The following is a 288,358-nucleotide window of genomic DNA, read 5'->3' on the forward strand; positions in this document are numbered from 1 at the left end:
CCACACTTTACAGCCATTAATTAATTCAGCTGTACCTTTATATGGTCTATTTACTGCCCCGTTGAATCTGCTTAACATCTCAAACTGTCTTTTCTTAATTGGATTGTACATTAATCCTACCATACTGGCCTGTCAACAGTTCTCACCCCCCCCATCTGAACGGATTGATTGCTCTGATTGGTTCCTGCTTTCTATTGGCTTCTCCCTGTAACTTCTCTCCCCCGCCCCCCACTCACCCTTTTTCTTTTACTTGAGCTCCTTAGTATAAATTTAGCTGCTTTGGAAGGTTACTCGATGCATCTGATAGTAAGTGAGCTCTGGCTTACAAACACTTCCGTTGAAATAGATTTTTGTCTTTATGGTGCTACTGGACTCCTGCTTAATCTCATCCCAAAATATTGGTGTGTGCGTCCAGTGCCGTCAAGTCACAGCTGACTTCTGGCGACCCCAGCAAGGGGCTTTCAAGGCAAGTGAGAAGCAGAGGTGGTTTGCCATTGCCTGCCTCAGCAGTCCTCCTTGGAGGTCTCCCTTCCAAGCACTGTCCCTGCTTAGCTTCCGAGATCTGATGATATCAGCCATACCATGCTGCCTTCCCTCCCAAAACGCTGGTACAAATGACTAATTTTTAAGAAATAAAACTCTAATAAAATAAAACAGGGTCTAATATGATAGTTATCCTCATCCCTCTGCTGGTTTAGATTTGATCTCCAAAATGCTGGCCCAAACAGATAAAACTTTACAACAGGCAGATTTATGCAGTGCTCAGCTTCTATGTGATGCCCACAGTGGCATCTGGGACTACAGGCAAGATTGCAGGGTAGCACTGATTTATGAGCCAGTGTCTTCAAGTGGTGGATGAGCACTGGAATACCTCGGTTTTCACCATCCTGAGGACATGTTTTCAAACTGTAGCGTTCGCACACACTACGGCAGCCGAATGTTCAGCCTGCTTCACATGAAGGCTCAGGTTAATATTGTTGTAGCCTCTGCATCATCTCGGCAGTGTTGGGGCCCTAGCAGTGGCCCGGCACACTCACCGTCGCTTCTTCTGTTGGGCCTTCTGGCTGGTGCATCTCGGCGCTTTGCAGGACTGAGTGCATTCTAGTGGATCGCTGCAGGGTAGCCACCTAGAACACAACTCTGTATGCCTTTGCATTATGAACCTAGATAGCGGAGAGTTTATTTATTTAAAAATTTCTACCCCACCCTCTATCCTTGGCCAAAGCCGAGCTTAGGGTGGCTAACAACATCAAACATAACAATTCCATCATAACAATAAAAGTATACATAATAATCTAAAACCAATTAAAATGCTTCAGTGATTCATCAGTTCTCTTTTTAAAAAAATATTTTATTAAGATTTTCAATATATACAAACAAACATATAATCACTCATCCATTCATACTGTTTATACTCCTTTGGGGAGTCTGTTTCATCTTACATCTCAAAAGTCTTCTACATTATCTTTGTAATTTATATAATGAATTCCTTCTATTTTAATTATTAAGTTTTATATAATCTAATTTACATCTAACAATCTATCCCTTTTGTTGTACATAATCTAAATAACCTTCCCATTTTTGTTGAAATTCAAGTGATTCATCAGTTCTGATGTCTAGTCATTGCCAGTGTATAACTATAAAACAAGTGGCACACTATAGAGAACAGAGCCAAAGAAAGCCCAGAAGCACAAGCAAGCCCCCCCCCAATAATATCATAATAAGAGGGAGGGAGGGGAGGTAGGCCAGATCTGATAGAACCATTGCTGCCCTCAACTATAGGCCTGGCGGAATATCTCTGTTTTGCTGAATTCTTTGAGGTCCTGCAAGGCCCCAGTCTCATTAGAAAGAGAATTCCATCAGGCTGGAGCCAGGGCTGAAAAAGCCCTGTCTCTAGTTTAATGACACAGCTCTATCAGCCTAGAGACCATGAGCTAAATCACAATAAAATCCCCTGAGATAAAAATTAATCATTCATTTTCTATCTAGAAGAAGAAGAATAGTTGGTTTTGATATGCCGACCTTCTCTACCACTTAAGGGAGAATCAAACCGGCTTACAATCACCTTCCCTTCCCCTCCCCACAACAGACACGCTGTGAGGTAGGTGGGGCTGAGAGAGTGTGACCGGCCCAAGGTCACCCAGCTGGCTTCATGTGTAGGAGTGGGGAAACAAAACCAGTTCACCAGATTAGCCTCCGCTGCTCATGTGGAAGAGTGGGGAATCAAACCCAGTTCTCAAGATCAGAGTCCACTGCTCCAAACCACTGCTCTTAACCACTAGATCACGCTGACTTTCAGTCTATTATTACCTGTGAAAATAATTTTGCAACTGACAAGGTTACACTAGGAGCAAAAATTTCAATTTGTTGTCTATAGGGCTGTCAGTAACGCTTTGCAAACAGTGAGAAATAAATTTCTCCCATGTGCGTGAATACTGAATAGGCTACATTCTAAAAGGCAGTGCTCCAATGTGTCTAGATAGCAGATCATTGTTGAGAGTCCATAGCCTATCTTGGGAGATAAGAATAGAGGGATGGAGTCAATCTGTGAAGGTATGTTGTGCATAGGCCATTTATGGCTCCGTAGTTCAAAATCTGCACCTTGTATAAGCCCAGAGGATACTAAGAAGGCAGCACAGAAGCACTGGAAAGGCATTGTGATCCTAGCACCTCATCCCCATTCTGTACCAGATAAAAGGAGAACAACCTTCAAGATCTGGACAGCTCCACAGACAAGTGATGAAAAGAGGACCACCACCAAGTTCTGTATCAGCCCAAAAGGATCTTTTTATCAGACCGTGGAAAATGTCTCTGGACCTGTCTGGTGCTACAACCAGATACAAAGATGAGAACTTTGAGACTGTGAACCTGACCAGGGTAGGAAAATTGAACCCCTTAACGGCTCATGTCTTACAATGCAATCCTATGCAGAGTTTCTCCAGTCTAAGACCATGCGTAGAGCATCTGCTTGGCATGCAGAAGGTCCCACATACAATCCCCGGCATCTCCAGTTAAAGGGACCAGGCAGCCGCTGTGGGTCTGAATAGACAATACTGACTTTGATGGACCAGGGGTCGGATACAGCATAAGGCAGCTTCATGTGTTCGTGTGAAATTGCTTGCTTGCCTCAAGGACTGGAAAAAAGGGTCTTCCGGTGAGGTCAACAGAAAAGGCCCCTATTAGAGTTGGCAATATTTCAGGTCTTCCGGTGAGGTCAATAGAAAAGGCCCCTATTAGATTGGTTCTTGTGGGTTATCTGGGCTGTGTAACCGTGGTCTTGGTATTTTCTTTCCTGACATTTCGCCAGCAGCTGTGGCAGGCATCTTCACAGCTGCTGGCGAAACGTCAGGAAAGAAACTACCAAGACCACAGTTACACAGCCCGGATAACCCACAAGAACCAATGAACTCTGACTGTGAAAGCCTTCGCCCCTATTAGAGTTGGCAATATTTCAGGTCTTCCGGTGAGGTCAATAGAAAAGGCCCCTAGGAGATATTGTCGAAGACTTTCACAGTCAGAGTTCATTGGTTCTTGTAGGTTATCGGGGCTGTGTGACCGCGGTCTTGGCATTTTCTTTCCTGACGGTTTCGCCCGCAGCTGTGGCCAGCATCTTCAGAGGAGTAACACCGCAGGAAAGAAAATCCCAAGACCACGGCCATGCAGCCCGGATAACCTACAAGCGCCCCTGTGAGAGTTGGCAAGATTTGCAGGGGTCCCTTCCAGTGCGATGATGGGTACTCAGGGCCCCAGAGGGCTCCAAACCTCCCCTCGTTCGAACTTTGCTCCTGCCATTGGTTCTCGTAGGTTATCCGGGCTGTGTGACCGCGGTCTTGGTTTTTTCTTTCCTGACGTTTCGCCAGCAGCTGGGGCCGGCATCTTCAGAGGAGTAACTCTGAAGGACATTCCCAGCGGGTAGCCGTGTTAGTCTGTTTGCAGTAGTCAAAAAGGGCAAGAGTCCAGTAGCACCTTAAAGACTAACAAAAAATATTTTCTGGTAGGGTATACCCTACCAGAAAATATTTTTTGTTAGTCTTTAAGGTGCTACTGGACTCTTGCCCTTTTTGACTACTGAAGGACAGTGCCTCTCAGTGTCAAGTGTGTAGGAAGAGCAATAGATAGTCAGAAAGGGGTTGGGTTTGAGCGGAATCGTTGTCCTGCAAAAATGATTTTGTGGCTCCTGCCGCTGGAGCGCCGAGGGGAGCAGCCGGGCGTCCCAGGGGGCTCTCGGCGGGATGCAGCTGGGGGAAAGTCGGGCCGGCGCCGCAGGGCGGGGAGCAGCGGCTGGCGCGCCCCGCCGACCCCGTCCCCCCCCCCGCGCGCACGCCCCTCTCCCCGGGGCGGCGGCCGAAGGCGGTCGGGCTGCCGCAGCGCCGCGGGGCCGCCAGGCTGCGCTCTCGGTCGGGCGCGGCGCCTGGCTGCGTCCCCGGGCTGCTGCCGGCCGGGGCTCGGGAGCGCCAGAGAGAGCCTCCCCGGGAGGGAGCGAGCAGGCGGGCAGGCGGTCCCGGGACAGCGGCGGCAGCTGCTGCAGCGGGAGGAGCCGGAGCGGCTCGCTGCTGCAGCGGGAGCCGCCCCGGCTGGGAGCGCCGCTTGGAAGGCGGGCTGCGGAGCCCCTGGCCGGCTGGGTGGCTGGCCGGCCGCCCCTGGGGTGGGTGGACGGACGGACGGGCGGCCGAGCTCCCCGCGCCCTCCGCTCCTCTCCGCGCCCGGCATGCCTGGCTGCAAGGGCTCCTCGGGCTGGCCGCTCTGGGTGGCCCCGCTGGCTGCGCTCCTCTCCCTGCGAGGTAAGGAGTGGGCGGCGGGCGGGCTGGCACGGGGCGAGGCGCCCAACTCCCCTCCCTCCCTCTCTCTCTCCCTCTCTCTCCCCGCGCCGGATTCGAACTCGCAACTTGGGCGCCTGCCGGGCGGAGCGACCCAGCCCGGGGTTTGGGGCTGCGGCTCGCCCCAGCAAGTTCGGGCAAAGTCCCGGAGAGAGTGGCTCGCTGCCCGTGGCAATGCCTCCCCGAGCGCCCCCGTTCCTTTGCGGGGTGAGCCGCCCGCTCTCCTTCGGCGCTCTCTGCGGAGGAGGAGGAGGAAAATGGTGCAAGGAAGGAGGCAAAGGTCGAGCGTGCTTCGGTGGGTCGGGAGGGTGGGGGGGAAAAGTCTTGCCTGGAGCGGTGACCTTTAAGGAACAGTAGTGCTTGTGTTATAGGGGACTGGAAATGCCTCCTTCCCTCCTGGGGTCTTTATCAGGCAGAGGTATAGAAAGGTTGGGGGATGCTCTTTGGAACAAGCGTGAAAAGCATGCATTTCCCCCCATCGTTTGTTTTCAGAAGCACTGTGGGTGAGCTTTTTTCTGAATGAAATTGGTTGAGGGGGTTGTGTTTGTGTGTGTATTTTTATTTAAGTGTAACTGAACAGAACATTTAGAAGAAATATTATTTTGATTGTCCTAGCTTTGGGGGGAAAAAACAGATTAACCTTTCATTTTCCCAGACGCGTGCAGTTGTGTCCTCTTCAAAAAATAAATAAATGAAGGTGCGTTTCCCTGGACAATTTCGTTTTGGTTAGTCCCGGAATGCATCCTTCGTTTCTGACCTTTCCTGCTTGATGCTGTGCTTCACTTGTCTTGGACCAACTTGATTTAGTTAAGTTCCTTTAACTTTCAGGCGTTGGCTTGCACACAGCATCCCCTGACAGGCATGCCGGAAAGTTGACTGTAGGAGAACTTTGTGCCCCAGAAAGGCAGCAACTCTAAAATACATATATTAGGAACTTTCTCCCCTTAAGATATGTAACTTGGGGGCAGTTCTGATTTGATACTTTATTGAGGGAAGGTTTATGGGGTGGGGTTTTTTTTTTCCTTTTATGATTTGTTTTCGTTTTACAAATCTCTTTTGGTGTACAGACATGAAAAATATACTGTCTAGTAACTACTTTTGCGTAATCCTGGTTGATCCCCAAATAATTACAGGTTCTAACATTAGCTTCCCTCTGGTGTGGTCTGTTGAGGCGGGCAACAATCTCTGTGGCCCTGAGTAGAAAGAAAAGGCCCCGGCATATTTGGTATTTTATAGCTAACTGAATTGATGAAAGTTGTAGGCGTCTGAAATGCGGGTCATTCATATGTAAGATGTTACAGCAGGATTGCTTATGAGGTACCATGGATGTATTTGTATGGGGCAGAAAGGTAAGTTTCAGTTTAGGCAGGAAATCCAGTTTCCATATACTCTTTAGAGTGGATGAAGTGCAGGTTGGGCTGTGACTCTAAACACACTTGGGAATAAACCTCATTTTAATCAATGGAACTTAATGCCAATTTGTAATCTTGTACGGGACTAGGATGTAGTAATTTACCTGGGTTCAGTTTACTAGAAATTGGGAAAGAGTTGGAATCCATACAATTATTGTCAGTTTTGTGGTGTCCCCCCCCCCCACCACTTTGTTAATACTGATGGGATCAAGGCAAGATGATTTTTTTTTTTTGGAAGCTTAGCACTTTACAGAAACACAGGGATCAGATTTGCTGTTGTGTGGCTTCAGTTACTGTATATGGAAACATTTTAATATTCATCAACTTCGCTGTATCTGGGAAGTATCAAGGCCCAGAGGGGAAAAAAAGTTTGACAACTTTATCATGCGATCACGAACAGAGTTTTCTTCTAACTCCATTGAAGTCAGTGGACATGGTTAGGATTACATTCTTTAGTAAAGGAGGAAAAGCTGGTGCACTTTGCAGGTCACAATGGGATTTTTAGTCACCTGAAATGGTACATGGATATTTTTCTGTTCTGCTCTTCTCTCTGCATCCTGTAATATTCCCCAGCCAGTGGCGTATTGGCAAGGAACTTTGTGCCTCTGAGGCCTGGACATGAAGGGCTGTCGGTGGCTGCACCAGCTGAACTGCAATTTGTTTGGTACCTTTTGCCAGTTCGGTTCTGCAGCACTCCTTGGTGTCAGCAGTTTGGGCTTTTTTTATGAGGTTTTTATAATCTTGACATATACTGTGTCAGTTGAAGAAGAAGAGTTGGCTTTTATACTTTGCTTTTTTCTACTGTAAGCTGCTTACAATTGCCTCCCCCCCCAACAGGCACTCCCCCCTCCCAACAACAGGCACCTTGTGAGATACTGAGAGAACTGTAACTCTGGCCCAAGGTCACCCAGCAGGCTTCATGCAGAGGAGTGGGGGCTCCAACCTGGTTCTCCAGATTAAAGTCCGCCTGTCAGGTGGAGGAATGGGTAATCAAACCCAGTTCTCCAGATTGGAGTCTGCCGCTCTTAACTACTACACCACACTGGCTCTGTTTGAACTCTTGTCACTTTTCCTAGTCTTAACATGAAGGAGCCCTGACCTGGATGGCCCAGGCTTGCCAGATCTTGGAAGCTAAGCAGGGTCGGCCCTGGTTAGTATTTGGATGGGAGACCACCAAGGAAATCCAGGGTCGCTCCTCAGAGCCAGGCAACGGCAAACCACTTCTGCTTGTCTCTTGCCTTGTAAACCTGATGGAGTCGCCATAAGTTGGCTGTGATGTGATGACAGTTTATGCACGCAATATGAAGGAAATACTCTATCCCTTCCTTCTGCACACCTCACTACAGCTCTGTTTATTTGAAAAACGTTAGGCAATATATTTCAGGTCTTCCAAGGCATATTCTGAAACAAAATGAAGCAGAAGTCCACTTTAAAGACCAAGAATGTTTATTCCAGTGTGGGCTTTTGGGAGGTAGAACTCACCTGAGCCCTGTCTCACCAGATCATAGCAGTCTCTGATCCTTGGATGTTAGCCTCGGAGGACACAAATGGTGAGGCTTCTCTTAAGATTTGAATGACTGATAGGTGTGATCAGTGTTCCTGCCTCCTCTTTCCAACGCCCGAAACCATACTTTCTGCCTTCTGCGATCGTAGAATTTTCCTTCCTTTGATACAGTCCCAGTGACAGTCTAGTTTTCTCGGATAAAAAATATAACTCATGCAGTGGTGGAAAATGCCATATACCTTGAGAGAAGATCCGACAGAGTTCTCTGTGGAATAAAAATGCATTTATACTGTACCATAAGGGGAGGGCTTTTGTGTGCAATGGTTTCCCTCATAGGCTGGAGCAGAACCTTCTTGCTGATTCTGGGAAGGAGAGTAGCCCTGTCGCCTCTGAACTAGACAAGAGAAGGGTTGTGAGAATCAAAACCAGTTTTCCTCTTGAATTAGGAAGGCTCACTCAGCATACCGGAATTAATAAGTAGTTTAGGCCGTACTCAGAGGAAATGCACCATCGTATGATGCCGCTTTCTGCTGAGCCAGACCATCCTTCTGTCAAGGACAATGTTGTCTACTTTGACTGGCAGCGTTTCTCCAGGGTCACAGGTAGAAAGTTCTTTCACATCACCTGCTGCTGAATCCTTTTAATTGGACATGCCAGGGATTCAGCCCAGAGGCACGCAAAGCATGTGAGTTGTGGCCCCTCCCCAAACCTACGCTGCCAATGATTGGGGGATTGTGTTTCCCAATAGGGCCTATTTGTGCCACCTATTTTTAACAGGAAGCAACGTTTTCTCTTCATTTGTATCAAAGCCTTCTCAACAGTTATTCATCACAGTGCAGCAAAACAGATTTATGCTTCCTTTTGTCTCTGTGAGCCACTCTCTCAATGCCTATATCAGTAGCAAAAATAATTACATGTTCTCGGGGTTTTTTTTGTCCAAGATTTTCTAATTATAAACCACTGCATTCAGAATGACAGCAGGATCTGTACGCCAGATCTAGGCTTCTGATGCATCTGTAGTGTCTACGTTTGCTCTCCATTTGCGCAATGACAATTTGGACAAATGGGCCTGGTTGCTGTCGGGACAGGGCATGCTCTTTTAACAGATGCTCTCACTGCATTAGTGTTGGGGTGTTCTTGTTCTCTTGACTCCCAATGGGAAGGGGAATAGACATACATAAGCAAACTGCCACTCAAATACAATCTCCCTTTTAGAGCTAAATGAAGACAAGTAAAATCTCAAGGAATAGTAACACCGATCAGTAGTTCAGGGTGACGATGTTCACTCCTGGTTACTTCTTGTGCCTCTTCCCACATAATGACCACATTATACTACATGGCATTTTCCAGCGCCAGCTTTGCATGAACAGTTATCTGAGGATTTGTCTATGCTGAGTTTAATATTGAGTTGAAATTGATCCAACTCTTAGTGGACTGCCAAATCTACATGGAAAACATTTGTGAACCGGGGTAGATAGTATTGGTTGTCTACATTTGGACAGCCCGTGTTTCATCTTTCTGAAGAAGTGGGACAGATATTTTCCGCCTTTAAGACAAAATGCTAGGCAGAAACGAAAGCCTTAGTTAACTCTTATAGTTGACCTTCTGACTGGCAGTATGTTGGCTGAGTGGATCTGTTGTCCCCCTGTTCCCTGGCAACAAAGATGATTTTGCCTTGTGCCCAAAAAGCCTTGAATGACTTTGGAGTTCAGAGAGTCGAAGTGCTGTGATTTGGAATACTGCTCACAAGGTCTTTTGGAGGAGAGCTCAAATAGTTTGCATCCATATTACACAACAGGAAGTAGAGGCACTCAGCAGTTCAGGGCTGCATTGGAACAAATAGATGGCGTATTCTTGGCTTCTTGGGCCAAGTCTTAACCACTAGAGAACATTTTACATCTGATGGCAAAATAAGCAGTATTCCCCATGGTACCCCTTAGGGGATATTTAGCTACTCGTTTCTGGTGACTCATCAATTTGGCGGGATGCTACTATTATACTTTTTTTAAAAAAAACACAGTATGCAATAGTGCTTGTAAACAGTTTCTTTCAAGGAGAATTGCACACACAACATATTTGGTGTTCCTGAGAGCAATAAGCTAGCTTTCCTTAAAAAAAAAAAAAAGCTTGTTCATGCTTTCGAATAGCAGTAAAGTTTTTCTGTTGGCATTGTTCCGTTGCCACAATTTTAATACGTTGTAAAGCACTTAAAATGTTTCCTTGGGAGTAAACTCCAATGCTGCTGATTTGGGATGCTGTGACTGTCTCAGCAAACCTGTTCTGCTCTTGAATTTACCTTGCTCGACACTCACAATGAGACCATTTGCAGATCAGGGATATGTTCAGACTGCATCAAGAAACTTGAACAGTCACCGGACAGGTTTGCAGCTGCCTGTTGGACTAAAGGGGACTCACAGCTGATCAGGGATTCAGCTGGAAATCAGATTCTTACCCAGCCCCTTCAGCAAATATAACTACACAGTGAAGTTGCAAAAAGGAGATGAGAAAGAGCTCATTTGTCTTCTGTACCCTCCAGGTACAGGACTTTCATTCATAGGGTCGCCATGAGTCGGAAGCGACTTGATGGCACTTAACACACACACACCCTCCAGGCTGGGCAAGGACAGAGAAAATGCTTTTAATGTCTGTATTGCAAGGAAGAGGAGAAAGAGCTTGTTTCTCTCCTTTTCTCGGTAGCCTGAGCTGACAGCTTGGGGTGGGGAGAAGAGAAGTGAAATCACCTGGACATCTGCCCACCCCCCTCCAGCTTAAATCTGCTGCATCTCAACAAATCTGGAAGGCAACAGTTTTCAGGATAGGAGATCTGAAGAATCTGACTTCCAGAGATCAGCTGGGAGTCACCTCTTGATTCCTTCTCCCAAAAACATTGAGGAATACAGAGGAAAGTTTCCCCAGCAGGAGGTCAGAAGCCAGTTCTCAGCAGATCCCTCATGAGCTGAGAGTTGGCTTTTGATGGATGCGAATAGCCTGTTCCCGCACATACACGTGAGCAGGTGCCAAAACAGCCCATCGATTAATTGGCTGCTTGATCACCACTGGTGAATGGTAAGTGAGCAGAATTGACAAGTGTTCGAGCATTCCTTTTGTGCATCTGTTTTATAGATAGGTTGACAATGTTGAGCCAGTGTGGTGTAGTGGTTAAGCATGGTAGTTTGGAGCAGTGGATTTTGATCTGGAGAACCGGGTTTGATTCCCCACTCCTCCACATGAGCGGCGGAGGCTAATCTGGTGAACTGGATTTGTTTCCCCACTCCTACACGTGAAGCCAGCTGGGTGACCTTGGGCTAGTCACACTCTCTTAGCCCTGCCTACCTCACAGGGGGTCTGTTGTGGGGAGGGGAAGGGAAGGTGATTGTAAGCCTGCTTGATTCTGCCTTAAGTGATAGAGAAAGTCAGCAAATAAAACCAACTCTTTTTCTTTTTCTTCTTGCTCTGGAAAATGAGTTCAGGTTGATGAGGGGTTAGAGTGAGCATCACCATTAAAAAACATCTTCCATTGCAGCTGTTCACAACGGAAACTTCACGTATACTTTCTCCATTTGGAAAGCTTAGTTGTCCAGTTCTGTAGTAAAGGTGATGTTTTTTCATGTTCTACTGTCAAACACCATAACGTTTCAGAGTGAATGTGGGCTAATAAACTGAAGGCTAATCCTGACAAGATAGAAGCACTACCGACAAGTGTAGATCTGACCTGGGATTTAAGGTGTCCTCCATTCTGGATGGTGTTGCATTCTTCTTGAAGGAACAGGCCCATAGTCTGGGGTGTGTGTTTGCACCTTGGCCTTCTGCTGGATAAGCAGGGGGCAGTTATGGGCAGGAATGCCTTTTACCAACTTCGACTGGTTAGCCGGCTATGGGCTTTCCTGGGCAGAAAAGATTTGGCCACTCTGGTGTATGCCCTGGTTACATCCAGATCAGATTACTGCAATATGCTCTATGAAGGGCTGTTTTTAAGATGTGTTTTTATTATGTATGTTTTTACTCTGTTAGCTGCCTTGGGCAAACAAGAAGGGTATAAATTTTGTAAATAAATAAAATAAATTTTGCAATCTGCTACTGTATACCATTTAATATGGTTTTGATGGTGATATGTGACCATTTTAGTTTTAAACAAGTTTTTAAATACCTTTGAATTCTTGAAAGTACAAGCAAGCTCTAACCAGCATTTTAAAATATTGTTTTTGCCTTTTTAATTTCCTATTTGCCTCCCTATTTTTCATTCATGCATGAAAGAACAGTCTATCTTGGACTTTATTCTTGTTTTAAGGTTGTGACCCTGAGTGTGAAGATGTATGTGAGATTAGTAGCATTTAGCTCCTTGGACCTAACTACATTTTTTTTTCAATGTAGTAAAACAGGAGTTCAGTGGCACCTGGAAAACTAACAAAATATATTCCTACATCAGCTTTCATGAGTCAAAACTAACTTAATCAGATGCATTTTGTAGTAGATAGAATACGGGACATATCCACAAAGTATATAGGTACTGTGCATCTGTATAAATGTATTTTTAAACACTAATAGTCATACTTTGAGCTAGAGTACTGAAAGATGTATGCACATCTGGTTATGGTGTCCACCTGTTATGTGATTGCTGTAAAAAGCACTTATGGAACACTGGCATTTCCTGTAAAAGTATAAATATGAGGAGCTTTCACACCTGTCACCCTGACTGTGTAGCTCAGGCTAGTGCAATGTCATCAGATCTTAGAAGGTAAGCAGAGTCAACCCTGGTTTGGACTTGGATGAGAGGCCACCAAAAAAGTATAGAGTTGCGGCACCGAGGCAGGCAATGGCAATCTATCTCTGAACATCTCTTGCCTTGAAAACCCTCTGAGGTCACCATAAGTCAGTTGTGACTTGATAGCAAAAAAACAAAATTGCAGGGGTCTCCGACCTTCTTGAGCTGACGGACTACTTTTTGGAATGTTGAGAATGGCAGACATCCCCTATGGCAGCCAATCACAAAATGCTAAGAGGTTCTAAGCCACGCCTTCTTCAGTGATGGAGGCAGTTTCTTCTAAGTAAGTGATCTCTACAGAAGGGAAAGTGATGCCACCTGAGCTCTTCTGGAACACCTCCTTTCCATGGAACAGAGAAAAAAAGAAGAAGGATTGGCTCTGTTTTTTAAAAAAATATGCTGTTTGCTTTCGTTTTCCAAAGGAAAAAAAAGAGTATGCCGTGACTAGAGACACAAGATACCTCTGGTGGCTATGCCTGCTTAGGATAACCATAGCACTTTGTTATTCAGTCAGCTAACAAGGAGTGACTTAAAGCTCCCTGTTTTTTTTTTATCTTTTGGATTTCATCCCCAAGACTCAAGAAGCAAGTAGAAATGAAGTTACATATTGGTGGGCAGGAGCGCACTGATGTGGACTGCATTGGGGATTGCTGAGCTATCCTGATTTCCAACAGGGTGCATCCTTAGTCTTGTAGCCTAAATATCCCTGTGCACAGTATAGACAAGGACAATGGGTGTATCAAATAAGCTATGTTTTGACTTGTGGCTTTTACTCATACACATGCATGGTCATGCCTCTTTGAAAGCACATGTGCACATGTCATTTTGCAATTATAGCACGGAACATTTCTAGCTACACAGTAAGAATAAAGAGAGTCCATTCTGATAATCTGATTTCTTTATGTATTGGAGGAGTTCAGTAGGTGATGTCAGAGACAAATGCTACTCTATACTTAGAATAATAGTTTGCCCTCTAGAGGCTGCATAACAAAGATGGAAGGACTAGAAGATAATTCTTAGTTTGCAATTCCAACCTGCTGTGCATGGGTTGTAGCTTTGATATACTTTAAAATGTTTTCTATTAGATGTGTTCATAAGAATTTGAAAGCTTTTTTTCATAGAGCACAGCTCTACATTAATATGAGAAATGCTGTGCTAGAAAGTTAATCTGATTCAGTTTTTTGGATTGAGGGCCAGCTCCAGGTTGGGAAATACCGGGAGATTTTGGGAATGGAGCTTGAGGAGGTTAGGGTTTGGGGAGGGACTTCAGTGGGGTATAATGCCATACAGTCCACCTTCCAAAGGGGCCATTTTCCACCTGAACTGATCTCTGTCGCCTGGAGATCAGGTGTAATAGCGGGAGATCTCCAGGTACTACCTGGAGGCTGGCAACCATATTATTATGGCTGTCTAAGAATGGGCCATTTTGCTAACTATGGTTAGGCCATGTCAAGGCTGATCTGAAACCATGGTTTGTAGTAGGGATGCCAGCCTCCAGGTGGGACCTGGGGATCCCCTGGAAGTACAGCTCATCTCCAGACTGCAGAGGTCAGTTCCCTTGGAGAAAACGGATGCTTTGGAAGGTGGATTCGATGGCATTGTAGCCCAGTGCGGTCCCTGTCCTCCCTAGGCTCCATCCCCAAATCTCCAGGGGTTTGCTAACCTGCAACTAGCAACCCTATCTCCGATCCCACATCGGTGGCCGGGGGAACCTGGCAACCCTAGTTTGGAGTCAGTTTATTTACCAAAGTTTAGGCTTAACTTTTCTTGTGACACACAAATATGGACATTGTGGCTTAACCTGGGCCTGTTTTGTGGCATCATCCTCTCCTACCTCCCCCTACAGAGATGCCAGGCTACATTGAATACAAGGTAATCGGGATACAAGTGATAGTCTGTGAGCTGCATCTTGGTTTCCTGAAGATTTGTGTTATGTATAAACTGAGCCAGATAAATCACTTCTTCTTTCTCTTTTAAAAATGTTTTTCTTTGTAATTTTATTTTCTGTGAGACAAGAATAATACAAATCATTTTAAAATAATGAATGGGAGAGAAGAGGCATTATTAGGGTTGCCACCTCCAGGTTGGGAAATACTTGGAGATTTTGGAAGTAGACCCTGAGGAGGGAGGGGTTTGGGGAGGGGAGGGACTTAAATGCCATAGAGTCCAATTGCCAAAGTGGCCATTGTCTCCAGGGGAACTGATCTCTGTCACCTGGAGATCAGTTGTAATAGTGGGAGATCTCCAGCCACCACCTGGAGGTTGGCAACCCTAGGCATTATACACCTTAAATATGTAAATTGTGAGAAAAGACTATATCACCTCAGTTTCCTCTTCAGAGATTTCTGATGCTCTTGCTACGTGTAGGGATGAGTACATAGAGATAACAACATCTTTTCCTTGACAGAAGCAATTTAGGATTTTTGCTCTTCGGACACTGCAGTCTTTTCCCTGCTCTTTTAAATTGGACATGGCACAGATATTTTCTAAGTGCAGTCCATAATGAGGCCAAGGTCTTGTCTTCTGTGGCTGGCAAACAAGAAAGTGTACAAGTGTGCTTTTGTATGCTTTCACTTCTCTCCTGCAATATTTCAATGGGTTTGCGTAGGAAAGGAGAGTTAAACACGTGCTGAAACTGGAATTATCCATACTTCTTTGTGATTCTGGTTTTCTTTGTCATCCCTTACAACTCCTTAGCATTTGATTGGAATCTGCTTTCAGATTGCCTGAATACCTCTAGCTTTGTTAGAGCCTTGAGAAGTTTGTCAGCTTTGGGTGACTCGGGTTACACCCTTGTAAGCCCTTTTCCTTCAATGGATTTAGAATGATGTCTCTGTGCTTTGGCTTCCTCCGTAAATCAACATTTCCCAAAAGGACACAATGTGGAATGGCCATTTCTTTTCTAGAGGCAAATCTTCTGAAGCTAATGTTGGTTGGTATTAAGTTCTTTTAACCTGTTATGTTCTAGAACAAGTGATCTCCCATTACTATTCTTTTGACATGCAATGGCTTCGGAGAAGGGGTGACTTAGGGTTGCCAACCTCCAGGTGGTGGCTGGAGATCACATGCTATTACAACTGATCTCCAGGTGACAGAGATCAGTTCATCTGGGAAAAAAAATAGCTGCTTTGGAAAGTGGACTCTATGGCATTGAAGTCCCTCAGCTCCCCAAACCCCACCCTCCTCAGACTCCACCCCCCAAATCTTGAGGCATTTCCCAACCCAAAGCTGGCAACCCTAGGGCTGCTAGATACCAGTCCTCTTAAAATGGAACTGTGATATCCAAGGGCTCCGTCGTGGTTTGAACTATCTGCTGTTTAATTGCTTCTAGACCTATTTGATTTACTTACTCCAGCTCCAACTGGGATGTGGATCTTGGAGGTGCTGGATTTTCAAGCTGTTCAGGGAAGCGTGGCTGTGTGGGAGCTCCCTTAGCTAGCCTCTCAGAATCCAGGAATACCTTTTAAAAGAAGACATCCGGCAGCCTTCCTAAGAAGTAATCTTAAAAATAAGTATTGGCATTTTATTTTATGATCCCGTTGCTTTCTGCATTTTACAGATCAATAAAATAAAATTAACTTGCCCAGTCCTAATACAGAAAACATTTGTATTTCTCCACTCCCCCACTTGCTCTGCCATGTTCATTTAAAAAAAAAAATTGTGCTGAATGTGTACTATTCAACCATCCACTTCTGTCTTGGCACATCTCTGGAAGAACTTTTATTTTTATATCAGTGCCAGCATAGTCTCCTTGCTAGTTTTATCTGAGAGGCTTTGGCTGTCCTCCTAAACACACTTATTTGGAAGAAATCTTAGAAATCAAAGCAGGCCACTTGCAAGTCAAGTCATTTAGCATCACTAGCAAGACACAGTCTGGTGTAGTGGTTAGAGTTTTGGATTAGGGTCTGGGAGACCCTGGTTCAAATCCCTACTGTGCTGTGGAAACTTACTGGGTGACCATGGGCCAGTCACACACTGTCACCCTACAGTATCTCTGAGTGTTGTGAGGATAAAATGTAGGTGAGAAGGATGTAAACCACTTCAGGTCTCCATTGGAGGAAAAGGCAGGGGTATAAATGAGATCCGTGTGCTGAAATCTTGTATCCTTCCACAGCTTCACTGATAACTTCACGGACCAGGACAGTAGTTTTCCACCTAGACCAACAGTTTCTCTCACTCCTCGTGTCTAGCATGTTCTCATGCATGAACTATTAACCCCCCAGACTACTGCTGTGATGCACTCAAGTATTTTGCAGGAAGGGTGAAAACAATTGCTATATCCTATAAAGGATAAGTGCCTTGGTAATGCCAAGACTGGACTAGTTATTTATCTATTTATAACATTTCTGTGCTGTCTTTCCAGAGTCCTGCTTGAGGGGGCTTACAATTAAAAACCACAGTATAAAAAAATCCCACAGGCCATTAGACATAAGCAGCATACAAACTATCCACAAAACAGAAGGAGACCATTAAAAAGATGATCATATATAACTCCTGATTAATAGCCTGGGTAAAAAGATGTGTTTAGCTTGGTGCCTAAAAAAAAGTCAAATAGGTGCCAGGCGAGCCTCAAGGGGGAAAGCGTTCCAAAGGACATGGGCCACCACAGAAAATACCCTATGTCTGGTCTCTACCCACCGCACCTCTGAAGGTGAAAGCACAGAGATCAGGGACTGATAGAGTTGCCAACCTCCAGGTGGTTCAATCCAACAATAAACTTGTGTTGCTTTAGTATTAACTGATAATTGAAGCAACACTCCAGCTCAATTATTATTTATCATACTACTATAGTTATGTTTCAGGAGCCCCGTGGCGCAGAGTGGTAAGCTGCAGTACTGCAGTCAAAAGCTCTGCTCACGACCTGAGTTCGATCCCGACGGAATTCGGTTTCAGGTAGCCGGCTCCAGGTTGACTCAGCCTTCCATCCTTCTGAGGTCGGTAAAATGAGTATCCAGCTTGCTGGGGCTAAAGGGAAGATGACTGGGGAAGGCACTGGCAAACCACCCCGCAAACAAAGTCTGCCTAGTAAACGTCGGGATGTGGCGACACCCCATGGGTCAGGAATGACCCGGTGCTTGTACAGGGGAAGGTTCAGGCAAGGAGAACATGCCCTCTAGATCGATCTAGAGGGCATGTTCTCCTTGCTTGAACCTTCTAACTTGATATATATCGCCTACATTGTTGAACACAGGACTGTTTTTCCTGTTATCTGATTATGACTGTGGTGAATTTACACACTGGAATGAATATTGAACTGAATTTGAAAAATTGAATATTGAAAATTTACAAGTACTATTGATGTTTATGGAGGTAATAAACATAACTATAGTAGTATGAAAAATAATAATTGAGCTGGTATGAGGCTTCAATCTCCAGGTGGTAGCAGGAGATCTCCTGCCATTACAACTGATCTCGAGCTGACAGAGATCAGTTCACCTGGAGAAAATGGCTGCTTTGGCAGTTGGACTCTATGGCATTGAAGTCCCTCCTCAAACCCCGCCCTCCTCAGGCTCTGCCCCCCAAACCTCCCGCCAGTGGCAAAGAGGGACCTGGCAACTCTTGGGGCTGAGAGGCTGATTTTAACTGGCAGGCTGGATAGTTTGGGAAGAAATGGTCCTTCTGGTACCCTGCACCCAAGCTGTTTAGGGCCTTAAAGGCAAGAACCAGCACTTTGAATTATGCTTGGAAACAGATGGGCAACTAGTGCTGATCTTTTAGCACAGGGACGATACAATCACTTTAACCAGCCCCTGAGTATTGCAATTAGGGTTGCCAACTGCCAGGTAGCAGCAGGTGAAAAATGGCTGCTTTGGCAATTGAACTCTATGGCATTGAAGTCCTTCCCCTCCCCAAACCTTGCCCTCCTCAGGCTCCACCCCCAAAATCTCCCGCCAATGGCGAAGAGGGACCTGGCAACCCTAATTGTAATGCATTCTACATGGCCTTAAAGTCAACTCAGACTCCCCAGTTGGCCTGGCTACTATCTAGCACTAGGAGGAGCATTCTGCAGTCACTCTATTAGTTACTGAACATTTACCAGGTGCAATTTAAGGTACTGGTTATCACCTGCATACCTGCAAGATTGCCTTTCCTTCTTTGCTCCACTGTGACAGCTTCGCTTATCTGGGCAAAAACGTCTGAAGGTGCACTGTACAAATGGGTAAGATTGGCAACTGCCCATTCATGTGATTTCTCTGTGGTGGCTCTAGGGTTAGGTCTGCTTGAGGGGACTTACAATTAAAAACCACAGTATAAAAAACCCCCACAAGTCATAAGCTTAGACATAAGCAGTATACAAACTATCCATAAAACAGAAGCAGATCAGATAAAGCCAGTGGAGGATGGGGGGCGGAAACATGGCAGTTTGGTACACATGATGTCACTTCCAGGGAAAACTGGAAGTGATGGCATGTTACTGTAGGAATTGCCAGAAACTCTATGGTTTTCCTCAGAAGTGATATTATATTGCGTGATGCCAGCAAGTAATTGTTTCCCCTGCGGCCAAAGGAGCGGTGGTGGAAATAGCGGGTTGCCAACAGCTGGCAATCCTAGGTGGCCTCCCACCTGGAACGGCCTGCCTGAGGATGTCAGGAAGCCTAACATTTTTCAGAAGGTGTAAAACAGAAATGGTCAGGAGGGCACATTTAATAAAGGGATTAGAACTGTACTATAATGGATAGGGCTGCCAACCTCCAGTTCGGGCTGGAGATCTCCCGCTATTCCAACTGATCTCCCTAGGGTTGTCAATCTCCAGATAATAACTGGAGATCTCCCGCTATTACAACTGATCTCCAGCCAACAGAGATAAGTTCCTCTGGATAAAATGGCCACTTTGGCAATTGGTATCTATGGCATTGAAGTCCCTCCCCTCTCCAAACCCCGCTCTCCTCAGTCTCCATCCCCAAAATCTCCAGATATTTCCTAAGTCAGGGCTGGCAACCCTAATAATGGAGCAGGTCAGGAGGGCACCTTTCTAATATAATTTTTTTTTAGTCTACTACAATTATTGTACCTATCTTCTTGCTTTTACTGTATTGTTTTCTATCTTCCTAATTCCACTTTCTTGCAGTATATCTTTAGACAATTTGTTCTTCACTTTGTTTTCTAATTCTGTAATCCGAGACCTGTTACATTGTTGATTGGTTTATGGTGCCTGATGGGCATCCCCCTTGAGTCTCAGTGAGAAAGGCGTACTATAAATAAAGTAAATACCAACAGATCCCAAGGCAGATGTCTTTACATCCTCTAACACTTGTGGAAGTTTCTTTTGTTGTTGATGCCCTAAAAGGTAAAGGTCCCCTGTGCAAGCACCGGGTCATTCCTGACCCATGGGGTGATGTCACATCCCGAAGTTTACTAGGCAGACTTTGTTTACGGGGTGGTTTGTCATTGCCTTCCCCAGTCATCTTCCCTTTACCCCCAGCAAGCTGGGTCCTCATTTTACTGACCTCGGAAGGATGGAAGGCTGAGTCAACCTTGAGCCGGCTACCTGAAACCGACTTCCGTCGGGATCGAACTCAGGTCATGAGCAGAGCTTGGACTGCAGTGCTGCAGTTTATCACTCTGCACCACGGGGTTCCTCGTTGATGCCCTAATACGAGTAAATACACACGCAGTAGTTCATATTTTGAGGATTCCCCCCACCAGTATCCACAAGATCTGAAAACGCATTTCGATCAGTTCTTGAAATAACAAGGAATTGAAAGGCCAAGTTGCATGACTGCACTCCTAAGTGATTTGAGCAGCAAGATTTTTAATGCTAGTTTGTCCAAGTAATTTATTTTTGAATGCATTTAAACTATCGCTTTAATTACCATTTCAGGCAATTTATGTCTTAACCAAATAGGGCTTAATGAACTGGAAGTCCCAGCTACCTTTAAAAGTACAGTGCAGCATTTGCGAGCGTTCAGCGCTCCCATTTAGCATCTGATATAATGGCAGATATATATCTAAACGCTTTATGTCTTCAGTCCCTCGAAATTGTGCAAGCGGCAGCATCCTGCTGTGGCGGCTGTGTGTATGCGTGCTCCTGTACTTATTAAAACTGCAGAAAACATATGCCGGAGCTTAATTTTATTTTGTACACCGAGAGCAGTTTTCACAGCAGCCCTATGGGGCAGTGCTGCATTACGCTTAACATCTGAATAAATCTTTGCAAGATGCAGTCTTAGGTCATCAGTTTGTTCCATCCCTTCCTCTCGCCGAACTCTTCATCTTCTAGCGCTCTTCGATTAACTGAAAGAAAAGATTGGTCTGGTTTGTAACATTCTCCTTGGAGTCCTGTGCGCTGAGACAAACATAGGAGAATCATTTTATTGGCGTGAATTGCTCCTTAATGGATAGCATCCTTTCCTTCCCTAACTTTCAGGGAGTATGAAATACCAGAGATTGAATGATTGATTTCCTATTTCCAATAAACGGAAGAAGTTAACATTTCCTTTAACTGACTTGGTGATCTTCAAAACTATTTACATTGGTATAGCAAACCAAAGGGATTGTATCAGAACAAATTGCCTTAGGGCTAGCGTGTTTGCTTTTTGTTGTTTCGGCGCATCTGCCTGTCTCTGAATGGGTTCTCCCTTCAGACACAAGGCTGATACCTTCTGGACTCTTCTGAAGCACCTCCTCCTCCAGTAGGGTTGCCAGGCCCCTCTTCGCCACTGGCAGGAGGTTTCTGGGGCAGAGCCTGAGGTGGGTAGGGTTTGGGGAGGGGAGGGACTCTGGGTATGATTTACCATGCATTTAAGGATGCTTCTGGATGAAAGATTCTATAGAGATATAAGAGTGTGTGTTTGTGTGTGCTTTTTCACCATTGAAGTCAACCGAGAAACTCCAGTTGGTACTGAATGCTGCAGCTGAGATACTATCAGTAGTTAAGTATTACACCCATTCTGCAATCATTCCTCTGGTTACCCATCAGTTACCAGCTCCAGTTCAAAAGGCTGGTCATCACCTACAAAGGCCTACATGGCCTTGGACCCTCAAACCTGCAGGACAGCGTTTGCTGCTCTGCTGTGACAGCTTTGCTTATCTGAGCAAAGTTTTCTGAAGGTGCTACTCTGCAAATGGGCAAGATAGCCTCCCATCCCATACCGGAGCCTTCTTTATTGTGGCTCCCACGTCGTGGAATGACCCACCTGAGGAGATCAGGAAGGTTCCCGCACCTCTTTCATTCTGCAGACTGTGTAAAACAGAATTGTTCAGGAGGGCTTCTTTGTTTTGTAACAAAGGACTCCTTTGGGAAGAAAAGTAGGGTACACATGAAATAAATAACAAGGGGAAATAAATGAGTGAGGACCAATGTAGTTTTAGTGGAGTTGAGTTTCAAGCTTGGTCATAACTGAAATCCTCTGTTGAACTGTAAACTCTTTTTTTAGAAGCTGCAGGCAAGTTACTTTTTGTGATGTGAACAATTCTTTTTAGTTCTTGGCATAAGGAGGAGGGTGTATCCAAAGGATACAGTTGATTTGTGGGATGGCTGTCACAACCTCATGACCAGAATAGTCCGAGAAGACCTTGGCTCACACTCAGAGGGACAACAGATTCCCAGACTTTGTCTTTTGCTTTGTGTCAAGAACAGCTTTTCTCCGTCTTTCTGTGTCTGCCCTTGAAACAGCTGGGATGCCCCTGGCTTTCTTTTTCTTTACTGGACTCATTCATAACCAGGATCTTCCATCGCCATTCTGTTGGCGCCCGTGATGCAAATGATTTCTGCCTCTCGTGTTTCGTCTCCCTGAACAAGTCATTTTAGTTGTCATGTTGTTCGAGTATTCTTTGGCCACAGGCTGCATCTGTTTCCTCTGAATCCTCCCCTTCCCTTGAGCTCTCCCTCTCTTTACTCTCTGCTCAGACATGCTTCAAAAAGGTATTTATATCTATAGTACCTGATTGATTGCGAGAGCTGAGTTGTCATCCCCCCCAGTTTAAATGGAGTCCCAAACAGGTGTGGGACTCTAGTGGTAGAAGCAAGCTGCTCACCTGGTGTGCTAGAGACCTAATTTGGACCGCTGACCTGTGTGGGCAGGAGATTTCAAGCGGTGGCGGCTTCCGAGAGCCCCGTTCCCCTTGCTGCATGAAACAGCCTTCCCAGCGTCAGCAGTATCTTGATGTAATTGACAAGAGGTGCGGGATGCTTGCTGAGTCAGTGAGGTGTGCGCTTGCCAAGTGACTGCAGCAGAGAGGAGGCTTTTGCTCGCCTCCGACAGAGCGAAGCCCGGGTTTTGTGGTCTGCCTGGCTGCTTATGTGCTGCCTTCACTTTGGGCTTCCCTCCGTAGTAAAATATTTGGCAGCGTTCTCACCAGTTGGAGAGCCCGGGGGAGAAAAGGGGGAAGGGAGATGGTCTTGCCGTAGGATGACCAAAGGCCTGGGCTGGTGGTTTGGTGACTTAAGTCTTGGTCTCCCTTCGGCCCCAACCCAGGCAGGACATTGTGGTGAGTGAACCTGTGGCTTGACCTGGTTTGACCGCAGGCATAAATGTGCCTATCTTTTGGTATGCAAAGCCTAAATTTAGATACTTGGGTATGAAACCTGCAACTATTGCTATTACTATTTACTATTATTATTTTGCACACCTGGCTACATAACTTTCGAATGTATAGGATTCATATCCCATTTTTTAAAAAAGATTTCTATAGTTCATAATTAGCACATAGATTCTTTTTACATCCCATTGTGGTGTATATTGACCTTAATATAACAAACACTGTTCATAAACTGTTTTCCTTCTTTCTGTCTAGGAGTATGCTGAATATTTGCCTGTGAAATTTTTTCAGGGTGAAAGAAGGGGAATTCAGATGCCTCAATGTTCCCCCCAAAGCCTTTTGTTGTAATGTGTAGGGTTGCCAAGTCCCTCCTGGCCACCGGCGGGGGCTGGGGGGTGGGGTTACCTGATCCAGATTGGGAAACTCCTGGAGATTTGGGGATGGATCCTGGGGAGAACAGGGACCTCAGTGGGGTACAATGGCTGAGAGTCCACCCTCCAAAGCATTCATTTTCTCCAGGAGAAATAATCCCCAGGCCCCACCTGGAGGCTGGCACCCCTATCTCACAATGGTGTTTTATAGCCGCAAATTTATTTCTGCTGCTTTGGCACCATTTCCTTTCCGCCTGGCAGACTGATTGCGTATGGCTGCATGCACTGAAGGCAACAATTTTTGTTATAGAGCTCTGTCTCAGGTAACCATTCAAGGTGATGGCAATGTTTTCTGTCTTCACTTTGAAATGGCTTAATGATGTTTTCATGGTTGGCAGATCTGATTGGCTTTGTGGCAGCAAGCTAATTTAGAGAGAAAGCAGGAAGTGTTGTTCTCACTCAGAACTGATGATGTGGGAAACCATACCTTGCTTGAGCTCCCCAGTTACAGTTTTAAATTGTGATCTTCTATGCATTGTTAAATTATTGTTGTTTTAGTTGCATTGTAAGCCGCCTTGTGCTGCACAGTCGAAAAGGCAGCTAATAAATGTTTTAAACAAAAATATATGAATCTGTGGCCATTTTTGCATGGTAATTAGCAACGCGTTCCTGGCTGATTTGCCCTGCACATTTTTTTTAATTTTTCACGCTGAACCATCATTCTGGAAGTGACTGCAAAGCTGTCGTATACCTGCTTCGCATTACAAAAGAGTCCCTCTGAAGGAACCATGCAAAATAACAGCTTCGGGTTAGTTATGCACATGCTAATGACTATGCAAACAGGAACAAAGGAGCAGGCGAGTGTGGGGGGGTGGAACGTCTCCTTTTGCATCGGGACCGTGAATAGGCATTTTTAAAGTCGCATTTTAAAAAAGAGCTTTGAGCGAGCATCAAAATTGACCATGCATAAATGGCCTGTGACAGGCTTCTGATCAGATAGCCTCGATGTTCTCAGGTGAAGTTTGTCTTGAGCACAGCATCATGTTGAGTAGTCTTGTGCCTGTGCATTAGCTGCTCATGCCATAGGGTCAGGTGGTTTCAGCTTGTGGCTACTTTTACCCCAAAGAGAAATAGCCAGATCAGAGGCAGTATTCCCCAGGGCCATTGCTGGGTCATTAAATTGACTGACTCATGTGGTAAAGCAGTTCACCCCTCTTTGTGCCTGAGCAGTTGGATGCGTCCTTTAGATGACCAACATTAGATAGACTGCCTTGCTTGTTTGTGCCTCTGTGCAATCAATAGCATCTCTTTGAGAAGTGATCACGAGAACCGATTGCAGAATTAGTAGGGATCATTTGTCAAAGCACCCAGAAACATTCAAGTATTAAATCTCAACCCAAAAGTCTCACTGCGTTTTGTGGTTGTCTTTACTATGTGCCTTTTAAGAATTGGAGGCCCCAGCAGCAGATGGTTGGGGGTGGTGGGGGTGGCAGTGAGTTCCTGTTGAGAAAGCAGTCTAGTCATGTTAAGAAAAAGCAGTATAATTGTACAAAGTCGATGCACCCAAACTGCTTATTCCCAGCAAGCAAGATACGAGTCGATTGGTAGTTTGCACATTAATACTGGGAACAGTACTCCCCCAACCCAACATTTTGAATTTGGTAAAAATATTTGCAAAACACCTCCTTGCTTGGGTTTAGCCCTAATTTTGCTGTCTGTTTCTTGGACAAAATGGACTTCTGTTGCAATTAACGAGGATGTTGACCAAATTGGCGTCGGTGGGTGTATGAATAGTTCCCTGATGTATAACTAATTATTGCAATTTGTTTTGTATGTCACTGAAAAAAAATTGGCTTGAGATGTCCAACACAAATAAAGTCACTTATGCTAGGCTTGTTTCAGCTTTAATTTGCCCTTCTGGGCATGTCTCCCCATCTGTAACATGGGGTGAACACAGAACTGTTTGCAAAATACAGCATGTGATATTTTCCATTAAAGCTTATGTACTGTTCTGAAGATTTTGGGACTGTGTGTAGCTTAAAATTGCCACTTCCACATTTAACCTGCGAGGCCTTGGTATGCTGTTGTTGATGTTGGTTGTAGCACATTTACAGTGTAATCTGAAACAGAATTCTATCCATCTAAATCAGTTGAAATGAATGGGTTTAGAAGGGTATAACTCTTCTTAAGATGGCTCTGTGGGAATGACTTCACCTTCATTCATTCCCATACAAGAAATTTGGGCAGGTAGATCATTCCTAAATATCTGAGACTTATTTGGTGACTTAAAAGCCAGCAGGAATTTTGGTGACAAGAATTTGATATCTTCATCTAATAGTTATGTATATTTGTATCATCTATATTATAGTATATTAGCTTGAATACAAAACATATAATGTAATCAGTTTTAACTAAGCAGTGGGATGGTGGAGTGAATGGAAGAAGATAAAGAGTCAACTTTATTTATTTATTATTAAAAATAAGTAATATGAAGAGTTCTGCTTGTTTAGGTGTCAGATTCCAGGTAATTATGAAAGGGTAACAGTTTGTCAATAATTGAACTTATATTTTAACCCTCGTAGGATATGGCAGCTGGGATCCTGTGGCAAATTTCTCTTGACAGAAGGGGTTCCCCCCTCCCTCCCTCCTACAGCCCCAAAAAGCTGCTCATGGGGGACAGCCCCCCCCCCTGGAACAGTGTTATGCGAGTTGGAAGAAGGGGGGAAATAGCTTCTTTAGAAGTTCTCTGTATATACGTAGCAACATTAAAAAACAAATAGTGAGGCCAAAGAGTCTTTTTTGTATGACTTTTGATGATTCAGTGTCTTATATAAAAAGAATAGCATGATTGAATGCTAGGGTTGCCAGGTCACTCTTTGCCACCGGCAGGAGATTTTTGGGGCAGAGCCTGAGGAGGGCAGGGTTTGGGGAGGGGAGGGACTTCAACGCCAAAAAGTCCAATTGCCAAAGCAGCCATTTTCTCCAGGGGAACTGATCTCTGTCGGCTGGAGATCAGTTGTAATAGCAGGAGATCACCAGGTAGTACCTGGAGGATGGCAACCCTATTGAATGCAGTTCTCTGTTCTTAAAAAAGTCTGTATCTTGTCTGCATCCTAAATTTTAAGAAAAAATGTACAATAAACAGAGCCTGTGTTTTCCGCCTACTGTGTCACTTTCTAACTGAGTGATTTCTGTAAATACAGGACAATTGGTGCTGACTTAATGGCCACCTAGCACAGACTGACGGCTCTTCCGTATTTCACACTTCATAGGGAAGTTGGTATCCTCCTGGCTTGCAAGTGGATTGCCCTCCAACAGCCAGCTATATCCATTTGGCCGCAGCAGGCTCTGAAAAGCCAAAACTGAACTCGATGTGTTAATTATAAATGTTGCTGCTGCAGGTAGCAACAATACTGATGACAGACAGTTCTTTCAGTCTCCAGGTCAGCCTCTTTTTCTGTTTGCAAAATGGGAATTGTAATGGCCCATCTCTTGGGCAGAGAGGAATGACCTTGTCACATGGGTGTGCTATAGAACAATAGCAGTATTTTCCCTTATGCCTTTCATTTGAGAATTTAAAAAGTAGTTAACAAATATATTGTTCAGCCATCTTATGTTTAGGGTTGCCAACTCCCAGGTGGTACCTAGAGAGCTCAAGGAATTAGAAGTGATCTCCAGATGACAAAGATCAAACTACAGGGGTCAATTCCCCCAGAACTACAGTCCCCAGACTACAGTGGTCAGTTTCCCCAGAAAAAATTGCTGCTTAGGAGGGGGGACTCTATTGCATTATACCCTGCTGGGGTCCCTTCCCTAATCCCACTCTCCCCAGGCTCTACCCCCAAATATCCTGGAATTTCCCAACTCAGAGCTGCCACCCCTAAACATACTGGCACAGTTACCTTTGCCTTTATAGGTAATAAGCATGTGCATTGATGTAGGGCAGTGGTGGCGAACCTATGGCACGCGTGCCAGAGGTGGCACACAGAGCCCTCTCTGTGGGCACGCGCGCCATCGCCCCAGCACAGAGTTTGCCTGAGTTTGTTCCCCCGGCTGAGGAGGCTGGGGACCTGCGGTGCCTTCCCGGCTCCTCCGGGAAGCACCGGGATCCTTCCCAGCGCCTTCTTCGCAGTTGCTGGCTGTGTGCTCCTGAAGTGAAGACAATGACGAGCCTTCTGCCAAGGACTGGAAGAGGTGGAGCCGGGACGGGGCTGGACCGGGAGTGGGACGCCTGGGCAGCCGTCTGCGGTGGGCTGGTTTGTGACTGCAGCGCGGGGGATTGGCGGTGAGGGCCGAATGGAGGCCCACCTGGCATTTGTGCTGGAGCCAAGCCCTTCGCTTAGCTCAGGTTTCCACTCTGCTCATTCATGCAACCGAAGGTGCCTCTGAGTGCGTGCAGAGGGCTATCCCCACCATCAGCCCCCCCGCATAAGTCTTTTTAAATTTGTATGAAGATAACAGTTGGAAAAAGAACCAAACTGAAGGGGTGGGGGCTATGCTTCAGCTGCTTTCCTAACCCTGCTCAGCTGCCTATGCAGGGTTGCCAACCTCCAGGTAGTAGCAGGAGATCTGCTATTTCAGTTCACCTGGAAAAAATGGCGGTTTTGGCAATTGGACTCTGTGGCATTGAAGTCCCTCAGGCTCCGCCCCAAAAACCTCCCGCTGGTGTCAAAAAGAGACCTGGAAACCCCTAGCCCCATGTGGACTTCTAGCTGTGTTGGCACTTTGCGATGAATAAGTGGGTTTTGGGTTGCAGTTTGGGCACTCGGTCTCTAAAAGGTTCGCCATCACTGATGTAGGGGATGGCAGCAAACATTGTCAGGCCTGTTCTCCATGAGGAGGAAAGAGCCATAGAGAATGAAGAGTGGCCACTGGCTTATGATGGCCAAAGTTGGCCACTCAATAAGAATGATGTCTGAGACCACCACCTCCTGCATACCCCACCTCTGCCTTCCCATGCCCAGGACCTAGAGCAGCCAATGCTGATAAGAACATAGAAGAGCCCTCTGGATCAGTCCAGTGGCCCATCTAGTTCAAGATCTTCTTTCACACAGTTAGGGTGCTGGATGAGTAGGGTTACCAATCTCCAGGTATTAGCTGGAGATCTCCTGTTATTTCAACATGATCTCCAGCCGATAGAGAACAGTTCACCTGGAGAAAATGGCTGCTTTGGTAATTGGACTCTATGGCATTGAAGTCCCTTCCCTCTTCATACCCTGCCCTCCTCAGGCTCCGCCCCCAAACTCTCCAGGTATTTCCTAACCCAGAGCTGGCAACCCTATGGATGAGAGTCAATCAACTGGAAACACAATCGATACCAAAGAAAGGTTGATGCCAATTAAGAACATAAGAACATAAGAAAAGCCTTGCTGGATCAGCCCAAGGCCCATCAAGTCCAGCAGTCTGTTCACACAGTGGCCAAGCAGGTGCCTCTAGGAAGCCCACAAACAAGATGACAGCAACATTATCCTGCCTTTGTTGGGAGGTCACCGGCTCTAGGAACAGGTTGTTTCCTTACTTGACATGGTGTCGCACTCTCTTTGAAGGATTAGTTCTACAACTCAGTGGTTCTTCCCCCTAGTTTCCTGCAGTGCGCCGGTTGTACTTTGACCACACTGTGGTAAACTCTAGATTCGATTGCTGTAATGAGCCATATGCAGAGTTACCTTGGAAATGGTTCAGAATCTTAATTTGGTCCAAAAAGCACTGGCCAAAAATGTGAACTGGTGCAGGCTGGAGGGAATCTCTTAAAATACCTGCATTGTCTGTTCCTGGCCTCAATTCCAAGAAAGAATTATGGTGTTTTAACGCCATGTGCAATGTCCTTCTTTTGTTATGAAAGGCTTCCTCTGATATGTTAAATAATAATTCAGTAAATAATGATAACCCCTTTTCCACCCGTTGAGATCTTCTTCCCAGCAGAAGTTCTAATGCCTTCTTGGCAGTGGTGTCTGAGCTATGGGGACCTTCCAGGAAGATTCCTTTGGCATCTTACCTTCTATCTTTTAGGAGGCAGGTAACCCCCCCTGCCCCCCAGAAGGTTTTTAACTGAATTGCTTTTATACTGGGGAATGGCGGTTTTAATGTTAACAATGTTTATTTCTGGATTCTTATTACTGATTTTCTTATTTTTGAATTAACTGTTCACAATTTTTTTGTGTTGTGAATCGCTTGGGGAACTTTGGTTATAGACCAGTATATATGCTAAATAATTAAGAGGGGAAAAAACGCTAAATGGGTTTTCTTTCTGTTTTAAAGACAACATTTACTGAATTATTGTTTCTTCCTCCCTCTGAGGCATATTTTTAGAAAACTTGCTATTCATTAAGTCAGTGTACTTAACAGGGTGATTCTGTTCTGTACATTACTGTTCCCCCCCCCTTTTTCAGCATTGAAGGATGCATTTGCTGAGGCTGCATTCTTTTCTCTACCATTTAAGCGTCTTTCAAACATCTAACCAAGGTGCTAAGGACAAATCTTGCCAGCAGTGCCTGGGTGAAACTGTATTATTTAAAAGGCATCCCTCTTCCCTGTGGCTTAGACATTCGACACATTCCAGGGTATTACATTAACCTGCCAGAATCTCCTCCTCTACTTCCCATAGGTTGGGGAAGGCATATCACAAATGAGGGTATCCCACCCTGAAAACCATCCTCCTCCTTTTTCTGTCTGTCTGGAAACTCAAATGTTTAGTGTCACATTTCACAGTGAGATCCTCTTTCAGGGCTTTGATTGATGATGCTGATCCATCCTTTATCTCTGTTCCAGTGTTTCTGTAGGGCAGCAATCTGGTCAGCCAGATATCACAGGTCATAAAGAACAGTGGGTGATGGAAGAGGACATGAAGTGCTTTGTATCCTCCTTCCAATCCTTGCCTTGTGAGCATAGTTTTTGTTTCAGTTCCCTCTGCTCTCTAGTTAGCTCTAGTGCCAAGTTGGAACTCTGGGAAAAGACAGATGCATTTTTTCCCCTGGGACACCTCTGCAGATGCCCCCCCCCCCACATTGGACCTCACTACCTATTTTAATCTTGTGGTGGCTTCCATATCGATGGATGTGTGAGGAACCAGAATGTGCTGAAGGCCCTTGAGGATCAGGTCTGGTGATTGTTAGACATGACTGAGGCTGTGGTCCTGTATGCACTTCCTCGAGAGTAGATCTCACTGAGCTCTTTAGGGATTGTCTCCAAGGTATGCATGCATAGGATCAGGCTGCGTGTCCTGTTGGAGGCAACTGAGCTCCTGTCAACGTTGCAGGGATATACGGTGGATGATGATGGTAACACTTAAGTTTTTACAGAGTGCGTTAAATCAGTGGGCTTCAGCCCATGTGTTGGGACCCTCAGATGGGACACAGAGCCCCTCTTTTGAATCCTGAGCATCTATGGAGCCACACTTTCCCCTTACTTTGGAAATATACTTGCTCCTAATGCACACGTGGGGAGAGCAAGTATTCCAAGCAGGACAGTGAGGCAAATTCACTCAGCAGCAGAGAGAACACCGTTCCTCCACAGCTGTGACTAGGGTTGCCAGGTCCCTCTTTGTCACTGGTGGGAGGATTTTGGGGTGGAGCCTGAAGAGGGCAGGGTTTGGGGAGGGGAGGGACTTTGATGCCATAGAGTCCAGTTGCCAAAGCGGCCATTTTCTCCAGGTGAACTGATCTCTGTCTCCTAGAGATCAGTTGTAATAGCGGGAGATCTCCAGCTGGTACCTGGAGGATGGCAACCCTAGCTGTGACCCTTGGCTCGTTCCCTCACTATACCATGCCTGTTAGTTAGAGATGTAAAATTGCTGGAAATTTTGAAGCCACAGGGAGGAAAAGGGGAAATATTAGAGGAAATTAAAATCTATTCAGTCATTGCTTTCCTATCAAACCAACATTACCTTTACTGATTTAACAACAAAATGCATAGTTTGTAACAGGCAGAACAATCCTGAGGGCTGCTGGCTGCACACCGTGGCCATCCGCTGATGTAACTATGGTGGTGCTAGTCTGCTCCCTGAAGGGTTTTGTTAGTGAGTGGCCAGCAGGAAAAAGAGAGCGTTTCTGGGGTTTTGGAGGCCGCAACCATCAGCATCCCCAGTAACTCCGCTGTAGCGTCTTGTCCAGGTGTTGTGTTGTGATGGCTGGGCTGTGACAGACAAGGCAGGCAGAACCAATCCGGTCACGTCACAGCTGCGGGATGGGAAGGGGTGGGGGCAGGGATCGAGGCTCTGTGTCTGCGACATACCCCCACGGCCTTAAAGGGACTGGACCCTGGCATTAGTCCCTGGGCAACTGACTGAGTTGGCAAGGGCCCCTGCAATCCTCCTCCTGCAGAGACCCTAAGTCAGCCCTCAGCTGCAGCGATGCAAAGGCTGCCGTCACCTTGAAAGGGGCATGGGGACCTGCCAGGGTGAGTCTGTCCAGTGATGGGTGCTCTCCATAGTTAAGTTTATTTAAAACAGTCATAGACCAGAATACAAATAAGAACACAATTAATCCATAAGTAAAATAGCTTACATACTACCAATATACATCTTATTAAAATACAAATTTACATAAGGCGTCTTTATACGCCGCTCCGCCTTTTCTTAATTTTAAGAACCAGCCAACCAAATTTGGCAACTTTACAGGTAATCTCCTGCTGCTTATCCGATAGCAGGATTGAAATAAGAGACCTTCTATTTTCATGAGGGTAACATGCAATTATAGGCACAATCAGTCATGATTGTCATGATGTCATATATGGTCATGATGCCATATATTAAGTTATTGGATAACCAGGAATATAGGAGGATTTTTACCTTGTTAAGATGTAACATGCTACCCACAGCTGTTCTAGAGGGAAGATATAGAGGCGTGCCATATGGAAGTTGTCTATGTGAGTGCGGTGATGGCTCTGTAGAGACTTTAGATGGGTGCTCTCCATTCGCCAGCGGGTGTGCCTCCCAGCAGCCTGGCCATGCTACAGAGGGTGCCCCTGCGCCAGCCCTTGGCCACCCCTGCCAGCAGTGGAGCAGGAAATGGTGTCACTGGGGTAGGCTCAGATGTAGAGGCATGCAACACCTCTGAGACAGAGTGCCGCACACCCGCCCCACTGAATTGTAAGGCATCCTGGCCAAGGTTTTTGTGGGGTGGGGGGGGCATGATTGGGCGCTGGAGAGGAGGCTTGGCCGCCTCTGGAGAGGGAGATGATTGGTGATTCCTATAGATAGCATCCTGAGCTCCTCCGGGTCTAATGGGCGTGGCTGTGGCAGGTGGGGTGCCCTTGATTTTTTAGTTCAGTTGGCACTTCTGGGCTACGCCATATTTTTTGTTGCCATAACTTTCTGCTTCTGACGGGGTATTCCCAGGCTGAAAAGGCTGAGGGAGCCGACTGACTCCAACCATGCCCCCAGAACCACCCACAACCACTCCAGCATGGGGGCCTATGCCTCAGTTGTGCCGATGGGTGGCCACTGCGGGGCTGCGCCGGTGCCCAAGTGTGGCGGAGTGGTGCTGGGGGCTGCACCAGCGTAACTGGCCCTTATGCTGACGTATCTCAAAGGTACACTGTTGAAAAGGTCAGTCGGCTCCCTGAGCACACACCCCTTTAGGATTGCACTTTTAGTTAGCATATAAAATTGTAGTTTTGGTGTTTTTCTGGAGATAAATCTGAGAATGCTATGAGAATATGTTGTTATCTAGAGCATATCCCTTATTTCATTTTTTTGCTTTCTTCTCACTCTTGTAATCCTCTTCCTCACCACTTCTCCTTTTTGTCGAACATAATTCCTTGCTGAGGTAAATCTAATTTGTGTGTGTGTGTGTGTGTGTGTGTTAATTGCCGTCAAGACTCATGGCAACTCATGAATGAAAGTCCTCCAAAATGTCCTATCTTTGACAGCCTTGCTCAGATCTTGCAAATTGAGGGCTGTGGCTTCCTTGATTGAGTCAATCCATCTCTTGTTCGGTCTTCCTCTTTTCCTGCTGCCCTCAACTTTTCCTAGCATGACTGTCTTTTCCAGTGACTCTTGTCTTCTCATAATGTGACCAAAATACAGGCTTGATTTGATCTATAACCCACAGATTTGTTTTTTTTGGGGGCAGTCCAGGGTATCCGCAACACTCTCCTCCAACACCACATTTCGAAGGAATCTACTTTCTTCCTATCAGCTCTCTTCAATGTGCAGCTTTCACACTCATACATAGTAATAGGGAATACGATGGCATGAATTAACTTAATCTTGGTGGCCAGTGACACATCCTTACATTTCAGAATCTAATTTAGACTGTGTAAATTCTGGACTAGTGGCTGTGCTGGATTTATATGTAAAGCAACCAACCAACAAGTGTAGGTCCGTCACAGCAGGGATGGTATAACAATGCCAAGTCGCTCTGAGCAGAAGTGACAGAAGTTGGATACCTCCTGGATACCTCCTGGCTTTAGGATTAAGACTGCCAACCTCTGTGATATATGTGGGTGATGCTTTGCCCATCTTAATTCAGAGAAATAAAGCAGTAGTGCAGTGTCTGGCCCTGCTGCTTCATTTCCAGCACATTTGTTTTGCTTCCATTTGTCAATAGAAGATGGTTTCCAAGCCATGAGAGTCTGCCTTAAGGAGCTCTTAAGGGTTGAACGGGGTGGATAAAAATCAATGTTGTTGTTGTTTTAATTAAAAAATTGGGTTCTTAAAAATTTAAATCAGATTTGTTTTTGTATTTAAATCGGATTTTTTAAACAAAATACTTTTTGAGGAGAAATCTATCTAAAGATAGTTTTCTGTTTAAGATACACTATAGTCCAAAGGTTATTCATCATGAAATAAGGATTAGTTTTTAATTATTTAGCACGAGGTTATATATTCATGCAATGTTAATTTTTTTAGTAAATGAATTCCATTAATTCATGCACCATGTCATGTTCTTCCAGAAGTTTCTGTATGATTATTTTAGGCAATTTCTGTACAATTATTTTAGGCAATTTTTCTATCTAGAAGATATTATCACAGATGCTTGGTTCTGCAGTTCTCAAAAACTGTGAATTCGTTTCTGCGGAGATAACATGCCTCTTCTTCACAGCAAAAATGTTATAAAATAAACATGGAGAGTTGAGAAAATGACCTTAATCCCATTGTTCTTTTGCAAATCTATGTATTCAGAATCAGCCCCTTACCCCTTAAGTGCTAAATTGCAAGAAGTTCAATGAATAGAAGATTGTTTGGAGTGAAATAGATCTGCACAAGGAGCAAAGTGTGAGGAGGGAGAAAATCATGATTTAAATCTAATCTTACTATTTATTTAAATAATTATTTAAATCGATTTGATTTAAATCAAATCCACCCTGGTGTAAGCGTTGCCAGGTGGATGATTTCGGTGGGCAATCTACCGGTCCTGCCAATCTACCTGTCTGCTCCTGAATGGGAATTGCACACACATGCGGCAGCAGATGACGCGATCACATCACTTCTGGGTTTATCCCCGGAAGTGTTGCACCACTGCAGCTGCTTTAGCACTCAAGCCCCTGGAGGGTAAACCCAGAAGTAATATAATCGCGTTGCACGTGACTGCATTCTAGTTGAATCGCCCCAGCTCTGCCCCCCAAAGCTCCCACAAATGGAGTAAAAGGACCTGGCAACCCTACCTGGCGTTGAAAAACTTTTCAGGCAGAACAGCTGAGATTTTAAAATCTTTTAACGGGACTAGATTTCATATGTGTGTGTATGGGTGTTTAGTGCTGTCCAGTTGCTTCTGATTTATGCCGATCCTATGAATTAATGACATCCAAAACGTCCTATTGTGCAGGCCTTTCAAACTGAGGGCTGTGGCTTCCTTGATTGAGTCTATCCATTTCATGTTGAGTCTTCCTCTTTTCCTGCTGCCTTCAACTTTTCCAAGCATTATTGTCTTTTCCAGTGAGCCTTGTCTTCTCATAATGTGTCTAAAGTACAATAGCCTCAGTTTGGTCATTTTAGCTCCTAGGGAGAGTTCAGGCTTGATTTGATCTAGAACCCACTTGCCTTTTTGGCAGTCCACGTTATTTATAAAACACTCCTCCAACACCACATTTCAAATGAACCTGCTTTCTTCTTGTGTGCATCACCTGCTAAATTAAAATGTGTTTAGCGTATGTTTTCCTTCAGGCATAGGAATCCACGTATTACCGTATATACCCGTGTATAAGCCGACCCGCGTATAAGCCGAGGTGCCTAATTTCTCCCCAAAAATGGGGAAAAATTAGGCACCCGCGTATAAGCCGAGGGTCGGCTTATAACTCCTCCCCCCCCGCAGACTTACCTTCTGGGCTCCTGGCGGCGGGAAGCGGCGAATCCGGCGGGGGCGGCCTTTTTGCAGCTGCAGGAGGCCCCCCCCCGGCCGCTCCTGGTGGCGGGAAGTGGTGCGGCCCGGCGGGGCGGCGGAGCAGCCTTCCTGCGGCCGCAGGGGGCCTCTGGAGGCCGCTCCCAGCTGGGAGAAGGTGGCGGGGGCGGCTGAACGCCCTCCCCGCGGCCGCAGGGGACCTCTGGAGGCTGCTCCCGGCCCTGAAAAGATGGCGGCGGTAAATTCCCCCCTCCCTCCTCCCTCCCCTCCCCTACCGTATTGACCCGCGTGTAAGCCGAGGCCGGCTTTTTCAGCCCTTTTTTTGGGCTGAAAAACTCGGCTTATACGCGAGTATATACGGTAATATATTTTCTGTTTCATGGTAAGAGCTTAATAACGCAACCAGCTTTATCCCTTGATTCCATGACTATGGTGGGATCTGAACTCAGATCTCTCAGAGTTGCCATCCAGCCAGTAGGTTTCATTGTTAAGCAAATTTAATGGCTAGAGGAAGGCATATGCAGCAGAATAATGTCTAAAAATACTGTTGTTAACATTAAGGAATTTCTGGATAGTCTGTCTTTGACAGATTTGGGAAGAGGCCATGGCTCAGTGGTAGGGGATCTGCCTGGTATGCAGATAATCCCAAATTCAATCCCCAGCATCTCCAGTTAAAAGGACCAGGTAGGAGGTGATGTGAAAAGCCTCCCCCTGAGATCCGGGAGAGCCATTGCCTGACTGAGTCAGCAATACTGACCTTGATAGACCAATGATCTGATTCTGTACAAGACAGCTTTATGTGTGTTCATGTGTATATAAATATGCAAAGAACATACATTACTATCTGTAAAGAAATCAAACTATAGAGACTTTGGTCTCTATAGGGCAGTTTGCTGCACTGATTTTAAGGAAGCAAATTAACCGTCTCCCATGGTCTAATATGGTTGAGTTGCAGGGTGCATTCTTCCGCTACATGGATTGATTTGCCAGCATTAGCTTGGATGTGCTAAATCTACCAAGGATTAGATTAGATTATTTCAGTGCCTCTTCCAGCCCTGTAATTCTATGTAATTAAAGGCAGGCACATTTTTTTTTTAGATATACAGAGCTGATATAACCATAACACAGGGCCCCGTCAATAGCATAATTGTCTGAGAGTGCCTCTGCATTCAATAATGCCCCTACTCTGTTTACAGTGAAAGGTTCCTTCATAAAACCACTGAAGGGCTGCATAATGGCTGGGCCTCTGTTTTATGAAAAACAACGGGGATGAGGCAGATTTTCTTTATAGGGAGTATGAGGGGGACAGCTGTGATCCTCGGTGGACCCTTCGTGGAAAGGGGAGGTGGTCCTGATTGGCACTTTTGAATATTATCTAGAATCAAATCAGCACACTTTTGAATGTGCTGCCTCGGAGGGTGGTGGAGTCCCCGTCTTTGGAGGTCTTTAAGCAGAGGCTAGATGGCCATCTGTCGGGAGTGCTTTGATTGCGGGATCCTGTATGGCGGGAAGAGGGTTGGGGTCACTGGGGATGTGGGGGGAGGTAGTGGTTAATTTCCTGCATTGCGCAGGGGGTTGGACTAGATGACCCTGGTGGTCACTTCCAACTCTATGAGTCTGTGATTCTATGATTATACTGAAAGTAGTTAGTAATCAGGAATAGGCACAGAGACACGGGTAGAATGGTACCCACATCTGTGGAGTGTTATGGCCAATGGGAACATCTTATTTGGTATTGACAGTTCAAGCTCTGTTCTCTTTGTTATATCAGTGTTGCTGCCAACAGCGCGGCAGAGGATGGAGAGGATGTTTCCTGTTACATATTTCCAGTGAAAAGAGTGTTTTCCTCTTTATGTGCTTGTCATCTGCCGGACCGCCTCTCCTGCTATGTTCCAGCTTGACAGCTTTGCCCCTCTAAGCAGTGCTTTCTGATGGTGCCACCCGGCAAATGGATAAGGTTGACAGCTGCCCATATTGTACATTCTCTGTTGTTGGTCCTCTCCTTGTGGAATGGGCTACTTCCACACTTCTGTCATTCTGCCAACTCTGAGAAACAGAATTGTTCAGAAGAACATTTTTTTTATAATGAATATAATGGAATGGTTCAGGAACATAGTCTACTCCACTGTGTATTACATGTGTTATCTTGCATTGCTTTCTACATATGTAATCCAGTTTTTGCACAGTTTGACATACGTCTAATACGTTTTTGCATTGTTTCTAATTTTTGTAATCCAAGTCCTGTCACATGGCTTCTTGCATGTATTTTGCTATTTGATTGTATTGTTTTACACTGTATAATTTGTCTTGAGTCTCAGGGAGAAAGGTGGGCTACGAAGTCAGAAAGGGCAATGTAAAGGATCTTATGATCTGTGTTTCATGTTTTTTCTGTCTTCTTGGTTCTGTGACTCCAACAGGGCTGTGGACTGAAGGACTAGAGCACAGTTCCCAGTTTATGTTTTCTTTGGATGGTTAGGCTTTTAAGATAGTCTAAGAGGCTTTCCTTGACCTGAGTTTGATCCTGACGGAAGTCGGTTTCAGGTAGCCGGCTCAAGGTTGACTCAGCCTTCCATCCTTTCGAGGTCAGTAAAATGAGTACCCAGCCTGCTGGGAGGAAAGGGAAGATGACTGGGGAAGGCACTGCCAAACCACCCCGTAAAACAAAGTCTGCCTAGTAAACGTTGGGATGGGACGTCACCCCATGGGTCAGGAATGACCCGGTGTTTGCACAGGGGACCTTTACCTTTTTTAAGAGGCTTTCCTGTTCCCTCCCTTCTGTTCTTGGTTTCTGAGGTTCAATCAGTGTGAGGTAAAGTGACTTTGGGACATTGCTGTCCATTGGTTACAATCACAGTCAGGGCCGGATTTAGGTTTGATGAGGCCCTAAGCTATTGAAGGTAATGGGGCCCTTTATATGTCCAGCTGTCCTTTGTCAACAACAAATTGTCGCTGTTTTTTGTGTTGAATATATGCTATATGGTAATTTATGGACCTAATAGGAATCTAAAGCCATTTGCACATAACAATATATATATTTTATCAAAGTAATTGTTGAACTGAAATACAATTAAGAAGAAGCATATTAATAGTGAAATAATTATTATTTCCTTTAAATTTTGGGGGGGCCCTCAAGAGAGTGGGGCCCTAAGCTATAGCTTGTTTAGCTTATACGTAAATCCGGCACTGATCACAGTGCTGATGCCGATTGAACCCTTGTGGTGAGGTTTCCCCACTGCCTTTAATCCCATCCCACTCCAGAGGTTTAGAACAGCGTTTCCCAACCTGTGGGCCGGGACCCAAAAGGATGTCACAAAACGTCTGAAAGTGGGTTGCAAGTGAGCCCTCAATCATGGCGACTCCTGCCTTTCACATTCTCTCTTTCTTTTCTCCTTGCCAATTTCTCACATTCTCATCTTCCTCTCTTTCTTTGTGACTAGGGTTGGGAAATACCTGGAGATTTTTGGGGCAGGGCCTGAGGAGGGTGGGGTTTTGGGAGGGATTTCAATGCCATAGAGTGCTATTGCCAAAGTGGCCATTTTCTCCAGGTGAACTGATCTCCAACAGCTGGAGATCAGTTGTAATAGCAGGAGATCTCCAGCTAGTACCTGGAGGTTATAAAGAATAAACAGCACCCAAGCTCAAAATAATGAAAAAAATATATTCACAATTCATACAATTTTAATTAATTAAGACAGATAGACTCACTGGCAAGCCGGGAGTCAATATCCGGGGACATTACAAGTGTGGCGCATGCGCGATGTGCCGTTTTTGTCTTCCTATCAAGGAAGTCAGTGCATCTAGCTCTAATTTCAAATACACTCTTCAAAACTTCACTAATTGTGCCTCCAAAAATGTTATTTATGCGATTCTCTGTCCTTGTTTAAAACTTTATATTGGTTCAACGTCGCGCCAATTAAAAATTCGGATTAGTGAGCATAGAACTAGGATCTGTTCGAAAACTTTGGAAGCGCCACTCACGGAACATTATTTGCAGCAGGGACATTCAGAGAATGATATATATATTTTTTTGCAATATGGCAGTACAAATCACACCTATACCAACAAGAGGATATTACCAAAATATTACACCAGCAAGAATCTAAGTATATTTATCTGTTCAAAACGCTATCTCCTGCAGGATTGAATAGTGAGTTTGACCTGTCCAGTTTCCTTTAAGACACTCCCTAATTAGAATCTCACACAGCTGTGTAGGCAGGACCTTTTGCTTCTTAACTGCATGTTTGGGAAGGGTTGTTTTACCAGCTATCAGAGATAGAAAGAAACCCTTGGGGACGCTGGTCATTTGGGGTAAGCATTGTGGAATATTTTATTATGAATTGTTATTGATTATGGTTTGTATTATATGTTTTTACTATTGGGCTTGTTATTTTGCCTTCTAGAGGTGCAGTGCACCCAATTGTCATTTTTAAGTGTTAAAAAATTCCAATTCACAACTGAAGAAGCATCCGCGAAACGAACACCGAATCCGGAAGTGTCGTTTTGTTCCTTCTTTCCACTACTTGCTGTTTCCCTTGGAATTCTTTTTGGCATGGATGGTGGAGTAACCGTCATATGATTTGGACGTTTTTTTCATCTATATCAAGAACAGTACATGGTGAAGTAACCAATTTTTGAAGTTCTTGTACCTCCTTTGGACATTTCTACACTTTGTATGCATTATTTGGACCTTATTTTGTCTGCATTAAGGGAAGTATGTGGTGAAGTAACCGATCTATGATTTTATATCCATTTATGTACTTTGGACTAGTGGAGTTTCTGCATTGTGTGTATGAATTGTGAATATTTTTTTTGATTATTTTGAGCTTGGGTGCTGTTTATTCTTTATAACTAATGTTGTTACAGCACACGTTTCAATTATTGAGTACCTGGAGGTTGGCAACCCTATTTGTGACAGTAATGGGGGGGGAGCCATCAGGCAACTAGTAACTTCATGGTAGTGGCCAAAAGGAGGCTAAAGGTTGGAGAGTAGGTGGGAGCTGTTCAGCATGCCATGGAAAAAACAGAGGAGGATAGAAAGAGGCATGTGTGTATGTGGACTCTATCTTGGTGCTGCTCCTTCAGCAGCTGAACCTCTTGCCCAGCCCCCTGCAGGGCCTCACTGCAGGTTTGTCGGTAGAGGGCTACCTTCAGTGGGAGATGCACTGAGCCTCTTGCCGACAAACCTCTGTACCACCATCTCCCAACTTAGCATATCTCCTCAACTCAGTGCCCCACCAAGTGCCCCTCCTCAAACTCCAGCTCTGACCCAGCTGGCAGAAGAGGAGATGAACTCTCATTTGCTTGGGGTTCATAGCAGGGGCAGCTGCACTAGGGTTGCCAGGTCCCTCTTCGCCACTGGCAGGAGTTTTTTTGGGCGGAGCCTGAGGAGGGCAGGGTTTGGGGAGGGGAGGGACTTCAATGCCATAGAGTTCAATTGCCAAAGCGGCCGTTTTTCTCCAGGTGACCTGATCTCTATCGGCTGGAGATCAGTTGAATTAGCAGGAGATCTCCTGCTACTACCTGGCAGTTGGAAACCCTAAGCTGCACCCTTCATGTGATGATTCTCAAAACATCTGGTTGGGCACTATAGAAAATGGAATGATTGAATAGATGGGTGCCCAGGTCATAGTTTGCCTAAGGCAGCAAAAAACCTTGGGCCAGCCCTAGATGGGTCATTTTACAAAGTAAATTTGGATTTGTTGGCCACCTTAGCAAAAAGGTTAGGAACCACTGGTTTAGACAGATGCTCTAAGAACCTTGTAAATTCTGCCATGTTATCTGCATGCTTGTGAGTGCTCATATATTGCTTGTGGCCTCTTGAAAATAATTTTGCTGCTTGAAGGAAGGAGTAGATCAATCAATTTTACTAAAACTACAGAACTTCCTAAAATTATATCATAATGATTTTTTTTACTGCAAGTTTAATAGTAGGTTATCAATGACTGCAGGCAGCAGGTGTCTGAAAATCGATTGCTGATATTTGCTGAAAGTATGTGAGAACCGCCACAGGTTTAATGGTGTGCACTGAAGTGTCATTTACTAGATTGCTGGTATAGATTGAAATGTATCCTTGTACATCCCCACCTGTTCTGTCAGTTGCCAGGCTGGACAAGATAAGAACAGGGCAGGTGCAGTTCCTGAGATACTTTCAAGTGGTCTTCAAGCATTCTTGTTTAAAGTCTGTTTGTGATATTGATATAAATGAAATTTCCAGTATACCAGTTTCCAAGGCAAGAACTTGGAAAAATGGATGTTAGGTGTATATTTCTTCAGATCTTAAGACTTTCTTTTTATTCCCCCCCATCCTTTTTATTCAAATTATGTGGCTGTATAATGTTTTGGACTGTTATCTCCTCTCTGTTGGTTCTTTGGGTAACATCTGAACCACTGTATAGAGCAAAGTACATATATTTATTTGTTGATTTATTAAAATATTTATCTGCTACCTTTCCTTTTGAAATTGTTCAAGACTTTCTGTTCCTCGGTTCTGTCATCAACCCAAAAAAAGCGAGACTACAACCAAGAAATCAGAAGGAGGTTGAGACTGGGAAGGGCAGCAGTGAAGGAGCTGGAAAAGATTCTTAAGTGTAAGGATGGGTCACCAGCAACCAAGATTAAGTTAATTCATGCCATCATATTCCCTATTACTATGTATGGCCGCGAAAGCAGGATAATGAAGAAAGCCAACAGGAAGAAAATAGATTCCTTTGAAATGTGGTATTGGAGGAGAGTGTTATGAATAGCCGTGGACCACCAAAATGACAAATCAGTGAGTTCTAGATGAAATAAAGCCTGAAATGACTAAACTGAGGCTATCATACTTTGGTCACATTATGAGAAGACAAGAGTCACTTAAAAAGATAATAATGTTACAAAGAGCTGAAGGCAGCAGGAAAAGAGGAAGATCCAACATGAGATGGATTGCATCTTTAAAAGAAGCCATGGTCCTCAGTTTGCAATACCTGAGCAAGGTGGTTAACGATAGGACGTTTTGGAGGACATTGGTTCATAGGGTCACCATGAGTCGGAAGTGTCTTGATGGCACTTAACACATACAACTTCCCTTTTGGCTCAAATTTGAAGCCTTCTGCCAATTTGAGAAGACTTCCTCTAACTTAAACGGCTCATCCATTAAGAGCCACTTAAGTTGGAGGAAGGCTCCTTAGGCTGGAGGAAGGCTACATGGAAGATGGGTGGATCTATCCAACCAAAACCTTACTGGGATACATCTATGGTAAAGAAATCTATAAAGGATTTTTCCTCATCTACAACTCCTGGCTGTGATGGATTTTCATCTGGCCCACGCCTGGCTTTCCCACCTTTTCTTTCTGTTCTACTAGGTCAATCCCAGCCTACAATATCCCATTTCCCCCAATTCTAACCCTGTGTCTCCAAGGCTACTTTAACTGAGACCCTTTTGTAACTACATTGAGAAACTATGACTTAAAATCAATGCTCCGCCAGGGAGAAAGTTGTAGATGCTGCCATCTTGCTGGAGTGAGCGGGTGTGGTGAAATAATTGGATAGCTGGAACCAAGCTCTATGAAGTGTGGGATTCCACTTCTGGAAGCTTTGGAACACAATTCTCATCAGAGCGTGTGAAACAGAATCCAGTAAAGTTAAGCACTGGCACAAGAAAGTGTCAGGTCAGGCCCTGAGTTTGCTCTTTATAAAGAGAGAGCCTGCTTTTGCCCAGATGAGGCCAACAGGAGTTTGGCCATTAACTTCAGTGTGTGCTGCGCTGGCATTATTTAATTGGGCAATAAGTGCATTCTATAATCAGATTAATAGGCTCCTGTTGCAGCGCGTACTGTGCAAGAAACTTCATGCCTGCGGAAGCCTTCCCCAGCAGATGGCTTCATTTTGCAGGTCTGATCACGATATAAATGTGATCACTGCAGGGTTTTTGGTTATTTCTTTTTTTTTTTTTTTTTGCACTATGCAGCACACAACTTGTATGTTCTGGTTCACTCAGTTGCCCTTTCAAAATATAGACACTGTAAATTGCTTTGTATAGTATAACAATTTCTATGTTGCAAAGAAGGTCTATGTGGATAGGCAAATTGACTAGAGTGGTTATCAGATTTTATGGCTGCGCAACGTAGAGTCGAGAATTCCAGTTTCTAACATGACTTCTCCCTGCCTGGGATGAAACTGCTCTCTCTGCATCCCTACCTCCCCTGAGCATACTAACAGTTTGACAGAAATGCTAGCACTAAAATTGGCACTTGATTTTGCATCATTTATAGCTCACCTTTGTCGCTGAGGCTCAAAGTGGATGACACTGCACACACAGGAGGAGAACCTGTACCTCATGGCTGACTGTGTTATGTCGGGTTGCCAACCTCCTGGTGGGTATACTATAAACAAGAGGTGTACTGAAATAAGGTTATGGAAATCCCTATACAGGAAAATTATTTTTCAGTACACAACCACTAATCACTCTAAATATTGTTTTTCAAACTGTATTACACTTTATACATATCAACGTATGATGAATTATTACAGTAAGACATACAATACTGAATGCATAAGATGGACCATAACATATAAGTGTCCATAAACCAAAGTTCATATAACTGATGTTCAAAGTTATATAACAAGCATCCATCCAGAATTGTAATAATGTAATAGTTGGAACACCAGGGGGGGAAAAAGGGGGGAAATTCCACTTATCTGGCAGTATGATCCTTCAATGCCAAAACTAAAATTGAAAGATGCACTTGTTCCATGTTCAGCTGATCCTTGCTGGCCAATCCTATGTTGTTCCTTGGATGTATGCTGCTAAGAAGCTAGCGTAAAAAATGCTGCTGGAGAAAACTATGTGCTGTACATGTAATACATGTACACTTGAAATATGTAGAAGACCCCGGTTTCATCTTGTTTCGGGTTGATATTGTGATATTGTGATAGCTTCTTCAGACTTTACATTTATATCCGACTGCAACTTTGCAGTTCATTTATATCTTTGCAGTTACATTTATATCCGACTACAACTTTGCAGTTCATGAGAATGACTCTTTAGTCCTTTAATTTAATTTAATCTCCTGGTGGGGCATTTGATTTGACATTCAATCTTTTGCAAGCTAAAGAAAACATTTTAAATTATTAATTCATACCCTGCATTTCTGACGTCATCAGGGCCACCAAGGTGATTCACAGGTTAAAAACATGCATAAAAAGATTAAAAAGTTACATAAAAACATACACATTTTAATAACCATTAAAACCAAGCAAAATACATCAGTAAACCAGCTGAAATGCACATAGAATGTACTAAAATACATTTAAGTTAAAACAGCAGTTAAAACATAGGGCAGGAAGGACGGATCACTAAGGGAACACCAGATGAAACAAACAAAAAAATCTTCACCCATTGGTGGAAGATGGCAGCAGAAGGGGGCAGGCAAGTATCTCTGAGTAGAGAGTTCCAGAGTTTTGGTGCCACAACCAAGAAGGCTATCTCCCAGGTTGCTACTCACCTAATCTGAGGAGTTGGGGGCACCTGAAGCAGGCCCATGGAGGATGACTATAGTAGTTCCATATTTATTTTCTGGTATCTGTCCGTACTTGTTTCTGAATTGGACCCTATAATTTATCTTGCCTCATTTGAGCTATAGAATAGTGGTGTTGCTTATAAGGGAGGGGGATAGGGTTGCCAACCTCCAGGTACTAGCTGGAGATCTCCTGCTGTGGCAACTGATCTCCTGCTGATAGAGATCAGTTCACCTGGAGAAAATGGCCACTTTGGCAATTAGTCTCTATGGCATTGAAGTCCCTCCCCTCCTCAAACCCCGCCTTCCTCACGCTCCGCCCAAAAAACCTCCCACCAGTGGCAAAGAGGGACCTGGCAACCCTGGGGGGGGGGGGGGTTTATCCATCATTGATGGATTGCCAAGAATTTAATAATCTAGAAAATGTCTACAATGCATATGACTATTTATGGAGTAATGTAGGGGGGAAAGAGAGGTCTTGCCTCAAGGAAAATATGGTATCAATTTTGGCTGTGGAAGATTTCTGGGGCATACACCCCTAGCCTGGATCCACTCCTGCTCAGCTTAGAGACTGAGCCCTTCCCTGGCCAAATATGCCTCAGAAGACTGCTTACAAGGACGTTTTGAGTCTCATCAACATGACTAGAGAAACTGTTGCCAAAACAACAAAGGTTGGCTGAAGGGGGAAGTACTTGTAAGACCAAGTGCTCTTGCAGGATTCGATGGGAGGGGGCAGGACCTGCTGGAGATGCAAAGAGGTTACTTAAACCTCTCCAAGTCCCTGGCCAGCTCTCCTGAAAGAAAGCCCAGAGAGAAAGTGGAGGTGACCAGGAGGAAGGAGGAACATCCTGAATGTGACAGCCCACCCTCCCCTCCTACCGAGGCTCACGAAGACTGTTCAGTGACCAGAATCAGCTAAAACAGAGAGAGAAGGTGAATGGGAGAGGCAAGAGTAAGGAAGGATGGTTATGCAGGTGCTGCCATAGACAGTAACATTTGCTAGAATTGGAATGAAGACTCTGGGGTTCAGATTTGAACAAAGCAAGGATGACCGTGTAGGCGTGCTGGGAGGGGAGCCTGGCAGGCATATGGAGTGGTGAAAATAAATGGGCAGGGTTCTCCAAGAAATTTGGGATGGATGGTGGGAGTCCAAATTCTTGTCAGGGATGGAGATTCACGAGGACGACTGAATTATATTACAGGGATCTGAGAATGGAATCAAATGCTGGCCCTTACGAGAACAGAAGGGCAGGGTATGAATTTAATAAAATAGAGAAAAATAAGTGGCTTGAATAATTAGAGGCGAGAACATTACACGTTATAGTGATTAAAAAATTTGCTGAGAGTATCCCCCTGAGGAAAAGGCAAGGAGCACGTTCACCTTTAACTTAGCCACTCCCCTGACAAAGAGAGAATTTCTAAAAAAAGAAGAAGAAGAGGGGATTGGTATATAAAATCTGTTCTGAGCATTAGAATAAAGGTGTCGTGATTCAGGTTAACAGTCTTGGACCACTTCCTCAATTGCCTTCACTAACCTAGCGTTATGCACAGCACAGCTGTCCAGAAAACCATACTATACGCTACTGCCTCAAAAATCCCAACGGTGACCTGAGCGAACAGGCTTGGCCAGGGGTCCGGTGGGATTCTGGGCATTTTCAAACCAGCTTTGACATGTCGGCTTTGACATGGGTTGAGCTCCCGTCACTTCTGCCACAGTCAAACAGGACAAGACAAAACAAGCAAGGAGAAGGAATAATACACAGATTTCCGCATCCACAGCAGCTGGAGCGAACGTCAGACAGATGGGCTCTTCCACCCCGATTATCCTAACCTCCTAAATATAGAAATACGTGCCTTTTTTGAAAATAAATTTAAATTACCCGAGGGGGTGGTCTCAGCGCATGCTAGGACAGTGGAAACGGAAGTCAGCTGCTTATGGGAGATGAGTCTGTGGCTCCCACTGATGTCTGTCTGTATCTCTTGACGCGCTCCCCCCTCCCCAGTATATTCTCTCTTCATTAGAAAGCTTATGTCAAACAGAGGCTGAAGCCTGCTAGCTGCTTTCTCTCCAGATGGGGCTTTTTTTTTTTTTTAACAGTATAAAAAATGAGCTTTCGTTTTAAATCATGACTAGCATGTCACATCCGTACTCTCATGCGTACACCGAACAATGAATACCCACTGAGGTAATAACGGGCCAAGCAAGGTTTGTTGCTTTCTAGAATCTCCCAGGGAAGGATGGGAGGACGAGGGACAGCTTTCTATATTTTGTTTGGTTTTGCCGTCAAGTAATACCTGACTTACGGTGATCCCTGGTGGGGTTTTCAAGGCGAGACACATTCAGGGGTAGTTTGCCATTGCCTGCCTCCACGTCACGACTCTGGTATTCCTTGGAGGTCTCCCATCCAAATACTTTCCAGGGTTGACCCTGCTGAACTTCTGAGATCTGATGAAATCAGGCCAGGTCAGGGCTCTCTCTCTCTATCGGATCTCTATTCGAGCCCTTTCCTGGGGCAGAGGCTGGAAGCTTCACAGCTATTTCGGCAGTCCTGCAACTAGGGTTGCCAGGTCCCTCTTCACCACCAGGGTGGAGCCTGAGGAGGGTGGGGTTTGGAGGGAGGGGAGGGACTTCAATGCCATAGAGTCCAATTGCCAAAGTGGCCATTTTTTCCAGGTGAACTGATCTATTTCGGCTGGAGATCAGCTGTAATCGCTAGCAGCCCACTTCTTTGGGAGCTATAAAATTCAAATTCAAAAATCAAACAAATAAAAAATACAATTGGAAATCCTTTGATTCCTCCAAAAGAACCTCCTTGAAAGTACATATTGTGGGCTTTGTCCTCTACCACTGAGGCTGATGAAGCCAAACTTATGGTGAAAGCGCTACAATATCCGGGATAGCGTTTCCTCCCTCTGTTACTTTCACTCCCTTCCAACATGAAGCAGCCTTGGTCCCTGCAGACGACGATATATCAAGCTATTAGCTTTGGACTTTTATACACTGAACTCCTTTTGTCTTGCTGGAGAGAGCCATTGTGCCTTATTGCATTTTGCTGTCAATTTAGAACAGCCTTTGTACATATTGTGTATACCTTAGATAGATACCTTTTAGTGTTAGCACTGTTGTGTGTTGTTGCACTGTTTGTTGAATCCTGAATATATGTATTTGATATAGTTTGCCTGCACTGTTTTTTTCTTGCCAGTACCTGGAGGCTGGCAGCCTTATCTGCAACTGTTTTAGTGGCTACGGTTTTATCCCCGGCCTTGCAGGTGTAGTGTGGTACGGGGCAGGTACTCTTGGCATGTGTGCTGAAAAGCAGCACCCTGGACAATTTTGCTCTGCACAGAGGGCTCGTTCTGCACCCAAGGAACCAAGAGGACCCTTGATCATTCTGGAACATCATGGGGGGGGGTCTGGCAGTGTGTAAGAAGGCAATGGCCACGGCTGCCGCCTGTCATCGTCTCCCAGATCCATGCAGCTGCCAGCTGGGACAGAGGCGAGCCCTCAGGCACTGGCAAATACTCCTGGGGATGAACTTGCTCCCAGTGTCTTTGAGCAAGCCTAGCCCCCCTCTCCCCCACCACCCCATTTCATTTGCCAGCATGTCAATGTCTTCACAGATGGACAATTTCCAGCATAAAATACAGCTGCAACGAAATGTTTCTTTAAAAAAAAATGTTGCCAGTAGATAGGTGGCAGATGCAGCTGTTCCTTTATCTTCCAGTGTGAAGCAAGGCAGTGAAAGAGGCTGTGCAATTTGTGGGCTTCTGCACATTTTGAAATATCCCCCTTTTTTCTGGCTATGGAGAGTATATGGAATCCACTCAGCTGGAGGGATATATCAGTTTATTTCCCGTCATCTTTGTCTGGTGCATTAGGTTTCTCTTCATTTACTTGTGGTTAGGACTGCCCTTAATAAATAATCCCAGCTCTCTGCTCATCCAGGCGTGAAACGAAGAGGGTAGGAAAAGGATGAGCCAGGTGTCAGAGGGAGACTAAGAGAGGTGCAGCCCAATAGATGGAGCCCAGTCTGGGGAGTAGAAGTGATTATCTTCCATCTACCACTTATTTTTTCCCTCTGGCGGCAAGCAATTCAGCCCCCTGCTTTTGGTTTTCTCATCTGTAAAATGGAAATAATTAGTTACTTGCCTTCCGAGTAGACTGGAAAGATTAATTGTGGGGGGGGGGGAAATGGAATACTGCCATGGCTGTACTGGTGATACCTATCTGTCTACTTCTACCTTCTTGCTAGTATAGTGTTTGTGGCAAAGCCTTTCTGCAGAAAAGAAAGTTAGATTTTTTTTCTCTGTCAGCTCATGAAAGATCCTGTTGCATTGTCTTTGGGTTTTTACCTGGCATGTGTATGCAGTGAGGCTACAAGCAAAGATGAGACAGTCCTTTGGTGTTATGTCCAGGGCTGCCAAGAGGTAGCCCGTGGCTTGTGGCAAAACATATTCCTTCTGCCCCTCCCAAATGTTGTCAGTAGATAACATAGCATATTCTGCAATTTTCTGGATAAATATGAGGGAAATGATTTTCTTCCTTTCCATTGCATCTGAAGAAGTGAGCTCCGGCCCTCAAATGCTTAGTCTTTAAGTTGCCACTGGACTTCTGTTTTGTTTTGCCACAATGGACTGGCACAGCTACCCCTCTGAAACCCTCCATCCTGCCGGTCTAAATATGACATAAGTTTCATTTAGGTCTCTTTAGGAACTCTAGTCAGTGTGCAAAAGCCACTGTGACCTCTTATATACTATGCTGTCCTTCCTTGGTGCCCTGAAGCCAGGGCTTCTAACTTAAATGTAATAGGGAAGGGGCTGATAGTTGAGATCACATAAAGCTGCTTTATATGGAGTCAGAACACATGGTCTGTCAGAATTGTCTACTCTGACAGGCAGCAGCTTTCCAGGGTCTTTGGTGGAGGTCTTTCACATCACCTACTGTCTGATACTGGATATTCCAGGAATTGAACCTGGGACCTTCTGCATGCAAAGCAGATGCTCTATCACTGAGCCATGGCCCCTCCCTATGTGTGCTAGCAATCCTTTGCCCTTACTAAGGACATGGCATTCATAACCCTGGCAGTGCCTGAATTGTGTAGCTTATAATAGGGATGTTGGGGTGGCATTAAAGATCATGAAGAGTGTTTTATTAGAGTTGCTATGTTGCGTAGCAACATGCTCCTAAGTGTCCTAGGGCAGTACTTTTCAAACATTCAGAGAACTCTTTCCAATGCAACTAAGGTGAGGACTGTTGCAGGGATTCGACAGATGTGGCTCTGTCCAGTATGAACTGAGCATTAAGCCTAGAACATGCCTCACACTACTCTGCAGCTAAACATTGCAAGTGCACCACAATTTAAGAGTGGTCTTTCAGGAAAGCGTGGCTGCCGTTACTGATCTTCACATTGAGAAGTTCCTGAAAAGTTTCCAAGGAGCACCACTAGGCCAAACACAGAGTCATCTCCCCACTTCCTGCACTGTATTCATAGGACGTTTGGGGCTAATTTAGGTTTGCAAACCTCCAGGTGAGCCTGGAGATCTCCAAGAATTACAACTGATCTTTAGGCTACAGAGATCAGTTGCCCTGGAGAAAATGGTTGCTTTGGACGGTGAACTCTACAGCATTACACCGCGCTGAGGTCCCTCTCCTCCCCAAACTTTACCTTTCATAGGCTCCACTCCCAAATCACCAGGAATTTACTGACCCAGAGTTGGCCACTCTAGCTTAATTGCCTCCTCTCATGGCACTATATCCTGTGGCTTTTTCAGCCCTTCCTAAAAGGCTTTCAAGGTAGCTTCCAAAGCAGCGAATGGCTACTTTTTATCTGCTTCTGCTAACTATTACTTTCTGTCCTAAAATGAAAAGGTCTTTGGGCAACGAGGAGAGTCAATGACATAGGATCAGTTTCATCCTTGTGAGAGTTAGGAGCCGAACTGACATATCTGTGGATTACTGAAAGCAGATAAAGGTTGGGTCAACTGGGTTAATTTACATGGATAATGTGAGACTGTGCTGATGCTTGCCAAAAATTTCCCTTTACCAAACATGTTCCTAAAGTATCCTTTTACCACCTCTTTTTATTTGCAGAGGAGGGAAAATCATGTGAATATATTAAGCATCACTAGGTATTTTGGAAAAAAAAAAAACCTCTGTTAGCTCATTGTTAGAAGTGCAAATTTGCAGCACAAAAAAGTCATCCATACTCTCTGAGTTCATGCCCAATATTATTGGATAAGATTTTTTTTTGTTTAAATCGGGATTTCAGAATAGTATAGCATAAATCTGTTGTGTTTGGGTGTTTTTTAAAGACTGGGGTGAGTAAGCAATCATAAGGTACACAGAATTGCGACACCGCCCTTCTGACATTTAGAGTCTTGTGCAACAACCATAGAATTGTATACTGATACAAAGGTTATCAAATCTTAACCTAAGGTTGCCAGGTCCCTCTTTGCCACCAGTGGGAGGTTTTGGGGGCAGAGCCTGAGGAGGGCTGGGTTTGGAGAGGGGAGGGACTTTAATGCCATAGAGTCCAGTGGCCAAAGCTGCCATTTTCTCCAGGGGAACTGATCTCTGTCGGCTGGAGATCAGTTGTAATAGCTATTGTAATAGCAATAGTAATGGCAATTGGACTCTAGGGCATTGAAGTCCCTCCCCTCCCCAAATCCCACCTTCCTCAGGCTCTGCCCCCAAAATCTCCCACTGGTGGCGAAGAGGGACCTGGCAACCCTAAATCTTGGCCTTCTCTCATTCTGTGCAGGCCCCAGCTGAGGAGAAACAAAAAGTGGGTGTTATACTTGCCTAATTCCTGGCTCTTCCCAAGAACCACAATATAATCAGTTTTTCCATACTTCTACACCAGCAGTGCTTGAAAGAAAAGCAGGCCCTTGAGGGAACCCTTAAAAACACTCTGAAAATGCAGAAAAAAATTGAATCAAATCCTACATAGTCTTTCTTTCTTTCTTTCTTTCTTTCTTTCTTTCTTTCTTTCTTTCTTTCTTTCTTTCTTTCTTTCTTTCTTTCTTTCTTTCTTTCTTTCTTTCTTTCTTTTGCAATTTGATTGTGTAAGGGGGGAGAGATAGAACTGTTGAAATTTTAAAAATTGGTTAAAATTCGGGTTCAGTTTTATTGACCATTTTTTAATTTGGGAAAACCCAAATGCTGAATTCCCCTATACCAGTAAAGGTAGGAATTCGGCTTTAAATTCGGGTTTCCCTAATAATTAGGCCATTTAAACCCATTTAAACCCATTCACGGCTTTTTGCAGCTCCGGGGGAGGGGCATTTTTGCAGGTAGAGGTCCCAAATTTTCAGGGTAGCTTGAAGGGACTCTCCTTGCAAGAACACCCAAGTTTGGTAAAGATTGGGTCAGGGGTCCGGAGTTATGGGGTCTGGAAGTGGTCACCCCATCCTCCTCCATATAAATGCATTGTGGCTGTGGTCAGACTCTTTAATATGATCTCAATGGAGAAGCCGGGCTTTAAACGGTGGGTGGGAAAGTTCACCGGGTGCCTCCATAGAGATACAATTTGATTCACTTTGTCTCTATGGAGGTGTGTGGGGGAACTTTCCTTCCATTTAAAGCCCAGCTTCTCCATTGAATACATTGAAGAGATCAGATTAAAGAGTCTGAATTCAGCCACTTTGCCAATGCATTTCTATGGAGGAGGATGGGGTGACCCCTTCCAGACCCCAAAACTCTGGACCTCATGACCCAATCTTTACCAAACTTGGGGGTTCTTGCAAGGAGAGTCCCTTCTAGCTACTCTGAAAATTTGGGACCTCTACCTGCAAAGATGCCCCCCCCGCAGGAGCCACAGAAAGACATTGCTAAAAAAGCCGGATATTCGGGAATGACAAAATTTGGCTTTGACAAACTCCTGGATTTTGTGGACTCGATAAACCCGAACCAGAAATTTACTGAATTTGCATTTATTCGGGATTTTTCCAGTTTGGTTTTTACCAAATTAACAGCCCTAGGGAGAGAAGGGTTTTAAACATTTTTTAATGGCCATAATGTGATTTAAATATTAGTAAAATGGGAAGAACCTGGCCTCAGCCCTGTATCCAGCAACCTTGGCTTGATAAGATAAAATTAGATTCCTGAAATGACAGAAATTTCCAAGTGCTTGTTCTATACAGAAATAGGACTATTGGCGTTAGATGATTAGATCAGCTTGTTTATTGCACTTAAATGCTTTGTAGTATTGGACCTTTTTGTTTGCATAGTCTGTTGTTTGCATGATGCCATCTGTGAGTAGCCTACAAATCAGAAACAAAAGACTAACACTGCTGTGAATAACATTGTTGTAGCTAGCTGACAACATAGCCAGGCACACTGTGCCAGCTGCAATACAGTGCTGCCCAAAGCCTGGGAGACAGAGCAGCTATTCCTTCTTGCCTCCCCCCATCCACACCATCCCTCTATTTAAAAATGTGCAGCAAGCCAGACGTGCCCTATAGGGCATCCCGAATTCTCATGAGATTCCTTCCTCTCACAGCAGTTTGGCCGCTGATGCTGTACTCTTACAAAAGGAAGGGATCTCACAAGAGTTGCGATACCCTATGGGAACGTATGGCCTGCTGTTTTCTTTAAAGGGGAAGCATGAGAAAATTAGCTGCTGGGGGGGAGGCAAATACAACAGAGGTGGGGACAAGGTGAGAAGAAGAAGAAGAGTTGTTTTTTATATGCCGACTTTCTCTACCACTTAAGGGAGAATCAAACTGGCTTACAATCACCTTCCCTTCCCCTCTTCACAACAGATACCCTGTGAGGTAGGTGGGGCTGAGAGAGTGTGACTTGCCCAAGGTCATCCAGCTGGCTTCATGTGTAGGAGTGGGGAAATAAATCTAGTTCACCAGATTAGCCTCCTCCGCTCATGAGAAGGAGTGGGGAATCAAACCCGGTTCTCCAGATCAGAGGCACCACTCCAAACTACTGCTCTTAACCCCTATACCATGCTGGCTCTCTATTGTGGAGGAGATGGGTGGGCATGCTGGGAGACTGGCTACCGGTGGGCAGATCTCAATGGGAGAAGTGTCTATGCAGTGACCCCCTCCCCAAGGTGGTAGAGGGGGCATGGCATCCTCTGGTGAAGGGGGAGGAAAGAGGGGCTGAGCTAAGGGAAGTGCTGGGAAACTGTTATATGAATACTCTGCTGCTGCTGGAAATACCTCTGCATGAGCAGCAGTGACTGCTTCACAGAGCATCGCCTGCATTTACTATTTTATTTTATTCAATTTATATCATGCTGTCTTCATGGTCAAGGCCCAGTAATTTTTTCAGAGAGGGCCAGCACTGGTAGTGGCTTCATGTCTTGGTTCCTCAAGATCCCTGATTTTGGATTGCAGGAGCAGGGTCACAGGGGAGTATTTCATAGGTTACTCTGTGGTGGATATTACTGCATAACCGACCTCTTTTAACCCAGGGCTGAAAATGTCAGGTGAATTCTAAGACAATTTCGAGGCTAACTCATCTCTTCCATTGTGCTGAACAGAAAATGAGCTTCATTGTAAATGTAGGTCAGGAGTTTCTGTCCTTCTCTTTATTAATCCCTCTGTCATTTGTATTGTGGAGCCTGTTTGTTTCCTCCAGATCATGTCTGGGCACTGTATGGGCTACAATGTTCAACCAAGTTAGGTAGGTTTATGCCAGAAAACTAGTTAGTTGTTCGGAGACACTCCCCATTACTTTTTACCTAGCATCTGAAATCTGTACGGTTGCCAGGTCCCTCTTCGCCACTGGTGGGAGGTTTTTGAGGCGAAGCCTGAGGAGGGTGGGGTTTGGGGAGGGGAAGGACTTCAATGCCATAGAATCCAATTGCCAAAGCGGCCATTTTCTCCAGGTGAACTGATCTCTATCTGCTGGAGGTCAATTGTAATAGCAGGAGATCTCCAGCTACTACCTGGAGGCTGGCAACCCTAGAAATCTACCCCAATACAGCCAGTGGGGTGTGGTGGTTAAGAGTGCCAGACTAGGATCTGGGAGACCTGGGTTTGAATCCCCACTCGGGCCAAGGAAGCTCACTGGGTGGCTTTGGGCCAATCACACTCTCAGCCTAATAACCTACCTTACAGGATTGTGGTGAGTATAAAATGGAGGAGAAGAGAAATGACGTATGCTGCTTTGGGTCTCCATTGGGGAGAAAGGCGGGGTATAAATTAAATAAATAAATAAATAAAATTTTGTTGTGCAATGTGAAGATGTTGTCAAAGGTGAAGATATTCCAAATCTCAGTGGTGTATAAAACCTTACCAAGCTGCATTTTTTACTAAGGGAACTGTTTAGTTGTAATTACAGGAGATCTCCAAGGACCACCTGGAGGTTAGTAACAGCCTGCTATCAACACATCTCATTTGGGGTGGGTTGGGATCAAGATGGCGTGGGAATAGGGTTGCCATGTCCCTCTTCACCACCGGCGGGAGGTTTTCGGGGCGGAGCCTGATGAGGGCGGGGTTTGGGGAGGGGAGAGACTTCAATGCCATAGAGTCCAATTGCCAAAGCGGCCATTTTCTCCAGGTGAACTGATCTTTGTCGGCTGGAGATCAGTTGTAATCTCCAGCTGTTACCTGATTGGCAACCCTACGTGGGAAGAAAGAGATTGAGAAAGCAAGTGGCTGTTTCAAAAACAGCATTCTGTGAAGTATTTATCTCTCTCAAATTTAATGAGAGCGATAAATCACCCCCCCCCCCCACAAAAAAAGGGTAAGAACATAAGAAAAGCCCTGCTGGATCAGACCAAGGCCCATCAAGTCCAGCAGTCTGTTCACACAGCCCAGGTGCCTCCAGGAAGCCCCCAAACAAGACAACTGCAGCAGCACCATCCTACCTGTGTTTCACAGCACCTAATATATTCGACATGCTCCTCTGATCCTGGAGAGAATAGGCATGCATCATGACGAGTATCCATTTTAACTAGTAGCCATGAATACTCCTCACCTCCGTGAACATGTCCACTCCCCTCTTAAAGCCTTCCAAGTTGGCAGCCATCACCACATCCTGGGACAGGGAGTTCCGCAATTTAACTATACGTTGTGTGAAAAATTGTTAATGCATAATTGTACCCAGATTCTGGTGCTCAGGGGAAAACTGGTGCTGAAAACAGAGGCTTATTTGGCAGTCCTGGCGAAACTGAAAATTCATCTGTTCTTTAAAAATTAGACCTATCAATTTTTTAAAAAAGCAGGGTTGTGACTATTACCTTATCTTCTGGCAATAAATTCCATGATTTAATTTTGGCGTTCATAGTGGTGAGTGCACATCAATTTTAATTCTCAGTATTCTCATAGCCGCTGTTGTAAATTAATGGGAAAAAATCTCACAATGTACAAATGCTATTAGAGCTCTAATTGTAAATTATATCAGCCTGTGCTCGAGTTAATTTGATTATTTTTACATTTCGGTGGGAAGGAAGGCTGCTCTCCACTCCCGATTCCATCAGTGGCTGCCCTAATCCTGAAGCCAATTCAGAGCGAGAGCAGGAAGGATTTGCTCAAAATGAGTACTGATGGAGAAGTGTGCTACAATTATCATCCTGTTTGCAGTCCCCTCCCTGGTAAAATGATAGAAAGAGGAGCCCCAAGTATTTTTGGAGTTTGCGCAACAAAGAAAGCAAGTAAATTGTAATAGACGGAAGTTGGTTTCAGGTAGCCGGCTCAAGGTTGACTCAGCCTTCCATCCTTAAGCTTGCTGGGGGTAAAGGGAAGATGACTGGGGAAGGCACTGGCAAACCAACCCGTAAACAAAGTCTGCCTAGTAAACGTCAGGATGTGATGTCACCCCGTGGGTCAGGAATGACCCGGTGCTTGCACAGGGGACATTTACCTTTTTAACTCTTGTGCCTTTTGTTCCTACCAAGTTTTAAAAATTCTTCCCCAAGTCTGGAAATATGTACCATTTTCCTGCTGTCTTACAGTGTATGCCTATGGTGGATTTTAATTCTGTAAACCACAGATAATAGTGTCTAGAAAAGGGGGCTAGAAATACAATAATACTTCCCCCTTTATTCTGACCTGTTTCCAGATTCTCATTCCCCTACTAAATGTTTCCCCCAATTTTTCCAGCCCTTCTAAGGAAATGGTGTTTGTCCTTTCTTGGTTGCGAGCCTTTGATTTCCATTTGAATAGTAGGCTTTTTGCTGCCGCTTCCCTGCAGTCCTGGCCAGCAGATACAAGGAGCCCTCTGTTCGCAGACTGAATGTTCAGCCAGCCCTGACGTCTCCATCTTTATCAATGCATTTTTATTCACTGCTTTTCTGTATGTGTGGGCAGAGGGTGTGGGGTTTGTAGGTGGGGGGGGGGAGTTTGCTTCTGTTAAACATACCCGCTACACTCTGTAACACTTCAGCCTTTCCATCTCCTCTTTTCCTCCCTCCCAGTATCCACTTTGGCTTGTCACAGGGCTCTTTGCAGACTTCCAGCTGCCTTTCATGTGGCCCTTTTGGATCGTCTTTACCGTGCCCTCTCTTTCCGTCCTGGTCTGTTTTGACATGCTTGAAATGCGTGATGATTTTGATGACTTTTCTCCCCATATATCACATTTGGGACTTATCCCTTCTTCACCTTCTTTCGTTATTCCCCCTCCCCATTTTTGGCACCTTTCTTTTGCTTTTGGTTTTGTGCCACGCAGCTCTCTCTGACACACTCACAGATCTCTCTTGTCCTAACAACTTGCCAGTGAGCCAATTAAAAAAAAAAGGAGAGGTCAGCTTGGAAAGGTGTTTTAGGGGTCACTGGTGTGAAATTTGAATGAAACGTGAGCAACTAATGAGCACATTCAATGCCTCTAGGATTCATCGTCAGATGCCATAGGTTGTTCACACACCTGCAACGAATTCCTAATGTTTTGGCCTTAAAAAGAGGGATGGAAATACAACTGTAGTGCCAATCTCCCAGGATCTCTACTGAAAGTAGCTTTTCCTCCCTGTTTGCTTATGTTGTCGGGCATACAGCTGTGTCTTTCTCTACCATTTGGACAGCAGAATCTGGACATGATCACAACCCTTGGCATGCATGAAGGGATATATCAGGATTTATTTTACAACTGTGTCCCAGTGATGGCAAAGAGAAGCAGTGTTAAAGGGAATTCTTTGGGGCGTAACCTCTTCCCCTGCTGTAATCTGCTAGGAATGTCCATATACCTGGAAATTTGCTGAGCTGGATTGTGGAGCAGGCATCTGATTACTCTAGCCAGAGGTGTCTGAGACTGTCTCTACTGATCTGTGTGGTTCTGTCCTAGAGCGCAGGCTGACTTGAGTGGCAGCGTCCCTTGGCTATTTTGAAATCCCCCTTTGCACAAGAAGGCTCATCTGCTCCTGCAAGAGCAGTCAGAACCGAGGAGGCTTTAGCTTAATGCAAACAGTAGTTCCTGGGATGTGGATGGGCAGGGAAAGTGCAGAAAGTGACACGAATCATTTATCTTACTAGGATATTAAAGTTTAGCCCCCTCCTGGAAACATCCCACTCAGTGATGGGTGGGCCCTCTCTAGGCTCCCTTCTTAACCAGATGGGGGATAAGCCCAATATTCCATGTGTGGAGCTAAAGCTGGCCATATGCAGTTCTGCCAGTGAGGGTTAGTGGGCTAAAGCTGGAAGCTGGCCACAAGGAGGAAGCAAGAGCGCTTTAGAGGCAGAGAAGAGTGAGTAATCCAGCATTCGTTTGCTCTTTGAATGTGGTGCAAAAAAAGCGGCCTTTGGTTTAGCAGGATATGAGCTGATACATTGGACATTGCTTGGCTTATCCAAAGCCTGATAGTGGATTCTGGGGCTGGGAGGGTTGGAATCCCATGGTAATTCCAAGTTATGTCTTCAGGAGTACTAGGTGGATTCCCTCTAAGTAAGCCCACAGCCAAGTTGACATGCTGCTCTCTGCTGTGGTTGGAGGGATGTCCACCCTGCATCTTTAGGGTTGCCAGCCTCCAGGTACTAGCTGGAGATCTCCCGCTATTACAACTGATCTCCAGTCGAAAGAGATCAGTTACCCTGGAGAAAATGGCTGCTTTCGCAATTGGACTCTATGGCATTGAAGTCCCACCCCTCACCAAACCTCACCCTCCTCAGGCTCTGCCCCCAAAACCTCCTTCGACCCCTATGCCAGCATCTGTACCACTTTGTGCTGTGCTGCTGGTTTAAACAATGCTGTTGAGAGGCTTCCCAGTCGTAATTGCTCTGTAATTCTGACCTCCTCACAGTAGATTACTCCATACGAGAGAAAAAAAAATCTTAATTTCGTTTGTTGGGTTCCCTTATCTGGAATCCACCATTTTACTTCCTCAATATTTTTATTGTTACTGATCTCTGTATGGTACTTGTCAGTTCCATACACTGATGAAGCCAGTTTGTTATCACTGCACACAATTGATTCAGTCTGCTGATGTGACATTAGTAACATAACAGTATTTGTATTTTATTTTTTGTTTCCAGGTTTGTTCTCTCTCTCTTGAAAATAAAAAAAGCAAATCCTCAACCTGGATACCTGTCATTTGAACTCCTTAAATGGGAACAGATGATTCAGTGGATATTCGTTTTTTCTTATTTTCGTAAATATATGTTGCCTAATATACCAACAAGAGATGGACTGACTCAATAAAGGAAGCCACAGCCCTCAATTTGCAAGATCTGGGCAAGGCTGTCAACGATAGGACACTTTGGAAGACTTTTATTCATAGGGTCGCCATGAGTTGGAAGCGACTTGACGGCACTTAACACACACACACACACACACACACACACACACACACAATATACCTGTATTTCTGTCGCTGAGGAGGACCAGTGAGCTGTCTCAAGTTTTTGTTTGTTGTCGTAATAGTGAATGGAGACTTCATGGGATGCACAGTGCTTTGAATGAGTCATTATGGTGAATTATTCTGTTGGGAACAGATTTCGCCCACAAGGGCCTTTCCCGTCTCACGTCTGTGGAGAGACGACCACTAGGGGCAGAGCTAGAGATGAGACCCTTCTGCATCTCATTACATCAGGGATGAGAGGACACATTTGCAGCCAGCCACAGTTTGAACCATCTTTCTGCAGGGCCCTAACTAATCACATTAGTATTGAGTTGATACTCTCTGTGCTATAAAGAAAATATCGCTCAAGCCTGGCACAAAGGAGCAAGCACAGCAGGGTGCTCAGTCGAGGAAATGGTTAGCTTGATACTCTGGTGTCTACAGCTGCAGAAGGGAAAGATCCATGTGATTTGCAGTGTGGGCAAGATGGATCTGCAAAAGCCAGACAACGAATACTCTTCTGTTATAATCAAAAGCACAGTTGACAATCTAATGTCCTTGCAATACTTATTACACTATACTAAAATCCTTCTCGTAGCAGTCCAAGGACCAATGCTCTGCTCTAGTCAAGTGTATGGTTTCTTACTAGGGTTGCCAACCTATAGGTACTAGCTGGAGATATCCTGCTATTACAACTGATCTCCAGCCAATATAGATCAGATCCCCTGGAGGAAATGGCTGTTTTGGCAATTGTACTCCATGGCATTGAAGTCCCTCCCCTCCCCAAACCCTGCCCTCCTCAGACTCCACCCCCAAAAACCTCCCACCGGTGGTGAGGAGGGACCTGGCAACCTATTTCTAACCCTAAAAGGTCTAGTAGTCTCTTTTTCCATTTTACTTCATACCTTATTATTTTCTTGTGGCCAGGTTGAGACCATTTGAGATACAATCAGATGGACTTTTGACTTGTGTGATCTGCATTTTGCCATACACATACCTGGAATCTAGATGTGTTATTAAGCTTGCCAATCTCCCAGAATTACAATTTATCTCCAGACCACAGAGATCAGTTCCTCAGGAGAAAATGACTGCGGGGAGAGGTGACTCTGTGGCATTGTACCCCGCTGAGGTTTCTCCCCTGCCCAAACCCACCCTCTTCAGACTGCACCCCTAAATCTCCGGCAATTTCTCAACCTGCAGTTAGCAACCTAATGTGTTACAGAGCTGAGAATTTTGGTTTGGATGCAGACTTGCAGCATTCCAGACTATTCCTGTTTTAAAGAGGAATCATTTGTTTTCTGTTGGGAGATAAATGGTTTCTTTCAGGTCCAGAGCAGGCGTGCCTTGCGTAGCAAATGAAAGAGGCCTGAGAACAACCAAGGATAAAATGAACCCACAGTCTAACTCCTTTATTTATTTTGAGATTTCTAGCCTGCCCTCCCTGGCCAAAGCCAGGCTCAGGGCAGGTTACAACATTTAAATTTTTACATCAATAATATTAGAAACTTAAAACAATAAAACCCAATTAAAATTCAGCAAGGTCCCAAGATGGCGCTCAATATCGAATCACATTGGCCAAGCAAACAGGCAGGCGCCCCCCCCCCCGCAAGATCAAACTGGTAAAAAGGCGGGGTAGGGAGGCCAGCACTTATAATATCCGCGACTGCCCTCAATGATAGGCCTGGTGGAAAAGCTCTGTCTTGCAAGCCCTGCGGAACCCCTTAAGGTCCCACAGGGCCTTGATATCAGGCAGAGCATTCGACCAGGCTGGAGCCAGGGCCAAAAAAGCCCAGACTCTCATCAAGGATAGTTGCATGCTCTTAGGGCCGGGGACCACCAGCAAATTATTAGCAGATGACCATAATTAGGGTTGCCAGGGCAAACCCCCGACAATTTGCCCCGTTGCCCGCTGACCAGCTGACAGTCAGCGAGCAAACGTGCACACATGTACACGCCGCTGCAGGTCCCTTCTGGTTTACAACCGAAAGTCCCGCCTTGCGAGGGGCCTTATGCCACTCAAACTAAGAGTGGAAATGACACGCACGCGCGTTGGCGTGTCCACGCGTTGCTGCCCGATCCCGCCAGAGGAGAGGTAGGACCTGGCAACCCTAACCATAATGCTGTTTGGGGGGTATACCAGGAGAGGCGGTCCCAAAGATATAAAGGTCCCAGACCGTGTAAGGCTTTAAAGGTCAAAACCAGCACCTTGAACCTGATTCGATACTCCAGATGGAGCCAGTGCAGTTGGCACAGCACTGGCTGTATGTGCTCTTGGCGAGACCTCAGTGAGGAGTCTTGCTGCCACATTCTGTACCAGCTGGAGCCACCGGGTCAGTCTCAAGGGAAGCCCTACTTAGAGTGAGTTACAGTAGTCTAGCCTGGAGGTGACCGTCTCATGGATCACCGTGGCTAGATCAGGGCAGGAGAGATAGGGCACTAGCTGCTGGGCCCAGCAGAGATGGTAAAAGTCCGCCTTGACCATGGCTGTGACCTGGGCCTCCATAGATAAGGAGGAATCCAGGATCATACCCAAGCTCTTGACAACAGGTGCAGATGTTAATTGCACACCGTCAAGAGCTGGGAGCCGGCATCCAGACCCCAAGCTGCCCTGGCCTAGCCACAGGACCTTCGTCTTCGCTGGGTTCAACTTCAGTCGGCTTTTCTTCAACCATCCAGTCACAGCATCCAAGCACCTGGCCAATGTGTCTGGGGCAGAATTTGTCTCACGCACACACCGAGCCTGCTCCAAAAGTCCACCTATAGTGTGTGGGTGTTCAGTTTTTTTTGTCTCAAAGGACAGATACAAACATAACTATTAAATTATAACAGCTAGATTTGAGTCTGGTAAAATCTCATAGACCAACAAGATTTTCGGGGTATGAGCTTTCGAGAGTCAAAGCTCCTTCTGTCAGCTACCATGAGCTTTGACTCTGAAAAGCTCATACCCGAAAAACCTTCTTGGTCTCTAAGTTGCTACTGGACTCAAATCTAGCTCTTCTACTGTGGGCCAACATGGCTACCCTCCTGAAATTATGAAAATATAATTCAAACTAAAATTAAACTTCCATAAATATGTTGTTAGAAGTCCTCACCTCTTACCCTAGTCCTTCAAAGCAAGCTGGGGAACAGATTTATATTATTTATTTCTTGATGAAATTCAATAAACAATAAACAATGCAACAGGACTAAGATTGTGTGGTGGTGGGGCTTGGAGCTGTGCCAGGCTCAATGCTGGGGGCCAGGGAGATGAGATTGCCCCCACGAGTCTTGCGAGGCCCCTACTTATACAATCTAAACAACATTCCTTAAGAGTTTAGTAATGTAAAGAAGAGATTTGCATTACTAAGTTCAAGTGAAAGTGAACCAGATGAACTATGGGTTGAAACCAGAAATATTATCAAAGAAGAATGCCTAAAGACTACTTCTGTAGCCAAAAGAAATGAAAAGCTTTGATGGATGACTGATGAAACTCTTAACATTGCTAAAGATAGATGGGAAACAAAAGTCTGTATTCCAGTGACTGGCATGCAGACACAAAGAGACCTATTATAATAACCAGTGTAAAGAAATAGAAAACAACAACAAAAGAGGAAGAACAAGAAATCTGTTCAACAAGATCAAAAAAATAAATGGGAAATTTAAAGCACGATTAGGCATGCTGAAAGATCATCAGAAAAATACATTAACTGAACAAGACTAAATAAAGATGAGAACGATACACTGAAGAGATGAAAGGATGACAGCTTGCTTCAGAGAAGAATCTTTTGAAGAAGAACCTGCAATTTTAGAAAGTGAAGTGAAAGCTGCACTCAAAGCAATTGGGAGAAACAAATCACCAGGAGTAGATGGGATATCAATAGAGCTACTTCAAGCCACAGAAACGGAGTCCATCAAAATTTTAACAAGAATATGCCAACAAATATGGAGAAAAAAAAAATGGCCCATAGACTGGAACAGCTCAATCTATTCCAGTTCCTAAAAAAGGAATTCCGTCCCAAATGCTCACAGTTGGTAGCAATAGATTTGAAGACGAATACACCAATTTAGAATCTAATTAAAATTGCTAAATGAAGCGTGTGCGTTTAGCATGGAAAATCCCACATGTCTGTTTGCCTGGGTATGCAAAAACTTGTTGCTGGCACTTAAGGATTTGGAATGTTTTTGCCAGAAATGTATCGCCAGTTCCAAACACTTTCAGCGTTTTGGTCTGAGAATTCAAAAGCTCTAACTGCCTTTGGATTTCCAAAGGGAGAGAACTGCATGGCAACCAAGCATATATTTCTACAAAGGAAGCATGTAGAGCCTGGTAAACAGGTATCCTTGATCACTATAGGAACAGGGCCGGTTCCGTGGAAAAGCCACCTGTAAGGACTTGCAAGGTCTGGAATACAAATTGTTAGATTAGAGTCTCTGCTGCCCCATGTGGTAAACTGCTGAGACTGTAGGATGAACAGTTCCAGAGGTATAAGGAGCTGTGAGCCTCAGGTCAATTACACATGGCTGTTTTGTCTCTCTATTCCCCCAGGAATGCAGTGAATCTGTGAAGATGAAACACACGTCCTTCTCCCATGCACATGCTCAACCCACCTCCTATCACTACATTTCCGGGTTATCCAGGTCGTGGCTTATTGCAACTTTTAATGAGGAGTGTGAGACACTTCTGGGAGTTCGCTGGTGCGTTTTCAGTGCCCGGGTTGACTTCCCATCAGGAGACTACCGGCTGGAGATTTTTGGGGCAGAGACTGGGGAGGGAGGGGTTTGGAGGGAGGGACGTCAATGCCATAGAGTCCAGTTACCAAAGCAGCCATTTTCTCTGGCTGGAGATAAATGGTAATAGTAGGAGATTTCCAGCTAGTACCTGGAGATTATGTGGTAATATACCCACCAACATCCTATATTTACAACAAAGCCATTGGGATCGTTACCGGAGTGGACTGATTCCTTGCACTTACCCAGTGTGGGACGTACTTTATATTATATCCTTAAATGGTTATTCGGAGGAAACCTGATACTGTGTATGATGATGAGTAATTGCATAGGACGTATCTTTGAAGAACTGAAGAAAAATTTGGCCTTTGGGCCTTGAAACGATCGTTTTCTCCTTCTACCAATCAGCTGCTGCAAAAGAAAAGATATACATCACAAAGGACACTTCAATCATATTGAAATAATACAATACTTACCTTTTATAGGAATATTGAATATATGATTTGATTATAATTCTATGTGTGTTGAAATAAATACATGTCTTTGTTGTAAATATAGGATGTTGGTGGGTATATTACCACATACTATCATTATATAGCCATAATTCTGTTGGTATTAGTTACAGCTATTCCTATACTGTATTTCTCATCTTTAGATAATTGTATAGAGGTGTCTATTTTGTTTTCCAGTACCTGGAGATTGGCAACCCTAGGTCCTGGGATACCTCCATCCGGGGTCTTATCATGTGGAAGGGTTTTGAACTCCCTCGGGGGAAAGTTGAATATTAAAGGAACAGACTAACTCAGCTGCTGATTTCTCCCCTTGCCCTCCCTTCTCAGTTCTGCAAACCCAGGTGCTCAATAGATACTTTGGCCCACTATCATTTGCGACTCAGGGCCATTTGGGATGGAGATAGGGTTGCCAGGTCCCCACTCACCTTCGGCAGGAGGTTTCTTTTCAGTTGTGTGTGCGCGCACATGCGTGCCGATGCAGCACTTCCCGTTGTAAACCGGAAGTGCCACCTGGCTCGTGGGGCTGCAGCGGGCGGCCCGCTTGCCCCGGGGAGGGAGAGGAGAGGCTTCCCGGCTGGCGTTCGGGCACGATTGCCTGCCAACCCTCAGCTGGTCGGCGGGCAGAGGGGCACTTTACCGGGGGTTTACCCACCACCAGCGGGCACCTGGCAACCCTAGAGATAGGGCAGGGACAAACAAATGCAAAAACAGCCATGCGTAATTGACCTCAGATAGTCTCCACCCATGACTGCAGCCCATTGGTACCATGAAGCAGAAGCTCCTAGAAAAGCCTTGAGGAATTCTGGGCATTATTGCTTGGTCACAAATCCTTAATGCTATCCTATTGTACTGTCTAATTTTGGTCCCTGTATTTCTGATCTTGTGTTACGCTTGCGACCTCTGCTCCTGGCTTATGATTTGGTGTGGTCTTGATTTCTGCTATTCTGGCAGACCTCCTCGCGACTGTAGTACATGCTCAACCGCTTGTCCCTGGTTCCCCATCCCAAATTCTGCTTAGCTGCCAACCATGATCCAGCTTTAACACCTCCTGGAAAACTCTTTGGGGGTGGTACAATGAGAACTGGGAGGGAAGGCAGCATGGTATAACCCAATCTTGTCAGATCTTGGAAGCTAAGCAGGGTCAGTACTTGGAAGGGAGACCACCAAGGACAACTCTGCAGAGAAAGAAGAATAGGTTTTTATACCCAGCTTTTCTCTACCTTTAGGAGTCTCAAAGCAATTTACAATCTCCTTCCCTTCCCCTCCCCACAACAGGAAATTTGTGATGTAGGTGGGGCTGAGAGAGTTCTGACAATACTGTGACTAGCCCAAGGTCACCCAGCTGGCTTCATGTGGTGGAGTGGGGAAACAAACCTGGTTCACCAGATTAGAGTCTGCTGCTCTTAACCACCACACCATTGGCCAACCACCTCTGCTTCTCACTTACCTTGAAAGCCCCTTTCTGTGGTCGCCATAAGTCACCTGCAACTTGACAGCACTTTACACACACACACGCACAATGAGAACTGTGCCAGTGTACCATAAGTGTTTTGATTGCTCCCAGTCTAAGCCAAGCTCCTATGGCCCTGTATGTAGATAGGAGCAGGCTAATCTCTTAAATATGTTGGGATGAGCCACAGTCCTCTTCAGAAGACTTCTCCAATTGCCAAATGAATACTTATCTTCATGCAACTATGCCATAAATGTGGCGGGGGAGGAGGGGTAGGATATATGTGGCCGTAGTGATCAGAGATATTGGATATACTATTTGTTTAGCGGTGATATCTGGTCAACAACCATACTCAAGTTTTGCTCAAACTGCTTCTATATGATTTAACAGAGAAATTTATTCTGCCATCATTCAATAGACTTCTGTGCTTTAGAGTGCCTTTAGGGAGGGAAAAGGTGTGGGGGATAATTGATTTATTTCTATAAATTCACCCATTATACTTTGAGCCACTGCTCTTTATCAAGCAAGAAAGATAAGCCAAAATCAATAATATTGTATTGTAACATTCATTGCTGCAAAGTCTATATTTAAAATAAAGAGGTGCATTGTCGTTACTCTTTTTCACGCCTAATAAATGGTCAGAGCAGTTAAAAACTGTGAATTCTGTGACTGGATTTTCCCAGAGTCACTTTATGGGGTATTGTGGCTTTTCAGGACCCTGATTCAGATTGGAGTTATGTCAAAAGGCAAGACACTTCTACCCCGTATTGTTTTGCTAATCAAAACCATGTTCCTATGCTGTGTTACAGCAAGGGTTGCCAATTACCAGGCAGGTTGAGATCTCCCAGAATTACAACTGATGTCCAGACTACAGAAATCAGTTCCCCTGAAGAAAATGGCAGCTTTGGAGGGTGGACTCTATGCATTATACTCTGCTGAGGTCCCTCCTTTCCCCAAACCCCACCCTCACCAAGGCTCCACCCCAGGAATTTCCCAACCCAGAAATCTCCAGGAATTTCCCAACCCAGAGTTGGCAACCCCCCTAGTTTCAGCCTCTTTTTTGCTGTCAAGTCACAGCTGACTTATAATGACCCTCTAGGGTTTTCAAGACAAGAGACGTTCAGAGGTGGTTTGACATTGCCTGCCTCCACGTCATGACCCTGGTATTCCTTGGAGGTTTCCCATCCAAATACTTGCCAGGGCCAACCCGGCTTAGCTTCTGAGATCTGATGAGATCAGGCTATCCAGGGCTGTCCAGGTCAGGGCAGTTACAGCCCTAATTACAGAGGGGAAAAAAAGATGAATATGCCTTTCACCTCTTTAAAGAGCTAGTAAGAGCACAGCGGGAGGGAAGAAGGCTTGGTTGGTATAGCCAGATCTTGTCAGATCTTGGAAGCTAAACTGGGTCTTTTCTTGGAAGGGAGATTACCAAGGAAGACTCTCAAAAGGAAGGCAATGTCAAACCACCTCTGCTTCTCACTTACCTTGAAAGCCCCTTGCTGGGGTCAACAGAAGTTGGCTGCGACTTGATAGCAATTTATACAAACATAATAGCATAATGGGCTTGGTTTGAAACCATGCAGAATGGGTGGGGGTTAAACCCCTCTCTTCTTCCTGCCTAGCCCCTCTAAACCAGGATCCCATATAGCCATAGTTTAACTTTAAAGGTTTTTTTTGTGTGATCTCTGTCATGTCTAATTTGATCTGCACTATTTATAACATAAAGGAACCGAGCATTTTTCACTATAAGCAAACCACCCTTTTCAAATTATCCCCTTAAAAACATTTTTTTCTTTTAAAAAGTATCCAGAACTGTCCAGAACCTCTTCTACAAGGCCCTGTATGGGTTTCCAAAGGGTAACTTTTAGTACCCTCAACAGAAAATACTGCCTTGGGAAACATGTCGGGGGAATTTATAATTGATTTTCCTTGGCACCTTTAGATACTTTCTGCCTCCTTCTTCCCCTGTGGGTTAGTGCGGCTCTGTGTCTCTGTGTGCATTCTTTGCAAGCTGTTAAAAAGTGTAGCAAGGTGCACAGCATACTTTTTAAAAAATCTAAGAACAGAAAATGTATGAATGTTTTCTGTTTCAGACAAATGGAAGTAGAGGGGAAAAATTGCTGCAGTGCTGTTAAGATTTTTTTTTTTTTTTAAAAAGACTTCATTTATTAAAATGTAGGAAGATGCGTAGGGATGCTGCTCATTATTTACAAGCATTCTTGCTGTTTTGACATGAGATCTGGAAGCGCTTTGATAAATGTGATCAGAGCTTGTGGGGGTTTCGCTGCCGTTTCTCCAAAGTGGCTGCTGTATCCTTGGCTGAAATGCTGTCCCATTACGAAGTAACAACGCTCCAATGACTTTGAAGAGATGTCTGTTGAGTGGACAGTTCTGACAGAAAACAGAAGAAGGTACAGGTAAAATGTCCTGCTGACTCAGGTGATTCAGGCATTGCCAAACAAACAGGGCAACAGAACAGGTGAGAAGCCGCAAAGGATATTTGAAGATGGATGTTGTGGTCTTCAGAGCATCGGAGCTTATGTTTTCCATCATGTCTATCTGTGTGTTTTGACTACATCACACAATGTGTCATATGTACCGTTAAGGCGACAGTGGAAGATTTTTAGGGAAGCAAAAATATGGCACCCTGACATGGATAGCCTAGCCTAGCCTGATCTCGTCGACCCTGGCAAGATGGGAGACCTCCAAGGGATACCAATGTCGTGAGGTGGAGGCAGGCAATGGCAAACCACTTCTAATGTCTCTTGCCTTGAAAACCCAACCAGGGAGTCACCATGAGTCAGATGTGACTTGACAGCGATAAACAAACAAACAAATTTGGATTTTTTTTGGCCTTAGCTATTTTCTTAGCTAATTTTCCTGTTCATTTCTTCTGTGTCATTTTTACTGCAAAATAGGTGTTCGATTTCCATCAAATCTGCTAATTGGGGAAGGGGGAGATGGTGGTAGTTTCACCCCAAGTGGAAGAAACCAAATAAGAAACTGGAGTTTTTGAACTGAGAAAGTCTGTTGATGAAGTCTGGTAGCATCCTTAAAAAGTTCATTGTAACATGATGGGACCATGGTTGGGGAAAGGATCTAAAGAGAAGCTGTGATCCACTAAGAACATAAGAAAAGCCATTCTAGATCAGACCAAGGTTCATCAAGTCCAGCAGGGGCCTCTAGGAAGCCCACTACAGGCCTCCCAGACAAATATTCCATCTGGGTCCTGTTCATGCCCATCTACACCCAACTTAATCACATGAAAACGGATAATGACAATGGGATAACCATAGGCTATCTCTAGATATATCATACTTTCCCACCTGTCCCTCTCCTGACATTCACACCCCACCATTTCTTCAAGGAGCTCAAGCTGTGTACATGATCCCTGTAATTTTATCTTCCTGTGAGGTAGGTTAGGTTGAGATGCATGACTGGACCAAGGTCTCCCTGTGCCCTTCCTTTATACCTACACACCAGTGGTGTTTGCTCTCTTCCAATTCCCCTGGTTTTACCCTCCTAGTCTGCCCTCGGTGGCCCTTTTTCAGGATAAACACATGAAATGTTCCCCTTCTTCCTCATTACCAGGTATAGGATTGTAAAAGTAATGGGGGAGGGGCTGTGGCTTGGTGGTAGAGCATCTGCTTGGCATGCAGAAGGTCCCAGGTTCAATCCCCGGCATCTCCAGTTAAAAGGATCAGGTGGTAGGTGATGTGAAAGACCTCTATCTGAGACCCTGGAGAACTGCTGCCAGTTTGCATCGACAATACTGGCCTTGATGGACCAAGGCCCTGATTCTGGAGAAGGCAGCTTCATGTGTCCATCCAGACCATTGGAGTCTCAAATATGGGGCATCCATGTTGCTTCATGAAGCAGTCTTTTACAATGAGGGCTGCCGACACCAGGTCAAAAGTAGTTAGTGAGCTGCAGGGGACTATAGAGTTTTGGCACAAGGTGCAATATTGCAGCTATCCTATTCAAACAAGACTTTTTGTAGCATGCTATAATCTTATATTCTAAGAGCAAAATCGGCCAAAATTGGGGGTACTTAAATCCAGTGATTGGAGCTGTGAACAGGCAGAAGGTCCCAGGTTCAATCCCCGGCATCTCCAGTTAAAGGGACCAAGCAAGTAGGTGATGTGAAAGACCTGTGCCTGAGACCCTGGAGAGCTGCTGCCGGTCTGAGTAGGCAGTACTGACTTTGATGGACCAAGGGTCTGATTCAGTATAAGGCAGCTTCATGTGTTCATGAGTCCTCAATTTTTAATAGGCTATGCACATAGACAAAAAGGCAATGCATTTTCAGCTTCTCCCTCCCCCCTTTCATTCTCTTTCTGTTCTTTTGCTGTTGCGAATGATCACTGTATCATTTAAAATCCACTTTTTGATGCATGGTGAGTTTTATTTCAATATATACCCAATCCAAACATTATTGGTATGTTCCAGATCTGGACAGTATCTCAAGTTAATGCCATGCGATCCACATAGGTTGTATTCTGCAGAATTTGACATTGTAGGTTCTCTGCAGCCAGCATGTGGCAAGCTGGTTTGGGGAGAAGCTGAAAGCCATTTATCAGCTAAGAGGGCAATAAGACAAAACTATTTTCAGCAACATGGACCCTCTGAGCCAATTGGATTGTGCTGATGAATCCCATTTGGCTCAGACTGGGCAACATTACCTAAAGTAGCCTGTGTTGCTGTCCTCTTGGCCAACTTGTGCAGATGTTTGTATAAGATTTAGGGACATTTGGGATGCGTGTATCGTTTGGTGTGCAGATATTTGCTCCCTGGCTCCATACAGGATTGCAAGATTTTGGCTCGTTCTCCTGGGCAAATGCATTCTGCCATTTCTATGGCTGGCGGATACTTCAAAAGTCAAGGGGCGCTGCTTTGTGCATAGTAACAGCTACGGTTGTGGAATGTGTGATCCCATCGTAAAGGGCTGAGTAATCTAGCATGGAGCTTGCCAGCTCATTCCATTAAGTGGATAGGAAGGCGGGGGGGGAACAGGAGCGGTTTCAAGAAGCTGCAGTTTTGGGTCCAACAGATGCCTGAGTAACTATCAAAGATGGGCCCTCTCAGGAATGACAGGAATAACCTGAGCTTGAGGTGCTGCCACCTGGCATCCCATGTGCAGGGACAGGTTGGCACTCATCATGATTTTAGCTTGTAATGCAGGTGCTAAATTTTGGATTTACTTGCAATCCCTGATGACAGGAGAAAAACGAGCGCCGGCCCCAATACTGTTTGGTGCCTGCAGCCTGCTTTATTCATCTCCCTTTCTTTCAGCAAAATGACAAACTGCGCTGGCACTATGTGTACGACATCAGCGCCTGTCTGCCTTGCATAGCCTTCTATCATTAACAAGCAACTGTTAGCTTAATCTCCAGGGTAGCCGCTCTGGGAGAGGGAGATGATTCCCTCTCCTTGAAAGACTCTAAGCCTGGCTGCAGGGCCTCTCCCAGATGCTCCTGAATACAGACCATGGCGTCCTCCTGCTGCCCGGGTCTGTTTAGCTTAGCCAAGGGGTGCTCTCTATTTTAAGCCGTGAACTTTGTGTTGCTGTGAGGAACTGTTTGTTTGGGGAGGAAGGAGCCTCTCTCTTGGCGCCTGCCCTTTGAAGTGGTGGTTGACTCCCATATCAAATCAGAGATGACATGTGTAGCTATGTCTGAGAGGTGATATGATAACCACCTTCAAGTACTTGAAGGGCTGTCATATAGAGGATGGTGCCAAGTTTGTTTTCTGTTGCTCCAGAAGGTCGGACCAGAACCAACAGGTTGAAATTAAATCAAAAGAGTTTCCGTCTGGACATTAGGAAGATTTTTCTAACAGTTAGAGAGGTTCCTCAGTGAAACAGGCTTCCTCGGGAGGTGGTAAGCTCTTCTTCCCTGGACGTTTTTAAGAAGAGGTTAGATGGCCATCTGTCAGCCATGCTGATTCTATGACCTTAGGCAGATCATGAGAGGGAAGGCAACTTGGCCATCTTCTGGGCATGGAGTATGGGTCACTGGGGGTGTGGGGGGAAGTAGTTTGGAATTTCCTGCATTGTGCAGGGGGTTGGACTAGATGACTCTGGTGGTCTCTTCCAACTCTATGATTCTATGTATTCATTGTGCTGTGGATAGACCAGGTGTGATTAGCACATGCAAATATGCTCCATTTGAGACCAGGATCACCTTAGAGACCAAAAAGATGTTTAGGGTATTAGATTTTGAGAGTCATAGTTCCCTGATAAGGGGAGCTTTGACTCTCAAAGCTTATACCTTGAAAAAGCGTGAGGTCTCTCGGTACTACTAGACTCAAATCTAGTTTGGAGACTGCAGAACAACAACCTAGCCTGGTGAGAACATCATGTGCTTTACCCTGCGCTCTTGGGAATAATGCAAGGATGCGTAAGAAGCAGCAGTCTAAGTATGCTCATAATAAACTCTTCCTTCTCTGTACCCTTGTTGTGGAAAGTCATCTCCCTCAGTCCCCCCCCCCCAATTGTTTCTCTAGGAAAACTTACAAATGGCATCTGATTTATATTGGCCTCTGTTTTGACTATTATTTTTCTGAAGTTAAGCCTTTGTCAGTGATAGGAACAGTAATAGTAACGTGCAGTCTGTGGGTAGTGAGTGGGATGTAGAGATATTTTTAGTTCATTTCATGAGACTGTAGTCTACATAACACACTCAGTTTACCTATGTTGCTAGTTGCATTTTGTTTGTTTTAAAATAAAGCTTAAAGGAAGTAGCAGCTAATTTTGAAGTTGAATTTGTTGGAGCAGGGAGTTGGAACCAGGGAGACAAAACACATTTTTCTATCACTTCTCAATCAATAGTCATAAAGCAATCAAGCAGGGTGCCTTATTTCACTACCTTGTGAGTTCTGTTCATGCCCCAAGTAAGGTTGAATGGGTGTTCTTTCTATATTATGTGATGCTGAAGAGGCCAATTGTTATCAACTGCAATCAGAAGATTTTTGAGAATAAGAACTTTAAATGGCAATCTCAGTTTACACATTGCTACTGTTAATCTTCATAATGATTTGTCCATTTTGCCAAGGAGAAATAAACATTCAGTTCAGATGAGTTCAACGCTGCCTAGTTGGATGAAAAACTATTCAAGTGACATCTCCTGTCATGTGAGTGGCATAAAATCAAAGCAAGTTACCATTTTTCCAGCTACCATTTTTATAAATGGGGTGTGTTGGAAATGTAGAAATCCTGGCTCATGAATGACATCATCCAGTAAACTCATCCAATTTACCTCTTACATGTACTGTCTTATGTACAACTCAACTGGCAATATGACCCTCTGAATTATCTTTCAGGGTATGAGAACATGACATTCATTTACTGTTCATGTGCTTGACTTGGGATTTGGGGTTTGAGTTTCTCATTGCTTCACCCAGTAATTCATCCATTACAGAACAGTCAGCCAACTTCTTGAGGAGGCCAGATCTGCTCAGGAAGGGTCCCTCCAGCCATGAACATCATATGGCTCTCTCCAACCCAAGCGAATTGATTTGGGCGGGGAGACTGCTGCTTCCCCACATTCCAGAAGTCGACAGATATGATAACAGGGTTGGGAGAGATCCATATTGCTTCTTACGTTGCATTTGTTTTGCCCACGGACCTTCCTGGGGTGGTTTCTCATTTCCCAAGGGGAGGAGCAACTGCTGAACTGAAAGTAGTTCATGATGTTCTCCGGTAGTGCTTTCAGAAAAGTGAAACATTCAGGGATTGGCATTGCCTTGACTGGAAGCTGTGCATGAGTGAGTGAGTGAGTGAGTGAGTAAGTGAGAGAGAGAGAGAGTGAGAGAGAGAGAGAGAGAGAGAGAGAGAGAGTTGAACATTGCTGTCAATCAAGTGGTTGCTCCTGTTCTTGAGAAATCAGAGGTCCATCTAGGGTTGCCAACCTGCAGGTAATAACTGGAGATCTCCTGCTATTACAACTGATCTCCAGCCGATAGAGATAAGTTCACCTGGAGAAAATAACTGCTTTGGTAATTGGACCCTCCCCTCCCCAAACCCCACCCTCCTCAGGCTCCACCCCCTCCCGCTGGTGGTGAAAAGGGATCTGGCAACCCTAGGTCCACCTAAATTGTTCAGTATCATTGTACAGCCTAGTGTTAGGTGGACACAGTCATAGTGAGCCATGAGAAGGACAGGCAATTCATGTTCATGGGCAGGGGGAGTTCTACTGGAAGCAGATTGGCCTTTTTAGCCTGAAGTTGCAGAAGAAAAAAAAGGGGGGAGCCCACTGCTCAGTTAAAAGAAAGACTACTGCCTAGAGAAAATGGGCAGAGGAAGACAGGGATGGTTAGGGTTGCCAACCTCCATGTGGGACTGGAGTTCTCCTGGAATTACAAGTGCTATCCAGAGAGCAATTCCCCGGGAGAAAATGGCAGCTTTGGAGGGTGGGCTTTGTGGCATCACATCCCTGAGGAGCTCCCCCCCTTCCCCAAACTCAACCCTTCCTAGGCTCTGTCCCAAAATTTCCATGAATTTCCTAACCTGGAGTTGGCAACCCTAGATACAGTGGGCGTTTTGTGCTGCGGACTAGATCATTTTCCCACAGTAGTTTTCTGTGGACTCTCTCAAAACAGGTGGCTTTGGTGCCTATCTTGTGGGTCAATATAATAGTGAGTGCTTATCTCACCTGTAAACAAATAAAAATCCCTGCCTTGCAAAGAGAAAAGTGAGTCAATGCACTTTCTGTACCACAGCAGGTCAGTTGGGTTATAATTGTCTCTAATTAGCACTCCCAGTAGCTGTGACATTCCTTACCTGCAGCCCCGGCCTGCAAAGGTGTGAATACACCTGAGGGGGGGGGGAGAACTGCTTGATGGTCTGAACCTTGCATTTAAAAGCCAAGTGATTGCTGTGACTGTTGGCACCAGAGAGGAGCCACCTAGATTTTTTAGACTCGAGTCCCCTACAAGTGGTGGTGACTCAAACGCAACCCCCTTAATGAGTACAAACTTTGGGGCAGAGGAAGCTACTGGCTAATGAATAGTTACAGAGAAAATCTGTGAATTAATGCAGAGTGCGAATCTTGGTCTGTCTGTGATCCTTTTTCTACTTGCTGGCAGGAATAAGTCTCAGATCTTGTGGGGTTAGAGCAAATAGTCTCCTCTCAATCAGATTTAATCTCCGTCCATCTGCTGTCTACATATTGTTTCCCTCCTTGTCCAATTAGGGTGGCTTGCTTGGGGACAAGCAGAATTCCCCCAGAAAGGGGTTTTGCAAGGTTGCCAAGTTACATGAGTTGATTGTGAATCTCATGATTTTTGAGTCCTTTTGAAGGCATGAAATCTTTAAATATGCAGTGATATTTTGTGAGGGGAAGGGGGACTGCCAGCAGCGGTGGAGTAATGCCTTTATTGGGATTAGCTGAAAGTCACTGAACCAAAGAGTTATTTTTTCAGTTGTACTGAACTCTTTTTTCAGGCTGGATGTTCAGCAAACAAAAGGGATGCTCAGGGGGTGAGCTCAGGGTGTTGCTGGTAAAAATCCCAAACTGAAAGAGGTGTCTGACTTAAATGATTCAGGAAACTTTTTGCAGACTAAGTAAGTTATTTTTTGCCAAAGGAAAGGGGAAAAACCCCCCTCCAATTACACCATGGCATGCGAGGACAATGAAGTAATGTTGGTTCTGCCTTTGAAAATATAAAAGCCAGCAGTTATTCGGATCCATATCCAGCACTAATTGGAGCACATGAGTGCTTTCTAAGGTAGGGGACAGAATTAAAGGGAAACATGGTAATCCTTGTATTAACAGAGCCGGAGATTAATTTGAAATGATGCAAAGGGAGAAAGGATGTTTTTATGTCTGCTGATTTGTTTTCATCTTGTATTTTAAAACTGTTTTAGGGGGTGGTGTAGAAATAATGTCAATAAATGACTGTCTCCATATGCTTTGGGGCAGCCTGAAATCACTTAAAGAAGTATAAGAATAAACATATGGGCCCTGTTGACTGGTTACAGTGAATGTACGTACATCCCTTTGTAAGAAAGAGCTAATGTGAGTTCACTTAACAGATGAAACCACATACTAGTACCTGGATAAACATGGGGTTTGTGTCACATGTTCAGCTGTGCATGCGTGTGCAGTTACATGAGAATGACTCAATACACATACAAAGAACAATCAAGGGTACACTGTACATGGATTGGATGTGTGGTCACTGCAATTTATGAACAGGGCTGTGGTCTAACAGTAAATCTGTGGTTGCAGTGGAGCAATCGAAGTCTTCTCTGTGACAGGCTTCTCCTATTCCTCATTCCAGAGTGTGACACAGTGAATGAGGCAAAGGCACTTGGTAAAATATTGATTTAGAGAACCACAGGTATGTGCTTAAAAAGAGCCTGCTGGGTCAGACCACCAGTGGTCCATCTAGTCCAGCAGCCTGTCTTACAAAGTGCTTATCAAAGAGCAAGATCAGGCTCAAAATGCCACCAAGGCTATGACCCTGAATTAGTAGGGCAAATAACCCTGTCAGTTGCAGATTTGTTAAACCATTTGATGCACAAGAGTTCCCTACCAGCATCACGTCAAACTGGTCCAAGTATTTCAGTTTATTTATCCTTCATCGTTCAACCATAGATTTCAAGCATAGGTTCAGGACTGATCCAACAGTTCCTGAATACTTAGCTAATGAAAGATATAGCTGAGTACCAACAGCATATTGATGACACTTAGTACTAGGGTTTGAAATGCTTCATACAAAGACAACTGCAGCAGCATTATCCTGTCTGTGTTCCATAGCACATAATATAATAGGCATACTCCTCTGATACTGGAGAGAATAGGTATGCATCATGACTAATAACCATTTTTTCTAGTAGCCATGAATAGCCCTCTCCTCCATGACCATGTCCACTCCCCTCTTAAAGCCTTCCAAGTTGGCAGCCATCACCACATCCTGGGACAGGGAGTTCCACAGTTTAATTATGTGTTGTGTGTGAAGAAGTACTTCTTTTTGTCTGTTTTGAATCTCTCACCCTTCAGCTTTAGCAGATGACCCTGCATTCTAGTATTATGAGAGAGGCCTCTCTACAGACCATACATAATTTTATAGACCTCTATCATATCACCCCTTACTCACCTTTTTTCTAAGCTGAACTGCTCCTCATAGGGCAGTTGCTCTAGCCCCCTGATCATTTGGTTGCTCTTTTCTGCGCCTCCTTTACCTCTGCAATATCCTCTTTTAGGCGTCGTGACCAGAACTGTACACAGTATTCCTAGTGTGGTCTCACCATAGATTTGTACAAGGGCAGTATGATAGCAGCAGTTTTATTCTCCATTCCTAGTCTAACTATGGCCAGCATGGAATTTGCCTTTTTCACAGCAGCCACACCCTGGGTTGACATTTTCATCAGTCTTCATATGAATGCTAGTGTCTTCTAGCACCATAATAGAGACTGCCTCCACCAGTTTAATCAGGAAACAACAGGGCACTTAGTGGTTGGTGCTCCAAAAGGATATCTAGTCTGTTCCTAGATACCAGCACAAGGCATGCACAGTTAGGGCTAGGTTCTGAAAAAATTTTCTGCGCAAGGAGAAGCTACCCTTAAAGAAAAAAGAACAGTGCCACACTCAGCCTCCACTTTGAGGTTGTTAAAATACAGAGAACCGAGGCAGAACAAACTGGGCTATAGGTGGCCCACCAGTCTTGCCTGGCCAAGCCCCTGTTATCTCTGCTTACTTTTCTTCTTGCCTCCATGACCGAATTGCAGAAGAGATCTGTTTATTATTCACAAACTTGGCATTCAGGGGCACACAGAAGACAAAGAGGAGAGATAGACCCCACATCCACTGAGAATAGGGATGCCAGCCTCCAGGTGGGACCTGGGCATCCCCTGGAATTACAGCTCATCTCCAGGCTACAGTTCCCCTGGAAAAAATGGATCCTTTGGAGGGCAGACTTTATGGCATCGTACCCCACTGAGGTCCCAGTCCTCCCCAGGCTCCATCCCAAAATCTCCAGGTGTTTCCCAAACAGGAGCTGGCAACCCTAACTGAGCATTATTGGACAGCAGATGAGAATAGAACACCCACATCTTTTTTTTTTACATCCAGCAACATCTCCTTGTCCTTTTGTACTACGACTACTGTTTTGGATTGTTTATAATGGACTAACGTAGCCGCCTGCAGTTTTCTCTGCTTTTCAATATTTTGAGATTCTTTGCTCTTCTGAAGTGTGGGGATAAGCTTTGAAAGAAGCTTCTCCCAGCATGCTTAGGACTGACAACGCACAAATAAATAAGATAAGTTTGTATTTTAGAAACCTGATGGTAAAGCCAATTTTGTGGCTTGTTTGGCTGTGACATGTGTGTTTTGGAGCACTTGGGACAAACTGCATACAGTGGAAGTGGCTCAGTGTTTGTTTGGAGCCTGAACAGAATATAATAAAATAGAACAGTTGGCCAGTTATAAACATCTTAGTTAATTGTATGAGTTTTAATGGGTTTATAGCTGCCTAAGTTCACAACTGATTAAAGAAATAGTTTTGAAGGGGAAAAAAGTCTTTGCTTCTAGTTGTGGTGTGCATACTTGTTTGTTGCAATTGCCATCTTAGAAGAGGCAATCCCCACTGTGTGTATATGAGAGAGAGGAAGGAATCCTCTCCTAAAATGGCATGAGATACCCACGGGGTTTTGTAAAACATTGCAGAATTATTTGTAATTATTATGAGCAAATAGACTAGAATCTGGGAGACCCAAGTTCAAATTCCCAGACTCCTTTGTATGGACTCTTGCTGGTTGAGATTGGGACAGTCCCTCAGTGTGGCTATTGTGAGAATAAAATGGAAGAGTGGCGTAAGCCCCTTTGGGTCCCCCTTGGCTCGGGGGGGGGCAAAGTGGTGTATAATATCTAATTAGGTAAAGGTAGTCCCTTATGCAAGCACCAGGTCATTACTGACCCATGGGTTGATGTCACATCCCGACGTTTACTAGGCAGACTATGTTTATGGAGTGGTTTGCCAGTGCCTTCCCCAGTCATCTTCCCTTTACCCCCAGCTAGCTGGGTACTCATTTTACTGACCTCGGAAGGATGGAAAGCTGAGTCAACCTTGAGCCGGCTACCTGAAACCAACTTACGTCGGGATCAAACTCAGGCCATGGGCAGAGCTTTGACTGCAGTACTGCAGCTTACCACTCTGTGCCACGGGGCTCACTAATTAAATAAAAATAAATCCTATCAAAGTGTAGCCACCCAGCACTGGGTAGATTTGATCTGTCTTCTGTGTCCATCTATATCAGCTATTGGGATTAAGGAATAACAATGTTAGCTCCCTTTGAGAAGCACTTTCCAACTTTAGAAATTTTACAGCATCATTTACAAATGAAGTTGGCCATCAAAGGGAATTAAAACATCGTTATTAATTGGGGAGAGGCAGAGGTTTAGACCTCTGTCCTTGGCTTCCCAAAAAACATGCCACAGACCTCATTTATACACAGTGGTATTGTTTCACATCGTTATTCTTTCTGTAGGAATTGTGGACTAATTAGACCATTATTCTGATTATTCACAAGGGCAGTAAGCAGGAACAATGCATCATGTTGTCCTAGTCTTTTCCTATCTAGGAAATATATATATTTCCTGCAACAAAGGGCCCTTGAGAAACCCAAGGATAGAAACCCAAGGACACACATACTATCCTTGGGTTTCTCAAGGGCCTTTGTTGTGTGGATGCTTTGGCAAGACAGAAGTCTAGATCAAAGAGAAGGGGGAGCGTTGGGAGGGTTTCAGTAGTCATTGCAAGCATCTTCTTTGACCTGTGGAATATTCAGCTCATGCAGAGTAATTGGAGGGGGGCAATTCATAACCTTCCACAGTGCTCACTCGGACAGGAAGAGCAAAAAGAAAAGGACACTGATTGCTGTTTCAGTGACAGATGCTAATCCACAATCTTGTCAACTTCCTAACGGCAAACATCTTTCTGCAATACCCACTGAGACCTGAACACAAGCCAACGTTATTAGTCATGCCAGTTCATTTTTAAGGAGCAGTTTCTGGAAGTAAATTCAATTGAGAGATAAATAAAACCCCTGGCTCTCTACCAGTGAGCATTATTGTTGTCCCATTTTATTTTAGGACCGGCATCCATCATTAGCCCCAGAAACCAAAAAACCGAGAATGCATCTAGAAAACAAGTGCAGGGTAAAGGTGGGTGATTTGGACTTGGACTCTTGTGATGCCTTGCCATCCACTCACCCAGTGGGTGGCCTCAGGCATTGCATTCTCTCTTAGCCCAACCTATCCATTCAAGAAGAAGAGTTGGTTTTTATATGCCAATTTTCTCTAGCACTTAAGGAAGAATCAAACCGGCTTACAATCACCTTCCTTTCCCTCCACAGACACGGTGTGAGGTAGGTGGGGCTGAGAGAATATAACTAGCCCAAGGTCACCGAGCTGGCTTCATGTGTAGGAGTGGGGAAACAAATCCAGTTCACCAAATTAGCCTCTGCCGCTCATGTGGAGGAGTGGCGAATCAAACCTGGTTCTCCAGATCAGAGTCCACCACTCCAAACCACCATTCTTAACCATTACACCCCACTGGCTCTCTTCAATCTCTTCAATATTGTCCATAGGATAAAATGGAGGGGAAATTGTTCAATTTTTTTTAAAAAAAAATCTGCTACTCCATTAATCTGAGGCATCTGGCCCCTCTTATCTGTGGGACCACTTTTCCCCCTATGCTCCTCCATGACAGCTTTGCTCGTCTGAGCAGGGCCTTCTGCAGGCGCCAACTTTGTTAGTCTCTTGCCTTGAAAACCCTATGGAGTTGCCATAAGTCAGCTGCCACTTGGCGGCACTTTACACACACAGGACCATAATGAAGGAAGGGAAGGAAGTGGGAAGCAATTCCTAGTTTAGAGGCAGTTTTCTGGAATCCAAGCCACTGATTTTAAGAAATTAGAATTCTGAAGTTGCAAGCATTTTTTTTAAGTGGCCAAAATCCATGTCACAGTAGCAAAAGCTGTAGGGCACTGAAGACAAATCTATGCCTGATACTACTAGACACATCTTGCAGACAATAGGTTTTTTCAAAAGATATGTTTAAATCCTAATAGTTAACATTTATTTGTCAGTCCTAGGTACTCTTGTTTGTTGCATTGTGGTACAAAATCATTAGGTTTTCCTTCCTCTATATCTTTTGTATTCAGCTCTTTAAAAATACAAGCAGACTTAACTTTTACAGAAGATGACCCATGCTGGAATTTGTGGGAATGGGCAAGAGACTTGCTAACGTTTGCAGGCCAAGGGAGATTGGAATGCTCTGTGCCTGCTGAAGAGCCAGTTCTCATGATCCCTGAGTTCACAACAACAACAGACTTTTCTGGGTGAGCTTTCAACACATGACAGAGTGGCCATCTAACTCCAAACAGCAATGATTGGGGAATCTTGTTCTGCAATTAAGCAGTTAGAGAACTGCATTGCAGCCCACCAAAACCTCATTGGTTGCCTAGAAATGGCCAGTCACACTGTGACCAGAGGTGATGTAAGAAATCTTTTATTCTACAATAACCTTTGCCATATCCCCTCCCTTTGTGACCTGACCTTTTATCTCAGGTCACTGGAGATGGCAACACATTAGTCTTCTTTCACACCATGCTTCAGGTTCCATTGATCATTTCTAGAAACCACCATTCAAGAAGATTGTGGACAGCTTGGAAAGGTTTTAGAGCAGTGGCTCCTAATATTTCATTATAGTGAGGACCTTCGTTGAGGGCTGCATTTTCTTATTCTGATAGAAGAAGAGTTGGTTTTTATATGCCAACTTTATCTACCACTTAAGGAAGAATCAAACCAGCTTAACAATCACCTTCCCTCCTCCTCCCCACAACAGAAACCCTGTGAGGTTGGTGGGGCCGAGAGAGCTCTAAGAGAGCTGTGACTAGCCCAAGGTCACCCAGCTGGCTTCATGTATAGGAGTGGGGAAACCAACCTAGTTCACCAGATTAGCATCTGCCACTCATGTGGAGGAGTAGGGAATCAAACCTGATTCTCTAGATTAGAGTCCACCACTCCAAACCACCACTCTTAAACACTACACCACAATGGCTTTGTTTATATATTTACATGTCACTTTTACTATATAGAGTGTAAAAATACAGAGTGTAAAATAATACATCAAGTAAAAGCACAACATTAATCAAAGTAGTAGGAATCCAAACCAATACAGATGTAGTGCCCATCACACACTCAACATACATGCAAGGTATTCATAAAAACAGCTGAGCAAAAAAAGACCATCTCACGTGAGCTCACCTGTGTCAGAAGAGCTCGATCAATAGAGGTAATCTCGAAAGCTACACAATGTACTGAATCTAACTGGGAAAGATGCCTCATGCATCTCTTTTGGAAGGCCATTACAGAGGTATGATCTAAGTGATGCAGTGCCACCAGTAGTAGGGTGGGAACTGTCCGAACATTGCCACAAAATATAAAAAGACAGCAGAAGAAAAAGATGGGGGAAGAGTGTAGGGCCAACATGAGTAGCACAGCAAGGGCCACTCCTGTCCTGAGCTGATACAGCAACACAAAGCAAGATGGAAAAGCTGAGAGCCTGCAGCTGGCTCTGTGAGAGAGATCTTATCTCCTGGAGGTGTCCAAGAGGTGTGGGGGTCCTTCAGCCAGATGGTTAACCCCATACCAGAGGAGTCCTTGGATAGCTCAGTCTAAGCAGATGACTTACCTAGACAAGATAAATGACATGTGAGTACAGCTGAGGATTGGTTGCTACAGACTATTGGCAGTTACCAGCGAATGATGGGGGGTGGGGAAGTGAATATCTGTTGAGAAGGGCAGGCAGTTGCCACTGCCCAGGTGAGGCAAAAGATAGGTGCCCCCTCCCTTTGAAGAACCATCACATTTGATAACCTCTGTGAGCACAAATCAAACATTTATTCTTACAAGGTTGTACATCTTACACAAGTTAGGTGTGGTGGGGTTCCCCATAGTATTTTATTTATTTAGAAAAAAAATAGGCTGGCTTTCCACCTAATTTAGGGCACCCGACAATCAAAAAGATTACAATCAGATACACACACACCAAACGCATAAACAGCTGCTCTGGTCCTTTCCCTCCAGCTGAGTTATACAGTCTAGTTTAGTCTTCTCTCTGTGTAGAGTTTTCTCCTCATGGAGCTCAGCTTTTTACTTCTCTGGACGAGCTCAGTCTTCAAATGAATGTGAAGGAACAGCTGAGATCTGCGAAGGGCGAATTTGGCCAAAGCTTTGGTTGCTGTTCAGTTCATGAAGCCATTGGCTGAAGAACCTTTTGCCTCAGTCTCTGCTATTGAGAATGAGGCAGTGGGTGGAGCCCTTGTCGCTTCACCTTTGCTTTATTCACAATATGGATCTGGTAAAAATGAGATGCTGGCTAGGCTTTTGGCACCGCATATTAGTGGGGTGGGTGACCCTTCCACTAGCCATTCTACGCACAGTGCATGGGATTAAAAAGCCCCATGGAAACAAATGTTACTTTCCCCTTGTCTCGTTTTGATCTGCACCACAAAATCCCCATCTGTCAGTTGCAGCCCCTTGGCTGTTTAGTACTAAGCTTCCTTCTTGTTGATCCAGAGGAATTGCTTGTTCAAACGGCCTTCCCTGTCTTTGATGAGCAAAGTTTTAAGTTGGAGGAGCTCTGTGAAATCCTGGCTGTAACCCCGGGCAAGCTGGCAAGAGCCAAGTGATAAGACGCCCCTGTCTTCACATCACCATCTGTCTCCTCTAACTTCCATAATCCTTCATTTGATGGATTAGAAATTATCACTGGAAGGGGTACGTTGAATCCAGGGCAGGGCTGCTTTGTGTGGCTCCCCCAAATTAATTTTTTCCAACTCTCTCCCACCCCCGTATCTTTAGTGTTGAGTTTTCCCATTGCCTAGCACTATGGACAACTAGAGTTTTCCTTTCCGTGGCAATGGTATATGAGCATGCATGGTGGTTTTTTGCATTGGCTCTTTTCACTAATGAGTGAAGCACATGCACCTTTCATCAGCCGTGGCCTTCTGATGCATCTTCGTAAAGCACTGTCAAAAACTCCTGCTACTTTCCATCTCTTCATCTTCCTGGCTGTCAGCACTACAGGATGTCTTCCTTGATTACAAACACTGTCTGTTTCCCCATTTAATAAAAAAAGTTAAGATCTGACTGCACATCACAGAAAAGATCGTTGTGGTCTGAAATGCGGAACTTTTAATTTTCTCCCACAGATTCTCCTTTATGGGAAATTAATTTAATTTTGCCTTTATGCAGCCCTACTTCTGTGTGAGCCCATATGCAGCCCTGCTGGCTGCTTTATAGCTTTGATGATACAAGGAAGAAGTACTGAAACTTTATTTTACCCAATAAACGACTGCAAGTATGAACATCTTATTTAGTGAGTGGAAATCCTCTTCATTACAATGCACGGCACATCACTCAAACAGGGCTTATATTGCCAAGTTGGAACAGAATGAGTGGCTTTTCTTTTCGAAACCCTTTGGGAGTGCATGTTTATGCATGATATTACTTTCCCAATTTGATAGTTTTAATTGATCCAATTTCTGTCTATTGTCGAAGGCTTTCATGGTCAGAGTTCATTGGTTCTTGTAGGTTATCCGGGCTGTGTGACCGTGGTCTTGGTATTTTCTTTCCTGACGTTTCGCCAGCAGCTGTGGCAGGCATCTTCAGAGGAGTAACACTGAAGGACACTGTCCTTCAGTGTTACTCCTCTGAAGATGCCTGCCACAGGAAAGAAAATACCAAGACCATGGTCACACAGCCCGGATAACCTACAAGAACCAACGATCCAATTTCTATTTGAGTATTGCCTCTATGGGGACATGGGTGCACGACATGCATTCAGAAGTTGCTCAATTTAATCGCAGTATCTCCAGTTAAATGATCTTGGGTATCAGGTATCAGAAAAGACATTTCTCCATTTGAGATCCTGGAGAGCTGCTGTCAGTCAGAACAGGAAAGTTCGGGCCTAGATGGACACATGGTTTGAACTGGTATAAGGTACCTTCATATGACTACGTTTTTTCCATTTTCCTAAATTGCATGCCATTATGATTCAGGCAAATGGGACTCTTAAGTAAAGCACCATATTTGGTAGACATTTGAGAAATACCTTGAAACTGCATCCTGCAATGTGGGACAGACTGAAGTACATTTTTTTTTTTAGTATAATTCATGATTCTCTTGAGCCCAGAAACAAATTGGTATTTGGTATAGTTGGTACAAAAAAGCTGTGATGTGGTCATTGTGGCAATCCATTGTTAGTACACTAACACAGCACTTCTACAAGTCTACATACTGGTGTAGGGAAAAGATCCCACAGCTGTCTTGTTTGTCTGAAGCATGCTTATCGGAATGCCTTCTGCCAAATGCATGTTCTCAAATGCAGTACTCAGAAAAATAGCTGTGGGTGATCTTCACATATGATGGTGCACATGGTTTGTTTTCCCTGAAAGTTGGGAAAGTGTCATGTGAAGTGTCCTGAAAGATACGCAGAGAACTGGTGAATGTCCAGAGCATGAAATAGTCATAGAATCATAAAGCTGGAAGGGACCACCACGGTCATCTAGTCCAACCCCCTGCACAATGCAGGAAACTCACAACTACCTCAGTCATGTTTCTATTAGTTATTCATGGTTGCTTATTTACCATGTTTGTCGCTGATTGTTCCTCCAGGGAGGTAAGAGCAGTGCACGTGAGCATGATCCTATTTTAGCCTCACAACAAGATGGAAGCTAGGTTGAGAGAGAGAGAGTGTCCTGAATCCGATTTAGAGTGAGCATAATGGCATGTATCTGACAAAGGGGGCTTTGACTCTTGAAAGCTTATATCGTGAAAATCTTGTGGATCTCTAAGGTGCCACTGGACTCGAATATGCCTGTTCTACTGCCGCTTTCCTCTTTGGTTCAGCCCCTTTGACCTCTAACCACACCCCTTCCATTTGGCCCTCCCCTTTGGCGCTACATTTTCTTTTCTAACCTCTCCCTTTTCCATTTCAATTTGCTTACTCAGGTAAAGAGACCATACAAAATTTTGCTGTCTTGGTTATTTTTATTACGTTGTATAAAACCAGAGAGAAGAAAATATGCCTTCAGTGATTTTATTTGGAGCACTATTCAGTAAAATTGGCATCATTTGTGTAAAAGCAATGCAAACGTTGTTCAGGAGAAGCCTCCGCCTAAGGGTCCGCAGAAAAGAGTTTCCACGCTCATCACTGAAAGTGGGGAGGCCAAGCCTTATCTTTTCAAAATGCTTAAGCAGGTGTACAATTGCAACGTAATGAAGATTTTCTTTTGGAACCAACCCATAGAGAGACGGGAACTTAATTTTATCACTCAACACACGATCAAAGGAGCCATAGCTAATACAAGAAAAAATATTTTTAATATTAAGAAATGCATCACTCCGTTTAAAAGAGTTACATCTTTTCGACTACTCATTTAATCTTCTAAAATATTATTACAATCCAAATAATTAATTGTTGGTTTTATACACATGTATTGTTTTTCAAAATTGTTTATTACCTTTTTAAACTGTTGCTGCAATTGGGTACAAAGATGGCTAAGTATATTTTTGCCTGTGTGGACCTGTGTGATGCACAAGATATGTACCATGAGAAAGCACCTCTCATGCATCAACTAGCTGTGGTAATTGCAGCAAAACCAATTTGACAGCATCGACTCCAACATGTAGCATCCCTAGATGTCTGAGACAGAGCTTTCAGGGGCAATTTTGGCAAAAGCTACAAGGCCAGTTCCAAGCATATTGCTGCTCCAGAATAAAAATGAATAAGTGCTATGGAATATTAGCAAGAAATTCCTTTGCCTCCCCAGAACTGTCTGCAGCATGAACCAACACAAGATTCCAGTTGTGGGCAACAGCAAGGTATAAAGAAAGCCTGAGGATCCCCCCCCCCCAAGAGCATTGGCCACAAATATTAGACACAAACACTCCATACTTTTCAGTCACTCTGTCCAACACAGTGCTTGCAAGACCTTGTCCTATTTTATCTGTGACATGCAGAAATAAAAAAAAATGTCCTTGCTGTCCGCCGATTTGTTACTAACAAAGAGAGGGGGAATGTGTGTGAACAGAGTGAGCAAATTGTCCCTTTGGTTTTGGGGAGAGCTTAGGATCCATCACCATAAAAGAATACAGTTGCCATTTTCCACTTTATGGTGGCATGAAATTTGAAGTATGAAAACACAATTATGCAAAAACAGAGCGGGCCTCGGTGTGTGCCCCACCCCCACCCACTGCTGACGCTGGCACTGCCCCATAGGGTTTTCAAAGCAAGAAATGAACAGAGTTGGTGAAGTCACACTAGACTTCCTTGGTGGTCTCCCATCCAAGTACCAACTAGGGCTGACCCTGCTTAGCTTCTGAGATCTGATGAGTTCAAGCTATCCCAAGCTATCCGTGTCAGGACTATTATATTAGTATTCTTTTAAAATCTGTTTTGTGCTGCCCACCCTCCCTATAAAAAAAGAATTGACATGCAGTGTGCTTGATGTTCTCCTTTTGTTTATTCCTTCTTTTCTACCCTTTGTGGGTCAGTATGTTCTTTGCAGGTTCTTTTCCATGTTGATCTAACTGGCAGACCTCGATGGTGAATTTCTCTGCATTTGCCACACAACGTGGGATAGGAAGCAATGGGGAAATATGTAATGGGTTGCTCCCACCTTTTTTTGCAAGTGTATATATTTGTGAGAGGGGCTACTGCTCAATGGAAGTGAATGTGCTTGGCGGGCAGGAGGTTCTACATTTAGCCTCTGGCATTTTCATTCAAAAAAGGATTTCAAGGGACACAGCTGGGTGTCTTTCACCTGAGAACCTGGGGGAGCCGCTAGTAGTCATGGGTAGGGTTGCTAGCTCCGGGTTGGGAAATACCAGGAGATTTTGGGGGTGGAGCCTGAGGAGGGTGGGTTTCAGAGAGGGGAGGGGCTTCAATGCCATAGAGTCCAATTGCCAAAGCGGCCATTTTCTCCAGGGGAACTGATCTCTGTCACCTGGAGATGGGTTGTAATAGCGGGAGATCTCCAGCTACCACCTGGAGGTTGGCAACCCCAGTCACGGATGACAATAGTGGGTGAAAGGGAGCGGCAATCTGCCTTGATATAAGGCCTCATGTATTATTCTCCTTTACACTGCCATGCTCCTCATGTTCATAGCGTAAGCGCTGGGATTTATTTCCAGAGTGACCTTTTGAATGAGAAGTTGTGATTCTCTTTCTCTTCGCTATCACAGATCTCCCCTTGTTTCATAAAATGTTGGCACTTTTGTGTTTTCACTTGTGGTTCTTGAAGGGCAAACTTGAAGCGATGTGAGAAATCCTTAACAAGCTCCCCCAGTTTTGGGGTTTTGTTTAAAATAGGCACAGAGTGCTTCGCGTTTGACCAGAGCCAGCCGTGCTGGGAAAGAGGTGTTCAGTCATTTCCTCTGTGCCGTTTGCCTGTTTAAAACTCTCCCCTCCAAAGTTACTGTTATCCCTGAGGAGGCTGTTTTACTAGAACGGATGCTCTAAATCACACACACACACACAAACCCCAAAGTGCTATGAGTATGATGGAGGAAAAACTCAAGGCAGAACAGCCCTAGCTGTACTGTTGTGAGAAGGGGCGAATAACAGCTGCAGGTGGGACATAGATCAGGCATGGGAATGGTGTGGGGGGACCCTATCAACACTACCGCTCCGACCAAATTTAGAAATCCTTGCACCTGATTTAAAGCTTTTTTATGCATTCAAGGCGCAATCATGGATCTCCTGCATTATGTCCAGCTTCTGCCTGAGCATTCTTGCTTGTGAGATAGAGGACTGGATGCGACAGCTCTTCTTAGCTCTGGGAAGATACCACAGAGAGTATCAATGTTATTAGGAAGACCTACTGAATGTTCCCTTCCAGCCACCTGGTGTTTCTCAAAGAACTCTGCTGAACATTGTCCTTTGGATTTTCTGCATTCAATATCTGCAGCAAGTCAGCAGGCCAACATCCCCTCCTCCCCCCAAACGGACATATTTGATCATTTTGTCTGGAAGAATATATGCTACGAGCCGTGGGTGTGCTCATACAACAAAGGGAGAAAATAACTTTCTGTTTCATGTGAGGAATTTAGAATTGTCAGACTGAGTGGAGGTGGGAGATTTTTTTTTTTTAACGGCAGCAGCATCTGTGCCTCTATGTCACTTCCAGGGAAAACCTAGAGGTGACATAGGGTAGCTCTAGGAATTTCCATAAAATCTATGGTTTTATCATTGCAGGAGGCTCAACAGTCTTGGTGAGGGTACTAATCCACGTCATGTCAGCTTCACAGCTGTTACTATCATCTATATTTTCAGTGAATTTTGTATTATTTTTTAAACTAAGGGCTATCCTGTCAAAATAGTACCTTGCTTCCCTTCTCTTTTTCATGATTTTGCACACCTCCGCACTTTTCTCAAACCCCTTTGTTGTGACAGGAGATGGTTGGTTAAAGGTTTGGAAAAGAAGAGGAGGAGGTGTTTCCAGAAATGTGACATTTTGTGGAGGATACTGGGAAGGAGTGATGAGAGCTGAGTCGCCAGGCACTCGCAACATGTGAGAGGGTTGTGGGTAGGGCCATGAGAGGGGCGTAGTGTCAAATACATCACTTCCGGTAAAAATCAAAACTCGGAAGTGACAAAGGGTAGTTCTAGGAATTGCCAGAAACTCTGTAGTAAAAGTTTCTGGTGATTCCTAGAGCTACCATTTGTTGCTTCTGGTAAGAAATTCTCCCGCAGCTGCTCTGAGCAGTGGTGGGCAATGGGACCTGGGGTGGGGGATCCTCACCCCCACCAGGTGCTCACCAGCCCTAGATGAGAGAATTTCCTCTTGTGCATGACAATGATATGGGAAAAGCGAGGCCAGCATGTAATGGCAAAATACATGCTTTGCATACAAATAGTTCCAGGCTTAGTCCCTGGCATGTGTCCAGTGACCAAACCTGGATATGATGATTCATTCATAGATGTCTTTTTTATTATTAAAAAGGTAAATGACAACCTTGGCAGGATATGGATTGGGGCCCTTGTGCAAACGTAGGGTCGCCATCTCTGAGTTAGGAAATTCCTGGAGAATTGGGGGCAGAGCCTAGGGAGGGTGGAGCTTGGGGAGGGGAAGGAGCTCAGCAGGAATGTGATGCCATAGACTTCACTCGCTGAAGCTGCCATTTTCTCCAGGGGAATTGATCTTTGTTGTCTGAAGATGTAATTCTAGGAGATCTACAAACCCCACCTGGAGGTTGGGAAGCCTAAGTTCCCTTATCTTTGGGCCTGCTATTGGGAGTGATCATGCGGTCACTTAATGAGCACCTGTGCATTTCCACAACCGGGCAACAAACAGCCTGGGTGCCGAATAATTGAGGGTATGAAAACATTCCATGGAGGAAGGATTAACTACTCCCCTCTCCTTCTGTGCTGTGGCCTTGCTCTGGTCTCCTGCAGCTTCTGTTTACTTTTTTTTTTTTTAAGTGAGACATTTGTTCATGGGTCTCCTACCATTGTCATGCTTTGCTGCACCCACAGGTAGCTGAGCGAGGAAATACCTCCACTGCCTGAGAGCTTGGACACCTTCTGTGGCTCTGAGTGCACAGGGCTGGACCAGTGGTGGTGTACCTGAGGCAGAGAGTTTCAGGCAGGGCTCTGATGAAAAAGTGTGTGATTCTTAAGCAGAATCCTGTTGTTACTCACAGCACTGCCTGTGCTTGAATGGCAATGCCAAGGCAAACTTGGGTACCCGACACTAGATTACAGGTGGCTTGTTCAGGATCAAGACTGGTAAAGGAATATGGGGTAAAGGAGTACTATGCTGACTCTCCAGTGACCTGCTTGAGATGGCTAACAAGGGTTGCCAGGTCCCTCTTCGCCACCAGTGGGAGGTTTTTGAGGTGGAGCCTGAGGAGGGCGGGGTTTGGGGAGGGGAGGGACTTCAATGCCATAGAGTCCAATTGCCAAAGCAGCCATTTTCTCCAGGTGAACTGATCTCTGTCGGCTGGAGATCAGTTGTAATGGCAGGAGCTCTCCAATACTACCTGGACGTTGGCAACCCTAAAAGTACAACATGATAACATCCTAAAAACAGTATAAAATCATCAGTATTAACAAACCATAAAAAATCAGCTTAATGATAAAAACAACATAAAATGTTTCACCTAAAATGCTTCTCATAAAACAGTTTCCGGGCTAAAAGACAGTAGGGTAGGTGTCAGGCGAGCTTTGGTGAGTGTGTGTGTGTTTTCCACAGAGATGTTCCCACTATTTCAGCCTGGGGTCTGGTCAACACATGCCTCACGTTTGCAGGCAGGAGCACAGAGAGCAGTGCTTGTGAGGAGGATCTTAACTGGCAGGCGGAACAGTAAGGAAGGAGGCAATCCTTCATGTACCCTTGAACTGGGCCTGGAAGCAAATGCATACCCAGTGCAGATGTTGATGCAAAGGTGGCAAATACTCAATCTGGCTGTATATGTACATATGTGCCATCAAGTCGCAACTGATGACCCCAGCTAGGGCCTTTCAAGAATCAGAGGTGATTTGCCATTGCTTTCCTCTGCAGAACCCTCCTTGACGGTCTCCCATCCAAGTATTGATCCTTCTTAGCTTCTGTGATCGGGTAAGATTGGGCTGCCTTCCCTCCCCAAAGTGGCTACACCCAGCCAAATGCCTGTCCTTTTGTACCATGGTAATTTTGTAGGAGCCCCATGGCGCAGAGTGGTAAGCTGCAGTACTGCAGTCAAGCTCTGCTCATGACCTGAGTTCAATCCCGACGGAAGTCGGTTTCAGGTAGCCGGCTCAAGGCTGACTCAGCCTTCCATCCTTCCGAGGTCGGTCAAATGAGTACCCAGCTTGCTGAGGGTAAAGGGAAGATGACTGGGGAAGGCACTGGCAAACCACCCCGTAAACAAAGTCTGCCTAGAAAACGACAGGATGTGACATCATCCCATGGGTCAGGAATGACCCAGTACTTGCACAGGGGACCTTTACCTTTTTAATCTTGTCTCACATTTATTTCAGAAGTGAAGCCTGACAGACATGTTCTTATGCGTATATATTCATTTCCCCAACATTAATAAGGAAAGCAAAAAAACAAAGTGCGTTAATGCCTTTATTAGCAAAGGAGAGTTAATGTCAGTCCTCTACTCAAATCAGCTAAATGAGTGGGCGAGAGATAGGCATTTGTATAAAAAGGAGCAAGAAAAAAACACACCAGAGATCAGTTCAGGTTAACTTTTTCTTTCTTTCTTGTCAGACAAACCGAATCTTGAAATTAATGTATAGTTTGGGCAATTCAGCTACATTCAGCCCTGGGCAGCATTGTGTCTTAAGTGATTGACCGGTTGGAAAAGGTTCAATGTACAACAACAATTATTAAATTGGCCAGAAGAGCCCAATCTGTGTTTAAAATTAAAGGAACTCAGTAAGTTTATATGTTAGTTAAGTGTTGATTAGAAAAAGACTGCATGCGTGTATATAATTTCAAGAGGAAGAGAGACATTGCTTGACATGAGGTCAGATAATAATTGGTAATAATAAAAGAATAAAAATCTTTGCAGTGATAATGAGGGCCACGTAGGGTTACCTCCTGCTGGCAATCTGCTCCTTCGAGTGGTGAGATAATGTTTTTAAAAATTGCCGTTGTTGTGTGCAATATGATGCCACTTACAGGGAAAACCCCGAAATGACATCACATCGCTGTAGGAATTGCCAGAAACTTTATGGTTTTACCATTGAGTTTCCAGCAATTCCTAGAGGGACTAGATATTACTTCTGGGTTTTCCCTGGAGGTGATGTCAAGTCATGTATGATCATGGCAACTCTTTGTGTGTCTCCCCACCCCCACCCCCATCTCCCACCAGGTGTAAGCCATCTGCTCCAAACAGGAATTTTGCTGAACATGACCACATTTAATGGGAAATGATGGAAGCTATATTGCTTGATAAAATGAAGAGCTTTCCTTCATTACATTTTTTTATTATCTGGGAGGCATTTCTTGCTAGAAAACAACATAGAGCACATGTGTTTATCATTTCCACAGCCAACATCAGCTTCTTTAATACGTACTCAAAACCAACAAAATATTTGTACAATTGTGACATTTTATTTGAAGGCTGGGTGTTATTCTGTATGTGGAGATGCTCTAGATATGTAATATAGTGGTTAGAGTAGAGAGCAAAGTTCTAATCCCTTCTCAGCCTTGAAGATTACTGAATGACCATGATCCTGTCTGTCTCTCTCAGCCTAATCTAGTTCACTGAATTGTTCTTAGGATAAAATGGAGGACAGAACCACGTAGACCACCCCGAGCTCCTTGATGAAGAGGCCATTGGCTCCTCAAAGAAGAAAGACTGTAGCACTGTAAAGTCTTAAGGGAAATGGTACTCTGCATGGGGATTCCTTACAGTTCTAGTTTGGCATTTTAAAGCACAGCTAGAAGTTTGAGAAGTATCTCCCACCAAAGGACATGCCAGCCATGCGGTTTGGCAGAACTTTCCTGTATATGAAGAACCCAGTCTATTTGCTGAAAGTCGCTGCCCACACTGAAAAGTGGTAGTTGGTGTTCTGTCACCTGTAGTGTAGTTTCATGCCTGAGTGTCCTCATGCCTCCACAATCCATTGTGTAGCAGAGATACCACACAGGAATGGCAGGGGTTTCAAACAACTTGTGATTATTCTTCAGGAGCATCCTTGGTTCTACACATCATGATTATTGTTAATGGACAATTAAAGGGGCCAGTGTACCAGAGGCATAGCATCAACAGTTCACAACAGTGCCTTCCTTACTGAGTTTACAGTAAACATTAACAATCATGGCAGGTCCTATCCACCACGTTGTGCCTTTGCTTTTGCTGCTAGAAGCACTAGTTGCTCTGCTCAGCAGGCAGATTAGGCCAAGATCAACAGGTTCCTCAAATCAAACTGGAAACCAAGGGGTGTGTCCATGCTCATTCCCACAGACCTCATCGAAAGTCGCCCCCAAACCTCTCGTTGGTAATAGCTAAGTCATAAGTGTGGATACTGGCACATCCTTATAAGGAACGCCATGCCCCGTTTATTTGCCCTAATGTAGCGGAAATCTTTCTAGTGCACCACCAAGTGAAGCAGTCACCTTGTGCCTCATATTAGGTATGCGTTCCCCATGGACAAATCCATTTGCTTTAAAAGGTGGATGGGTGAGGTCATTGTTCTGCATTACTAAAATTTCTTTAGTTAAGATGCAGTCTAAGAGAATGCTTTATAAATGTACTGGGGAGGGGAGGGGCAATTAAATCTTCGAATATATCCAAGAGTGGGTCTTTATAAAGGTAAAGGTCCCTTGTGCAAGCACCGGGTCATTCCTGACCCATGGGGTGACGTCACATCAAGACGTTTACTAGGCAGACTTTGTTTACTGGGTGGTTTGCCAGTGCCTTCACCAGTCATCTTCCCTTTACCCCCAGCACGCTGGGTACTCATTTGACCGACCTCGGAAGGATGGAAGGCTGATTCAACCTTGAGCTGGCGACCTGAAACCGACTTCTGCCGGGATCTAACTCAGGTCGTGAGCAGAGCTTGGACTGCAGTACTGCAGCTTACCACTCTGTGCCATGGGGCTCCTAGGGTCTTTATACCTTATTAATAATCTTGCCTCCTCTGCTTATTCTGAAAAGGCACCTGTGCGGTACAGTTTGGCAAGGGAATCATAGAGGGGTGTACATGGATTTCTCTGTGGCTTCCCATGATCAGATTTCCAGATTCGGAGCCCCCCACCCCAGGTTTCTTTTGTGCCCTTAACACAAAGTGTAAGACCAACAGAATTTAGCTTTTATAGAAAAGTCTCCAACATATTGTTTTAGGAGGCAGCAAGGTTGGCTGGATCAGCAGAACGGATAACGCTGGCAGCACATTTGTGCTGGAAGAATTTTAGTGAACATTAAATAATGTCTAGGTAATGGATAACTTTCTGACCCTGGAACAACTCCATTAATTTAATCTGCTTTTACATTATGGTATTGAAGCCGCCTCGTTGCAGTGTGCTTGGCTTCAGCTTTACCACCTTGGGTAGTATGATGCTGGCAGCTCTCTGAAGTTTTATATAGGGGTTGGATAGATCAGTGTAAGGAAGGGTGGAAATTCCGTACACTTTGCTGGTATTTTGGGAAGTTGACACTGTGGTAAGCTGATCCGCATCTCCCTCGGGCAGTGCTGAACTGCAGCAGGTGTTGTCTTCTGCCCGAGATGTTCAGCCACTTGTGGTTTTTATGGACCACACAAAGCTTCTTGCTGTTATATCTTTCGATTGTTGGGGCTAACAGCTGAGAGAGATTATCCTTTCATCCAGGCAGTTTGGGAATGGAGGGGAAATTAAAAAGCATTTTACAGGCAATGATGCGTGTATGGAAAACTGGAAGGGAAAGGAATCATAAGTTCATAGAATCACAGAATCATAGACTTGGCCCATAGAGGCCATCTAGTCCAACCCCCTGCTCAGTGCAGGATCAGCCTAAAGCATCCCTTACAAGTGTTTGCCCAGCCACTGCTTGAAGTCTGCCAGTGAGGAGGAGCTCACCACCTTCTTAGGCAGCTGATTCCACTGCTGAACTACTCTTACTGTAAAAATAAATAAATCCTAACATCCAGCCAGTACCGTCCCACCCGTAATTTAAACCTATTATTGCTAGGGGTGCCAACCTCCAGGTAGTCGCTGGCGATCTCCCGCTATTACAACTGATCTCCAGCCAATAGAGATCAGTTCACCTGGAGGAAATGGCCGCTTTGGCAATTAGATTCTATGGCATTGAAGTCCCTCCCTTTCCCAAACTCCATGCTCCTCGGGCTCCACCCCCAAAATCTCCAGGTATTTCCCAACCTGGAGCTGGCAACCCTAATTATTGAGCTATCCTCTCCTGCCAACAGAAACAGCTTCTTGCCCTCCTCCCTGCCTTTCAAATACTTTCAAATTGAAATAGATATGAAGCCCTGTTTTAGAGCCAGGGTTTTCATGACCTTAAAAAGAAAAACAAATTCTACAAAGATGCATTTTGCTGTCCTGCCAGGCCTCGCCTTTTGCAGTAGGGGCATTTTGCAGCCTCTTTTCTTTTTAACTTCCTAATGTCATGCTACCATTCTGTATCCCCTGCCAGATACTTTTCTCAGTTCCTGAATATCGCATCACCCTGAGAATGAATAAATAAGGGTGTGACTTATAGACTGATGTATTGCTGAGGCCCACAAGTGGGTCACAGAATGAGGTGATTTCTTTTTTATGGGGACCAATATTCTTTTCATAAGAGGTCTGAAAGCTTTTCTGTCTGTCATTTGAATGCAGTTCCCTCCCACTCTCCCTTACTTCGTTCTTCTCGTGAGGGAGTTTGCAGATTTTCCTGGTGAACGGAGGACATTGCTTAGTAGCAGGAGGGTTACTATTTAGGAATCTTACCTCATTTAATATCTGAACGCTAATGCATTTATTGTGTTTAAAGATGCCCCTGGGAGTTGGCGCAGTGCGTGCCACTCTTTTTCTTCACTCTTCGCCCCCCCCCCCGGCATCCTGCTCACTCCCCATCTTTCTCATGCACTCCCTTTGCTTTTGGGCCTGCATTGATGGATTCCCCTCCTGCCTATTGGACGCCTTGAAGGTGATGGCGCAGGGTGCCACAATCTTGCAGCTGTGACACCGGGTGGCCAGGCATCTCTCACTCTCTTTCCTGGGGCTCCTCTTGCTGTTCTCGTGAGGCTAAGCCAAACTGACTCTTCTGTGGAAGCCCCTGCAGTTATTTTAACTTATGGGAAATTGGAGGTGTTTACAACTAAAAACTTCACTTCTCCCTATATCTTTCGGCTGGCAGCATATATGCTTCTCTTCTGTGTGTTTTTGCAGGGTTTATTCCAGTAATTATTGATGTACAGAAGCAGCTTTCAAATGAATTTTCCTTTAAAAGATACTAGATGTGCCAGTTTTCAGTTTTCTTTCAAATTTCAATGTGCCAGGGCATTTTAGTGCAAGTTAACTGACTTTGGCAAAAAAACCAACAAAAAAACACCACACTTTCTAGCCAAAATCTGCTTCTCTTCGTAGGATCTTCTAGTATATCCATACAGTACAAACATATGGAGGCTTCCATCTAGGTCTGTCATTAGGATTTTTGCTACACTGATCTACCTCTTAAGGAGTTTGTGAGCATGAAAAAGACTGTAAAGCAGCTTACACCATATGTGCTTCAATAGACACATGATCCGAACATGCCAATATGTTTTGGAACACTAATATATTTGGAAGGAGGGTCATTATTTCTTATTATGCATAGGCATCAGAGAGAGTTACTTGGAGCTTCTTAGATTGTAAGCTCCTCAGGGCAGACATCAGTCTCTTTCTCTGTAAAATACAGTGCGCACACGCGCACACACACACATATATTGCTGTGAAGTCATAGCTGACTTATGGTGACCCCATAGAGTTTTCAAGGCAAGAGACATTTGGAGGTGGTATGCCATTGGCTTCCTCCGCGTCACAATCCTGAGAATCCTTGGAGGTCTCCCATCCAAATACTAGCCAGGGTCAGGGCTGAGAATGTGTGACCGGCCCAAGGTCACCCAGCAAGCTTCCATGGCACGAGTGGGGATCTGAACCTGGGTTTCCCAGGTCCTACTCTGACACCTTAACCCCTACACATGCTGGCTCTCACGCTGGCACATATATGACATTGTAAAAAATTATAACAACACAGTGGGATATAAGATGCAACAAACTGAACAGAATTACTAAGAATAATAGCTAAGTGCACTGGAGATGTTATGGTGGATGTATTCAAAAGTATAACAGCACTGGGAAAGCATCTGTGATCTAATGACTGGAGCAGTAGGCTATATGGAAGTTGTTTTACTAACTAGAGTTGCACCCTTCTAATTCTCACTGAGTGATCTTGGGCCAGTTACACATTCTCATCCTAACCTACCTCTAGGGTTGCCAACCTCCAGGTTCTAGCTGGAGACCTCCTGCTATTACAACTAATCTCCAGCTGATAGAGATCAGTTCACCTGGATAAAATGGCCACTTTAGCATTTGGATTCTATGACATTGGAGCCCCTCCCCTCCACAAACCTCGCCCTCCTCAGGCTCCGCCCCAAACCCTCCCACCGGGGGACCTGGCAACTCTAGCACAGATAAAGGTACATTGGCTGGTGGGAGAGAAGGAAGCAGAAAAAGGGGAGGCTTTCTTGGAAGGGAAAGAGGAAATAGTGAGGGAGGGAAATGAGATGCTCCCCACAAGTCCTTGTGGGTTCCCAGCTTGTCCCTAATAATACTGATTTGTACTTTATTTAAACCTTAAAGAATTCTAAGTTGTCTTCTGTTCACCTCAACACATTCCTAACATAGATCTCTGAAGGATTCACGGCTTGCTTTCTTCCATTATGAGACCTGTTTGTTTACTCCTGCCCTCTGCTTCCTGTTCTTTACCTAGTCACTAATTCACAAGAGGACCTGTCCTCTTCTCCCATCACTGCTAAGTTTACTCAGGTGTCACTGGTAGGGTTGCCAGCCTCCAGGTGGCGGCTGGAGATCTCCGGCTATTACAACTGATCTCCAGCCAATAGAGATCAGTTCACCTGGAGAAAATGGCCACCTTGGTGTTGGATTCTATGGCATTGAAATCCCCCCCTCTCCAAACCCCGCCCTCCTCAGGCTCTGCCCCCATAATCTCCAGATATTTCCCAACCCGGAGCTGGCAACCCTAGTCACTGGTGAGGGACTTGTTACCATTTTAAGCAACTCCAAAAGCAAGAGTTTCCCTTTGTAGAAGCTGTGCTGACACTCCTCCATTTGGGCTGGTCCTCTCATACACTTACTGATTCTCTTCAGTAACAGTTTCCACCAATTTACTTGGAATATGTATTAAATTAACTGGCCTATAATTTCCTGGATGCCCCCAGATTTCTTTTAAAAAACCAGTGCTACATTTTTCTACATATGGTGAGGAGACCAATTTTAATAGACGCTGCAATTTCTTTTTTAGAATATCAATACTTTCACAATTGAGTTTACCTCACAGGACCACTGGCAAATGAATTGTAAAGCTCTATAGATAGCTATTGAAACAGGTATCACAAATGGCTCGATAAGATAGGAGTCACCTCTTACTTCAGAAATGGTAGCTCTGCAGAGTTTCTTATTTTAACCTGGTAGGTTGAATAACTGGGCATACCTATTTAATAGCTCATAATCCAAGTCTGTACAGTAGACCAGTGTGGGGTAGTGGTCAAGAGCAATGGACTCTAATCTGGAGAACCGAGTTTGATTCCACGCTCCTCCACATGAGTGGCAGACTCTAATCTGGAGAAGCAGATTAGATTCCCCACTCCTCCACATAAAGCATGCTGGGCCAGTCACAGTTCTCTCAGAACTCTCTCAGCCCCACTTACCTCACAAGGTGTCTGTTGTGAGGAGGGAAGGTGACTGTAAGATGCTTTGAGACTCCTTTTGGTAGAGAAAAGCAGGGTATAGAAACCAACTCTTCTTCTTCATCATCCCATTTCATGGGTAAAGAATGAGAGGGACAGATAGCGACACAACACATATTGGTGCCATCCTAGTGTTTCACTGCTGATGAAACTCTAACTCTGAATGCTCATTGCTTCCTGCCAAAGTAGTAAACATGTGCTTGGTCAATGACTGCATTTCTCAGCAAGAAAGGGAAAAAATATTACAATGCTATCTGTGGTGGGAGCAGCTACAAAGAAAGGCCACTGTGTGCATCTCTTCCATGTACAATAGTTTTTCTCTTCCTTGTTTTGGCTGTGAGTCTCCACAGACCCCACCATGAATAAACGGGGGATTTGCAATTCATAATGGCACAGTATGCATAGCAGGCAAAAGGAAGGCAATGCCAATACAACTGACTTGTAACTGGGTTTCCACCCCTCTCCCTTTCTTTTTTATGCAATTCTTTCTATCCAATTCAGGTAATATTAAGAATTTGTCAGGAACAGGGATGGGATTTTCTGCCCAGTTTGTAGCTGCAAAACCGCATAAAGGAGAGAGGGAAAGGCAGGGCAACTCCAGCAAAGATTGGTTTGGCCATTTCCAGTTTTTTCGTGCTTTATTTATTTGATTGTCAGCAGTTCATAACCAGCATCCTCTGAACATGGCGAAAGGAAAGTGACAGCAATGAAATTGAAACCCTTGGAAACATACCAGGGAGCGAAGACTCATCACAAGAAACCCCGAGGCTAGATCAGAAAAGCTGTGATGAAGTGCTACTCCCTGCTTTATCAAAAAGAAAGCAACATTCCATTTTCAGGATCAGCATTATTGAGCATGTAAAACAGTGTTGCACAGATGGGAATAGTGTCCCTGCCCAAGGGATACACCATGATGTGTGAGTTTCATCTTGAAGGAATGATACAGTTTTAACACTTCTTGGAAACTGACCAATCAAGCATTCTTTGCATGTACATTTCCCCCACTATGTTTTGATCTTTTTAAAGCTTATCTCCTATCTCTGTGCAGATTTTGCAGTCCTGAGGTTGAATCCATCCCTTCCATGAATGGAGCAAGTGTGCAGAAGGGGTCTTTCCCCCTGCTTTCCTCTTTCCAGTGCCCTATAAATACCTCTATTGGGAATCAGAGGACAATGCGGGATGCAGCCTTTGGGGGGGGGATCCAGCCAGAAAGGGTGATACACAGATCCCTCCCCCACATTCTTGAGTGAACAGAGGAAGTTCTGCAAATGGAACAAATGCTTGCACACGTGTACATGTAGAGTGAGCGAGCAAAAAAGACATTTACGAGTCCTCTTTTCTGGCTATAGTCTCTATACCACATCTCACGTTGTTTGTGAGTGTCCCCTGAACCTCAGGAGAAGCGTCTCGAAGGGTGCAGAGGACTGCACTGGCAAGTGGAAGGCAACAAAGACCCCTTCTCTGAAGCACTCCATTCACAGCAGGGTAAGGTCCAATCCATAGCCCCTTACTTCTCTAATTTGTATTCACCTGGTTTACAAGTGCTTCATGCAGGTATTTCTAATCCTGGGCTGTACACTCGCTCGATTCAGTCAAAGCAAATTGTGCACTAAGAAAAGAGCTGTCCAAAACCATATTTCAATTGATAGCACAAATATGTAAGTTTTTACAACAAAATTGGTAGATTCCATCCTGGGAGCTTCCTCATCTGACATTAATTACATTTCTGAAGGAACTGAAAGTCTTTTATTATGGAAAATTCTCACTAACCTGCAAGCAAGGTAAGGCCACAGTTCAGCCACATATGGCCCTTAACTGAGAGGCACACCACACTGTTCCCTGTGTGCTTTGAAACCCAAGTGTAATTCTAGTGGTAAGCTCCATATGTGGAAGATCTTCAGTTGCACATTTGAGATCTGAGTTCAAGGACTCTTGCATGAAAGTTATCTACCCCTCTGGCATAATACTTTTTAACTTGTCACTTTGTTGTGAAACATCACAGTTTAAACAAAAATATTTCTAGCTAACACTGGCTGTTTCCATACGGAGATAATTCCCTCTTGTGTACTCATTGCTTCTGCAAATGCAGAGGCATTCATTCTGGCAATGGAGCAGCCACATGGGAGGTATTTTGGGTGTTTTCCTTTTTATCCCTTTGTGCCTGCCAATTCCCCCCTCTCCACAACCACTAGAGGGCTTTTCTCCAGTTTGCCCCCCCCCCAAAAAAAAACTGGTAGTAGCTGTATCATTATAGTGCTACAGTGCTATAGCAATATAGGAACTTCCTATTTTTATAAAGCCAGTAAAATCTCTCTCTGTGTGTATACACACACATATATCTATATATCTATATGCACACACACAAAGAGAAGCTAAAGCAAATATTAGTAAAAATGACATAAAGGAGCAGGTAGGGGAAATGGTACCAATATGAACAGGGGACTTTTTAAATCTGCACCTTCCCATCCACATGATAGACAAACCTGCTTTGACTCTGCTCTTTCTGGAAGAAGTGGAGCAAAGCAGGTTTGGGAAACTTAGGAGCAAAAGTTGGGGAAACAACGAAAGGAGAACAATTGGGGGACAGTGTTGCATTGATACAAAAAACAACAACAACAACCCTGAAACCCCGGAGAGCCACTGGCGGTCAGAGTAGGCAATACTGACTTTGATGGACCAAGGATCTGATTCAGTATAAGGCAGCTTCATGTGTTCATAACAAAACCCAAACCCACTCAAGTTCTAACGCATGGTGGAGCAAAACACTGTTATGGAAGCAGCCATGGTGCTTCAGATGCTTTACCCTGTACACTACAAAAAAATGGGGTCATAGGCATGTTTCCAGCATCCTCTGAAATCAGAACTGATTTTTAGGGTTGCCAGCTCTGGGTTGGGAAATTTCTGGAGTTATGGGAATGGAGCCTGGATAGGGCAGGGTTTCTGGAGGGGAGGAACCTCATTGGGGTATATTGCCATATAGTCCATCCTTCAAAAGAACTGTTTTCTCCAGGGGAACTGGCCTCTGTTGTCTGGAGATCAGTTGTAATTCCATGAGATCTCCAGGCCCTACATGGGAGATGGTTATCCTAATTCATAGAAGCCAAGGTCTAACACACACTTATCCAAGTGTAATTTCCAATCAACTAACGGTAAATGGTATTTTGTTATGATTTATGAAACATGAATGGGATCATGCTACTGGCTGTTGCCTTTATTACTAATGATCTTACTCCCTCATCGGCTGGTTTCCTAATTCTGATGGAGGTCAGTATTTTAATTCATTCATTTCTTTACATCTTTAAAGGCACCTCAGTACTCGCTTGTTATCTTTAGCAGTTTGTTTCTCAGATTACTTTTTCTTATTGCTGTGGCATCTAAGTTTGGTTTGTCAGAGTTCTGTACTCATTTCTATTTTCTTCATTGGAACACAATTTCTGCCTTCTAATTAAAGCAAGGAAGTCGTCTTATCTTTTATAGCTTCCTTGATTCTGTTTAGTTCTTCTTGCACCCCTGTGGACTTCTTTACTAATCTGTGGTGTAATTTTTTTCCCCCAAGACTTTGTTATAATGTATTTTTCCCCTAAATTTCTGGAGGGGATCTGTCTCTCTCCAAACTGTATCTTTGAGTTTTAACTAATGCTTTCATTCTTACCGAATTCCTCTTTTTCAAATTAAATACAGTGTACTGTTAGATTTTCTATGCTCCTTCCCCTCATGTTCATCTGTTAAATTTAGAGCATTGTGGCCTTTCGTCAGCACAGCTTATGCCTGTCACCAATAGACACCATTTCGGCTTAAATAAAGAACTGTGCCTTCTGTTGTTGCTTTCATGGCTAATTAGTGCAAAGCACAAAATTTATTTGCTTCTAGAAATGATGCCATTGTCATGACCTGATTGTGTGGCCCTTCCATGTATGTTGCTTTACCTCAAATATTTCTAGAGGGGATTTCCTCAGGGCTAGCATATTTTTGTCAGCTCCAGTGTGCAGTTGTTTCCTTGAGTCCCCTCCTGTCTTAAAACATCTGTTGAGCCAAATCTAGTTGTAAACAGGAGCACCTTATCACCTACCAATTCAGCTTGTTCACTGGCTGCAGTCAGGAAGCAGTTTTCCACCGAGCTCTTTGGATGTGTCTGACTGCATGACTATACTGCTTTCTCACAGCTGCCACCCCCAGCCACTGTCTGTCTCTTCAACCATCTCCAATTTTTAAAAGCAACATAGAAGAGGAAAATACCCAGTTGTGATTTTAGAGTTGAGACTCATCACTTAGATCTCTCTGTGTGTCTTTGGTGACTGCCCATGAACATAGCTAATCTTGTGATTAGTTCTTGCAATTGCTTTGTGAATAGAAAGCCACTGACTGTGTAGGCACATAAAGGCACTGTGTAGGTAAATATCTGATGTTGGTCATCAAAAGAATGCATCCTATTGTACAGGTGTAAAGACTGGATGGACTGTGAGTGATTTTGTATGGGACAAGGAGGCCAATTTAATGACCAACCAAAACCCTGGAGGTAAATGCCTCTTCCCTGGTAATCATCCAGCAAGAGGTCAAGAAAAAAAATATATCTTTTTTGTTTTCAGAGTGCATAGATAATAGGGATAACACTTGGAAATTAAACATTCCACCTCTGGGCAGAACTTGGATCTGAGTTTGCCAAGTGACTGTGGTTGATACACAAGGTTTTCTCTGTATTCCACAGAGACATGTGATTGATCCATGGCTGACAATCCCAGTGTCTTCAAAAATTAAAAGTCTCTTTTAAGATAAATGCTTAAGCTGAAACATTTTTTTCCAAGTCCTTCTTCCCCATCCCTTTTGCTTTATTTCGTACTTTCTCTTTGATAAGCCAACAGACTGGGCCAGTTCTCTGGCCAAGCCCCCTAAAAAAGCTTGGGTTCCTGCTTATAGTGATGCAGGATGTAGGGTTGCCAACTTCGTGTTGGGAAATTCCTGGAGTTTTGGGGCTAGAGCCTAAGGAGGGTGGGGTTTGAGGAGGGGAGACAGAAGAAGAGGAGTTTTTATATGCCGACTTTCTCTTCCTTTTAAAAGGAGAATCAAACTGGTTTACAATCTCCTTCCCTTCCTCTCCCCACAACAGACACCTTTTGAGGTAGGTGAGGCTGATAGAGCTCTAAGAGAGCTGTGACTAGCCCAAGGTCGCCCAGCTGGCTTCATGTGTAGGAGTGGGGAAACCAACCCAGTTCACCAGATTAGAGTCCGCCATTCATGTGGAGGAGAGGGGAATCAAACCTGGATCTCCAGATTAGAGTCCGCCTCTCCTAACCATTACATCATGCTGGCTCTGCTGGCTCAGCAGGGATGTGATATCATAGAATCCACCCTCCGAAGCAGCCATTTTCTCCAGGGGAATTGATCTCTGTAGTCTATAAATCAGTTGGCAACCCTAGGAGCCACTCAAACTGGCTTACTCCTGGGCCATTTTAACTGTATAGTTTGCCCCTGCAGACCTTCAACTTCTCTTTCTTATTTCTGGAATTAAGACAATGTTTTTGCTATTTAGGAACAAGCTATCTAATAGGAATGCTCCTTCCCCCACTCGAAAACCCAAATTCATTATGCATAAATATACTCTTCCACCTTGATGAGTCTTTTTAATAGGCTGTGAACTAGAAACAGAACTAACAGTACTATCTTAAGCTTTGTTACCCCCTTTCAAACCCATTGACTTCAGTGGATTTAGAAGGGTATAACTCTGCTTAGGATGGCACTGTTTGATAACCAGGGACATACGATCACTGGTCTTCTAAGAAATGATAAATTCCCTCTCTAAACCAAAGTGCAAAATCATGAGCTTGGAGCAAAGCTGTGTTCTTCCTTATAGAATCATAGAATCATAGAGTTGTAAGGGACCACCAGGGTCATCTAGTCCAACCCCCTGCACAATGCACGAAATTCACAACTACCTTCCACACCCCCGATGACCGCTACTCAAGGCCCAGAAGATGGCCAAGGTGCCCTCCATCTCATCATCTGCTTAAGGTCATAGAATCAGCATTGCTGACAGATGGCCATCTAACCTCTTCTTTAAAACCTCCAGGGAAGGCGAGCCTACCACCTCCTGAGGAACCCTGTTCCACTGAGGAACCGCTCTAACTGTTAGGAAAATTTTCCTAATGTCTAGATGGAAACTCTTTTGATTTAATTTCAACCCGTTGATTTTGGTCCGACCTTCTGGGGCAACAGAAAACTTGAAGATGGTTATCATATCCCCTCTCAGTCATCTCCTTTCCAGGCTAAACATACCCAGCTCCTTCAACCTTTCCTCATAGGACTTGGTCTCCAGACCCCTCACCATCTTTGTTGCCTTCCTCTGGACACGTTATATATGTCCTATAATTTTTGGGGGCTTCTTTTTTACTGGTACAAAGGGTACCTTGTTTTCTGGCAAGTTAACCCCCACCCCCAACCCCCGTGTTGGCTGCACATAAATGGCAAAGGCATCTTTCAGTTTGCTCAGCCGTTATATTCCCTTGAACTTCTGGGCCTCTGCTCAGGTTGAGTTCTTCTCTTCTGTCCCAACCGCAAGGGCTCCATCTATCTGCTTTTCCTCAGGGGTTTGCTGAGTAATGTCTTTGATTCCAGAGAGTTTCTTGGAATATTGGCCACCTTAGTACAACTGTGATAAATTACAAAGGGAAGAAACAGTGTCTTGGTAACTAGAATGAGAATGGATCTGCTGACAGCCAGCTTAGTACCGAGGAAAAATGAAGAGAAGGAGAGGCCAATTAAGTGTTTTGCTGCGATACAAGCTGAACGGTTCTGATAGCTCTTCCACATTTAGTTCAGTTAATTGATTTCTGATTACCTTTGAGGGTGAGAGCCTTGGGGATGTAAAGCACTGTTCTATAAAGTAAGGCATCGAAATGGAAGTGAAGCATCTCTGAATTGTATCCCGCATTGCACCCTGGCTATCTTGCAGGCCAGTTGCCCTACCAACACCAGGCCTTGAAGGAGGAGGCACCTGGGGCCTTAACAACTTCATGCCAGAGAGTTCAGCAGGTGTGCTGTGTATCCTCTTCAAAATCTTTGGGCTATTCCAGATTTCCAGGTTGCAGAAATCTAAGCAGTGTATCGTTTGGGATATAGTGGGTTTTCTTTCTTTGAAGGGCAACAGAAGCAGCCATTTGCAATAGGGTTGCCAACCTCCAGGTGGGGCCTGGAGATCTCCTGGAATTACAGCTGATCTCCAGGTGTCAGTGATCAGCACCCCTGGAGAAAATGTCTGCTTTGGAGGGCAGACTGTATGCCTGAGGTTTCCTCCCCTTCTCAAACTCTGCCCCCTAGGCCCCAGTCCAAAAATCTCCAAGAATTTCCCAGCCTGGAGTTAGCAACCCTAATTTGCAATCATAATACTAAGCAAACCTTGGAATGCAACCCTAAGTGTTTTAACCGCTCCTCATAGGGCAGTTGCTGAAGGTGGGGTCATCTGCTGAAGCTGGAGGGTGGGAGATTCAGAACTGATAAAAGAAGCTATTTCTTCACACAACACATCATTAAATTGTGGAACTCCCTGCCCCAGGATGTGGTGATGGCTGCCAACTTGGAAGGCTTTAAGAGGGGAGTGGACATGTTCATGGAGGAGAGGGGTACTAGTTAAAATGGATACTAGTCATGTTGCATACCTATTCTCTCCAGGATCAGAGAAGTATGCTGTGGAACACAGGCAGGATAATGCTGCTGCAGTCATCTTGTTTGTGGCTTCCTAGAGGCACCTGGTTGGCCATTGTGTGAACAGACTGCTGGACTTGATGGGCCTTGGTCTGATCCAGCATGGCTTTTCTCAGGTTCTTATGTTCTTTGCTGTATTGTGCACTGAGGTAGTTCTGTGGTTTCCTACTTTGTCCAGGACCCTGAGAGGACTGGCGTTTGGTTTCTCACTGCACGGACTTCCAGTTACAAGCAGAAAGCCTGTCCCGTTCGTTGCACATGGTTGACAGTCCTGCAGCCAGTTCAGCAAGTGCATCAGTTTATGAGGCCAGACACAGTTGTGTGAGTGAGCTGGTCGTGGCAAGGTTATTGTGTCAAATCAACTTGTTGCAAGAAGTGCTGGGGATGTTTGCAATTCGTGGGTAGAGAAGATTGCGCCTGTGTTACGGTGGGGCTGTTTAGAAAGAGAGGTGCATCTAATTAAAAAAATGTATCTCCTGGATAAAGACAATGGAAGGGCAAACACATTACCCAATAGATTTGATTGCAATTAATAGGGATGTAATTGCAACATTAAATGTGCCCAGTGTAAAATATGCGGTTGTCGTATATTCAATGAAATACCTTTATTTTGGTCTCAAGTCAAACTGGGAAAGAATGTTAAGGCAGGACTTTCATGAGCCTATAGCTTAAGAACAAGGTTATCTATTTCTGCCATCTACATTAATATTTTACTATACCACTTGGTGCTAATGGGAACTTTTATTGCAGGATGAATATAACCCCTATACATTACTATTCAGATCATAAGTTTCTTTAATGCGAAACTTTTTTCATCCTTCTTATGCAAGCAATCACACATTCGTTCATCTGGATTTGCATGGCAGCTCAAGTTGAAGAACAATCTGCATACTTTTGTCCCACTGTTTGAACAGTATATAGGTCTGTTTTGTGTCCATTATAGTGGACTGTTTTGCATCCAGGTTGCATTCAGATATCCAACTTGGACCACAATTAAATAAAAATGTGCATGAACCCAGCTTGAGCTTTGTTTGGACCTGGCTCCTCTTCCTTCTCTCCTCTCTTCTCACATAGGAGTATGATGGTGAAATGGTAGTGTTTAAGACTGACACCAGTTACCCATGATACACAAATGAAGATTCATCTTGCAGATGATCACTCAAGTCCTGGTTTGTCACCACAACTGCAGGTTTTATTGCCTTTGTTCCATAGGAAGTGAAGGGTGGAATTAATCAGAGTGGTACTGCCTTGTGTGGGCACACAGGAAGAACATGGGTCTAATGGCTGGATAACATCTTGAGATGCTTGTTAGGAAAGACTGGATTTCCAGTCCAAACTCTGTGCACTCCATTAAACAGAAAAGCAGGACTGGAGTGCACACCATGGGATGGCCATGGACCAATTTTGTGCTTTTGATTCAATTGATTGCTTTGCAGGCTGGAAGAGGAAGCGTGTCAGGGGCGACCTAACCTCCTTTGGAGGTCACCTAACCTCCAAAGTCATTTAAAAAGCCGTCATGCTTCTCAGAAGAACTGTGTTCCCAGGGACTCACTCTGAGATTACCCATGGCTTTTCTGGAAGCGCCAAACAATTTGCACGGGCTGCTGTGCACTTCTGGCGAGGCTGCTTCATGCTGGGGTCACTTTAGTTGAGTAACATGGCAGCAACTGTGCTGAGTGTGCATCAAGAAGACAAGGCCCAGGAGGAAGATGAGCTAATGGTTTTTAGTCAACAAGCCTTCCTTAATACCTTGTGTAGATCCATAGGCAGAGTTGCCTGAGGAAAGATGAAAAATTAATGGGGGAGATTTTCACCCTAGCTGCCTCACATGCCGTTTTTAATTATGTTGGCAACGTGATGGGCCTTTTCTGCCTGAAAAAGGCACCAGAGAAAATGTTGGAAGGTGCTGGGAAAGATGGCCATGAGGAAGCATTTTTAGCTGTGCTTCAGATCTGGGGAAAGCCTCCTTGTAAACTTGGGCTATACCAAAACTGGATCCAAACTAACATTTGTCGTATTGCACTTGTAACTCAGTTTATTTCCTCTGCTTTTCAACAAGGCTAATACTCCATGTTTCTGGGTTTTCTGAGCATTTTGGGGATAATGGGTCACCGTGATGTCCCCAATTGGTCGGCACCTGCTGGCAGAAATTTTCCCAGCATGGCCACTGTTACCTTCACAGTTGCTGTCACACTGCTGTGGGTATAAACATTTTTATTGACACATTTCAGTCGTTTACAAGCCATGTCGGCGGCAATTAGACATGCTGGGAATTTCAACATGAATGTTATCGCCTGGAGAACTTGAACACATGAAGCTGCCTTATACTGAATCAGACCCTTGATCCATCAAAGTCAGTATTTTCTACTCAGACCGGCAGCAGCTCTCCAGGGTATCAGGTAGAGGTCTTTCACATCACCTATTTGCCTAGTCCCGTTAACTGGAGATGCCCGGGATTGAACCTGGGACTTTCTTCATGCCAAGCAGATGCTTTACCACTGAGTCACGGCCCCTCCTCTAAACTTGCTTTGATTGACCCTCATGATTATACATGAGACAAAAGCCTCATCTGATTACCTTGATAATTGTTGATGTTCATCTTGAGCAGCACATAGCCAGGCTGTTGCTGTTTGTGGCAACTTTTTCTCGCTCCAAGAACTCAATTTTCTTGCTTGACAGAACATCAATTCTTTGTGCTTGCACTGTCAGTTGCATCCTCTAAATGACCAATATCAGCTAAGCTGCATTCTCTGCGTTTTGTGCTTTTATGTGCAATCCATGCAATCTATTTGAGAATGATCACAAGATTAGCTGGATTTATGGGCAGGCACTGAAGGCACACAGATACACTAGTAGTAAGTCTCAATTATCAATACAAATATCTCAAATATCTCAATATGATGTTTTTCCTTCTCAGTATGTGCCTTTTAAAACTAGAGACGACACATGACTGTATCTCAGCCTAGCCTTTCCTAACTCCTTGAATGAAGGGTAAGGACCCAACTAGATAACTAGAAATAAATCAGTGTAATATAATTTATTGAGTATGTGGGGTATGTTTGTACTTGTAACATATTTGTGAGTGATATGGTACACACTGACTATCTTAATTTTAATCTTGTAATGAAACATACATTAGTTTATTTTCGTTTTTGTCCATTTTCACTGGAAAAAACAACTACACATTATCAGAATTTACACCTTGAACACATCTTAAATAAACATGCATACTAATACTAAATATTAAATATAAAATACCAAATATATGATATAATATATTGAATTTAATATTGTATTGAATTTTAAATTTAAGAATTGCAGTTTTTTAACATTTACACAGTACAACTGCCAAAGTCCCTTGCAGGCGCTAGGTCATTATCATGGCAAACCTAAGCATGTATACTCAGACGTGAATCCCGTGGAGTTCAATGGGTCTTACTCCCTAGTAAATGTGCTCAGGATTGCAACCTATATTACTTAACTAATGATATGCTCAGAGCTTTATTTTCCAACTGGAACATCTTCATTAGATTGCATTCCACTTTTTGGGGGCGCTTCATTCTGTTTGACATGACAAAGAACATTCAAATGATCAATTACAGCCATTTTGCCATTCTGTCCGTCACACTGAGATCTACGTAAATTTTTTATTGGCTTAGGGTTTTCTCATATTATGGCTCTTATTTCAATCTGCCAAGTGGGTTCTTTTTATGTGAGAATGAGAGCCCCTTTTCATTTTGTCAGTGGTACAGAACGTTCCTCCCTGCCACCTCCCGCTGCAGCCCAATGACCTTGCTGAAATGCTGCTCCTGGGGGGACAGATAGGGTTGCCAGGTCCCTCTTCGCCATTAGTGGGAGGTTTTTGGGGTGGAGCCTGAGGAAGGTGGGGTTTGGGGTGGGGAGGGACTTCAATGCCATAGAGTCCAGTTGTCATTTTCTCCAGGTGAACTGATTTCTATCGACAGGAGATCAGTTGTAATAGCAGGAGATCTCCAGCTAGTACCTGGAGGTCGGCAACCCTAGGGACAGGGAACCCTCAGGAAACAAGATGAAAGCTGGCTCAGGGTCTGCAGCACAAAGAGGGAATTGGAGGAAATTACCACACTCTTTTCATTAGTGGAAAATGTAGTCTGGAGCCAACCTCATGTGCAGCAGTCTTTGCAAACAACCCCAAAAAACGGATTATATATATATAAAAAAAGTAGTGATGGATAACCCACTTCCTATTGGGCGCAATTCTCCATTGTGTCCTGGCAGTGGATGTTGTTCATTATTTACCATTCTAGTGTCATGCTATCTTTAGTCTAGGCTGCATGTCCAAAGGCATCCCCTTTTGATCCTATTCACTGCGATGCTTCTCGCCCACTATGCTTCTGCCCCCCCGCCCGGCTTCCACATAGGGTTGCCAGGTCCCTCTTCACCACCAGCGGGAGGTTTTTGAAGTGGAGCCTAAGGAGGGCAGGGTTTGGGGAGGGGAGGGACTTCAATGCCATAGAGTCCAATGGCCAAAGCAGCCATTTTCTCCAGGTGAACAGATCTCTACCGGCTGGAGATCAGTTGTAATAGCTGGAGATCTCCAGCTAGTATCTGGGGGATGGCAACCCTACTCCCACAGTGCCATTTTCTTCTACTTCCCTGCTGGATCCCAGCCAGTCAGGGAGCACACAGTGAGCAGAGGGCTATCACATCACTATGTGTGTGTGTGTGTGTGTGTAAAGTGCCGTCAAGTCGCAGCCGACTTATGGCGACCCCTTTTTGGGGTTTTCATGGCAAGAGACTAACAGAGGTGGTTTGCCAGTGCCTTCCTCTGCACAGCAAGCCTGGTATTCCTTGGTGTTCTCCCATCCAAATACTAACCAGGGCTGACCCTGCTTAGCTTCTGAGATCTGACGAGATCAGGCTAGCCTGGGCCATCCAGGTCAGGGCATCACATCACTATACAGCCAACCAAAATTGCCTGTGCAATGACACCATGAAGGTGGTTCACTGCAAGGACAGTGTTTCCTGCCTGATGTTATGTAAATAACTGATGTGACTACATGGCAGTGTTACTAACCCAATTTGTATCGAGGGGAGGAAGCACTACCCTCGCTCCGAAAGAGGGAACAATACTGTTAATATTTCTGCTCGTCTTCACAGCCCTCTCTCAGCTTGCTCGGAAGGGGCCACTTTCCAGAGAAGGCAAACATATTCACAAGAGACACTCTCTATTACCGCTCATCCTTACTTCCCATCTTCTCAGATAGTGTCCCAGGGCTCAGGAGATCAGGGTGGGTTAAGGATCGAGATGACTGGAACTTTTCCAAATTGTTTTTGCAGAGAGCAGAACAATTACATTTGGTTCTGTCTGCCCCGAAGCAGTCTCCAGGCTGCGCTAGGCATCGCTTCCTGGACTCCAAGGCATCCAGCGCTGCGAGGGGACAGTGATGACACTCCTAAAATCCTATTTGAGGTCATATTAATAAAACATCACGTCCAATCTGTTAATTATGCCATTCCACCCAGTCCTAGAAAGACGGAGTTGAACTGTTCTCTATTTTAAGTTTTGCAACTTTATCAGTTCTAACCTTATTGGTGCTTCTATCCACTTGATGCTGCGGATTATCTCTGTGAAAGACATGTGCATAGGGTTGCCAGCCTCCAGGTACTGGCTGGAGATCTCCTGCTATTACAACCAATCTCCAGCTGATAGACATCAGTTCACCTGGAGAAAATGGCCACTTTGGCCATTGGACTCTATGGCATTGAAGTCCCTCCCCTCCCCAAACCCCACTCTCCTCAGGCTCTGCCCCCAAAAACCTCCCGCCAGTGGCAAAGAGGGACCTGCCAACCCTACATGTGCAGCTGTGTACATTATTCATAGACAGTGTTATGTGTGTCAGGAGGGTATAATCCTTTTAGTTGGGGCTGTTTTGGACCTCTTCAGCCACTAAAGTTTTGGGGGAGAGGCTGAAGTGGGTGGGAGTTCCTGTTCTGTGTTGCTGGTTGTTTTTGGAGTGAATAAACCAGTTATGCTCAAGGCCTGCTGAGCCTCATCCTAACCATCACCAGGCATGGCAGACAGGGTCACCACAGCAAACTTGTGATATTCAGGATCTGCATTGATAACCAAGGGATCAGGACAGAACTGTGAAAGATGTTGCAAAAAGACCGCAAACAAACAAAAGACCGCTGGTTCCATTCAGTACACAAGGCTATTACTGGTAGGGTTGCCAACCTTCTGGTACTAGCTGGAGATCTGCTATTACAACTGATCTCCAGCCAACAGCGATCAGTTCACCTGGAGAAAATGGCCGCTTTGGCCATTGGACACTATGGCATTAAAGTCCCTCTGCTCCCCAAACCCCGCCCTCCTCAGACTCCGCCCACAACATCTCCTGCCGGTGGCGAAGAGGGACCTGGCAACCCTGGTTACTGGGAAGGCATTACCAAGCAACATGTAAGCCCAAGTCACCAGTCCTGGCTTGTTGCCCAAATTTGGCGATAGTTGTACATGTGAAAAACTTTTGATGCTCCAAAGCTTTATATAGACATGAAGCATTGTTGGTATGGGAGCACAGCAGGAAAACACAATCTCCTGAGTGTGTTGACAGTGAGCAGGTCTCAGTCAACTCCATGGCTGAGTGGAAGACCTCCCAAAAATCTATGGCTGCCAGCAATCCTCTGTCCCCTGCCACCACTTGGTAGGCCGGGGGGTGGGGGGGGAGAGAATAGAGAAAAAAATATGCTGTTGTGATGGTGTGGCGTCATTTCTGGGCCAAACTGGGAACCCTAGAGTTTCCATTATGTTTCTGCTGAATGCTAAAGCAGTGTGATGTCCCTTCCACATTTGGCTTGTGTCATGCTATTGACACAACAGCACCCCCACGTGTCTCCCCATGGTCTCCTGCCAGGTGCTAGACACTGCCTGGCAACCCTACAAAAACCCCATGTATATGTTTCATGATGGAAGAAAGGCAGGGTATGCATTAAATAAAAGGAACTTTTGTAGAGTAGATGTGGACTTGATTACCATACCAGGGAACAGGAGAAAGTGTAAATTATATAACTGGAAAGGGTTTGTGCCCATTGTGATGAATTGACTTAACATGTTATCTGAATGCAGCTTATGATGTGTATGTTAAAAGGTAAAGATAAAGGTCCCCTGTGCAAGCACCGGGTCATTCCTGACCCATGGGGTGATGTCACATCCCGACGTTTCCAAGGCAGACTTTGTTTACGGGGTGGTTTGCCAGTGCCTTCTCCAGTCATCTTCCCTTTACCCCCAGCAAGCTGGGTACTCATTTGACCGACCTCGGAAGGATGGAAGGCTGAGTCGACCTTGAGCCGGCTACCTGCAACCGACTTCCGTCGAGATTGAACTCAGGTCATGAGCAGAGCTTGGACTGCAGTACTGCAGCTTAACACTCTGCGCCACGGGGCTCCTTGATGTGTATGTTACTGAGGTTTAATGCAATGTGTGGGTGATGAGATTTAGGTCTGCAAAATTACACACAATATGGAAAAAACGAACAGAGAAGAAACTCTCATAATACCGAAACTTGGGCCCACCCTGTGAAACAAGCTGGCATTCGATTCAAGGCAGAGAAAAATGAACTACTGCTTCACATAATGAGCAGTTGATTTGTGGAACTCACTGCCACAAGATGCGATGGTGACCACTGGCTTGTATGGATTTAAGATGGGGATGGGCAAATTACTGGAGAGTAGGTCTGTTGTTTGCTATTAGCTATGACAGCTGAATGAGACCTCTAGGTTCCAAGGTTGAGGGGCTGTCAGCAGGTGAGGGGTGTAGTATATGGACCTTGTATGTGGGCTTTCCTGTGGCATCTGACTCTTGTTGAAAAAGAATGCTGCTCTAGATGGACCATTGGTCACATCTAGCATGCTGGCTAATGTTCTAATTTTTAAAAAATTAAATCCTGAACAAAGCATATTCTACTTTGGGACATCATTGCATTAATTGACGTCAATGTACATGCCACCTCTTTGTCACAAGAGACATTCACAGTGACTTACAATACATACTAGCAACAACATAAAAGCAGCCTTAAACAGCAATGATTTGCTGTGGGGCAGAAAGAGCAACCCATCTCCAAATATATAGAATGTAAATATGAACACATGAAGCTGCCTTATACTGAATCAGACCCCAGGTCCATCAAAGTCAGTACTGTCTACTCAGACCGGCAGCAGCTTTCCAGGGTCTCAGGCAGAGGTCTTTCATATCACCTACTTGCCTAGTCCCTTTAACTGGAGATGTCGGGGATTGAACCTGGGGCCTTCTGCATGCCAAGCAGATGCTCTACCACTGAGCCACGGCCCCTCCCCATATGAATCCCATCCCACACACCTTCACTCTACATGCAATACCAAGATATGTTTATGGAAGAGCTTGAAGGGACTCGTGCAAGCGAGCCAAGCCACATGATCAGTAATGGGTAAGAATGAATTAGTTAGCCTTAAAAAGCCAGGAAGCATACCTGTGAGGCCTGAGGGGGAAAGAAAACATTTCCTCTCCTGAAAAACGTGATACTCAATCGGACCTTGAGCATAAGAAAAACCCCACTCCTAGCAGAACAGTATGTTATTGTGAACAGGGCTACAGGTATCACATTGGGATGCCATCTGCCTCCCCCGCCGTGGCACAGGCTTCATGCCACAGTGCACTCGAGCTCCCCTGAAGCGGTTGCAAAGTCAGTTCCCAAATGCCCCAGGAGGACCGGGCCATCTGGCCAGGCTGGCAGACACCACTGCTGCTCGCAAGACTTCCCGCTCGGCTTTGTACAGCTGGTACAGATGTTGCTGTTTTTTGTGACCGCTGTGGTTTTCACCAACCTTTCCTGCTTCTGCTGCTTCCTGGGCAGTCCTGGCTACTGAAAGATCTCTGACTTTCCCAGGAAAATGGAGAGTCAGGCTGTGTCTGGGCTGTGATGAGCGCCTCCCGCCTTTCCACTGGGGAGTGTTCTTCGACGGCGGTGGAGCTGTGCTGACAAAACCAGAAACTCTCAGCAACGATGCCTTGATGGAAGCGAAGCATGTCGGACCAGTGGTTCAGCGTACTGCACAGCAGTCCGCCCGCTCTGCTAGTTCGACAGACAGGCCGTACGGGAGCCTAATGCACTAAAACATAAAGCAGAGGAATCCAGCTTCCAGCCATCCAGTACCATCGGGCTGCGTGTCGGCACTCATAAGGTGCTTCTGGCCTTGCAAGCGTTTAGACAGCAGTGCCCAGGTTCTGCAGGGCCAGAGTGGAATTGAATCAAAGAGATGGAAGGAGCCAGAGTAGAGCTCACAAGCAGCAGTGGTGGGGAAGGGGAGAGGAGAGGATTCGTCAAATTGTGTCTAGGGAATCTTCCCAGTGGTAAACCCAGCTTCTCTAACAAAAGTAAATAGATATGATTTTAATATTACCATTTCTTCCTTGAGATGTCCAGAAAGTCAACAGATTGCAAGGGCCAAGACTATGGGGCAGTCCAAGAAAAAATGGCTTCCAAGAGAATCCCATAGGGTGTTAAAAAAGTAGAATGCCCCAAGGAATCTAGCCCTGGCAGTCATCACTAGGGTTGCCAACCTCCAGGTACTAGCTGGAGATCTTCTACTGTTACAACTGATCTCCAGCTGATAGAGATCAGTTCACTTGGAGAAAACAGCCGCTTTGACAATTGGACTCTGTGGCATTGAAGTCCCGCCGTTCCCCAAACCCTGCCCTCCTCAGGCTCTGCCCCAAAAACCTCCCACCAGAGCCCCACACGTGACTCTGAGACGCACAAAGCTCCCATTGAATATTTGATGCAAAGCTGTCATGTTGTTCCCCAACAAATGCAAGGACTTGGTAACATGTAGCTTGTCACTTGCTTGCTATGGCGGGACTCAGAGCCAGTGGGGGGAGCTGATCAGAACAACAAGTCAGGCTACAGGCATATTTGAGGCATATTTGTAAGAACGGGTAGGGCAAATCTTACTCCGTATCACTGACATGGCACAGTGCAGACAGTTCCCGATCCCTGAGCACCAGACATGCACTGAGCATGGACACTGTCTGGGAGATGCGCCCTGCCTGTCCCACCTTCCACAAGGTATAGTGGTGGGTTACTGGGAAGCCCAATGTGGAACGTTGGTGTTTGGATCCCATTGGACAGGCAGCTACGTTTTAACCAATTTATTATGGCAGATTCCCACAGACTAAAAGAGGTGGCCTCTAGCCTTTCTGCCCTGCTGCAAGAGAGCCAGTGTGGTGTAGTGGTTAAGAGCGGTGGTTTGGAGCAGTGGACTCTGATCTGCAGAACTGGTTTTGAGGCTAATCTGGTGAATTGGATTTGTTTCCCCACTCCTACGCATGAAACCATCTGGGTGACCTTGGGCAAGTTACAGTTCTATTAAGAGCTCTCTCAGCCCCACCTACCTTACAGGGTGTCTGTTGGGGGGAGGGGAAGGGAAGGTGATTGTAAGCTGGTTTGAGTCTCCCTTAAGTGGTAGAGAAAGTCGGCATATAAAAACCAACTCTTCTTCAATGTGTGTTTGGGCTGTGCTTAGGTGGGTAGTTTTGGTGGGCAATTGCCCGTCAATCCACCCAGCTGCTCCGGAGTGGTGGCTGCACGCACATGAGTGTGATGACATCACTTCTGGTTTACTTCCAGAAGCACTGCATCACCCCAGCCGATTTAACACTCAAAACCCAAAACAGAAAAGTGTTAAATCGGCCATGGCGATGTGGCGCTTCCGGAAATAAAACCGGAAGTAACATCATCGCAGCCGCCATTCCCTAAAATCTCCCACTGATCAGGGTGGGGGAACTAGCAACCCAAGCTGTGCTGCAGTTTGATCAATAAAGATGTGGCCTTCTTAAACCCAACTCAATTCTCACGTGCCAAGTAATTACAGCTGCCATCCTAAGTACACTTTGCTGGGAGAAAGTCCACTGAATAAAATGAGACTTGCATCTGGACAGACATGCCTAGGATCGGTCCCATGGTCGATTCCACCCTTCCGAAATGTTTGCCTCCCTGTCACAGTGGCCCACCTCACTCCCTTGCAGCTTTTGCGGTGCAGATGTGTATTTGTCAACACAAGGAATTGTGGTACTCTGTAAACTGTGAAAATGCAAGGACAGCAAGACGTAAATTGGGCGTAATAGAAAAATAAATAACATGAATGGCTTGCAGTGCCCGCATGATTCTCATTCATATTTAATTCAATAAAAACCTTGCTTTTTAAAATTTATCTGGTATGGCAGCAGAATTTCCACAGCATCCAGGCACCCTGCCCATAGAATTAAGATCCAGCTTGCTGCATCAGGCATTGAGATGGGCCTATTGACATCTGCAGTTTGGGGGGAAGGATCTGTCGGAGTATCAGAAAGAGCCCAGGGCAGTTACTGGTTCAAGATTGTCTGAAATGCATAACGTACATCTCTATGTGGTATGCATGGCATCCTTTGATTTAAAAACTGGAATGGTTATTTTCCTTGCATGTTTTTTACATTGCTTGGCGGTTCTCAATCATGAGCCTTGCCAGGTCCCTCTTTGCCACTGGCAGGAGGTTTTTAGGGCGGAGCCTGAGGAGGCGGGGTTTGGGGAGGGGAGGAACTTCAATGCCATAGAGTCCAATGGCCAAAGCAGCCATTTTCTCCAGGTGAACTGATTTCTATCTGCTGGAGATCAGTTATAATAGCAGGAGATCTCCAGCTAGTACCTGGAGGCTGGCAACCCTATCAATCACTGATCAAAGGGGCAGGAGTAGGGTTGCCAGGTCCTTCTTTGCCACCGGTGGGAGGTTTTTGAGGTGGAGCCTGAGGAGGGCAGGGTTTGGGGAGGGGAGTCCAATTGTCAAAAGCAGCCATATTCTCCAGGTGAACTGATCCCTATCGGCTGGAGATCAGTTGCAATAGCAGGAGATCTCCAGCTAGTACCTGGAGGTTGGCAACCTTAGGCAGGAGTAAGCCTTCACCCTGACATGACAGAAACATTTCTGTGTGTTTAAACATAAAACTGCCCCAGGGACTTAAAAAGAAGAGTTGGGGTAGGGTTGCCAGCTCTGGGTTGGGAAATACCTGGAGATTTTGGGGGTGGAGCCTGAAGAAGGCAGGGTTTGGGGAGAGGAGGGACTTCACTGGGTTATAATGCCTGCTTCCAAAGCAGCCATCTTCTCCAGGTAACTGATTTATTTCACCTGGAGATCACTTGTAATCCCAGGAGATCTCCAGCCACCACCTGGAGGTTGGCAACCCTTGTTGGGGATCCAGTTTTTAAAGGCAAATAGAGTGTGAGTGTGAGGAATGAAGAACTTTTCTCCCTCCAGCAGCCGACCTCCCTTCAGCTCCCCCCACATCTCTTTTGCTTGGACTTCCCTCCCTTTCTGTGTGATTGGAGAAGTTCTGTGTTTAAGATCACAGCACTGGGGGTTACCACACTTTGTATTCCCAGCGATGTATTAAGAGTTTGAAAATGTTGTAAAAAAACATCGCTTTAAAAGGGTTTTTGGATACCACGGCTTATAAATGGTTGGAAGACGTCTTCACAGCTAAAGGGGCCAAACAAAGTGCGAACAGTATTTTTATAACGTTTTCCAACTCTTAATACATCGGTGGGAATACAAGTGCGGTACCAGCCACTATCACCACCATGTCAGATATGACCACAGATTTGTGGGGGTTTGCCAGATACTGAACACTGTGAGGCAACAAAAAGGCCTTCCATCTTGGGCTCGGCTCATGTCGTGTTTCTGTTTTTCAAGGCACTTCAGTGGCAGCGAGGGGAAAAAATCCTGCAACATATAGATCTTGACGTTTTTGATGCTTGTTTTTTCCCCCCTCTCATCCTTTTGCCCTTTTAAGCACGCACCTTCCCTGATATGCTTTATATTCCCATAACACTCTGCTTATTCTGCTGGCAGAAATGCAATACTTCGCTGTTTTTTGTTTTTTTAAAATAAATCTTTTACATAAAACAAGCACTTACCCATTGATTCATACACGTTTTACACTCCCTGACTCTGACTGTTGTCCCCCCCCCCCCCCGCTTGCCTCGCTAGTACAAGTATCTCATGGAGCCTTGAGGCTGATTTTCCAGCTTTCAAAGCTTTTACTTTATTCTTTGATGGCCTTTTTTCGCCATTCTTTTCCTTCCCGTCTTGTACCATTTTGCTGTTGTCTCTGATAAATCAAAGATGCTTTGGACATGGTTGTTTGAGGCAAAAAAAGCCCTTCTCTCAGCTGTTTGTATTAATTTCTGCACATGAACGGCTTTTTCTTGTTTGTTTGAAAGTTCTTTTGCAAAAATATTGCTTGCGATTGCAGTTATTAGCCCTTTTTGAGGACTACAATTTGTAAAAAAACAACACATGGACAAGGGCTTCATCAGAGGGGCAGTCTTCTTTAACATTGCAGCCAAGTATTTTCGGGAGTGGATTCGTATTCTCCCTACTGCTCCCCAGCTTTCAGCCATAGGGTTGTCTGGCCTCCACTGGGAGTGTGTGTGAGTGTGTGTGTGTGTGTGGGGAAATCCAGTGCTCCAGGTAGGGTTGACAACCTCCAGGTAGTAGCTGGAGATCTCCTGCTATTACAACTGATCTCCAGCCGAAAGAGATCTGTTCACCTGGAGAAAATGGCTGCTTTGGCAATTGGACTCTAAGGCATTGAAGTCCCTCCCCTCTCAACCTCCACCCTCCTCCGGCTCCTCCCCCAAAAACTGGCAAGCCTAGCTTCAGGGCCCTACTCTTTGAAGCCAATCAACTGGCTGGTGGGGGGGCTTACAGATAGGAAATCTAGACCCATGTGGCAATACCACTTCCAGTTAGGTTTGCAAGGTCCTACTTGGCCTCCAGCGGGAGCCTTATCCATGTGGCCACGAGGGGTAGCTTCTCCTGCAGGAGCACATGCATGTGCGCGCGCAGCACGATTCTGTCACTTTTGGGTTAACCTAGGGTGGTCAACCTCCAGGTGGTGGCTGGAGATCTCCCGCTATTACAACTGCTCTCCAGGTGACAGAGATCAGTTCCCCTGGAGAAAATGGCTGCCTTGGCCATTGGATTCTATGGCATTGAAGTCCCTCCCCTCTCCAAACCCTGCCCCCCTCAGTAGGGTTGCCAGGTCTCTCTTTGCCACTGGTGGTAGGTTTTTGGTGCAGAGCCCGAGGAGGGCAGAGTTTGGGGAGGGGAGGGACTTCAATGCCATAGAGTCCAATTGCCAAAACAGCCATTTTCTCCAGGTGAACTGATTTTTGTCGGCTGGAGATCAGTTGTAATAGCAGGAGATATCCAGCTACTACCTGGAGGTTGGTAACTCTCCTCCTCAGGCTCCACCCCCAAAATCTCCTTGTAATTCCCAACCTGGAGCAGGCAACCCTAGGTTAACCCCAGAAGTGCCGCACACACAATGTTCTATCAGCTCCCCTCAAAAAACTCTATGGAAACCATCGAGTTTGGGGGGAGATTGCTAGAGTGTAGCTGGTACTTCCGGGGTAACTTGGAAGTGCTGGTGATGCAGCGCGTGCAGCACATGTGGATCGCCATGCCCCTGTCCCAGTTGGCCTACTTCCGCCCGCCGGCCAGCAGAGGGGCAGCGGTCAGCCCGGTGAGTTGGCGGGCAATTGTCCGCCCTCACTGGGCATTTGGAAACCTTACTTCCAGGGGATACTGAAAGTGACATCATCATATCATTAGTGAAGCAGGGACGCTCTGGTATTTTGGCAAAAACTCTAAGGCAAAAATGACTTCTACCATAGAGTTTTTGCTCACATACCAGAGCATCCCCATGTCACTGGTGATGTAGTGATGTCACTGCCAATGTGTGCTGGAATTGGCATAGCTAGCTTGCAGGCAACACAGGCCTAGGACTATTTTAGTAAGCCCCACTCTTCCCTCGTTTCTGTTCAGGCTGACTTCCACCCACCCTTTCCACATGAAGAATCAGTCTCAAGTATGGGCGGGTGATCTACATAGGTATATACAAACCCTGCTATCAGAAAGCCTATTCCTTCTGTTGGCAGCACACTAAGGACTTTTCCGCATGCTTGACTGATTTTCTTTGTGGTCGATCCACAAGTATTGGAATTGGTTTGGGCATGATTCTTCTGCACGTCTGCCCTCCTTCTGCATTTTTGCAGTTGTGGAGTCAGTTTATTTTCTTCCACATATGTCTTAAATAATCAGGATTTTAAAGGGGAAGTGTTTTCATAATTGGTGGCATGACAGTACACCCCCCCCCATTGGTATGTTCATATACAGCTGTAATGATAGGAGAAAGAGACTTTTGAATTCCCCGCTTTCATTTTTGAAAAAGTCTGTAGCGTCTTTCCTTGCCTTGGGATCCCCAGTGTCCCACTTAGTTTAGCTCAAAGCCACACGTAAAAACAGTTCTGGACTTTTGATATTTTAGCAGAAGCTATTTTGTTGTGGACCTTATTATAACATCCCTATTAAGGATTTTAGTAGGGTTTTTTGAAATGCATATTATATACATCATTAGATATTGGGAGGGGCCGTGGCTCGGTGGTAGAGCATCTGCTTGGCACTCAGAAGGTCCCAGGTTCAATCCCCGGCATTTCCAGTTAAAGGGACCAGGCAAGTAGGTGATGTGAAAGGCCTCTGCCTGAGACCCTGGAGAGCTGCTGCTGGTCTGCGTAGACAATACTGATTTTGATGGACCGAGGGGCTGATTCAGTATAAGGCAGCTTCATGTATTGTTGAGAAGTTTGGTTATTACACAAGTATTTTTTGTTTTTTTCTTATTTTTATTGTTAAAAAGAAGAGGGAGAATTGGGTTTTATACCCATTTTCCCTACCTTTAAGGAGTTCAATGGGCTTACAATCACCTTCTCTTCCTCTCCCCACAACAGGCACCTAGTGAGGTAGGTGGGGCTGAGAGTGTTCAGAGAGAACTGTTACTGGCCCAAGGTCACCCAGCTGGCTTCATGTGGAGGAGAGGGGAATCAAACCCGGTTCACCAGATTAGAGTCTGCCTCTATTAACCATTACACCACCCTGGCTTTATACAGACAGAAAAAAAGAGATTTTGTAACATGAAAATAATCTATAAAGGTCAATAGAAAGCAAACAGATAAAGCTTCTCAGTTATTTCCTTATACCAAAATATAATAAACAATGGGTTGGATCCAGGATAAATTTTCCAGTGGCAGGAAGGAACTGTCCTGCCTGTTTGCTCCCACTGATCCCCATGAAATGTTTCTTCTGGGAGAATAAGGAATAACATGACCCCCAAGGAATGACATGACAGGGTCTACAATGGGAAGGGGAATTGGTGGAAATTGCCCATTTAGTCAGATAACCATATATGCAGTGTTTATTAAAGTTATCAACCATCTGAAAATTGCTCCTCTGAGTTTCCTGATAGTACCGGTATATTAATTTTGTAGTAGAGCAACAGACCAAGTTGTATTGAACCATTCACATATAGCGGGGGATTCTGACTTCTTCCAGTCCACAAGTATTTCAATGCCCATTAAATTGGTTCTGCCTCCCGTTCCCTCTCGACAAAGTGACCAAGGAGTTCGGGAAACCTTAAAGGCTGCCAAACGTATTGTGGCCCTAACCATTTGTGGACCAGCTGCATGCCAGAGAGCTCTGTCCTGCAGAAACCAGTGCGACAGTAATTCCTTTAGTCTGTAAAATGCTTTAAATCTTTTAAATTCAATTTCTATCCCACCCTCCCTCAACAAAGGTCTGGCTCAGGGCAGCGCTTTCTGTTCCGTTTTAGGGTCGCCACCCTTGCATCTGGAAGGAAAGTTTTTGGGAGTTTGCATTAAGCTACCTAGCAGTGCATTCTGGCGTGCATTTCATCTTCTGCCCTCATTCCACTTGGAGAGTCTCCGCAGCATACAGAAGCTCTCCTCCCTCCTTGCTCTGTGACCCGTTCACCAAAGCATCGTAGAGCATCATCAGAGGTTTATGCAAATCACGCTGTAATTTATTCTCCTGTGGTCTGATCTAGAAATGCCTTGTCGACTAATGTTGATTTAAAAAGTGCATCTTTGGTCTCGCACAGGCTCAAGAAACTCAGCCCAGTCATACAGAAACGTTGAAGTTGTTCTTTCCTCCTGGCTGCCCCTGAATATCCCCCCCTGCTTCTGTTTCTTCCTCCCCATTCCTTGCAGTGTAATGTCTGAGGTTGCTAGATTCTCTCCATGTAGGCATGGAAAGTCTGGAATCAGAAGCAGATTTATTTAGTACAGTTGGAGCTCAGAGAGGTGTATGCGGTTCTTAGGCTTGCCAGCTCTGGGTTGAAAAATACCTGGGGATTTTGGGGGTGGAGTCTGAGGAGGGTGGGGGTTGGAGGTGGGAGGGACTTAAATGCCATAGAGTCCAATTGCCCAAGTGGGCATTTTCTCCAGGGGAACTGATTTATGTCGCCTGGAGATCAGTTGTAATAGTGGGAGATCTCCAGTCACCACCTGGAGGCTGGCAACCCTACTGGTTCTCCCCCTCCTGTCATTTTGTCCTTACAGTAACAACCCTGTGAGGTAGGTTAGCTTCAGAGAGAGCAAAGACACCCAGTGAGCTTCATGTCAAATGGGAATATGAACCTGTGCGTCTCTAGGCTTTGTTCAACACTGGAAACACTGCACCACCACTGATTTCTACTACGTTGTTCTGGATCATACTTCTATATTCTCAGAGCAAACCTGAACAAGAGTCACATCCTTCGAAGCCATTTACTTTCATTGTTAGTCTTTGTTATCCCCAATGCACATCACATTTCCCATTGAAAAGCAGTAGTATGGATAAATGCAGCCCTAAAGTACTGTTATACACTGAATGCACAATAGCCTGAGCTGTGTGAGAGTTTAATTCAGCCGCCACTTTTCTGTGGATTTGATGTTCATAAACCTGCTTCCTCTCCAGGTCCTTATCTACAGCTTTGAAAATGTGTTTGTTTTTTCCCCTTCTTTGGGATCAGAAAACCACTCCTATTCATAGCATCTCTAGTACAAAAGGCTCTTCATTTCTGAGATATTGCCATCCAAATTCACTGGGTATACTGGCCGTTCCTTTCAGTTCAAGTGGTTTGATAAAAGCGTGCAAGCTTTTGTTGAGGAAAAGGGATCTTGGCAGCAGGTCTATATGTTTCCAGTTTGGCTTGGAGTAGGGAGAGAAGGCAGAGACAGTTGCTTCCTTCTGCTTCTAACCTTTTCATGCCAAGAGTACATCTTATCAATCACAGAAGTAAATGCACTATATTGCTGTACAATTAAACTAGTGTCCAGTGGCACCTTAAAGACTTTTTGTGTGTGGCTATCATAAGCTTTCACAAATCAGAGTTAGCTTCATCTGGTGACCCAAGTGCACTCTACACAATTCATTCATCTAATGAAGTGGGGTCTAATTTATGAAAACTTTTGCTGGAGTGACTTTTGTTAGTTTTGAAGAAGAAGAAGAAGAAGAGTTGTTTTTTATGCCGACTTTCTCTACCACTTAAGGGAGACTCAAACCGGCTTACAATCACCTTCCCCGCCCCACAATAGACACCCTGTGAGGTAGGAGTGGCTGAGATAGCTCTAACAGAGCTGTGACTAGCCCAGGTCACCTGCTGGCTTCATGTGTAGGAGTGGGGAAACCAACCTGGTCCACCAGACTCCACCGCTCCAAACCACCACTCTTAACCTCTACACCACGCTGGCTCTTTGCCTTTGGACTTCTCTTTTTTCCTTGCAACAGACTAGCATGGCAGCTATCCCTGTGGAATTACATCGCACTACCGCTATTTGGCCCTGACCTGGATGGCCCAGGCTAGACTGATCTCGTCAGATCTCAGAAGCTAAGCAGGGTAGGTTCTGGCTGGAGACCTCCAAGGAATAACATGGTCACTAAAGAGCCCCATAGCGCAGAATGGTAAGCTGCAGTACTGCAGTCCAAGCTCTTCTCACGACCTGAGTTTGAACCCGACAGAAGTTGGTTGCCGGTAGCCGGCTCAAGGTTGACTCAGTCTTCCATCCTTTCAACAATTGTAAAATGAGTACCCAGCTTGCTGGGGGCAAAGGGAAGATGACTGGGGAAGGCACTGGCAAACCACCCCGTAAACAAAGTCTACCTAGTAAACATCGGGATGTGACATCACCCCATGGGTCAGGAATGACCCGGTGCTTGCACAGGGGACCTTTACCTTTTTATGCAGAGGCTGGCAATGGCAAGCCATCTCTGTTTGTCTCTTCCCTTGAAAACCCTACAGGGTTGCCATAAATCGGCTGTGACTTGATGACACTTTCCACCATCACAGCTATTCACAAAATTTTCCCTGAAAGGATATGCAAATAACTGTTTAAAAGCATAATCCATACATGTGTGCCGAAAAATCACAATGAATAGCAAGTGCAGTTAAGCTCAAAGGCTTTGGGTTGAACTAAACATTCCCTCCGTGGCCTCGGGGGAAGAGGCATCCCCTCTGTCTTTTGTGCTCCACAATGCCTCCTATTGAAGCTGCTTTTTGGAGGAAGAAGGGTTATTGGGGGGCGAGTGTCATGCATTTGTTCTAGTTTTGCTCTTTAATCCTGCATGCAGTTAGGCTGTTTAAATCCCACTGAAGTCAGTGGGATTTAAGGTGCTTATCTATGTATGCAGAATTGTAGCACAAGACCTCTGTGTCACTCCAGTCAGGGAGATAATGTTAATCCAATAGACGGAATACATGCTACAGTCTCTCATGAAATTCCCATTTGTTGTGTAAAGGAGTAGTCCAGTGAACAACAAAATGTTGTTTGATAGTTCCCATTGCTTGAATGTTGAGATGGCCCAGGCTAGCTGGTTCTAGTCAAATCTCAGAAGCTAAGCAGGGTTGGCCCTGGTTAGTACTTGGATGGGATTCCTCCAAGGAATATCAGGGTCGTTATGCAGAAGAAGGCAGTGGCAAACCACCTGTGTTAGGTTGTTTATGCATGGGTACTTTCACTCATGTTCACCCCATCTGTCTTGGTGGTTCCTTGGAGTTATGCATGAGTTTCCCCTCCACTAGAGATGACCTCGCTGCCAGCCGTCACAAATCCCTGGACATCCCGTCCCTCTATTAACCGATTCTTCCGTCTTCCCTGAGGTCAGCCCGCTTGAAATCCCCATGCATAAGGCAAAGCACGGGACACAGAAGCTTAGTTTCTCTCACAGCAATCAGTACAACCAATTACAAAGTAGCATGTCAAGGGGCAGGGATTCAAATGGTTCTTGCTTCCTCAAAGTTTACTGCACAGATTGCCATGGGGTTTTTCCCCACATAGTTTCTAACAGTACAGTAAACTACTTCCTGTATTACTGATACCACATGGAGCAAGTACCATGTGGAGTTTGTTACAAGTGTCTTTGCCCGGGAGGGGGGGGGTAATATGATGGTCTGCCTTTGCTGTACAACTAAAAATGGACGAGAGGAGAATGATGTAAGCTGCTTTGGGTTCCCATTGGGGAGAAAGGCAGGGTACAAATGAATTAAATAAATAAAATGAAGAAACTGCTCCCCAGAAAACGGTTTCAACTGGTTTGAACTATAGTCATAAATAAACCTATCCTCCATGAATTTGTCTAATTGCCCTTTAAAGAGAACCTTAGCATCCACTGCTACATTTTATTACAGTGAAATTTATGACATAATGATGCATTATTTAAAGAACTACTTTGCTTCGTATTTCCTGAATCTACCACTTGTCAAGTTCATGGGAGCCCCTGACTTCTACTATTACAGGTGAGGGAGAAAAATCTCTCTTTGCTATCTCTACACCAAGCATATTTTGGAAATCTCTGTCATGCTCCCTCATAGTTGTAGTTTTTCTAAAACTTACCATGCTGCTTTTTTCACTGCTACCACACACTGAATTGACATTTTCATTGCGGCATCACCTCTGAGATATCAGTCATCAACAGTTCAGACTCCTTCAATGTATTTGGCATGGCATTAGGAATTTCTGAGCCTCAGTGTTACATTGAATCTCATTTGCCACCAGGGCACATAGGCACAGACGCGACTCATTGTGCACAGGCACAGTTGGAGCAAGTAATGTATGCCCACATGTCTACCTAAAACTATTTTTCAAAAGAGCAGTAGTTGCGTTTTGGACAATTCTAGCAACTGGTGTTTGTCTCTTTCTGTTACGTCTTCCCAGCATGGTGTAGTGGTTAAGAGCAGTGGTTTGGAGCAGAGGATTCTCATCTGGCAAACCGGGTTTGATTCCCCACTCCTCCTCATCAGTGGCGGAGGCTGATCTGGTGAACTGGATTTGTTTCCCCACTCCTACACATAAGACCAGCTGGGTGACCTTGAGCTAGTCACACTCTCTCAGCCCCACCTCACTCACAGGGAGTCTGTTGTGGGGAGGGGAAGGGAAGGTGATTGTAAGCCGGTTTGATTTTTCCTTAATGTCAGCATGTAAAAACCAACTCCTCCTCCTCCTCCTCTTCCTCTTCTTCTTCTTCTTCCATTGTACATCATTTCCCCAGGATGCGTGTATATTTCCTCAATTAACTAATCATTCTTTGGCACTCTTAAATTTCCTATATTGACTTGCAGGCACTCTTTCGTGCCATACCTGTTTAGTTACCATGTCTATTCTATGTATAAATAACTTGACACAATGAGTGGTAGTAGAATTTATTTGTATGTGGCCATAGGCCTTCACAAAACATCCACAGAGTAACTCGACACAATGAAGGCCCCACTTACCACTCATTTCCCACCTGCTGTGAAGTTTATGGTATCTGTTACTGAGTTTCCTGATGTGGAAAAAGTTCTTTCAGCAGTTGGTTCTCAGACAGAATTAAACTCCAGAGTCTTGAGATGTTCCTCCTGCAAAGATATGGCAGTTTGGTGCCTCCATGCTCAGTCTCACAGGGATACAGTTACAAAAGGCGTTGGGGGTGTGTGTGATTGTCTATTCTGAGGAGTGGTGTTGGGTTTCTCTCTCCATCTTAGTCTGCATCTTTAGCATTTCAAAGACGTTCTGACTGTGGTAAAGTTAAAGGTGATGATCCATGTCAATTCAGTATGTGTGAGCCGGAGAGATCTCTGTGGCAGCAGAAATAGGAACAAGGGGCTAGGAGTACTTGATACTCATATCAGGAAGAGAAAACAGGTGGGGTAAATGGCCTGACTTCTTGACTTCATTGCCATGTGGATTTTCATGTCTTCTCCATTCTTAAAATGTACTTGCTTATGGTTATTATTTGAGACCCTCTGTCCTTTGCTTAGGGTTGCCAACCTCCAGGTGGTGGCTGGAGATCTCCCCACTATTACAACTAATCTCCAGGTGACAGAGATCAGTTCCCCAGGAGAAAATGGCCGCTTTGGCAATTGGACTCTATGGCATTGAGGTCCCTCCCCCTCCAAACCCCACCCTCCTCAGGCTCCACCCCCAAAATCTCCAGGTATTTCTCAACCCAGAGCTGGAAACCCTACTTGTGCTGGAGCTTTGTGCTTTAGAGAAGGAAGCAGTAGAAGTTTACTGAGTTCTGCCTCTCCTGCAACTCCCCTCTAGGCCTTCAGCTGGGTGCTCCCAGCCATTACTGTGAACATGAGGCCCTTCTTTCCTTCAGTTAGGTCCGCTCTATACAAACAGTGGAATAAAGTGTTAGAGCAATCTGTATCAATTCAGGTGCACTGGATTGCAGGTGCATGGTGGGGGGGGGAACCTTATCTGCAAGTAGTAGCGTTGCCATCCTCCAGGTATTAACTGGAGATCTGCTATTACCACTGATCTCCAGCTGATAGAGATCAGTTCACCTGGATAAAATGGCCACATTGGCAATTGGTCTCTATGGCACTGAAGTCCCTCCCATCCCCAAACCCGGCTCTGCCCCCAAAATCTCCAGGTATTTCTCAACCCAGAGCTGGCAACCCTAGCAAGCAGAAAACTTTTAACACATGAAGATGCCCCATACTGGAACAGACGATTGGTCTACCAAGGTCGGTATTGCCTACTCTAACTAGCAGCTACTTTTCAGGGTCTTAGGAAGAGATTCACATCTATTACCTGGTCCTATTAACTGGAAATGCTGGGAACTGAACCTGGGAACTTCTGCATGCAAAGCAGATGCTCTACCATTTTGGCACAGCGCAGTCCTAAAAAAAATAAATAAAATAGGGAGGGTACCAGCTTAAAATCTTTCTTTTATAAAACTTGTCAAACATAGGATTAATAAAGTTTGTCTGGAAAATGCTGCAATTATTTATTATTACTATATTTACTTGAAAGGAAGAAGACCCTAAATGTAAGTCCCCCCCCCCGAAAAGTTATGCACAAAAATGTTTTATTCCTGGATCTAAAGTAGTACACACATGTAAGATGACCCCCTCTTTTTTTGAAATGGCACTCCCAGAAAACAAAACATACAACAATCGTAATCTTCCATTTGAGTAGATACAGTATTTTCTTTTTGTTTAGACATGTATACCCTGCTTTTCTCTGCAGTGGGGATCCAAAGTGGCTTCTGGCATTGACCTCGCCATCTTCATTTTATCCTCACAACAACAGCCCTGTGAAGTAGGTTAGAATGATAGTGAGTGATGGGCTCTTGAAAAACAGCACGGCGGGGGAGGGGGGAACGGGTACCTGTGGCATTTTTACAGCAAATGTATTCCTGGGGTAAAATGACTGGTTGTCCTGGGGGACTCCTAGGGTTGCCAGGTCCCTCTTCGCCATGGGTGGGAGGTTTTTGGGGCGGAGCCTGAGGAGGATGGGGTTTGGGGAGGGGAGGGACTTCAATGCCATAGAGTCCAATTGTCTTGTGTATGCAAGAGTACGCCAGGATCCTGAGGGGTTCCCAGGTAGTGGACTTGATGGACTGCTGGGAGGCAGACACCCTCAATAAGAAGACTCCTGCATTGTGCAGTATCAGTTTCAGCTTGTTAAAACCCTCCTGATTCGTCCTCTCGAGTCTCCAAAGCTCAGCTTATGTACCAAAGCAGCTGCTCCTGGATCGGATGTTACTGGGAACTGGAGCTGGCTGTCATCAGCATATTTGTGACACCGTCGCTCCTGTCATGACACATTTGGATGATGTTCTACTCCCAGGAGAGCAACCAAAGTGCTCAGTTTCCTATCCTTGCGCGGAGGGTGAGTGTCACAAACTGTGGCCTACCACAGCACAGAAGTCTTTGTTTTGTCTGCTCACCAGCATCAACATTCTGCACATCGATCATATTATTTAGGCAGCGCAAGATGCTCCATGCCCAAATCTTGCAATTTTCTTCTTCGCCAATGCGTGGGCTTTCAGATGATATCATGAAAGGTAAAAGCATATGGCAGTCTCTTGGCAACTAGAAGTGGGTTCCTTTAAAACTAAACCTTAAAATAAAAAACCATTTGTCTTTAGCTTCCTCTTTACTTGTCGGTGAATTAAGAGCATTCATGGGTATGAGGCAAAGACTTTTTAATGCTTTATGTGCTGTAAGTATGTGCAAAAATAGTCCTTCTTTTCAAACATGTTGGAGACCTGCAATTCTAGAGGAAGGATGTGGATTAGAATAACATTACAGACAAATATATGTAATGCTTTTTAAGCAGTAAAGTCAAGATCAGAGGGAGAATGAGTGTGTGTGTGCGGGGTCATCCTTTCCCTGCCCTGCCTTCAGTGCTCCAAACAGGGTTGCCAACCTCCAGGTGGTTATGCAAAAATAATCAACACTAGGCTCAGTTCTACACATATATTCAAAAGGAGACAGTCAATACAAAAAGTAGTGCAAGCAATATCTACAAGTGAACGATAGTCAAACAAGAGAACATAGTACAACAAGTATCAAAGAACAAAGTCAGAGAACATTATATACAAAAAATCTATGTCTAATGTTTCCCTCTGGGTCTTTAAGACTTTCCTGTTATGATATCAGTCTTTGTAAGAGCTGATCCAGAAAGTGGAAAAGATTCCTGTAGATTTTTTATAGGGTCCGTTTCAGGAATCAGACTCTTTAATCCGCTGGCCGTGTGCTGCGGGAGATTCAAACGAGGACCAAGCTGGTACTTAATGTCAAATGGAAACGTCTTCCAGGTAACGGACACTTTCACCAATAATGGCTTCTTCAGCCTTGTTACTTTCTTAATGCTACATAGTAGTCTGCATGTTGATTCTTGCCTGACACAGGCAAGAATCAATTGATTATTTTTGCATAGCCAATTAGCATCACACTGTGAATTGTTTCGCTAACCTCCAGGTGGTGGCAGGAGATCTGCTATTACAACTGATCTCCAGCTGATACAGATCAGTTCACCTTGAGAAAATGGCCGCTTTGGCAATTGGACTCTATGGCATTGAAGTCCCTCCCCAAGCCCCGCCCTCCTCAGGCTCCGCCCCAAAAATCTCCCGCCAGTGGCAAAGAGGGACCTGGCAATCCTAGCTCCAAATCATGTCCCCAATGGCTTTCCTCCCTTTGGAGTTATAAATGTGTATGTTTGAGGGCAAATAGGTATTTGGAATCCAATGGGGGGGGGTAGCTGAAGGGAATTATTTCAAATAAGGAAAATGTGGATTGAGGAAGGTTTGTACATATGGTTGCCAACCTCCAGGTACTAGCTGTAGATCTGCTGCTATTACAACTGATCTCCAGCCGACAGAGATCAGTTCACCTGGAGAAAATGGCTGCTTTGGCCATTGGACTCTATGGCATTGAAGTCCCTCCCCTCCCCAAACCCCACCCTAAAACATGTTTAGATGGTTAATGGCATGTAGGGTTGCCAGGTCTCTTGCTTCTACCGACAACCTGTGCTTCTTGTCACTTCTTCAGGCAGAAGGAGACAATTTTAAAAAACCGCCATTGTCATGTGTGATGTGATGTCACTTCTGGAAAAAACCCAGAAGTAACATCACATTGCTCTAGGAATCACTAGAAACTCTATGGTTTTACCACAGAGTTACCGCCAATTCCTAAAGCAATGGGACATCACTTCCGATTCCCCTCAAAAGTGACATTACATCACATGCAACTATGGTGCCCCCCCCCCATATTCCTTGCCCCCATCTCTGGCTGGGTGCCAGCCAACAGCTGGCAATCCCACTGGCACAGCAGCCCTTCCCAATGCTGTCCTGTGGCATCTGAGGACACAAGATGGCTAGATTGTCAAGGGCAGTGGGACAGGGGCATGCAAATTCCCATGAGGCCTTTGAAGAAATGAAAGAACACTACAAAGAGAAATGTTTGTTCTCTTTTAATAGATCAAAAGTCCTGAGAGGAATAGAAGAGTATTTTATGACTTGTTAACAGAAGTACTGTGAGTGCTGATTAAGAAGCTGTGGGGTGTAGGCCTCTCCTTGCTTTCTAACTGATGAGGCTGCTCATGCTGGCCAAATGCATTTTGCGTGCCTCCTGGTGCTTCTAACCGATTGTGCTCCAAAAACATACGAAGCCGCCTTGTAGTGTCAGACTCTTGGCCCACCCTGCTCAATATCATCTACTCGGATTGGCACAGGTTCTTCAGGCTCTTGGGAAGAGAAAGGTCTTTCCCAGCACCTGTATACTGAAAACCTTTGTCTGGAGATGAGCAGTTTAAACATCCTTGGCTTTCAGCTTGCTGAAGCACGCCGTTGGCACTGCTATTAATTTTGATTTAAGATATTGTAATCCAATTATTGTAAATGTTTTAATGATTTTTTTTAATTGTTATGTTTTTTGGCTATTGGTTTTAATCCACATTCAGGGCCTTGATGGCTGAAAAGTGACATCTACATATAAATATAAACAAACAAGCAGGGGACCCACAAGGACTTGCAGGAGTATCCTATTTCTCCCTCCCCCACTTTCCCTTAAACCCCCCATAGCCTTTCTGCTGTTGTTCTCCTTCCTACCCCGCAGCCAACCTCCTTCTATCTGTTCCCCTGACTTCAGTTTTTCCTCCTTCCCTTCTCATAGCAGCCTCACCCAGGAAAAGGTGGGGTCAATAGGGTTGCCAGCTCCTTGCTGGGGGTGGAGCCTGAGGAGGGTGGGATTTGGGAGGGAGGGGCTTATATGGGGTATAATCCCATAGAGACCACCTTCCAAAGCAGCCTTTCTTCAGGTGAATTGATCTCTGTCACCTGGAGATCGTCAGCCACCCCCTGGAGGTTGGCAACCCTAGTTGTTAAGTTGTGTGGTATTAGTTCCTAGTCCAGTCTCAGTTGCACAGTTCTGGCTGGGCCAGACCCAACTGCACACTGCAGAACCCACAAGGGAATCTCAGTTTCCTTTGTATCTCCTCTCCACTGTTTCCTCTTTCTATCCTCCTGACAGCTCCCATAGATTAGGGTGAGAGAGACTTATGGGCACAGCGTCACCCAGCAATCTTCCATGACAGAATAGGGATATGAACCAGGGTCTACTACGTTCTAGTCTGGCCCTCTAACTACTACACAACACTCTCTCACTCCTTTTCCTCCCCCCAACCTCTCCCTGAGATTGATTAGTGATGAATTCTTGTTCATTGTAAAAAAAAAGAAAAGAAGGGGAATATACTGGTTTGCTTTCTTTGAGAACATCTGTGGAAACATGGGTGGCAGGCTGTCATTTCTGCAGTTTTTTTCTTGCCTTTCGTGACCTCTCCATGGTCCAGAAAGGAGACTGGTGCATGTGAGGGGAGTTGGTTCCAGTTAATGGAGTTCACTTTGTTCCTGACCTGAGGGCAGTTGGGTAGAGAGTTGGACTGGGAACGGCTCATCATAAGACTGTCATCAATCTGTTGAAGTCAATACCAATTACAAGGCTATTAATTAAAAAAAAGATGTGACTGTTGCATGTAATGAATATAACCCTTTATTTTCCATTGAGCCACACAGCAAATACCCAAACTAAATGAGGTAGATCCCAGAGCACTGACTATTCTGAGGGACAATGCCAGCTTTTCAAGTGAGTGACACTGTTGTTAGAGATTGCTATCCTGTGTTTCTTTTTATCCCTCTAGGGCACATGTGCCGAGAGCCAGCATGGTGTAATGTTTAAGAGCGGTGGACTCTAATCTGGAGAACTGGGTTTGATTTCCCACTCCTCCAGATGAAGCCTGCTGGGTGACCTTGGGCCAGTCACAGTTCTCTCTGAACTCTCGTAGTCCACACAGAGGCAGGCAATGGCAAACTACCTCTGAAAGGGAGGTAGTTTGGAATTTCCTGCAATGTGCAGGGGGTTGGACTAGATGACCCTTGTGGCTCCTTCCTACTCTATGATTCTATCCTATGAATGTCTCTTACCTTGAAAACCCTATGGGGCCACCATAAATCAGCTGCGACTTGATAGTACACACACACACACACACGGCACATATGATGCAGTCCTAAGCAGAGTTACATCCTTCTGAGACCATTGAAGTCAATGGAACTTTTCCTCCTAAGTCCATTGAAGTCAGTGGACTTAGAATACTGTAATTCTCCTTAGGACTACACCCATATTCAAGACCACTTCAAGTTCATGTGAATTAGTTCCTCCTTAATGCCTTTCAATCCTGTTTATAAAACAGATGTTCTTCAATGCATGCTTACATTTCTGTTTTTAAATAACAGCATTTTAATTGTTTTCAATTATATGTTAGTTGCCTGTTCTAATTTGTTTTTGTTTTCTGTGATTTCAAACTGCATTGGGTGTACTTGTTCTGAAAAAAAAAACATTTCAGTAAGTAAATGAATGAATTTAAAAGTGAAAATCCCAATCCATAATAGTTCTGTGTGTGTGTGTTTGAGAGAGAGGGAGAGAGAGGGAGAGAGAGAATTTAGAAGCAGAGTAATCGTTGGATAATTTACAAGGCTGTCATTGTCTATGTCGTGTTAACCCTACCCTCAGTTCTGAACTTCATATTACTAATAGTTTCCCTATTCATAGTCATTATAATGATGAGGATAATGAATAGTACTTTTTTTCTTTCATTTTTCATTAGTGAATAGATGAACGCAAAACAGCTAAAGTCACAATAAAATGCTGCTGCTTCTACTAATTGCTGTTGCTGATGGTAATAGCAATGCAGTAAGTGGCATTTTTGCGTGAGGGGACATAATTGGGGGAAAGAATATGAGCATTTTGGTGAAACTTTTCCAGCCTCCCCTTGCTTTACTTTCTGTATTGGATCAGAGCTGTTGGGTTTTCCGATTCGACTTGCCGTGTGTCGTTCTCAGAAGAAACCCTTCGCTCCTCTCTCCCCCTCTCCCCTTACACGCCCAAGCTCTATAGGAAGAATCCAGGTAACCTTGAACTGTCGAACAAACTTGGCAAAGAAAATGGCTTGCTTCTGTGCTCCCCCCACCATTCTTTTCAAAATAACAGGCAGCTTGGGTAGCAGGGGGGGGGGAGGAGTCCTTTTCAGAGATGCGTGTATACTCAGTTCCATCACCGCTGGGTAGGACAGATGTGCCTCAGTGTGTGCACCATTGAGGCAAGAAATCATTATATGCTCGGATTCTGGGTCATTGAGGTGGTGGGGATAGGGGGTAGATCGGGGGTAAATATGCCCTGGCTGAGCAGGAGCCCCAGAGCAGTCTCTCCCCTCCCCGGGGCATTTTTTGGCATTATGGCAGTGGATTTTTTTTTAATGGGAGTAACAACATAACCACATAACGTAACAGTATAGGATTGATGCATAGAAGCCCTGCTAGAGACATTTGTCCTCTGCCCCATCTGCTGTACTTTTGCGTATGCCTCCCCCACCCTCAATTCTGTGTTTTTGGTTATAATCTCTTTCAAGGTTACAGCAATATCGTTTGTCAGGCAAACCAATAGACCTCTTTTACACTACAGGATTACATAAGAGAGAACACAAGCCGTATTACCATTTTAGGATATATTAAACATTGTGGATTATTTCTGTAGAGACTGGACCCCGGGAAGGGGGGCAGACTTCTTCCCTTCCCATCCTGCCCCCTCTCCCTAGAGCTTTATAGTTTTAAAAACCATATATAAATTAAAAAGATACATAGGCATGGGCCCCTACCCAGGTAAGAATGCCAACTCCAGGTTGGGAGATTCTTGGAGATTTGGGGGTGGAGCCTGGAAATGGTGGAGTTTGGGCAAGGGAGGAATTCAGTGGAGTATATTGTCCATAGGGTTGCCAACCTCCAAGTATTAGCTGGAGATCTGCTATAACAACTGATCTCCAGCTGATAGAGATCAGTTCACCTGGAGAAAATGGCTGCATTGCCAATTGGACTGTACGGCATAGAAATCCCTCCCCAAACCCCGCCCTCCTCAGGCTCCGCCCCAAAAACCTCCCGCTGGTGGCGAAGAGGGACCTGGCAACCCTAACTGTCCATCCTCCAAAGCAGCCATTTTCTTCAGGAGAACTGATCCCTGTAGTCTAGGGATCAGATGTAAATCCATAAAATCTTTAGGCTCCACCTGATGGTTGGCAAACCTATACCCAGGGCCTGTGTGATTCCTGACAAGCTGTATCGGTGGAAGGCTGGAACTGGAGCAGTGAAGGCAGTGGCACATTTAGGTGATTTTAGATTCTATACATAATGGTCTTATGAGTGACCCATTCTTTAGAGGCAATGCATGTGTTCAATGGGAAGCTACAGCCTGCTATTTGCAGGCCTTCTGCTGAGTCCATACGTTGGGGGCCCTGGACTTATACCCCAGAGTCTGGCCCTGACAGCACCAATGCCGTGTAGTGACAGCAAGATACCAAGCGGGCAAAAATTTACCAAGTTTCCTCCATTTCTGCTCTTAATCTGTTTGCATATAGAATGTCATAGTCTGGAGCAGTAATTCCATCTGAACCCAAGGATAGGGTTGCCAACCTCCAGTTATTAGCTGAAGATCTCCTGCTATTACAACTGATCTCCAGCTGATAGAGATCAGTTTGCCTGGAGAAAATGGCCACTTTGGCAATTGGACTCTATGGCATTGAAGACCCTCCCTCTCCAAACCCTGCCTTCCTCATGCTCTGCCCCAAAAACCTCCAGTGACAAAGAGGGACCTGGCAACCCTACCCAAGGAGTTTGGCCCAATGGTCCAGGATATATAGTCACACTCTCTCAGCCCCACCTACCTCACAGGGTGTCTGTTGTGAGGAGGGGAAGAGAAGGTGATTGTAAGCCGGTTTGAGTCTTCCTTAAGTGGTAGAAAAATTTGGCATATAAAAACCAACTCTTCTTCTTCTTCTTCTTCTTCTTCTTCTTCTTCTTCTTCTTCTTCTTCTTCTTCTTCTTCTTCTTCTTCTTCTTCTTCTTCTTCTTCTTCTTGGAGATTGTGGGGCCCCACTTTGGATTGGGGCCATGGGATGGGGGTTGGTTAAATGTTTCCTCCTACACTAATTTTCTCATCTTGAAAAGATTCATAATTTTCTCATTCTGAAATAATTCAATGTTGCGAAAGCAATGCAGGGAAAAGGCTTATACCTCTTGGAAGGGGCTCTGGCTCAGTGGTGGAATATTTGCTTTGCTAGGTTTAATCACAGCACTTCCATCTAAGCAGTAGGTGATATAAGTAATCTCCCCTTCAGACCTTGTAGTGCTGCTTCCAGCTAGAGTAGACAATGCTGACTTTGGTAGATATGACAAGTTCATATTTTAATTAATTAATTAAAACATTTATATCCCACCTTTCCTTGTTATTCAAGATGGCTTATGATAATAGTTAAAACCATTTTCAGTTAAAACCAAAAATAAAATAGCAAACTCCAAATCTCCCCCCCCCCTTAAAAGATGCCTGGGTGTGCTCTTTCCCTGTGCTGTGGTTCCGATCCAAGTCCGGGTCCCACACACCTGTTTTGGCCTTACGTTTCTTGTTAGGAAGGAGTAGCCAAGGCAGGACTAGAGTGTACCTTTACTTTCATAATGCTCTAAGAAGCATCGTGCACATGGCTCCAGATGCTGTTGGACTGTAAATTACATTCCCGTTTTCAAGAAGCTCAGGTATGCCTCAGCAATAAAGGTCTGGGAATTAGACAGTTCCTCAATATGGTAAAGGGTTAAGTAATCTAGTGCGTTCTGAGTTTGTGCCAAGCGTGGCTATCAATAGACTGCCTAGCGTGATAAATGATGACGACCACACAGATGCAAAAGCAGCACATAAACTTAAAATATATCTTGTTTTAATTGCAAACAGATTAATAATTTGAGATTCTAGGGGATCAATTTGAAAAAAAAAGGCTGTACAAACTGGAGGAATCTGCACCAAAGGTGCTTTATTTGCAAGCTTTGCACTATCGTTAGCCCTACTAATTAATTAATTTGGGAAATTGTATGGCTTATTGCCTTGATTTTATGTACTGAGCCCGTTAACTGTTTAATGTGTCTGTTTGTTGCTTTGAACTGTTGGAAATGTGGGGTATAAATTTTTAAAGAAACAAATAAATAAACCTGGTGCCAATGAGGAGAGCGCAGAGGCTGAGTCGAAAGCAGGAACACAAGTTGCAGTCAGAAGAGGAAAAGGGGGAAAGAAACGGGAATGTGGACAGAGGTTGGTCCAAGAAGGCAAAGGTGCAGGGAGATCTGGAGCTACTACAAGAAGCCAGAGCCCAAGCCAGGAACCTAAATAACACCAAGATGGAGCACAGCTTTGTTGACAATGTAAGGACAGCAGTTCAGGCTCCTGGCCTTTAAACCTGCTTGACTAACGTTTGAAGGAATAATGCTCTGTTCTGTTCTTTGCTAGGCCTGCAGAGCACTTTTTGCGCATTCCTGACCTTCAAGGGTGAAAGCCCTTAGGAGGCCAGGAAGGGGCTGCGCTGGTGTTCGGGACCCCCATGCCGGTGCCCGGGCTACTTACACCGGCGTTAGTGGCCCCAGTGCTGGTGTGGAGGCCCGGATGCCAGTCTTTGGACGCTGCTGCGGCAGCTCTGCTCCAGAATGCCGGCGGGGCCTTCTTAGGAGGTACCATGGCGGCTCTTCCTCCTCGCCGTCCCCGCATGCCGAAAGCTCAGGAATGGGCTGTTTGAATCTTAAGCACATGGAACTCCCCAGGCTTCATCCCTTGACAATAAGCCTAGAACTATGAATGTGGGGTTGAAGTGGTTAAGCTTTAGGATGGCCCTCCCACTGGGAAGATTAAGTTGTAGACAATTAGGAGATATTTTTGACATGTGCTGTAAATATGTGGCATGTTCCCGTAGAACAAAATGGCTTCTTTGGACAGTGGACTTTATGGCATTATACCCTGCTGAGGTCACTCCCCAGGCTTCGCCCCCAAAATCACCAGGAAATTTCGATACAGGATCTGGAGACCCTATCTGCACCTTCATTTTGTCTTCAAGCTCTCAATCAAACATAATTCAGCTATCATGGCCTTTTCTCCCTAAATTTGTACAATCCCCTTTAAAAGCCATCCAAGCCAATGGCCATCGCCGTATCTCTTGGCAGAGTGAAGTCACTCTTCCTTTTGTCTGTTTTAAATCTACTGCCAGTCAGTCCCGGGGGTGACACTGAATTAGGGTTGCCAACCTCCAGGTGGTAGCTAGAGATCTCCCACTATTACAACTGATCTCCAGGAGATAGAAATCAGTTCCCCTGGAGAAAATGGCCGCTTTGGCAGTTGGACTCTATGGCATTGAAGTCCCTCCCCTCTCCAAACCCCGCCCTCCTCAGGCTCTGCCCCAAAAATCTCCAAGTATTTCCCAACACAGTACTGGCAATTCTTCATTGAATTCTAAATATTATGGGAAGAGAATTTTTTCTCTATCCATTTTCTCCACGTCATGCATAATTTTGTATAGGTTTCTAATTGTATCACACATTACTCGTCTTTTTTTCCCTTCTAAATGAAAAAGCCCCAGATACTGTAGCCTTACCTCACAGGAAAGATGCTTCAATCCCACTGATCGTTTTGGTTGCCCTCTTCTGTACTTTTTCCAGCTCCCCTCTCCTATACTTTGTACTCAAAAGAACCCTATGAGGTAGTTTGGTTGGCTTGGTTTTATACTGTGACATTGTTTTCATTGTAAGCCACCTTCAGCGGGACTCTGAAGAGGTGGCATAGAAAAATCCTAGAGAAAGGAGGAGAAGAAGAGTTGTTTTTTATATCCCAATTTTCTCTACCTTTAAGGAGTCTCACAGTGACTTATAAATTAGGGTTGCCAGCTCTGGGTTGGGAAATACCTGGAGATTTTGGGGGTGGAGCCTGAGAAGGGTGGGGTTTGGAGAAGAGAGGGACTTCAGTTAGATATAATGCCATAGATTTCACCTTCCAAAGCAGCCATTTTCTCCAAGTGATCTCTGTCACCTAGAGATCAGTTGTAATAGAGGGAGATCTCCAGCCACCACCTGTAGGTTGGCAATGCTACTTATAATCATAAAACAATTTATGTATATCTCTGACAACATACTATAAAGCTGCCCTAAAAACTGTATCTGTTCCCAGAAATGGAGTATGGGGTGCATCTACCTGTTCCTTTGAATAAAATGACAGCAATGTTAGGGACTATCATTCAATTTTTTTAAAAAAGTCATTCTCAAAGTGCAATCCTGCTGTACTAACATCAGTGAGAGTTTTGCCACAGATTTCTATGGCATGTGGATCACATCTTGAGATAGTTTATTGTTTTAAGTTTTTATTGAAAATTTCACATACAAAACATAATACTCACATACACATACATACAGTCTTGAGACAGTTTAGAAAGCATCTTAAAGGCAGACTTACACATAAAATGAAATGCTGTTAAAACTGGCAGGCTTGTGTCAATTCTTCCCATAACATATAGGATCACTTAACCATTTCCTGATGTCATCCCATTATGCATCTTTGTACTCCCAACACTGGTAGCCAATAACATGGAGCAGGGATGAGAGAGGGCAGAACACAATGTCATCACAATATAGATTAAGTTAATTTATATATTATGCGGGAGAGGAACATCACTTGACATGGGGATGCCATTTTCAGCAGCAGTCCTAAGTCTGTGACATGTACTTGTTGTCTAAGGTTCCTGAAGCTGCTCATTCACTCATGAGACAAAATAGAAACCAAAAACAGCATCCAGTATAATCCATAGCTGAATTGGAATTGTAACTGCCTGTAGCAAATGTCTGTTCAGAGGCAATACCCGTAGGCTACAGAAAAGTTGTTCAGCAACTGGCAAAAGTCAATATGTAATTGAACTAACGAGATCAATATGAATTTCAGTTGCCTGCACTTCTACCACCCACTCATTGCAAGCTGCTGCTCATTTACCTTGGAAAATTGAGAGGCTGGGTCAACACCATGGGGTTTGTATGCAGGTTGATCATTGAATTTGTGCTTCTGGCAATAGGAAACTTTGCCCATTGATCTAAGAATTCTGTGCGGCTAAAGAAGTTTAGAGAAGTTGCTTTTTAAAAAAAAAGCTGATTGGGCTTTAGATAGGGTAAACTGCATCTTGAACAGCTTATGTGGATGTCCCTGATTTCATTGCTCTAGAATGACCAATATTACTCATCTTGTTTCCTGGTGAGATTTTGGACTATTTCAAACACAAAGCTGCATGGAGTTACCCCATTAGCTCATTCAAGTTGGCACAACAAAGTATGCATCTTTGGCCTCATTACAATGCTCCAACTGTTGTTTAAGTGTCCAAGGTGCTGTGAAATGCTTCTGGCAGACATGTCTTGCCTTTTTCCCAGGGTAAAAAAAGAAAAGAAAAGATGCAGCTCAGCAACTGAACTCAATGAATTTCTCATATGTACACACATGGTCGCAAGGATCCAGAATCTGTCCCATTCTTCCCTCCCTTCTGCAGTCCTTTCCAACCCAAAGAAAGTGGATTCCACAGGACCTAATAGCCACATGGGTTGGGGGAAGGTTCTGAATTGAGGAGGGAGGAAGGGGGCAAACTCATCCTCCTCTGCTAACAAGCAGACTGGTTGCATGCAGAAGAGAGAAGAGGGGGTGATTTTGCCCCTTCCCCCTCCTCAATGGATACCAGCCCATGTGACTATTGGTCTTCATGGGTTCCACAGACCCCAAGAAGCAACTAGGAAAGGACTGCTTGGGGGAGGGGGACAAGGGAAAGACCTGAAACTGTTTGTGCTTTCTGCTGATGCATCACAGGATTTAACCCTATGGATTTAAAGATGCTGGATCTGACCCCTTCTTACGCATATGTTATTGCTATTTTTATCTTGCTTTTCCACTAATAACTCTCAAAGTAGCTCAAAATAATTTTAAATAATATATAATACCATTTAAACAATAGTACAATTCAAGTATAAAACAGGAGAGAATTGATTTAACTGCATCAACAGTACAATATAAAAGAGCAGAAAGTATCTTATTTTATAATACTGTATGTATAGTGCTGTCAAGTTGCAGCTGACTTACAGCGACCTCTGGTGTGGTTTTCAAGGCAAGTGAGTAAGCAGAGGGGGTTTGCTGCTGCCTGCCTCTTCCTTGGAGGTCTTCCTTGGAGGTCTCCCTTCCAAGTACGAACCCAGTTTAGCTTCCAAAATCTGATGAGATTGGGCTATACCGTGCCGCCTTCCCTCCATAATGCTAGGAGCAACCATTTAAGGACCATTTAAGGACCTTTTGAAGGAAGTCTCTCCCCAGGGAGCCTTGTCAGTCCCCCTCCATTGCTGTCTTCCACCAGCGGGTGAAGACTTTTTTTTGTTTTGTTTGGTGTTCCCTCAGTGATTGATATTTTAATTATTGTTTTTATGTTGTTATATGAGCGTTTTAGCTCTGATTTTGTTCTAATGATGTGTTGTTGTTTTTTGGTTCTGATGGTTTTAAAGATGTGATTTTATTATGTAAGTTTTTTATTTGGTGGCCACCTTGGTGGCCCTTATGAGAGCAGAAAGGCGGGGTGTATATTTTTTAATGAAATCAGGTAAGAAAAAAATCCCTCCTAAAAAAACAGCAACACAAATATGTCAACTCCCACTCTAAGATAGAATTCACTCAAAACAGGGGCCATCATTGCTATTGATTGTAGTAGTTGAGAACTTCATTTCTGATAATGGTAGGATGTTTAAGAAGTCCTTCAAACGTCAATTTCCATGTATTTTATTCGAAAATTGTGTTTTCGAGCTATCCAGGGCTTTAATTTAAAAAAAAATATGTAGCCCCTGTATTAAGGAAACCTTGGTGGAATGGCCCATGTGCCATGATAAACATTTCTACTTGACGAGAGTGTATGGTGGCAGAAAAGTATGACCATGTTGCCATTGTCTTCTTTCCGGGATTGCCCTTAAAGGGGCCTGCAAGTCATCTGTCAGGAAAAGAGGAAGACCCAACAAGAGATGGATTGAGTCAATAAAGGAACCCACAGCCTTCAATTTGCAAGATCTGAGCAAGGCTGTCAAAGATAGGACATTTTGGAGGACTTTCATTGATAGGGGCACCATGAGTCAGAAGCGACTTGACGGCACTTAACACACACACACACAAGTCATCTGTGGCCAGATTGGTCATGAGTTTTCCTTCCCTTGCATCCTTGTCATTGCCCAAAGTGTCTCAGTGCTTGAAACTTCCTGGAAAAAGAGTGGGAGGCTTTAATCTCTGGCAAGTTGAAGAGTTTACCTAGGAGTTTATCATGTCAGTTCCCTGATGTCATTGGAGTTTTAGCAAAGCACCTAGTCATGCCGGTACACAAATCTCCTAAAGCAATCTGGAGACCAACATGCACCAGTAGCATATGTGGAAACTCCCCCCCCCCCAAAAAAGGTTAAGGATCCTGTGATTCTAATGTTCAACAGGTAATTAACTGTATATGCCGAAAAAACCACCACTGGCTTCCTTGTACTGGACCAGCATAGAAAACCACCATGGTGTTGGATGAGGATCTGGGAGACCATGTTCAAATTTCCACTTTGTCATAGAATCATAGAGTTGGAAGGGACCACCAGGGTCATCAAGTCCAACTCCCTGCACAATGCAGGAAATTCACAGCTACCTCCCCCCCACACCTAGTGACCTGAAGATGGCCAAGATGCCCTCCCTCTAATCATCTGCCTAAGGTCACAGAATCAGCATTGCTGACAGATGGCCATCTAACCTCTTCTTAAAAACCTCCAGGGAAGGAGAGCTTACCACCTCCCAAGGAAGCCTGTTCCACTGAGGAACCACTTTAACTGTTAGAAAATTCTTCCTAATGCCTAGAGATAAACTCTTTTGATTTAATTTCAACCCATTGGTTCTGGTCCGAACTTCTTGGGCAACAGAAAACAACTCGGCACCATCCTCAATATGACAGCCCCTCAAGTACTTGAACATGGTCATCATATCCCCTCTCTGTCTTCAGGCTAAACATACCCAGTTCCTTCAACCTTTCCTCATAGGACTTGGTCTCCAGACCCCTCACCATCTTTGTTGCCCTCCTCTGGACACATTCCAGCTTGTCTACATCTTTTTTGAATTGTGGTGCCCAAAACTGAACACAGTACTCTAATTGAGGTCTAACCAGAATGGAGTAAAGTGATACCATCACTTCACATGATCTGGACACTATACTTCTGTTGATGCAGCCCAAGACTGCATTTGCCTTTTTAGCTATCACACTGCTGACTCATGTTCAGTGTTTGGTCTACTAAGACCCCAAGATCCTTTTCACACACACTACTGCTCAGACAAGTCTCCCCCATCCTATAATTATGCATTAGATTTTTCCTATCTAAATGCAGAACTTTACATTTGTCTTTGTTGAAGTGCATTTTATTAGTTATAGCCCACTTCTCCAGCCTGTCAAGATCATCCTGCATCTTGGGTCTGTCTTCTACTGTATTTGCTAACCCTCCCAATTTAGTATCATATGTAAATTTAATAAGCATCCCCTCTATTCCTTCATCCAAATCATTTATAAAGATGTTGAACAACACAGGGCCCAGCACAGATCCCTGAGGAACTCCACTAGTCACTTCTCTCCAAGTGGACGAGGAACCATTAACTAGCACTCAACCAGTTGCAGATCCACAATAGGATCTAAACCATATTTTCCCAATTTGTCAACTAGAATACTATGTGGAACCTTATCAAAAGCCTTACTGAAATCTAGATAAACTATGTCTACAGCATTCCCCTGATCCAGCAAGGCAGTAACTTTCTCAAAAAAGGAGGTAAGATTAGTCTGACATGACTTATTCTTGAGAAACCCATGCTGGCTCTTAATGATCAGATCCATCCTTTCTAAATGCTCAAGGATGGACTGTTTGATGATTTGTTCGAACACTTTTCCTGGTATAGAAGTCAAGCTGATGGGTCGGTAGTTACCCGGATCCTCCTTTTCCCCCTTCTTGATGATGGGGACAACATTTGGAAGCTTGCTGGGTGACCTTGGGCCTTGGTCATGGAAGTTTGCTGGGTGACTTTGGGCCAGTCACACACCCTTAACCTAACCTACCTCACAAGAGTTATTCGGAGGATAAAATGGAGGAGAGAATGTTTTACGCCACTTTGGGTCCCCATCGGGGAGAAAAGTGGAGTATAAATGAGGTAAACAAACATAAAAACTCTTGTTCAGCATGCAAAGTAAAATGTAGAGTGTGGTTCACTTGCAGTGTTGGGACATATTGGAACAAACTCTTGAATAAATACAACTGAAAGTTCTTCCTTGCAAGCCACTCAGTAGATTTTTGTCCAAGCTTCTGTTTATGAGTCTCATGTGTTGTTTTTTTTTTGTTATTGAGGCTCATAACTTTGAGTCCCTTAGGTGACCTTGGTATATTATTTCAGTGTCCTATTACTCTCCAAGTGTGGTAAAAGTATCTCTTTACTTGTAAATTGAGCCCATTCAGACAAAAAAACTGCAGTACCAGGCTAATTAATAGTCATGTGCAGTGCAATAGCTTTATATCCTAGGATCTGAGAGAGCTGCTATGAATTATTTCAGTATTACAGTGTCTCCTAAGAAGATGCTAGATATTATTTTGGGAGTTAATATTTTTTTCCTTTGTGAGTTCTAGTCATTGTTATGCTGGACAGAGGTTCATTCTGAATGCTTGTAGAGAAAGCAGCTCAAACACTGGCATATCTCCGAGTTATGTTGGCATGAGGTTTAGTGGCTATCCTAAGGATGACAGCTAGGGTGGCCTTAGGATTCCACCCTAAGTAAGATGAGCAAGGCCATTTCTTTGCTGAAAGAGGTAATCACAAATGGAACCGAATCACATACACAGTAAAGTACAGAGATGTTGGTTATAAACCAAATATTCACACCATATAAGTGTCCACTGGAGCCTGCATTTTATATACTGGGTTATTTCATAGGTCACCACATTCTAAAACAGATGATCCCTTTGGCATGGTACTGTAAAAAATTCTGTTATTTCTGGACAGCTAATTCAGATAAAGGCGTCTTATAAAGTGATATGCTTGTCTTGTTCCACATACTTATTATATGGCCTCCAAAGGTGTTTTTTTTCTCCCCTGGACCTTCACACAACTGACAGTACAAAACAGATGGATAATATAGACCTCTGCCTCCTGACTAGAGATACACAAATGTAAATATACAGGTGCATTAATACATTTTCCATCAAAGTAGGCAAAGGGCATTGTTTGAAGGTTTTTCTTCAATGTACCAGTAAGCGAGGGGAGATTCTGTCCCCATTTGGAATATAAGCTGGAACCACAACTTCCAGAAGGGGTGGGGACATTTTCAGGATGGATTCAGGACCTATTGCTTTCTGGAAAGAGGACATGGCTTAATGGTAGAGCATCTTCTTGGCATGCAGAAGGTCCCAGGTTCAATCCCTAGCATCTCCAATTAAAAGTATTAGCAGTAGGTGATGAGAAAGATTTCTGCTTGAGACCTTGGAGAACTTCTTCCAGTCTGAGTAAATAATACTGACTTTGATTGACTGAAGGTCTGATTAGCTTCATGTGGTCATGTGTCCAGTTCCTGGACTGTATGAAACCTCTGGGAGGTGTCCACTGCAAGGAGGGGAACTGTGTTTAGGCTAGGGATGATTTCAGATTTCTTATCTTTGCTGTCTCAAATGAAATTCCCCATTCATTTAGGCCTCTTTATTGCCTACCCTTCCTTTCCTCGGTGGTCTTGGAACATGAGAGGATTTTGTATTTAATCTTCTTCTCATGGGATCTTTTCTTTGCTTCTGTGAAGCGATCCCATGAGAAGAAAGGTTTTTTAAAAATTTGCCTGCTATTGAATTTGTCAGATGTAAATTTCACCTCACACCCGATATTCTGAAATACAGGTAGGGATGGGTAGCAGTGTTTTTCTGTCTGTACATGATGGGTAGCAGTGTTTGTCTGTCTGTAGAAGTAGAAAAGAGCAAGGGTCCAGTAGTACCTTAAAGACTAAAAAAATTTCTTCCAGAAATGTTGTTAGTCTTTAAGGTGCTACTGGACTCTTGCTGTTTTCTACAGGCAGGGATATGTTTGTCTTAAATTTCCTTCATTTGATCTCAACAGCAAAGAAGCAAGCCCACAAGGAGAAAGTTAAAAACACACATAGTCTACCTGTATTTTAGCTTCAGATGTATTCAGGACAATGATTTGTGTGTGTGTGTGTGTGTGTGTGTGTGTGTGTGTGTGTGATCATATTTGGAAGCATGCAATGATAATGACACCCTCCCATAACTTGTGTGACTAGACAAGGATTTCTCAATGTCTTACTTACTTACTTACTTACTACTTTGTTTATACCCCATTTTTCTCCTCAGCAGGGACCCAAAGTGGTTTATGACATTCTCCTCCATTTTATCCTCAAAACAACCTGTGGGGTAGGTTGGGCCAACAGTGTGTGACTGTCCCAAGGTCACCCAGTGATCTTCCATGAGGAATTTGAACCTAGGTCTGTCTTTAGTCTGTATCCTGGCCACCTCATTGTTGGTTATCTCCAGCAGATCTTGGCCCGTGTCATGTCAATCCATTAAAGCATCATACTTTTTAAACCAGACTGCAGCTCAAACCTGTCCCATTGGGCATCTTAGGCAGCCAATTACCTGGCAATCATTTCTAACCCAATGCATTATCAGAGCTTTGTGCACCTGGACTTTAACTGATGGAATTTTAACTCCTGTGTGCAGCAGAGCTACAAGGGACACTAAATATATTCTCAAAATTGGATTTGGAATAATTGTGTAAGATTCCCTGTGCTTAGAAGCTGTCAGTCCTAGGGCTGACATATGCTCCCTCCAGGAGAATCTCTCATCAAGTTGCATCCCCAGATAGTGTCTGTCTTTAATCTACTCAGTTTCCAAAACATCGAGAAATGAAGGGTGCTTTGGAGAGATTTTTCCAAAGTGATTTTCACAGAAATACCAATTTATGCCACTCCATCTGTGGGCTGTGTTATCAGCCTATAGTAATCAGCCTATAGTAATGTTGGGACTTTACCGCTCATAACAGGAGGAAGAGAAACAAAGCTAATTGTTTTACATTCTTTAACAATATTGCTAATATAAAAGTTGAAAATAAATATTGCCTGACAAACTTGTTGATATAGGAATTTTGTCTCAGAACAAACCACTTAAGCTCCGTTAATAATGATAAGTAACGGTGGAGGAAAGTGCCGTGAAGTAGGGCTGTTGATTTGGTAAAAACCAAGCCAGAAAAATACCGAATAAATGCAAATTCGGTAAATTTCTGGTTTGGGTATACCGAATCTGCAAAATCCGGGAGGTTGGCAAAGCCGAATTTGCCATTCCCGAATATTCGACTTTCCACGGCTCCCCCGGGGGCATTTTTGCAGGTAGAGGTCCCACATTTTCAGGGTAGCTTGCAGGGGCTCTCCTTGCAAGAACCCCCAAGTTTGGTAAAGATTGGGTCAGGGGGTCTGGAGTTATGGGGTCTGGAAGGGGTCGTCCCCATCCTCCTCCATTCAAATGCTTTGGCAGACTCTTTAATATGATCTTTCCACTGTATCTGAATGGAGAAGCTGGGCTTTAAACGGTGGGTGGGAAAGATCAGCTGGTGCCTTCGAAGAGATACAATGTGATACGCTTTGTCTCTATGGAGGTGTGGGGTGAACTTACCCACCCTATAAAGCCCGGATTCTCCATTCAGATACATTGCAAACATCATACTAAAGAGTCTGAACACAGCCACTTTGCCAATGCATTTGAATGGAGGAGGATGGGGGCAACCCCTTCCAGACCCCATACCTCCAGACCCCTTGACCCAATCTTTACCAAACATGGGGGTTCTTGCAGGGAGAGTCCCTTCTGGCTACCCTGAAAATTTGGGGCCTCTACCTATAAAAATGCCCCCCCAGGAGCTGTTGCCACCATTGAGAAGCATAAGGAATTTTTTTTGCACAGCTCCTTGAAGAACATATTTGTAGGTAAAGGTCCCAAATGTTCAGGGTGACTTGCAGGGACTCTCCTTGCAAGAACCCCAAAGTTTGGTGAAGATTGGATCAGGGGGTTCAAAGTTATGGGGTCTGAAGGGGGCGCCCTTCCAGATCCCATAACTTCGGAGCTGTTAAAAAACAACAACATTGGATAAAATAGGTGTGTGGGGGGGAGCTGCTTTTCACGCATAAGTGTGAAACCATGGGAGGTTTTGCCTTGGATTTGCCACTCTTTAGACTCACATTTCCCCCATCTAAATTCTCAGAACTCAACAATCCGCCCCCATGCAGAGTTTTGAGAATTCGGATGGGGAAAATGTGCATCTAGAGAGCAGGGTCGCCATGAGTCGGAAGCGACTTGACGGCACTTAACACACACACACACACACAGAGCAGTAAATCCAAGGCAAAACCTCCCATGCTTAAATACCCAACGAGAAACAATGGGAGGTTTTGCCTTGGATTTGCTGCTCTCTAGATGCACATTTTCCCCATCCGAATTCTCAAAACTCTGCATGGGGGCTTATTGTTGAGTTCTGAGAATTTGGCTAGGGGAAATGTGCATTTACTTCCTTGTTTGTGGTTTCACACTGTGGGTGTGGGAAAGTTCCCATGCCTACAGTGTGAACAGCAAACAAGTAAGTCTTTTAACAAGATTTTCTCACCATTGAAAAGAATAGGGAAATATTTGCAGAGCTCCTGGGGGGGGCGGTTTTTGAGGTGGAGGTCCCAAATTTTCAGGGTAGCTTGGAGGGACCCTCCTTGCAAGAACCCCCAGGTTTGGTGAAGTGTGGGTCAGGGGATCCAGAGTTATGGGGTCTGGAAAGGGTCCCCCCATCCGCCCATTGAAATGAATAGAAGCCGGCTTCTATTCATTCCAATGGGTGGATGGGGGGACCCCTTCCAGACCCCATAACTCCAGATCCCCTGACCCACACTTCACCAAACCTGGGGGTTCTTGCAAGGAGAGTCCATCCAAGCTACCCTGAAAGTTTGGGACCTTTACCTCAAAAAATGCCTCCCCCAGAGCCGCGCAAAGCCGCGAATGTGTTTAAATGGCTTTAAATGGCCGAATTATTTGGGAATCCTGAATTTAAACCCGAACTCCTACCTATACCGGTATAGGGGGATTCGGGATTCGGGATTTCCCGAATAAAAAAAGACCATTTAAACCCGAATCCGAATGATACCGAATTTTTTTTTAATTCAACAGCCCTACCATCAATCATCATCTGATTTATGGTGATCCATAAGAGTTTTCAAGGCAAGAGATGTTAAGAGGTGGTTTGGCATTGCCTGACTCTGTGTAGCAACCCTGGAATTCCTTGGTGGTCTCCCATCCAAGTACTAACCAGGACCGACCTAAGCTTCCAGGATCTGACCTGATTGGGCTAGCCTGGGGCATCCAGGTCAGGGCTATGTAAGTGATAGGTTCCATCAAAGGTGCTCTGTGTTCATTAAGTCAGAAGTTTTTGATATCTACAAATGTGAATGTACAGACTGTGTATGTTAGTCTGTAACGAAATGATAGAAATAAAATCCTGATCAAGAGGACCTCTTTTGAATGCTGTCTGAACCCAAACGAGCTTACAATATCATTCTGTCCTCCTCTTTTTTTTTATCCCCCTCACTCCTTGGGAAAGAAGAGTGAGAGCGAGAATAAAACTAACATTGTAGTCGCAGTTGCCAACGAAACATTTTTTTAAAAAAATCTGCATAGTTGATCATGTCTCCGGTTCCCAACAAGAGGCCATGCTGAGTAAAAGCCCCACCCGGTCTCGCCCATTTTCTAAAAATACTTGGTCGGCACCAGGAAAGCTGGGCACCACGTGGCCCATGGGTGCCACGTTGGGAAACCTGTGTTAAGGGCTTCATGGGCATGCTTTGTGTGCCTGGAGATTTTCCTTTTCCTTCTCAATAACCTTGGAAAAATGTCTACATCCTCAGCTGAGTAGAGAGAGCATGTAAATACACGGATGGAAATTATCATCAGAAAATTCAGTTGAAAGACCATCCTGTTCTTGATTTGTTCTGTCCCAAACCTCCTACTGAGGTCTTCCTGCTTCACCCATAGAAGGTTGGGTTTTCGCTATTTCCTCTAAAGGGAAGCTCAGTGAATGCGGCATGGGGGCTTCAGAAATAAATGTCGTTTTGGAAGCGAGTTCATTTCCCCTGAATTAATTCAGCCTGACACGGAGTACAGGAACATGTACCATCTGGTCAGATCTGAGTTGATTTTGTGAACAAGGGGGAGGGGGTAACTGATACTTGTAGGAACAAATGATGCTGCAGATACATTAATCCCTGGGTACTGAAAATGCAAGATGGTAATCTGAAATTAAAATGGGTCTGCACGCACAGGCCCAGTAAGGTAGAGTTAATCTCAAAATGTTAATCTCAGACGATTAACATTGGGAAGTAGAGTGGTGCTGAAGACCATTAGTAGGGAAGCAAATGATTTTGCTGTTTTTGCTAAAAGTCACTCTAGAATTTGCAGGAGGGCAACCCCTTACCTGTGGTGACTTGGGGCCGTCAGATGCACTTTGTGAAATATTCCATAGTCCAGCTGGATTTACTTCCTGGGTGTGTGTTATTATCAAATGGGTTCTTGGGTAGCAGCCCCTTCTAGTAAACAGGGAAAAAACCCTGAAAAAGTTCTTCTTATCTAAATGGGCAAAAAGGACCTGCAAAATTGGAAGCCATCCTGAATACATTGAGGGAACAGGTAACCTTGGCTGAAGATATGACTATCATCAATATTTTATTCCCACTGTCCCAATTTCGGGGGATGCATAGAATGAAATATCAACTTTCATTTTATGTATTTTGTTTTGCTTTGTTTTGATGTATTGTATTGAGTGTTTTGTATGTATCTATCTTTATTTTACAACAACGGTGAACTCTGTTAGAAATTTAAAAAGCTTAAACTGTTGCAAAATCACAATACTGGAACCTCAGTCACTCTTGCCTGAATACCAAGAATACTATCAGCCCAGAAAACAGCTCAAAGGAAAGCTCTTGGGTTGCCAAGGCTGAGATGGGAAATTCCTGGATATTTGGGGGTGGAACCTGGTAAGGGCAAGGTTTGGGGAAGGGAGGGGCCTCAGCAGGGTATAATGCCATAGAGTCCACCCTCCAAAGCAGCCATTTTCTCCAGGGGAACTGATTTCTCTCACCCGGTGATCAGGGTAATTCTGGGAGATCTCCAGCCCTCACTTTGAGATTGGCAACATTATGTAGAGTAATTCCAAAATGATCATGTTGGACTAGAACAGCTAATTCTGCTCATTCATGAAACTTACTGGGCAACCTCCGTCTCGTCACTCTCATTCTTCCTAACCTACCTCACAGGGTTGAAGTGAAGATAAGGAGTGCATTTGATTAACTGTGTTTGGAGGCAACATAAGGAGAAGGACCTGGCCTTGATTTCCTGTTTGTGTGTGTGTGTAAAGCGCCATCAAGTCGCAGCTGACTTATGGCGACCCCTTATGGGGTTTTCATGGCAAGAGACTAACAGAGGTGGTTTGCCAGTTCCTTCCTCTGCACAGCAACCCTGGTATTCCTTGGTGGTCTCCCATCCAAATACTAACCAGGGCTGACCCTGCTTAGTTTCTGAGATCTGACGAGATCAGGCTAGCCTGGGCCATCCAGGTCAGGGCTAGAAATTTTTTCACGACCCCAAGTATATAGGTATATAAAATAGGTATACAAATCAAACATTTACTGGTAATAAATCATAAATAAATTTATTTTAAAACAATTCTTTGGTATACATATAATTTTACCATTTATTAAAGATGAAAGCAAATGTGCATACTGTTGTCAAATTTTTTGTGACCCCCACATTCAGTTCCATGACCCCATATGGAGTCGCAAACCACAGTTTAAGAAGCTTTGCTATACATGATCAAGGACAGTTGTTCATGTTAGGATATGTTCAGCCTGCCAGATGAATTTGTGAAGGTTGGGGAGGGAGGGGAGCAGGCATAAACCTACCTCTGAACCATTCATTCAACACATGGTTGTCTAAGGCTGCCCACTGAATTTTATAGCTTACTGGGAATTTTATCCTGGATCTCTCCTATCCAAACTCAGTGATCCTCCTTGCACACCACACATGTTCTGGGGTGTGAGAATAGTGTTATGTCTATTCTAAAATGGTGACAGCCATCTAAGACAGGAACACCCTTCGGGTCAATTGCAATATTTTTAATATATTAGTCTAGGGTTGCCAACCTCCAGGTACTAGCTGGAGATCTCCTGCTATTACAACTGATCTCCAGCCGATAGAGATCGGTTCATCTGGAGAAAATGGCCGCTTTGGCAATTGGACTCTATGGAATTGAAGTCCCTCCACTCCCCAAACCCACCCTCCTCAGGCTCCGCCCCAAAAACCTCCCACCAGTGGCGAAGAGGGACCTGGCAACCCTATATTAGTCTGATCAATGAAATGTTGTAGCCCTATCTGGTTATGCTGGTGGCATCCATATCAGTCTTAGAAGAGGCCTTCCAAGAAAGAGTGGGGAACATGTGTTCTAAACTTCTGCCTGCTATCTGCATTTGTCACATAGAATTTAAATACTTAATATGTCTGTGCATTGTGAATATATAAGGAAGTATATATAATTTGAAAAAGCCAGGAGCATATTTTTGATCGGTCAAAAAGGTTTGTAAGTAGCTTGATCTAATGGACTGATTGATGAAATGTTTCGGCCCTCCATAAACCATCTGCAGAGTTATTGCTTCTGTGGTCCTTAAGAGTGTTTCTTTTCCATTTTAGAAAAGCAGAACTCATCTTTCCCAATTACTACCGATCCGAGGGCTGAACACAGCGGGCATCTCACCAGGATGCTCCCTGCTCATGGGTTTATAGACTGATAGATGTAAGGTAGCATTATGTGCGAACTGGCTGAGTCAGTGAAAGAGCTCTGGTTAGCTCCACGGGTGTTGATGCAGAGCCCGGCCAATGGGGACAGTGACCCAAGAGGCCTTTTAAGTGCTGCCTTAAAATTAATAATGAATTATGAGTCTTAATGACCATTCTAATCTTTCCTTATGGAGTGTTAATGGCCATGAGATTATCAAGAGCAGCTGAAAAATGCAGCATAGGCAGGAGAGGGGATCCCATAGGGTAGATGCACATAGAATGAGTCCTTTTATGAAATATAAGGCAAAGCTCAGCCACACACCAAGAACCACAGATAGGGTTGCCAGGTCCTTCCGCCACCGGCAGAAGGTTTTTGGGGTGGAGCCTGAGGAGGGCAGGGTTTGGGGAGGGGAGGGACTTCAATGCCATAGAGTCCAATTGCCAAAGCAGGCATTTTCTCCAGGTGAACTGATCTCTATCGGCTGGAGATCAGTTGTAATAGCAGGAGATCTCCAGCTAGTACTTGGAGGTTGGCAACCCTACAGAACAGAATTTTAAAAATTGAGAGGGATTCAGTTTATCACCCAACACAATGCACAGGGTCTCAGAGAATGAGCTTTGAGCCCTGAGCTCACTTGGTGGCTTTAGGAAAGCCTCTGTTTGTCACTGTATGGCGGTTAAATTCCTGGCTCACCTCACAAGGTTGTTGTGAAGGTTATGGAGATAATGCTTATGAAGCACCTTGACAAATTTGCAAAAATGCTATATAAATATTATTGTATGGAAATAAACATTAGAAGTCCATATTGACTAGGTATGTTAAGGCCACTTTCCACAATACTCTCTGGGTTTTCCACATTTACCCTGTGGGTAACTCCTTTGCCAAGCAGCGCGCTCTGCTTTCTCTCTCTGGCTAGAATGTTCTTGGCTGTCTTCTCCTCCAAGCCAAAATGCTTCTGTTTTCTGTACCTGTGGTTTGGGTTTTGTTGGGGCTATTTTCAGCAAACTTCCATTTCCCACTTTGGAAGAAGGATTGCAATGGTGACACCTGTAACATTAACTCATTTCTGTTTTTTAAACGAGGCCTGTCGTATTGCATTATAAAGCTTCCCATTTGTTAGAACAGAAGGGAAATTACAGGCTGAAACTAAACAGGTATCCATGTATGACAAGCCGCTCCCAAGTTTTTGACATATGCTGGTCTGTTTTGAGATTTACCCTTTGGACATTGATGGGACATCTTCCTTTATTTAAAAGCATAAAGTGAGAAAGAGCCTTAACCTATTTCATGATTCAGCCCAAATCTCACCAGAATTTAATTCCAAATTCATTGTTTAAATTTATCCCAAGTGTAATGCTATAAATCCTTTTTAAAAGTATAAATCCTTTTTTAAAAGTCGGTTTATTTTGTTCTTGTTTAACTTCACACTTTTTCTGCTTTTAGTATTTTTTCCCTTGACAATGTATTTTATTTTACTAGCATAGAAACCAGATTTACAGGATAATTATTGCCAGGAATTATTAGGTTATGTTTTCTGTAATCTTAGGGAGACCCTTTTGCAAATGTAATTTTTGGGAAAGACGACATGTAAGTTTTCTAGCTGGGTTTCTGCTACTGTCAACATGTGAGTGGTGCGCATCAACCCCAACCCAGAGTCACAAGCAGCCCTGAGGCACAAATATGTTGCTGCTTCTATGCACCAACAGTACTCTGGGCATAAGGCTGTAAAAAGGGCTTCTCTGCTTCTGGATCTCTATGGGGTAATGTGTGCATTAATGACAGAGGGTCATCTGTGCCGCAGCAAACAACTTGGTCTCTGGTACAGGGTTTGCAAGGTTATGTAGCACTCATGAGCGAGTGGCAATTTTCCTGTACTTTGCCCGCTAGGTAAGGAAGCAATAGTGAGACACAATGATTAATAAACTGTATTACATGGACTGATATCATTAATAGAGAACTAACTGGCCCCAGCTGACTTGAGGTCACATTGCACTGCTTTCCAGTTTTCAAATGTGACACTTTTTTAAAAGCTAAAGGGATGCTGGGAATTGGCTTTAAAACAACAATAATATTGTATTTTCCTGTAATTTTCATAGTCCTGGCAGTTTTGCAGCGGTTACAAAATTGCAACGGGGAGGGACTCTGCCTTAGTGGTAGAATATCAGCTTTGCAGGCACGAGGTCTCTGGTTCAGTCCCCAGCATCTCCAGTTAAAAGGAGCAGGTAGCAGGTGATGTGTGAGGTATATTTATTATATGCATTGCAATGGAAAAGAATGCTTCCCCTCTGATATTTGTGGAGGCTGGTTATTCTCATGGAGTGGAGTCCTTGCTTAGTTAGTTCTGTTAGCTAGAAGCATAGCCTGCATGAGCTCTCTTGATCTGAAAACAGTTGCGCATGGTCAAACGATTGCCTGGTCATCTGTAGATCACCTGATCTCTTCTGTCTTGGATGGGGTTATACTCTCCTTGAGAATCCAGATTCACAGCTTAGGAGTGCTAGTCAGCACAGCAGCCACCTTAGAAAGCCGGGTGGCTGTCGTGGTTTGGAGTGCTTTTGCTGAGCTTCAGCTGAGCTTTCAGCTGGTGCGTCAACTGTGTCCATTCCTGGCTCAGTCAAATCTAACCACAGTGATCCATGCCTTAGTTACATCTCAATTACTGCAATGTGCTCTTCTTGGGGCTACCCTTGAGCATTTGGAGGCTGAGCTAGTGCAGAATGCAGCTAGACCGCTGGTCGGGGCCAGCTATTGGTAGGGTTGCCACTGCCAGGTCCCTCTTCATCACTGGTGGGAGGTTTTTTGGGTGGAGACTGAGAAGGGCAGAGTTGGGGGAAGGGAGGGACTTCAATGTCATAGAGTCTAATTGCTAAAGCGGCCATTTTCTCCAGGTGAACTGATCTCAATAGGCTGGAGATCAGTTGTAATAGTGGGAGATCTCCAGCTAGTACCTGGAGGTTGGCAACCCTAGCTATTGGGCATATGTGACCCTGGTGTTACAACAATTACGCTGGCTGCCAATCCACTTCTGATCCCAATTCGAGGTGTTGGGTTTGACCTTTAAAGCCCTGCAGGCTTGGCCGGGAGAGGGTGGGGTATTAATGGAATAAAATAAAATAAAAAATACATTTTGGGGGACTGAGTCATCTGAAAGATCATCTTCTCCTATATGTTCCTGCCTGGGAATTAAGAGCCCATCAATCAAAGAAGCTTGTCTGGTGGGTACATGAGAGAGGGCCTTTTCAATGTCCCACCTGGAGGCTGGCATCCCTACATGGCAAGGGCTGCAATGAGGAGGGGGAACTGGATGAGACTGCATGGAAAAACGGATAGAATCTGACCTAGTCATTTATTTTTGTCAGTATTTTATACTTTATAGTGCTGTATATACATCATAAGAAGTAACGCTGGGCCAGTTCTATACAAAACAAGTTCTGGCATGTTCTGGGTTTCCAAGTTTGGCAAAGATCTCCAACAACACCACAATTCTCACTTAGCATGGGGTAACCAAGAGGCAGCATACGAGAATTCTTAGTTTCCACCCTTACGTTACCCCTATGGGCTCCCAAATCCAGAAGCCAGCAATGAAGAAACCTAACCTACAGTTCCAGGGTCCTACTCTGTGAAGCTCTGTCTCTAGCTCTGTGGCAGTGAAATTGTTCTATTATGTTTTCTTGTGTTCCTGGAGAACTACATTATGCATTACTTCCATGTACTCTGCCTGCCTCGGAGGGCCTTGAATCAACCAAGGTTCTCCATCAAACCTCCATCCATGGACTCATTAGGACCTTCCATAAACCTCAGTGCTAAAGTGATACCAACATGACCTGATTTCAATGTGCTGGTGGACTTTGGGAAAATGAAGAACTGTTTTTTGACAAGTCAGAAGGATGGGAAGAAGCATTATGGTCCACTTGGAGTCCACCTCTCTACACTAGTTATGCCATTTATTCTTTTTGGGCTGAATCTTGAGCAAAATATGCAAAGATGATGTGACCTTAAAAAAAAAAAGTCTGTTCTCTTTAAATATACTCTCTGCTCCTTTATTTTTCATCTTTAAGATTAAAAAACAGCTGCCCTATATCTTAGCCATTTTTGAATAATTAATTTCACCCACATCTTAATTTATTAATGAGCCTACCTTCTTTCTGGCATTTCCCCCTCAATATATTTGCAAATCTTTTCTTATTCCCTTCAGGGCATCTGCTCATTTCCTTTCTTTTCTTGTCCTTATCTTCTCCTTGCAGCCTTAACTAACTCTGTATAGGATTTTTTGAGTTGCTTCCTGCACCACTTTTTTTTCATTTTTAAGACAGATTCTTTTAGAAGTTATTGTTTTAGTCAAGTCACTGGTTTTAGTTAAACTATTGGTTGACTAAATACTCAGCTCAACAAAAAACACCAGGATTTTATTGTCAAGGATCTTGCCATGTTGGTGTCTCCTCAAGGAGGATCCTATTCGAAAGATAAATTGTTTCATTACCTGTCAAGCCTTCTGCTTCATGTTCATATTCACTGTTCATGTTCAGTTTGAAAATAAATAATAATCCATCCTCATAAAGGGAGTAAATTCCATGACAGTATCTTTAGAATGCAGATATCTCGAGACTTCCCATTTTCTGCTTTGCACTATGTGATGTGGTCTAGGAAGTTTAACAGTGCAATCCTAAACAGAGTTATATCCTTCCAAGACCATTGATTTCAACATACTCAATTTCAATTTCAATACCTTTATTAGCATACCATCAAGCAATCAGACTTCAACATACTTAGAAGGGTGTAACTTTGTTTAGGATTGCCCTGTAGATTTCCTTGAGCTACCCTAGTCCAATCCTGTATGAGTTTTATGAACAATTTATACTTACAATATACATGAGCATCATTTGTAGGTATAACATTTTAGTAGGAAATTTATAGATGGTGCATACATGCAGAGGCGGATCTACTGTGAAACTAATGAAGCTTAAGCTTCATGGCCCCTAATCCCAGAGGGGCCCCCTGAAGCAACTTTTTTTTAATGAGTGAATTTCTCAATAAAATTGGAGTTTTTTAGTGATAGAAACATAAGCCAATGGGCTGAAGTACTTAATACTGACTTTAGAATATGTTCTAATACCCATTTCATATGGCCTCCCTGTAATTGGTCAAATTTCAAAATTTTCTCGGGGGCTTGCAGAGCCCAAACTCCCAGCTGTAAGGGCTCTCTGAGCTTGCCAGAATCTATTCGTAGCCTACATTTTGGCAGCTGGATCCTCGAATCCTTCGTTGGTGCATGGCTTAACAATTCTATAGTTTTATTTCATCACTGTATGGCCCATTTTCAATGACGCCACCCCACCACCCTGTTCTCCACCATTTGGACCTCATGGTCCTTGCAAGGGCAGCAAGTTCCTTTGGACCTTGTTAGATGTTGCCCTATTGTTGCTGGTTGCAAAGGGGCCCCCATAACAGTTCATGCTTCAGGGCCCCAAAAATGTAGGTCTGCCACTGCATATATGTCCTCATGTCTTACAATATATAAAAAGTGAGATTTCCATGCTAAAGAAACAGAAACAAGACAATGTTTTCCTTACAAAATAATCTATTAGCTTTATATATACACACACGTGATGGTCTCTTTGGATTGGTTTGCTAGTCAGTTCACTACTGGCTGCTATGGCAAGCCAGACACAAGGACTGAGTGGCAAGTGGTCACAGTCCTGTTTTGCACAGTGCAGTCTTCCATTCGTGACCTGATCTTACAGCAACGTGTCCAAGGCCATACAGCAAGCCAAATTCTCAGCCAATGTTTGAACCTGTGTTCATAGGATCAGGTCCTCAAGGCATTTTTAAAAATTTATCTTTTATTTATTTGTGTCTACCACACTTTCCTCCCCAATGCAGCATCTGACTACACTGTTCCCCTCTACTGCATTTCATTCTCAGAAGGAACCTCTGATTTTTAATTTTTCTGATTCTTTTCAGGCCTGATGAATCTATCTTTATGTGGTAAAACTCACTATATGCGAACGTGTCACTTTTTGTCACATCTGCTTGCACCTCCTCCACGATGTGAAAATCATGGAGGCTTCCAGGGGGATCTCCCATTTCATGTGGGAGGGGCACCCAGGAGTGAAAGAATAGAACAGTTTTTTTTAATTGTTGTACCAATTAGCTGAATACCACCCAAATACCACTCTAACTCTTAAAAGTGTGTGTGAAGTGCAGTCAAGTCGCAGCCGACTTATGGCGACCCCTTTTTGGGATTTTCATGGCAAGAGACTAACAGAGGTGGTTTGCCAGTGCCTTCCCCTGCACAGCAACCCTGGACTTCCTTGGTGGTTTCCCATCCAAATACTAACCAGGGCTGACCCTGCTTAGCTTCTGAGATCTGACGAGATCTAACTCTTAAAAGTTAACGATAATAACCTTCCTTATTTTTAATCACAGGGATTAATGTTTTATCCATTTTTTCCATGTCTCTGAATCTTTGAAATTCTATTACTCTAATTAATGTTTTTTACTGTGTTTAACTAGCACTCTATCTGAGGTATTAATTTGGACATTTTGCAAACACCAACCTTGCTGCAGTGAGCATATTTAATGCTAACATCTGAACCTTAGGTATTGCAATCTTATAATTTAATACTAGCAACTCCAGTCAGTATAAAACCTGATACCGAGACCACTAGAACTAACAGAGAACATTTCCTTGTGTTTATGACATAACCACTACATATAGTACTAGAAAGTGTCCTCTCTGAATCTTCTGTCTATTTTCTTATATAAAAAAGGTAAAGGTCCCCTGTGCAAGCACCAGGTCATTCCTGACCCAGGGGTGATGTCACATCCCGACGTTTTCTAGGCAGACTTTGTTTACGGGGTGGTTTGCCAGTGCCTTTCCCAGTCATCTTCCCTTTACCCCCATCAGGCTGGGTACTCATTTTCCTGACCTCAGAAGGATGGAAGGCTGAGTCAACCTTGAGCCGGCTACCTGAAACCAACTTTTGTTGGGATCGAACTCAGGTCGTGAGCAGAGCTTGGACTGCAGTACGACAGCGTACCTATTTCCAGGGTGACAAATGCCATTCATTTGCTTCTTGAAACAATAGGCAGACTGGAAAACGTGAACCAAGTTGTGTATAAAACCAGAAAATGTATAATCAAGAATCACGTTCAGTTTGAACATGGGAGAAGTTATTTTCCCCCAAATAAATATTTACCCTATATGAGTAACATGGCCATCAATAGCTTAGCCAGAATGGACAAAGAGCCTCTCTGTTGGCTAAATGAAACCTCCATGCCCAGAGGCAGTATGTTCCTGAGAACCAGTTGGTTGGGATAAAGGAACAGCAGTGGAAGACCAATATCTTCATGTTCTGCTAATGACTAATTGTGGGGGTGGATCTGGTTGGCCAGGATGCTGGACTAAGCTGTCCTTTGATCTGACCCAATAGTCTTATGTTCTTATTGCAAGAACTCTTGAGGAGCACCGCTCCATTCCTCTTCTCATGGACTCCCTCTCAGTAGAAGCCTCAGAAGTATTAGAGGTGGAGGTTGAGCGGTGAAATAGAGCTGTGGTTGGCAGTTCTATTTTAAGTTAGGCTTTGTCCCCAAGCACAGCCATTCATGTCCATGGGTGAAAGTAACGGGCTAGATGATAAAGCCATCCTGTTGCTACTGGTTTGGGGGGTGCTGGCAATTGGTACTTGACTGTAAACAGTGTTGTCTAGTGAAGTTTGCATTCTTTGCCACATCGAACTAAGTGGAGCCCTGTAAGTCAGCTCCTATGTCCATAGGCTAGGGTTGCCAGCTCTGGGTTGGGAAATACCTGGAGATTTTTGGGGTGGAGCCTGAAGAGGGTGGGGTTTGGGGTGGGCCATAGAGTCCAATTGCCAAAGCGGCCATTTTCTCCAGGTGAACTGATCTCTATCGGCTGGAGATCCGTTGTAATAGCAGGAGATCTCCAGCTAGTACCTGGAGGTTGGCAACCCTACCGTAGGCCCACCTCTTCCTTGCCACTGGTTCTCCCTGAGTTCTGTATCTTAGTCAATGCAGAGGGTGACAGAGATCCTTTCACGATCAGCATTTGGACAGACTCCTTCGTTGAAGAGGGCGCAAGGCTCAGCGTGCCCGTGATTCATTATATTTTTACATAGAAGCTGTTGTTTCAGCGATTCCTTCGCCAATTGTTTTTGTCATGCTTTCCCCCTCCCCTGCCACAGCATTGTAGCGGTTGCTATGGAGAGGGCTGTGGATCAGCAAAGCCGAATGAGGTCACACGTTGTCATGTGCATCTGGGGCCGGCCTGCCCACTGCTGCTACAATGGCCATTCTGTCTCTTCCTCTGGGTGCCCTCCTTTCCCAGAGATGGGCAGCTCTATTTTAAGTTAGGGACTAATTAGCAACAGAAGAGGATGGGTCACTTGTTGTCCTTTTTAGCAAATTTGGAGCCTTCTCTCACTTTATTTATTTCCTCTCGTCTTACTTCCCTTTTCGGCGTGGTTTGCTTTGTGGTTGGGGGAAAACAGTGGGTATTTGGGCCCGTTCCTGGCTGAGAGTGTTTGTTCAGAAAAATATATGTGGGGGGGGGGCATTTGTTTACATGGCGGAGCTAGAAGCTTAGCGGAAGAGACCTGGCACAGGGCAGTTGGGATTCGGTTAATCTGCTTAGAAATACATTAATCGGGGGGATCAGATGCTGTCAACAATACTCTCTGCCCTCACTGTGTTTCCCTCCTGCCATTCCCACCCTCTCCGTCTGTTCCTACCCTTTGCCCTTCTTGTCCTCTGTCCTGGCTGTGAAAGTCAGTGAGTAATGAGGCACAAGGAGATTACGGGCAAATTAACAAATAAAATATTAATCCCGGATCTAAATGGAAATTAAAAATGTGCTTTAGGATATTTACTTAGAAAAAAACAAAGAGTTCCAATCTCAGCTAAAGTGGATACTGGCGTCGTTTTCCTGGAATGCGCTTGGGGCAATGGGCAGTTTTGCAGCGGAAAGCAATGGCTCGTGGTTCACCCTGTATGTGCACAGAAGGCGCACTGCAGGACCGAGTGGCTCTGTCCGGGCCTTGCATTGGCATGTTGTGTCATCAAGGTCTAGCATCCAAGCACGGCAACCTGGCATTTTCCAAGCTCAGGCTGTTCGCGGTTCTGAATCTGGCATATCAAAGACATTTGAATCCGCTTGATTAGACACTTTGAAAACAGCCAGGTGACAAATGCGGAACCTTCGAGGCTGGTTAGTCTGCTGTGGTCTGATCCTAATAGGCTTACCAGGTCCCTTTTCTCCTCCGGCGGGAGGTTTTTGGGATGCAGGTGAGGTGCAATTGCGTGCGTGGCCGCGCCAACGCGATTGCAGCACTTCCGGTTTACACGCAGAAGTGCTGCATCACAACAGGGCCTTTACCACTCAAACTGGGAGTTTGAGTGGTTAAAGGACCCTTGCGATGAGGTGCTTCTGGTGTAAACCAGAAGTGACGTGGTGCCTTGGGCAGGTGCGTGTGCACGTGTTGCCCGCCGACCCTTAGCTGGTCGACGGGCAGCCAGGTGAATTGGCGGGGGTTTGCCTGCCACCACCTGGCACTTCGCAACTCTAGATATGGATGCAGTTAAGGGCATGAGCCATGAGAGAGATGCCCATTTCAAATCGAAGCCTGTAACTCACTGGGTAGTCTTCACTAAATGTCTACTAGTACCAATCCCAATCTGTAACTGAATATTACTAATCCTAAAAGGTGCGTTGTGAGGATTGCTGTGATGATGTAAATGGAAATGCCCTTGATGATGAAGGGTGGCATTTTTTTTATCTTGGAATTTTTATCCCCCTTTCCTATATTTTACATCAGCTGGCAGTCTTTAAAAATCATATATGGGTAGAGGGAATGCCTAGAGGGCTGCCGTGTACATTCTGCGCAAAGAGACAGTCAAACTCCGTTGGCGAATTCCAGACTTCCAGTTCCGGGTTGGGAAATACCAGGAGATTTTTGGGGCGGAGCCTGAAGAGGGTGGGGTTTGGGGAGGGGAGGGACTTCAATGCCATAGAGTCCAATTGCCAACCAAAAGCTGGTAGGCTCACCAGGAAGGTTGCCAACCGCTTGACCTCATACTGGCTGCTGTCTTATACAGGGAATTTCCCTACAGGTGTTGCTGGATCCCACATTAGGCTTCTAACAAGCTCTTGGAACTTTGGTAACTGACCTTGGACTGTGTTTCTGGATTGTGCTACTGAACCATGGACTTTGACCTGGAAACCTTGCTGGGAGACCTGTTGTAGCCTGGGGCTTGCCTCTGTCCTAATGAGCAGGCAACTTTATTTCGGAGTACAGCTGGAAGTGACATTACATGATCTTGCTTCCCACCCCCAATTTCTATGGCTGGAATGAAGACAATTCCTGAAAACCCTAGATGAAATACAGATTCAGAATAGGAGCTCCTGTAGTTCAAAATTCCTCACCCCCAATATGAGGGAGAGCACAGATCCTTCCAAAGTTGGGCGTTGGATGCAATGGCTTATATTAAGTCTCTTATCCCCCCCCCACCCCCGCCCCGTTCCTTTGCTTTATCACCACTTCTCCCAACTTTATCCAATGGCAAAGGAGGGATAGGAATGGCACTGGCAGCAAACTCTTCATCCCTTCTGTTGTGACAGTACATAGAATGTTGCAACAACAATTTCATGGGTACCAAGAACTCTGGGAAATGTGGTTCTCCAGGACTCCTGATCCTTGGCTAACCTCTGCAGACCAGTGTAAACATCAAAGTGCATAATTGGTTCTAATTGTAGATTACCATCTGTGGAATTTTTAGAACACAACCTCAGCTTCTTATACAAAGAATGAAGAATGAATGCATTTACCTGCAATGTAGCCTTTTGCTCACTCCATTATAATTCTCTTGGGTTTAGCTTTGAAGTTGAGCTGAAACGAAAGGTCTTCTATATTTGAAATTCAACAACATTTCCAAATTTGAATTTTAAAAGTTTTCACCCTTTCCAGATCCCACTTGTAAAATTTAGTGGGGACATAGTGTATTTTTTAATGGCATCTTTATTTTTGTTGGTAAATATTAAATTGAATATACAACTTTCTTTAAAAAGTCTACTCAACAGTGACACTGATTAGTAATGCTGAAATCGATTGGAATGAGAGACATAAATCTCAATAGCTGAAAGCTGTTTGAGAGGTCTCCCAACACCTTTCACTTAGCTCTACCTTTTAGCCATGAATTTAGGATTAACGTGACACTCAGACACATCTTAAATGTCACAAGTGCCTATATCTGTCCTCGCTTCATCATGAGATGCTATGGGTCCCAAGCACAGAGAGACTGCTTCTGCCTCAGATATCATTCCAACAAAAGAGAAATGCTGAGTTAAGCAACTTTACAAATTCCTGCATCTTGGCTTCAGCCCAGGAAGAAAGCAGTAATGAGCCAATGATAACCGTTACCAAGGCATGTGGCTTCCTAATGGCCAAGCACATTAAAGCTGCTCTCTGGCAGTGACATCCCAGGACCCATGATCTTAGACCAGGAAGTCAGTAGAACGGATTCATTGAGCTCACAGGACAATTAGGGGCAGGGGTTGACTTGCATTTTTTATTTTGGAACACTGTCTTTTCAGGCTGTCGCTGTGCAACCATGTGCGCAAAACACAAATTTCCAACTCTACCAATAAAGTCAGATGTGCTTATATGTGTGTGTGTGTGTGTGTTTTGCAGCAAGTTTTTTTTTTGCGGGGGCAAACCTTTCTTTCAAGGCTGTGACCATTTCTTCCTTCTCCCTTTAAAAAATAAATAAACAGAAACTGTGGAGAAACAGGAGGAGATAGGAACTGAAATCAGTCATTTAAAAGAATCAATATAGAGTTGGAAGGGGTCACACAGGCCATCTAGTCCAGCCCACTGCACAATGCAGGGTCGGCTTAGAGCAGGGCTTCTTAAACCTTTTCCACTTGCAACCCCTTTTCACTTGAGAAATTTTTACCCGACCCTGGGTATATAGGTATATAAAATAGGTATGCAAATCAAACATTTACTGATAATAAATCAAAAAGAACCCTTTTACTCAGTTCTTGTTGGTTATCCGGGCTGTGTGACCATGGTCTTGGTATTTTCTTTCCTGACGTTTCGTCAGCAGCTGTAGCAGGCATCTTCAGAGGAGTAACACTGAAGCCTCTCTGATGGCTGACCTACCGTACCTAGAACCAATGTAGTAAAGCTCCCCAGTACTAAAACATTTGCCTAGTTAATTCTCTTGCCTAGTATGCAGCTATATTTCACTTGATGGAGCAACAGTGATATTCAAGATAATTGTCTAGATTATTTAGCCAGATTCCTGGGGTGGGCACAGGCATATTTTTTATTTATTGATGGTCACATACATTTGTATTTGTCATTTTTAGATGCTTACTGGCAATAAAGCTGCTTCGTGTGATGATTATTCTAAGCAGGTGGAATTTAAGATGTGTCCAGGTAGCATCCCGCTCTCTGGTTAGATATTGCAATATACAGGGGAAAGATGGAAACCTTCCTTATCAGACATTTCCACCTCTCTTCAGGAAAGCCATGGCGTCAGCTGCATAGCTCACGTCTGATCCTATCAATTTTGTTGATTGATGGAGGATCAGCACCACTGGAATTAATCTTGCACATCTGGACTGTGGATCTCAGATATGCTGAAACTGGGCATACTGATCATCAAAATTAAATCTAGCCTTCGGATAGGAAGCTTTGCACTTTTCACAAGGACCAAGTGGATCTGCTTAGGAAAACCAGAATTAGGGGGTTGAGGCTGGGGCTATTGCTCAGTAATAGAGGCTCGGCTCTGCTTGTTATGCAGAAGACCCCAATTTTAACCCCAGCACCTCTAGTTAAAAAAAAAGATTGGGTAGTATGTGATGTGACAGACTTCCACCTGAAACCCTGGAGATCTGCAGCTCGACAGAGTAGACAATACTAACCTTGATAGTCTGACTCAGTATAAGGCAGCTTCATGTGTTTTTGTGGTGGGCATCCGAAGGCAAAGTAGGACATAAACTAGTGAATCGGACTTCTGAGATCTCTCCCATATGTACCAAATTCTGCAGTTCTGCTCCCAGAATAAAATAACTGGGGGGAGATTCAGGTAGAGGTCAGGGAATCAGACTACACTGTGCATGTCACATGTATAAAACCCAAGCTCTAGCTTTTCCGGTCAAGCGCAGTGAGGCTGGGAAAGAACACTGCCTAAGATTCTGCACAACATGTTTGAGTCAGGAGTGATATTATATGGCTAGATGGACCATTGGTGTGACTCACTGTTCAGGTCTCAGTGTCCTAAAACTGTCTAGTATAGCTACCATTAATAAATGACTAGTGGTTTTAGATGATTTCCCCCCTTTGCTGACCTATGTTGATGTTCCTCATGGCTGCCATTTTTGTTCTCCTCTGATCCACCAGTCTCTTACCTTTGAAAGGCCCCACCCCTTTTTGCCTCTGCCAATGGCTGGTTTCTTTGTGCTGTGCTGATCCCGCCGATCCCTCTGTTAAAAGTGGCCTCCGACTAGAGCTCACATCTTTAGCCTTCTGTAACCTTGTTGCTAATGTGCAACAGCTCCCTGCTCATATGGTGACATTTTCATTTGTGTTCTAGGATGATAGTGCCCGGGGCTTACAGAAATGCTCATTAATTAACCCCCATGAGCTTCTGTCCCTGCCAGGCATGTTGCATCCATCTATGTATTCCATCTGGCAAAGAGAAACACATGAGCAACGCTAGAGTATACCTTATACATCCCAGCAGTGCTTTAGCTCATTTAAACTGGTCTGGTTCTTTAGCCTGCTGTGCTTGCCAAGAGGAAACTGGATTGCTGTAGGATGTATGGAGATGCCATAGAGGTTTACAGGATTTGCACCAGGGATCAAATTTTAATTTTGAATGCTAAACACCAGTGCTAAATAAAGATTTTGGAAATGACCTTGCAAAAAGGCGCACAATTAACAGGCAACTATAATGTTGGGGAGGGAGCATTTGGTAAAGGAAGCCTGTTTTGCTTCTAGATGGGTTGGCTAGGCAGTTGCAACAGAAGCCTGGAGAGAAAGTTAGCAGAATGCAAAGCCAAGCCATGCCTTGAAATGGTATCCTCAGAAGAGATGGTAGTACACCGAGGGACCATTGGCCAGTAAGGATAGGGCCAAAAGTGGACACTGGTGGTTGGAGGTGAAGGACCATCCAGTCCTGGGGTGTTTGAATGCTGCGGCTTGGGTAGTGAAGGTTATAGGGTTACCAGCTCTGGCTTGGAAAATTCCTGGAGATTTGGGTATGGAGTTTGTGGAGGGGAGAACATTCCATTGAGGTGTAATGCCATAGAGTCTGCCTTTTTTGTGAGGGGAACTGATCACTGTAGTTTGGAGATCATTTATAATTCTGGGAGAACTCCAAGCCCCACCTGGAGCTTGGCGTTCTCCCAGAGTTTGCTCCAGTCTCTGGGACAAGGAATGGGAGGAGGAATTGGGTGAGTGGTTCAAGTTCCAAACGATGATTTTGGAGACCTCGAATCAAATGCCAAGCCATATTGACTTTTGAAGACTTTCAGAGCAGAGCTCTTTATAAGGGCTTGGGGGGCGGGCGGTGTTTGGAAGTGGAAAGCAGTATTTAGTGCAGTCAATGTTAACTTGGATAGCACTGTATTTACAGTTTAATTACTGCAAATTGTATTATGCCAATAAAGGTATTTGAATTTGAATTTACAGTTTAATTTGTTGTTACCCACCTCCTATTACCATACCATTCAGAAAGGCAAGCATACACCATCAAATGTTTTTAATAAATCAATCAAGCTGTGGTAGTGTAGCCAACTTTGGACTGGGAAATTCCTGGAGATTTGGGGGGTAGAGCCCAGGGAGGGAGGGCTTTGTAGAGGGGAGAGAACCATTGAATTTGCCCTCCAACTCAGCCATTTTCTCCAGGAGAACTGATCACTGTCATCTGGAGATCAGTTGTAGTTCCAGGAGATTTCCAGGCCCCACCTGGAGGCTGGCAACCCTAGTGGGGGCAGGTTAAACGCAGCAGTGAGACAGAACCTCCAAGGCATGTGAATAGCTTTAACTGGGCTTAGATTAATATAGGGTGTCCCTGCGGATCTTCAGGTGGAAATACCACCATAACTTCTTTTCAAGATTGTTTAGACATAAAATCATATCTTTCAGTAAGCATTATTCTCTCATTTCATTGTGTTGAAACTATGGCTGCAATAGGATCGCTGGTCCGTGTGGAAAGTCACTGTGTCACACTGTTAAGCACAGAGGTGAGAGATACAACGCCAATGCAAATTGACTTAAATGGACTTAGAAGGGTATAACTCTGCTTAAGATGGCATGGGAAAACAGGAAGGCTAGGGGGTTTCAGGCTTGGCGAATGACCACTGATATAATTTTTACGTTTTCATCTCGACGGATTTCTGTGTCCATGTATAGGGCCAAACTGCATCACTTGTCTCTTTAACTGGTTGATTTCGAGTCCCAAACTCTCAAAACTGGATGCTTTAAAGAAAGACCTTTTTAGGAGTATCCTGAAGCAATGTCTGGGAGTGATGGTATTGGGAAAAGGTGGTGCAGTGTTATTAACGAGACAGTGAATAATGACTTTTTCTTGGCTTTTGTGGGGCTAGAATATGCAACAGAACGTATGTATATGAGGATACAAAAATCAAGTTATAACTCTCTTCTGGCTTCTCTTGTCTCTGCAACTTCTCCATTGTCAATGTAATATGATATTTCTCTTATTTATCTCCTTCGTTGCTATTCAGTTGCCATGTTTTGCCCCAGGGGGAAGGCTGCATTTCTAATTTAAAAAGCTATGAATCTGCATACTGTAATTTTTATGCCAGGCTGTGCAACATTTTGGCATCTTGCAGAAATTATAAATATAAGGTTTCATTTAACTATTACAAGTTTGGGTAGTTACTGTCACTCCTCTAAATAACATGAACTATAGACACGAAATTGGTGGGGAATATATATATATATATATATTGGTGGGGAATTTATATATTCCCCATCAATTTCACATCTATTTTTTAATCTACTTAGTTTTGTTTGTTGTTGACATTTAACTTGTTGATGGTGCAGCTTCCACTTCTCTCCCTTGGTACGATGAAACAGTCTGGTTTGTTGAGCAATTCTCCAAAAAGTCCTGTATGTCTATGGAAAAGCATTTAATTACCAATGCTATTAGGCAATACTCAAGCATATAGATTGCCGCAGGGGGAATCTTTCACTTTGTCGGAACTTTGGAGCTCAGTTTTACAAAGATTTAAATCTTCCAAAAGCAAATCTCAAAGGTGCTTAAATGTAAATGTTTATTAATACGGCACCAGCCAGACAACAATAAATATATACTCTTATAAAATACAAAGTTATAGGGCACCTGGCATACTCATAATAACAATATAAAATTCCTTACATAGCGAGAAGTTAAAAGATTAATATTCATTTAAGTTTCCGAGGCCCACTCTATGAGCGAGTCTTACAAATGAATGCACAAAATTTAGCAACCTGCTTTGTGACTGAGGCATCCCCCTCCCAAAGCAAGTACTTGGTTTTCCCCTCTTCAGAGCTAGCAGTAGTTTTTTTTAAGTGAGGGAACTATGAACTTTAGTCTAGCTCCCTCATTAAAGGGACACTTAAGGAAAGCATGTTCGACTGTGTCTATTTCTCCCAACTTGCAGGGGCAGAGTCTCTCTGATTTCGGTACCTTCTTATATCTACCTTCTAAAATCGCTGAAGGTAGGGCTGCACATCTTGCCAGCGTAAATGCCCTCCTATACTTATTCACCTCTAGCAGGGATAAATACTCCACTGGTGTTAGGGCAAATCTAGACCTGTCGGGTGCCATAAATGCTGGGGAGTTTGAGAGGCCTATCTGGCGTTCATTGTCGAATACCCTTTGTTTGATTTCCTGCTTTGCCCGCTCCCTGCTCAACTCCAGCAGACTTACAAGGGCAAAGCCAAGGTGCTTAAACTAAGGGCCACTTCTCACATTACATTTTTAGATGTCTCTGTGTGTATCTGTATAAAGTGCTATCAAATCACAGCGGACTTATGGCACCCCCTTTGGGTTTCAAGGCAAGAGATGAATTCAGGTGGCTTGCCGTTGTCTGGCTCTGCATAGCACCCTGGGTTTCCTTCATGGTCCCTCACCCAAGTACTAATCAGGGCTGACCCTGCTTAACTTCCAGGATCTGATGAGATTGGGTTAGCCTGGGACATCCAGGTTAGGGCAGATGCACACATAAAATGAATGGAAATGTACATCTGAAAATATAAGGCTTGGTTTACACAATACAGGGAGCGGCATTGGTGACACTAGCCTGTGTCTATCCCTATGTGTCACTGGTCTCTGAAAAAAGCATGGTGTGATTTGTGATGTTAGCATTTCCCGTAAAAAAACATCCTTGAAAGATGACAGCCTTCCAACAGAAGATTTACTTGAAAATGTTAAAGAACGATCGATCACTCTCTTGTTAATATTATAAATGAGGGATTAGATGTGTTATTTCCACCTCTGTTAATTCTGTGGAAATTATAGTTACTCACAAACCAGAAAAGAAGGTGCATTTGTTCTCTCTTCAAAAATTTTATTTTTCATGTCTGATCTGTAATCAAAGCAGAATCTGGTGGGGCAGAGAAGAAACTTGTGACTTATGTGAGAGTCTGGCTTCAGGAGGTGGGGCTGACTGACTTTTCAGCCCTCAGTCCTGATTGCCTAATAGATGACAGTTTTACTGGTTGGTCTTGTAAAATACAGTGTGGCAGAGTGGTTAAGAGCGGTGGTTTGGAGCGGTGGACTCTGATCTGGAGAACCGGGTTTGATTCCCCACTCCTCCACATGAGTGGCGGAGGCCAATCTGGTGAACTGGATTTGTTTCCCCATTCCTGCACATCAAGCCAGCCGGGTGACCTTGGGCTAGTCGCACTCTGTCAGCCCCACCTACCTCACAGGGTGTCTGTTGCGGAGAGGGGAAGGGAAGGTGATTGTAAGCCGGTTTGATTCTTCCTTAAGTGGTAGAGAAAGTCGGCATATAGAAACCAACTCTTCTTCTTCTACTGGCTTTTTGGCAACACTTACACATAAGTCCCTTCCAGTGGCCATCCCACAGTGGGGAAGCTTCCTTACCCTAGAGACTTGCCAAAGGCCACGCCAGAGCATCTTTTGGAAGCATTATAAGATTTTTCCTCCGCTTGTATTGGGTTTGGAGGAGCAGGGCTGAGCCATGGCGGTGGGGGTAGGAAAGAGTGAGTTTTTAATACTTAAGGGTTTTTAAAAATTTAGTTCATTCTAACTGGCTTGTGTGTGTGTGTGTGTGTGTGCGCGCGCACACACACACACATGCATGTGAAATGCCTGGAGCAGGCATGACTCCAAACAATAAATAATTACTACGTTTAACCAATATCATGTGTACATAAAGTATAAATTCAAAAATATCTTCGTATGGCATCTTTTGATCATTTTTCAAAGCATTTGTAGTTTAAAATCTTTTCTTAATGTTACAATGCAGATATCCTCCTACACTCTGGCCTCGGTAGGGTGTTGATTTGTAAGACAGAAGAATATTTGTAATGAACTTTTAAATATTGTATATTTTAATAATAAATTTGAGTTTTACAGCAATTGGAAGTGGCGGTGGCTTTACTCTGATTCTCCACTCCTCCACAAGAGCAGCGGACTCTAATCTAGTGAACTGGGTTGGTTTCCCCACTCCTCCACATGAAGCCTGCTGGGTGACCTTAGGCTATTCACAGTTCTCTCCAAACTCTCTCATCCCCACCACCTCACAACATGTCTCTTGAGGGGAGGGGGAGGGCAGGTGGTTGTAAGCCACTTTGAGACTCCTTAAAGGTAGAGAAAAGCAGTTCACCTGGAGAAAATGGCCACTATGGCATTATACCCCATTGAAGTCCCTCTGCTCCCCAAACCCTGTCCTCCTAAGGCTCCACCCCCAAAATCTCCAGGTATTTCCCAAACCGGAGCTGGCAACCCGACTCATGCTCCTGGAAGATGCTGAGTGCTTTTGAAACATGCATTTTATCTACAAGGGGCTGGATTTTTCCAACTCTTCATAAACTTTCCTGCCTCCCCTTTTCATTTCTTCTGCTTATTACAGGCATCAGATGTGATGGGGTTTTTTTTGTTTTGTTTTGTTGACCACAGAGGGGAGGGAAAGGCTTGGCAGGAGCCTGTGATTTATTGCCAGCCTGCATTTTTAATAACACAACTCATTTACAGATTTCCCCAAATGTAAAGAGTTTTGAATTAATTTTTAATCCTTAATTTAACATTAAATTTTAACATGAATCTGAAGGTTATCCGGGCTGTGTAACCGTGGTCTTGGTATTTTCTTTTCTGACGTTTCGCCAGCAGCTGTGGCAGGCATCTTCAGAGGAGTAATACTGAGGGACGGTGTCTCTCAGTGTCAAGTGTGTAGGAAGAGTAATATATAGTCAGAAAGGGGTTTGAGCTGAATCATTGTCCTGCAAAAAGTGTCAAAGGTAATGTGCTAATCATTGTCCTGTAAGTATCCAGATTATGTGCTAATGAGGGTGTGGTATGTTAATATGGAGCCATTGTATCCTGAAGTGATCTGTTAATGTGTGAAGTCCAAAGCTAATCTGCATGGCTATTGTTGACTATAGTCTTTGTTAGTCTGGAGGTTTTTTAGGACAGGAAGCCAAGCCTTATTCATTCTTAAACTCTCTTCTTTTCTGTTAAAGTTGTGCTGATGTTTATGAATTTCAATGGCTTCTCTGTGCAATCTGACAAAATAGTTGGTAGAATTGTCCAGTCTTTCAGTGTCTTGGAATAAGACCCTGTGTCCTGTTTGTGTCAGTCCATGTTCAGCCACTGCTGATTTCTCAGGTTGGCCAAGTCTGCAGTATCTTTCATGTTCTTTTATCCTTGTTTGTATGCTGCGTTTTGTGGTCCCGATGTAAACTTGTCCACAGCTGCAAGGTATACGATATACTCCTGCAGAGGTGAGGGGGTCTCTTTTGTCTTTTGCTGATCGTAGCATCTGTTGTATTTTCTTGGTGGGTTTAAACACTGTTTGTAGGTTATGTTTTTTCAAAAGTTTCTCCATCCTATCAGTGACTCTTTTAATAAATGGCAAGAATACCTTTCCTATGGGGGACTGTTTTTCCTGAGTTTTCTGATTTTTGTTTGGTTTAATGGCCTTTCTGATTTCATTTCTGGAATAGCCGTTTGCTAGCAGTGCGTGATTTAGATGATTAGTTTCTTCCTTGAGAAACTGTGGTTCACAGATCCGTCTTGCACGGTCCATTAATGTTTTGATTATATTCCCTTTCCTTGCGCCTGTGGAAATAAATCTAGGCACGATCCAGTATAGATGCTTGAAAACATGACTATCATTGGTGCCGAACATTTGAAAAAGTACTGTTTTTGAAAGCTACCTTTAAAAAAGTATTCAGCTATATGTATACTGTAAGTGGAGTCATAATGCAGCTGACATTTATGGTGCTTCTTTACATTTGAGAGCATTTTTGTGTGTTAAAGATGTAATGTGAGCCTTAGTTTCCTTCCGATTTGTAGAATTTTGTTAAGCTTTCCCAAGCATTATCCAGTTTAGTTGACATTTTACTGGCTTGTAGTGTATCATGTGGGGAAAAAAAACATGTGAACAAAGTGGCTTGGTCCTTTGGGATGTTTTTCGATATATAGCCGGTAAAATCAGAAAGTGCAAGCATTATTCATTTATAGATCTTGTTATGGAGAAATATATTAAAGGATTGTACTAAAATTTCTTCAGATCTTTGGCATGTAAAAAGATTTAGAAAATGTCAACCAATATCTAGATCAGGGTAGGGGAGAGGGGAGCAAGTATAGTCTGTCAAATTATAGTATTCTTGTAGAAGCAGCACCCAAGTTCCAGACAAACAAAAATTTGAGGTCAAGGAGATGTGTTAAACAAATCCAAAAGAAGAGGGGTAAAAGGCAAAGACAATGTGAAAAAGTGCATCAGGCAGGGCAGGAAGCAGAAGGAACTGGATAGCCCAGAGGATGCAGGGAAATCTCTATCTAAGGATAGGTGAATGAAGGACAGAAGGATAAGTAGTAAGAAAGACAAAGCAAAGAGAAAGTATCACAGAGCTGAACAGGGGAGGGAAATGAGGCAGGAAGCTTGATGCAGCTTTCAGGGACCTCATCTGAGCAGCAAGAATGCAGTGCTGATGCAGGTGTGACATAAAACATACCTGGGGCTAGACTGGTGGGCACTTAGAACTATTGAAAGGGGATAGTGCCCAGAGATAGTAAGATATCTTTACAAACACGCACCTTATAGGGCAGTGGTCGGCAAACTGCGGCTCCCGAGCCGCATGCGGCTCTTTGGCCCCTTGAGTGCGGCTCCCCGCCTCCCCACCCCCCCGTCCGTCGGCTGAGCGGCTCCTCCACATTCCCGCGCCCAGCCAGGCAGAGGCGCCGCACTCCCGCCGGGCTCCAGCGCACCCCAGGCAGGAGGAGCCAGCAGGCGAGCGGGAGGCTCCCCCCTCCCCTGGCCTCCCCTCCTCTTTCTCTCTCTCTCTCTCTCTCTCTCTCTCCGGCGGGGAGGGATCAGAGGCGGCGGGGAGAGGCCGTGGTCGGCTGCCCAGGCTGCTGCTGCAAGGTGGGGGGAGAGGCAGGCTCCGCCTCGTGCTGGGCAGGAGCAGGCTGCACGCCCCGTGTGCTCCCGCCGCCTCACCCAGCCGGCCCGGGAAGGAGGGGAGGGCTGTGGCAGTGGGGCTCGCAGGGGGGGAATCCCTCCTGGAGTGCAGAGCTGGGCACCCATTGGTGGGGTTGGAGGGAGATAGCGGCGGCGACGGGGCGCGATTTGCATGAGATCACTCCGGAGATCACTCCGGAGCCACTCTGGTGGCTGCTGTGTAGGGGCTGAATAGGAGATACAGCATTTGTTGAGGGCGGGCAGACACTGGGGCTCCTTCCACCCCCCTCCCATTGCTAACCTAGTAGCAAAATCTCAGTTGCAGGAGTTGGGCAACCCTAATGGTGTTATTTATGTTGATGGGACAATAAAAGCGAGCTGAAGGCTCCATAAATAACTGCAGGGTGGGGGAAATGATGGGGAAAGTAAGCTGATTTCCTGCCCCCTCTTTCTTCTCCCTTTATTTGTTTAGGTGGCTCTCAAAAGAAATCTCAATCGTTGTACTGTTGATATTTGGCTCTGTTGACTAATGAGTTTGCCGACCACTGTTATAGGGGAACCAAAATTTTAAGGAAACTGTACTTGTTCAGGGAATTTCAGGGGATCCTAGGGCTTGAGGGAAATCTTCTCAGTGAGAAGATCAGTATGGTAGACAGTCTTCTCCGAGGCATCTTTCCCACCAATATTGAGCTTCCGTTGAAATATGCAGATCCAGGGGAGGATGACTCTCCACTCACTTGCTGCCAAGGCCAAACGAACATAGCCAGGACCCTTCCTAAACTGGGTGTTCTCTCTTGGACAGGGGTCCTCAATCTTTTCAAGCCTACAGGCACCTTTGGAATTCTGACACAAGGTGGTGAGCACAAATACAAAAAGGACTCCTGCAGGAGGTGGGACCAACCCCAAAATGGCTGCCATAAGAGGTGGAGTCAGCCACAAATCCTCAGGGAGAGAGGTCATGGATAGCTCTAATAGCAACTCTTTAACATTTCAGGCAGAATGTCTGTTTAACACAACTGCTTTTTAAACGAACATATTGTTTGACATATTTTCTTGTGTACACCTTCAGTCATGTGGTGAAGATCCTTGTCCCATGGTGGCAGTTGCTGTTGAAACAACTTCTTGAACATTTGCACAGATGATCAGATCTCCAACGGCCAATTAGAAGCCCCAACTGGCTCTGCAAGCTTTCTAAAAAACACTCGGCAGGCACCATGTTTGGGGATCCCTGCTCTAAGACAAACCCACTTTCCTCTGTGGTATACACAAGTCAATGTAGAACATTTCCCAAAAGCATAACAATGGAAAAAAACTTAGCAATTAATGGTGATAGTGGCTTGCATCCAGAGAGGACCATGGGTGGATCAGAACTCATGCAACTCACGCAACGGGAACTTTCTGACTCTCCCTCCTGCTATTGCCCACCATGTTGAGAGTCAGGGTGGTGTAGTGGTTAAGAGTGGTGGTTTGGAGTGGTGGTTTGGAGTGATGGTTTGGAGCAGTGGACTCTAATCTGGAGAACCAGGTTTAATTCCCCACTCCTCCACAGGAGCGGTGGACGCTGATCTGGTGAACCTGGATGGTTTCTCCACTCCTACACATGAAGCCAGCTGTGACCTTGGGCTAGTCACAGCTCTCTTACAGCTCTCTCAGCCCCACCTACCTCACAGGGTCTCTTTTGTGGGGAGGGGAAGGCGATTGAAAGCCAGTTTGATTCTTCCTTAAATTGGAATATAAAAACCAACTCTCCTCTTCTTCCTCTGATTCTCTCTGGGAATCAGAGGACCCACCAGCAGCCAACAGCTGAAACGCCCTTCCATGAGTGGAAATCAGTTGTTGGATACAACCCAGTATAATTACCAACAAGACCCGTCTCAGATGGCTGCTGAAACAAAAGGCTCATTCAGAAGATGGCTCCCCTATGCTCCTGGTTCAGCAAAGTGATTCACTTCTTGGAGTACACTATAGGATGCACATCTATGGCCTATTAGCCACATTGGCCAATGGAGAGCTAGTGACTTGTAAAGCTGCAGTGCCTTGCTGAGAGAGCACTCATAATGTCTGATAAGAATTCCACAATTATTTTTAAAAGGAATGTTCTGATTCAAAAGTGGCTGCGTGAAGAATGTTTACAAAATGCTCCTGTATTTGTTTTCACCCCAGAGCTGGGGATTTTCTGTTGCCCATAATGTTTAACAAAGCATAACTCATAAGAGTGTGGTGTTCTTCTGGAATTAGATTTTCCAGAATGCGAACAGTAAACTGGCGTAATTAAAAAAAAAATCCCACTGAAGCTGTTAATTTTTGAAGAAGGAAGAAATAACCCTCGTCAAAATGAATCTCTTTGAGTCGGAAAAAAAAATCTTTTAATTTCCTTTCATTTCAAGAGGGTTACTTGCTTTACCATTTTTAATAAGCATAGAAGCATTGTACTCCTACAAGAAAAATGCATGGAGCAAAAACTTTTTTTAAAAAATGGGAGGCTTGAAGTTTTATTTAGAGTTTAGTCTTCATCACTTTTGAACCCAAAATATTTTTCTTTCAAGAAGTTGATTTCTTAGAAACTGTTTATGAATTCCAAAGAAATAAACTTTTTTCTCTTGTACAAATTCCATTGTGAACATTCTAAAAAAATCTCCTTTGTTGATGGAAAGCAATCAGATCAGAACTCAAGACAAAATGGAAATGGGAAATAGTAATTGAGTAGAGCTGAGGAAATCCTGGTCTGAATCCGTTTACTTAAAGATGGATGTCAAGCAGAAAGATGTGAATTTCACCCAAGGTGAGATTGACCTGTATCTTTGTGAGTGGCTGGCTATGGAATGCACAAATCTCAGCATATCTCCTAGCTTTCTCATGTGTTTAGGTGCAGAGATCTAAAAATGGTGCTTCCAAATCTATACGAAATAATGCCCAGGTTAAGTGTTAGATCCTAGGGCTCACTTCCACTAGCACTGGTTGTCCACTAATTCCCTCTTCCTTTGGAGGGCACCCCAGTGTGGTGCAGTGGTTAAGAGGGGAGGACTCTAATCTGGAGAACTGGGTTCGATTCCCCGCTCTTCCATATGAAGCCTGCTGGGTGACCTTGGGCCAGTCACAGTTCTCTCAGAACTCTCAGCCCACGCGGAGGCAGGCAATGGCAACCCACCTCCCAATGTCTCTTGCCTTGAAAACCCTGCTGGGTCGCCAAAAGTTGGCTTTGACTTGACAGCACTTTCCATCACCACACACTGTTTCAAAGGTTCTATTAACTCCTCCCACCAGAGCATGGTTTCGGACACACAACAGGCTGCAGCTGGAAATATGTGTTACACAAGCACAGCTTGGGAAGTAGTGCTTAGGATCTACCCCTCATTCTGTAAGTACCCCTTATAACTACAGATTTCCATTATATAAGGCACTTCTGTGTACAGAAAAGCAGAAATCACCTGTAGATCATCCCATGCGATAATGGTGTGTGTGTGTTCATGTCACACTGCATGCACTGAGAATCTGCTATTGGTGGTGGTTCATTAGTAGGTCTACTGAGAGATGTGTGTAATTTACACAATGGTGGGAAGAAAAGTCCTCTTGGCTTTGTGGAATGCTCTTCCTCCCGGGAACTTTCTGCCCCCTCAGGTGGTTTGCATTCCCACTCTCCCATAGGAAAGGCCTAATATGAAGTAGTCCAAAGTCTTGAATGGACATGAACTAACTAAAATTCTAGAATGCATGGGCTGAAGTGGGATGGAAGCAACTCAAGTATGTTCTTCATAAGACAATGATTTCCAGTATGGCGGCCATCAACATGTTTCCTGATGCCCACTTTTTCTCCTGTATTTCTCCCAGTCTCATCAGAGTGAGAGGTGCTTCAGGAGAACCCAGAACGTGCAACTTTGTGCCTGTAGGGAGCACCCATTTGGAAACAGCTGCATGAGTCATAGGAGGGCACATCACATCACTCCCAACACTTTGTGATTGTCCTCAGCCCCTTGGCTGCCATTTTATGGCTGGCTGCATATCCCCACGGCAGCCATTTTGTGGTGCCACTCCCTGCCTGTTTTTAAAAAGGTCTAAGATTCCCCATAGGTTCATCAAGATTGTGTACTCCTACCTTAGGGTAACAACTAGAGTTTAAAAGAGCAAATTATGCTATCACACTATACCACTGGTTCCCAACCAGGGGTCCGCCAGAACTAAATTAAGGTCCACGAAACAAAGTTATAAACCCATAATAAATTAATATTTTCAATTAAAAGTTCTCTATTATAAAATATATATATTCAAATATTATTCTAAGTTTAATGTTTAACTAACAGTTATGATTAAAGTTTATTTTCAAATTCTCGGAATTTTTATTTTGAACCTTGGGGTCCCTGCACCGAACAAAAAAGTCCTAGTGGTCCCTGGTCAAAAAAAGGTTGGGAACCACTGCACTATACTGATGTTGGGGGAACCCATTTCTTAGGCTGCAGGATCTCCAGATATGTTGGTTAATTAGCCCAAATGCAGCATGTTTGTTTTATTTTGGCATATGATGTCACATGTGTGCAGTGAAACAAATGCATAATTCAGGAGAGAGAAAGGGAGGAAGTTGTTCATTTAAATAGCTCAGTGCCTTGTTATTTCTGGAGCATGCGTCTGCATGGCTGCAAAGAGAGCTTGGGTTTTTCTGGCCAATCACCATGGGTGCAGAGAGAAGTGCCACCTGAGGCCTCTGGCAGAGTTCCTGGACAACGTATGTTGACAGCTGAAGGGAGGAAACAGCGAGAATGAATTGGTTGGAAAAGGGATGGGAGTTTGTGTTTCTTTTCAGACTATGGTCATGTGAACAAAGGTGAATGGCATTGGGCAGGGCCAATCCCTTGCTCTCACCATTCCAAAGTGAGTTTCCAGTCATAATTTTGTTTCTTTTTTTATAGTCATTTTGTTTCACGTCTCTGCTTTTTCTGTTGGGTTGATTTGTACAGTATGTTTTTTATACTTGCGTACTGAGTGCATGTGACTTATGCCTGTCATATGTGCACAACGTACAAGGTGGATTTGCGGACATACAAAGAACACTGAAAAATGCATCCTTTTTGGAGGAAAGATTTCAGTGTGAGGAAAACGGTCTGCAAATAAAGATTCATGGGTGCAATTTGCATGAAGGAGAAACAAAATTAAAATGGGGATTTTGGGATTGAAACAGCAGGGATGAGAAATTCACAATCATCCTTAATAATGAGGAAATAATCCAGTACTACTTCTGCTTTCTCCTTACTGTAACTCCTCCTTCAGGCCAGATTTCTACTCTCAAATTATGAGGTGCTAAAATCACTACAAGGAGAATCCCGTGTGGTAAATATGGGCACGTATCCTCCCACTCCTCTCAACAAAGTCTGGTGTCTTCCTGCAATTTAAGGATTATTCCTCTAATTTAAGTAACTCTTCCTCTGGTAGAAATGTCCTTACATTAGAGGAGTGAGTCTATGGCTGTAGGAAGGCTTTAAATGTTGCTGAGTGCAGTGGAAGGATATGTGCCAGTGCCTTTGAATATGGCTTCCCTAGGTGAGGTGAGAGACTGGCTACATCCTGCATGAACTTCAGCAGCAACGTGAGGGGCTTCATCTCATAAAACGTTTATCACGCAAAGGCAATGAGTGACTGCCTCACTGGCAGTCTTCAAGCAGTGTTTAGATGAACACTTGTCAGGGATGCTTTAGGGTGATCTTGCATTGAGCGGGGGGTTGAACTAGATGACGGGGAGGGGCCGTGGCTCAGTGGCAGAGCATCTGCTTGGCATGCAGAAGGTCCCAGGTTCAATCCCCGGCATCTCCAGTTAAAGGGACTAGGCAAGTAGGTGATGTGAAAGACCTCTGTTTGAGACCCGGGAGAGCCGCTGCCGGTCTGAGTAGACAATACTGACTTTGATGGACCAAGGGTCTGACCAAGGGTCTAAGGCAGCTTCATGTGCTCATGGCCTTCCAACTCTATGATTCTATATGTGTGATGACATTTTTCATATAATTTTTAATATATACAGATTTGAATATCACATTGAAAACTATATGTGTATATTAAATTGGAGTTACTGTTCAAATTAACCTGGGTGTTTAACTGCTGTGGACTTCTGTCCTCCACAAAGAACATCCATTTACTAAAGATGCTTTATAGGGGATCCCTCTCTTGCGTTGTTAAAGAAGTCATTCTCGAGATCCTGACCTGAGCTTTTGGGTTAAGGCAGAGTGAAAAATTCTTTGTGCTCAAACAGGTAAATTGATGTGCCCGCCCGTTCACATCTTCCTGAAGTTGCATGTGAGCATTGAGAAAACACTACAAAAGGGCCATCAATGCGATTGTATTTACAATGTATCAAAATTGTTTTTTTCATGATGTTTTACCTATGCACAGGAATGCATGAGTATGTCAGTAAAACAAGATAATACTAGCATTTTGATGGTCATATATCCTATCACATTTACCGTGATATTTTATCAAAGCATACAAGTGTATGTAATATGTGGGTGGTGGGGGGGAGAGATGCAGTTAATTTAAGTAACTGAAGTCTGCGGCAAAGCATAACACAATTCTGGAATTAATTTTAGAAATTCTCCTAGTTAAACCAGATTTGTGGGGGAGTAAAATACTAGAGAGAGAGGGAGGGAGTCTGAATACAAGAGTGAAACAAGGGAAACCCATTCGTCTCTATCACATAACCACTAGTTTCTTTCTGCAGTCTATGGCAGGTCCCTGCTTGTTAAAAGACAGCTTGACTGTGGTGGTTGTAGTGGTGAGCATGTCAGACTAGGACCCAGGAGACTTGGTTTCAAATTATAAAGCTCACTGGGTGACCTTGGACCAGACATTTGATCTCAGCATAATCTACCTGTCAGGGTTGTTGTGAGGATAAAACGAGGGAGGTATACTGCTTTGAGCTCCTTGGAGGATGGATGGGATTAAACTATGAAAGGCGACTTCCAGAGCTATCCTAAATAAAAGTTACACCCTTCTGGGCCTTCTAGGATGGCACTGTTCTCTGTTTAGGGCTGAGTCAACATGACTCATCTCATTTTGTGGCTGGTTTCAATACAAAAGTGTCTCCCTTCACACCAGGCGTAAACTGGCAATTTTGGCCCCAGGGACTTTTCTCATTGGGCTAATGGTCCCCCCTTGACCTGGCCCATCCTAGCCCAGTGGCAGAAGGGCAGTGCCTGACCCATCTGAGCCTCACACAGGGAAGGGGGGGTGCAAGTGGCCAGCCGGCCTGAGCCTTCTGCATTGAGGGAGAAACAGCACACAACCTGCTGGGCAGGCAGGCTCCCTCCCTCCTTTGGGGGATAGGGCCAGGGGGTGGCACCTTTTTCCAGGGGTGGTTTTTTTTCCTTCCAGTATGGCCCTAATTCACATGATCTGTGCAATTAGGTCAGTGATGTCATTGTCTAATCTGATGACATCATTGACATCAAGAAACAAAATCATTCATTGGTTGTGGCAGAAAAAAATGAGTACATGCTGGTGAAGCTAATGATGCTGAGGATGGTCAGGGTGAAGAAGAGGAAGAAAATGGCAGCAGGAAGCAGCAAAGAAAAACCAGGGGGACCCCACTCCTTCAAAACAATGCAAATATCCTGTGAGGCAAGCTCCTTTTTCGGTGCATAGTTCAACTGTGTTGAATGTTTATTTTATTTATTTAATTCATTTATGCCCTGCCTTTCTCCCTGACGGGGACCCAAAGCAGCATATATCACTCTTCCCTCCTCCGTGTTATCTGCACAACAACTATGTGAGGTAGGTTAGGCTGAGAGTGTGTGACTGGCCCAAGGTCATCCAGCGAGCTTCCATGGCATGAGTGGGGTTTTGAATTTGGGTCTCCCAGATGGTGGTCCAACACTCTTAACCTCTACACCACACTGCCTCCAGTTTCCAAGTGAATATCAAAAGTACAGCAACGGGCCTATTTTCACTGAGTGGTAGCTGCCACTGTTCCAGCCTGCCAATCTTTTGCTTTTGGGTATGACTAGGGTTGCCAGCTCCAGGTTGGGAAATACCTGGAGATTTTTTTGGGGGGTGGAGCCTGAGGAGGGCGGGGTTTGGGGAAGGGAGGAACTTCAGTGGGGTTTAATTAGGGTTGCCAGGTCCCTCTTTGCCACTGGAGTGAGGTTTTTGGGGCAGAGCCTGGGGAGGGCGGGGTTAGGGGAGGGGAGGGACTTCAGTGGCATAGAGTCCATTTGTCAAAGCAGCCATTTTTCTCCAGGTGAACTGATCTCTATCGGCTGGAGATTGGTTGTCATAACAGGAGATCTCCAGCTAGTTCCTGGGGGTTTGCAACCCTAGGTATAATGCAATTTCAATTCAATTCAATAACCTTTAATAGGCATAGTACAACAGACAGCTCATAAGGTATAATGCCATACAATCCACCTTCCAAAGCGGCCATTTTCTCCAAGTGAACTAATCTGTGTCACCTGGAGATCAGTTGTAAGAGCAGGAGATCTCCAGTCACCACCTGGAGGTTGGCAACCCTAATTATGACAAATAGATTGTGGGAAGGAGTCACAGTTGGCTGCCCTAGGGCTGGAGGTCCTGGGACGTGGCTCTAAAACCACCTGCTGATGGCCAGAAGCTAGGGCTGCTCCAAAGCGACTCCAGTTCTCCAGGGTTTGATTCGCATCCCTCAAGGCAGTTCTAAATCCCTCTCATGCTCTCCCTGTGTGCTCCCGTTCCCAGCGAGAATAACACCTCTTTCCCCCCTTTTTATTATTATTTATGATTATGGATTGCTAACACAGCGGCCAAGAATATCCCAGCCGCTTTTAACGCACCTCAGATCTGCAGACTCATCAGGACCCCCAGAGCCAAACGTCAGGTGCCAGATTCTTGCTAACCATTCCAGTCTTTCAAGTTGATGAATGCTCCTCAGCATGTTTGCTCTCCAGCCGGAGCCCGGCAAAAATGGATCCTTTCCTTCCCCCCCCCATCTGTCTGGCTACCTTCCTGCCGCACTTCTTGCTACAGCTGTGCACGCACCACCCAGATATCACCTGCCTGTCCACATCTGCTCACCCCAGTCCCCATGGGGCTTCATCCAGGGATTGGCATATTCCCTGTGTTGTAGGGTTGCCAGCCTCCAGGTGATGGCTGGAGATCTCCTGCTATTACACCTAATCTCCAGCAGATAGAGATCAGTTCACCTAGAGAAAATGGCCGCTTTGGCAATTGGACTCTATGGCATGGAAGTCCCTCCCCTCCCCAAACCCTGCCCTCCTAAGGCTCCACCCCCAAAATCTCCAGGTATTTCCCAACCTGGATCTGGCAACCCTATTGTGTTGCTTGGGTGCTCTGAATCAGCATATTTGATACTTAGGGTTGCCAGGCCCCTCTTTGCTATCAGCGGGAGATTTTTGGGTGGAACTTGAGGAGGGTGGGGTTTGGGAGGGGAGGGACTTACATGCCGTAGAGTCCAATTGCCAAAAGGGCCATTTTCTCCAGGCGAACTGATCTCTATTGGCTGGAGATCAGTTGTGATAGCAGGAGATCTGCTATTACCTGGAGGTTGGCAACCCTATTGATACTGCTCTATCCTAATAGTGGGCCAAAAAGTGTCCTAGGGGTCAGTGTATACACTGCCTTTTTAAAGTATGTCCCAAAAAAGGAGTTAAGTGTACCCCTAAAAATGCCAGCTGTGAATGGAACACGCATGTGCCGTACAGGTGTGCCTGGAGAACCACTGAACACATGTTCAGTGGCACAGGGGCAGGTTTCCCTGTGCCCCATGGGGCCTTTTTGCACCCCGCCCTGTTCTATTATTAGTAGAAAAGGGCAAGAGTCCAGTAGCACCTTAAAGACTAACAAAAACATTTTCTGGCAGGATAGGAGCTTTCGTGAGCCACAGCTCACTTCTTCAGATACAGCTAGAATGTGAATCCATCTGTCTTTAAGTAGAGGAGAGTGAATTCAGACAAGCATTAGTATGTAAATGTGAACAGTATGGAAATGTGAATAGTAGTCGTGATGGGATTAGGGGTGGCATGCAGAAGCGTCTGTGATGTCCAGGGGAGAGATGGGAGTGGAGAAATCAGCATTGGTCGTGAGCCATGAATGCAAGGTCTTGATTCAGCCCAGGTAAATGCATTGACTTTAGTTTGAATATCAACTGTAATTCAGCAGTTTCTCTGTTCTGTTATTGATCTGTTGTTGATCTACTGTTCTATTACTGATCACGTTCAAGCTTGAGCCTTTCCCCTTGATCGGGCCGCTGATCACCGTGTCGCCTTGTTCGGGAAGGAGGAGGGCACTGATGCCCCTGCCCATCGATCACGGTCGAGGCTGCCGGGCCCCTCTGCATTGTTGACGGCCGGGCGAGCAGGAGACAGGCACGAGCCCCTTGGCGGGGCCGCCCCTGACCCGCGGCGGCCCCTCCGGCCTCGGAGCCCGAGGCTGGCGGCGGCCCTCTCCCTCCCCCGGGAGCTGCGTTGCTGGGTCAGCGCCAGGGATGCATGCTGCCGCCGCCGCCGCCGCCGCCTGCACTTGGCACCGATCCGCAGCGCAGTGCATCTTTGCTGACTTGGCTCCGCCGAGTGCATTTGGGCAGGGAGGGGAAGGAGCCAGGAGGCTGAAGTTGGTTCCTTATTCCCAGTTCGTTCCCTATTCCCAGTTCCTTATTCACATTTCCTAGTTCCTGAATGATTTTGCGGACATTACAAAAGCTCTACACCCCAAGATATGGATTGGACCACCACATATGATACACCCCCACATTCAGGGGACCGTGCCCTTCGAGATGGCACATGCTGGGTCCTGGTCCAAAGTTCGGTTCTTGTGCCAGCGGCTCCCAAGTGGGGTGCCCCCAGGACAGATGCCCATACAGGCACTGCACCCCAAAATAATCTTTGGACCACCCCAAATGACACATCCCCACACTCCAGAGACTGTCCCCTCCAAGAAGACATGCAGCGGTGCCCGGTCCAAACACTGGTTCTGGTGCCATTGGCTTGTTTTTGGGTTCCCCCCCCAGAAACCTGTATTGCAAAGAGGTTTTGAATAAGGAACTGGAGCTCTGCACCCCAAAATATGAATTGGACCACCACATATCATACACCCCCACATTCAGGGGACTGTGCCCTTCGAGATGACATATGCTGGGTTCTGGTCCAAAGTCCGGGTCTTGTGCCAGCGGCTCCCAAGTGAGGTGCCCCCAGGGCCAAGGCACATGCAGACCCTGCACCCCAAAATAATCTCTGGACCACCCCAAATGACACATCCCCACACTCCAGAGACTGTCCCCTCCAAGAAGACATACAGCGGTGCCCGGTCCAAACACTGGTTCTGGTGCCATTGGCTTGTTTTTGGGGGGGCCCCCCCAGAAACCTGTATTGCAAAGAGGTTTTGAATAAGGAACTGGAGCTCTGCACCCCAAAATATGGATTGGACCACCACATATCATACACCCCCACATTCAGGGGACCGTGCCCTTCGAGATGGCGCATGCTGGGTCCTGGTCCAAAGTTCGGTTCTTGTGCCAGCGGCTCCCAAGTGGGGTGCCCCCAGGACAGATGCCCATACAGGCACTGCACCCCAAAATAATCTTTGGACCACCCCAAATGACACATCCCCACACTCCAGAGACTGTCCCCTCCAAGAAGACATGCAGCGGTGCCCGGTCCAAACACTGGTTCTGGTGCCATTGGCTTGTTTTTGGGTTCCCCCCCCAGAAACCTGTATTGCAAAGAGGTTTTGAATAAGGAACTGGAGCTCTGCACCCCAAAATATGAATTGGACCACCACATATCATACACCCCCACATTCAGGGGACTGTGCCCTTCGAGATGACATATGCTGGGTTCTGGTCCAAAGTCCGGGTCTTGTGCCAGCGGCTCCCAAGTGAGGTGCCCCCAGGGCCAAGGCACATGCAGACCCTGCACCCCAAAATAATCTCTGGACCACCCCAAATGACACATCCCCACACTCCAGAGACTGTCCCCTCCAAGAAGACATACAGCGGTGCCCGGTCCAAACACTGGTTCTGGTGCCATTGGCTTGTTTTTGGCCCCCCCCCCCAGAAACCTGTATTGCAAAGAGGTTTTGAATAAGGAACTGGAGCTCTGCACCCCAAAATATGGATTGGACCACCACATATCATACACCCCCACATTCAGGGGACCGTGCCCTTCGAGATGGCGCATGCTGGGTCCTGGTCCAAAGTTCGGTTCTTGTGCCAGCGGCTCCCAAGTGGGGTGCCCCCAGGACAGATGCCCATACAGGCACTGCACCCCAAAATAATCTTTGGACCACCCCAAATGACACATCCCCACACTCCAGAGACTGTCCCCTCCAAGAAGACATACAGCGGTGCCCGGTCCAAACACTGGTTCTGGTGCCATTGGCTTGTTTTTGGGTCCCCCCCCAGAAACCTGTATTGCAAAGAGGTTTTGAATAAGGAACTGGAGCTCTGCACCCCAAAATATGGATTGGACCACACATATCATACACCCCCACATTCAGGGGACCGTGCCCTTCGAGATGGCGCATGCTGGGTCCTGGTCCAAAGTTCGGTTCTTGTGCCAGCGGCTCCCAAGTGGGGTGCCCCCAGGACAGATGCCCATACAGGCACTGCACCCCAAAATAATCTTTGGACCACCCCAAATGACACATCCCCACACTCCAGAGACTGTCCCCTCCAAGAAGACATACAGCGGTGCCCGGTCCAAACACTGGTTCTGGTGCCATTGGCTTGTTTTTGGGTCCCCCCCCCAGAAACCTGTATTGCAAAGAGGTTTTGAATAAGGAACTGGAGCTCTGCACCCCAAAATATGGATTGGACCACCACATATCATACACCCCCACATTCAGGGGACCGTGCCCTTCGAGATGGCGCATGCTGGGTCCTGGTCCAAAGTTCGGTTCTTGTGCCAGCGGCTCCCAAGTGGGGTGCCCCCAGGACAGATGCCCATACAGGCACTGCACCCCAAAATAATCTTTGGACCACCCCAAATGACACATCCCCACACTCCAGAGACTGTCCCCTCCAAGAAGACATACAGAGGTGCCCGGTCCAAACACTGGTTCTGGTGCCATTGGCTTGTTTTTGGGCCCCCCCCCCAGAAACCTGTATTGCAAAGAGGTTTGGAATAAGGAACTGGAGCTCTGCACCCCAAAATATGAATTGGACCACCACATATCATACACCCCCACATTCAGGGGACCGTGCCCTTCGAGATGACATATGCTGGGTTCTGGTCCAAAGTCCGGGTCTTGTTCCAGCGGCTCCCAAGTGAGGTGCCCCCAGGACAGATGCCCATACAGGCACTGCACCCCAAAATAATGTTTGGACCACCCCAAATGACACATCCCCACACTCCAGAGACTGTCCCCTCCAAGAAGACATACAGAGGTGCCCGGTCCAAACACTGGTTCTGGTGCCATTGGCTTCTTTTTGGGTTCCCCCCCCCAGAAACCTGTATTGCAAAGAGGTTTTGAATAAGGAACTGGAGCTCTGCACCCCAAAATATGGATTGGACCACCACATATCATACACCCCCACATTCAGGGGACCTTGCCCTTCGAGATGGCGCATGCTGGGTCCTGGTCCAAAGTTCGGTTCTTGTGCCAGCGGCTCCCAAGTGGGGTGCCCCCAGGACAGATGCCCATACAGGCACTGCACCCCAAAATAATCTTTGGACCACCCCAAATGATACATCACCACACTCCAGAGACTGTCCCCTCCAAGAAGACATACAGCGGTGCCTGGTCCAAACACCGGTTCTGGTGCCATAGGCTTCTTTTTGGGTGCCCCCCCCCCGAATCCTGTGTTGCAAAGAAGTTTTGTACAGGGAACTACTGTCCCCTGCAAAAGGACATACAGTGTTGCTTGGTCCACACACTGGTTCTGGTATCACCTGTTTCTATTTGTGGTGGCCCCTGAAAATCCTGTATTGTGAAGAAATGTTTGTGACATTTGTGAGCCTTCTGCACCCCAAAATTAAGTTTTGAGCACCACATATCATACACCACACATCATACATTCAGGGTACTGTGCTCTTCAAGGGGGTTTGTGCTGGGTCCTGGTTCAAAGGCCATTTGTTCTGCCATCTGCTCCTAAGTGTGGTGGCTCCAGGACAAATGAGTAGTTATCAGCTCCCTTAGCATTTGTGTTAAAGGCCCACTTGCAGGTCACTTTATAACTGACAGCCGTTACCTAAGTAATTAAAATTCTATTCAGGGATCTTGGAATCATTCCTTCTTCCTGGGAAAACTCTCCCCAAAACCATTTCACTCATCTGGAAATGTATAGCGAATACTTAACAGTACTTTTTCCGAATAATCTGGGTATTGTGCCTCTCTATTTCTATCACCTTTCCTTTCTAACTAAATGTTCAAAGGTAATATAAAAGCAATCAGTTCATTGTCCCAAGGTTGTGTTAGAACATTTACAAACGGGTGTATGTATGTGTGTGTGTGTGTGTGTGTGTGTGTGTGTGTGTGTATATATTGCTGATTCCCCCAAATTAAGAGGAGACCCATCTAACTGGTGTAACACTGTCATTGTCTGCGGTTTGTTAAAATGCCTTGGAAATCCAGACACAATGATCCTGCCTTTGAGGACAAAATCATAAATGCATTCTTGGAAGAGTATCCTTTGCTACAGAGACAAGGCTATCGAAAGAACACTTCCATCTGGGGAAGGATAGCAAGTAAGTTACATTCAAATACTATACAATTCAGGAAATGGCTGTATAATTTTTGGCATGAAGACAGAAGGGGACTAAGAACTAAAACCATTCTAAAGATTCAAGAGGCGGAAACATCTCGTTTTTTAAAGAAGCCTGAAGTTTCACACTCTTCTGTGCAGTGTGATAAATGCAAAGACTGGTTTCCTACAATTAACAGAAGCCATGAATCTATAGTTAATGTTGCACAGCAAAAACCATGGCTTTGTCCCATCTGTGAGGACACCAAAAACAGTATACTTAGCAATGATAACCTATCTGAAGATAATACTGTTGACCTTCATGATGATCAGCTATCTATTTCTGGAGACAATGAGATGAGTCTCAGCAATGGAGAGGTGGTGGTTAGAAATTCTACCTTGCAGCAGATGCTTTCTACAGAGCTACCTGTTTCCACTTCTGGGGAATTTAGAGCTTCATGCTTACCAACCTTTACAATCACTTTGTGTATAAGTGAATGGAGGAAGATATACTTCAACACATCACAATCTGGATTACAGGCTGGTTGGGCAACTGTGTTGGGGAGGAAAATTCAGGAGTACAATAAATTTTGTGTGTTCACTTTCACATACAACCTCATTAAAAGCAAGAATTCTAGGAAAATAAATGCTCCATTTTGGTATGGCAAAGCAAAATGTAAATTTAACGGGTGCATTATGCTATACATGAGTATTAAGAATAGGCCTCAAAAGGAAGCAAATTCTGTTAGAATCAATATCAATGTGAAAGGAGAAATCTGTCACAAAATTGGCCACGAATACAAAAGACACACACGGCTTCCAGAAAGAATTAAACTAAGAAAAGAACTTAAAGGAGATACTCCAAGTCAGCTGAGGATTAGGCTCATCAATCGTTGTGATCCTAATGCATTCATTGCAGGCAACCACAATGAAATAAGGACTCCAAAAAATTTCTAGTGAAGGTAATCTTGATGGGCGGACAGACGGCAACATTTTCCAAGACTTCATTAACATACAAGGGAAACAGGATGCTGCTGAACATTTTGTTTATAAAACGGGTCATTCATATGTTCAGTACATTGCTGTATCACCTTTTGCATTACACATGTATATGGAAGTGCAACTTCACCTGCTGTCAGATCTTCAGAGAGTAGGTTTATGTGAGCTATACCTTGATGCCACAGGATCTGTTGTAAAGAGGCAACCTGCAATTAAACACCAAATTTTATACTATGCCTTGTGCACCAGAGTACCCTCAGACTCATCATGTATACTTCCAGTAGCGGAGATGCTTACCTCAGACCAGAGCACTCCTACTATTTCTCACTGGCTGGCATTACTTTCACGTGATGCATTTCGAATCACGGGACGCCATCTGAAGCCTCAGAAAATAGAATGTGACCATAGCTGGGCTTTAATACATGCTGTCACAGAGGTTTTCAATCATGTGACACCACTACAGTACCTCTTCATGTGTTATGAAGTCTGTGTTAATGATAGAACAATCAATTTCACAGTAGTACATATCTGTGCAGCGCATATGATAAAACTTATAGTTGGACATGTTAGTAAGTTAAAGCTTTCAAGAGATGTGAGGAATGTTTTCCTATACTCATTTGCACTGCTTCAAAATGGAACAACCATACAAGAATGTGGTGAACTTATTAAATGCCTCGCCATTCTTTTTGGTACTAAATACATTACAGAGGCTTGTAGGGTGGCGGTCAGCACTGTAAAAGAGGCTTTGAAAAACCAAACAATATCAGTAAGTGATCAAGACTCCCATTTGAAAGATGATATCATGGAGACACCGTTGGACTCTATATATCAGGCATCACCATTTGCCAAATTAATTCCACAAGATAACTTTGAAGATGAGGTGCTGAACAGTGCTTTACAGCCCAACGTCTACTACAATACTGAACTTAAGAAACTGCTCTCTAAATACACTCGGACACTGCCATTATGGAGTGGAATTATGCTGCAGGCTAAGCAGTGCCCCCAAACCAGAGACAGTAATTCTACTGCTGAAAATTGGTTCAGAATTGTTAAGAATCAAGTTCTGAATGCCAAGCTTCATCGAAGACCAGCAGAATTTGTTGAGATCATGAAAGATACTATCCAGGGAAAACTACGTGTGGCTGCAATAGGCATCTTCAAGGAAAGCAATCAAAAGAAGCAATTTAAAAAAGGAAGGCCCTCAAAGAACACAGAAAAAATCAAAGATATTCCACATCCATTGACTCTGGAAGAAACTTGGAGCAAACGCCCACAATCAACAGCCAAGAAAGTTCCAAAATACTACAGAGCTCCACCGGTGTCCCTGCACAAAGAAAAAAATGGAGATTCTGACTGTCCTCCTTGGAATGGAACAGCTCGATTACAGAGGAGAAAGATAGTCCTCACAAACACTTGCACCATTGACAATCTTCTGTACATCATTCATATGAGCATGGAACAATACCCACAACTGAAAAAAGAGATCCAGGCATTGCAGAACACTGTGGAAACAGCCAACATTCTTCTCAGAGTAAATGATGCCTTTCAGGAAAAGAAATGGAGTACAGGGAAAATTGAATGGCTGTTGCAATTCGAGAGGTTCAAGGGAAAGAGTTTATGGGACTGCTATGGAACTGAAGAAGAGATGGTGATCTCACAGCTTTCCTACTTCTTGCTTACCATTCAGTACTCCACCTGTGACAACAAAGATTGCTCAAAAAAGGAACATCATGTTACGTCTGCAGAGATGGTTGTGTGGTGAGTATGCATTGCTCGAACGTCAACCAATCTATGAAGTTATGTATGTGATGTCTTGTATCATCATTATTGGTCAGTAAAGTTCTTTTATTGGTTTTATTATTGTGAACATAGTTTGAATGATGCCAAGGAAGTCCAGGAGGCACTAAATTTATTTGATGAACCATCTTCTTTGCCATGTCCCATGCACTTTGTTGTGAAAAAAATGACCATCAATGAACAGAATGCTTGGCTCACATGTCCCCAAGGTAGCAGGTAAGTGTTATATTGTCTATGATGTATTTGTGATTTGACTAATTCAGTCAGATCTTACAGCACATGTGGAAGTCACACAAATATAGATGACAGCACATTGTTCAATCTTTCATCCCTATGGAGGGCAGGTTTTGCAATTTAAATTGGGTTGCAAACCAAACAGAAAAAATGGATTTTCTAGATGTTGGTATGTAACCAGGCCAATTATTTCATTTGTCTATGTAATGTTTTTTCTTGAGATGGGGGAGGGGGGGCTACGTGACAAGGCCAAGTAATCCCCATTTCCCAAACTTGAAATTAGGGTGTGTGTGTGTGCAGCAGTAGGTCTGATCAAGAGTTAAAATGTAGAAAGTGACTTTAAAAATGAAGGATTTATTTTGTCAACTTTATGTTATGAAACTGTGATAAGGACATCATCTGATGACTGAAATCATTCTGATATACTCAAAGCACCCTTTCAATGTCCATTTCAGAATCACTATAAAAAGCTGCGGAGGCACACGCCAATTGGGCTCTCGTTTATTTGCCAATGGACCACCATGTATGCTGCTTATTACTGTTGCAGTCAAAACTCCATACAGAAATACAGACCAATTTGACCCACGGAACTTCCCAGCTGAGATCTCAGTGCTTAGCATTATGTATGTCGCAAGCTCAATTTTCAACTTTAAACACATTATTATGCTTCATTGTAATTGAATATCTATGAAGTAAAAAACCTGATGTCTTCTTTAAATTGTAAGGTAGTCCCCTGTGCAAGCACCGGGTCATTACTAACCCATGGGGTGATGTCACATCCCAGCATTTACTAGGCAGACTTTGTAAATGGGGTGGTATGCCATAGCCTTCACCAGTCATGTACACTTCACCACCAGCAAACTGGGTACTCATTTTGCCCACCTCAGAAGGTTGTACTGCTGAGTCAAACTTGGGTCGGCTACCTGGACCCGACTTCTGTCAGGATCAAACTCAGGTAGTGAGCAGAGCTAGGACTGCAGTACTGCAGCTTACCACTCTGCACCACAGGGCTCCTGATGTGCTTTCTACTTGCTCATAAAGTCAACAGGAAAAAAATTAGACTGCATTCCTCCCATCTCCCCACCCCAACAGTGCAACACATTAACAACTGTATATAATAAACAATTATGTTTTCTCTTGTCCAGATACAAAGTTGTTGGCATAACTTATAACACAGGACAACATTTTGTTTGCTTCCATAAATTTGGAATGAAGGGCCACTGGCATCTATATGATGGACTGAAGGAACTACAGAGCTCAGGACATGGCAACATAGAGGCTACAGAAGCTGTCTTCAGCAATTTTCTCAAACGACATCCATTTCCCAACCACATTGTTGCTATACGTCAGTCGTGCACCTAATGTTCCTTGCCTCACCTGGAGAATAGACTCACATTTCCAGGGACAGTCAATAAAAAGCATCTGAAACAAGTATGCAGTTCCATTTTTGTATGATTTATAATTTCATGGTCCATATACACACTAGGATCACAGTTAGCTGTATTGTCAACTTCCTTGGCATCAGGGCCATCAGTGGCCAAGGGCATGTAAATATATTTTCTTGTTCCTTAAACATAAGGGTGTAGCCTCCTTGGTGCATTCAAAGTTAGCTCCCAAGAAAAGTCCCTTACAGTTTCTTATTCAGATTTTCCATGGCTTTGGACAAGGACAAAGCATATGCCCTCTCGGATGCCAGAAGCGGTGTTTGGACCGGGCACCGCTGTATGTCTTCTTGGAGGGGACAGTCTCTGGAGTGTGGGGATGTGTCATTTGGGGTGGTCCAAAGATTATTTTGGGGTGCAGGGTCTGCATGTGCCTTGGTCCTGGGGGCACCTCACTTGGGAGCCGCTGGCACAAGAACCGGACTTTCGACCAGGACCCAGCATGTGCCATCTCGAAGGGCACAGTCCCCTGAATGTGGGGGTGTATGATATGGGGTGGTCCAATCCATATTCTGGGGTGCAGAGCTCCAGTTCCTTATTCAAAACCTCTTTGCAATACAGGTTTCTGGGGGGGGGACCCAAAAAGAAGCCAATGGCACCAGAACCAGTGTTTGGACCGGGCACCGCTGTATGTCTTCTTGGAGGGGACAGTCTCTGGAGTGTGGGGATATGTCATTTGGGGTGGTCCAAAGATTATTTTGGGGTGCAGGGTCTGCATGTGCCTTGGTCCTGGGGGCACCACACTTGGGAGCCGCTGGCACAAGAACCGGACTTTCGACCAGGACCCAGCATGTGCCATCTCGAAGGGCACAGTCCCCTGAATGTGGGGGTGTATGATATGGGGTGGTCCAATCCATATTCTGGGGTGCAGAGCTCCAGTTCCTTATTCAAAACCTCTTTGCAATACAGGTTTCTGGGGGGGGGACCCAAAAAGAAGCCAATGGCACCAGAACCAGTGTTTGGACCGGGCACCGCTGTATGTCTTCTTGGAGGGGACAGTCTCTGGAGTGTGGGGATGTGTCATTTGGGGTGGTCCAGAGATTATTTTGGGGTGCAGGGTCTGCATGTGCCTTGGCCCTGGGGGCACCTCACTTGGGAGCCGCTGGCACAAGACCCGGACTTTGGACCAGAACCCAGCATATGTCATCTCGAAGGGCACAGTCCCCTGAATGTGGGGGTGTATGATATGTGGTGGTCCAATTCATATTTTGGGGTGCAGAGCTCCAGTTCCTTATTCAAAACCTCTTTGCAATACAGGTTTCTGGGGGGGGGGCCAAAAACAAGCCAATGGCACCAGAACCAGTGTTTGGACCGGGCACCTCTGTATGTCTTCTTGGAGGGGACAGTCTCTGGAGTGTGGGGATGTGTCATTTGGGGTGGTCCAAAGATTATTTTGGGGTGCAGTGCCTGTATGGGCATCTGTCCTGGGGGCACCCCACTTGGGAGCCGCTGGCACAAGAACCGAACTTTGGACCAGGACCCAGCATGCGCCATCTCGAAGGGCACGGTCCCCTGAATGTGGGGGTGTATGATATGTGGTGGTCCAATTCATATTTTGGGGTGCAGAGCTCCAGTTCCTTATTCAAAACCTCTTTGCAATACAGGTTTCTGGGGGGGGGCAAAAACAAGCCAATGGCACCAGAACCAGTGTTTGGACCGGGCACCTCTGTATGTCTCCTTGGAGGGGACAGTCTCTGGAGTGTGGGGATGTGTCATTTGGGGTGGTCCAAAGATTATTTTGGGGTGCAGTGCCTGTATGGGCATCTGTCCTGGGGGCACCCCACTTGGGAGCCGCTGGCACAAGAACCGAACTTTGGACCAGGACCCAGCATGCGCCATCTTGAAGGGCACGGTCCCCTGAATGTGGGGGTGTATGATATGTGGTGGTCCAATCCATATTTTGGGGTGCAGAGCTCCAGTTCCTTATTCAAAACCTCTTTGTAATACAGGTTTCTGGGGGGGGGGCAAAAACAAGCCAATGGCACCAGAACCAGTGTTTGGACCGGGCACCTCTGTATGTCTTCTTGGAGGGGACAGTCTCTGGAGTGTGGGGATGTGTCATTTGGGGTGGTCCAAAGATTATTTTGGGGTGCAGTGCCTGTATGGGCATCTGTCCTGGGGGCACCCCACTTGGGAGCCGCTGGCACAAGAACCGAACTTTGGACCAGGACCCAGCATGCGCCATCTCGAAGGGCACGGTCCCCTGAATGTGGGGGTGTATGATATGTGGTGGTCCAATCCATATTTTGGGGTGCAGAGCTCCAGTTCCTTATTCAAAACCTCTTTGCAATACAGGTTTCTGGGGGGGGGGACCCAAAAACAAGCCAATGGCACCAGAACCAGTGTTTGGACCGGGCACCGCTGTATGTCTTCTTGGAGGGGACAGTCTCTGGAGTGTGGGGATGTGTCATTTGGGGTGGTCCAAAGATTATTTTGGGGTGCAGTGCCTGTATGGGCATCTGTCCTGGGGGCACCCCACTTGGGAGCCGCTGGCACAAGAACCGAACTTTGGACCAGGACCCAGCATGCGCCATCTCGAAGGGCACGGTCCCCTGAATGTGGGGGTGTATGATATGTGGTGGTCCAATCTATATTTTGGGGTGCAGAGCTCCAGTTCCTTATTCAAAACCTCTTTGCAATACAGGTTTCTGGGGGGGGGACCCAAAAACAAGCCAATGGCACCAGAACCAGTGTTTGGACCGGGCACCGCTGTATGTCTTCTTGGAGGGGACAGTCTCTGGAGTGTGGGGATGTGTCATTTGGGGTGGTCCAAAGATTATTTTGGGGTGCAGTGCCTGTATGGGCATCTGTCCTGGGGGCACCCCACTTGGGAGCCGCTGGCACAAGAACCGAACTTTGGACCAGGACCCAGCATGTGCCATCTCGAAGGGCACGGTCCCCTGAATGTGGGGGTGTATGATATGTGGTGGTCCAATCCATATTTTGGGGTGCAGAGCTCCAGTTCCTTATTCAAAACCTCTTTGCAATACAGGTTTCTGGGGGGGGGGCAAAAACAAGCCAATGGCACCAGAACCAGTGTTTGGACCGGGCACCTCTGTATGTCTTCTTGGAGGGGACAGTCTCTGGAGTGTGGGGATGTGTCATTTGGGGTGGTCCAAAGATTATTTTGGGGTGCAGTGCCTGTATGGGCATCTGTCCTGGGGGCACCCCACTTGGGAGCCGCTGGCACAAGAACCGAACTTTGGACCAGGACCCAGCATGCGCCATCTCGAAGGGCACGGTCCCCTGAATGTGGGGGTGTATGATATGTGGTGGTCCAATCCATATTTTGGGGTGCAGAGCTCCAGTTCCTTATTCAAAATCTCTTTGCAATACAGGTTTCTGGGGGGGGGACCCAAAAACAAGCCAATGGCACCAGAACCAGTGTTTGGACCGGGCACCGCTGTATGTCTTCTTGGAGGGGACAGTCTCTGGAGTGTGGGGATGTGTCATTTGGGGTGGTCCAAAGATTATTTTGGGGTGCAGTGCCTGTATGGGCATCTGTCCTGGGGGCACCCCACTTGGGAGCCGCTGGCACAAGAACCGAACTTTGGACCAGGACCCAGCATGCGCCATCTCGAAGGGCACGGTCCCCTGAATGTGGGGGTGTATGATATGTGGTGGTCCAATCCATATTTTGGGGTGCAGAGCTCCAGTTCCTTATTCAAAACCTCTTTGCAATACAGGTTTCTGGGGGGGGGCCCAAAAACAAGCCAATGGCACCAGAACCAGTGTTTGGACCGGGCACCGCTGTATGTCTTCTTGGAGGGGACAGTCTCTGGAGTGTGGGGTTGTGTCATTTGGGGTGGTCCAGAGATTATTTTGGGGTGCAGGGTCTGCATGTGCCTTGGCCCTGGGGGCACCTCACTTGGGAGCCGCTGGCAGAAGACCCGGACTTTGGACCAGAACCCAGCATATGTCATCTCGAAGGGCACAGTCCCCTGAATGTGGGGGTGTATGATATGTGGTGGTCCAATTCATATTTTGGGGTGCAGAGCTCCAGTTCCTTATTCAAAACCTCTTTGCAATACAGGTTTCTGGGGGGGGAACCCAAAAACAAGCCAATGGCACCAGAACCAGTGTTTGGACCGGGCACCACTGCATGTCTTCTTGGAGGGGACAGTCTCTGGAGTGTGGGGATGTGTCATTTGGGGTGGTCCAAAGATTATTTTGGGGTGCAGTGCCTGTATGGGCATCTGTCCTGGGGGCACCCCACTTGGGAGCCGCTGGCACAAGAACCGAACTTTGGACCAGGACCCAGCATGCGCCATCTCGAAGGGCACGGTCCCCTGAATGTGGGGGTGTATCATATGTCGTGGTCCAATCCATATCTTGGGGTGTAGAGCTTTTGTAATGTCCGCAAAGTCATTCAGGAACTAGGAAATGTGAATAAGGAACTGGGAATAGGGAACGAACTGGGAATAAGGAACCAACTTCAGCCTCCTGAAGGAGCCCGTGGCAGAAGCCTGCCCATCTCGGAGAGGATGCACGGGAGGTTTTGCCTTGGATCTGCCGCTCTCTAGATGCACATTTCCCCCCATCCAAATACTCCACACTCTGCACGGGGGCTCGTTTTTGAGTTTGATTGGTTCTTCGTGCAACTGCTTTCTAGGGGCAAATCGTGCAATTTGACCCTAACTCTTCGAAAACAACTACACGTGTTGATGTGTTGATGTGGTATTCACAAACAAGGTTTTGCAGTTAGTGATCCCTGGGGAATTCCTCATTTAATCTGCATGATTTGGGTGGACCATTATAACCCATGTGACAGGACCCCAGAGATCTCCCGGTAATAATTGGCTTCCAGACTGCCAGGGAAGGAATTTCTGCCTAGCTACAAGCCTGCTCTGTGCACTGGGTAACTGGGCTAAGAGTCATGGAGTGTCAGAGTGAACGATAAACAATGATAGGGGATGAAACTGCAACTGTCCTGAGTCGCCTTTCTGTCTGTCATACAATCAGATATGCATAACTTGTTGACGTATCGTCATAACTTGAATTTGGATCAATGTCTCTTCCCCAGTATAATCGGGACTCAGAGATTTCTGCCTATTAGGGCCTCTGAGTCAGCAGCTGCAAATAAACTGTTTTCTTGATAACGATCTTGGGTCTCTCTCCCCCCCCCCCAACCCCTGTTTTACTGCAACACCCACTGTCTCCCATTGGGACCACCCTGGCTTCATACAGTTGTGTGGCAACTCTGCTGTTCAGTCTCTTTTATGGGAGTGGGCTGGGCAAGTGGGGGGTGATTGGGCTCACTGGGGGGGGGGTTTAGCCAGTGCACACCTGGACAATGCTCACTACTGGACATTGAAGAAAGCGGGTAGGAGGAAGGTAGATTCCCTTGAGATGTGGTGTTGGAGGAGAGTGTTGTGGATACCGTGGACTGCCCAAAAAACAAATCAGTGGTTTATAGATCAAATCAAGCCTGAAATGACCCTTGAAGCTAAAATGACTAAACTGAGGCTATCATGTTTTGGTCACATTGCGAGAAGACAAGAGTCACTGGAAAAGACAGGCATGCTAGGGAAAGTTGAGGGCAGCAGGAAAAGAGAAAGACCCAACAAGAGATGGACTGACTCAATAAAGGAAGCCACAGCCCTCAATTTGCAAGATCTGAGCAAGGCTGTCAAAGGACATTTTGAAGGACATTGATTCACAGGGGCACCATGAGTCGGAAGCAACTTGAGGGTACTTCGCACATACACCACGATTAAGCAATGGGGGGGTGGATCCCCGTTTACCTAGGGGCAGTCAGGGTACCCCAGGGAAGCCACTCATGCCCAGCATCAGGACCTCAGTGGAGGAAATAATACTTATTTTGATCACATGCCCCCCTCACCTTTGCTCCAAGTATGTTGCCACAGTTTACATGCATACTCCCCACTATTTTAACCTCCTAGCTCCCCGTCAAGCCTGAAAACTCGTGAACTACTTTGCTGAGCCTGGATAGAGAATCCAGATTTAAATCCAGTGCTGTGTGTAGGCAGGGCTGTGGCTCAGTGATTTTAAAGAAATGAATTGTTCATTTAATTCCTGTCACAAAAGAAGTAGTTATATGCAAAACAGAAAAATACAGTATTAGTACAGAAGGACTGTGGACACTTGGAAGGATCAGGGGGGAAAGAACAGCCCCTGGGGCAACAGAGAGCAGCCCATTCTGGTATGAATAATATCAGGCCCTTTTGATCGGCGTACCCAGAAAAGGAGGCTTCTGCTTGTTAACATCTCATGGTCAGAACTAGCCTTTTTGAACAGAGCAGAAAATTCCAGGTCATATCAAGCTAAGAACATAAGAAATGCCATGCTGGATCAGACTAAGGTCCATCAAGTCCAGCAGTCTGTTCACACAGTGGCCAACCAGGTGCCTCTAGGAAGCCCACAAACAAGAACACTGCAGTAGCATTGTCCTGCCTGTGTTCCAAAGCACCTAATATAATAGGCATGCTCCTCTGATCCTGGAGAGAATAGGTATGCATCATGACTAATATCCATTTTTACTAGTAGCCATGAATACCCCTCTCCTCCATGAACATGTCCACTCCCCTTTTAAAGCCTTCCAAGTTGGCAAGCCATCACCACATCCTGGGGCAGGGAGTTCCACAATTTAACTATGCATTGTGTGAAGAAATACGTACTTCCTTTTATCTGTTTTGAATCTGTCACCCTCCAGCTTCAGCAGATGACCCCGCATTCTACTATTATGAGAGAGGGAGAAAAGCTTCCCCCTGTCCATTCTCTTCATACCATGCATAATTTTATAGACCTCTATCATGTCTCCCCTTAACCACAGGTTAACTCAGCATGCTCAATAGGCAGAAAGAGCATTAACTAAATAGTTAGGAATGGGCATCCTTGGTTCATTAAAACATGCAAAGAGTCACTGGATCCTGTCAATGCAGCTGTTACAAAATGCTTCTGCAGCCACATGAAAAGTGTAGGGAACACAAGGTCTAACTGTTCAAAAGTGAACCACCATCTCTAGCCTCGGCCAGTGTCAGATGCATCGGAGAGAAGCATCAAACCTCCTGTAATGTATCTAATTGTGCTATTCTATACCAAGGAGAAGAGATTAATGCACGCCCCAGAGATTGATGGGGATTGATTAGTTTTATGCCAGCTAATGTCATTCGAGAAGCTATTTTTAGTTCTGTGTACTTTCCAATATTTATAGTCACACTAATAGTACAAAACAACTTTGGTATCTTTATCTTTTAAAATGCAGCTGCAGCCTTGGCTAAGGGGTGCTTGAGGCTGGAGAAGTAACCTAAGATGACAAATGAACTGCCAAACCCTGCAGCTAAAAAATCCCAAATTCTGCATTTTAAATAAATTATACATGCAGGCTTATTTAAGTCGAACCCCTTTGCTCCCTTGCACATTTCTGGTGCAGCCATTCACTTGTTTCCAAACGTTTCTTTTTAATTGTGGGCTACAGCGAGGAGATTTGGAATACACAGACGTTTGCATGTAGGAAGACAAAATGATAATGCAGCTCAATTCTATGCATTAGCTACTCAGAAGTAAGTCTTATTGAATAGAAAAGGGCTTACATCCAGGTGCACAGAATCTGAACGAATCCTTTTTTGAAAGACCCACCCAGACTCTCTATATGATCTTAAACACTTATTATGAAATCTGATGATTTGGGATGTTCTTGTAACCAACAGAAGTAGATGCTTATTCGTTGTAACTATTTGTTTCATGAAACAAGAACAGCTCAGAGTCTCAGGGCCAATGACGTGTTACATTTAAATATGAATAAAAGAGAGCAAACGTAGAATCATAGAATTGGAAGGGACCACCAGGGTCATCTAGTACACCCCCCTGCACAGTGCAGGAAATTCACAGCTACCTCCCCCCCACACTCCCAGTGACCCCTACTCCATGCCTCTCATCATCTGCCTAAGGTTATAGAATCAGCATTGCTGACAGATGGCCATCTAACCTCTGCTTAGAAACCTCCAGGGAAGGAGAGCTTACCACCTCCCCAGGAAGCCTGTTCCACTGAGGAACTGCTGTAATTGTTAGAAAATTCTTCCTAAAGTCTAGACAGAAACTATTTTGATTTAATTTCAACCCGTTGGTTCTGGTCCGACCTTCTGGGGCAACAGAAAACAACTCAGCACCATCCTCTACATAACAGCCCTTCAAGTCCTTGAAGATGGTTATCAAAAAGAACATAGTTCTTTTTTAAAAGGCTTTGGAAAAGGGCAGTTTTAAGCAGCAAATCTGTGTGTGTGTGTGTGTGTGTGTGTGTGTGTGTGTGTGGAGGGCGCTCTTCCCTACCTGCCCTTTCTCTGCTTAAAGAAGTCCCCTCTGTCAAGAGCTTCAAAATGCGGCAAGCACAGGGGACATGCAAGCTCATGTGTTAGGGGCCACATCTGTAATTGATGTTGGGTTCACAGAAGTGCAGATTTCTAGATCTCTTGACAGGGAGGCTGTTGCTTACTGCAGAAGCAGTGTGTCCAGAGGCGCTCATCTATCAGCGCAGAACCAAATCTGTGCTAGTAAAGGAGTTTATGTGAGTATGTAGCTGATTACACGAGCAGGCAGGAGGCTCAGGAAGGTTTCAGAGCAGCATCTGGATCTCCTTGTCAGTACGTACGAAGCGTCCTGAAAGGATTCACCAACGTTTGTCTTTTCTGTAGCTCCATTAAAGAAAATGTTGGCTCTCTTTAAGTAAGAACAGAAACATTTGAATCATGTTCAGCCTTATAATGGCAAGGGGTAAAATTGCAGCCCCCCTGTCTAGTGTGAGCAGCTATTTGAAGCAGTCTTATCTTCTTCAGCTTTGAATTCCTCCTCTCGGGGGCGGCTTGGCACGGAGAGTTAGGACATGTTTCCCATTATCTCTGGACGTGGTCTCCAGCCGTCCTCCCAGCAGTGGTGAAGAGACTCTTTTCTGTAGTGGGAAAAGGCCAGGAGATTGTCTTGTCATCACTCCCAAAGCCACCAGCAGAGCAGCACAGGTCAGTGGGGCTTAGATAAACAGGTAGTTGCTCTGTTTTCTTTCTGTTTGGCTCAGGCACAGCCTATCGGCTACAGAAAAGAAAGGTCAGGTGGGAGCAGTGCAGATTTGTGGGTAATAGATGCGCCTGCCAGAAGATTAGTTGGTAGAGCAATCAGTAATCCTCAGGGACCTCTCAAGCTTAAGTGGCTCGAAGTATTAATTGCTGCACACTTCTCCTTATATAGACATCTACATGGCCCGACCCGTAACAATGTACAAATGTAAGGGTAACTAACAACAGTCCTTATTTTCCATCTTTTCCCCCTCCCGTCTCTTAAAGTGGTTGCGTTAGGACTAGGGCTGTCAATTCGGTTCGGCCCGAACTGAAAATCATCCGAATTTCCCCTGATTCGGTGGTTTTTAGTTCGGGAGGAACCGAACTCAAAACTGGCGGGCAACCGGGCCCCCCGAATTCAGCGAGTTTGGGAGTTCGTGAATAAATTCGGCAAATTTGGCCGTCAGTAAGCAGCATAACCGTCAGTAAGCAGCATTCTCCTCCCCCGGCCAATCGGTGGCCAAGCTGGGTCTTCTTCTGGCCAATCAGTCAGGATTGAGTACTGGAGGAATCAGCTGATGTGCGGCCCGGCCAGGGAGAGAGAGAGAGAGAGCGAAATCCTCGTGTGTGTGGGGGGGTGCTTGTGCACATTCGCTCCTTTCTGTGGCTGCAGGGGGCGTATTTTTTGGGGTACAGACACAAAACTTTCACTGGAGTTTCAGACCAGTGTTCTTAAGATACCCCCCAAGTTTTGTAAACATTGGGTCAGGGGGTCCCGAGATATGGGCTCCCCCCTTTTTCTTTCCATGGCTGCAGGGGGCGCATTTTTGGGGGTACAGATCCCAAACTTTGAGCGGAGTTTCAGACCAGTGTTCTTAAGATACCCCCCAAGTTTTGTAAACATTGGGTCAGGGGGTCTCGAGATATGGGCTCTCCCCCTTTTCCCTCCCCCCTTTTTCCATTTTTGTGGCTGCAGGGGGTGTTTTTTTGGGGATATAGCCCCCAAACTTTTAGCATAGCTTCAGTCAATTATTATTAAGATACTACCCAAGTTTTGTAAAGATGGATTCAGTGGGGGCAGAAATATCGCCTCCCCCCCTTTTCTCTTTCCATGGCTGCAGGGGGCGCATTTTTGGGGGTGCAGATCCCAAACTTTGAGCGGAGTTTCAGACCAGTGTTGTTAAGATACCCCCCAGGTTTTGTGAACATTGGGTCAGGGGGTCCCGAGATATGGGCTTTCCCCTTTCCCCTTTCCCCTTTTCCCTATTGGGATGAATGGATCAGCCGATCCTGTGCATCTCCAGAGCAAAACGTCCCGTGCCTAATTGGAATCATCTTGGATTACAAGTCCTCTTCAGCCCCTCTGGATGGAACAGAAGACAGCCACAGTAAGACCCCTTTGGGGGCTTTAATCTATAATTATGTGTGTGTGTGTGGGGGAAAGCAGAGTCTGTGTGTGTGTGGGGAGGGAGCAGTTTCTGTGGGTGGGGGGGAAGCCAAAGGGGGCTTTCGTCGGTTCTGCCTGGGGTGTGTGTTCCCCCTCGAGTCTCTCGCTCCCTGGTTTGAGGGGGGAGGTTTCAGTTGAGTATTGCAAAGGTGTTGTTTAACAAGGTTGTGTTGTTTTGCAGTTGTTTTGCAAATTTCTCAGCTGTTGTCGGGGCTGGGAGCTTTGTGCGTGGGCGGCAAGCTCTGCTGAGAGTTGCACATTAAGGGTGGGGGGGACTCCTTTCAGGGCCCATATCTCAGCCCCCCCGACCCAATCTTTACAAAACTTGGGGAGTCTTTCAATAAACGTCCTTTGAAGCTCTGCCGAAAGTTTGGGACCTCTAACCCCAAAAATGCCCCCCCAGAGCCGCGGAAAGGCGCGATTGTGTTTTTAATGGCTTTATTCGGCCGAATTTTTTTCCGAACTTTGAATTCCCGCCGAATTGAACGGATCCGAAGTGGGGGAGTTCGGACTTCGGCACGTACCGAACCCACAGGGGCCAAATTCGGCCAAATCCGAACTGTACCGGATTTTTTTTTTTTGACAGCCCTAGTTAGGACTCTGTTTCATTAAATCAATCATAATAGTGCACGATCCCCCAAATATCTGCTACTGTCAGATTTTGCAGTCAAACACACAAACTGATATTTCCACTTCCTGTTGAATTGGTGGACCTCTTCTTGAAGCTTCAGCACCCTTGGGCACTGAGAAGGCAATTCAACACTGGCAAAAATGTATTAGATCAAGATATTTTCATTTTCTTTGAAAGCATCTAAACGGGAGGGGAGAAGCAGTGTGGTGTAGTGGCTAAAGCGTCGGACTAGCTCCCCACTCACACCATGGAAGCTTACTTGGTGACCTTGGGCCAGGCACACAGATGCAGCCCTGACCCTGGCTAGTATTTGGATGGGAGACCTCCAAGGAATACCAGGTTTGTGACATGGAGGCAGGCAATTGCAAACCACCTCCGAACGTCTCTTGCCTTGAAAACCCTACAGGGTTGCCATAAGTCAGCTGTGATTTGAGGGGGGGGGAGGACGGGGTAGCTTGGACCACAACTATGGTGTTGAGGCAAGGGAGGTCAGTTCTTTCCTCCACCATTCCCCCAGATAAATGACTCCTCCCCTCCAGTGTGGTGTAGTGGTTAAGAGTGGTGGTTTGGAGCAGTAGACTCTGATCTGGAGAGCCGGGCTTGATTCCCCACTCCTCCACATGAGCGGTGAAGGCTAATCTGGTGAACTGGATTTGTTTCCCCACTCCTACACATGAAGCCAGATGGGTGACCTTGGGCTAGTCACAGCTCTCTTCAAGCTCTCTCAGCCCCACCTACCTCACAGGGTGTCTGTTGTGAGGAGGGAAAGGGAAGGTGATTGTAAATAGGTTTGATTCTTCCTTAAGTGGTAGAGAAAGTTGGCATATTAAAACCAACTCTTCTTCTTCTTCTTCTCCATCCCGTGGGGTTAAATCTAGGCAGCCTGCTTTCAGAAAGCTTCAAGGATCCTACTCTCACAGGTCTGCACTCTGCCCCCTCCAGTCAGAACAATGTTCTTCTTTTCTGTAGCTTTGAAGAGCAATTATACTTTCCTTCCTTCCTTTTTGGGGAAGGACCACCATTCCCCCCTGCGAAATGGATGGCTTCCTGGCAGCTCACTGTCTCATTCGTAGGCCAGAAGGGATTTGTGGCAGGGACAACATGCATCTTGCAGTTTGGCTGCCCTTGCTGCATCAGTGTCCTTGGCGCTTGGAACTGAATGCCTCTTGTGGTGGCTTGTTAGAGGCTATGCTATCAAATTGTGCATCCGCTGTATGGGCTTGTATATGTGTCCGTCAACCTTTTTTTCAAGCAAAACATTCTTGTTTACCAGAGCTGGAAAAGCCTCCTTCTGCTGTCAAAACCACTCGTCTCACCTATTTAGTGCATAAATCTTCTATGTCATCAGGGCCAATGAAGATAATTTGACCCTTTTAATTTCAGTTACTGATACACTAAAGTAGTGCTGCTTCCCCCCCTTCCTTTGGCAACATCCTGATGCCAGCTTCTCATGCTCTCAACCCTTGTTTGTATAAATAGTTCACAACGTAAAATTGTCCCTGAACTGTAAGCATTTCAGATTGAAAAAATGGGGTGTTGCACTGGGGAAAAAAATCCTCTCTGCATAGAAAGCTATCATGTCAGGGTGGAAGTTAGGCTAGACCTCTTCTTCCTGACACCTGGCCTTGTTCAGGTGTTCTAAAAACCTTCGCATAGAATGTTCCCATAGACACAACCACATGTAATAAGTTGATGTTGACCTGGTTTAACCATACTGACTAGAGCTGCGTACCAGTGGTGGGCCACCACAATCACATGGACTGGTGCCAGAAAACATAGCCGTAAGAGCTACATCCACAGGAATGCTCTGCTTGGAGGGCTTTATTACAGTGGGACGGCTGCAGTGCTACCATCTCCCCAAGGTACTCCCAAACCCTGCCTTCCAAATATGTGATGCTCAGCTAGTTCAGCCATTGCTTGCTAGCCCTGCAGCAATGTAGGTGCCATTATTTAGGTGTCAGATAGGATTTTTGAGAAGAGTGGAGAGCCAGCGTGGTGTAGTGGTTAAGAGCAGTGGTTTGGAGCTGTGGAGTCTGATCTGGAGAACCAGGTTTGATTCCCCACTCCTCCACATGAGCAGAGGAGGCTAATCTGGTGAACTGGATTTGTTTCCCCACTCCTACACATGAAGCCAGCTGGTGACCTTGGGCAAGTAATGTTCTCTCAGCCTCACCTACCTCACAGGGTGTCTGTTGTGGGGGGGGGAGGGAAGGTGATTGTAAGACTATTTGATTCTGTCTTAAGTGGTAGACAAAGTCGACATATAAAAACCAACTCTTCTTCTTCTTCTTCTTCTTCTTCTTCTTCTTCTTCTTCTTCTTCTTCTTCTTCTTCTTCTTCTTCTTTCCTGCATGGCACAGATATAGCAGCCCACATGCTGGGGAAACAATATTGTCACCTGGAGATGTAAGTGAAGGAGCCCGTAACTCATGTTTGGGCAGAAATTGCCACACCCCCACACGCCATACAAATAGGAGACCTCCTGATTATTCTCTTGGAGAAATTAATAAAACACACTAGTTCTGCCTGAGTGACATTACAGACATGTGTGGAGATGGGGGGAGAGGTGAGCAGACATGTGAAATATTGGTATTAATGCTTTCAGGGCAACCCCCCGGAGGTTCTCTAGAAAGGAAAGGCTCAAGGTCTTTTGACCATAACTGGAGGAGGAGTCAGAGTTACTGAGGCCTACTTGTGGCCAGTTCTGTTAGTTGGCTGTTGTGTTCCAATGGACACAGTTCTTATGAGCACACGTCTGCCTACAGCACTGATCCTTTCTCTCCCTAAAGACATAACAAGGCAGATCCTCAGAGCAACTCATCTGGCATCACCTCAGATTAGGGTTGGCCAACCTCCAGGTACTTGCTGGAGATCTCCTGCTATTACAACTGATCTCCAGGTGGCAGAGATCAGTTCACCTGGAGAAAACAACCTCTTTGGCATTGGACTATATGGCATTGAAGTCCCTCTCCTCACCAAGCCCTGCCCTCCTCAGGCTCCCCCCACAAAAAGCCCCTCCCACTGGTAGTGAAGAAGGACCTGGCAACCCTACCTCAGATTGTTACGGTTTCCGTCCAGCAGCACAAGGCACTTTTTACTTGTACATTGAGGCAAAAGGGAGCTCCAGTATAGGCAGGTTCTACTTCCTTCTCTGAAAATCTTGTTTAGTAATTTAAAGCATTTTCCCCCTCCAAGACTCCCTGTCCCCAAACACTAAAAAAAGGCAGTTTGTACATGTGGATGAGGAAAACGTTACATTTGCCCTAGTTGTTAGAGTAAGGAGACTTATTTCATGCCATGATTCTGTTAAATTCACCATAATGTCAGGTTTCCAATTACTTCTGTCTTTAGAGAGTGTAAGGAAAGGCCCCACTAATTTAACCTTTGCCAGGGGCCCCCAGTGCCTTAACATCACCCTGCCACCATGACTTTTGTGTAGGAGAGTTACAAAGGGTGTCCTACTTACATATCTCAAATTTCAGGTCTTGATGGATAAGCTTAACTAGTTCAAGCACCATCATGGCAGCTTGCTTCAGGAAGGAACTTGTAGAGACTTCTGTTCAGTACGCAACTGGAAGAGGTCTGCAGATGAGTTGGCAAGCATGGGAATTTAGGTCATCTACAGGTTCTAATAATCTCTCCTTCCCCCAATATAATTTCCTGCACCTCCTCCAGAACTACTTCCTGCAGTGAATCTTTAGCTCTTTCTTTTGGATTTGAATTCTCCTCTGGCTTTAGGTTTGGATTGTTGTAGATCTTTTGGGGACTTTGGGTGAGACCTTTCTGGGAATCCTTCTGTTTACTGGTTGTAAATATAAAAAGCTTGTAGAGAGGATCTCACTGGCTGCATTAGTCTTCTGGACCTCCCTTCCCTGGGATGTCTGCCAAATCCTGATGCGAAGCCATTTCAGAAGCAGCACTAAAGCCATTCAGTTTGGACATGCGCTCAGTGTCCAGAGGCATCCAGGAAGCTTGTCACCTCCTCTATCTATTACTTGTCGCTGTTTTCATTTACGTTATCTGTGCTGGGCATCCAGGATATTATGAGATGTGAGCTCAACTAAATAATTGTTCATAGGAATACTGAATCAGACCCTTGGTCCATCAAACTCAGTATTGTCTACTGTGACCGGCAGCAGCTCTCCAGGGTCTCAGGCAGAGGTCTTTCCCATCACCTACTTGCCTAGTCCCTTTAACTGGAGAAGCTAACTGGAGGTTAGCTTGAGTCCTCTTAAGAAACACAGGAGTAACAGTTTGGCGTGGTAAACAGGAAGGCTTTTTGAAAAAACTGAGGAAGGGGCACTGGAGAATGGTTCAGAATCAATAACTGTACCGCCGTTTTTTTAAAAAAGAAAGTTCCCGGAATAGCAGATTTCTGCTGTCTCTTAAAAAAAATCCCAGCCAAAGTAATGATCTGCCAGACGTTTTTCTCCTACACATAGGAGAAACGGAATTGCAACATTTGTTATTAACTTGACTGCTTGAGACTTCAGGGCCAGAATGCAAAGCAATACAGAGAACCTCACTCACAGGGATTCCTCTTTGCTCAGGTTGTTAGTGAACCTCTCCCCCCAGCTGAGAACAAGATGGCTCCCCTGGCACTAATGTTAGTGAATGGAGTTCTTCAAGTGCATCCAGTAGCTGGTGCATTACCAAGACTGAGCGTCAGAAGAACCGGGGGTGCCTGGGATAATTTCAATCTGTTGTTGCCTTGGGTGGAAAGTGGTCATTTCAGATGTGGAGAATTTAGCTTACCAAAGCGACAGTCCGTCTCTGAACTTCTCCCACACAGAGACCCCATTGAGTTGAATGGCATTGCCTTTAACGTCAATAGTGTTCACATCAGATATTCCTAGGGGATTGTGACCTCATTTACTGCTTGTCTGGGTTGTTAGATTTCTGCTGGGCTGTTGAGGGCTGCATCAAATGTGACCGTTTTTCTCCACGGATACAACTGCTCTGTACAGGAAAAGTGCACATGCATGTATGCATGTGCATGTATATGTATGACAAATCTATGTCTGTTTTGTCGCTTGTTAAAATGAACGTCCATGTATGAACATAAGCATTTTTGAAGCAGCTTTGTCAGAGCGTGAGAGCTGTTCATTGTGCCATTTTTGTATATGTTCAGATTTCCACTCATGTCAAATCTCGGAAACTAAGCAGGCTCAGCCCCGGCTAGTATTTGGATGGGAGACCATCAAGGAAGTGGAGGGCAATGACGCAAAGGCAGGCAATGGCAAACCACCTCTGTTCATCTCTTGCCTTGAAAACCCCATGAGGTGTCACCATGAGTTGGCTGCAACCCGACTGCACTTTCCACCACTCCGATTTCCTGCCATGGATTGAACCTGGGACCTTCTGCTTGGAAAGCAGATGTTCTTTCACTGAACCATAGCCCCTCCCCTAAAGAACACATGAAGCTGCCTTATACTGAATCAGACCATTGGTCTATTAAGGTCAGAATTGTCCATTTAGACTGGCAGGAGCTCTCTGGGACCTCAGGTGGAAGTTTTTCACATCAGTCTACCACCTGGTCCTTTTAAGTGGAGATGCCAGCTATTGAGCCTGGGACTTTCTGCATGCCAAGCAGATGTTCTACCACTATTCTGCAGTACTTCTCAATTTGGCAGCTGTGTCCATTCAAGAGACACTGCATGGTGGGCATTTGGGGCACGTGATTGCGTCTGAACAGCCCTGAAGTATCCCTCAGTGCATGGCAGCTTTGTGGGACCATTGCTAACATCTGCAAGCACCCCCGTTTAGAAGATGCTGTATAAGCTAGAACCCATACAATATAAATTGGGCTGCTCCCACTGAATCACCTTATAGACCCAGTAGCAAGAGCCTGCTCCATGGTGTGCAGGTTCCACAGAAGCTCTGAACACTATCACACATAAAGTGTTTCATTCAGGGTTGCTGATTCTCATTATTTTTAGCATCTGTGAAGTCTGCACAGTAGGATGCAGGGCTTCCATTGACCCTCAGAAAGCCCAGATGACATTATCGGCACATACCAATAATTAGCAACCTCGGCAAAAGGCTTCGTAATGCCTCCAAGTGTCAGGGTCTAATTTTGGACATTCAAAATGCCAATTCGTCCAGTTAAATAATCTGATACTTCAGAAACGCTTTCTGGATTGGAATCAGTAAAATGTGTTCTTTTCTAACCAGGAACTTAATTCTATTTTGAAACCTCATACAATAACATTTATGCAAATGACCTGTGTCTGGGGAACACACTGTGACTATACATAATCAGATGACTCAGAGATGGTTCTGTTGGAGGGAATTTGGCTATTAGATTTAGGGCAGTTCCACTTTTGGACGCCTTTTATCTCTGCGTTGTACACAGAGAGGTGCATATCAAGTGGCCTAATATATCTTTTTTTGGCTTTTAAATTAATGGAGTTCCAGTTGCAGAACAGCAAATAGTGTTTTTTTCACCGGTTCTGTAAAACAGAATTTTTAGATACGATCTGGCACTTGAGCATAATCTCCTTTGCCCAGTGAGAAGTATCTGAAAAGACAAAACTCCCAAAGTGAACATTCACAGTTGTCTTTTTCAAAGCTCTCTTAATAGGTAAAAACATTTGTAGAATGATGGCATATGGAGACTCCTTATGATCATCAAGGTAAAGCTATGCCACATACTCATGGACACATATATGAACACATAAAGATGCCTGATACTGAGTCAGACCATTGCTTTGTCAAGGTTAGCATTGTCTACATTGGCTAGCAGAGGGTCTGCAGCATCTCAGATGGGATCTTTGACATCACTTACTTCCTGATCCTTTTCATTGGAGATAAGAGGGATCGAACCTGAGAATGTCTGCATGCAGAGCAAATACTGTACTGCTGAACCAAGGCCCCATGCCATATAATTGCATACATGTTATACATTATGGGTTACAGTTTGCCACAAAGAGAGTGCATGACCTAAGCAAGTTTGCAGTTTGCATGACCTAAGCAAGGCTGTTAAAGTTAGGACATTTTGAAGGACATTGATTCATAGGGCTGCCATATGTCGGAAGTGACTTGACGGCACTTAACACATACACACACAGAGGCATCAAAGTTGCAGCAGAGCTGCTGGTGACTCTCCTTAAAAGAACCCCCGAGTTTGGTAAAGAATTAATCAGCGGGTCCAATTTTATGGGCTCCCATTGTTTCCAATGGAGAAAAAATGGGGCCCCATAAAATTGAACCCCTGACCCAAACTCTACCACACTTGGGGTTCTTCTAAGGATAATCACCAGCAGCTCTGCTCCAAATTTGGTGCCTCTATCTTAAAAAACTGCTTCTCCAGAGTCCCACAAAGATTTCCCATAGGCTTCAATAGAACCGAATGCCTTTCTCATTACATGATATGGTGGGAAATTTCTCTCGCAAAATTCTCAAATTTGACATAGGCCCATTATAATCAATGAAAAATCTTTGCTGGGCTCTGGGGGAGAAGGCTTTTCAAGGCAGATCCAGCAAATTTGCAGTATGGCTGCTGGTGCCTCTCCTTACACAAAGACCCATGTGTGGTAAAGTTTGGGTCAGGAGGTCCAATTTTATTGGTCCCAAGTTTTCCTCAATTTGGGACCAATAAAATTGGATCCCCCGACCCAATCTTTACCTAACTTAGGGGTTCACGTAAGAAGAGGAACCAGAAGCTCTGCTATAAATTTGGTGCCTCTACCTTAAAATACTGCAGCCCACAAAATCCTGCTAAAAATCCTCATAGACTGGAATACAGTGGTGCTCTTTAAATTTTAAAGAGCTGCTGAACCCACCGCCCAGCACAAAACAGGTGGCGGGGGTTCAACAGCTCTTAAAAATTTTTAAGAGCTTTAAGGAGCCTGTTGACAGGAGCCGAAAAAGCCAGAAAAGGTCGATTTTTTTGGCTTTTCCGAATAAGACTTTTTTCAGCTTCATTCAAATGGGGCCTTTTTTCCAGTTCGGCATATCCGTACACACACCCCTACTGCACACATGCTGGTCCCCCCCACACACACCTCCAGTTTCAGCCTCGAGAAAGCATGGATTCTGTCAAATGGTGATAAACAGGTATTGAATCATGCTCACATTTGTTTAGGACTGTCCAAGCGTCCTGATACATATCTTCAGGCACACGCATCTGTGCATTGTTTTCTTTGCTCAGCGTCTTAATTGAAAATGAAAAATAATGTTTTGAGTGGCACTGTTGTGAGATGCGAATGCGTGTATTAGATAGACTGTATGAGCCTGCAGGCAGGGACTGTTATGAAATCTTTATTTACTGTAAAGCGCTTAGTTAAGCACTAGAAATAAGAAATGATGCTGATGGGCGCCTTGGGGAGTCTTGGCTGATACAATGAGCCTGCCGAGCTCCATCGCTTTCTCCCTTTCCCTTTTGCTTTCAATGCCTTTGTGGTGCCCGTGAGTGTGGAAAATAGCCAGTCCCGACGTCAGCAGAGACGCGCTCCTCCTCCTCCGAAATCCCTCATCACCTGTGCTAGGTTCACCTGTCAGAAGCAGTTGTGTGTGCCTTTCCCAGCTGCAGCTCCGCAGGTGCTATTTAGCTTAGCTGTACAAATCTTCCTCCTGCATCCTGTGAACTGGGAAGGGCTGACTGCCCTGGATTACTCAAGGCAGTGGGAGGTCTCCGAAATTGGGCCAAGGTGGAAGCCTGGCTGGAGAGGGCTGGAGGCGAAGGAAGGAAGGAAAGGGAGGACACTTAGTGGCTCAGCGGGGAAGAAGGGAAGTCAGTTATCATCTTGGCACATCTACTGAAGCCAGTCACTGTGGGCACTGGTTCCTGGAACATGGAAACACATTGCCTTTTCACTAGAACATCTCCTTTCCAGGTATAGGCAGAATAAGTGGGTAAACCTGATATACTGGTTGGTGCATGGATTTTCTCTGTGAACTAGTCAAGGGTATGGGGGAAAGGGTGTTTTGGGATTGAAACAATATTTTTAAAAACTTCTTGCCTTGGCACAGTGTTGTCAATGCTTTCTGGAAGTAGCCATGTCCAAGTTTCTGGAAGAGATTGTTTCTACCTGTTCTAACAGCTGTTGGTTGAAGCAATCGGGGCTTGAACTATAAACCTACGAATCTCTGGCTTTTTGCTACACTCGCACATAGACAGCCAGTGTGGTGTAGTGGTTAGAGTGTAAAACTATGCATCTGGGAGGCCCAGGTTCATATCCCTGCTCCGTCTTGGAAGCTTGTTTGGTGACCTTGGGCCAGTCACAGACTCTTACACTAACCTACCTCACAAGGTTATTATGAGGATAAAATTGAGGTGTGGAGAATGATGTAAGCCACTTGGGGTCCAGAGATCCTGGAGGGTTTATTATTATTATTTTGCCATCTTCTGGACATGGAGTAGGAGTCACTGGGGGATGTAGAGGGGGAGGTAGTTGTGAATTTCCTGCATTGTGCTGGGGGTTGGACTAGATGACCCTGGTGGTCCCATCCAATTCTATGATTCTGTGTTTCTAAGGTGAAATAAGCAAGAGAGAGCAGAGAGCTAGAAATGGATAAAGCAAGATACTGACTGATCCTTTTGGCTTATTTATTTGTCATTATATATGATAAAAGGGGTTTGGGGAGTATATGATCCTCCTTTGTATCTGTGCCTGAAGACCCCCAACTTTCAAGAGCTTCCCCCCCCTCTTTCCAGACGGTGCGAGGTGCCTTGCCCTGCGCCTCTCTTGCGAAAGCCCAGGGGAAACTGAGGAATGGCCGCTCCCCCTCTTTTTTTGCAGGTCTGGTGAGCCCCCTGGAAGTGTTCATGAATGCACGAAGTGTGGAAGTGGCTCGGGGCCAGACGGCGGTCCTGCCCTGCACCTTTACCACCAGCGCTGCCCTCACGAACCTCAACGTCATCTGGATGGTCACCCCCCTCTCCAATGCCAACCAACCTGAACAGGTACCCTGAGCTCAGCTGCGCCATAGACCAGACCCCCCGACCCCCAAGTTAGTATGCTTAGGGTTGTTCCTGTGGTTCCTTTTCCCTCCTTTCTGATCTGAACACGCAGGGTGCCGGCTTAGGGTTGGCTCCATAGGCGGTATCCATGCTACCCTGGTGATGGGCAGGGTGGCAGCAGCACAGATTTGGGGGGGGGGTGTCTCCACAGGCAGAGCTTCCGAAGGCCAGGCCTTGCAAGGGTGGCAAAGACAAGTGAGGGGGGGAGCCTCCTGTAATCCTTGGCTGCCCCATGTTCCAAGCTGTGACAGCAAGGATTTGGAGAGGCTCCCACTCTGCCCCTGACCTCTACGCCATTACTTTGGTCCAGCGCAGGCTATAGACGAAAGGTTTGTATTTAACAGGGCCTCCATGTCTAGCCTGTTTTCCACCTGGTCTCTCCCCAGCCATAACTGGAGAGGGGCCATCTTTGGAAAGCACTGCTACCCTTTCTGATTATTTTTATTTATTCGTTCATATTTTGATTTATAAACCTGCTCTCTTCCCAGTCAAAGCTGGGCCCAGAGCGGCTCACATCAGGTTAAAAACACACATATCATAGATACAAAATGCCGTAATTCCATATTCCAATTTAAAGCCAATATCTATTATTAAAATCAAATTGGCCACGGTTTATCAGAGCACAGGTCCACGGAGAGCCTGGGGAAAGCAAAGAAAGTCCCCACAAGATGGAGAAAAGAAAGGTAGGGTAGGGAGGCCAGCTGAGGTGGAGATTGTACAAAAACTTTCGCTTTCCTCAAGGAGGTGTGTGAGAGCCAGCGTGGTGTAGTGGTTAAGAGCGGTGGTTTGAAGCAGTGGACTCTGATCTGGAGAACCGGATTTGATTCCCCACTCCTCCACATGAGCAGCGGATTCTAATCTGGTGAACTGGATTTGTTTCCCCACTCCTACACATGAAGCCAGCTGGGTGACCTTGGGCTAGTCACACTCTCTCAGTCCTACTTACTTCACATGGTGCCTGTTGTGGGAAGGGGAAGGGAAGGTGATTGTAAGCCGGTTTGGTTCCTCCTTAAGTGACAGAGAAAGTTGGCATATAAAAACCAACTCTTTTTCTTTTTCTTCTTTTTTTTCTTCTCCTCCTCCTCCTCCTCCTCCTCCTCCTCTTTTCCAGGTTATTATTTACCAGGGGGGGCAGATTTTTGACGGTGCACCCCAGTTTTACGGGCGAGTTGGGTTTGCAATGACAATGCCAACCACCAGTGCCTCCATCTTCATCAACAACACCCAGCTCTCGGACACCGGGACTTACCAGTGTTTGGTCAACAACCTACCAGACCGAGGCGGACGGAATATTGGAGTCATTGGGCTCAACGTCTTGGGTATGTGCTTGGCAAGAGGGACAGCCAATAGCAAATGAGTGTAAAAGAACGGGCGATTCCTGTGCATAGGCATTTTAGATGGGACTGAGTAGATCTGACCAGGAGATTGTCAGAAAATTTGGGGATGGTGACCACCAAAGTATGTTTGATATTCTGTAGGGCTGTCAATTCGGTTCGGTCCGAACTGAAAATCAACCGAATTTCCCCTGATTCGGTGATTTTCAGTTCGGACGGATCCGAACTCAAATCTGGCGGGCAACCGGGGGGGCCGAATTCAGCGAGTTCGGGAGTTCACGAATAAATTCGGCCAATTCGGCCCCCCCTTCAGGGCAGCCCGCTGAAAGGCGCGGGCTGCCCTTTAAACTGATCTGCGCCTCCCAGCTGGGAGGCACAGATGAGTTTAAAGGACAACCCCCCCTTCACGGCAGCCCGCTGAAGGGAGGCGGGCTGTCCTTTAAACTCATCTGTGCCTCCCGGCCGGGAGGCACAGATGAGTTTAAAGGACAACCCCCCCCTTCACGGCAGCCCACTGAAGGGAGGCGGGCTGTCCTTTAAACTCATCTGTGCCTCCCGGCCGGGAGGCACAGATGAGTTTAAAGGACAACCCCCCCCCTTCACGGCAGCCCACTGAAGGGAGGCGGGCTGTCCTTTAAACTCATCTGTGCCTCCCGGCCGGGAGGCACAGATGAGTTTAAAGGACAACCCCCCCCCTTCACGGCAGCCCGCTGAAGGGAGGCGGGCTGTCCTTTAAACTCATCTGTGCCTCCCGGCCGGGAGGCACAGATGAGTTTAAAGGACAACCCCCCCCCCTTCACGGGAGCCCGCTGAAGGGAGGCGGGCTGTCCTTTAAACTCATCTGTGCCTCCCGGCCGGGAGGCACAGATGAGTTTAAAGGACAACCCCCCCCCCTTCACGGCAGCCCACTGAAGGGAGGCGGGCTGTCCTTTAAACTCATCTGTGCCTCCCGGCCGGGAGGCACAGATGAGTTTAAAGGACAACCCCCCCCCCCTTCACGGGAGCCCACTGAAGGGAGGCGGGCTGTCCTTTAAACTCATCTGTGCCTCCCGGCCGGGAGGCACAGATGAGTTTAAAGGACAACCCCCCCCCCCTTCACGGGAGCCCGCTGAAGGGAGGCGGGCTGTCCTTTAAACTCATCTGTGCCTCCCGGCCGGGAGGCACAGATGAGTTTAAAGGACAACCCCCCCCCTTCACGGCAGCCCACTGAAGGGAGGCGGGCTGTCCTTTAAACTCATCTGTGCCTCCCGGCCGGGAGGCACAGATGAGTTTAAAGGACAACCCCCCCCCTTCACGGGAGCCCACTGAAGGGAGGCGGGCTGTCCTTTAAACTCATCTGTGCCTCCCGGCCGGGAGGCACAGATGAGTTTAAAGGACAACCCCCCCCCCCCTTCACGGGAGCCCGCTGAAGGGAGGCGGGCTGTCCTTTAAACTCATCTGTGCCTCCCGGCCGGGAGGCACAGATGAGTTTAAAGGACAACCCCCCCCCTTCACGGCAGCCCACTGAAGGGAGGCGGGCTGTCCTTTAAACTCATCTGTGCCTCCCGGCCGGGAGGCACAGATGAGTTTAAAGGACAACCCCCCCCCCCTTCACGGGAGCCCGCTGAAGGGAGGCGGGCTGTCCTTTAAACTCATCTGTGCCTCCCGGCCGGGAGGCACAGATGAGTTTAAAGGACAACCCCCCCCCCTTCACGGCAGCCCGCTGAAGGGAGGCGGGCTGTCCTTTAAACTCATCTGTGCCTCCCGGCCGGGAGGCACAGATGAGTTTAAAGGACAACCCCCCCCCTTCACGGCAGCCCGCTGAAGGGAGGCGGGCTGTCCTTTAAACTCATCTGTGCCTCCCGGCCGGGAGGCACAGATGAGTTTAAAGGACAACCCCCCCCCCCTTCACGGGAGCCCGCTGAAGGGAGGCGGGCTGTCCTTTAAACTCATCTGTGCCTCCCGGCCGGGAGGCACAGATGAGTTTAAAGGACAACCCCCCCCCCTTCACGGGAGCCCGCTGAAGGGAGGCGGGCTGTCCTTTAAACTCATCTGTGCCTCCCGGCCGGGAGGCACAGATGAGTTTAAAGGACAACCCCCCCCCCCTTCACGGGAGCCCGCTGAAGGGAGGCGGGCTGTCCTTTAAACTCATCTGTGCCTCCCGGCCGGGAGGCACAGATGAGTTTAAAGGACAACCCCCCCCCTTCACGGCAGCCCACTGAAGGGAGGCGGGCTGTCCTTTAAACTCATCTGTGCCTCCCGGCCGGGAGGCACAGATGAGTTTAAAGGACAACCCCCCCCCCTTCACGGGAGCCCGCTGAAGGGAGGCGGGCTGTCCTTTAAACTCATCTGTGCCTCCCGGCCGGGAGGCACAGATGAGTTTAAAGGACAACCCCCCCCCTTCACGGCAGCCCGCTGAAGGGAGGCGGGCTGTCCTTTAAACTCATCTGTGCCTCCCGGCCGGGAGGCACAGATGAGTTTAAAGGACAACCCCCCCCCTTCACGGCAGCCCGCTGAAGGGAGGCGGGCTGTCCTTTAAACTCATCTGTGCCTCCCGGCCGGGAGGCACAGATGAGTTTAAAGGACAACCCCCCCCCTTCACGGGAGCCCGCTGAAGGGAGGCGGGCTGTCCTTTAAACTCATCTGTGCCTCCCGGCCGGGAGGCACAGATGAGTTTAAAGGACAACCCCCCCCCCTTCACGGGAGCCCGCTGAAGGGAGGCGGGCTGTCCTTTAAACTCATCTGTGCCTCCCGGCCGGGAGGCACAGATGAGTTTAAAGGACAAACCCCCCCCCCCTTCACGGGAGCCCGCTGAAGGGAGGCGGGCTGTCCTTTAAACTCATCTGTGCCTCCCGGCCGGGAGGCACAGATGAGTTTAAAGGACAACCCCCCCCCCTTCACGGCAGCCCGCTGAAGGGAGGCGGGCTGTCCTTTAAACTCATCTGTGCCTCCCGGCCGGGAGGCACAGATGAGTTTAAAGGACAACCCCCCCCCCCTTCACGGGAGCCCGCTGAAGGGAGGCGGGCTGTCCTTTAAACTCATCTGTGCCTCCCGGCCGGGAGGCACAGATGAGTTTAAAGGACAACCCCCCCCCCCTTCACGGCAGCCCGCTGAAGGGAGGCGGGCTGTCCTTTAAACTCATCTGTGCCTCCCGGCCGGGAGGCACAGATGAGTTTAAAGGACAACCCCCCCCCCCTTCACGGGAGCCCGCTGAAGGGAGGCGGGCTGTCCTTTAAACTCATCTGTGCCTCCCGGCCGGGAGGCACAGATGAGTTTAAAGGACAAACCCCCCCCCCTTCACGGGAGCCCGCTGAAGGGAGGCGGGCTGTCCTTTAAACTCATCTGTGCCTCCCGGCCGGGAGGCACAGATGAGTTTAAAGGACAACCCCCCCCCCTTCACGGCAGCCCGCTGAAGGGAGGCGGGCTGTCCTTTAAACTCATCTGTGCCTCCCGGCCGGGAGGCACAGATGAGTTTAAAGGACAACCCCCCCCCCCCTTCACGGGAGCCCGCTGAAGGGAGGCGGGCTGTCCTTTAAACTCATCTGTGCCTCCCGGCCGGGAGGCACAGATGAGTTTAAAGGACAACCCCCCCCTTCACGGGAGCCCGCTGAAGGGAGGCGGGCTGTCCTTTAAACTCATCTGTGCCTCCCGGCCGGGAGGCGCAAATGAGTTTAAAGGGCAGCCGCGCCTCTCCAGCGGGCTCCGCTGCAGAGGCGCGGCTGTCATTTAAAGTCATCTGAGCCTCCCGCCCGGGAGGCTCAGATGAGTTTAAATGACAGCCCGCGCCTCTCCAGCGGAGCCCGCTGAAGGGGGGCGGGCTGCCCTTTAAACTCATCTGCGCCTCCCAGCTGGGAGGCTCAGATCAGTTTAAAGGGCCCCCGCGCGCCTTCAGGGAATCCCTGAAGGCGCGCTTCGGCCGAATTTTCCCCCGAACTCCGGATCCCCCCGAATTACCGGGGATCCGAAGCGGGGGAGTTCGGACTTCGGACCGTACCGACCCCACAAGGGTCAAATTCGGCCGAATCCGAACTGTACCGAATTTTTTTTTTTTTGACAGCCCTAATATTCTGGATCGGTGATTTAGCTTGAAAACTGCTGTCATAGAAGGACCTCCTATAGATTGGAGAAGTGGGAAAGAGATAGTAGTGAATCCTTCCTCCCCCCCTTGCCATTTCTCCAATTGAAAATGCCTTCCAACCTCCTGGCTGTTTAAGGCCACACTGGGGGTGGGGAGACATTTGGTATAGGGATAGTCCAAACACCTTGATTGCTACAGTCATACGGGAGACCATTTTATTTCTCTTCCTTGCAACTTGGGCCCTCAAAATCTCCAGGTATTTTCAAACCCAGAGCTGGCAACTCTAGAAATAACAAACTTTTAGTAATATTGGGTCTCTGTGTTTGGAATGGTATACCATAGCCTTCATCAAATCTCGGCAACTAAATGGGTTGGATGGGAGGCCACCAAGGAAGACTCTGCAGAGGAAGGCAATGGCAAACAACCTCTTCTTCTTACTTGCCTGGGAAACTTCTTGCTGGAGTTACCATAAGTCAGCTGTGACTTGAAAGCACAAACATAGAAGTACAGGGAAGTTGAATTCCAGGGAAGCAGAATCCTAGAGATCAGAGTATCTTTGCAGAAAAGGGGTGTATAAAAAAAAGGAAACAAGAGAACGTAGCTCTCTATGGTCCATTCTTATCCCTAACCATTTTTTAAAATTGTGTTTGGTGCATCCAAGGGCATAATACCTACCAATCAGCAGTGCTATCTTCTTGCATAGGAGCTAACATTAAACTTCCAGTCCTTATCCGGATACCAGAATTTTGCTCGATGCTAAAAGTTTTAAAAAGGTAAAGGTCCCTTTGCAAACACCGGGTCATTCCTGACCCATGGGGTGACGTCACATCCCGACGTTTACTAGGCCGACTTTGTTTTACGGGGTGGTTTGCCAGTGCCTTCCCCAGTCATCTACACTTTACTTGAAGCTAAAAGTTTTAGTGATGTCTTTATTATGTAAACTAGTGGGGAGCTGTAGACGTTGTTCTTCTCCAAGGAGGGCAATCGGGAGAAATGCCCACAATTAAGCCGGCAGTTATGACTGAGTTTGCTCACTGGCGAGGCAAGCCTTAGGCGACCTTGCCTGTTGCCTGTTGCTTCCCTCTGAGTTTGGAGCCATCTGCAGCTTTCCTCTCTCAGCCTGTTTCTTCATTTTTTTAAACTGTGGTATAGTGGTTTGGAGTGGTGGACTCTGATTCCCCACTCCTCCGCATGAGCGGTGGAGGCTAATCTGGTGAACTAGGTTTGTTTCCCCACTCCTACACATGAAGCCAGCTGGGTGACCTTGGGCTAGTCACACTCTCTCAGCCCCACCTACCTCACAGGGTGTCTGTTGTGGGGAGGGGAAGGGAAGGTGATTGTAAGTCAGTTTGATTCTCCCTTAAGTAGTAGAGAAAGTCGGCATATAAAAACCAACTCTTCTTCTGGGAAAAGCAGTTCTTGAACATAGCTCCTGACTTGGCCGTTCTTTCTCCCTCTTCTCCCATTGCAGTCCCTCCCTCTGCCCCGGTCTGCAGAATTCAGGGCTCTTTAAACATAGGCAGTGACATCACACTGACCTGCAGTTCCGAAGAGGGCATCCCTCGGCCGACGTACTACTGGGAGAGACTGGACACCGCTCCTAAGCTGCCTCCAACAGCAACACAAGGTGACTGCTGCAGGCTTCCCTCTTGCTCCACCCCCCACTCCCCATGCTCGCTAGGGGAACAGGCTGCAACTCTGTGGTAGGATACTTGCTTTGCATGCGTTTAAATTGCGGGTTTAAACCCTTTGCATGTGTTTAAATTGCGGACAGAAAGGTACCGGCTGGATATTAGGAAAACATTTTTTTACAGTAAGAGTTGTTCGACAGCGGAATCAGCTACCTGGGGAAGTGGTGAGCTCCCCCTCACTGGCAGTCTTTAAAGTAGAGGCTGGACAAGCACTTGTCAGGCATGCTCTAGGCTGATCCTGCATTAAGCAGGGGGTTGGACTAGATGGCCTTTATGGACCCTTTCAATTCTATGATTCTATTATTCTAAAAGCCCCAGGATCGATCCCTGGCAACTCCAGTTAAAGAATGTGGTGCAGGAAAATTTGCTTCTCCACCAGACATCTTGGGAAGCCACTCCCGATCGAAGGTACTAGTACTGAGTGAGAGGGACCAATGGTCTAATTTGATATCAGGCAGCTTTTTCAGTTCTGGGCTCACCCCCCAAACTGCTGCCCGATTATTTGTGTTGGCTGAAGACACCCTAACCCTAACCATGGGGTCAGAGCGGGGAGGAAGACATTAAACATAGTTATGATCAATGTGAAAAAACCCAAATAAAATACCACGGCCTTTCTTGCATTTGAGCCTACAGGGTTTGTGGTGCCCTCTAGTGGCCTTGCTAATCTTTTTGGCCAAGTCAGGTCCCAAGTATGATGTTTTAGAGCACATCACAGTAGAACTGCAGTGTAGTTTTATCACTGGATTGTAGGGCCAGGGAAGCGGCAGCAATGAGGAGCAGGACAGCCAGGTGGGTATGCAAATCTCATTCTCTGCCATCCCTAGTTGTTGTACATAATGGATGGTGAGAGAGATAGGAGGTTCTAACCTCTCTCTCACCTGGTGAAGATAAACAAAAGTGGAATAAAGTACTGTGAATGACAAACTACTTAAGGAAGAAACAGTCTGAAGCATATTTCTCTCTCACCTTGGCTGCCGATGCCATGGAGTCTCCAAATCAGGACGAGTTTATGGATTCTGGAGGTGACTTGCAAAGTGAATTGAGTGAATTTCAGCTCATGGATGAATCTATCTCGTGATGACCGCCCTAGCAGTCTCCAAAACGAAAGCATGGCTGGATATTTTGCTAGGACCATGGCAGCAATTTCTGAGAGCCGATCATGGATATCGAGGCAAAATATTGGCCTCCGACTGAGAAATCTGGACTTGAAAAGAGATGCGGCAAAGCTGCCATTCACTGTTGGGCCTGAGCACAACCTATGTTCACTCCTTGTTAGAGTTACAATTAGACTGTCAAAGACCTTGCTGGTTTGCTTGTCTTGTTTGCTCAGTCCTAAGCTTTCACATGCATTAAAAAACATTTAAGAAGAAAATGTCCACTGAAAGCTCCTTAAACCTTAACCATATCTGTGTTGGATGCTTTTTGTCTCCTGAGAGTCTTGTAGCAGAATTTACACTATGCAAGACTTGTCTTTTTAAGGTTGTGGTGGGCTGGTGGTTATTTCTTTTTCTTCCTGGTTTAATTGAGACCTTTCCCTTCCTTTCCATCTAGACCAAGTTCAGGGTACAGTCATTCTTCGCAATATCAGTGCCATGTCATCAGGGCGTTACCAGTGTGTGGCTTCTAACGTCATTGGAAGCAGCACCTGTTTTCTTGAAGTTCAAGTGATCACACGTAAGTCCGTTTCAGTGAGGGGCTGTAGCTTGGTCCAGGCATGGCACAAAACCATGGTTTAACCCTGAATGGTGCAGCTCCATTAATTAATGTTCATCCACTTGGAGAGGAGTGACTAGTGGAGTGCCTCAGGGATATGTCCTGGGCCCTGTGTTGTTTAACATCTTTATAAATAATTTGGATGAAGAGGGGATGCTTATTAAATTTGTAGACGATTCTAAATTGGGAGGGGTAGCAAATATGGTAGAAGACAGAGCCAGGATACAGGATGATCCTGACAGGCTGGAGAATTGGTCTAAAACTAATAAAATGCATTTCAACAGAGATAAGGTAGATAGGAAAAATCAAATTTAGGTAGGAAAAATCAAATGCGTAATTATGAGATATGGGAGACTTGTCTTAGCAGTAGTGTGTGCAAAAAGGATCTAGGGGTCCAAAAGCTAAAAAGGCAAATGCGATCTTGGGCTGTATCAACAGAAGCATAGTGTCCAGATCACGCGAAGTGATGGTATCGCTTTACTCTGTTCTGGTTAGACCTCACCTAGAGTATTGTGTTCAGTTTGGGGCACTACAATTTCAGAAGGATGTAGACAAGCTGGAACATGTGCAGAGGAGGGCAACAAAGATGGTGAGGGGTCTGAAGACCAAGTCCTCTGAGGAAAGGTTGAAGGAACTGGGTATGTTTAGCCTGGAGAGGAGAAGACAGAGATGATATGATAACCATCTTCAAGTACTTGAAGGGCTGTCATATAGATGATGGTGCTGAGTTGTTTCCTGCTGCCCCAAAAGGTCGGACCAGAACCAGTGGGTTGAAATTAAATGAAAAGAGTTTCCAGCTAAGCATTAGGAAGAACTTTCCAACAGAGCGGTTCCTCGGTGGAACAGTCTTCCTCAGGAGGTGGTAAGCGCTCCTTCCCTGGAGGTTTTTAAGCAGAGGCTAGATGGCCATTTGTCAGCAATGCTGATTCTATGACCTTAGGCAGATCATGAGAGGGAGGGCAGGAAGGTTTGCATCAGTGTGTGGCTCTCATAGCCCTTTTTTGCATGCCCAGGATAGTGGCCATCAACACTTTGGGGTCAGGAAGAATTTTCCTCCAGGGCAGATTGGCCAGGAATCCTGGAGGATGGTTTTTTTGCCATCTTCTGGGCGTGGAGTCGGGGTCACTGGGTGTGTGTGTGGGGGGAGGTAGTTGTGAATTTCCTGCATTGTGCAGGAGGTTGGACTAGATGACCCTGGTGGTCCCTTCCAATTCTGTGATTCTATGATTCTGTGAAACCAGGATCTGAAGCCAGAATCTAACTGTTAATTGATTAACCACAGGAAGCCTTAACTATGGTTTTGCATGATTTCTGCATGCAGGAGTCCTGGTTTGGTCTTGGCTCATTCTCTAATGACACCCTCCCAGGCAACAGAGACAAGGAAAAGCAACCAGTATTTGTAGAGGCAAACCAGAATTTGAGTGATAGTTTGGGAGCTAAATTCTACTTTCACAAACTATCAGTATAAAAAGCCATGGTTGGTGTGTGATCCCCGAAGCAAGCCTTTGTTCCATTAAATCATTTCCACATCTATTTCTCAATGCCTGCCAGATATTAATGCACAAGCAGGATGCAAGGAAAGCATTATTGCTTTCTGCTGGAGCTGTAGGTTGGCCAAGCCCCCCTTCTATTGCTGACTTATTTTATTCATTGCACAATTATGGGAAGTTGTATCACTTGCTTAGGGACAGAAAGGCACGACTTTTGTTGCTAATTGCTAAAAACAGCCATGTATGGAGAAGGGATCCAGGTACTTGCCACTTTCCCCCCAGTGGGGCAGACAGCAACTCTCAGGTTTGGGTGATCTAGATCAGGAATCCCTTGCAGGGTGGGGTGGAGGTAAATCTCCTACATGCTGGAGCTCCACTCCAGGTTGGCTTTCCTTTATTTCCCTTTATTTCTGTCCTTTCTGCTCGTGGACCCACAGGTAATGAGCAAAACAAATTTAATAAACTGAGTAACACGGAAATAACCAATATAGGTGAAGATGGGAGGCAGATAAAAGGTAGGTTGGTGAATGGCTGAGCAGAAGAGAATGATGCAGGGAAAGGGGAGAGGATATGGGGGTTGCCAGGAGGAAGGAAAAAGCAAACAGAGCAGGGTGGGGGATACAGGGGAAACTGAGGTGCCCCCCACAACTCCATCAAGGGTCCCTACCCTGCAAGTCAGCCTTGCCCAGTTGCCAGCACCACAGAACTGCACCATAGTTTTCCTAGGTAGAGGTTGCTGAGGGAGCAGAGGGAAAGCTTAAGACAGAAGAGCAGATAAATGTAGGTTGGCTATTGGGTGGCAAGGAGAGAAGGAAGCAGGAAAAAGGAGAGGGTATGGGAGCTTATAGGAAAAGGAAATAGGAAATAGGGTGAGAGTGGGTAATAAGATGCCTCCCGCAAATCCTTGCACGGTCCCACTTGTTACTTTGTACATACCATGCAGCAGGCGCACAATGTATAGAAGGCATTAAACAGAATGAAAAGGAATCATTAACAGCAGCAACAAAATGAGGTTAAAAAAGGTAACCATGAGTTTGTATGAAATCTAGGAGCTATAAAATGGGGGCTTATATCCTCCTTCCTGTGAGGAAGAAAAGTCTCGAGGGTGCAGAACATGAAAAGTGGTGGTCCAGAATAGTCTGAGGCCACCCCCAGGTGGACTTCGATGTGGCAAAGGGTTGGTCATTTTACCTTCCCATCACCACGTCCATGACTAAAAGCCTCTTCACGTTCAGCCTTTTTGAGCAAACCTGGAGTGCGTGGTACTATTCCACTATGCCAAGTTCCAGAGTAGGTTGCAGAAACCAGAATGGATTCTGTGATGCACTGTAGTGTGTGCGTGCCCATAGACCTCCAATGTGACAAGTGATTGTGGTAAATGCTGGTTTCTCATTTCATCAATGGCCTCAGCAACATCCTAGTTCATCCTGAGAGCATCCCTTGGATGCACTAGGCTACATTTTGCGCACATTCTAATTCTTAAGTGAAAATATTTTTGTCATCAGATGTTATTTTTGGAAAGGGCTGCACAGTCTGTAGCAAAGAGGTTCCTGACTTGATTCCAAAACTGCTTCTGCCCAGATCTCTTTAGAGGTCCTGGCCTGAATGGTGGCTGAGGAAGCTTGATGGAGTGATAGGTAGAGACCAACCTAGACAAGCCTATTGTCTCTCACGCTGCTAAAAACATGTAGGGGCTTTGTGAACTCATGCCATGCTTTCTCCTCATTCAGACCTCTCATGTATTCCATGTTTTATGCAGCTCATCCACGGAGCATCGGCCTGATCGCTGGAGCTGCAGCTGCTGGAGCAGTGGTGCTTGTGATCTGCATTGTCTTGGTGGCCGTGACACTCTTTTATTGGAAAAACAAACACAAGGAGGAAGAGGAGGAAGAGATTCCCAATGAGATAAGGTTTGAGAAGACATAAGGTGTAGTGGTTAAGAGTGGTGGTTAGGAGCGGTGGACTCTACTCTGGAGAACTGGGTTTGATTCCCCACTCCTCCACATGAAGTCAGCTGGGTGACCTTGGGCTAGTCACAGCTCTCTTAGAGTTCTCTCAGCCCCACCTACCTCACATGGTGTCTGTTGTGGGGAGGGGAAGGTGATTGTAAGCTGGTTTGTTTCTTCCTTTAGTGGTAAAGAAAGTCAGCATATAAAAACCAACTCTTTTTCTTCTTCTTCTTCCTCTCTCTCTCTCTCTCTCTCTCTCTCTCTCTCTCTCTCTCTCTCTCTCTCTCTCTCTCTCTCTCTCTCTCTCTCTCTCTCTCTCTCTCTCTCTCTCTCTCTCTCTCTCTCTCTCTCTCTCTCTCTCTCTCTCTCTCACACACACACACACACACACACACACACATACACATACACACAATCTCATAGCAAGGATGCCACATGACACAGGTCAAATTAATCAGGAGTCCTGTGACACTTTAAAGACTAACAGAATTTTATTCCAGCATAATCTGTCAGGAACTAGAGCTCCCTTCTTCAGATGCAATGAGTGGATTCTCTCATTGCATCTGAAGAAGGGGGCTCTAGCCCACAAATGCTTGTGCCAGAATATAATTCTGTTAGTCTTTAAGGTGCTACATAAATACTGTTTTTTTTTGTTTTTTTTTTTGCTTTAACAGACTAAAATACTCCCTTTTGCTCTCTTGAGCAAAATATTAAGTTGCAAGAGAAGGGCAGTAGCTCAAGCCACTTGCAAGAGTCCCCCACCACCTTTCAGAAGTTTTTTTAGCCAAGAAAACCACAAGGGAGGGATCTCTCTTTCACACAGTCAGATCCCAACTAGCTTCCTGTTCTATTGCACTGAGCTATAGGTTCTAAGGGGAGCTCCTCTTCCCTAATAAGAATTAGATGCCAGCGTACAATCATACCCGATTCTTGCATTAGTTAGTTACCTACAATACATATTCATATACAATTTTTTCCAAGTTGTCTCTAAGTGGTTAAACTTTGAACAACATTAAACAAAAATAGCATTTATACATTAAACCAAGCAATCTATAAATTAAACAAACAACAACAACAAAAACCAATGCATGCCATAGAACAATAAAATAAAGAAGCAGCCGCAGAAGAACTTGGCTAAAATGGATTATACCATGTTTTAATAAATGGTCCACATCTTCTCGAGCAACTTTGAAGCAAAAGGTTCAGTTCCTCTTAGAGGACTCTGACCCTCAGTGTACTTATTTTGTTGCTCGTTTTGTGGAGGCTGCAGAGAAGAGATGAAGAGAGGTGTTTTTAGAGATGGGTCTTATTTAAGTTTTATGGTTTCAGACATTATCAGGAGTGAGGTGGGATCGGAGCAGCCTTTGTTTAGTTCTCACAAATCTTAGCTGTGGTAGCATGATGCTAGGATATGGGGACACCAAACATGAAAGTAGGACTTGTGCAAAGGAAGGCAGTGACATCTGATGGAGAAAAAAATTGGGTTCAAACAAAGGGGTTCAAAGGAGGCAAATCACAGAGAAATACCTTCTTAGAAGCATAGGTCTTTATTTGATTGATCAAGACCAAGGAAAGCATACATCCCTATGTTTATAATTCACAGTGGGTAGCCATGTTAATCTGTCTGCAGTAGTAGAAAAGAGCAAGAGTCTAGTAGCACCTTAAAGACTAACAAAAATATTTTCTGGCAGGGTATGAGCCTTCTGTCTCTGAAGAAGTGAGCTGTGGCTCACGAAAGCTCATACCCTGCCAGAAAATATTTTTGTTAGTCTTTAAGGTGCTACTGGACTCGTGCTCTTTTCTACTCCCTATGTTTGTTCAAGATGCTGACCCTTGAACAAAGCAAAACTTACATCTTATATAAGCAAAATTACTTCACTGCAGAAGAGTAAAACTTATCCAGTTATTGATTAACAACTCAACAATGCACCAAATGAGAACCAATCAGGCAATGCCGTCCACTTCCTCTTTCAAGACCCTTAAGTCATTTTCTTAAATCTTTTCAAGAATCCCACTAAATTGTTTGTCCCACACTAAACAGTTTTTCTTGCCTAAATATTTGCTAGCAAAACGTTAATACAGCTGATGAGCTTATTTTAACCTCTTAGCTAAGTAGGGTATGTGTTAAAAACATTCTTTCTGTTACTCAGCAACTAACTTGGTACTTATGGATACTTCAAAGTGCATGGCTAGTATATTTATCTTCCAGCTTGCTTGAGCATTCTGGTATGGTCTTTTCTTCTTGACTTTTTCTCCTTCACATCATTGGGCCAAAGTGGTGTGTGATGGGATTATCATTGCTTTTTTTTCTCCTCATACTCCACCAGGAAGATGTAAGGGTGTGTTTGTGAACATGCTGGGGATGATGGTATTAAGAGAGGGGTGCCACTGCAATCCTGACCATCTCCTTTGGCTTCCTTTAGGGAGGATGATCTGCCACCCAAATGCTCTTCGTCCACAAAAGCATTCCACGGCGATGCTTCCTCATCAGAGAATGACACCCTCACCTCATCCAACACCTATAACAGCCGGTACTGGAATGATCCCAAAGCCAACCATGCCACAGACTCCTTCGCTCGCCTCAACAATGACGTGCGCCAGTCCTTTTCCCGCTCTGGGAGCACCAACGCCCGCCCCATCTATGCCAACGGAGGCCACCCAACCCCGCCTCCACCCAAGACATTGGTGGTGACAACCAACACCGCCCCCTCTCCTCAGGAGATGTCCAGGAGCAATGGCTCAGTGAGCCGAAAGCCAAGACCCCAGCACACACGCTCCTATGCTGTGAGCCAGGCAACGCTGGAGAGGATAGGGGCAGTGCCCGTCATGGTGCCCGCTCAGAGCCGAGCAGGCTCTTTGGTGTAGACATGGCTCTAAGGGAAATGAGAACCTGTTGCACTGAGTGGTGGTGGAGACCTGATCCAAACAAGAGACTCTCCTCTTCCTGCCTGAAATGCATCAAAGGAGAAGATCAAACCTCTCCTCCGTGCTGTCTAGCACCCCCTACCAAGTACATCTCACTGGTGTGATGGTCCTTCCCTTGCTGCCCTACTCTCATGATCTCAGGGGGCTCCTCAGCTATAGCTGGATGTGCCAAGGCCAGGGGGAAAGGGGGCAACTCAAGACATCACAGGGGGATAATGCCACACTTGCTTGCCAAGCTCTGCCTAACGAGAAGTCGGGAAGGTGGCCACAAGGAAGGCGGGCAAGGTGAGGCGAGGCAAGGTCTGCGGAGCCTTCTTGTCGATGGATGGGCCTTTAGAGGAGAGGACTCAACAGCCTTACCTTGGCATGTCTACCAGTCGGCTCCCAACCAATGTTGAAATGGGAGCAAGTGGTGAGCTGCTGCCCAAAAGGGACAAGGCAGAGAGATAATCACAAATCAGGCCCAAGCAAGAAGAGGACTGGGGGATGGGGGTTGGGAATTGGCTGGAGAATTATGTTTGTCTCTTTATTTCTTCTTTTGGTCTCTCTCTCCCCTCTCTTTGCTCCCCCCAACTGGATGTTCTCCCTGCACTTGTTTTCTGGATGCTTCCTTGCACCCTTCGTCACCTCCATGGACACCGCTGTCACCCCGGCATTGTTCCGTCCCCCCACCCTGCCCCATCGATCTGCTTGGTGCCAGAACATGGCTGCTGCTGTTGCCGTTGTTGAGAGGAGGAGTCTGAGGAATGATGCGGGATGGATGGCCGAAGCCTCCCTTGCTTAGCGGGCTGCTGTGTTTCCCCGGACGCGTGACTTCCCTTCCCCAGAGCTGGGCTTTGATGCTTGGGCTGTTTGCATGGCAGGGTCTCCCTACAGGGCCGATGGGGCTGGCCAGGCTTTTGAGGAATGTTCACATGGAGGCATCATATCGATCCGTCCCTCTTCCGGTTTATTTTTTAGTAGTGGGGGGGAGGGGAAAAGAGCAAGCGAGCAAGGAGCAGCCCAGGGATGGCTCATGGCTGCATTGGCCCCCCTTATTCATCCCCCTTGTGGCCTGGCCAGTTCTTAGCGGCATCCCACATCGGCAGGCTGGCGCGAGGCCCCAATCACCCTCACATCTCACCTGCCCACGTGGCTTGACAGGTTCCGACTCTTGCCATTCAACTAGCCTTAATCGAAGCGGAGGGTTTAGAAACCGACAAGGGTCTTTCATGCCCCGGAGGGGGATTCAGAGCCGGGGGGGCCATTTCCTAATACCTCGAGGAGGCAGAGCCAAGGGACACTTCAGGGCGTCCCGCCGTCCACACCTGCCTCATTTGTAATGCTGACACACTGATCTCCTTAAAGGGAAAACACTCCCCTCAGAAGCACTGAACAGGCTTTCCTTCTGCACTGACAAAAGACGTCTTTCCGATCTAACCCCGGCGCTACGAACGAGGCGGCTTGTTTCGCAGGCGCCTCTCCACCTTCCGACATGCACTGTAAATGGGGTTCCTAGAGATCAGCCACGAGCGCTCTTCCGCTCCCACTCTGCCTTGCCCCGACTTCCCTTCTCTTCCAAACGGGCAGGGAGGCCATCAGGGGAAAGCTCACCCGCCTGGGCCTTCCCTCACCACCTCCAGAGAGAGTGCCCCCTTGGGTTGCCCTGGGATGGAAGCTTAGCTGAGATTCTGTGCCTTCTTTGCTTTAGAAAATTTTCAATTCCCCCCTCCCCACACCCACACCCAAGAGTCCCTCCTCCCCCCTCATGCAGGACACACACAACTTGCTTTATCGACTTCTGAGCACACCAGGCAGACAGATGGCTGCCGTATTTATACACATTTCCCAGGGAGCAATCTCTCTCCTCATGTGCTCGCTGCCGGTTTTCTCCGTTCAGTAGTTGGAGGTTGGGGGCCGGAGGGGGGGGGGGAAGAGTGGCTTTTAAAACCGTAATGTGAAAATAGAAAACAAAGTAACTCTCTCTCTCTTTCTGCTTTTCTAACAACAAGAAACGTAAGAGACGTTTTCAAGGGACGCTGCCTATAGCTGCCCTACACGCCAGTGCTCGGAAAGCTCTTTTTGGGTTCTACTGTTTATGAGACTGTTTCCTCCTCTTCCTTTGTTCTTTCTAATTGTCTAAACAAATTCAATAAAAAAAAGACTTTTATTCGTATAAAAGGAGAATCGGCTTGTCTACCGTTTTGTTACCGGTTTGCTATTTTTCCAGTCGTTTTCGCGAAGGACTTCCGAATAACATACATAGTCAGAGTAGACAGCAGGGGACGACATTTGCTTGGTCCCAAGAACTGGAACGGGGGAGGGGGCTGCCCCCCCAAAGAATCACCCGGTGCCCTTTGCACAGAGAATCACTCAAGAACTGGAAAGCTCCCACCCTGCCAGAAATTGTGTTAGTCTTTAAGGTGTTACTGGACACTTGCTCTTTTCTACTGGAGAGCCAGTGACGTGTATTGGCTAGACTGGGACCTGGACATTGAGTTCAAATCCTCACTCAGCTGTAGAGCTTGCTGGGTGACTTTGGGCCAGTCGCTTGCTCCCAGCCTCACCTACCTCACAAGGCTGATGTGAGAATAAAATGCAGGAGGGGAGGACCATGCCTGCCACTCGCACTTCTTGTATGAAAGGTGGGATAAAAATGGAACTGGTCAGTGACATCATAAGAGCATTCTTTGTTTGCAGTCCATATCTTTTCCAGGTTGAGAGGGGTCTTATTGAATACCTGCCCCCCCCCAATATTCTGGAGCTCGTAATTCATGTTTCTTAGCAGAGATGCTTCTGAAATTCCCTCCACTCAAATTCCTCCTTGGATTTTAGAATTCCCAATTGTCGGCTCTTTCTTCCAAAGCTGCATCTCATAAGGAATTACGTTTTCCGTTTGTTATTTCTCAGTGTCGTACAAAGCTCTCTGCATCCAGTTGGCCACAATTTCCCATCCTTTCCATTCATTTTGGCCTCTCTTTCTCTACAATAGCATTGTACATGAGTGCATTGATAAACATGGTAATCAAGCAGTCATGATGTTCTTATGTGTACGATTGCATCACAATGTGCCTTGTACATTTTATGAATGGGGATGTGTAGTTGTGGGTTTTGTCAAATGCTGCAGCAAAAAGAAAACCTTGATGTGATGTTAGGCTCGTTTCCTTCAAATTACTTTTGATGTGCCTTTCTATCAATGCTCAGCAGCACTTCGGCAAAACACGCAAATCTTTATGCTGTCATCAGCTGCCCATCAAAATATTGATGCCATGGTCAAGATTACTTGTTTTAGTATAGCATTTTTATCAATGTGCACATGAACATCAGTGATGTACACGGGTGTGTGTATGGGTGCGCAAACGAACTGGTAGAACTGTCAACCATGCCAAATTGAGCATGATCCTTCTCATTCCAGAATTAATTTTACAAATTTTCTAAATTAATCTGGCATTTGAGAAGTGGAATGAATAAAGGCCAGATTGAACCAATAGACCCATAAAGGAACAGAATAGCCACAATCCTCTCATCAGTATTCCTCAGGTGATATCCCACATAGGCATTGCTCAGGAACAAACTATAGGAGTGGAATCATAATACATGTCTTTGGACCCCTCTTGGTCTGGAGACTCATTACTCTGCATTCAGTTGTTGGTGGAATTCTCTGAAGACTGATCTGTTAGGCTTAATTGCAAAGTCAGATGACAAAAGTCATAACTGTTCTGCAAAGCTGTGGGGAAACAGAATAACAACAACATTTTGCAGGTTAAACTCCCTGTGCCCCTTGACATTTGGAGGAAGGTAGTTTTGGGTGCTGGTGTTACTGCCTGTTGCATGCTATTCCATCACTTAATAACAACATCACTTAATTACAATAAAGCCAGTATATATCATAGGACAAGCCAATGTCAATTCAAGTGATTAACAATGCAATTGTAAGCAAATTTAGTCCACTGAAATCCAATAAAGAACTGAAAAGGGTCTAATTCTGCATACAATGGCACTGTAAAATAGCCAATGCTAGCATCCAAACCTGTCCAACAGGAAAACAGTTCTAAGTGACAATTTAGTTGAGTTCTGTTGAGGGGTACAATTGAATTTTGCAAGATTGTTGGCTTGATTAAAACATCCCCTTATCAGTTTTGCTTCTCTTTTGTAGGAACTGAACCCATATTTTCACACCATTTTCATGTGACAAATTTTCCCTATGCATATTGTGTGTCAATAAATAAGCATTTCACACACACAATATAGTTACAAATGATGTTCACTGTACATATAAGTACTATGGCATGCATCCTACTACTCCACTAAGAAAAGTTTCATTTCAACCCTGAATGACAAGAAGCAATCTTTTCATTTTACTGGATGACTAGAGGACTGAAGATCGATTTGATCATGAATTTGTGTTAATGCTCATCACCACTGGGGGTATGCTTTTGCGTGTGTGTGTGTGTGTGCACGCACGCACACACACACACACACACACACACACACACCATATCTGGCCAACAGATAATTCAACAACAAAGAACTAATGTCTCATTCCTTCATCAGTTCTGGTTTCCTAGTGAAAGTGGACAAACTCCAAGAGTACTACCAATAGGTGTCCATCCCCCCAACAGTCGACATCCTTCTACAGGCAGTGTGCTTCATCATGGTAGGGAGAGAACCCAAGAGAGCAGTTCCAGTTTCTTGGCCGCTGGCTGTATCTGTTCTGCCTGAGGTAGGAGGAAGGAAATGAAAATGGATAAGAAACCGAAAACAAGCCTTCCTCAAAGCACTGTCTTCATGTCTGGTTCAGATGGCCAGCAACAGGTATAGGAGGAGGGAAATAGTGCAAAAAGGAAATAGTAGTACTGTTTCCCTGATGTAAGGAACAACCAACTATTCCCCAGGAAAGACATAAGGTGATGCCTCAGAAGCTCTGAGTGGACAGAGCCAGGAGAGCTACTATTAAAAGGAAGAAAATTTTACAAGTGTACAGCATATAAGGGGAAGGCCAACGGCGTGGTATAGCTTGCTCTCATTAGATCCTGGAAGCTTAGCAGGGCTGGTACTTGGATTGGGGACCACCAAGGAAGCCTAGGCAGAGGAAGGCACTGGAAAACCACCTCTGCTTCTCACTTGCCTTGAAAGCTTCTTTCTGGCATCAACAGAATTTGGCTGTGACCTAACAACACATATGTGCATACTGTATATAGAAGCCCAGATCTTAACCTCATCTTTATCCAATTTGGAGAAAAGAGTGAATTCTACAGTTTACATTTTTTACAGCCAATAGCTGAAAGCAGATAGATAGGAGGGCTTTGTCTCCTTTGTGCTTTTAAGAAGTTCAAAAGCCCAAGAAGAGCTTGCTTCTGTGCCTTTTCTAAATGATTCTGATTGAACTCATTTGCACCACTTTGTTTATGCTACACAAAGGATTCTGATTGATCTGAGCATGAAAAGGGGCAGCGAGGCTTGCAAGCCCCAATTCTCAGCTGCTGGAAATCTCATTCAGCAATCCCTCTGGTTTTAGAGGCCTTGTTCACCAGGCATTGCTTAATCATTTTCAAACACATCCTCAGTATAAACTTACAATATGCTTACATAGGGGCTAGAAACTTAGTTGTTCTTTAATACCATAGTCTTCTTCATTTTATACCATAGTCTGTATTTGCACAGAACCATTGAATGCATACAGCTCTGATGCCTAACTATGCCACAATATTTGCTAACTACATTGCCATAAAGATTGAGCTGAGGGTTGGGAGGGTCTCCTTTAGGGGTGTGCACCCCCCCCCCCAAATTCTTTTAGTGTTTTTTCGGATTCAGGAATATTAGATCTGATTTTTTTCAGTATTTCTGAAAAATGCTGAACCACCAGATTAGTATGGGCTTTTTTGGACAGGTCTTTTTTTCAGATATCATGAATTTTTTGGCTCCATTACACTCTATGGGAAAACATTCCGGGATTCAGGGGGGGGGGAGGTTCTTTAAAAGTAGAGGCACCACATTTGCAGCATAGCTGCTGGTGACTCTCCTACAAGGACCCCCAAGTTTGTTAAAGATTGGGTCAGGGGGTTCTATTTTATTCGCTCCCAAATGGAGGAAAAAATGGAGGCCAATAAAATTTGACCCCCTGTCCCAATCTTTAACAAACTTGGGGGTTCTTGTAACGAGTGTAACCAGCAGCTATGCCAAAGATTTGGTGCCTTTACCTTAAAAACAACAACAACAACACCCACCCAAGAGCCCTGGAAAGATTCCCCATAGACTCTAATGGAGCGGGGGATTTAAAGGCTCCCATTGAAGCCTATAGAGAATCCCGAAAAGCAAAAAAAAAAAAAATCAACTTCTTTGGATTCAGCCTTTTTTTTTGGCCATTGTTAAGAGCACATGTTTTTGACCAAAAAAGAGCTGGAAATGCCGAAAAAGGTGTTTTATGACTTTCCCCCCTTTTTGGCATAGCAAAATGAACACTCCTAGTCTCCTTGGGTTTTTGAAATCTGTATTCGTTGTATTTGAGAAAGATGTTTCCTTCCTCTCTCTCATTCTCTCTTTCTCTCTTACATTGTGGATCAGTAGCCTGAACCTCGAGCCTAACTCAATCCATACTTGTGAAAACTCAATCCCATGTTGAATTCTAATCAGGATTCAGGGTGAGTTCCCAGTGCCATCTGGGAATTGTAGTTCTGGGGAAGAGCAGTGCATTCACAAGCAATAGTGCAATGTTCCCTTTTCCTTCTGTATGTTGTGCATCACCCCGTTGCCTTGCTCTGTGCTCCATATTTACTTACTTGGATCTCCTTGTAGAGGAGGAAGATGAGGAGGAGGAGGCAGTAGCAGCTGCAGACACATTTGGAATTAACATTTACAAAAAGCTGAAGTCAATTTCATCACCAGGACAGCCTAACCAAGTTCAACTAAGAGATTAACAGTGCTGTCCTAGGCAGAGTTATGCCCTTCTAAACCCATTAACATCATTGGGCTTAGAAGGGCATATTTCTGCTTAGGGTGGCACTGCAAATCAGTCAACTTCTGAGCACACATCAACAGCAGCTGCTCGCCTTGGCAGCATATTCCAATGAATGCGGATTGTGCAGGTGCATAAACTTGCAATACATCTTCATTTTAATTGCAGACAGAGAGCAATTTGAGGGCAAGGAGGATCAACTTGTATAAGTATTGCAAGTGGAAGAGAAAAAAATCACATTGCACAAGCCCAGTGTTTTCAGACTTCCCAGCATCACTAGCCAAGAGGATAACTTCCTTTTCTGCAACCAGCTTGAACTGGGAGGAGGGAGTGGTTGATTGATTTAATCTATGCTTGTGGGGAGGGGAATACAAATAGCATCAAGGAGAGGAGATTAGATGTGGTTCGTTCAGAGGGCTCATGCAGGATTCTTCTAGCACTCAGGGCTGTTAGGGTCATCTTGTGGATTTGGACTTATTAAATTGTGCTTAAGATGGACAGGAATTATGCTTACATCCAGTCGTTGCCTGCAGAGAACAGAATCTTGGAACAGCTGATGAGGCAAGTGCCCGGGAAATGTATGCTGAAAAAGCCAACCTGGCAATGAAAATAAATCTGATTTTAAAAAACAAGAACTTGTTTATTGTGCTTAACCAGTAACTGGCCAGAGCTATACCATGTAGGGTTGTGATAATAGAATCATACAAAGCTGGAAGGGACCACCAGGGTTATCTAGTCCAACCCCCTGCCCAATGCAGGAATTTCACAACTACCTCCCCCCCACACACACCCAGTGACCCCTATTCCATGCCCAGAAGATGGCCAAGATGCCCTCCCTCTCATGATCTCCCTAAGGTAATAGAATCAGCATTGCTGACAGATGGCCATCTAGCCTCTGCTTAAAAACCTCCAGGGAAGGAGTGCTTACCACCTCCCAAGGAAGCCTGTTCCACCGAGGAACCGCTCTAACTGTTAGAAAAAACCAATTGTTCAGTAAGCAGTGTGAATGTCTCCAAATGAATCTGGTTGTGTCTGTTTGCAGTCTATTCTGGCATGATTATATTTTCTTGCCACTGCTTCCCCCCCCCCCCCGCCACCCTCTGCTGTCACCTCCAGTTTTTAAAAGGGCACACAGTAAAACGGAACAAAAAAAGTCAGCTTGAGATTTTGGAGCTGCGTGCTCTAGTTTTCTTCTTCTGGTTTCCTATCAATTTTAGGAGCCCTCACGGCCAGGGTTTTCCACACACCATGTTAACATGAAACCAGAACTCTGTGCTGAGGGTTTGATCATCGGGTATCATGCATGCATCAACAGTACTCACACAACCCATGTTAAAATAATGTCCTTTGCAATTTGTCCCTATGATGGTAGTGCAAAGAAGTATGTCACAGTCACTCATGAAGCATAGGAGTCCCTCATATAGGTGCCACGTTGCCTTGAAGGGGAGAGGACAAGCCTCACTCCTCTGTCTCCCTTTTGCACTGAGTCCTTAGTTGGCTGAGTGGAGATTCAGCACTCTATGCTAACTAGATTATTTTTCTTCTGTTTGCAGGGGAGAAAAACTTGTGTCAGTCTGTCCTTTTCCTCCTGTAGTTCTCTGTTTAAGAAGTTTTGAGAGCTATCTTTTTTTAAAAAAGTTTTTATTATATTTTAGGGAATACAGAAGGAAAAAAGTGGGAAAGAGAAAAAATTACATCCGTTTGCAACAAACAATATTGTCTCAATCATTAGTATACACGCATAGTACCAAAATTATACTTATTATTAGTTTCTATTCTATTTTTGCTCAATAAAAAAGTAATCGGGTAAGTTTTTATGCATATTAGACAGCCGGTCTAAATAAGATAATATTAAAGATATACCGTGGTCAGTTTCTCTAAAGATAGTCATCGTTAGGTATTCATACATAAAGAGAATTTTTGCTCACATTTGAGAGCTATCTTGTTTTGAGAGCTATCTTGAGAGTCAGTGTGATGTAGTGGTCAGAGTGCCAGACAAGGATCTTAGAGACCTGGGTTCAAATCCCCATTCTACCATAGAAGGTTGCTAGATGATCTTGGGTTAGTCACACATTCTCCGCCCAGCCTACCTTACAGGGTAGATTTTTTAAAGAGTTTAACACACATAAAAGATAAAGCGTGCGCGCGCACGCACACACACACACACACACACACACACACACACACAAAGGAATCAAAACAGGTTTTGGAAAACCTGGATTAAGGCTTCATTAACTGTGGAACGACAACATTTTATTCTTAAAGTGTGTGAAACATTTAAAAAACCTTGACATTCTTAAGGTGTGTTATTTGAAGGTGTGTGAAACCTTAAAACGGGTGTCAAACATAAAACCTGTGGGCCGGATCTAGCCCCTTGAAGTTCTTATCTAGCCCACGAGCCAGCCAAGACAGTCACCCTTCTCCAGTCTTGATCTGTGCCAGTGAGGCATGGCCCAGCCTGACCAAGTGATATTTACGTCATATCCAGCCCTCGAAACAATTGAGTTTGACACACCTGCCTTGAAATATTAAACCTTAACCTTAAAAAAAATCTGGTGGATGGAACTTTGACTCTCCAAAGCTCATACTCCAAAATCTTGTTTGTTTCTAAGGTGCCACTGGACTGGAATCTAGTTTTTAAAAATCTGTTTGCCATCAGAAGCCAAAATGAGATAAAGAGCTTGTATGAAAAGGGACCTTCTGGAAGTTCTTCATGCTCTCCTTGGTTTCACTGCTTTCTCAGTTATTCAATGTAATCTGGATAAAGTCACACAAATTTTGTTTGGGTTCTTGTTGTAGTATGTTTATCTACATCATGGGCATTTCATCCAGCCTCCCAGAATCCCGATGTTCAACTGAAACTCTCCTCAACTATATTTAATGTTTAGAAAAATGTTGGGAAGGTGGTTTTACTTTAAAGCATGGGGTTGCATGTTATAGCCTTTGATTCCAGTTCTTTGAGCTGGATATTCAAACACTGGGTGGTACACATTTAGCCTTAATTTACAACCATGTAATCCTAAGAGCACTCTCCTGGGAGTAAGCCCCTTTGGAATAGACCTGTCCCGAACCTGTTTAGGATCGCTCTCCAAATGTGTGCAAACTGTACAAAGCTGAGAGTATTTCTTGGTCTAGAGGACTAAAGAGATGAAAAACTTTGTGCCAATGAACACCCTTGTTGCTGGGAACAGTTCAGGTTAGTGTGTTTGTGAGCATGTCGCCAGGGGCATGCAGTTAGAAGCTCAACCTGCAGCATATGAAAGCAGCATTAGTTAGCGCTAATCTATAACTTACGAGCAGGCCCCATTTATTTTGTCCTTGTTACCTGTTGCAAATCCATAGTCTTGATCAATGTTTCTCTTCTGCTGTGCAAATTGCCCATCTCCAGGTATGTTGTCTGTGGCAGATGGGCAGTTTTTGATTAATAAAGAGGTCTGCCTGCTTAGACCCATTAGGCTTGCATGGAGTCATCAGGCAGAGGCTCTTTATCTTTCTGGATTTGGGTCAGAAGTTCAGTTTCTTCAATAGCTGTTGCCTGACATCTGCTGTAAACAACGGGAATTGCACCAGCTGCAGAGTCACACCTGTGACAGCCTGCTTTGGGTTGACCCCCCCCCCCAGTGCAGTCTTGGAGTGTAGACTGTGAACCAGACAGACTGAACCCTACTTTCAATGGACCATCTGATAACGAGAATTAGGAAGTGCTGCAAAGCGGAATTCTAATGTTTAGCGTGGCATTAGCAGTGCAGGGCAAGCCCTGTGAAAAACAATAGATCCTTACAATCCTTTTCATCAGCTAATAGTCTGTAGGATGAGCATAGTACTTTTTTAAAAGTTTGGGGTTCATATATATGTAAAAGATTTTTTAATAATGATTTTTTGTTTTGGTTTTCTACATTTGGTTGCTCTTCATTTCAGTGACACCTTTATGGCTGTAACTGGGGTGTGAGGAAGTGTCCCTTTGGTAGGCAATTAACACTGTCGTTTGCACAGTAGATACAGGGAGGTGTGCCAACATGGGTGTATGAGTGAAGTTTTCCTTCTGCTGCTAGGGTTGCTCCTGGTGCCTTCTCCCCCACAAGGAGATCCTCGAGCTGGGAACTGTGTGTTTGTGTGTGTGTTTAAGACAAAAATGGAACATGTAGGCGAGATGAGCTAAGCCTCACTTCCTCTGCCTTGCCTCACTGCACCTGGGTGATCTCAACTCTTTTCTCACCACCAGGCATGCTGAGAATTTCTAAAACACACACAACAGACATGTGAACTTACCTTGATTGGACTTTTTTCCTTACACATGAAGTGAACTCCTAATTGGATTGCCTGAATGTTTTTGTTGTTGCTGCTGAAATTCATTTCCAGCAATGTGATATAGAGCCAGGTCAGGTCCAGGTAATAAGCAACAAATCAGTTGCAGCTTGGGGCTGAGTTTGGGCTTGCACAGTCTGTGTACAAAATCTTCTTAGTTACCAGAGAAGAAGCATGTATCCTCCAGGGTCTTGGATGAATCATTAAAGTGACCTACTTATCAAGTATGCGATCACTTGCAGTCATTCCCTTCTTGCACCTGCCCAAAATTAAATACATTGCTTCCCTTTTACACCTGCACAATAATAAGCATCTATTCATGAATTGATCACAAGGACTGATTTTAATATTAGGTGGGAACACTGGCCAACATTGAAGACACACAAAAACATCCAAGTAGTAAGTCTGTCTCTTTTTTTTTCATTTTCATGATATGCTTTTTAACAATTGGAGGCAGCAGTAGAGAGTGGTGGTTGTGAGAAAGCAGTCTAATCATGTGAGAAAGGAGTCTCATTGTGCAAACAAATACCCTCAAATCATATGTGTGCATACAACAGCTTGGTAAACAATTGGGTCCCCAGTTCATGACTATCAAGAAGGACACAAGCTGAATCGGTTAGAGATTGAACAAAATGTACAGGCCTGGGGATCTTGTCTTTAATACTAGTTATGTTCCATCAGTGCTTGATAGGAGTGTGAATATTTATAGTCAAAGGCTGAGAGCCAGTGTTGTATAATGGCTAGAATGTTAGGCTGGGATCTGGAAGACCCAGGTCCATATTTCAACTCCACTATGAAACTGACTGGTTGACCTTAAGGCAGTCAAACTCTGTCAGCCTAATCTACCTCAAAGGGTTATTACGAGAAAAAAAACACACTGGGGAACAGAAAGCGATAGATGTCTTCCTGAGTTCCCTGGAACCAGAGTGACATAAAAATATGACTGAATGCCTAGGGAGGAAACACATGAAAAAGTGATAGCTCAGTGAACTTGTAGCCCACATTGGCCTTTAAGTTCCCAAAGTGTTGTCCAAAGACCAAATGTCTTTCCCATGCATATTACAAGAAAAAAACATATTGTTGAAGTTCTCTTTAAAACTATGGAGGCCTGGCTATATTAAAGCTGCTCAGGAATCTTCATGAAAGTTTAGAATACCTTTCAGTCCTTTGTGGAAGCCTTCTTCCCAGACAATATTACTAGAGACAGGGGTGCAGCCCCATCACCCAATACTGTCATATGAGCTGCAGGGAGTTACCCAAAACCTTAAAGGGAGTCTGCCTAAACTTTAGTCGAATGGAATATCCTCAAGCTTGGTCAAATAAACTGGGAAATGTGCATCTCCTTCCCAGGACCCCTGAGCTTGTTTGAGTTGTAGCTTTATGGGCTACCCCAAGTTTCGTACAGTTTCCTGGCGCCTCAGAAACCAGCCTTGGAGGGCTTTTGCGTTGCTATCTTCTTGTGTCCAGGATTTGGATGCAAAACACAGTTCTGAGGAAGAACACAAAACACACAAAGTGCAGGCGTAGTTCTGATAACAGTGGGACCAAACCCCAAGCTAAACCAATTATTTTGATCGCTCTGTTAAAGATTCAAACAACACCCGAAAGCTGACATGAGGTATTCAGCACCATGGAAAGCTCCTTGACACTACATCACAAGGTATTGGATAGATCTGCAGAAATATATTGATGAAGCACTGAATTGCTGGCCAAAATCTGGAGCTCCAATTGAGTTTTGGGAGTGAGGAATCTTCCTAACTGTGTAATCTGCACAAAGTATTTCGTTTACACAACATTCTGTTCTTGTTGAAGATATATTTTTATTTCAAGAAGAAAATTTTACAATGCAATACACTGTTAAATCTTTTTTTTCCATTTAGAACAACTCACCCTCAAAAAAAATAAACAATCATTACAACACTATAATTGCAAAATGTAAAGCTTGTTGATATAACAATTACTTAACTAACTCTCAGTCTTGACTAATTACTCACTTCCATTATTGTACTTAATGTAAAAGTGAGGCACAATTGCACAAGTCTAATGTCATATTTAATTCCTTCCTCCAGAGTTTTAAAAAAATATTTCCAGCTATCAGAAAAATAAGTTTTTTAAATACCACCATCTCTTCATTAAACAAGTTCTGACAATTAAGTAGTTTCATAATACCCCATACTTTTTTAAATCCAAGATTTGATTGTGAGATGTTGACTAGTTTTCTGGGTTTTGCTAATAGCAATTTTGCATCTGCAATCATATCAAAGAAGAAGAGTTGGTTTTTATATGCTGACTTTCTCTACCACTTAAACCGGCTTACAACCCCTCCCCCTCCCCACAACAGACACCCTGTGATGTAGGTGGGGGTGATAGAGCTCTTAATGGAACTGTGAATGGTCGAGATCACCCAGCTGGCTTCGTGTGTAGGAGTGGGGAAACAAACCCAGTCTACCAGATTAGCCTCCGCCGCTCATGTGGAGGAGTGGGGAATCAAATCCGGTTCTCCAGATCAGAGTCCACCACTCTTAATCATTACACCAAGCATCATTTTATACTGCCCTTTGGACAATGAGCACAATCCTAATGGTGGGAGGGTACTTGCCCTGGGCCTGGGGATGGTGTGGCCACACTGCCCAAACCCAAAAATGCTTCTTCCCAAGTAAACCTGTGGACCTCTCCATAGAGTTCCATGGGGCTAGGCCTGTCTTTTTTGCAGGCGTAACTTGGCGCTTGCAAAAAGAAGCGTTCCTGGGCCAAAAGGGCTTTGGGAGCTGACTAATGTCAGTTCTGCTCTTGGGAACGCCCCCCTATGATGTCGACGCAAGCCTCTGTGCCAGGAAAATGCTGTAACCTCAGGCAAGCTGGGCCGGGCACAGCCTCCCCCCTCAAATCACCGCAGGCCAGCTGGATGCTGCCTTTCCCCTCACCTTGGGAGGGCTGGGCCAGACACCTCCTAGGCACTACCTCCCCTGACTCAATCAGGCTTGGCACCCTCCCCTACATCACCTTGGGTGGGCTAGACTCTGCCTTCCATACCTTGCACGGGCCTTTGGTAGGCCAGGCTCAGTCCTTCTGTCACAGGGCTGGCCCAGCCCAGTTGGGGGGGGGGGCAGAGGCCGCCAGCTCACTTTGTTGTGTGACGACTTGTGTCCCTTCTGACTTATGGCAACACTGTGAATTAATGACCTCCAAAACATCAGCTCACTGGGGATGTCTGAATGGCCAATCTGCCTCTGTCTGGGAAGTAAATTATGCTGAGAATGTATGACTGGCCCAAGGTCACCCGGTGAGTTTTGGGGGAAGAATGGGGGTTTGAGGTGCTAATCTGTAACTCTGACCATGACACCATGCTGGCTTTCATTGAGTGGCAGCTGTTGAAGCAGTGGCACCTGGGTGAGTCATGAGGTCATGTGGTATCAAGTCACCTTGAAGACCTTCTTCAAAGGTCAAAATAGTCCTGACAAGGACCCTGCCTTGACCCCCTGCATTTATTGACAGAAACCAAGCCTGTTGCAGTTGCCTAGCAATGGCCACTGAGGGAATCCATTTGTTAAAGCTACTGGCACTCTTTTGATCATTTGGTTTTTTTTTAACCATCTAAAAAAAATCAGATTTTTCTGCAAACCTGAGGTGTAGTGGTTAAGAGTGGTTGTGTAGTGGTTAAGAATGGTGGTCTCTAATCTGGAGAACTGGGTTCGATTTCCCACTCCTCCATATAGCAGCAGACTCTAATCTGGTGTCCCAGGTTGGTTTCCCCACTCCTACACATGAAGGCATCTGGGTGACCTTGGGCTAGTCACAGCTCTCTGTGAACTTTCTTAGCCCCACCTACTTCACAACCTGTCTGTTGTGGGGAGAGGAAGGGAAGGAGATTGTAAGCTGGTTTGATTCTCCTTAAAAGGCAGAGAAAGTCGGCATATGAAAACCAACTCTTCTTCTTCTTCTTTTTCCAGGTTTGTAGAAAGTTCTGTTATGTATAAAATTCACTGGTTTTCTCTAAAACTTTCCTGTAGGAGAGAGTCATGGGCTTTCACTCCCTGCCTCTCCATATTTTAAAAACACCACCACCAGGAATGTTATTCGGCAACAGCTCAGAGAGCATTGGAAGGGACCAGAGCAAGTTACCACCACAGCACTGACTAGGACTCCTGGATTGCCACGACCCTCCTGGCTAAATCTGAGTGGAGTCAGAGCAGCTCTCGAGCCTCCTCTGGCAATAACACCCACCTCCTTAAGTATGTCCACCTCCTTAAGTAGTTGAACGCATAGTTAAATTGTGGAACTCCCTGCCCCAGGATGTGGTGATGGCTGCCAACTTGGAAGGCTTTAAGAGGGGAGTGGACGTGTCCATGGAGGAGAGGGCTATCCATGGCCACTAGTAAAAATGGATACTAGTCATGAAGCATACCTATTCTCTCCAGGATCAGAGGAGCATGCCTATTATATTAGGTGCTGTGGAACACAGGCAGGACGGTGCTGCTGCAGTCATCTTTCTTGTGGGCTTCCTAGAGGCACCTGGTTGGCCACTGTGTGATCAGACTGCTGGACTTGATGGGCCTTGGTCTGATCCAGCATGGCCTTTCTTATGTTCTTATGTCCATTGCACAGACTGAGAACTGTTGCCTTTATTTTCAGCTTCCGATGGGCTCAAACCCATCTTTGGATGAAGACTAAATATCTCTAATGGGCCTCAGCTTGTCATTTTAATAGAATACCCTCACAGGTCATAAACTACGCTTTAAACTTTGGTGGTGGCAGTTTTCTGCCATGGTCACTGAACACGCCCCTTTATCTTAGTTCTCCAGTACTTTGTTGCTGACTTGCTGCTGCCCAGGTAGAAGAGTAAGGCTCACATCATGTCACTTGATGATAAACGACTTCGGGCCCAGGCTTGCCATTTTTTCCAGGATGCTCTGAATGAAAAGGGCTAGTTACTAAGGTTTGCCACTAGGGGTCAGCCTCGCCATGCAGTTTTCAGTCACGACCCAAGCGGCAGCCAGATGCAATTTCCAGCCTGCTCTTGACTGACAGCATTTTGCACCTAATCTTTGGGACCCGGCGATGTTCCAAATCCCAGTCGCATCAGGTTGCGTGGCGGTGATATTTCAACATGCAGCATATGCATCTCATTTCCCTATTCACTGGGCTATTTGTAAGCCTAATTTAAGCTAAATATTTCACAATGCTTACCACTGCAGAAAGCGGCAAAGGAAAAGGAATGGGCTTTTTTTTTTTTACTTCCACTGCAGAAGGGTGAGTTTTCACTCATTTCTCTGGCCATGCAGAAGGGCGTGGCATCTTCTCCAAAATCATGGCATTTGGAGCCGTGACCTTGAGGGATTATTGCAAGATCGGGATCGCAGAAACCCCAGAGAGCTTTGTGCAGGGAAAGATGGATTCGGTAGGGGATGCTGTTGACTGTGGAATGTCTCTAAAGACAGCACCTTGAATGCTCACCAAGGGTGCTCCACTCCCAGAAAGAACATACTGGTGATGATGCTTTAGGACAGGGGTGGGGGACCTTTTTTCCGCCAAGGGCCATTTGGATATTTATAACATCATTCGTGGGCCATACAAAATTATCCACTTAAAAATTAGCCAGCCAAGCCCCAAGCAGGCAGCTGCCCCAGATGACCCCCCCATGTGCGGGCAAGCAGGAAGGCATCGAACCAGTGGCGGACTCACCCACCTGATGGCACAGGATGGTCTGTTGCACCAGCCGGGCATATCCATCCAGCTGCATGCTGGAGTTGCTCTTGCTCCACATGGTCGGGGCCGGATTCTACAGCCAGCTCCTGCTACCTCTGCCTGCAGGTGTGAAATGAGGACACACTGGCTAAGAAACCACCACCACATATTTAACCCCTCCACTGTCGCCACTTCCACCCCCAGCCCTCTTGTAGTACAGAGGGAATATGTTTCTCCATGGCCCGGGTGGGAAAGGGTTAACACAGTTTCTTGGGCGGTCCTAGAAGCTCCATAGCTAATGACTCTTCTGCAAGGGGGGGAAAGGTTCCTTTTCTCAACAAAACAAACTCACATCCGCCTTGAATAGAGGCTATTCCTGTCCACGGGAAGGGGACGGATCGCCAGTCTTAGATCCTTCTGAGCTAGAGATCTGCCAGGACCCACGAAGGGCCAGACCAAATGATTTCATGGGCCTTAAACAGCCCCTGGGCCTGACATCCCCCACCCCTGCTTTAGGAGGTCCCGTTCAGACCAAGGCTGATAGGAATGCCATGGAGAAGGCAAGGTGCTAAGGCATAAATGTTATCTTTTTGCATTAGAGGCTTTCACATTTGGCTTGGAGTCCACAGTATCATTTTCAGGGTGAAACTGAAGCAACCCTGGCAGGCTGCAGCGATGTGAAGAACAAGGTTGTCTTTCGGCATCAGCAACAGGTGCAGGATCTGCTGGAGACATAGCTATGCGGGGGAGCGAGGGAGTGCAGAGAACATCTGCTGGGGTCAGATCCAAAATTAACAGGAGTCTGCTGCTTTTATAATGACAAAATTAAGCCAGCGTCGTGTTGTTTTTGTCTTTGTTCTCTGTCTCAGTGACTCCCGGCATGGTACCTGGGAGCGCCATGGCACTCGCTGGTGTGTTTCTTGGCTTGCTTTTTGAGTCTTGGGATGAACTCCCGAGGGCCTTGGATGAACAGAAAAACAAGACAGGGAGTTCTGGCTCACTCTCCTTACCAGTTGACTGACTAGCAAAGCACTGCACATCCTGGCACGGTGCATCAAAACTGTGTACCTTCAGTTTGGTCATAGACATGGTATAGTGGTTAAGTGGTTTGGAGTGGCGGACTCTGACCTGGAGAACTGGGATGGATTCCCCACTCCTCCACATGAACTGCGGAGGCTAATCTGGTGAACTGGGTTGGTTTCCCCACTCCTACACACGAAGCCAGCTGGGTGACCTTGGGCAAGTTACAGTTCTATTAAGAGCTTCTCAGCCCCACTGACCTCACAGGGTGTCTGTTGTGGGGAGGGGAAGGGAAGGTGATTGTAAGCCGGTTTGAGTCTCCCTTAAGTGGTAGAGAAAGTTGGCATATAAAAGCCAACTCTTCTTCTTCTTCTTCTTCTTCTTCTTCTTCTTCTTCTTCTTCTTCTTCTTCTTCTTCTTCTTCTTCTTCTTCTTCTTCTGTTTCTCATGTCATTTCTCTTGGCTGTCATTTCTCATGTCATTTCTTTTAGTGTTAAGGGAGGTCAGATGGAGGAGAACAGAGCTTCAAGAGACAGAGAAGCTGACAAGGAATCTTTCTGACTAGCAAAGGGAAACAGGTCTTGCAACAGAAAATGATGGTGTAGATGGGTCTTCCATACTGTTCCCACCAAACAGCAGGGAAGGGGCCTTTCGGATTGTATAACCTAATTCTCTCAGACTTCACATTTTCAAGTCCTGCTGCTTTGTGGTTAGCCATGTGACTGACCTGTGTGTGGTTGACTTGCTATTTTTGCGCATGTATGAGGCCAAGAATGTCTAAGGTTGCTGTGCAGAGGCAGGCTGTTGCTTTGAATGTCTGTTGCTTTGCAAAGCCTATGGGGTTGCTTAAGCTGGCTGTGATTTGATGGCAGCCTCCACCACAGAACAACCACATTCAGCATGACTCCAGGCCAGGGAGCAAAAGCGAGCAAGTGAGAGCGAGCAAGCAAGAGAGCATCACTCCTGGACTGTGGCGCCCAAGGTAGGTGCATAACCCCCCCCCCCATTTTTTTTAATGTCAGATTTTCTTGCATATCTAGTGGGTCTCCCAAATTTTCAAAAACATCTGTTTAGTGCAAGTGGAGCCCTGATCTGTGGATTTGGATATCCGCAGATGGGGGCACACTTGGGAAAGAGTATATCAATACCTGTAATACCTGCAAATGCTTGGCTAATGAGGTATACTTGCAAATGCTGGCTAATGAAGTATAGAACCAGTGATAACACTTCACTGGTTAATTTTTTAAAACATTTGGTACACTGACAATGTAATCCTAAACAAGTCTTGACCGTTTCATGTCCATTGAAGTCAGTGGCTTTAAAAGGGTGTAACTGTGTTTAGGATGGCACTGCAAATTTCTCATTCTGTGGGTCTTTATGTCGTATGATGACTAAACTGAAGTACTGAATAGCAAAGTTCTGAGGTCACGAAGTACCCATGCATTGATGGCTGAATTAGCAAAGTTAACAAATGAAAACAATCGAGTGAACTTCGCTAGAGGGGCAAATCTGGTTTCCCAGTAATTATCTGAGCCTAATCTTGGCATTTACATGTGTCTCGGGCCTAGCCCTAATTAGAAGCAAACAACCGTCTGTGGTAACTAGGGCCAGTATAGAGCTAGAAAAAAATGCAGAAAATCACTGGACATAAATGAAACATGAGTGCTGCAATTATGGAGCTAGGCCCTACTGCAGGGGTCGGCAAACTCATTAGTCAAAAGAGCCAAATATCAACAGTACAACAATTGAGATTTTTTTTGAGAGCCAAATTTATTAAACTTAAACTATATAGGTAGGTACACTGTTTACTAACTTAATAAACTTTAATTAAAGTTTTAAGTCTTAATTAAACTATAGGTACACTATAGGTATCATATTTAATAGTGATCTTATTTATTGATAACAATTAAATTGTAAGTTCCTGCCATTTCGGAGAGACCAAGTTCGGAGAGCAGCACTCAACGGGCCAAAGAGTCGCATGCGGCTCGGGAGCCGCAGTTTGCAGACCCCTGCCCTACTGTTTGAGATAAGCTTTACTAGGAATTACGACTGGCAACTTTTCATAGGTCCCTTTCTTGAACCTTCAGATTCGCTGGGGTGATTTTGCATTAGGAAAACAATACAAACCCTCTCATTTATACTCCCTGGAAAGAAACACACATAGGAGGGCCTATACACTGGCCAGATGTGCAGCCCTGTGTGTGTCATGTGTGTGTGCGTGTGTTAAGTGCTGTCAAGTCACTTCCAATTCATGGCGACCCTATAAATCAGTGTCTTCCAAAACATCCTGTCCTTAACAGCCTTGCTCAGATCTTGCAAAGTGAGGGCTGTGGCTTCCTTTATAGAGTCAATCCATCTCTTGTTGGGTCTTCCTCTTTTCCTGCTGCCCTCAACTTTTCCTAGCATGATTGTCTTTTCCAGTGACTCTTGTTTTCTCATAATGTGACCAAAGTACGATAGCCTCAGTTTAGTCATTTTAGCTTCTAGGGTCAGTTCAGGCTTGATTTGATCTATAACCCATGGATATTTTTTTTTTTTTGGGCAGTCCATGGTATCCATAACATTCTCCTCCAACACCACATTTCAAAGGAATTTACTTTCTTCCTATCAGCTTTCTTTATTGTCCAGCTTTCACACCCATTCACAGTAATACGGAATACGATGGCCCTACCATCTGCCATATTAGAAGGGAGATTTAAAAAGATCCCCGGGGGGGGGGAGAGACTTTGCCCCTGTAACTCAGGGGAGCTGGAAACCATCAAGCATGCCTTCCTTCAATGTCCCCTCTATAAGTCAGCCGCTCCAATATTATTGATTCTTTAATTAGGGAAATGGGTGCTGGTGATGAGGGTGAATGGACCAAAAAGTTTTTGCTGGGAGATAACTCACCAATTACCACCCAGGTCGCAAAATTCTGTGCAGTAGCAATGAAGTTACGTTGCCTCAGTGTCTTCCCTTGATCTGTGGAAATGTAAAATTGGGTGATTCCAAAATTTTGTTGGCCTTGGTTGCAAACATATACTTTGTATGGTTAGTTTCTGTTTTACCTGTTTTATCTGGCATACTAGCTGCAAATAAATTTATTTATTTACAAACCTTCTCTTCCCATGTGCTGTGGCTCTAATCTGATTTAATCCCTCCTCCTATAGCAGGGATTTCCCTCCCAAAAAAAAAAAAAAAGACACAGAGAGAGAGCTATCCTGGTCATAGATCACTCATATCATGTATAAGTTTTGTCCTCAGAAATCTGTGTGGCATTTAGCAATTAGAGGTAATAAATGGGGGACATGCAAGGATTTGTGAAAGGGATCACATTCCTCCTCTCCCCGCCCCCAGTACTATCTTCACTTTGCTCTTTCCCTCCCACTGGCAGCCTCTGTACCTTCTCCCTTTCCCTGCTTTCTTCTCCTCCCACCCACCTACCCTTTTCTGTCTACTCCCATTATCAGCTTTATTTATTTACGACATTCTACCTTTCTGCCCTGTCTGCCTTCAGCTTTACCTCCCATCCCTCTCTTTCTCTCCTTTCCTTGATCCCTGCCTTCGCCACTTCCCTTTTAGCATCTTTTTCTCTCTGTCTCCACCGCATTGGCTGACATTAATGGAGACATGGTAACTTTGGCAGTGTTGCTTTGGGTTGCCCGGAAACTCCAAACTGGCAACCAAGAACCAACACTGTAGCCTTGCAAAGATATAGGTCAGTTAAAAAAAAAGTTGCAGGCATCTGTTCTATGATTCAGAGGCTATAAACCGCTCAGGTATTATTCTTCAGTTTCAGATTTTTTTCTGAAAGGTTTGCAGAAATATCTCCACTGTCCATATGTGACTGTATTGCACAGATTTTTAAAAACCTGCACCCTGGGGGCCAGATTTGGAATTAGATATAAACCACGCATATTTTTGTCTTTCATCTGTGAAAAGAAAGAAAATAATGCTACTAAGTATCAGAGAATGCTACAGAATTCCTGACGTGGCCACAAGGCTTTGCCATGCACACTCAACAGTCTCAAGAATGATGCAAAAAAAAGGGGGGGCCTCTTAGGTGGAAATAGGGAATACTGGCGAAGAAGAAGAAGAGTTGATTTTTATATGCTGACTTTCTCTACCACTTAAGGAAGAATCAAACTGGCTTACAATTGCCTTCCCTTCCTCTCCCCACAACAGACACCTTGTGAGGTAGGTGGGGCTGAGAGAGTTCACAGAGAACTAGCCCGAGGTCACCCAGCAGGCTTTATGGGTAGGAGTGAAGAAACCAACCTGGTTCATCAGATTAGAGTCCGCCACACATGTGGAGGAGTGGGGAATCAAACCCGGCTCTCCAGATTAGAGTCTACCGCTCTTAACCACTACACCATGCTGACAAGTAAGTGATTGAGCCCAGAGGGATATGGGTAGAGTATGGAGAATCTAGAGGGTAATGCGATTTTGGACCAGAATACTGGTCTTGTGAGAATCTGACCACCTGAAAAAATATTGGCTGTTTGGTAATCCTAGCTGCAGTTCAGGATCTTAGCCATATAGCAGGATTCCATGCACATATATCATGCCACTGTGCCAGCATGATGCTAGAATGTCATTGCAATATAGCATTCTCAAAGTTTTCCTGCAGTCACGTATACCCCATGGACTGGAAACCTCAGTTCTATCAGAGCCTGTCTAGATTCTGCTGAAGTCTCTGGAATAGAGGCTGGAGCCAGTGGCTCCGTGACACACAGTTTGCCTTCAGAAAGCTCCAGGTTCCATCACAAATAGCCAGCACGGGGTGGGGATCCTTTCCCTGCTAGAGAGCTATTGCCCAGCAGAATTACTGAGAGAGATGAACCAATGATCTAAGGCAAATTCATATGTGTATATTTAGTTGAGCCGGGGGATTGTGGTGGCAGGAGATGAACAGGGCCTGCTGGCCAGGGGCAGAAGCTGCAGCCTTGTACACAGAGAGGTGGAGAGGGGCACAGACAAATTTCAGCCCCTGTGAGCTAGCATCTTCTCCCCCCCCCTCTCTCCGAAAAAGGAGCTGCTCTTACAAAGAGGCAGTTGCTTGTACTGGCCCTGAAATGGGAGGGGGAAAGAGCCACTTATTAGTGGCTTTCCAATTTGAACAACAAAGATGCTTTCTCGTAAGCCAGTCAGGAGGCGGTGTACCTTGGCAAACAGACCCTTGTTAAGAGCATTTGCTGGAAATATTTATTCTTTGTTCCTGCAAAAGAAGAAGAATCAAACATGCTGAGTGCATAGCACCAAGGTCAGCGGGTGTAATCTGAAATTATGGGAACTGCACTGAGTCTTCATTCAGGGTGACACTCTTTTGGCAACACAGAGCCAGAAGTGGTCTTCTAGAGCCACAGAGGCGCTGGGCCTGTCTGCCTGGGAGCTTCCAGTGTTCTCAAATAAGCCCTGTAGTACTAAATTGGGAGTACAAAAAATCATATAGAACTGGTTTGCTCATACTGAAGATGCCTCTCCTGATCCACGTGTGGAAATCCAGATGGATCTCATGCTATTACAACTGATCGCCAGCCGATAGAGATCAGTTCATCTGGAGAAAATGGCCACTTTGGCAATTGGACTCTATGCATTGAAGCCCCTCCCCTCCGCAAACCACTTCCTCCTCAGGCTCTACCCAAAAAACCTCCCGCCGATGGTGAAGAGGGACTTGGCAACCCTATTCCCACCCCAGTTCTACCAAATTTTATGCATATACACTACAGGTTCTGCATCTTTCCTGGCAAAATGTCCTAATACGGTAAGTAGTGATTAGTGGGTTGGATTAAGAGTGGAGAGACTGGGGTGCAATTGCTTGCTCATCCACTGGATGATCTTGCACCAGAGTCAATCAGCCTAACCTACCCACCACCCTCTGAGCTTCTTGGAGGAAGGAAGGGAAACATGTAATAGAATATACAGAGTTGTAGAACAAAGTTGCCCTGACCTGGATGGCCCAGGCTAGCCTGATCTCGTCAGATCTCAGAAGCTAAGCAGGGTCAGCCCTGGTTAGTATTTGGATGGGGGACCACCAGGAATACCAGGGTTGCTGTGCAGAGGAAGGCACTGGCAAACCACCTCTGTTAGTCTCTTGCCATGAAAACCCCAGAAAGGGGTCACCATACGTCGGCTCCGACTTGACGGCACTTTACACACACACAGAACAAAGTACAATAGCAGAAGTACCACTGTTAGTCACTCCTATGGGAAAAATAACATGGATCAGGTTTCAATTACCGTATATACTCGGGTATAAGCCAACCCGAGTATAAGCCGAGGTGCCTAATTTCACCCCCAAAATGGGGAAAAATTAGGCACCCAAGTATAAGCCGAGGGTGGGAAATGCAGCCCCCCCCCCCTGCAGGCTTACCTTACCGGGCTCCAGGCGAAGGCACCAGGGAAGGCGCGCGGGCAGGCGGCGGCAGCCCCCTCCCTGCGCACAGGAGGGCCCGCAGGCCGCTCCTCGGCCTCCTCCTCCGTGCTGGCCGCCGCCGCCACTCCTTCCCCGGCCGCGACTCCTTCGGCCTCCTCCTCCGCGCTGGCCGCCGCCGCTCCTTCCCCAGCCGCGGCTCCGGCGGGTGGCATGGAGGCGGCCCCACGAGTGGCACGGCCTGCCCAGGCTGCATGGCCAGGCGGGTGTGGCGAGGCCTGCCTACGGGGTGGTGGTTGCTGCTCTCGAGCAGCAAGAAGTGGGCGGCGGGTCGCTGCTGGTGCCGCTGCGGGACATGCCTGGCGAGGAGAGGAGAGAAGGGGAGGAGGAGGTAAGTTTCCAGCTGAAATCCACCCCTTAGTGGTGCCTCTCCCCCGGGGTGACTCGCGTATAAGCCGAGGGGGGATTTTTCAGCCCTTTTTTGGGGTTGAAAAACTCGGCTTATACGCGAGTATATACGGTACCTTGTCCATGCTAGGATAGTTATCAATGGAAGGGATATCTATTTTTGAATCAAACTGGAATGCACAGGCAAGGAAAGGTAACCTGCCAACCCCCATGTTATTTCACTGTTATTGAGTGATATGCTGTAGAAAAGAGCAAGAATCCGGTAGCACATTAAAGGCTAACAAAATTTCTGGCAGAGTATGAGCTTTCATGAGCCATGCTGAGTGATATAATCCCTGAGAATTTCATCCTTATTATATGGTGCTGGGGAATGTGGGGTGGGATGCAAGTTAACCTGGAAATGTGTTTCCCATTGAAACAACGTTCAGATAGATTTTCTAATATGACCCACTAGCTTTACTTCTGATGTTAAAGAACCAGACTCAAGTTTTTCAAATGATACACAAAGTGAATCCAAATCTGACTGTGGGTTTTGTTTTTACGTGGCTCTGCTAGACTCTGCTGCCTTCTCCCAAACAATAAGACCAAAAGCAAAGAAGGGTCCATAACCTGAGTTTGTGTGATTGCAGAATAGGTTCCTCACCACTGGGAGGAAGTAGCATAGGTGTCCTTATATTGACCTTGAAGAAGAAGAAGAGGAGGAGGAGGAGGAGGAGGAGAAGGAGGAGAGGAGGAGGAGGAGGAGCAGGAGTTGGTTTTTATGTGCCGACTTTCTCTACCTTTTAAGGAGAATCAAACTTGTTTACAATCTCTTTCCCTTCTTCTCCCCACAATATACACCCTGTGAGGTAGGTGGGGCTGAGTGAGTTCAGAGAGAACTGTGACTAGTCCAAGGTCACCCAGCAGGCTTCGTGTGGAGGAGTGGGGAATCTAACCTAGTTCTCCAGATTAGAGTCCATTGCCCTTAACCACTACACCACGCTGGCAAAATGTTAATGGCTTGGATATCCCAGCAAAATAACAGGATAGTGAGAAAGCAGCAAAGAGCTCTCCTACCATTGCCACCATTTGCTCCATCAACATGTACTGCAGGGAATGTACTCAGATGTTTCCCCTGGAATACGTGTACTAGTCCACAAAATGCTGTTGGTGGCTTAAAAGGTTACAGGGAATATGTGACTGCGGAATACATGGCCTGAATTTGGGGCTTTTCCTGCAGTAAATATAGTTATTGTGAACTCAACCAAAGATAGATTTGGGACTAGTTATACCACTGATCTGATATAACTTGGCACCGATAAGCCTTGTCTCTCTAGATTTATGTTCCTATACCCCAGATTCTACATTTCAGCATTCCTTCCTGCTCCCCCAAAAGTAACAATATATTTAAGATGTTGTCAGTAAGACAGCTGGACAGGTTCAGAAGTAGGGTTGCCAGCTCTGGGTTGGGAAATACCTGGAGATTTTTGGAGCAGAGCCTAAGGAGGGCGGGGTTTGGGGAGGGGAGAGACTTCAATGTCATAGAGTCCAATTGCCGAAGTGGCCATTGTCTCCAGATGAGCTGATCTCTATCAGATAGTGGGAGATCTCCAGCTACTACCTGGAAGTTGGCAACCCTATTCAGGAGTGACGGGTCCTATTTATATAATAAGCTATGTGTGTGCTTACACAATTCATATTTACACTTTCACCTATAGCCCTTCAGGATCCTCGGTAAAGAGATCATTACATTAATTTGTAAACAGGTTCCTCATTTCTCTAGAGTTCACTTATTCCTGCTGCTTCCTTCCTCTCCAAAAACCATTCTTGAGCCTCTTACAATAACACTTAGCAATCTGCAAAGTGCTTTTAAACCCAAGGCCATATTCCTCTGCGCGTCATATCGCCTCCCCTCCCTTCCATCTCAGCTCCACCGACTTCATCAATTGGAGTGTCTGCAGATTAATGCCGGAGTAATGGAGAATTCTTCTTTTCCCGTATTGAGTGTTTTTATCCATTGGCAGAGTTCAAAGAGGAAAGCTGAACACAGGTGTGTGTTTGTGGGGGGTGGGAGAGCGCAACGGGAATGTGGTTTGCTCGTAGCGTCGAGTTGTGTGCTGGAGCCATGGGCAACTTGTGGTCTGCCTTAGGGTCACGTTCTAATTAATTTGTCGTACACAAAGCCCCATCATTCACAACCCTTTACTGCAAATCGATTCATTCCCCATCTTTCTTACCCATACAAGTGCAGTCTTCATGGCTGCTGACACCTTTGCCATTTCCTCAGTCAGTATTACAGCAGCATCGCCTTTCCCTTTGCCAGAGCTTCTCAGCTTTCATTGTCTGTGTGACAGACAGCCGTTCAACAATGCAAGGACGTGCTGGTTTGTGCCTATCTTTTTATTTTAATTTACAAAATGAACATCCCGCCTTTCCGCCCTCAGGAGGGCCACCACGGCCGCTAACACGTTAAAACATACAGAACGAAACCATATTTTAAAGCCATTAAAACCAACCCCCACAACACATCATTAAAACAATTAAAACCGGAGCCGAAATAGATACAAAGCATAAAGACAACAATTAAAACATTGGGCAGGAAGGAAGGATCACTGAGGGAACACCAAACGAGACAAAAAAAAGTCTTCACCCCCTGGTGGAAGACAGCAACCGAAGGGGGCAGACAAATCTCACTGGGGAGAGAGTTCCAGAATCAATGCAACTGTAGGAGGCATGAATCTGTCACTGGGTCAGTCTGTTCCTTGACTTGCCTCCCACTAGTCTCGGTAGCAGGGTTGCCGACCTCCAGGTACTAAGCAATCAAAAATCAACACCTCTGCACCATTACCTAAGGTTAGAAAATTAGTACAGAAACAGGCTGATAACAGTGTGTAATGACAATAGTATATTGAATGTAACAATGTGCTACCAAGCCAATTGCATATATACAACAAAGAATTTCTCAGTCCTGGGTGTATAACAACATGCTAACAAACCAACTGCATATATATAACAAAGTATTTCACAGTCCTGGTACTGTAACAATCAATCCGAGGTCGATGTCTTCAAGTGAAGAAGGGTAGAAAGGGATACGATCGTTTCAATTCTTCCTCGGTCCCGTTTATATATTGGTGTCAAAATGTACTCATTTCAATATAAGCTTCTGTAGCTTCCAAAAAATTTTCTTTAGACTTTTAAGCACCGCCCTTTTAGGGATAAAGTTGCAACCATGTGTATTTTTTAGGTTATCCATTCCAACATCAGGATATCCATTGAAACAAGGTTGCACAGACGAATTTACAGTTTCCACATTCCCAAATGGGATACAAGTTGGCAATTAGACTCTATGGATTTGAACTCCCTCCCCAAACCCCACCTTCATCAGGCTCCACCCCCAAAATCTCCCGCCAGTGGTGAAGAGGGACCTGGCAACTCTATCAGTAGGCCTTAGCTGAATACTATGGACAATGGTGGTACCTGGTGGTGCTGGAAAGTGCTGTCCAGTGGCAGCTGACCTATGGCAAGTTCACTGAAGGGTTTTTGAGGCAAGGCAAGTTCAGAGGTGGTTTGCCATTGCCTGCCTCAGCGTAGCAACTTCCTTGGTGGTCTCCCATTTAAGTACTAACCAGGGGTGGCCCTGCTTAGCTTCTGAGATCTGATGAGATCGAGCGAGCCTGGGCCATCCAGGCCAGGGCGCAAGGGGCACCTACAAGGTACAACGTCTAAAGAGGTAGTTATGGGAGTTGGATCATTTCTACAACAACTGCAAGGAGTGGGAAGCCTACTAGTACTATCAGATGTTTTTGGAGCAGAACTGATTGGCTTCCCCCTGCTCTTACCTTCAGCCCACTTGGGATGCTGCACTGGGTTGCCAACAGGCCTGGAGAAAAACGTCCTGTCCCTGTAATAGAGGCTTAATGTGTAGAAATGGGCAGCTGAATTTTTTGTTGTGGCATGGAGGTAAATAGCACCACCTGGTAAATTTCTAGGGTTTCCAGGTCCCTTTTTGCTACTGGCGGGGTTTTTTTTGGGTGGAGCCTGAGGAGGGAGGGGTTTGGGGAGGGACTTCAATGCCATAGAGTACAACTGCCAAAACGGCCATTTTCTCCAGGGAAACTAATCTCTATCTGCTGGAGATCCGTTGTAATAGCAGAAGATCTTCAGCTACTACCTGGAGGTTGGCAACCCTAGAGGAGGGGGCACCTGTATATGTTTGTACATGTTTGTATTTTGCAAAAAAAGGTAAAGGTAAAGGTCCCTTGAGCAAGCACTGGGTCATTCCTGACCCATGGGGTGACATCACGTCCCAACGTTTACTAGGCAGACTATGTTTACGGGGTGGTTTGCCAGTGCCTTCCCCAGTCATCTTCCCTTTACCCCCAGCAAGCTGGGTACTCATTTGACCGACCTCGGAAGGATGGAAGGCTGAGTCAACTTTGAGCCGGCTACCTGAAACCAACTTTCGTTGGGATCGGACTCAGGTAGTGAGCAGAGCTTGGACTGCAGTACTGCAGCTTACCACTCTGTGCCACGGGGCTCCTGGATACAAACATCTCATTAAATCCTTGCCACTTCCCACTGAGCATTTTCAAGTATTCAACACAGGTGTTCATAAAAATATGAACACAAGAATGGAATGATGTAATATTTTTTATTATGACCAACCATAATTATTAGGACCAATTTGGTTGGTCCTAATAAAAGATATTATATGAATGTGTTTCTTGTTTTGGGATTTTGCATGAATCAATAGGGGAGTTGGCAAAGTTTTCCACGAAAAATGTGAGCAATTTTGAATTGACCAGGAGTTGACCATAACCAACAGTATTGGAAAGATCTCCTGTTTTGAGACCTTTCCTATCTGGGAAAGACTTTTCCTATCCGCTTGGCTAAACAGGTTCACAGTTTGGGAGTGCTGCTTGACACAGCAGTTACCTTAGAAAGCCAGGTGGTTCCAGTGGCTCACAGTGCTATTGGCTAGCTTCAGCCGGTGCTTTAACTGATCCATACCTCAGTTACATCTAGACTTGACTGTCGCAGTAGGATGTACTTGGGGCTACCCTTGAAGAGTGTTCAGAAGCTACAATTAGTGCAGAATGCTGAGGCTAGACGGCTGGCCAGGGCCAGCTATCAGGAGCATGTGACCTTGATATTACAGCAATTACGCTGCCTACCGACCCACGCCCGAGCCCAATTCAAGGTGTTGTTTTTGTCCTTGAAAACCCTACATGGCATGGGACCACCTTGTCCCTTATGTTCCTGCCTGGGAATTAAGATCACAGGGAGAGGCCCTTCTGACTGTCCCATCAATCAAAGAAGCTCATTTGGTGGGTACACAAGAGAGGGCCTTTTCAGTGGCAGCCCCAGAATTATGGAACAACTCTGCACGGAGGTGCACCTGACCCCTCACTTTGGATCCTAAGGAGGTAGTTTGTTTTATTTAGGACTGCATTTGGTCAAATTTACCAGCAGTCTTTAGCAATTTTAAATTTTGGTCGTTATGTTTTTAATGTGTTTCATTCTATGTCCTTTATGTGTTTGTAAGCCTCCTTGAGCTCCATAAGGAAGAAAGGTGGCTAATAAATGTTCTAAATAAAAACAAACAAATAAATAAAGATCATTCCTCTTAGAAACAAAACAAAGAGGGAAAGCTCTTCCAGTCACTGCTGAAACCATCCTAGATGCTACTCAAATACAAGAACCCGCGCAGAAAATCCATGCAAAGTTTCCCTAGTGTTTCCAGCAACTCCTAAGAGGGATGATTAGTCTTCCCCTTACCTTCCCAGTGTCTTGGCAATAGACCGCCTTCCCTTCTTTGCATTGCATTGTATCCACTTTGCACAGCATGTCTCCAACGGGATACGAAGAAAGAAAGTAGAAGTCGCCCTAAAAGTGTCACCCCTAATTAATATCCTCTGAGGCAGCTCCCTAATTAGCATGCGGGTCTGATTTCAGCTCAGCTAGTTAATGGTCTCGCTCCTTCGAGAATGGTAATTAGGTATGACACTGATGTACTGTGCCATTGTAGGAGCCCGCCACCGTTCCGGACCCAGTGGGCAGGTAAGTGGCAGCAATGCAATGTGCCACACTTGGAGAAGGATGTATCACAGTAGTTCACTGATTCAAGCTGAAGGAGCCAGACCGTTCTGTATTAAGCGATACCCTCGAGTTGGTCTCTCGGCGTTGCATGCCCAGAAAAGAATGCTGGTGGTGGCCAAGGGCTAGACTGGAGGCAATCCTGGATGACCGTCAGAAGGAATCTCATAAACACATTCATGAGGAAACATTGTTTCCAAAGCTGGCTTTCCCCCCTTAATGTTTCTGTGGGTGTGATCCACCAGAAAAAAAAAAAAAGATTTCTGGGAAATTATACAGACAATTGGTTCTTAGCTAATCTCACATGTCTGGATGCACCTGGCCACCTTTTAAAAAAACAACAACAGCCTTTCTCTTGTGAACATCACATATTTATGTTCCCCCAACTCTTAACCTTGCATTTGCATTATGTACGGAAGTACCACAAGTTGCAACTGCAAGGGGATTTCAAGGCAAGCAAGAAGCAGAGGTGGTGTGCCATCGCCTTTCTTTGCAGAGCCTTCCCATCCAAGTACCAAGTTTCTTGCATTGTGCAGGGGGTTGGACTAGATGACCCTGGTGGTCCCTTCCAACTCTATGATTCTATGATTCTACCAACTCTGCTGAGCTTCTGAAATCTGAGGAGATCAGGCTATATCATGCCACCTCCATTCCCCTTGCAGTTGCCAAGGATGTCAAACTGCACAAGCAGAATAAAAATTGGTGTTCTTCACTTTCTGTTAATGCCCCACAATCCTGCTCAGTGCCATCCCTTAATCCTAATCTTACTAAAATAACCAAAAATGTGACATATGAGGTATGAATTCATGGATTATCATGCATTGGTACCAGGGAAGTGTAAATAACTAGGTCGGTGTGCCAGAGACTACCACTGTATTTCCTAAACAATAATGTTCTATTTCTATAGCAGGGTACATATATTTTCATCCAGGAAAACATAACAGTTCTTCAACCTATGAACCCTGGCAAGTCTAGGACCTGGTTCACACATACATATTCATCACCTGAAATCTTTACATCTAGTGACTGTATGTTTGGCTACGGGTGGCTGGATACCTTTGCTGACTCCCTTAAAAAAAAAACCTGTGTGTAGTGATTATATGAAAAACGTTGTGTCTCTGGTGTTATATCTGCAATAGCCTATTCACTCATGCAAATGGTTACTGAATGCTGTACTCATTAAGTGATAGAATGAATATGCGACCAATCACGAGTGGTTAATTTCATCTGGGACAAACCAACCTTGAATTTACTTGACCCTGTAATGCTGTCGACAGAATGATGGGTCTGTCATTGTTGCCATGAAGGAGAAATTACGGTGGCTAACTATACATGGTTGAGTGACTTTCTCCATCTCAGCACTACCCTTCCTTTTGGCTGTTTATTGTGATCAGGACAGACATTCCATGGTTAATAGAGAGAGTTGCTGAACATTAATGTGCCTCCATAGGGCGATGGCCACCACGTGGAATGATTTCATATGACCTTAATGTATATTCTAGGGCAGGGGTGTCAAACATAAGGCCCAAGGGCCAGATCTGGCCCATTGAGAGCTCTTATCCAGCTCATGAGCCATCCAAGGCAGCCCCCCGCCCCACTATCAGTCTGGGCTGGTGAGGCATGGGCCAGCCTGACCAAATGACATTTATGTCATATCTGGCCCTCGTAACAATTGGGTTTCACACCCCTGCTCTAGGGAGTGTTCGTGAGAGCTCATCTGCATTGTACCATTCTTTTCAGACCATTGACATGCCACTGAACAACAAAGAAGTGTGTAAGGCAACATAAAATGGGTTGTGCAAGCATGTGTTTCAGTCACAGTAAATTTGTAAGGAGGCGAATACTAACATGAGTTTCCTGATAGGTTGTGATCAAAACACGTTCTTGAGTAGCCATTTTTAATCTCAGTGTATATCCCCCCAAATCTCATTGAAACGAATATCTACTCAGTGAGTTGCTGCCGATTTTCCCCTTAGATTTCAATGCAACTTAAACACACCTAACCTCAGTTAGCTTTGGGGCCAACATCTTTATTTATGTGTATGAATAATTCCTGTTCTTCCAAAAGTCCTAACATCATTCTTCAGAAGTACTCTGCTAGGAAAATCACATAGGCTAATGTTAATCTCATGTTGGGAGGGTCTGTCTGCTTGATGTTGACAGATAGTAGCCCGAGATTAATCTATTTTCATATATTTCATTTGTATTAGCCCACAATTGGCAAAGCTGTATTGGAAACACTCCCAGGGCATTCATGCTTATATTGTCACAGGAGTTTCAAATGCTTGCCTGACCTCTCGTCCCTTGACACTCTGTCCTGAAATAATTTGGGTGACATTTTCATTGCCCTCGGATATTTCATAATTTTAAATATTTTATAATAAATTAAATGTTAATTGTGATATGTCCAGGGGAGGAAATCATCACGGCATTCAATTAGCATTTAACTTATTACCCATCAAATATTTAAAGAGTTCCCATCTAGACCTACTTCCCCTTTGGCCCTCGGTAGAATTGTTTTTCCATTCGGATCCTACAAAGCAGGCGCTCTTAAAGTCATATATTTTGCCAGATGTTATGCATTTGTTCCCCTTTCATGGGTTTCTGTAACCCTTGTATGGGGTGTCCCTGATTTGCATGTATAATGTTTGCCTCCAGGCACACACAGAAACTCACAGACTAGCTATACTTAGTGAGAAAACCAAACTTTTCAGATAAACAGAGTTCAAAGGGACTATCTCCAAGGCCAACTAACAGTCTATAATTAAAAACCTCTGACACCCTCACAATAAAGCGGTGGTACAACCACATTTGTCAGCACACAGTCAGGAAATAATCAACCTTTCAATTAATCAAGTCTCTAGAGTCATAGAATTCATGGGAATTGTCCCCTGGAATGAGTGTACACCTTCTTAGAATTTCTTTCCAGACCTCGTGGAAGTAGTCATTTGGTGGGACCTATTTAGGAACTTCTGGTTCACTTCTGGTGTGACAACCAGATGGTGGTGCAGGTTGTCAACTGACAATCATCACACTCTGAGTAGGTCGGGCATCTGGTGTGCAGGTTCATCCTGGTTTGCCTTTCGACTAACATCTAGTTTTCAGTTAGATGTTACAGGTACAGATAACAACATTGCAGATGTCTTGTCTTGCTTTCAGGAGAAGAGGTTTAGAGCACTGCCCCCACATGAGACGCCACCTGGACCCTGCCCAGAGGAGCTGTGGGCCCTTGGGAGCAGCTGATTATGCAGGGAGTATTTCATTTCCTTTCACACTCCACCTTTCACTCTTATGTGGTCGGGTTGCCAATTCCAGGTTGGAAAATTCCTGGAGATCTGGGGTAGGATTGCCAGGTCCCTCTTCACCACTGGCAGGAGGTTTTTGGGGTGGAGCCTGAGGAGGGTGGGGTTTGGGGAGGGGAGGGACTTCAATGCCATAGAGTCTGATTGCCAAAGCAGCCATTTTCTCCAGGGGAACTGATCTCTATTGCCTGGAGATCAGTTGTAATAACAGGAGACCTCCAGCTAGTTCCTGGAGATTGGCAACCCTAATTTGGGGGTGGAGCCTGGGGAAAACAGAGTTTTGAGAGAGGAGAGATTTCAGTGGGCTATAAAGCCACAGAGTCCATCCTCCAAAACAGCCATTTCTCCAGGGGAATTTATTTCTGTAGTCTGAAGATCAGTTGTAACCCAGGGGATCTTCAGGCCCACCTACCTCACAAGGTGCCTGTTGGGGGAGGGAAGGGAAGGTTATTGTAAGCTGCTTTGATACTCCTTAAAGGTATATAGGGTTGCCGGGACCTGCTATGCCACCGGTATAGTTTTTTGGGTGGAGCCTGAAGAGGGTGGGGTTTGGGGAGGGGAGGAATTTCAATGCCATACAGTCCAATTGCCCAAGCAGCCATTTTCTCCAGGTGAACTAATCTCTATCGGCTGGAGATCAGTTGTAATTGCAGGAGATCTCCAGGTAGTACCCTCAAGGTAGAGAAAAAGTGGAGTATAAAAACCAACTCTTGTTCTACAGCAGAAGGAGAAAATGGTCAAAACTCATCCCCTCGTTTGCAATCGGAAAACTTCCATCAGAGGGGCTGATGCACTGACGGAACAGTACCATAGGATCCAAGACCTCATTGTACTATCATGCTAATGTCACACTAGCATTCCCAGGGGCCTCAGTCTGAGGACCACCCATGTTTCTTCACTCTGGTATAAGCGTGTGGCTGGCCGGCTACGCCCGGCTGGTGCAACAGACCATCCTGTGCCACCAGGTGGACAAGTGTTCCTGGCCTGTGGGCGCTGTTCACACCCTGCCAGTGGCAGTGTGGTACCATCTCCAGCCCAGCCATGTTTACAGTCAGCCAGGCCGATGGAGGCTCTGAGATGCCAGATGGGACCATTACCCAATCACTGCTAATTTATTGGCACATGAATAATATTGCAAAATGGGATAATGTGGTGCAAGGAAATAGCAAATGGCATGAAAATGACTCATGGATTTGATCTGTAGAAGGAAGAAGCAAACTTGAAACGGATTGGGGGAACAGAGGTGGTCAGAAATTAAAAAAATCTTCCCTCAGTTTGTTATTATGACAGTTAGCAGTAGGACTGTGGCTTAGTGCTAGAGAATTTGCTTGGCATATGGATCATCCCAGGTTCAATCCCTGGCACCTGCAATTAAAAGAATCGGGTGGTAGGTGATGAGAAAGACCTGAGCCTGAGATTTTGGAGAGCCACTGTCAGTATGTGTAGACAATACTGACCTTACTGGACCATGGGTCTGATTCTGTACAAGGCAGCTTCATGTATGCTTATGTATATGATACTGAACAAATAAGATGTTCCTCCTCTGCAAAGAACCAAATCCTTTCTATTGTGGTACTTAGAAAACTGCAAATATGAAAGGTAAGATGTATCCTTCACAGTGATAATACCATTTCCTTCTTGTCTCCTTATTATATTTCTCTAGCTGCCTCCTTATTCTTTTGCTTGTTCTTGATCTTTTGCTTTTACATGCATGATGAAGGCTAAACTTATTGAGATGAAGTGATGTGCCTGATCTTGCAAAAACACTGTTTTGTAACCCAGACACCTGTAAAGAGGAGGAAAATTATACTCAAGCATTTGTGGCCATCTCATTATCATGTGAAAACATTAGCGTTTTTAGAAATACAATGTGATAAATGACAACCCCTTCCCCGGGAAATGCCTGAAGCTTATACACTATTAGCCCTCAGGAATAAAATGGCCTAAATGCTTCTAGAGATGGCTCCCTCTCAACTCCTTAGGGAGGCTATTCCACAGGATGGGAGAGATGACAAGAAAGGGATGGGTGCTGGTTGTTACCAGGCAGGATACCTTAAATGGTATAGAGATCAGTTCACCTGGAGCCCATAGAAATCAGTTAGTTCACCTGGAAAAAATGGTTGCTTTGGCAATTTGACTCTATGGCATTGATGTCCCTCCCCTCCTCAAACCCTGCCCTCCTCAGGCTCCACCCCAAAAATCTCTAGGTATTTCTCAACCTGGAGCTGGCAACCCTAGGTGGCAGCCTGAGGACCAGAGTTGGTGCATGGGGACATAAGGGAAAAGACAGTCCTTTAGATATGTGGGTCCCAGGCCGTGAAGGGCTTGATAGGTCATAACCAGCACCTTGAACTGAACTTGGAAACAAACTGGTAGCCAGTACAGCTTCCCACCGGTTAGCCCCTGACCATAATCAGGTCACCCAATTCTGAACCAGTTGTTTTTTGCATTGACTTGGGCAGCCCAAGAAGAAAATAGCCCTTTCGGAAGGTGGCATTATACCCCCTTGAAGTCTCTCCCCTCCCCAAACCCCACCCTCCTCAGACTCTACCCCCAAAATCTCCAGGTATTTTCAAGTTCAGAGCTTACAACCCTAAGCTCCACAGAGAATTAAATTACCAAAGCTTGAATCAATAGGCCAGTTCAGAAGTACCATGAATGTGAGGTCCATAATAATAATTTATTAATATGGTCACTGACCAGCAAGTAAGGTCCATTCAAGTCCAGTTCAAGGTCTTTTCTTGCCCCCAGAAAATACATCCTTTTCTTTTCTTTTGTGCCGCCACTAGCTCAGACCCACCTGGCAGTAGCATGGGCCAGGCCTGCTGGAGAGGCAGCGTGGTGTAGTGGTTAACAGCAGTGGTTTGGAGCAGTGGACTCTAATCTGGAGAACCAGGTTTGATTCCCCACTCCTCCACATGAGCGGTGGATGCTAATCTGGTGAACCAGGTTGGTTTCCCCACTCCTACACATGAAGTCAGCTAGGTGACCTTGGGCTAGTCGCAGCTCTCTTAGAGATCTCTCTCAGCCCCACCTACCTCACAGGGTGTCTGTTGTGGGGAGGGGAAGGGAAGGTGATTGTAAGCTGGTTTGATTCTTCCTTAAGTGGTAGAGAAAGTTGGCATATAAAAACCAACTCTTCTTCTTCTTCTTCTTCTTCTTCTTTCCTGTACCACCAATGGCTTGGGGATGAATTGAGCCACTGTGGTGTGACAGCCCCCTCCTTATTGTGTGGCTGTAAGCAGCTGCTTGGGGTGGCTTGGCCAAAGAACTGCCCCCGAGTCCATTCCCCGTTGCCTGTTGCCAGCATCCCCTATTCAGAGACATATTGCTTCCGAACATGAACGTTTTGAGTGCTGGCAATTGGAAGCATGTGGTTTACGGCGGGAGCCATCTGGTGCTCCAGAATATCCTTCAGCATAGTGCCTTTTAATCATGTATATAGTTCTCCTCCCTGCTCTGATTGAATCATGTATGATCTGCCTCTTTTACAGCTTTAACATTAAGAGCCAGGCTAGGCTCTTTACATCATCCATTTAGCTCTGAAGCTCAATTCAATCTCCAGCAACAAGGAAGGTGGCGGCCATCACACACAGCGTGGCATTAAATAGATCTGAACTGAACATTCACAGCATATTTCAACTGGGACAAATGGCATGCATAGACTTTACCTCTGAAGTCTCGCAGTAGCATCGTTTAGGTTTGCAGTACCTCTGTGTTCACTGTGGACTTTCCTGAAATTATAAATTCAGGGATGATTTTTTGTGTGTGTGTGCTGAAACTACAACCCATTTAATAAAAGGTAATTTAGGTAGACCTTCTGCTGCTTAATTAAAAAAAAAAACACAATAGAAAACAATGTATTTTTTATTTTGTTTACTTTATGGTTTACCTTTCTCACTGAGACTCAAGGAGAATTACAAAATTTAAAAATAATGCAATAGGGACCATGTAAGTAAGACATACAATAAGAGGTAAAATAAGACTGGATTACAAGATTTAAAAACAATGTGATAAAAACATGCTTAGGGAAGCTGTGTCCCATTAAATGAGTCTGCAAACAAATTACTATCAGAAACTGAAATGAATAAAAACATTCAAGATGGGGAGAACAAATATGATGGGAAACCTGTAAAACTAAGTAAAAACAAAATGTATTTACTTAAAGTATTTTCAGTGTAATGCTATGCAGACTTACTGCAGTCTAAGCCCAGTGACCTGGTGGTGTAGTGGTTAAGAGAGGTCATTAAGAGTGGTGGACTCTAATCTGGAGAACCGTGTTTGATTCCCCACTCCTCCAGATGAGCGGCAGACTCTAATCTGGTGAATCAGGTTAGTTTCCCCACTCCTGCACATGAAGCTAGCTGGGTGACCTTGGGCTAGTCACAGTTCTCTCTGAACTCTCTCAGCTCCACCTACCTCACAAGGTATCAATTGTGGGGAAGGGATGGTAATTGTAAGCTGGTTTGATTTTTCCTTAAGTGGTAGAGGAAGTTGGCATATAAAAACCATCTGTTCTTCTACTTCTTCTTCAACACATCTAAGAAAGCGTTGTCTTGTATCCCTCTCAATCTAACTTCTCAAAACAAAAGGGACCACAAGTGGATCATTGGATGTAGATCTCAAGTTCTGGGTGTATGGTGGCTCATGTGGTACTAACAGGTCTTTTTTTTTTTTTTTTTTTGCATACAGGTAGTGTCTGATTGAAGAGAAATAAAATTCTTGTGCAATCCTAAATAGAATTACAGTGCATTCCTGAAAGGAATGCACGCGCCGGGCTTAGGAGGCAAACTAGCGGCGTTGCCTCCTAAAGAGGTTTCAGTACTGCCGAAACCTCTGGCTGGCACCAAAAACCCGTGCAACCCTCATAGGGGTTCCACGGGAGATACACCAGCTAAAAGCTAAAAGCTGGCATATCTTTACAAAAATAAAAGGGGGCGTTCCTGAGCCAAAAGTGCTCGGGAGGCCGACTAACGTTGGCCCCACCCTTCTGCTGGTGCCATTACATCCTGGGAACACCTCCTGGGGCACCAGAATGCCTCCTGGCTCGCCGCCGCGGTCTGTGCAGGTGGCCGGAGGCCGGTGGTCAGCAGCGGTGGTTGGGGAATGGGGCCCAGCCCTGCACACTGGCGCTGGGGCCACTCAAGCCGGCGTGCACCCTCCAGGTGCTGGCAGTGTGGGCCCCTGTGCCGGTAGAGGCCGTAGTCGGCCTCCTATGGGCTTTGGGCCCATTTTTTCAGGAATGGGCTGTAACCTCCTTCTGAGCTCATTGAATTCAGTGGCCTTAGAAAGGTGTCATTCTCCTTAGGATAGCACTGTGAGTTTTCAATTGCCCTTTCATGGTCAAGATGATCCAAGTGGGCTGTGACTGAACAGCTCCAGCTCCGCTGTAATCTATACCTGTTTCAATCTGCTTGCACTAAGAGTTCAAGACTACCTTGAGCACCCTCATGGGTAGCCTTCTCTGAAAGAACAGCAGGAAGAATGTGACACTGTTGGTCTTCCTGGATTTCTCAGGCCATTTTTGCATGGTAATTAGCAGCGGGTTCCAGGCTGAATTGCCCCGCAGATTCTTTTTTTTTTTTTTTTTTTTGCATGCTGACCCGTCATTCCGGAAGTGACTGCAAAGCCAGCGCAGACCTGCTTCACATTACAAAAGAGCCCACTTAACACAACCTTTTGTGTTTGCTCTGCCGCTGCTGCGAAGAATAACCAGAGGGAACCATGCAAAACAGCAGCGGTGTGTTAGCTACGCACATGCTAATGGCTATGCAAACGAACAAAGGAGCAGGTGAGTGGGGGGTGGGTGGAATTTCTCCTTTTGCATCGGGACCATGAATAGGCATTTTTAAAGTCGCATTTTAAAGAAGAGCTTTGAGCGAGCATCAAAACTGACCATGCATAAATGGCCTCAGCCACTTTTGTGCAATCAACCATGGGTTGGAAGTGGGGCCACTGATTTGTAACAGCAGTTGTCCCTTTCTTTCTCACCAAGAGATGTCAGAAGATGGCTTTTGGAGATTGCTGTGGGATCCCACAGGGGTCCATTTTGTCCGCCGTGCTTCTTCTGTATGAAACCACTGAGAGAGATGGTTAGAAAATGAAAAATGACTAAAGTTGGCAGTGCTTTGGATGGGGGTTGTACTCCTGCTGAAAAAAGGGGCTTGCTGCTTGGAAGCACTCCTGGCTCTGAGTTTCAGGTATATATGTTCTTTCCAGGAGCATGTTTGATCATGTTAACCTGATATATATTAACTGTGCTGCTTCCTGTAAAAAGAGGGCTTGCATCCAATGAGATGCCATAAAGCAGGACTTCCCTGCTTCCTTCTCCCACTGCAGCCAATGAATCTCTGAAATTTTGTTCCTGGGCACCAACAGGCACAAAGTGGGGATCTGCAGTGGGATATAGTAATACCTCTAATATATTACATGGAAGGGGCAATCCACACAACACACTGTTAAAGTCTGAAAAGCAAAGGTAACATCACAGCATTCTTGACATTCATCCAATAATGGACCTTACCCCATCTTGAAAAATAATTAAAATGTGGGTCAAACCAGGACATGTCAACTTGCAGTTATACCATGTGTTCTACATTCTAAAACATACTGAAAAAAACTTCATGTATACCTACCTTTTTTTAAAAAAACATCAATGCGAATTGACTTGTAATTCCTGAAATAATGAAAAAAGAGGAATAAAAGAAGATTACTGGAGCATAAAACACTTACCGTTATCTATCATCTGTGAAAATGTGTTTAAAAAAAAAAACTTGTTGGGAGATTACCTTTTACGATGCCAATCAGTCAGTCATTTATTTGCTTAAAATGAAAGGTTAATGCTAATAGGCATGTAACATTTACACACAAAATGGGTCCAATTGGTATAAAACATCTACCACATCAGCGCTAGTTATCAAGACCACCACACTTTTATATAGGGTGATCATTCCAATGAGGCGCCAACCGACTCTTGGAGCACCTTTGGTGCTCTGGAGATAGTGATCAAGCAAGAAAAAGGCTACAAAGCAATGTGCAACAAATCCAATACTTGCCACACCATTTTCCTATCTAATAGAGGGGTGCTGTGAATTTCTTCACAAATGCATTTGACAGCTGAATTTACCACATTCAAAGGTGTCAATCAAATTTGTGTGGATTTCTGCCAAACGGTCATGAACGTCTGCTGAACTGGTTTGCATCCGTTCGAAAAGGGGGGGGGGACTGCGCATGCACAAAGACGAAGGGCTGTGGCTCACTAGTATGGTATCTGATTGGAATGCAGAAGGCCCCAGGTTCAATCCCTCACATCTCCAGTTAGAATGATGAGGTGGGAGGTGATGTGAAAGACGTCTGCCTGAGATTGTCGAGTCACTGCCAGCCTGAGCAGGCAATACCAACCTGGATGGATTAATGGCATAAGCAGCTTCATGTGTTGCCTATTTAAACTGATCGACGGCCATTACCATTACTAAGGACTATTTACACCAGGGATCCCCAACCTTTATGTGAGTCTCTGGTAGGGTTGCCAGCTCTGGGTTGGAGAGGGACTTCAATGCCATAGAGTCCAATTGCCAACGCGGCCATTTCCTCCAAGGGAACTAATTTCTATGACCTGGAGATCATTTGTAATAGCGGGAGATCTCCAGCCACCACCTGGAGGTTAAACAACAAACAAATGTTGTTTGACTTCCACCACTGTGTACAGCAGGCTAACTTTTTTTGCTACCACCTGGAGGTTGGCAACCCTAGTCTCTGGGCACCTTTGGAATTTTGGCAAAGCTTAGTAGGAGCAGCCACAAAATGGCTGCTGTCGCTTGCTTTCAATCATACAGTGGAGATCTTTGTGCTGGGGTGTCAGCTGTTGCCAAAGCAATGTTTTAAAAAATCTGCACAGCCAATCAAATCTCAAATGGCCAATCAGAAGCTTTGCTGGGCAAAAGCTCCCCCTGGCCCCACCCCCTTCTAAAAACCATTTGGTGGGCACCAGGAAAAGTGGGCACCACGTTGGAGACCTCTAATTTAAACAAACACCGAAGGGTTGGATTTTATTGAAACACAGCATTTATTTATGACTCATCTATATGCTTTGTCTATTTAAACAAGTGCCTTCTGAGCAGGGCTTTTATACATCAAAGATTGGGGCGGGGATAGTAAAACTTGATCAGGGTGTGTGAGAAGGCACCTGCATAAAATGCCAATTGCACTGTACTATATGGTTGGGAAGGAATACAGTGAAGGAAAACAATGAAGCGATCTGTCAAACGCTGACAAATAGACTGATGAACTACCAAATTGATTGTCAAAATGTCAGGTTCCTGTTCACAAGTGGCAAGCAGGACACCAACTAAACTGATGGGTGTTCGAGCATCCCCGATCAACAGCATCTACAGGTGGATTGGGGAGGGGGAATTTAGGAGATATTTTCCAATTAATTGGTTTTTTTCCCCCTCAACACCATCTTAGTGCAAACTGGCAGAGGAGCATCTCCTGAGAGCCAAGTCTCCCAAGAGGAGGAGGAGAAGAGTTGGTTTTTATATGCCAACTTTCTCTGCCACTTAAGGGAGAATCAAACAGGCTTACAATCACCTCCCCTTCCCCTCCCCACAACAGACACCCTGTGAGATAGGTGGGGCTGAAAGAGTGTGACTAGCCCAAAGTCACCCAGCTGGCTTCATGTGTAGGAGTGGGGAAATCAACCCGGTTCACCAGATTAGTGTCTGCCGCTCACGCAGAGGAGTGGGGAATCAAACCCAGTTCTCCAGATCAGAGTCCACCACTCCAAACTACTTCTCTTATCCACCATACCATGCTGGCTCTTGAGCTGGTACTCAGAATGAAAAATTTGCAGTCCAAGATGTAAGATGCAGAGATACACAACCTGAAAATGTTGCTTCTTTATGTAAGAGCAGTCTTTATACCCTGAAATATTTTTTTTGAGAGAAAGCTGTTTCAGATGGTACACCACACTAACAGTGCCATCCTAAGCAGAAAACAGCCTTCGAAGCCCATTGACGTCAATCGACTCAGACTCATGTAACTGCTTAGGATAGCACTACTAGATGCACAAAGACTGCAGCTGAGCCGAATAACCTCCTGTAAAAAAAATTCAGAGTGAAAGGGGCTTCCTCTGGCTTCCCTCCCTGCATGATTCTAGCCTATCAGGGATCGTGCAGAGAGGGAGGTAATGTCACGCCGCTAGGTAGTCAATCAGATTGCCTGAGTAGTGCAGTGGTGAGAAAGGGCACGTCACTCTGATGCCTAGGCTGGGAAATGAAATGGCTGCAGCAAGGGAAGAGAGTGAAAGAATGAGTATTCTAAGCAATTGGGAATGTATTAATTCTCCTCCCGAGAGTCGCCGTCACAGTTTCGACATTAGAAGAGAGGGAATATTGCTTGGTTTCTAGGCAACATAAGAACATGCGTCCCTCAACTGGTCTGCAAATGTTTTGCTCCTATATCAAGATCCCTCCCAAGAACTGCCCATATGGATTGCATTTTTGCAGCCCACAAACAGAGCTGGGCAATCGGGGGAGGCATTTGCATGCAATTCATATTTTTTTTTTTTTACTTTGTAACACCAGCTGGAGGCTCTGCTTCAACTTTTCTCAGAGAATCAGCGTTGCTGACAGATGGCCATCTAACCTCTTCTTAAAAACCTCCAGGGAAGATGAGCTTACCACTTCCCGAGGAAGCCTGTTCCACTGAAGAACCGCTCTAACTGTTAGAAAATTCTTCCTAATGTCTAGACAGAAACTCTTTTGATTTAATTTCAACCCATTGGTTCTGGTCCGACCTTCTTGAGCAACAGAAAACAACTCGGCACCCTCCTCTATATGACAGCCCTTCAAGTACTTGAACATTGTTATCCGAATTGCTCTATAAATGGGGAAATTAGCTTTGAGCAATCGGAAACTATAATATTTATATAGCGAGATCAACCTATGTATACCAGAGTCAATAATCTGTGACCTTAAGAATAACGACAGACAAGGGATTCCGAATTAAGAGAGTTTATGTTGTTTCTTTCATTCAATGATGCAACACAAACATACAGAGATTCTAAGAAATAAAAGGTAGTAGAATAAGGACGGATGCCAATGTGGCAGGAGGTCGTTGATTGGGAAATACTGCACCTTTTTCCAGATGAAGAGTTGTCCAAGTTCCAGTAGACTAAGATAGCAGAAAAAGGGGGACATGGGGAATGAACAGGGGGCATGGGCAGCCCCCAGCGTATTCTAGCATGGCTGCTCACTCCAGCAGAGTGGCAGGCTATATGAAATGGGAAGCCCTAAGGTAAGGTTATGGGGTGTGGTCACCCCAGATATACTGTTTTTCTGGGGGCAGGGTGATGGGATTACCCCTCCTAGGTTCCCAGTTGACAAAAGGTGACAAAAGGATTAATCTTCAGCTGCCGGGGTGGGGTAGTAATAATTTGGAAATCTATTCTGATTCCAATGGCTTGTGCAACCCGGGAGGAACCGGGAGATCCTTGCTGAAGTGATTAAGTTCTCAAACAAAAGGTGTGATCTCTGCTAACATCTGGGGATCGCTGCTGCATAGCTGGAGGAACAACTCATCGCTGATATCAGGATCGCTGCTGATTGCCCATTATACTGCTGATGTTGCAATGGGAGGGGGGTATTGGCACTGACTACGTGGCTGTCTGCTTTCCAAAAAATGGCGGCAGCTGGAACAGGGACGAAAAGGAACGTGGAGTCTCTCAGGTTCACTGGAGGTTGCCCTTGCCTCTGCGTCCTAGCTGCCGGCTGCATGGAGCGCACAGGAGCAGCCGTGTCAGTTTCAACGGTGCGCGCTGTGGCTGTCCCAGTAGTGTTTGGGGCGGGCGCGTGGCTGGAACGGTAGTCGTGTGCCTGCATATCGGGTTGCCATGTCCAGTCCGGGAGTTTAGGCAGCCCGTATGCTTACAACAGGGTTATCATATCCCCTCTCAGTCTTCTCCTCTTCAGGCTAAACATACCCAGCTCCTTCAACCTTTCCTCATAGGACTTGGTCTCCAGACCTCTCACCATCTTTGTTGCCCTTCTCTGGACACATTCCAGCTTGTCTACATCTTTCTTAAATTGTGGTGCCCAAAACTGAACAGCAGGTAACTATTTACAGAGGGAGTGTGTATTTCAGAGAGACCCTGAAAATTAAACCATGGTGCAGGAGAGAGAGAGTTTGGTGAGGAATTCACTCGTATTGTCATGAAAGCAGAGCTACACCTTGTGTGTGAAAGCGATCATCTCTACCACCTGCCTATCGCTAGCGCAAAAGTTGAGCTTCCCTTGCCTGATGAAACAGAACAGAAATGGTTAGAAAAGTCCCAACACCCCCCCCCCCCCAATATGTAGGACTCAAGCTGAAAGTGACCTGGAGAGATCAGAGTACTGGACAGCTGCTGGTAAAGAGATAATGAATATAAATGCTTCTGTCTGGAAAGGGGAAAAAAAGAATTGTCAAAAAGCTTTAGTCAAAGAATGAGGGGTATTAAGCAGTTAACTGCAGAACTTTGGTTCAAAATGAATTTCATTTTGTGTTTTCTTAATCTTGTTCTGTTCCTTTTTCCACACAATCAAATCAAACGGGAGAGTTGCCACAGGGAAGCCGTGGAACTGGGAAAGGAGGGAGTCATAAAACAGCCTTTAATTTTGCAAATGCATACAAGATCCAAGGGCTGGAGGCAGAAGTTATATATTAAAAAAAATAAAATTGGCAATGAGGCAAATTTGTACGAATGATGAAGAGACCACGGCAGAAGGTTATCCACAAGTATAGCTAATGCATTATCATTTGGAGACTTTCAAAAGAGGCTGGGGGCTTCTTCATACCTTAACTCAGACCACTATAGGATCCTCTCATTGTGTAGAGAGGCTCAGGAGAGGGAGGGGGACGGGCCCTCAGTCACGTGTGTGAAAGGATTGGGTGGACTGGGACGTCCCAGAGAACTCTGGCTGTAGAATAGCTATGATATTCAAATGGAAATAATAAAAATGCTGGGGTCTGTTGACTTAAAACCTTTGCAAATCATAGCCAAGGTGTCATTTTCTCTGTAAAAGAAGCTTATTAGGGTGTTAAAACAGTTATTATCATGCTTGCATTTTTATCACTGCTGTATATTATATTTATCACTAGCAAAGTTCTTTTCAAATGGTGGGCATGTTTATGGAGTATGACCATAAAGACAGGCTCAGCTGGAAGGGCAGGCAAGTAAGAACCACTTTCAGTGCTCGGCAAGAATCTTCCCAGGTCATCTGCTGAATGATCTATGCCAGGGGTAAAGATAGGGCCAGCCCACTCATGTTGATTCTCTTCAACTTTCAGTCTTCCCGTTGAACATCTGAATCTGCCTTAACCCAAATCAGATAATTGGTAATCTTGCTAAGTATTGTCTGCTCTGAGGGTCAGCAGCTCTCCAGGATCTCAGCCAGAAGAAGTCATAAGAACATAAGAAAAGCCAGCCTGGATCAGACCAAAGCCCATCAAGTCCAGCAGTCTGTTAACACAGGGGCCAACCAGGTGCCTCTCGGGGCCCACAAACAAGATGTCTGCAGCAGCATCCTGCCTGTGTTCCACAGCACTTGATATAATAGGCATGCTCCTCTGATCCTGGAGACAATAGGCGTGCATCATGACTAGTATTCATTTTGACTAGTAGCCATAGACAGCCCTATCCTCCATGAACATGTCCACTCCCCTCTTAAAGCCTTCCAAGTTGGCAGCCATCCCCACATCCTGGGGCAGGGAGTTCCACAGTTTAACTATGCGTTGTGTGAAAAAATACTTCCTTTTATCTGTTTTGAATTTCTCACCCTCCAGTTTCAGCAGATGACACCGCGTTCTAGTCTTTCTCCGTACCATGCATAATTTTATAGACCTCTATCATGTCTCCCCTTAATAGCCCTAAAGCAAAACAGCCCGAAGTGTTTTAACCACTCCTCATAGGGCAGTTGCTCTAGCCCCCTGATCATTTTGGCTGCTCTTTTCTGCACCTTCTCAACCTCTGCAATATCCTAGTCTTTCCTGTACCTGCTACCTGAAAGGCATTCTTTATTTTCCAGGCCTTCATCCTCAGTGGCCCGAGACAGAAGCTCCCTCACAACCCAGAGAAGCTCCATGGGACGGCATCACATGGACTCAGAGTTGGGAGAGAAATGAGCTCACTTCACCACTGTTACGGAGTGGGCATGGTAACATCTTCTCACCCCTGTTCAGTCACAAGCATTTCAGGTTAATCTCTACTTGCGCCCTTGCCAACCATTTCATTGTGGCAAGCACATTGTTGAACCAAGAGGCAGGCTATGGGAGCAATTGGGAGTCTGGCACTCTGGAGTGGTTGTTCACTGTCTGAGTCATTGTCACATTCCACAGACCAACCAGTGCTTCCAAAGGAGTGGCAACCTTGCTCAGCAAGAGACACCAAGCAACTTCCAGATCCATCAATTTCCTAGAGTGACCATTTTAACCAGTCCCCCTCCCTTGCAGAAGTTCCCTATGTCCCTGTATACTCTTTTCCCATACTGCAGCAGTTTTCTTGATGATCACAGATATTAAGAGTCAGTGTGATGTAGTGGTTAGAATACCAGGCTAGGATCTGGGAGACTCAGGTTCAAATCTCTACTCTGCCATGGAAGCTTTCTGGGTGACCTTGGGCCAGTCACACACTCTCAGCCTAACCTACTTCACAGGCATGTTGTGGGGAATCACATGGAGAAGAGCAGAATGATGCAAGCTGCTTTGGCTCCCCCAATGTGGACAAAGATGGGGTATAAATGAAGTAAATAAAATATATATTAAACCTCACCTGGTGGTGTTTCGCCCATGGCAAGGGCAGAGCGGAATGGTTGCCCATTACCAACCCATGTACTTTGTCCACCAAACTGAACATATGACTCACTATATGTGTAAGAACCAGAATGTTCTGAGAAAGCTTCATGGTTGGCATAGCTGCCATGCGGAAATGCCGGGGACTGAATTTGGGATCGGCTTGTAAACCACGTGCTCAGCTGCTAAACCACAGTCTGAGGCTGCTGGCATTTACAGTGCAGTCCTAAAACTCTTCTAAATCCATTGAAGAAAAAGGGATTAGCAGAGTAAAAATCTGCTTAGGTCAACACTGCTATTGTCCTGCATGGCCTGGCCTCTGCTTATATGGGGAAAAAATGCCTTCTCCACACATTTCTTCCTATGCTCTGAAGGCTTCCAAGAAGGCTTCTTTGAGAGTTCCTTTCTTGTCTGGAATATGGCGATTCACAATCCAGAGCCTTCTTGGTGTTGGCCCCTCTGATGTGAAAATCCCTCCCCTCTTACCTTTAGAAAGTAGGAAAAGACCATTTTATTACAGTGAACAGTTATTTTACTGGCTTGCCATTTTAATCTGAAGAACTGTTAGTTTTAATCTTTTCCTTCGATAATGTTTTACTGATTTTGAATAAAAGTTTGGCTTTTTGGGCTTTTATTATTTGTTTGTGTTGAATTATGTATAATAAACTGTTCAGAAAGCTTTACTATGGAGTGATACAGAAAATGAACACAGAAACAAATGCATACATCCTCTCTATATCCCTAAATTGTTTCTTAATTTTTTGCTTCCAGGTCTATTAAGCAGGGAAAAGCCATGATATTTTGTTCTGCCATTTTAATTGTTGAGAAGCACTTTGTGTGTGTGTGTGTGTGTGTGTGTGTGTCTTTCCTTGATAAAAGTTTGTGGGTTCTCCAAACAACATAATACACTTTGCCTCTCCCTCTCCTCTCTCTCACCCAGTAATTCAAGAGAAGAAATGGACAGACTTCAAAAGTGTAGGATATTATTAGACAAAATTTCTCTGGTACTTTGCTTTACAAGATCCTACTGGCAGAGCCAAGTCTCCCTCACACACAACCTTTTATTCACTGCAGTTTCCATCATCAAAGAGTATCACAGAGATTTTGGTTGCCCTACTTAGGGAAACAAACCATGAACACAATTCACATGCCTGTATGCTGTAAGTGAAAAGGAACTGTTCAGAGACAGGCAGATGGTCTGCAAGATGTCTTCTAGGCCTCTCTAGGCTGGGTACGGAGAACAGGACAGATCACCATTGGACACTAGCCCACCCAAACTGCTCCTGATCTCATAGAATCATAGAGAATCATAGAATCACCAGGGTCATCTAGTCTAACCCCCTGCACAATGCAGGAAATTCACAACTACCTCCCCCACAAACCCCCAGGGACTCCTACTCCATGCCCAGAAGATGGCCAAGATGCTCTCCCTCTAATCATCTGCTTAAGGTCATAGAATCAGCATTGCTGACAGATGGCCATCTAGCCTCTGCTTAGAAACTTCTAGGGAAGGAGCGCTTACCCCCTCCCGAGGAAGCCTGTTCCACTGAGGAACTGCTCTAACTGTTAGAAAATTCTTCCTAGCATGCTGCCCAGTGGAGGCTGTCTCCAGCCCTGGCATGGATGGCTACTATGAACTACAAGTAGGGTTGCCAGCTCCAGGTTGGGAAATACCTGGGAATTTTGCGGGTGGAGCCTGAAGAGGGTGGGGTTTGGAAAAAGGAGAGACATCAATGCTGTAGTCCAATTGCCAAAGTGGCCATTTTCTCCAGGGGAACTGATCTCTGTCGCCTGGAGATCAGCTGTAATAGCGGGAGAACTCCATGTCAGGTTCTCCAGCCACCTTGGGCAATTCCCAAAAAGCCACTCGCTCAGACTGTCAAGTCGGAAGCAGGTCAACTTTATTGAAGAAGCAACAGGTACAGCTAAGGTAACTTGCAGGTTCAAAGCTGCTAATGACGAGCCAGGCTACAGGCATAACTTAAAAGCATGATTACATCACAGGTGCAATTGCAAACGGCCTGGGAAATGACTAGATAACGGTGCTTGGCAGGAAGGAGGAAGACGGAGCCTAAACACGGCGCTGCTCGTTAGCCGCTCAAGGCCAAGGCCAAGGCGGGGGGAATGGAACAGGGAGTGGGAATAACAGAGCCAGTGAACATCAAAGCAAAAATGCAAACACTGGCCGAACTCATGTCAAGAGCCTGACCGCTTGTACGGGCCAGCCCAAGCATGGCTAGGCAAGGACTCAGAAGACATTCAGTGCAGAACCAAAAGGCAATCAAAAAGCAACCTCTGACACTCCAGCCACCACGTGGAGGTTAAGCAAAGCAAGAGTAGGCACTTATGGCACAAAAAGCACTACAAAAGAATGCTGAACAACCTGTCTGTAATGACAAATTAAACAAACAATACAACCAAGAATAGAAGGAAATTCCTGTTACATGTGTAGAAAAGTCACCACGTTCCTGCAGTGTAGACAGGCAAGTGAAGTGACTAAATATCAAAGTCCTAGAATGCCATGAGTACAGAGAAAATAGGCTTCCGGTAATGAGTCCTATTTCACAGGTGCTTTGTCAATGCAGGCAATCCTGTGACGTTCCGTCAAGGTTCCACGGAACATATGTTCCAGACAAAAAGGCATATAGCCTGACAGTACTAATGGATGACGAATCCTATTTTCTCTCTACTCATGGCATTCTAGGACTTTGATATTTAGTCACTTCACTTACCTGTCTACACTGCAGGAACGTGGTGACTTTTCTACACATGTAACAGGAATTTCCTTCTATTCTTGGTTGTATTGTTTGTTTAATTTGTCATTACAAACATGCTGTTCAGTATTCTTTTGTAGTGCTTTTTGTGCCGTAAGTGCCTACTCTTCCTTTGCTTAACTTCCTTGTAAGGCACTAGTGATTTTGTTTGAGTTCCAACCACCTGGAGGTTGGCAACCCTAACTACAAGAGTTGGCAAGCCAGGGCGGGGCTGCGCAAATGTTCTTCCTGGTCACCCCAAGGAGAGCTTAATGCCACATCCCTTATTTTTCTCCTCCTTGTTCCTGGGGGAAATGACGCAGCCATTTAGCCTGATGTCCTTAGAATAACCTTCAAACTGGAATGGTGTTACAGATACCCACTGCTCTATCTTTTCAACAATTTAAAAACGACATTCGTCGCTGAAATTAACAGCGTCCCCCGCCGCCGTCCTTGCCCTTGGCTCTTGCTGGATTTTTATCATTTAATGAAGTTTGATACCTTTTTGTGTTAAAAAAAAAGTTTTCATTTATGTTTTCATTTGAAACCCTTCTTTTCTTTAAAAAAAATGAGACGGTATAGTTTTAATAAGCCGACGCTGTCTTTACAGACCTACTAAGACTTTGCAAACAACAAATAAGCTCTGAATGGTTATGCTACCAAATCCTCATGCTTTTGATGGATTAGGAAGTCACAATAATAAAGAGAAGGTCAAAACACAGTTTCTATGATATAATTACTGCTGTCATAACTGTTCGTTGTTATAGATCCCCTCCTTTGCTACATCTGATTCTCAGTAGACTAATTACCTGTCCCACATTTCCAGCGTGAGGAGCACAAAGAAATGTAATATTCTTCTGTCCTACATTACCTCTCAGATGTCCTACAGCTCTCTCTTCCACCCTCAAAAGAGGCTCTCAAAATGGGAGAAGCTCACAGGTCATGTATCTCCCTGCCCTCAGTCCATTCAGCCACAGTGGCACAACCATCTTTTCCAAGCTGAAACAGGCTCTCCTTAAATTAATAACCATTAGCATTTATAGAGTACTTTAGGGCCAAAGTACGACCTGAGTTCAATCCTGACAGAAGTCGGTTTCAGGTAGCCGGCTTGAGGTTGACTCAGCCTTCCATCCCTCCGAGGTTGGTAAAATGAGCACCTAGCTTGCTGGGGGTAAGGTGTAGATGACTGGGGGAGGCACTGGCAATCCACCCCGTAAACACAGGCTGCATAGTAAACGTCGGGATGTGATGTGACCCCATGGGTCAGTAATGACCCAGTGCTTGCACAGGGGACTACCTTTACCTTTAGGGCCAAAGGAACACTTGGGATCCATGTAATTTATCTACAAAATGGTGGGGGAACGGAGATAACTCTTTCCTTCCTAGGCTGTGTTAAGTTCTGGGAGGAAAAACAAAACCCTAAACATAATATGGGTGCCTATCTCTCCCTCCCCCTCATGGAACTTAAACCAAATCATGGAGGCATTACTTTTTCAATGATGTGCAAGCTGTGCTCTGCTTGAAGTGCAATTAGATTGCACATCATGCGCAACATGATGAAGCACTGGGGAAAAGACTGGTTTTATTGAGTGCAAGAAATGGTTCAATATTGTATTGCAAATGGTTCAATATTGTATTGCAAACTAGGCTCATGTGTTTCTCTTTGTCTGTCTCTGACTCCCCCCCCCTTTCCCCGTCTGAGCCAGCATAGCATAATGGTTAGGGTATTAGACTAGTGATTTGGGAAAGCCAGGCTCAAATCCCCAGTGTGCTATCAATCTCAATAGATGACTCTGAGCTAGTCACATATTCTTAGCCTAACCCACCTCACAGGGTTGTTAGGAGAGTAAACTGGAATACAGCAGACTCTTGACCTTCTTGACGGAAGGGCAAGATAACTTCCCTTAGAGTAACCCTTCCATTTGCAGGGCTTAGTTTGTACCAGGCAAACTAGGCATCAGCCCCAGCACCAATACTGGAACTTATTTATTTATTTGGGTTATTTCTGTCCTGACTTCTTGGGTAAATACAATTCAATTGGCTCCCAACTGTGAAACTACTAAAACACACAGTACAAACTGAGTGGCAGTAAAAAAAAAAAAAAAATCAATACAAGTGTAACCCATGCCAATATTGGGGACTTTAAGAACATAAGAAAAACTTTAAGAACATCAGACCAAGGCCCATCAAGTCCAGCAGTCTGTTCACACAGTGGCCAACCAGGTGCCTCTAGGAAGCCCCCAAACAAGATGTCTGCAGCAGCACCATCCTGCCTGTGTTCCACAGCACCTCAGATAATAGGCATGCTCCTCTGATCCTGGAGATAATAGGTATGCATCATGACTAGTATCCTTTTTAACTAGTAGCCATGAATACCCCTTTCTTCCATGAACATGTCCACTCCTCTCTTAAAGCCTTCCAAATTGGCAGCCATCACCACATTTTGGGGCAGGGAGTTCCACAATTTAACTATGCATTGTGTGAAAAAATACTTGCTTTTATCTGTTTTGAATCTTCAGCAGATTACTTTAGGACCTAGGGAGCTCACTAAGCATGGATAGTTAGGTATGTTACTAACTGAAAGGGCCTCACCCCTCAGTCAGTTGGCCCTCGGTGAAGAGGGAAACCCGGAGTTCAACTGAGGGGATTAATAATTTTCCTTTGCAGGTCAGACTGGAGAGAGAATATCTGCAGCAGCCTCAGCAGCAGCAGGATTCCCCAAGAGCATAAAGGGAAGAAACAGCCCTGCATTCTGAATTAATGTTGTGGACTTTTCTTTCTTTCCCCTTTGTATTATTGGGAATTGTGTGTTGTTCACCAGTGTTCGAGGGCCGTGTTATAGTCACCATGATTTAGTTACTTCAAGTTGAACAAATTGTTCCGTTTATATTAAAGGCTTGATATCTTAGATTTTTGAAGCAATTTCATATTTGTTCAATGATTCACAAGGGGTGCTGTCATTTTATTGAATTTTTTTTGGGGAGGGAGAAACACCCCTTTATCCTCCAATGTGGATTTGTGTAACCAGGACTGGGCTGGGTTGCACAAACACCTTACAGCAATCTATGGGCGAAAACGCACGGTCGCTTTAGCCTCCTTTATTCCGTTTCAGCGAGGATGCAGCCAGGATCGAACGCATGCATTTCGCCGAATGAGCGTTCGATCCTGGCTGAATCCTGGCTGAAACAGGGAATAAAGGAGGCTAAAGCGACCATGTGTTTTCGCCCTATATCTACCAGCCAGCAGTCATAAGCGCAGATGGTAATAATAAAGTCAGCAATTAAAACAAAAACTAGCAAAACAAATCAGTAATGCTCCCTGTGACCAAAGAATTCTGAAATAAGTTAAGTCTTCACTTATAATGTGTCAAAAACAAAGGTGATTCGGGTAGTGATGCCGGGTCTCCTGCTACCTCCTGATATCCAGGTGCATGTGCTGATATCCGGCCACCTGGAAAAATGGGAAGGGATGTCATGGACACTCTAGAATTTACAAAAAACTCTATGATAAAACCATAGAGTTTTGTAAATTCTAGAACATCTAATGATGTCACCTGCATTTTTGTTTTTTACTGGAAGTGACATCAGTGCGCTGGTGTCATGCCGGAGTGCCAGGCCATGCCCCTCAGTTTCTCCTGGAGGTTGCTGGCTGAGCCTGGCAGCCCTAGGTGAGCCTCTGCCACTAGCAAATTCTATAGCTTAGGTACAACAGTAGAAAAGGCTATGCTTTGGGTGGCTATCATTATATGATTTGAAAACCAATTAAAGTGTTCCTGATAGGGTTGCCAGGTCCCTCTTTGCCACCGGGAGGTTTTTGGGGCAGAACCTGAGGAGGGCAGGATTTGGGGAGGGGAGGGACTTCAATGCCATAGAGTTCAATTGCCAAAGTGGCCATTTTCTCCAGGTGAACGGATCTCTATCGGCTGGAAGTCAGTTGTAATAGCAGGAGATCTCCAGCTATTACCAGGACGCTGAATCAGGCTCTATGTCCCTTTGGGGTGACTGAAGAAAAAAACTTGAAACAGGCTAGTTACCGGCATCCTGTTCTACCCTACAATTTACAAGGACATAACCAATCATTTTATGAAGAAAAAAGGAAATCTTGTAAACAAGGAACAAGGAAACAAAGATTTTTCTGTTGACTTTATTTTCATGGACTTTATTTGGACATACTCACTGACCTATAATACACTTGTGCCCTGCTGCATTATGATATAAATAGTGTAACATAACAGTGTATAATAATTGGGTTACTATATATAGTATGTTATAATACAAATACTAACTGATGTTATAATACAGAGATTGATTGTTGTTAATATTGGCCTACAACTGTGTTCTTTGACTATTACCAGGAGATTGGCAACTCTAGTTCCTGTGCAAGTGTTAAGTGCATTTCAGTCTCCAGTAGGTAAGAGGCTTCCAAAACTGAAACTGAAATTTCCAGACGGCCTTCACCCACCATCTACTTTCCTAGAAATTGTGCACTTCTTAGTTCTTCATAAAAATAGGAATTGAATGTATTTTAACAGCTGTAGTTTTCCTGCATTATCTTCATAGAACAAGCCCCAACGAACCAGCTGGTAAGTGAGGCTGGGACTAGGAGGAGTGCTGCAAAAATAAAATTATTATTTTATCAGCTTCTCTGAGTGCCTGTGTTTGAGCCATTTCAGCTTAGGTAGTGAGTAGAGTAGAATAACGTTTAACACCCACATATCTGCTGAACAGGAATTCAGAGTTTGCTGTGAACTGTCTCTGGGGGGATTGGGGACATGGACAGAATGCACTGCTTTGCAATAAAACACATCAATATACTCCACATAACCACATCAATTAACAGTAATTAAATCTGTAGCTATATCTTTCACAATTCTTCTACCCTTGAATCCCTCTAGAGTAGCCTCAAAAGGCCCTCCTCGATTCCAATCTGATTCAGTAGGGCCTTTGTGCTGCCACCATTCATGGGAAAAAATAGTCCTTCTTTGTATCGCAGCACAGCTGTTAAGTAACAGAGCCATCAGCATGCCTGTTAGTAATGGGAATTGACATCTACCAGAGAG

The 288,358-nt window shown here is 45.3% G+C and overlaps 1 protein-coding gene across 1 annotated transcript; it reads left to right on the top strand.

The window, feature by feature from the left end:
- The first annotated feature begins 4,701 nt into the window (after positions 1-4,701).
- On the top strand, positions 4,702-232,693 carry IGSF11 (immunoglobulin superfamily member 11). The gene is made up of 7 exons (XM_056858390.1): positions 4,702-4,781; positions 217,259-217,422; positions 218,591-218,798; positions 224,342-224,497; positions 226,113-226,235; positions 229,524-229,674; positions 232,137-232,693. Exons 1-7 carry the CDS (start codon positions 4,709-4,711, stop codon positions 232,576-232,578), a joined length of 1,317 nt encoding a protein of 438 aa, XP_056714368.1. The 5' UTR covers positions 4,702-4,708; the 3' UTR covers positions 232,579-232,693.
- The last annotated feature ends 55,665 nt before the right edge of the window (positions 232,694-288,358 follow it).

The sequence above is a fragment of the Euleptes europaea genome, chromosome 12 (genome assembly GCF_029931775.1).
Source record: "Euleptes europaea isolate rEulEur1 chromosome 12, rEulEur1.hap1, whole genome shotgun sequence".
NCBI classification, from domain to species: domain Eukaryota; kingdom Metazoa; phylum Chordata; class Lepidosauria; order Squamata; family Sphaerodactylidae; genus Euleptes; species Euleptes europaea.

Coding starts and splice junctions, on each gene's coding strand:
- IGSF11 (XM_056858390.1), top strand. CDS start 4,709: ATGCCTGGCTGCAAGGGCTCCTCGGGCTGGCCGCTCTGGGTGGCCCCG. Junction 218,799..224,341: donor CATTGGGCTCAACGTCTTGG/GTATGTGCTTGG, acceptor CTCCCATTGCAG/TCCCTCCCTCTGCCCCGGTC. Junction 226,236..229,523: donor TGAAGTTCAAGTGATCACAC/GTAAGTCCGTTT, acceptor TGTTTTATGCAG/CTCATCCACGGAGCATCGGC.